A 288358-nucleotide genomic window follows, 5' to 3' on the forward strand; every position below is an offset into this window, starting at 1 on the left:
GTTGGTGCTGCGGGAGCCGGAGCTGCGGCTGGTCCTGTCGGCGTACGCCGATGACGTACTCCTCGTGGTCCAGGACCGGGGCGACTTGGCGCGAGTGGAGGCATGCCAAGCCATCTATTCGGCAGCCTCCTCCGCCCGAGTCAACTGGGTCAAGAGCTCTGGCTTGGCGGTGGGGGACTGGCGGCAGGTGAGCTCCCTCCCACCCACACTTCAGACCATCCGGTGGAGTGCGGGTCCACTGCTCTATCTCGGCGTTTACCTTTCCGCCACGCATCCTTCCCCGCCGGAGAACTGGCAAAATTTAGAGGGCGGGGTGATAGAGCGGATCCGGAGATGGACGAGGCTTCTCCGATGTCTCTCCCTCCGAGGGGGAGCACTGGTGCTTAACCAACTAGTCCTGTCCACGCTCTGGTACCGGCTCAACACCCTGGCCCCGGCCCCGGGTTTCCTGACCCACCTCCGGAGATTGATTCTAGAGTTCTTCTGGTCAGGAATGCACTGGGCCCCTGTTGGAGTTCTTCATCTACCCCTGAAGGAAGGAGGGCAGGGCCTGAAGTGTCTGTACACTCAGGTCCGCGTTTTCCGCCTCCAGGCCCTGCAGAGGCTCTTTTATAGTGCAAGTAGTTCGGCATGGAGCATACTGGCGCACGCCTTCCTGCGCCATTTCCAAGGGCTTCGATATGACCGGCAGCTCTTTTATCTTTCTCCGAGGGGTTTTCTGCGAGACCTCTCCGGGCTGCCGGCCTTCTACCAGGACCTCCTCCGGACCTGGAAATTGTTTCTAACGACCAGGTCCGTGGCGGCCACCGTGGGGGCAGATCTCCTCGAGGAGCCCCTGCTACACAACCCCCAGCTCTGTGTGCAGGTGGCGGAGTCCCGCTCGGTGCGCCAGAGGTTGGTCCTGGTGGAAGTTACGAGGGTCGGAGACCTCCTGGACTACGACCGGAGAGACTGGCTGGATCCCCTGATGCTCGCTCGGCGCATGGGTTCTCCAGCCTCCGTCCCCCCCGGCGCGTACTTCAGGAGGTGAAGGCCGCCTTGACCCCCGCTGCTCGGGCTTATGTTAGCCGAGCCTTGTGCGAGGGCGCACCCCGCCCATCCCTTACCCCAGGCCCGCCGGACCTTTCCATCGGGCCCCCACCCCGTAGATCCCAACACACCCCTCACCCTTTCACTGCAAGCCGGCTGCACCAACTGCAGCCGGTTAGCTTTCAAATTGCTTCACGGAAATACTTATATACACTTATGCTTCACACCCTTCAAGCCCACACCCTGGTGTCCCGCCCCGATACAAAGTGGCGGGATCTCCTGCCACCTTTGGAGGGTGAGCAACCTCGGTGGGCCAGCCTGTATTCCACCCTGGTCCCAAGGCCCGTCGGGGACATTAGTTGGCGGCTCCTTCACGGAGCTGTGAGCACGGGCGTGTTTTTGACACAGTTTACCCCCATTCTGGACACTTGTCCTTTTTGTAATGTGAGGGAAACCCTGGCGCACGTGTATTTAGAGTGTGCCAGATTGCAGCCCGTTTTCCGGCTCCTCACAAATATTCTATTACGCTTCTGGCTTCATTTTTCCCCCCACCTTTTTATCTATACACTTCCCATCCGTGGCCCCACAAAGTCGCGGGATCTTCTGGTCAAACTCCTCCTAGCTTTGGCTAAAACAGCCATTTATAAAACCAGAGAGAGGAGGTTGGCCCATGAAACGTCCTGCGATTGTGGGGCCGTTTTCCAATCCTCAGTACACTCACGTATCCGGGCGGAGTTCCTCTGGGCGGTGTCCACCGACTCCCTTGAAGCCTTCGAGGAGTGGTGGGCGCTGTCTGGGGTTCTCTGCTCGGTGACCCCGTCCGGTTCCCTCCGTCTGACCCTTTGATTGAGGGGAAGAGCGAGAGACGCCAGCCCCAGCCGTTGCCGCTGTGGATACCATCATTCCTGTCATCTAGGAGGGGTCCTATAATACATGGGTGTCTACCCCCCCCTCCCTAAACTGCCCACCCCGCAGCCGTGCCCATCTTACTGGGCACTCTCAGGAGAGGGAGGATCGGTGACACTGGGCGCGGCACTGGGTAACTCGAGGGGGTGGAAGACCACAAGTGTCGAGGAAGCCCCCCCGCTCTAGGCCACCAGGTAACTCAGGAGGGTGGAAGACCACGAGTGTCGAGGAAGCCCCCCCGCTCTGGGCCCAGGCTAGCCTGAACACTTCTCCCTCCTGAAAGCTGCTGTGTTATACCTTCTGATTGCGTTGTTTTGTTGCATAGTTGTTTTGTTTCCTTTGGTACTTCTGTAAGTGTTACCAATAAACTTTCTTTCTGTTTCAAAAAAAAAAAAAAAAAAAGCCTTCCCTGTTGGGAAACGGAACGTCTTTTGCTTGCTCCTCAGCTATCTGCTTTCTGTTCATAGAATCATAGAATATCAGGGTTGGAAGGGACCCCAGAAGGTCATCTAGTCCAACCCCCTGCTCAAAGCAGGACCAATTCCCAGTTAAATCATCCCAGCCAGGGCTTTGTCAAGCCTGACCTTAAAAACCTCTAAGGAAGGAGATTCTACCACCTCCCTAGGTAACGCATTCCAGTGTTTCACCACCCTCTTAGTGAAAAAGTTTTTCCTAATATCCAATCTAAACCTCCCCTACTGCAACTTGAGACCATTACTCCTCGTTCTGTAATCTGCTACCATTGAGAACAGTCTAGAGCCATCCTCTTTGGAACCCCCTTTCAGGTAGTTGAAAGCAGCTATCAAATCCCCCCTCATTCTTCTCTTCTGCAGGCTAAACAATCCCAGCTCCCTCAGCCTCTCCTCATAAGTCATGTGTTCCAGTCCCCTAATCATTTTTGTTGCCCTTCGCTGGACTCTCTCCAATTTATCCACATCCTTCTTGAAGTGTGGGGCCCAAAACTGGACACAGTACTCCAGATGTTCTTTCCTAAAGCCCCCTGGCCCGGATTTTTCTTACTTTTTGCACCTGCCTTAGTTCCCCCCCCCGACCGGGCCAGACGCTTTTTTTGTTTTCTTTTCATTTTTTGTGTTTTTTTTTCCGTCTACGTCCTTCGCCAGCACCCGCCCCCCCCACGCCTGCTTTCAGGCGCAGCTACTTGCCTCAGCTGAGCCCCCGGAGGAGGGGGGGAAGATTGCCGATTGCTGTCCGGAGTGGGGCATGGAAACCCCCAGACCCAGCCGTTTTGCCAGCAGCTCGGACAGAAGACATAATATAAATCATCGTGAAGGGGGCCGTAAGGTTGAGTAATTTTCTGAATTATACTCTCGTGGGGGGGAGTTTGACTGTGATTACTTGCGTTCGTGGCGGCACAGGGGGTGTGGCGTGGAGACCCCCACCCCCGATTCATCAGTGCCCCTACCCCCCCATCATTATTACAACTGTCACGGCCCCCCCGCCGTCTGTCCCTGCTGGCAACCTGCCATCTCCCTTCGGATCCAGCTGTTTGCTTTGAACTTTGCCTTCCGGACCGGACGTAACAGCCGACCAACCGAGACTCTTTGGACAAACGTGTGTGGGTCTGCACCCCACCCCCGGATTGCTTATCCCGCTTATCCTATTACTGGACCCCGATTTTGTTTCCCCCCCTCCTCCCAGTCCCCCCCCTCAGCATTCCTCCCCTTCCTGCCCGCAGCCTAGCGGAGGGAGGGGCTACTCCGCTTTCTCCCCCCCCATCCTCCTTCCGGTGTCTCCGTCTCTCCCTGCTCACAATGGCGGGGAACGAGAGGGGTGAGACTGCTTTAATAAAATTAGTTGTCCCTCCCCCACCACCACCCCTGCCCGACCCCCAAGGTCCCTCCCCTACCACTATTGTCAAGATACTTGCCACCCCCCCTACTGGGGCACCGGTAGCAGGAGGCACCAGGGTGATTGCTGCTGCTGCTGCACCCACCGCCCACCCAGATTCTAGGAAACCCTCCCCGGTTCGCTGGAAGGGCCAGGGCGGGTGGAAAGGAAAGGGCCCCGCTAAAATCACTGAGCCCTCCATGGCAGGGGCTGCCCCCACCGCTGCAGCCTCGTCATCAACCGAGGTGCCCCTCCCTGCGTTTCCCTCCACCAGCTCTGCGATTGTCCCTCCCCCGGCCCCCAGGACGTATGCCCGGGCGGCAGCGGGCTCCCCGCTGCCTCCGCCTCGTCATCTCGCCCCCCCGCTGCCTCCGCCACCATCACCAGCGGCCGAGGCCCTTTCCCCGCCTTGACCAGGAAGCACGGCGTCCGTTGCCTCCTGGTGCCCGCCTCGCCCCACGTGGAGACATACGTTCAGGTGTTTGCGAAGGTGGTAGGACCCACGGCTATTGTGGCGGCCTCCAAGACGTATGGGAAGGTCGTTTTCTTCTTAGCCTCGGAGGATGCCGCCCAGGAGGCGGTAGAGAGGGGCCTGACGGTGGGGGGGGTGTTTGTCCCCCTAGAACCGTTAGAAGACCTGGGCGTTCGCCTCGTCCTTACCTCCGTTCCTCCCTTCTTACCCAATGCTGCCCTGTTACCCGCTCTTTCCACCCTGGGGAAACTTGTCTCTGTCATCAGCCCTCTCCCGTTGGGCTGCAAGGACCCCACCCTCCGTCACATTTTTCGTTCCACCGGCAAGTGCAGCTTCTACCACCGGCAGGGGCGCGTGACGGAGAGGCGCTCGAGGGGTCCTTTCTAGTCCCCTACGAGGGAGCCCGCTATCGGGTCTTTTATTCTACCGGAGAGGCCCGGTGCTACCTCTGCTGTTCAGCGGGGCATGTCCGCAGAGACTGCCCTTTGGCCCGGGGGGGAGGGGCACCCGAAACCCCCGAGACCCGGCAGGACATCGGCCCCGTCGCTGCCGACGCCCCTGGCTGCCCAGCACCTGAAACCAACCCTGCTCCTACTCGACCCATCACTGCTCCCATCCGGGCCCAAGAGATACCTTCCCTACAATGCCCGGGCGAGCGAGGGGTTTCCACCCTTGCTAGTACCAACCCAACAGAGCCCATGGAGGAGGGTGTGGCAAGGATATTATCGGGTATAGGAGAGGGCCCTCCCCAAGGAGAAGCCCCCGCCCCTCATGTTGCCCCACCGCTACCTCCCCGAACCCCTAAACCATCGCCTCCGCCCCCCGACACGACCCCTGCTAACCAGCCCCCAGATGACGCTATGGAGGGCTGGACCCTAGTCCAGGGGAAGCGAGGCAAGCGGAAGGCTCGAGCTCCGCTGCATCCACCCGACGCGGAAGCCCCCCGGAAGACCAGGAAAGGAGGCACTGCTATCGAGCTTTCCGCCATGGCCGCGAGCGAGGTCCATCCGCTGGTGTCGGGAGGGGAAGACGGACTGGCATTGGAGGACAGAATCCCCCCTCCACGGGAGACCCTCCCCTCCGAGACTTCTGAGGACGCCCCTTCTGCCTGGACGTGACCCGAACCCAGCACGGACCCCGAGGCGGCTGTTGAGGCGGGCTCTAGAGGAGAGGCCCCCGGGGTGGCAGGAGTTGGCCTCTCCCCCGTGTATGCAGAGATTGAGGCCCTAGATTTGACCCCGGTCACCCAGGGAGGGGATGATCTGCTGCCGGCTGGCCTTGAGCTGGGCAGCCTTACCCCAGCCTCCCTTTCCCCATGCTCCCTCCCCCTAATTGCCTTCCCGGGTGAGCACCCTGCAGAAGGCGGTCCACCACCTGATGCCATGGCCGCTAAGACCACCATGGAGCCAGCGCCTAGCATTATTGGGAGCCCCCTCCCTTACCCCTTAACCCTTGACTCTGCTCAGGAGGCACTTTCCTTTAGCTGCTTGCCTCCTGCACCCCAGAGCCTTGCCCCTGCCCCCACCCCTGCCCAAGGTCCCTCCTCCTGCAATGTTAATGCCGCCTCTGGGGTTATTTCCTTTCCACCTTTTGCAGATTCCCCCCAGGGAGCAGTCTTTGCACTTTCTAGCCGCGACCCATTAGGAGTGGCAATTTTTCCCCTGCCATCCCCCTCCACCCCAAGGCGTGAAATGAATTTAATAACCCCAGCCTCTCAGACGCCCCGTCGGTGGTCCGCACCCTGTCTACCTGCCTTAGCGGACCACGAGGCTGTATTAAGAGGCCCATCAGGGAATACCTCGGGAATTGTAACCCCACCCCCCCATGAGCTGCGGCATGCGCTACGGAAGTTCCTAGAGCACACCCGTGGCGCCCGCGATAGGGCACAGCTGGCTCTTCAGCTATGGGGGGACTTTGATCAAATCCTCCAGGCCACAAGGGCCCTTATAAAGGAAGGCAGGGGGCAAGGAAAGCGCGGTGCTGCAGCCTACGAGCGAGCCCGCAGCTTCCGACGCGATCTACTCACCCACGGGATGGGTCATGGGTTGCTGTGCAACCCGCCGGGGGCCCTGAACCCCCCCGCCAATACGAGGCCCCCACCCTCCCAGCCCTCCGCATGATGCCTCTTATTATTGTGACTCTGAATACCAGGGGCTGTAGGATGGCTCTCCGCAGGTCCCAGGTGCTCTCTTACCTTCAGGAAGGGAGGTACTCTGTAGTTTTCCTGCAGGAGACCCATACGGACCTGGCCGCCGAGGACAGGTGGCAGCTGGCGTAGGGGGACGGGGTATACTTTAGCCACTTCATGACTTGGCAAGCTGGAGTGGCGACCCCGTTCTCCCCCAACCTATGGCCCGAGGTGCTAGGGGTCACTGAAGCCGTGCCGGGCCACCTGCTGCACCTTTGAGTCCATATGGAGGGGCTCGTGGTCAACCTTGTTAACATCTATGCCCTGCAAACGAGCCCAAAGCGGCCACAATTCTATCAGCGGGTGTCCGACTTTCTCGGCACCCTAGATTCGCATGAGTGCCTGGTCCTGGGAGGGGACTTTAACACCACCCTCGAGGAACAGGATCGCTCAGGGGCCGAGCTGAGCCCAACCGCCGTGAACATCTCCGAGAAATAGTCGAACATCACTCCCTAGTGGACGTCTGGCGTGACCATCACCCAGATGACACTTCCATGTTCACTTTTTTCCGGGTGGAGGCCCATCGGTCACACCACTCTCGGTTGGACCGTATTTACTTATCCCATTTCCATCTTTCACAGGCCCACTCCTCCGCCATTCGGCCGGCCCCATTCTCCGACCATCATTTAGCCATCATAACGGTCTCCCTCCGTGCAGAGAGACTGGGGCCAGCCTATTGGCACTTTAACAACAGCCTGTTGGAGGACGAGAGCTTCATGACGTCCTTCCGGGAGTTTTGGCTGGCCTGGCGAGAGCCTTACGCGAGGGCGCACCCCACCCACCCTCTACCCCAGGCCCGCCGGACCTTTCCATTGGGCCCCTACCCTGCCAATCCCAACAAACCCCTCACCCTTTCACTGCAAGCCAGCTGCATGAACTGCAGCCGGTCAGTTTTCAAATCGCACCATGGAAATATTTATACACACTCACACTTTACACCCTTCACGCCCACACCCTGGTGTCCTGCCCCTATACAAAGTGACGGGACCTCCTGCCACCTTTGGAGGGTGAGCAACCTCGATGGGCCAGCCTGTATTCCACCTTGGTCCCGAGGCCCGTCCGGGACATCAGTTGGCGGCTCCTTCACGGAGCTGTGAGCATGGGTGTGTTTCTGACACGGTTTACCCCCATCCCGGATACTTGCCCTTTTTGTAATGTGAGGGAAACCCTGGCGCACGTATATTTAGAGTGTGCCAGATTGCAGCCCCTTTTCCGGCTCCTCCCAAATATTCTATTGCGCTTTTGGCTTCATCTTTCCCCTCACCTTTTTATCTATACACTCCCCATCTCTGGCCCCACAAAATCACAAGATCTCCTGGTTAACCTCCTCCTAGCCTTGGCTAAAACAGCCATTCATAAAACCAGAGAGGGGAGGTTGGCCCATGAAGCATCCTGCGATTGTCGGGCCTTTTTCTGATCCTCAGTACACTCACGTATCCGGGCGGAGTTCCTCTGGGCGGCATCCACCGACTCCCTTGACGCCTTCGAGGAGTGATGGGTGCTGTCCAGGATTCTCTGCTCGGTGACCCCGTCCGGTTCCCTCCGTCTGACCCTTTGATTGAGGGGAAGAGCAAGAGACGCCAGCCCCAGCCGTTGCCGCTGTGGATACCATCATTCCTGTCATCTAGGAGGGGTCCTATAATACATGGGTGTCTACCCCCCCCTCCCTAAACCGCCCACCCCGCAGCCGTGCCCATCTTACTGGGCACTCTCAGGAGAGGGAGGATCGGTGACACTGGGCGCGGCACTGGGTAACTCGAGGGGGTGGAAGACCACAAGTGTCGAGGAAGCCCCCCCGCTCTAGGCCACCAGGTAACTCAGGAGGGTGGAAGACCACGAGTGTCGAGGAAGCCCCCCCGCTCTGGGCCCAGGCTAGCCTGAACACTTCTCCCTCCTGAAAGCCGCTGTGTTATACCTTCTGATTGCGTTGTTTTGTTGCATAGTTGTTTTGTTTCCTTTGGTACTTCTGTAAGTGTTACCAATAAACTTTCTTTCTGTTTCAAAAAAAAAAACAAAAAAAACCTTCCCTGTTACCTTACCCAGGGAAAAGGGACCTACTTAGCCTGCTCTCCTGCTGCTGCCCTCTGGCCTGGGCTTTCCTTGCTTTTTGCCCCTGCTTTCGGCTTCCCCCCCAACTGGGCAGATGCTCTCCCCCCTTTCTTTTCTTTTTGTTGTTGTTTTTTCTTTCTCTGCTGTTGCTAGAGTGCTGGCCGGCTGTTAGCCCCCCCCACCCATCCTTGGATGCTGATGCCACTCCAACTAAAACCCCCCAGCCCCGAGAGAGGGGTGGCCTGCCGGCCCACTTCACTGGAGGGGAGTGGAAGGACCCAGCCCCGAGACTCAGCCACTTGTTGTTTGTCTGCGGACCCGTCTCCGGTCGAAAGGACTCTTATCACTTGCTCCGGCATTTCAGAAATGCTGCAGCTGCAAAAAAGAAAGCCTGGGACAGACAGAGAAAAAGCCGTCCACCGGAGGAACACCGCCCGGGGAATCTATAAATCACCATGGAGGGGGCCTAAGACTGAGTAACTTTCGGACTGTGCTCTTAATTGTGTGGGGGAGGCGTTGACTGTGGGGGAGGCGTTGACTGTGTCTTAATTGTGTTTATAGGGACACAGGGGGTGTCGCACGGAGCTGCCCCCCGATCCATCTGTGTTCTCCCAACCCCCCCACTACGATCTTCACCCCCCCCCCATTCCACCATCTTTGCTGGCTGTCTAACATCTGCCTCTGGACTCAGTTGCTTGCCCTAATTCCACTGTGTGGGCCAGAAGCACCAGCCAACCAAACAGGACTCTCTGGACAAGCGTACGGTGGTTCATGTGCCCCCACCCAATTGTCCACCCCACAGCTTGTCCCTTTCTACCTGACCCCAGCTCCTGTTAATCACCTGCCACTGCCCCCACAGGGCCATCGGCAATGGAGCGCACCAGGGTAACCTCTGCCGCTGCCATGCCCATCGCCTCCCCAGACTCTAGGGAAGCCCCCCCAGCCGGCGGGAAAGGCCAGGGCAAGAAGAAGGGGAAGGGCGCTGCTAAAACCACTGGGCCCTCCATGGCAGGGGCCACCCCCACTGCTGCGGCCCCGCCATTGACCACGTTGTCCCTCCCCGCTGCCCCCTTCACCAGCTCTGCAGATGTCCCTCCCTCAGCCCCCAGGATGTATGCCCGGGCGGCGGCAGCCCCGCCGCCTGCTGCCTCATCATCTCTCCTGCCCACCGCCTTCACCACCAACAATAGTGGCCAGGGCCCCTTTCCCACCATGACAAGGAAGCACGGTGTCCGATGCCTCCTGGTGCCCGCCTCGCCCCATGTGAAGACCTTCGTGTGGGCATTGGTGAGGGTGGTGGGACCCTCGGCCATTGTGGCGGCCTCCAAAATGTACGGGAAGGTCATTTTCTTCTTAGCATCAGAGGCTGCCGCCCACGAAGTGGTGGAGAGGGGCCTGGCAGTGGGGGGAGGGGTGTTTGTCCCCCTAGAGCCGCTAGAGGACCTGGGCGTCCGCCTGGTCCTGACCTCTGTCCCTCCTTTTCTCCCCAATGCTGCCCTGCTACCCGCTCTTTCCACCCTGGGGAAACCTGTTTCTGTTAACAGCCCTCTCCCGTTGGGCTGCAAGGACCCCACCCTCCATCATATTTTTTCCTTCCGCCAGCAAGTGCAACTTTTACTGCCATCAGCGGCGCGTGACGGAGTGGCACTCGAAGGTTCCTTCCTAGTCCCCCACCAGGGGGCCCGTTACTGGGTGTACTTTTCCACAGGGGAAGCCCGGTGCTACCTCTGCCAGGCGTCGGGGCATGTCCGGAGGGACTGCCCCTTAGCCAGGCAAGGAGGGGCACCTGGGATCCCCAAGACCCGGCAGAACATTGGCCCCGTCATTGCTGATGCCCCTGGCTGGCCGATACCTGAACCCACCCCCCCCTTCGGACCACCACTACTCCTGCTCAGGCCCAAGAGGCACCTCCCCTACAATGCCCAGACGAGTGGGAGAGCCCTGCCCTCGCTGCTGACAATCTAGCGGGACCTATGGAGGAGGGTGTGGCAGAGATACCACCAGGTATGGGAGAGAGCCTGCCCCAGGGAGAATCCTCCCTCCCTTATACTGCTCCACCGTCCCCCCACCCAAATCCCTGAGCCATCGCCTTTATCCCCTGACATGACCCCTGCTAACCAGCCCCCACATGATGCCATGGAGGGCTGGGCCCTAGTCCGGGGAAGCGAGGCAAGCGGAAGGCTCGAGCTCCGCCTCATCTACCTGAGGCGGAGGCCCCCCGGAAGACCAGGAAGGGGGGCACCAATGCCGAACCTTCCGCTTTGCTCACAAGTGCGTCCCATCTACCGGTGTCAGCTGGGAACAACGTGGCAGCACCGGAGGGAAGTGTCTCCCCTCCACGGGAGACCCTCCCCTCCGAGACCCTCGAGGAAGCCCCTTCTGTCCTGACGCTACCCGAAGCCCCCGTGAACCCCGAGGCAACTGCTGCTTCCACTCCCACCTCGAAGGAGGCCCTGGACTCCTCCTCCGTCCCAGCCGCTGATGGCACCCCGCTGATGACCACCGACCCTGCTCAGGTGACAGCCGGCGCCACGCGGCTGGGACACGAGTTGCCAGGGGCACCCCCGGTTGGTGCGGAGCAATTGACTTCCTTCCCGGGTGGGGCCTTACAGAAGATAATCCACCTCCTGATGCTGTGGCCGCTAAATTCACCACAGAGTGCGTGCCCAGTGTCACTGAGAGCTCCTTCCTCACCCCCTTAACCCTTGAGCCTAATTGGGAGGTGCCACCATCCAGCTGCTTGCCTCCCAAAACCCAGAACCTCGCCTCTGCCCCGCCCCTACCCCTATCCAATTTACCTCCTGCAATGTCATTGCCACCCCCGGGGTGGTCTCCTTCCCTTTCCCAACTGATGACCCCCAGGGAGCGGCCTCTGTGTTCTCCTGCCCTGACCCATTAGGAGCTGCTATTTCCCCTCCACTGCCCCCTATCTCCCCAGAGCTTGAGGCGGGCCTAGGAGCTCCAGCCCATCAGGCACCCCGTCGGGGGTCTGCACCCTGCTTGTCCATTTTAGTGGACCACAGGGCTGCACCATGGGCCCCGCCAGGGAACAACCGGGAAACCGTAACCCCACCCCCCCATGAGCTGCGAGGAGAGCTGCAGAAGTTTTTAGAGGATGTCCGTGGCTCCTGCAACAAGGTACAGCTTGCTCTCCAGCGATGGGGGGACTTTTCTCAAATCCTCCGGGCCACAAAGGCCCTCATGGGGGAAGGTAAAGGGACGGGGAAGCAGGATGCTGTGGCCTACTGGCAGGTCCGCGTCTTCTGTGAACAATTACTCACCTATGGGATGGGTCACAGACTGCTGCGCAGCCCGCTGGGAGATGCGAGCGTCCCTGCCAGTGAGGACCCCCCCGACCCTCCCCATGACACCTCTCACCATCGCAACGTTGAACACCCGGGGTTGTAGGATGACTCTCCGGAGGTCCCAGGTGCTCTCCTTCCTTCGGGAGGGAGGGTACTCTGTGGTTTTCCTGCAGGAGACCCATACGGACCCGACCACCGAAGACAGTTCACGGCTGGAGTAGGGGGACAGGGTCTACTTTAGCCATGCCACGGTTCAACAGGCTGGAGTGGTGACCCTGTTCTCCCCCGACCTACGGCCTGAGGTGCTAGGGGTTGCTGAGGTCGTGCCGGGTCGCCTGCTGCATCTCTGGTTCCATATGGAAGGGCTTGTGATTAACCTCGTTAACGTCTATGCCCCGACATCAAGCCCGGAGCGGCTGCAATTCTACCAGCGGGCGTCCACCTTCCTCGGCACCTTAGATTCTCACGAGTGCCTGGTCCTGGGAGGGGACTTTAATACCATCGTCGAGGAACAGGACTGCTCGGGGACCGAGCGGAGCCCGGCTGACACGGACACCCTCCGGGAGATAGTCGAACATTACGCCCTAGTGGACATCTGGCGCGACCACCACCTGGATGACACTTCCACATTCACCTTTGTCTGGGTGGAAGCCCATCGGTCGAGCCACTCCCGGTGGACCGCATTTATTTATCATGCTTCCATCTCTCACGAGCCCACTCCTCCAGCATTCAGCTGCCCCATTTTCTGACCATCATCTAGCCACCGTGACAGCCTCCCTCTGTGAGGAGAGGCCGGGGCCGGCCTATTGGCATTTTAACAACAGCCTGTTGGAGGATGAGGGCTTTGTGACATCCTTCCGGGAATTCTGGCTGGCCTGGCGAGGGCAGCGGGGTGCCTTTCCCTCAGTGGGCGATGGTAGGACCTGGGGAAGATGCGCGCCAGGCTTTTCTGCCGCGACTACACCCGGGGCACCAGCCAACGGAGAAATGTGGTGATAGAGCAGTTGTAATGGGAGGTCTTAGAGCTGGAGAGGCATCTGGCCACCAGCCCTGAGGACCCGCTCCTCTGCGGAGCATGCCGGGAGAAGCGGGAGGACCTCCAGGCCCTCGAGAACCATCGGGCCCGGGGCGCCTTTGTTCGATCCCAAATCTGCCTCCTTCGGGAGATGGATAGCGGCTCCCGCTTCTTCTATGCCCTGGAGAAAATGAGGGGGGCCAAGAAACACATCACCTGCCTCCTGGCAGAAGACGGCACCCCCCTCATGGAACCGGTGGAGATGTGTGGGAGGGCCCGAGCCTTCTACATAAGTCTTTTCTCCCCGGATCTGACCGATCCTGGCGCTTGCAGAGTGCTCTGGGAGGAGCTTCCTACGGTCAGCGTGAGCAACCGAGACCGGCTAGAGTTGCCTCTCACTCTGGCCAAGTTCTCGGAAGCCCTCCGTCGTATGCCCACTAATAAGTCTCCAGGCATGACGGGCTGACTGTGGAGTTCTACCGCGGGATGTCCTCGGCCCAGACCTAGTCCCCGTCTAGGTCGAGTCTCTGCAGAGCGGGGTCCTCCCTCTTTTGTGCAGGCGAGCTGTGCTCGTCTTACTGCCGAAGAAGGGGGACCTCTGGGATTTACGAAATTGGTGTCCCATCTCGCTCCTCAGAACTGACTACAAAATCGTAGCGAAAGCAATCTCACTGTGGCTAGGGTCTGTGCTGGCGGACGTGATCCACCCAGACTAGACCTACACTGTCTCGGACTGCAGTATCTTTGATAACCTATTTATGGTTCAGGACCTTTTGGAACTCAGGCATAGAGACGGTCTGTCATTCGCCCTCCTGTCCCTAGATCAGGAGAAGGCTTTCAATAGGGTGGACCACGGGTACCTCCTGAGCACGCTGCGGGGGTTTGGCTTCAGACCCCAGTTTGTGCGTTTTCTCTGGGTGCTGTACGCTTCCGCAGAGTGTCTGGTTAAGCTCAACTGGACCCTGACCAAACCGGTCAACTTCGGACGAGGAGTACGGCAGGGGTGCCCCCTCTCGGGCCAGCTGTACGCTCTGGCGATAGAGCCCTTCCTCTGTCTCCTCCGCAGGAGGTTGACAGGGTTGGTGCTGCGGGAGCCAGAGCTGCAGCTGGTCCTGTCGGCGTACGCCGATGACGTACTCCTCGTGGTCCAGGACTCGGGCAACTTGGCGCGGGTGGAGGCTTGCCAGGCCATCTATTCGGCAGCCTCCTCCGCCCGAGTCAACTGGTTCAAGAGCTCTGGCTTGGCGGTAGGAGACTGGCGGCAGGCGAGTTCCCTCCCACCCGCGCTTCAGACCATCCGGTGGAGCATGGGTCCGCTGCTCTACCTTGGCATTTACCTTTCTGCCATGCATCCCTCTCCGCTGGAGAACTGGGAAAACTTAGAGGATGGGGTGATAGAACGGCTCCGGAAATGGATGGGACTACTCCAATGTCTCTCCCTCTGAGGGAGAGTGCTGGTGCTTAATCAACTAGTCCTATCCATGCTCTGGTACCAGCTCAACACCCTGGTCCCGGCCCCGGGTTTCCTGACCAACCTCCGGACATCGATTCTGGGGTTCTTTTGGTCAGGAATGCACTGGGCCCCTGTTGGGGTTCTTCATCTACCCCTGAAGGAAGGAGGACAGGGACTGAAGTGTCTGCACACTGAGGTCCGCGTCTTCTGCCTCCAGGGCCTACAGAGGCTGCTTTATGGTACAGGCAGTTCAATGTGGAGCATACTGGCGCACACCATCCTGTGCCGCATCTGAGGGCTCCGATATGACCGGCAGCTCTTTTATCTCTGTCCGGGAGGTCTTTCCACGAGACCTCTCCGGGCTGCCGGTCTTCTACCAAGACCTCCTCTGGACTTGGAAACTGGTTTTAATGACCAGGTCCATGGTGGCCACCGAGGGGGCAGATCTCCTCACAGAGCCCCTGCTACACAACCCCCAGCTCCGTGTACAGGTGGCGTGTACCAGAGTTTGATCCTGGCAGAAGTCACGAGAGTCGGAGACCTCCTGGACTATGATCGGGGAGACTGGCTGGATCCCCTGATGCTCACTCGGCACATGGGGCTCTTCAGACCTCATACCCCCCGGCGCGTACTTCAGGAGGCGAAGGCCACTTTGCCACCCGCTGCTAGAGCTTACCTCGATCGGGTCCTGCTCGAGGGCACGCCCCACCCATCCTCTACCCCAGGCCCACCGGACCTTTTAATTGGACCCCTGCCCCGTAAACCCAATCGACCCCCTCACCTCTTTACGGCGAGCCGGCTGCATGAACTGCAGCTGGTATGCTTCCAAACCACGCCAAGGAAACATCTATACATGCTCGTGCTCCACACCCTTCACGCCCTCACCTTAGTGACCCGCCCCGACACAAAGTGGTAAGACCTTCTGACACCTTTGGAGGGTGAGCAGCCCCGGTGGGTCAGCCTATATTCCACCTTGGTTCTGAGGCCCGTCAGGGACATTAGTTGGCGGCTCCTTCACGGAGCTGTGAGCATGGGCACGTACTTGGCGCAGTTCAACTCCATCCCAGATACTTGTCCCTTTTGCGGTGTGAGGGAAACCCTGGCGCACGTATATTTGGAGTGTGCCAGGCTGCAGCCCCTGTTCCAGCTCCCCAAAAATCTTTTATTATGTTTTTGGTTGCATTTTTCCCTTCATCTTTTTATTTATGCACTCCCCATCCGTGGCCTCACAAAGTCCGGGATCTCCTGGTTAACCTCCTCCTGGCCCTGGCTAAAATGGCCATCTATAAAACCAGAGAGAGGAGGTTGGCTGATGGAGTTTCCTGTGACTGTGGGGCTGTTTTCCGATCCTCGGTCTGTTCACGTATCCGGGCGGAGTTCCTCTGGGCGGCGTCCACTGACTCCCTTGATGCTTTTGAGGAGAGGTGGGCACTGTCCGAGGCTCTCTGCTCGGTGTCCCCATCTGGCTCCCTTTGTTTTGACCCTTTGATTGGGGGAGAGAGTAAGGGACCCCAGCCCCAGCCATTGCTGCTGCGGACACCACCACCTTAGAGGGGTCCTTTCACACGTTGGTGCACGTACCCGCCCCCCTCCCCACGTACCTGCCCCTCTTGTTGGGTGCTTTCAGAGGAGGGAATTGTTGGTGACACTCGGGAGTGGAGCCAGATAACTCGAAGGAGTGGAAGACCACAAGAGTCGATGAAGCCCCCTCACTCTGGGCCACCAGGTAACTCGGAAGGGTGGAAGACGACGAGAGTAGAGGAAGCCCCCCACTCTGGGCCCAGGCAAGCTTGAACACTTCCCTCCCCTGAAGCTAATGAGAAAACAATTGTGATTGGTTGCTGTGTTACACATTGCATATGCTATTGTTTTGTTTTGTAAGTGTGTTATGCAAATAAAATAATACCTTTTTTGCTAAAAAAAAAAAAACTACTCTCCTATAGCCATCTGGCCCGATCCTGTCACAATATATATTATTCAGGGGCATACTACCATTGATTAGCCCATGGAACAAGAGTAGAGGTACATTCCTTAGCATAGTATCTATAACTCTTCATTAAAATAAAAGGCTATTTATACTGAATATATATTGTAAAGCTTTGCTTGGCCAACTTTTGGCTGTGGTGTGGTCTGCTTTCAGAGCAGAGCTTTGCTAAGATAGTAACATGGAATTTTTTCACTTGTTCCTCTTATATGGAGACAGTGAACCCAGCACTTTTCTACATAAATTACATCTACAACAAGTAAGTGAGTAGGAGAAGACACAAGGCCATGTTTTCGAAACTTTGGTCGGTCCCTAAGTTACACCCAAAATACTGCTTTACACACCCTCACTATCACGTGCACTGGAAAACTGCATAAACTAACACTAATAAGTAATTGCCATGTCCAAATAGATTTCTATGTACAAACATGGGTTTTGCACATGTAATTAGTAGAATGGGTGTATTTTCTGGACACAGGGCAGGGCCTCAATTTTGAAAACATCACAGTTAATTCAGAGAACTTTTGTTTGTTTTCATTGCCACCATCCCACAATACACTCTGTTCTATAATGGTACAGTAGGCAACATTAAATTCTATACTGTAGATAATGATTACATATTAGAATTTATAGCAGTGCAGACAATTTCTGTCTTGCTGAAGAACATTTGTACACTTATTAGGAATCAGATGAGGTAGGCAGGATGTAGAAGCTTATGCAGATTTAAATTATGGTCATAGTCTCAAAGAAGAAATCTGTCTTTGTCTAAGTTCAACATTAAAGCATCGTTATTACAACCTCTAAGGTTTCCAGACATATAGTCTAGAGGATGCAGACGTAAAACTTGTTGAGATACAATTAAAACTCAATATCCAGTAAAACGTGTAAATCAACTGTTAATGCAGCATTTTATTTTATAATTTAGAAAAAAAACAACCCCTTGATTTTAGATAATTGACATATAAAAAGATAGGTATAATTAGCAAGTTACCAATACACCTATTTAATGTCAATTACTATTTCTAGCATTTGAAATAACCTTAACTTAGGTGTCTCCAATAACCATTTAATTTAGATTTAGGAAGACAGTTACTCTGCTAATTAGATACCAATGGATTGTTAAAAATGCAGCTATTGAACATTCGGTTAGTACTTATAAGTGAAAAGCCCAACTATAATGTAATTAGCTCAAAGTTACATAAGCAGTAAAGGTAAATGATCATACCCTTAGGGCTTTAGTCTAGTTTTTGTATTTATGTAATTCTCTCTTCCTAAGAAGGGCTTTTGTGAGACTTGAAGGATACACACTCCACTAGGTATTCAGAGTGCTAAAAGTTGGAAGCACCTGGAAAGTATCAATTTACCTTGACACCTTCAAACCTGCCACAGCTTGACATGAGCCAGCCCAATATATGAGAGATAACAGAAATGTAGAACACCTATTTGCATACCCCTGTTATTGATCTCTCCTTGTTTTCCACCCAGTTTCATGCCCCATTGTCTCCCACCCACTGCTGTTTGTTTGCTCCCGCCATTGGGTCCCACCATTGTTTTCTCCCTGTTTGCCCCCCTTTCTCTCTCACTTGCAGACTTGCTGTGGGACGTGGCACAGGAGCTCCAGGCTTCATCAGGCTGAAGGTGGCAGTATAGCAAGGGGGTGTTAACAGCTCACCTTGGACATCGACATGCATGCTCAGACTGTGCCACACACAGGCACTCTCCTTCCTTGCTTCCCTCCCTCTTGACCTCTGGCAGGTACATGCTGGCTTTTATTCAGCGCACCCCAGATGTGTAATATCTCAGGAGGCAGAAACACATGACAGAGAGCTTCAAAGTACGTGAAGTGCTGTACAGTTGAGGGATCTGAGTATAGAAACATCTAGGCAAAATTTGGATCCAGATGTGAAAGGAGGATTTTCTGCAGCATGGGTAAGGAATGGAAAGAGCAATGTGTATATAGACTATAGTAATACTCGTACTACTATCTGCAAGTGCCTTTCATGCAAGGACTTCAAAGTGCTTTACAAACAAGAATTGATTAAGCTTCACAACACCTTTGTCCACATGGCTGTAGTCAGGTGTACCTCCCACTCACAGCTCTAATGGCCATATCCATACTGAGCTGTTCACTGTTCAGCAAAGCTTGGGCAGAGTCTCTTATGAGGAAAAAGATGTCTTAGCTCCAGCCCACATGGAAGAACATCCATTAGGCTTCCAGAAGCCTTTGTTCTCCACACAGGAGTTGGGGAGTAGGCCAAACACTGTACCAGTCTCAATGGACAGGCTACATTTGATTCTGTGGGTTGTACATCAAGGCATCATTGGCTCCTCTCAGTGTTCTCAGGAAGTCAACCAGGTCGCGATTACTCTGGGCCACCCACAGACAATTGCACACGTGCTTGTGCTGCTGCCTCATCTCACAGCTTCCTGACACGCTATGAACCCGATTTCTCCACCTGAAACATGCTGCTGACCACTTCTGATTTTTCTCATTACATACCTTGCTTTGACAGTGCTTGGTGTGGTTTAGCATTGCTGAGGTACCCACTTACTGGAGTTTGGAGGAACGCTTCATCTGCCAACATACCAAACAAGTTTCCTGGGTTTGATCACTGCAGGCATCAAGGAAAGGAATCATGTGTCCTTGATTTTGTGCTTTGCTGCTTTTTACCTGGTGCTGTAACTTTTTTTTTCTCCTGCTGCTACTACTGGTTGCCTGACTGGACCAGTGTAAACAGCCCCATAGGAGTCTGTAACATTCCTATTAGTATCTGCAGCTTCACTAGAATTAGTAAAGGATGATCTGCATTCAAAAAATTACCCTGCATACTAATTTGTTTTTTATGTAATATTTTGCACCGGTAATGACACTACTAACTTTGCATCAGCTTGTTTGCTGTGGCTGGCACGCAGGGTCAAGCGTGATGCTCTGTCTCTCCTAGCAGGCATGAACTTGACATTTACAAGAATCATCTTCTTCAAGGCCAAAGCTTTCCTTACATAACACTTTAATTTCTCTGCACACAACCACATGTTATCATGGCTAGTATCTTGCTGTAAGTGCTGATCTTCCTGCAGAACTCTGTCAGTATTGCTCCACGTCAGGTGACAAAAGTGCTGCTGCGGTGAAGCAAGTGAGGGAAGTTGTTACTAGCAGGATTGACCACAATTGTTTTTGGAGGGCTGCTGAAGGTAGGTGTGGAGGATGGCAGGGGCTGCCAGACAGATTGTGGGAGATCTGTGGGGTTACAGTGACAGTTTTACAGGCTTTCTGATGACTTCTCAGCCAATGGAATCCCTGGTGGTATAGAGCTGGCATAACACTGCATGGTCAGGGAAAGGGGGGTAATGAGAGGGGAACCTTTGTGACCTGGTGATCCCCTCTTGGTGTCACAAACTTCCAGGAACAACACAGAGCAGCAATGAGGCTGCTCTAAGTGATGCCAAGGGCTTAGCTGGCCCCTGGCTAGCCCCAGGATTGGGTAACCACAAAGATGGTGTGAAGCCACCTGGACCTGGGCGGAGGACAGCTTGGCTTGTCTGGAAGCTCCAGCCCTTAAATGTTCAGAGCAGCAACCAAATATTAGATACTAGCCTGATCCTCCAGACCTTTAGCTCTTCACGCATTTCAGATAAAATTTAACAATTGCAGACATCCCAGTTCTAGAAAATCTATACTTTTATGAACTCTGCTCAATAGGAGCTTTAGATAAAGAGCCAGGTTTTCCAAGAAGCTTGTGGGTTACCCAAGAAAAGGAGTCATCACTCATGCACAGTTAGTTTTTACAGAATAATATTGCTCTTAAGTAAGTAACATTTGTGATCTAAAAACATGGATGCCTACTCTAAAAGTAGAAAAGAATACCTGTTGTATGCTATAAACACATGCTGTCTGCTTCACTGTGTCGCAATCTGAATATGTTTTAAAAATATTCTAAGTAGATGCTATTGTGTAGATTAGACAACTTGAATAATGCCACATTAGATAACAATACTACTATACATACGCTAATGTTTTTCTATTCAATATTGACATTATCTTTAAACAGTGAATGGTTTTAGCTCTTCTCTTGCATTCAAACAGTGCTGAGCACCTATTCCTTACTCCTAAATAGAACTGGTTGAACTTTACTTTATGGACAACTTATTCCTTTGATTTGACTGTTTTTTCAGGGTGTGAATTGTCTGCAAGCCAATCAGACTGGTCAGCAGAAGTACTTGAACTGGACCCTGGAGTCCACTATGAAAGAAAATGAGCTGCTTTCAGAATATGTTGTGTGAGAATTCCCCTGATTTTGGCCCAGCTCCGGACCCTTGCTGTGTGCTTGTGCCAAGGAGCAAGGTGGCTGAAGATGACCATTTATTCCCTTGTGCCTGCTACTGGTATCACAGGTAGCAGCGCAGGGAGTGTTGGTGAGGAGATCAGCCACCCTTGGGTGGCCACACCCTCTCCTGGGCAAGAAATGTGGCAAGCAGGGTCAGGGAGTGACAGCCTTGGCTTCAGCACTTTCCTAATATTTAGGCCAGCACAGCTCAGCCAGTGTAATGACTGCACCACAACTAAGGTGAGGCAGAGTTTGTCTGGGGCTTACCCAGGAAGGAGAGCTCTGCTTTATGGGGTGGGGAGGGAGAGGAAGGAGTTCAGAAACTGCTGTAAAAAAAAAAAAAGATGCTCGGTGATCAGCTTTGCAGCAATGACTCCTCTACCCCCAGGAACGTGAGGTCCGAAGGGCATAAAGGTACAAAACCTGGGTGTGGCAAGTCTCACTAACACATTTGAGAGTTCTTCCCCGGAGACATATCAATTAATTCATCACCTGTCATACCCTCCAGGTGGCTCTGTTAATGATGGGATAGACCTGGCACTATGTTCCGTACGCTATTCTTCCATTAATGAAGCCTTTCGTATTGTTAGGGCATGTGGCCCTGGGGGGCTAATAGCTAAATGTGATATCAAGTCTGCTTTCCGACTCTTGCTGGTGCACCCATTGGACTTTGACCTATTGTGTTTCTGTTTTGAGGGGCAATTTTATTTCAACAAGGCTATGCCCATGGGCTGTTTGGTATCTTGTGCAGCTTTTGAGAAATTCAGTACAATGTTGCACTGGGCAGTGGTGCAGTCAGTGGGACTAAATCAAGTAGTGCATTATTTGGATGATTTTTTGTTCACAGGGAGAGCCAGGTCAGATGGATATGAACTGGCCATTGGGAAGTTTAGACTTGAAATTAGAGGAAGGTTTCTAACCATCAGAGGAGTGAAGATGTGGAATAGCCTTCCAAGGGAAGCAGTGGGGGCAAAAGACCTATCTGGCTTCAAGATTAAACTCGATAAGTTTATGGAGGAGATGGTATAATGGGATAACATGATTTTGGCAATTAACTGATCTTTAACTATTCATGGTAAATAGGCCCAATGGCCTGTGATGGGATGTTAGATGGGGTGGGATCTGAGTTACTACACAGAATTCTTTCCTGGGTATCTGGCTGGTGAATCTTGCCCATGTGCTCAGGGTTTCAGCTGATCGCCATATTTGGGGTCAGGAAGGAATTTTCCTCCAGGGCAGATTGGAAGAGGCCCTGGGGGTTTTTCGCCTTCCTCTGTAGCATGAGGCACGGGTCACTTGCTGGAGGATTTTCTGCACCTTGAAGTTTTTAAACCATGATTTGAGGACTTCAATAGCTCAGACACAGGTGAGGGGTTTATTGTAGGAGTGGGTGGGTGAGATTCTGTGGCCTGCGTTGTGCAGGAGGTCAAACTAGATGACCATAATGGTCCCTTCTGACCTTAATATCTATGAGTCTTGAGTGTTCAGCTGTTGGACACATTTCACTCCCTGGCTAAAAACTTGGGGGTACTCCTAGCAGAGGAGACAACAGAAGGCCCTTGACCTACCTGGGCATTGAGTTGGACACCAGGGAGGGCATATCTCAGGATAAGCTTCAGAAAATATTGGGGTTGCTCCAGAGAGCAGTGGGACTAAAAAACATGCTGTAGGAACTGAAATCTATTTTGGGGCACCTGAACTTTGCTTGCAGGGTTGTTGCCCTGGGGCGGGTGTTTTGTGCCTGGCTGGCAGCGGCAACAACCAGCATATCCAGGCCACACCATTACATACGAGTCACTAGAGAGATGAAGGAAAACTTGGTGGTGCGGGAAAGTTTTCGGAGTCGAATTAATGGGGTATCATTCTGGAGGGAGGAATGGTTATTACAAGGGGTGTTAAAATCCACTCAGATGTGGCAGGGGGCACAGGTTTTGGGGTGTTTTATCACAGCAAATGGTGTGCACAAAAATGGCCCACCACCTGGACAGAAAACAGGGTTGTGCGTGACATGATCTTTTTAGAATTTTTCCCCATTTTAGTTGCGGTGGTGGTTTAGGATCAGAGCTGGGTAATATAAGGGCGTGCTTCTGGTGCGACAACATGGCTGTGGTACAGGTTATCAATCGCCAAACTTCCAGATTGCACAGGGTTATGAAGTTGGTAAAGGTGTTTGTTCTACAATGTTTAACCTTCAACAGCTGTTTTTCTTCCAAACACATGCCGGGCATGGATAATAGCATAGCAGACACCTTGTCTTATTTCCAATTTGACAGATTTCATGAACTTGCATCAGGGGCTAGCAGTGAACCCGAGCAAATGCCACTGGTTCTCTGGAACCTCGAAATATGATGTGGTCGGTGGAATTGAGAGTTTTGGCTTCTGGCTTACAAGTCGTTTATTTTGTTTTCTCTTAAGGAGCCTTGTCAAGTCAAGGATCCAGAGAGTGGGTCGCCTATACAGCTCTCCGTGTAGGGCAGTTATTGCAGTACCAGGACAATGCAACTGCTGGTGCCCCTTGACGATCACACATAGGACAATGGGTTCTTTCTCCCCAATAGGGCTGCTAGGCAAGAGGCCATTTGGAGGTGTCTGGGAACCCTGCTGGTTTGCGGGGGAAGCAGCCAAGCAAATTGCTGGTGCCTCCTTGTGGCAGATGTCCAGTGCAGGTACTCCATAGGGAGGGCAGCCAGTGACCAGATAAATGGCTTGGTAAAGGACTTAAAAGGAGGTACTGGATAAAGGAACAGAATGGAGGAGGGGTTGGGGACTCCTCTGATTGGTACGGCATCTAGCCAACACCCCCCCACCCCATTCTCATAGCCCACCTTAACCATCTTACGAGGGTGGTGGATGGTAAGGTCTAAGCCATGGGTTGGCTGGGGGACCTGGATGGAAACAAAGGGGGGCTGGTGGAAGCCCTGGAGAATTGATTTGAACAAACATGGATTTGCCTGTACTTGTCACTTTATCTGCCGGGTAGTCCCAGACAACTATATAATAGAGTTGTGGCCTGATTAAAATCCATAACAAGTATTTCCTTCTTGCAGTGTACCCAGACAATAAGCTGTATGAGGACAAGCTGTCTGGCACAGCTTACTTCCCCCCAAGGAGCTAGGGGGGAAAGCAGGAACAGGCTCCCTGCAGTTCGTTACACTACCCTGGGAGCAGTGTAATTATGTGCTATCCTGTACTCAGGACAGATTATAAGATTATGTTTTAGCTCTTTGGAATTTATTGTTAGAGTTAGTTGAAATTTTTTGTTAAAAAAAATATTTTTTGGACCAAAAATGACCTTTTTTTTCCTCCAAACAAACATTTTCAGACACTATTTTCTGACCAGCTGTACTTGTTACCACCTTTGATCCAAAATAGTCCAAACCAGTTGACCTTCAGGGCATGCTGCAAGACCAATCTTTTTACCCAAGTTTTTTGGGAAGGTGACCGTTTGGGTGAGGCAGAGCATAGGTTAGGACTATGCTCTTTATAGATTGACTCCTTCCTCCAAACCAGAAAATAACCAAAGTGGCTACAGCTTGGAATACATGATTTTCAGAAAGCTATATTATAAATGGAAATAAATAAGTACAAATAAGTAAATTGTGGCTAGATTCTGTGTGTGAGGGGAGGTGCAAGGCAGAATTAAGCTTCTTACCCCTTTTATACCCTAGCACACTCCCATCGGCCAGCCAATCTAGCCTTAAGGTCTTAGAACTAATCACTGCATTTTTCTTATAATAACTTGTGAATACAAAAGCAACTGAGCAGTGTTCTGATATCTCCCCAAGGAACACCAAATGGTGGTTTATGAATGTCATTAATATAATATGCAAATAATCTGTTTGACTTCTGTGCCTCTGCTTGGGGTAACCTTGTCAATCAGTCAGATGTAACTAATGAGAGAGTTGATGAAAGCTTACCCAGCTGCTGATAAGGTCAGTGAAATGATAGACCTCTCTCTCTATCCACACTTGGCCTACATCTACAATATTGAATGTAGGAAAAAGCCTTGATTAATCTTTAACTGAAGTCACCTGTGTGCTAATTAGGGAATATGAAGTGGTCTTGTTGGAACATTTCCTAAAACACAATATAGTACACTCAAGTATTGCAAATAAGTTAAAGCTATTGTGTATGCGGGTTTTTAGGTACTCTCAATATAAAAGCAAGATCGTCAGATTATGCAGGTTTTTTTGCTATCTTAAAATATATTTAACCCTAAATGAGGAATTTCATTCCAGACAGAAATTGACATGATAGAAGTCAGTATATTGCGGCTGTGTTGTTGTTTCTTTTCTAATCCTCTTTTTTGGTTGTTCAGCACTTTCTCCAACTATTCCTTTTTCCAGCAATTTTTTTCATGCTTAGCCCAATAGAACTGAAGGGAATTTTTAATTCTGGAAAATTTGTTGTGCCTTTTTTCAAATAATGTTTTTTAAAAGTATGTCTACTTATTCCATACATTCTGAATATAAATGTCATATATGGTTAGCAGAAAAAAAATTAGAGCTAGAAAGATCAAACAGGGATTGCTTTGTAGGTCTCGTTGTTGTCTAACATGACTTTGAAGAGAGTAGGTTTAATAGTTTGAAAACTAGAAGACCTTAAAATGGGAAACACTGTGCATGCACAATACATTTTTACATTTGTTTTTTGATCTGTCTAAAATGCTAGTCCAAAAATAAAACACTTCACAGTGCCTCTTGCATCAGGAGCTGCACTGAGGTATATTTTCAGGCAGATGTTATTTAAACTGGACTCAGACAATTGAGCTATACAGGGGTCTCATTATAAATAAGATGACTAGATGTGGGAGGCTTTGGTCAATATCAGCTTGATTGTAGAGATGTATGAGTTGAGGACAGCTCAACCGAGGGTCGCAGCATTCAGGAGATAGCAATCCAAATATTTCCCTCCCTTTCGTAAGTGCTTGGATCATCTCCCCTTTTTGTGAACACAACATTCTTATGGCAACTACAGCAATCACTTACATGGAAAAGTAATGTTAAGAAAGTATTTTAACGAAATTCAGATGGTGGAAACAAGAGGGAGAGCCAGAATCATGTAACGATCCTATTCTCCAGCACCAAAATATGGAATCTCCACAATAGAAAGTAAGCAATAGAACAGCCGCTCTATGAATTCAACTTAGGCCCAGATCGCATGAATGCTTATGCACAATGAGTAACTTTGCAAATGAGAGTAGTTCCTTTTAACTCAGGTGGACTATCCAAGTGTATGAAACCACTCATGTGCATATGTACTTGCAGAATCTGGGATTTGGGCTTTTGATTTTTCTATTTTTATTCATAGACTTAGCTCCTGATCCAATGCCTATTAAAATCAATTAATAAACATACCTCAATTGACTTAAAGAAGTTTTGGATCAGACCCATAGAGATTTTTTTAAACCTGTATTGTCATATCAAAATATTTTCATTGCTTTCATGTCTCTAATAAGATTGACTATAGTGACAGAATTTTATTAAAGTTGTACTAATCGTACATGAAAAATAGGCAAGGGGAAAAAGGAAATATCATGGATTTGCTCAAAGGGTGGGTTTTTTTTTTAGATAATCTGTGCAAGAGGTGAAAAGAACAATCTCTACTTTCTTCTTGATCCTCCTGCACTGACAGATGCCTGGGGATCCCATCAGTTTCATCCATATATTTTGTTCTGTGTTGGTTTGTTCAGGCTTTTGAGTGTCAAGTTCATGGATTTTGCTTCTTTTTCTATTGTTCTCAGAAAGTTTTCTAGGTCGCCCTTTTATTCTTTCCAAGTGGGACTGTATTGTCACTTGCCACGGAAGTAATGTTAGTGGCATCCTTATAGCATGCCCTAAATATGTCCACTGTAGGCTTTTTACCATATTTGGAGCTTTAGATTGATTTGCTCTGCTTAGAGCTTCTGATATTGCGAGAAACTCTTTCTAATGAACGCTGAAGATCTGCGGGTATTTACTTTTTAAATGAGTTATCATCGTACCGATTTCTGAGGTAGATTTCCACCCCTCTGCTCCACGGAAGACGACAAACATGTTGCTTGTGTGGAAAAAATGTGTTTGTGTCAGTGCCAATCATGCAACTTTTCAAAATCTTTTCGGGTTTATGAAAGGGGTTCGCTGCGTTTGGTATTCATTGGCTGACGTCTAACACGCTGCCACCATCATTGCACATCTCGCTCCCTATATAAGTAAAATGTCTTACCTTTTTAGCATTTCTCTATCCATTCTAATGGTCAGTTGTAGGACAGTGATTGCCATATATTTTCTTTTCCTTTTGTTGATGAACAAAACAACTTGTTTTGCTTCATCTGCAAAAAAACTGCCTCTTCTCTTCCATTAAGCAATGTGTGGAGCTAAGCAGGCAAATGTCATCAACAAAAACAAGGTCACCTAATTGTGCTTTATCATTTGTCCCTAAAGTTCCTCTGTTGCTTTCTGATAGTTATTTTCTTCGTGACATACTCAATGACCAGTGCAAACGACAGTGGGACATAATACATACTTGCCTAACTCCAGTTGTCACTGCAAACCATTGGCTGATGTCACCATCTCAGACCACACATTTGGCATTATATATAGACTATATATATTATATAGTTTGTTTCTTGATGATGTTTCTTCAGGATTATGTTGCACATTACTTCCAGTACCTGGGAAAATAATGTGATTCCTCTCCAGTTATTGAAGTTGATAAGCAATCTCTACAGGCTCAAACAAAGAGGGTCAAAAAACCTGGACCAAATGCAAGACTTGATCCTGCTTCAATTTTGTTAACCACAAGGTGGAAAAATAATGATTTATATGTTTACTTCTGTCCTGTGTACAGCTCTATCGCTAATTAGCAGACCAATAAAAATAAGCATTCGTTTTATCGTTCTTATGCCTGTATTATGACAATTAGGGAGAATAAAATGAATAATTATGCCAGGTCTTTCCTTAATGTACCCCATTAAATAATCTGAAAGCTGTTCATATTTTTAAGTCATACTTATTTCAATAATGAAGCAATTGTTTTTTTTAAATTGCTTTGATGCATATATTGAATTTTACAGAATTCAGACATTAGATCTTGAAAAAAATATTTTCAGTCTTTCCCATCCTCATTTATCTGTTTGAAAATTATATTATAATACAATACTCATATTTTAAGGCGGTTTTGGTGTATTGAGATTTGGTATGAATGTTATCCATCATGTTGAAATCCAGATTAACACATTGTTAGAAATAAAAACCTTGAGCTTGCACACTAAAATAAGGAACAAAATAAACTTTAAGATAAAACAGGAGGACTGGTTGGAAAATAGAAAAACATCTTAATCTGAATTTTCCAACAACATTTTCCAATTTCTGTGAAAATTTTCCAGGCACCCCTGTAAAAGCCTGATTCAAAGTCCACTGAAGTTAATGGAAAAACTCACTGACTTATATTGCCCTTGGATCATGCCACAAAGGAGATCAATTCTGGTTTATTTTACATAGTAAAAGTATGTGGTAACATTTTTTGATTAACTGGACTATCATATTACTTTGTAAAAAGGGCTTTCATTTTAGTTGTTATAGAGATGACCTGAGCTAACATGCAACCTAATTTTATGTCTTTAAAGCTTTTTTAATAAACCTAATGTTGATAGAAATATTTTATTAAATTCCTACAAAATTTCAATGGATGCCATTTTTATTTGGTTCTCATCACCCTATAAGGTTTGCTACTAAAAAAAATGCAGGAATTTGCTAATGCATCAGAACCAGAAATTAAAATGACTAAGCAAAATTGTATCAGACTAACCTACTTTTGTTGTCAAAGATGAAATGCAAATGCTTAAACACACAGAAAAATAGATGATCAGTTTCTTTTAATCAGTTAAAATCTATAGTATTACTAATAATTAAGGAAATCTGGTTTTGTTTTTAAAATATATATATTTTTACCTGCCATTGTCCCTTTGGCTTTGTTTTACTCTGCTGTGCAGTTCCTATTTCTCTTAGAAAAGTAGAAATGGCGTTGTCTACAGTGGGAGAATAAGTTTATACATTCAGCGTGACTTCTGATTCCGGGAACTGTCCCCAGTGCTATGGTGCTGCTGCTCAGCATTTTTGTTTCTGCAGTGTTGCACTTATCTTTGTTCTTGCATGAGGCAAAAAAGAGACACTGATTCACCTTAAAATCTGTCAAAAATATTGGGTGGAACAATGAGCAGCCTCTCGCCTGACACTGTCTGCCAACAGATGATGAGCTTTGCCCTTACAAGTGGATACCACAGTTGAGAGTTTCAGAGAACATGGAAATAGTTCTTAGCCATTCAGGAAAAGTAGAAAATAATTGTCACTTATTCCCTCTACTCTCTCTCTCTCTCTTTCACTCACACATGCACGCACACATACCCCCTCCCCCCTGAGGTAAAGGGAAAATGGTCATGGTCTGATTTAACAGGTAATAAAATTTTGTACCATAATGATGTTTTAGCCTAGAGTGATCATATCTCCCATTAATCGAGGTTCATCCCATGGCATATGAGTTTTGTATAAATGTAATTTTTGCTTTAAAAGTTGTCTGATAAGTAAGGCTATACCCCTCCCACCCGCAGTAAGCTGGATCATTCTGAGTTTCCTCCTGGTCTTGACATGGCATATCTCCTGGGTTCATTAGTGCCTCATGTTATGCAACACTGACAGTGGCAGTGTAAAAAGAGATGTGATTTTATAAGCAACATAGTTAAAGGGGACCAGATGGCTCATAGAATTAGTAATGAGGTCAGCTCTGGATGACTGGTTCAAATCCAGCTCATATTGTAAATTCATTCCCGTGGACAGAGATCCCTGGAGATATATTGCCGACATGCATGAAATTTATCTGGGAAGACTTTTATTTCTTTTCCTTCTACTTGGCACTGCTTGTACAGTTTAGAAAAATAGAAGGAAGGTTTAACTAAACTACTGTTGCTTCTAGAACAAGTTTTATAAAATCTTGGAAGCCTCATTGCAAGAAACACCACTTTTAACTTACTTTTCAAGGACATTACCAAGCTCAGTTATCCAAATTAACAACAATTATATTAAGAAAAGTTGGTCAACTATTTAAAAATAATTGTCTTTAATTACACATAGAAACACATAGATTCTATGATGTTGGCACTTTGTAAATAATGATAAACATAACAGTAAAACTTAGTAAAATCTGAGCAATAAAACTGCATGGACTTTCCATATAGATTTATCTTTTTCTCTGGGACATGTTGCAGTGATACTTTTAATTTTTGGGTAGGAATTTTTAAAAAGCCTTGCTGAGCCAAAGTGAGATTAAATATAACAAAAGGTTGTTTTAACTTACAAGCATGTTATGTTAAATTGTTGGTAAAAACAAACATAAAGTGGAATCAAGGAAACTGCATGAACTGAGTTTGTTTGGGCTAAAATGTGATGGTGAAATGTCCAAGAACTCTTACGGGGTGGTGAGAGAGATATTGCTATGTGCCACACTGTGGAGCCCTTTCTCAAACAGATGAGCACCTATGTCACTAATGTTAGTAAGAGCTCTGCAATCTGCCTGTATGTTTGTAGAGGTGAAAATATCCTTGAATGGAAAAACGGATAAGACAGAGGTGGTTGACTATACCATTTCTGGATATTTGAGAGAGGGAGAGAGCTGCACAGGGTCATCTTCAGACTCCCGGAAGAGTTCAGAGCTTGGGATCTCATCATCTTATTCAAGACACAGCACTTTCCCCTGTGGACTTGGGGAAAATTCTTTGACCCAACCAGCCCATAAAGATACAATTGAGGATATAAGTCTGTTGTCATTGGATCAACTGAACTCTGAGGAACCTCTGGATCAGCTGAACCCTAAGCAAATGTAAGATTGTAAGATTTAAGATTCCTTTTTCTCTCCTTCCTTTGTGTCATTCATCCTCATTTTACTTTCTTCTCTCTTACCTCACTTTCCTCATGTGTTTTTTCTAATCAACTCCAAGGGAAACCATTACTGGGCCTAATTCCATTTCATAAGCCATAAACAGCATGACCGGGTGTAAGCAGCCTTGTTCCAGCATAAAGCACAGCCAGTGGGAGGAGAGCATAATATGGCAGCTAGCTGGCATCCCAGCCTGGGGAGTGAGCTGTGTTCAAAGACTAAAGAACACCTATTAATGACTGACCTGTATGGTTCAATTTCCAGCTATTGGATCTTTTTGTGCATCTTCTAGATTAAAAGCCATTTACTATCTGAAATCTCCTCCCCCTGTAGGTACTTGTGGGCAGTGATTAACTCACTTCGAACCTTGTCTTGGATAATGAAAATAGATTGAGTTTCTAAATCTCTGAGTGTAAGGAATGTTTTCCAGGCCTCAAATAATTCTTATAGCTCTTTTTGGAACCCTTTCCAGTTTTTTAATATCTTTGTTAAAGTGTGGACATCAGAACTAGATGCAATATTCTAGTAATAATCTCCTTACTGCTGAATATAGATATAATGCCTCCCTCCTCCTACCTGATATTCCCTACTTGTACATCCAAAGATCACATTAGTGCACTTAGGTCCAGCATCTTTCTGGGAACTCATTTATAAATGGTTATTGACCATGACACTAAGTTTTTGCTAACATCACTGCATTAAAGGATACATCCTCCCTCCATCTTGTAAATGTGACCTAATGTCCTGTTCCCCCAAACACACAACTTTTCACAAAAAATTGATGACACCAACATTTTCTGACTCCCCCCCAAAAAAATTTTCCCATGATATTTTTACTGAAATGTACATCAATATTTTTATCGCAATATTTTTTTCAAAAAATAACAGAAGACTATGTGGAAAATATATCCATCTACTTCTAAAGCTTGAATCTTTTTTCTTGACCTGCTCCACTTTTTAAACATTTTGCCCTCTGAAGGACTTTACTTAAAGTAAAAAAAAATAAACTCTCAAAATGAACAATCATTTTACTTTTGAATTCCAACTATTTGTTGGCTCTTGTTTTTTTTTTTTTGCAGTTGTCTGTTTAATAAATATTCAGGTTTGTTAATAAAAAGGATTTTGATGGTGTCATTGCTAAGATAAAGGCAGGCATAGACTGGCTGCCTCTCTGGAAGACATGCTTTAGCCAAACATAAGCTACCAGGCTGAGTACTGGAGTACTGGATGAAATTCTAGGGCCAGGAGGTTAGACTAGATGATCTAATGGATGCTTCTGGTCTTAAAATCTATTTGTCTGTTTTGTTTTTAAATCCATCATATAGAATTCTACAGCAGAGATTTCAGTCTCTATTAAATTCTATAGGGTTAGGTATTTTTATAGAACCCTATTTAATTTCCAAATTGGTTTTGTCCCTATTATGATTCTTTAGCACTTTTCTATAGGAGGAGGGAGAGTCATAGCTAGATTTCCTCTACACCACCCAAAATAACAGACTGGGTACACAGTGGAGCATATACTATACTACACTACCTTACAATATGTAGCTGCAGGTGTTTTCCCCCCTGCATACTTGGGATTATATCTCATTGAGGCATTTCCTCCTGGTGCACCTCCCAAGACAGGCATAAAGTAACTCTACACATGAGTTTTCTATCCTAAACAAAATGGGAAAAATAGCGAATGTAATGATGGAATACATTTTATTTAGCAGTTTCAATTTCTAATGACTTCATAGCAAAGAGATGTACATCTAGAACCGTGAGCACGTTTTACAAACATGCCATTGAATTATGGAATTGATTTAGGTTTTTACTGAGTTTGCAGCCATTTTTTAAAACTTTCTATATAGATTCATGCAAGCAAGTTTTTGTTTACATGTGAGTTAGGTGAAGTTTATGTTCATCCTAGCAATGTCTACTGAGTCCATCTTCAGTTGTCTTTTTTGGGATCAGGAATGAATTTGTGGAAGGAGAAAGGATGGTAGCATGGAGAGAAATTGAAGTGTCTTAAAAATAAATACATCATGAACATCATTGAGGAGGAGAAGGGGCTAGTGCCAGAAGAGAGAAGGCCCTTGCTTGGGGAAACATTGCACATGTTCCACCTCCAGAACACAGAGCAAAGGGTCTGCAGTGTATAAGAGACAAGAGAATGTGTGTGTATGTAGCACGGACACACTTATTTGGCCCTCCAGCCATAGAGTCACCCATGGCAATAATGTCCAAAGAATGCTGACAGGGAATGTCTGGTCAGCAAGACAGAGAGGATGAGGCAAGCTACAAATACCAGCAGTTAGGTAAGAAGTGGGGTCACAACTCCAGCAGTTGCTATGGTGGAGTGAGCAAAAGAGTCTGCTCACTGCTGGGCAACAGTTCTCTCTGAGCAGCAGTACACATTGGGTAGTTTGAGCAGCTCTTAAGGAGGGATTGAGTGATGCTACCTACAGGAAACAAGGAGGGAATCCTGTGGCTTGAACAGGGGCATCAGGTGACTGCTTCACTGGTTTTTGGCATATTTGGACAATACTCCTACAGAATCTGAGTTGTTGTATGAGATCCTCCTATTTCTGCTCCTGTTAACCTAAATAGGTGGCTATATTCTGTCCAGAGCCATCCCTTGGGTACAGCGAATCGGGTGACCGCTTCGGGCCCTGCGCTTTGGGGAGGGGCCCACAGGCCAGTGCGATTGGCCAGCGTGGCCGGTCCCAGGAGTGACAGATTTGTCACTTCTGCCCTGGACCCCGCACTCCCCTGCGGACGGCCTTGATTCTGTCAATGGAAGGACTTGACAACCTCTTTATGGTTTCAGAGGTACCTCATTCAGTCAACAGAGACATTATTAAGATGCTTTTAAGGTGTAGTCTGATTTTTTTCAAGGTTTAACATTTTGATAGACAATACACAGGATTCATCTGGAGACTGAAATAAAAAACAAAGTAACCAGCATGTCATAATAACTGCAGTATTTCATTTACTGTTTCTCATTAGGATATTTGTACTTACTCAGGTCTTGTAGGTGGAAATGAATCATAGGAGCTAGAGATGGAAAAGACTTGTTTGGTTATATATTCTATTTACTTACCATAAATTGCATTTCTACCTCCTTTCTCTAGTCTAATTTTAAATGTCTCAAAAGATGTTATAATTTGGGAAGATTATTTTACAGGATGTCAGATGTTTTACTGTTGTCAGACTAAATGTTCCCCTTTCTCAATTTCATCCATCACTAGAACTGGCTGAAAGATGGGGACTTTTTTTTGTCCCTTTTTTCATTTGAAAAATTCTAACATTCAAAAATTTTTGACAAGCTCTATAACTGGTTGAAAAATGGGGTGAATTTTTCAACAATTTTTTTCCCCACCAAAAATTTTACTTTACTGTTTACTCCTGTTTAGTCTTCCAGCACCATCCTACATAATTTCATTCTTTCTTTGTTACATACATCATTTATTGATAGATTTATTATTTCCCTCAAGATTGGCTTCTGAGGCAAGAACTCTCTCTCTCTCTGTCTCTCTCTCTCTCTACACTTTAAACCTTTTCCCCTAAACAAATCCTACCAGCCCCATAATAATTTATTTATCTTCTCTGAACTCCTTTCAATTTGGCAATGTCTTTCTAATAAAGGAATGCTCATAATGGAATAGGGTGTGATCAGATCTGAACCAAACCCATGTAGTGCTTACATCTCCCTGCTCTATTAAACCTCTAGTTACAAACTTCAACATGTCAATGGCCTTTTATTTTATTTCCTTATTGAAATGAGCATATTAGAAGCTTTGTTCCTGTTGTATCTAGCAGGACTTATTTATACTATGAAACTTGTGTGCTGTTGGAACCTTTTCTGATTTCCATTTCTATAAGAAAGCCAATTGTTAGAGGAGTGCTCTGTCTGTAGCTATATAAAAAGTTGACCTCCAAGAGACCACCTGTGAGAGTTCCTCAGTATGTATAGAGACTGGTGGTGATTATGAGGGGAGTTCATCTATTGGTGACTCTCAGAAGCTGGCAAAGGCATTGCCAGTAAATCTAGTATCACAGAAATCTCTTGAGGGCAAATGGCGCAAAGGGACTCTTATTTGAACCACTTAAAGTGGAAGAGCTATAAAGTTACCAAGTCATTTAAAGATTATGTAGTTAATTGATCTGACTCACTCTCCATTATGTAGAAGGATGTTACAGGAGTGCTCTATCTGTTATTTGTAAATAATGCATTAACAGATAAGATGCCAACAGATGGTTCTCAATAATATTTAGCATTGTTCCTGCTCAATATTATTGCAAGTCCAATAAAACTTCTCCCTGTGCTCTGCAAATGTAACAGTGCTTTACATCAGCATTTACGAGCAAGAAGCAAGAATATGAGCAGAAAAAAATGAGGACATTTCTGATTGTAAGACATACAAAGAGTAGGAGAAAAGCCCAAAGGAGTCAGCCTTACATCCAGTGGAGAATTGTTCTCCTTTTCTAGCATTTTAATCAATATTTGCTGTATATTTTTCCAATAGTTTTACACAGTCCCAAAACACATGTATTACATCAGCATTATCTGTATTTACTGCTTCAACATTTATCTCGGATACATATTTGTTTCCATTTTTCTGGTGTGAATCAAAACATAATGTATCTAACATTTTGCATTTGTTACATTTTCTGTTAGTTCACAAGACTTCTCCAGGTATGATAATGGTAGCGGGAGTACCCAGATATGTTTCCCATGAATTTCTTTTCTGGCTTCATTTTTTTCCTCCATTATGTCAGCAATTGCATTATAAACAGGAACAAATTTAGGGCCCAGTCCGGCAAGCATTACTACACATATGGGTACGATCCAAAGTCCTTCAAGTCAATTAAAAGACTCCCACTGACTTCAATGTGCTCTGTATCTGGCACATAGATCCCTGTTTAGCAAGCCAGGATTGTTTATCAAAACGAAACATGCTTAACTTTAATCACATGCACAAATCCTATTGACTTAAATGGGTCTTCAGATCATGCTTAATATTATGCTTCTGCTTACATGCTTTGCTGATTTGAAGCTAGAGCATTTACTGCTATGAAAATGCATTGCTTCTGAAATTAATATATTTTTGTTATTTTTTGTTCAAGTTTCTAATCTCTGTGTGTAGCAACCCTTAGTAGCAACCAAGGCAGGCAAAAGAAAACCATGCATAGTACTGATATCCCCTAAAAGTTAGAGCTGTGAGAGGGGAAAGAACAGTAGATAAGTCTGTTTAAACAAGTAAATTTACACCAGATCAAGATTTATCCATCTCTACTTTTAGTTACAGATCTTCAGATTGCAACAATCTAATGGATAGAGCTAGACAAATGAAAAACTCAGATCACACAGCAGAACATGTGTGCGGGGACTTAGGGAAATGATTTTCTATTACTTTTGAAAGAAGAATTTGGCTCCAATACCCTGTGTATTAAAAACCAAGGGTCACATTCTGTTCTGTTTCACCTGTGTAACTCCATTAACGTCAGTGGGTTACAAAGGTGTAACTGAGAACAGAATTTGGTTCAAATTCTTGGAAGCCAGAAAAGAAGAAAAATGCCATTCATTGTGTTTTACTCTGGCTGTCTCAGCTAATGAGCAGCAGTTGGAAACCTTGATGGAGAACAATAATCTCTTTTTCAATTGTACTGTATTTGTTCCTGACTGACCTCAGAGGCTTTCAGCATGTGTGTGAACAAAATATTCATAGCAAAGTTGTGTCCAAGAGAATATTTCTCCATAATCTCCAATGCATTTCAAGAGTAATTGGTAATGTCCAGTTTGAGGAGAGCCTCTGCAATAGTTTAGGCCTACATTTTCAAGTGTATCCATTAATACTGGGTGCCTATATTTTTGGGGTTAGCTTTTCAAAGATGTTCACTACCAAGAATGTCTTTACAGAGAATTATTTAATCTGTTCACCTGACATTGATTTTTTCCCTTATTTTATCTTATGCTAGTCATACAACTTAAGCAAAGGTTGACTTCCATTATTAGATCAGTTTCACCCTTGCAAATCCTTCATTGGATTATGCAGCTCTGATAAAAAGTTAAGTGTCTGAACTGAGCCACCCCTACTGCCCCTTATACATGGGAGGAGCTCCCTGTAAAAATTCACAGTATTGTCCTTCAAATCTAAACACACCTCTGCCATGATGCCTATGAAACTCTTAGCAATGGGGAGAGCAGCTGGAGGACTAGGACTACTGCTTACAACACTAATTATCTCATTGTTACCCTTGTGCTCCTCCACTTATTTGCTATAACTGCCTGTTGTTTCTCATGAAATACTTTAGGACAGTCATAGGGACTATCTTTATGGCTAGTGCTTTCAGGCCCTGATCCTTGCTAGTATAAGATTTAGTGTATTAAATTGATTACAAAATAATTAATGGACACTTGAAAATGTAGCCCATAACTTTTAACTAGAGCTGTCAACCACTGGGGGATTTGCGTAGTTAAAATAAGTTAATAATCAACAATAACTAGAAGTTTGAGATCACTTTATGCTGATAAAAGGGTTAAACTTAAATACAAACCATCTTCAAGAGAACAGACAAAATACTTCTCTGGGAAGTTATTCCATTAGAACACACATAGTAAGACATTGTCCAGTTTGCAAATATGACTTTCATTGACATTTGGGCATCTAGCGTGACTTCGTGCTTTTGAAGATATCCCCCAACATGACTAATTTCCTCATCAAAGAGGAGAAAAGCAAAGCAAAGACAGTATCTTTGAGAGGTACAGCTGGTAAGAAGTAGCAAAGAAAACAGAACAGCTAAGTCAAAATGTACTGGCAATAAGTATTAACATTTCTTTCTGAATTTTCTTCAGTGCTCTGTTTCCTTTGTCTTTTGCTATCCTCTCCTTCAGATTATCTAATCACAAAAGTATGTGTGTTCTCCTTTCACCTTACAAATAATCATTCATGAGATATGTTGTTTCCTTTATTATTCAAATAGGGGTAGGGTTTGTAAGGAATAATTCTAAATAAATTGATTGATTATACTTCTATATTCTTTACATAACTAAATTGACTTTAACAAATTTGTTTCACATCGTTGGCAATAAGGTAAGTGTTTTGCATCAGTAAGTTAAATGTTCTACTTTATAAATTGGAAACCTGCCTGGTGCAGTAGATAATGCCAGCTGGCTGATCTTCTGTGCAGGGCATTTGCTTATCCTTTGCTTTGAGGTTTGGAACATGTCAACTGTCTCTTGTCCATTCTATAAAGCAAAACAAATAGGAGGGGTGATTAAAAGAGCTGCATTTGCTTCACTGATCTTCTCCCCAAAAGCTGATACTCATGTAATGCAAAAGACAAATGCAATCTTACCCTCCACAAAAAGAAAAGGAGTACTTGTGGCACCTTAGAGACTAACCAATTTATTTGAGCATAAGCACGAGTCTAAGGTGCCACAAGTACTCCTTTTCTTTTTGCGAATACAGACTAACACGGCTGTTACTCTGAAACTTGCCCTCCACAGTTACTCTTTGTAGGATATCACTGCAATAAAAATGCAACATTCAAAGAATATCCAAAGTCTAGGTGATCCTGTGTATGCGCCTTTCACCTCTGGAGAGCAGAGTTCAAATCACAGCATATGTCACAAATGAAAATGACTTTGAGGGCCTCATCCCATTCCTTATTTGTTCACTGCATGACTAGCAGTTCTGTTCTGGAATCAACAAGATTACTGCAGCCAGTCAGGAAGTAGACGTATCAGTAGTACCATATGAGGAAGCTTGCATAGTACCTGTCACTTATCAGTGCTATTATTCCCTGTCTTTTCCTGAATGCTAAGTTCACTCCCAAGTTAAGAAAGTGGGGGAGGGAGGAACAACAGAAACCAGCCAACCAACCAAAGAACCACAAACCTAACTTTGCATTTTTTTTTTTTGTATATTAGTTACTGTGTTTGCTGGCAATGAAACCCCCTGAATCACAGTTCTCCCTATGAGACTGGGTATGATTGATGAGGTCACTTTATCCAGCCAACACATATTTCAAATGAGACAAAGTTGTAGAAACAACTGTGCCCTTTTAAAAACCATCAGTCTATTACTATTCATTCCACAGGTCTTATGGGAAAGTTTACAAACTTTAATGAGGATTTCACATTTGTTTTTCTTCAGTGAATACTAACTTTTCTCAAGCAGTTGAGTTATGAGTTGACTGAAATAATTGCACATTAGGGGAATGATTTCTAATGCAAGAGACTGTGGATACATCATTTAGAGGAGGTTTTTATTTAATTTCATAGATACCATTGTATACTCAGTGTATACAAGAATTTTCACACTGGATTATATGAAATTTAAATGGAAAAACAAGGATATTTTAGAATGTGTCTCTACAAACATTGGTGCCATTTTTGCAGACTTTTAATAAATGTTCACAGACTATTGAATTAATAAGGAAATGCACATGTAATTTTATATATATACATATATATATACATACATATATACACACACTTCCTACATCGCACTGTTTTCAAAGCTTCTTTGGGACAGATTTTTAAAGGTAGCTAGGAATTGTTGCTCTCAGTGTTTCAATGCCTAACTGATTTAGAAACTTAAATCTGTTTTTCAAAAGTGATTTAGGCACTTTGGAGCCTAAATCTCATCATCTCTCAATGGCATTTTGGCTCCTAAATGCCATACTCCTTTAAAAAATGATATTTAGGTGCCAAAATCAGTTAGGCATTGCAACACGGAGTGCAGCAATGTGGGCCTTAATCTTCATATTATATGGTGAAAAGCCTCATTAACCTGTGTATGGAAGGCACTAAAGAAAGCAAAGAGCTTTCACTTATCTTTCTAATCTAGTGGTGCATGTTAATGAATGTTGTGTTAAGTTTGCTGTCAAAATTGTATTCTTAAACTTCACTAGTGACTTCTATAGGATTTTATTTTTAATGTGTATCCTGTAGCTCTCCATATTGATGGAATAGCACTTCACACCTGTAACCATTAGCTAACAAAGGGTACACAGTGCAAAGTAACCTTCAACTGGCTGGAGAATTTGCAGCACAGTATTCCCCTCGTGTAAGCATAAATCTGTTGGAGGTGGCATAGTCAGTTGCTGTGACAGCTGCCCCCCTGTAAGTGCGGGGAAGGGACATATCAGGGCAAGGTGGGGCTGGGCTCAGGAGGAGGCTCAGTGAAGCTTGGCTCCATTATAGTGCATGCTATGGAATTTATAAAAGTGGTAGAAGTTACAGTGGGCCCCCTGTTGGTTTAATTCCCACTGGGTATGGGTGGCTAAGCGTCAGGGAGCTCCAGCTAGCTCCATCACGCTGCAGATATACACTATATCTTAGCATAGCTTGGACATAGCGGAGAAAGGAGTGGGGAGAACTTTTTGTCTCTGGAATGAAAATTATCCCCTTTTGATGGCTGTTTTGGGGGCCTGTATGCAGTGATGGTCTGAGTCCAGTTCCCAGAGGGAAGTTGTCCTTGGCATACAGTATTTAATGGATCTAAATCGTCACTTTACCCCTATATCTGGTCTCTTTATGGCTAGGCTTCATGAGCAATGGTGGGGAAGTATGTGATGGCTGCTGCTCTTTCTGTACTTGTTCTGTGCATAAAAAGAGGACTTGAATCTCCAAGATGAATCCAGGCCCTTTCAGAAGCACCACACTAATGAAAAAAAAATGAGGAAGCATGTTTAGTAGTAAAGGAATAATGTTATGGTTGGAGCAAGAGACTCGCAGCCCAGAAACTCCTGAGTTCTAATCCATTCTCCTATGAAGGCACCCTCTTTGGCGTAGGATGTGGCTCCCAGGGTCTGGATCAGTGCAGAGAAATTCTAGCCCTGGGCAATAAAATAAGTCCAAAGTAGCTGGCTACAACAGCTTTAAAAGGTGCTTACTAAAAATCCCAAAGGCTGAGAACTCACGTGGAGTACTGAAAAGTTTGGGTACCACGCAAGGCAGCTGAACTTTCAAAATTCTGTTCATATCCATCATCAGACTGGAAGATTCCAAAGATTCCAAGAACACAATAATACCCAATAATACACTCACCCAACCCCTCAGAGATGCAATACTGTGTGCCTCACCCAACCCCTATGAAAATCTCACTGAAAATTTCTTCGAGCATTCACATCTGTAGAATGGGGATCATATTTATGCAGCTCTTAAAGGAGCTGCCAGAAGACATTTTTGTGAAGTGCTTTGAAGATGAAGAGTTATAGCCAAGTAACACGTTATTAATAATGCTTCCTCCTGCTTTCAAATGTCAGACACAGAAAGTTATGTGCTGTGTTTTGAAAGCCCTGCTTTTGGAATTTCCTCTAGTGTATGCTCATACTGAAAGAAATTCAAAACATTGCACTTTGAACAAAAGCAACTTAGTGTCTCGGAGGAAGTAAGCCCTCAAAAAATAGTGTTTCTGGAATTTAAAATTGGGGTATTCTTGGACAGCTGCACCATATGTTTCTAACCAATGTTAATGGAAGAAGGACAATAGTTAACAGCCAGCAGATATATAATTTGATGAAATATTCCAGTGCTGATGCCAACACCACAGAGTTTCTGAGTTCACAAGATCTTCATCTGACTGGAGATCTGCATGTTGCTTATTTTGCTTGCAGTAGGTTAACGGTGCGAGAGCGACTCACTCTGACAAATTAGTACACTAGTTTTAAGGAGGCACACTACGCAGTATAAACCAGTAGTGCCTTCCAGCAATTTAGTTGCTTCCCTGATGCAACATCTGCCAGTATTTTTTAAATATTGTATGAGATAGTTAAAGGTGAGGGCACAGCTGTTGTGAATATCCATAGCCATAAATCATTATTAATGACAAGGCTTAGTGACAGAGTTCTCTGGGTGATGCTTGAGCCTGCCTCAAATGGGACTGACAATCCCTTTAAAAATTCATCAGTTCTTTTCAGTCTTTATATTGCACAGGCTTATCAAACATTATTAACCCTGTCATATCTAGGGCAGAATGTAGTAAATGCTCCAGCATCTTTCCTCTCTCCTGTGGCTGCTGCGAAATCTGCTTTGGCAAAGGGTGACTAAAACAAATCTTCAAAATTAGAAAGCTAGGAAAGTAAGAAAGATAGCTGCAAATATAGCTTGTCCTGATCTTCAAAGTAATCACCTTTATAGCACCCTTTACAGTTGATAATGCTCTATAATACCTTTACATTTACTGCCTGATATCCTCACAAGCCATACAGTGCCGTCAGAGACTAGGTTTTTCAGGGAAAGATGTCATAAGATTGACATTAAGAACATAATACATCTGACTAGGCTTGTGGAGGCTAGGAGAATCTGGATATTTTCCAGGAAATACTCCAGTGTCTGTATTATATTTAGAGCTGGCCAAGATATGAAAAAAATAAAATCATGAAAAATAATTTCCCTTTTTTTCCATTGACATTTCAATCCTCTGGACATTTTCAGACCTGCTCTAATTATATTCTATTAGAATAAAATGTCTGGTTGTTTATTAACTGCCATCTACACCAATTTTCTGGCTATTATAAGTCACAAAGCATTATTGTAGCTTACAACATGATCTAAAGCATGTCGGCTAGTGTGAGTTTTATTTTATTTTATTTAAGGACTAACCTGACAGTTTCTTACTGAAACAATCTGTTTTTCTTTCTGCCTATCTTTCACACATTAATCTGTTTTAAAAAGATGGCTCTCTTCACATTTCTCTGCCACTCAGGGAAGAGAATCCTGTAGGACTGATTTTTGTTGTTGTAGATTTTAGTGGTATAAAGGGCTGATGTAGGCATATTTGATGCCGGAGGAATTTTCAAGGTGAGGAAAAGGTAGGTGGCGCTTATGGTAAAGAGGGTGAGAGATGGGAAGATCTCTCTTCTGAAGATATTCAGTTATTGCCTTTTGAAGTGTTCCTTCTTTTCTAGCTAAGGTTCTTCAGCCCAGTGGCCCCCAATCATAGAAATCTTCATCATCCCTTTAATTTCTGTCAATGCACTCTGAAAGTGGCACATTTATACCTACTCTTGCAAAATGAAGTCCTCAGAGGATGTTGCTACATTATGGTATTGTCTTAATGTTTCAAAACATGGACACAGGTCTGCACATCAAAAAGGCTCAAGCACCTATTTTAATGGGTAATTGGTTTAGCGTCTGTATGTACCATTTTGGTACGTGGGCAGCAGCTTCTACCATTTTTAAAATGTGACCTTGTAAAACAAGGGATTGGCCCTTGGATTGGCCTTCACATTTTGTGATGACAAAGGAGAGCTGGCATCCTTTTTTAGTCTTTTCTCTTCAGTTGACAAAGTCTACAAACTCTGCAGGAGGGAATGGGAGCTCTTCACACAATTAGCTAATTGCTCATATCGTTACAAAATGCATTCTCAAAGGTTATTCACTGAACTAGAATGGTCACTCCCTCTCTCTCTCTCACATGCTCTGTCCTCCACATTTTAAGCTGTATTAGCTCAAAAGAGCACAATTTTCTTGTCAGGAGGGATTTGACAGACCACATATAGATTACTTTATTGTCACAGTCTCCATGAAAGTATGGTTTGAGCTAATTAATAACTAAGAACTGTAACCACACAAGAATAGATCTGATAAATAATCCAGAGAATCTAAGGAAACATTCCATATTTTTGAGGAAACATGACTAATCTCAAAGACAAAGGTGATTCACTTAGACCAAAATAGGAAGGGTATACCTAAACATAAATGGTGATATGCAATCCTGAGTTCCTTCCTTTTCTTCTAGCATAGGAAATAGAAGACCCAGTTCTCTACCTCCAAAATCTCCTGTATGTTTGTGAAGGAGGTTTTGTCACAGGTCCTTGCATCAAAATGATGGAAAATTACAGAAGACAGACAGCTGAATTCAAATGTCAATATTTCAAAGACTTGCACTCCTCTCCAGACAAAACAGTATCAGATGAACACTTTTTTAGCACATTTGATTGGTTTATTTGAAATGTCTTAGTAGGGCAGATTCTTGAAAAGTGAATGAGTTGGTAAAAGTGTATCATAGGCAAGAGCAGATACAGAAGAGTGCTAGGCCTAACTAGTTACTTGACAGGAGACTTGTTTACTGTGTTTGTGTGTTTTATTTATAGAATTCTGATCTGTTCATTTTGAGAACTACATGGGCATTTTTATGTTTGAGGAATGTATATATTTATAAAATAAAAAACAGAATATGTAGTTTCTATTTCCTTCCATAAAAACTTCAAGGTTTTTCAATGGATATTTTTTCCTTAGAAAAATAAAGAGAGATTTTTGGGTTGAGGAAAAACTTCTGTTTCCTGGCAAATTGGAGGTAGAATAAGATATTTTTGACACTGATGCTACCTTATGATCTCAGCTATTTTGATCTAGTAAGTATATATGTTAAAGTACCTCCAGAGTTTCATGTTGAGTTAAAATAAAATACGCAACAGCATATTTTCAGATCCTGATGAGAAGGGAAAATAGAATTTTTCCATATTGTCAATCCACATTTATCTTTTTTTCTAAATCAATGTAAAATGTTATTTGTTTGGCACTGGAATAAACTATCTAATTTTATTAATGATACACAAACAAGCATGGTTGCAACTGGAGACTGAACAACACTTCTCTCTCAGCACTACTTTTTTTATGAAGAATATAATGCACATGACTTATGTAAGGCTTTTGTGCTTTCATAAATGTTTTGGATGCTGATGTGAATGTTGCTGCTACTTTTACTCTTTTGTCATTTGTAAGCCAGATCCAAAGCCCATTAAAGTCTTTCCACTGAAGACAGGGCGTAGTGTATTGTTATTAAATTGTAATTCCAATTCCTCAGATTTTTACCCTTCTCCAAAGCCCTTAAAAAATGTCCAATGACAGCATCTATATTTTCTTTGTTTCTAGAGAATGAAGGAGATTAACTTTGTATTGTTTGATGTTTTGAGATTTTAATTGGATGCTAGATCCTAAATTGTCAAAAGAATGGGGGGCATTCAACTGGAAATTAAGGGACTAATCTGTCAGAGATCTATGCATTTAACTCTACACATAGAGTAGAGTTTACTGGGTGGGATTTCCAACAAAGTCCGTGGAACTTGTACTCCAAAATTTGGGACTTTGGAAAATCTTACCCTCTGAATTAAATGGGGCTATCCACATGTATAAAGGTAATGCATGTGAATTTGCAGGATCAGGACCTGAGGTTATAAATCTCTTCTCCCCATTCTCCTACACCTCTACCCCCCAATAAAGTTAATAATAAAAGCATTTCCTACCAGTGTGTTATACAATAGGACTGGCATGTGCCCTTATTCTAAACGATTAGGGAATATGTCATGATTGTACAGCTGCTGGTTCATACCAGATCAGAACTGGATGTATCCTTGGGGCATCCTTGAAGATTTTCTGTCCTTTGCAGGTAAAAGGGATACAAATCATAGTTATACTTCTAAGTTCTTTTGAGACACATAATATACAATTATACTCTGGTACAATAAGGTTTTTCCAAGCAGCTAATTTGTGGAAGTCTGCTTAATAGCTGGAAGAATTATAGATTTGATACATAACTTTTACTTAAAACAGAATCATAGACTATCAGAGTTGGAAGGGACCTCAGGAGGTCATCTAGTCCAACCCCCTGCTAAAAGCAGGGCCAATCCCCAAATCACCCCCCTCAGGGATTGAACTCACCACCCTGGGTTTAGCAAGCCAATGCTCAAGCCACTGAGCTTTCCCTTCTGTAAAGTGTTCCCTGAACACCTCTGTAAGAGTTCACCAATTATTTTAGAAACAATTTCTTTGTTGTATACTTGCTCCATTTAATCTGTACTTATAGCTTGGTCCTGCATTTATATTCACTGTGTGAAGTCTGAAAAAAATAGCATTCTACATATTAGGGGAGTCTAGGACACAGTTTCCACAGAGCCGGGAGAAAGAAGGTTGCATCCACATTTGAGGTAGATTGCAAGAGGAATCAAGCCTGACTAGTACTTGCTGACAGTGTGGCATTTAACTGGTGGCTCCCCCCACTCTTCTATGGCCACTCACATGCACATTTTCAAATGCCTATTATTTTAGATGCCTCCTTGCATTTTTCTTACTTTTGCCAGCACAGGCTTGTGGGATTGTGCTGAAGTAACTGAGAGCAGCATTTGGCCTAAAATACTTTAAGTTCTTATAACTTCATGAGTTTGTGGCATATTTCAGATCATGCTTATTACCACAATGCTGTGAAGGTGACAAAGTTCTTTTTTGTTACCCTCTCTCTTGAATTCTCCCTAAAGAGAAAGAATCTAAATACAATCAAGATGCTATCTGATTAGAAGCATTTTCTGGATAGTGTCCTGTCAGTTGTATTTCATCACATTCTCATTCTCTGCTTCAACATCTGTTGTTGCAGAGAAAAGAACCCCCAAAGTTCTGCTAAAATGGATACAATATGATACACAGATTTCGTTAAAAAATAAGAGTAAATTTGGTGCTTTTGAAAGTGGAGACTGGCTAAAGTGAGGCTTAGTATAGAGAGATTATGTGCAAATTTTATTTTCTCTTCCACAGCACTATTTAGACACAGTCTTATCCAAATATTCTAGTCCTGTGCTTTTCTTGAGTAGACTGCCAAACTCTAACAAGCTGTATCAGGTCAGCATGTGTCTATCGGGGGGTGGGGAATGGGGGACCTAGGAAGAGAACAATAACTCTTTTTCATTCAATTTCTAACTGACTTTATTTGAATCCAAGCAACCTCCATCGCTCCAATTATTCCCATGTGTATATATTTTTTTAATGGTTTATTTAATTTTTCTTAGGAAGACTCACTGGTGACAAATCCTGCCATTCATTCTCTCTCTCTCACTTTCTAGTTATATTGTGAAAGCTAAAAAAATGTTAACATCTGAACTATAGGGCCAGGAGAAGGGGAAGCTAATACTTCCCCAGATTCCTACATCTTTGTCAGAACTGGTTCTTAGTCTCACCACTTGCAAGGCTCAGCAATAGTCCACTGCTTAGTAAATAGTTTATATATTACATGTTTTGATCACGTTTCTTCTGAGTACTGGGACTGAGATAACTGGCTGGCCCATTTATTTCTTTTTCCACCAGGGGATATGCCACAGTTTGCGTGTTGGTTGCATAAGATATAATATTGATGATGTCAATAACAATGTCTAAATAACATAACCTTTTAGTTTTTGTCATCTCCTCTGGGTTCTTTTGTGGGTGAACAGGCTGAGGAGTGCATCTCTTAACCTTCCATGCTGGTCCTACATGGGAAGAAAAGGACAAATAGAGCCAAAGGGATGGGACAAGACAGGAAAGAAAGGGGGAGGCCAAGGGTGATGGGGGAGAGGTCGAGATACAGATGGGGGAGAGAAATATAGATAGGAAGATAAATTAAGTGACAGTGAGGGGAAGTTGGTGGGGAAAGGGAGCTAAATGGAAATAGCAGGGTTGCCAGCCCATGTGACTTTATCACAAGCTTTGTGATATTTGATTTTCTTAAAGCTCCAGTTCCTGGAGTTGTGTCATTATGAGAGAATCTTGTTATTAAATTAAACAAAACAAAACAAAACAAAAAAACCCTCATGTTTATGGAAAAAGGTGATAAACTTGAAAGTATTAACCCTAAAGGCTCAAAACCAGCAACAAATATAAAGTGAACTCCCCAAATATATTATTAATTTCTCATGATTTTTAAACCAACCTCATTTTGGGGAGTGTGGTGGGGAGCTAATAATTTTTGAATGCTTTGGATTGGCAGCACTGAAAAAGGGAGAAGTCATCAGGCTGCTTCTATTATTTATTCTGGGGCCAAAATATCCTAGCTGCATCTCTGGCTGTAAGGGCCTTCTATAATTCTTAATCACTCCTTTGAAAGACAAAGAACTGTTAAAAACATTGGAGGGTAATTTGATCAAGCAGTTTCATTTTCACTTTTCATCTAGAGCAGTGCGTGCCAACAGGGTGTGAGAGCAGCAACAGCAGGGAGGCTGCAAAGATAACAGACTGTGCAACAACTGCACAGTGACTCCTGGAAAACAACAGGAGGGGAAATGCTAAAAAAAAATTAAAAGACAAAATGCGGTTCAGAGACAGAAGTAGGGGAAACAAAATCAAAATATAGCTGAGTTGCAACAAAACAAAGTAATCATAAAAACAAGGGCTGCTGAAAGAAACAATAATAAACCAGAACAAAACCCATAAAGCTGAATTACCGTCAAAACAGAGAAAATGAAAATAAAATAAGAGACAGATGTGACATGATGAGATAGCCAAAACTAAATAATGGAGAACCAGCAGAGCTAAATAATGGAGAATCAGCAGAGAAGTGTCTTTAACAACAGTCACAAATAAATACTTGTAAAAATATATAGGAAATAGAGAACAGGGTAACATACAGGAATTCCTGAGGGGCTCCTTTTTTTGAGTTATTATAGATAATGTTCATTGAGAAGACTTCCTAAGCCTAGATTTTCTATCACTTGTAAAACTGGCATCTAGGCATATTCCGTTCCATTCATTAATACGTTTTAAACTTTAGCATCCAGCCCCTAATAATTTAAATTCCTTATGCATAAAACTCTATATACTATTTTCCCACTTCTCCACAAAGCAGAGTTCCTAACAAAAGGATCCTGCATGTGAAACAGGAGTGGCAGGAAGTGATGAAATTACACACAAATAGAATTGCCCTGGTGAAAATAAGTGTCTGACTCTTTCAAAAAAGAAAAATCAGGAATTAGAATGTGATCATTCAAAACTCAGTCTATACATATATGCATAGGTCTACTTATATATGTGCATGTATGTGTGAGTGGCTGTGTATATCTAAGACAACCCTCCCCCCATATATACATACATATTTCCACACACATCTACAAGACCACCATGAAAAGAAACTACTTTCTGTATCACATACTTCTTTCTAAAAAAACATTGATTTAATTGGTGAACTTCAAATTTACTGGAGGGGAAATTGCAATAGAGGTATTTTTCTGTTGGCCAGAGGCATTCCCCCAGTTTGAAAAAAACATTAATCAGTTTTACTACATCATCATTAATAGTTATGCTAGGTCATCTGCTCCTTGTTGCCCCTGGATACCTTGCAACATGTGAGTTAATTTTTAGAGCATCAAGAGCATTGTATTCAATTTTATTTTTTGAAAGCACATTTTACTGTAGTTTTTGGTTTTCCATCAACAGACATCTTGATTTAGTTGGTGTTGGTCCTGCTTTGAGCAGGGGATTGGACTAGATGACCTCCTGAGGTCTCTTCCACCCTATGATTCTATGATCGTTTTGTCCCATGTTCATGAAGTGTACATAGAAAGTCTGTACAAAACTTAGTTGCCCTTCTGTTTTCGAACACTCACTGTACATCTCCCGTGAGATACATGCTTTGGCTCAGTGGAGCTTTTTCACCACTCTGTGATGACTGAGCTCAGGTCAAAGAGGGAAGCAATTTTCTAAGGAAATTAAAAGATATAAATTCCTCATCCTAAACTATAGTCTTATTGCACTTTGCTATCTAAAAATCCCATTAACAAGACACCAGTAGAAAGGTGTAAAAGAAAATCAGTAACTGGCAGAAAAAAGGACCCTTTTCATAATTCAGCTTCCAACTACATTCTAGGAAAAAATCATTTAGAGTGATACAACACTTTAAGAACAATATGCAGGCAACCAGATTTTTCTTTGTTATACCAATGCAAATCTACAGTAATACCATTAACTTAAACCAATTACACTGGAGTCATTTGCACCAGAATTTGACCCAGCTGTGTTAGTGGAAAGATTACCAAAATCAGTAATATTTAGACACAAAAGGCTTTCCTCAGAGTAAAGCCATATACTAAGCTCAATGCTAGGCTAAATTCTTCCATCAATTACTCTGGATTTAAATAAGTATACTGAAAATCCATTAACTCATTGATGTATAGCAGAGCAGAATTTAGCCCAAAGTGTTTAGTTGGTCTCACTGCAAACAGAATATTTGATCCTAATCTGATTACTGAAGAAACTTTAATGTGATGTTTACATTAGAAGGAGAGACCTAATTTTAATGCTTCAGTAAGAATTTCAGTCACTAGTCTGTATGTCCATCCACATTATGAAATAGCTGCAGGTTTTCATGCCTATTAAAAATTGGAAAAATGCAAACAAGTATCTTAGACTATATTTAATACATTTTTATGAGAAATAAGAATTGAACTATAGAACTTTAGTTCTGTGCCATTTATTATTGATTATTTGTATTACAATAGCACCTATGAGCATGGACCAGGATACCATTTTGTTGGATGCTGTACAAAAAAACAGAACAAAAAGATGGTCCTTATTCTTATATTGAGGCTTTTCTATGGTGCTCATCACCGTATGTCTGAGCATTGCACAAACGAATTTATCCTCACATTGGGGAAGTATTATCCCTGTTTTATCGGTGTCCCAATGTTTGGGTGCCCAATTTGAGACACCTTACAGGGGCTTAATTTTCAAGCTGGATGTTCAGGACTTTCAGAATGGAGGGTATTGCAGCCTTGCTCATGCCTTGGTTTTTGAAAATTAGTGTAAGATCCTTAACATTCTGATAGTACAATTCCTCGTGTGGAATACATCTTTTACAGCAAGTCTTGCATCTGTGATTAGGACGAACATTAGGTGTGCCCTTAAATTGACAAGTTATGAACTTATTTGGAAAGCTGGGTCTGAATCTTGGTGCTTGCAGCAGGAAGATTCTTTATTGCTTCCCATTATTTTCTCTTTTTACAGCTTAAAAGTTATCTGCTTTCATATTTCTATATTGAACTAGCATTTAAGACAATGGGAAACAGAACTCCTCATTTGTTTCAGCAAATAATTTTGTCTGCCTGACACCTAATCTTTGCATAATTTTCTTTCTATTTTTACTTCATAACGCTCCACAGCCATAGAAGTCTGAAGTGGAAAGTTTCCTTAGTCTATCCAATATGCCTTGTTTAGTGAAATCAGTGTATGGCACTCATGAGATAATTTATTACCTTATGGGCAAACTAACTCTACTTAATATAAATATAAACCTTAGATTACATCTTCTGATGTCACAAAAGATTAAATTTTTATCCTTTTTGGCATACAATGGATAATTTAAATTTAAAAAAATGGATAATTTAATATTGTTCCAGTTAATATGTTTGAATGGTGTTCACTGATTTAAGGAGCAATGAGCTGAATTTGTGGATGATGCACTTGTGGAAACCATTTTTCCACCCCAGTGGAAAAAATTTCAGTAAGACCAGGTGGAATGGGTCCTATCTACATGGAGTTTTAGAGATGTGCAACTAAACGTATTTCTGGTCATTAAAATAAAACCCATCAGCATAATGCCAAGGCAGACTTAAAATTATTAAAAAGAAAAGGAGTACTTGTGGCACCTTAGAGACTAACCAATTTGAGCATAAGCTTTTGTGAGCTACAGCTCACTTCATCGGATGGATACTGTGGAAAGTATAGAAGACCTTTTTATACACACAAAGCATGAAAAAAATGGGTGTTTACCACTACAAAAGGTTTTCTCTCCCCCCACCCCACTCACCTGCTGGTAATAGCTTATCTAAAGTGATCACTCTCCTTACAATGTGTATGATAATCAAGGTGGGCCATTTCCAGCACAAATCCAGGGTTTAACAAGAACGTCTGGGGGTGGGGGTGGGGTAGGAAAAAACAAGGGGAAATAGGTTACCTTGCATAATGACTTAGCCACTCCCAGTCTCTATTCAAGCCTAAATTAATTGTATCCAATTTGCAAATGAATTCCAATTCAACAGTCTCTCGCTGGAATCTGGTTTTGAAATTTTTTTGTTGTAATATCGCAACTTTCATGTCTAATCGCATGACCAGAGAGATTGAAGTGTTCTCCGAGTGGTTTATGAATGTTATAATTCTTGACATCTGATTTGTGTCCATTTATTCTTTTACGTAGAGACTGTCCAGTTTGACCAATGTACCTGGCAGAGGGGCATTGCTGGCACATGATGGCATATATCACATTGGTGGATGTGCAGGTGAACGAGCCTTTGATAGTGTGGCTGATGTTATTAGGCCCTGTGATGGTGTCCCCTGAATAGATATGTGGACACAGTTGGCAACGGGCTTTGTTGCAAGGATAGGTTCCTGGGTTAGTGGTTCTGTTGTGTGGTATGTGGTTGCTGTTGAGTATTTGCTTCAGGTTGGGGGGCTGTGTGTAGGCAAGGACTGGCCTGTCTCCCAAGATTTGAGAGAGTGTTGGGTCATCCTTCAGGATAGGTTGTAGATCCTTAATAATGCGTTGGAGGGGTTTTAGTTGGGGGCTGAAGGTGACGGCTAGTGGCGTTCTGTTATTTTCTTTGTTAGGCCTGTCCTGTAGTAGGTGACTTCTGGGAACTCTTCTGGCTCTATCCATCTGTTCCTTCACTTCTGCAGGTGGGCATTGTAGTTGTAAGAATGCTTGATAGAGATCTTGTAGGTGTTTGTCTCTGTCTGAGGGGTTGGAGCAAATGCGGTTGTATCGCAGAGCTTGGCTGTAGACAATGGATCATGTGGTGTGGTCAGGGTGAAAGCTGGAGGCATGTAGGTAGGAATAGCGGTCAGTAGGTTTCCGGTATAGGGTGGTGTTTATGTGACCATCGTTTATTAGCACTGTAGTGTCCAGGAAGTGGATCTCTTGTGTGGACTGGACCAGGATGAGGTTGATGGTGGGATGGAAATTGTTGAGATCATGGTGGAATTCCTCAAGGGCTTCTTTTCCATGGGTCCAGATGATGAAGATGTCATCAATATAGCGCAAGTAGAGTAGGGGCATTAGGGGACGAGAGCTGAGGAAGCGTTGTTCTAAGTCAGCCATAAAAATGTTGGCATACTATGGGGCCATGCGGGTACCCATAGCAGTGCCGCTGATTTGAAGGTATACATTGTCCCCAAATGTAAAATAGTTATGGGTAAGGACAAAGTCAAAGTTCAGCCACCAGGTTAGCCGTGACATTATCGGGGATAGTGTTCTTGATGGCTTGTAGTCCATCTTTGTGTGGAATATTGGTTTAGGGGGCTTCTACATCCATAGAGGCCAGGATGGTGTTATCAGGAAGATCACCGATGGATTGTATTTGGATTCCTAACCCCACCCCCTCCTCAGACGTTCCTGTTAAACCCTGGATTTGTGCTGGAAATGCCCACCTTGATTATCATACACATTGTAAGGAGAGTGATCACTTTAGATAAGCTATTACCAGCAGGTGAGTGGGGTGGGGGGAGAGAAAACCTTTTGTAGTGGTAAACACCCATTTTTTTCATGCTTTGTGTGTATAAAAAGGTCTTCTATACTTTCCACAGTATCCATCCGATGAAGTGAGCTGTAGCTCACGAAAGCTTATGCTCAAATAAATTGGTTAGTCTCTAAGGTGCCACAAGTACTCATTTTCTTTTTGCGAATACAGACTAACATGGCTGTTACTCTGAAACCTGTTATGTATAAATCATAAGTAAAAAATAAAATTGGTTTATGTAAGACTGAGGTTTACCTTCAAGAATCTATAATAATCCAAATATACAAAGCCCAATTGTTCAACACCACCTTTGAAGGCCTTTCCTTATCTTCCTTGCCAAAGAAGTTACATGGAATATTGGTTTGGGTCATTTGCCCAAAGGAGCAAAGCTTTGCTTCATTGAAAAAGTGATACTGTATATACTAATTTCAAGAAAGGCATAAAGATGAGCTCTCTATTACATAGAATAGCTGAAACTTCTAGAGAGAACTATAGAACTCTAACTTTCCATGTTCACTATATTTAACTAAACGTACATTACAATAGACAATTTGCCACTGCAGCCAGGAACTTAGACATGCAAGCACTTGAATATGAATGTGCAATGGAGGTATGGGTGCAAATTTGGATAAGAATAAAAAAAATCAAATATTTAGTTATATTTTCTGAAGCTTTAGGGTTGAGAGAGGCTGAGAACCACATATGCACTTGATTTCCTACAAGATTTCATAGAGTAAGGCCGGAAGAGACCATTATGATCTAGTCTGATCTGCATAACAAAATGCATAGAATTTTGCCAGGTGATTCCTATTTCAAATCCAATAACTTGTGGTTGAAAAGGAACAAAGTTTTAGAAAGACATCCAGTCATGATCTACATTTCCAATACATACTGACGTGGTTGGGCTGGTAATTTTGCAAGAACAAACCATCTCTTGATTCTTCTGTGTATTTGACCTTGGCAAAACCAGAATGCATGGAGTAACACAATCAAAGAGAGTGTAAACTGAATTGAATTGAGTTTCAGTTCAGGTTTGGATTGATTTTGATTGAAAGGGTGAAGGTTCATGAATCAGTTCTTATTTTATTCTAAAAAGTTTACTCTTCCATAATTTAAAATGTACTGAATGTAGTTAAATATTAAAAAGTTTACTAAGTTATGTTAACCAAGTTAATGGTTGAATAGATAATCCTAATTTGTTTTCTATATCAAATAGCATAATTACTTTTCTTCCAAACATAAAATTTCTTTCTTTAATAACAAAGGTTATATATCAGACTGTTTAGATGTATTCAGCTCAAACAAGAAACAGAAGAAATGTTTAATACACTAAGGGCCTGATCCAAACAAAATGAAGTCAGTGGGAGTCTTTCCATTGACTTCTGTGGGCTTTGGATCAGGTTCTAAATTCTTAATGATAGCAAGGGTGACAAGTAAGTCTGATGACTACACTAAGCCTGACGACTATACTAATATACACAGAACAGAATGTTTTTTTAAATGAGTCATATAGCTATATAGTTATCATATAGCTTATGCTTGTCTGCTCTGATAAAGTATTATTGGTACATGGTTTCTGTAACTGAGATTTTCTTGAGGTAACAGGAGTACTTTAACATTTATAAGAATGAATGGATTCTTTGTGTTTCATCTCCATTTCTAGCAATACTCTTCTTTGTTATTATCCTCTTATTACACCTTGCTTTGGAGGAAAGCATTAGAACAGTGGTTCCCAAACTAGGGGCACCGCTTGTTCAGGAAAAGCTCCTGGCGGGCTGGGCTGGTTTGTTTACCAGCCACGTCAGCAGGTTCGGCTGATCGCAGTACCCTGTAGCTGCGGTTTGCTGTTCTCAGCCGATGGGGGCTGCGGGAAGTGGCACGGGCCGAGGGACGTGCTGGCCACCCTTCCCGCAGCCCCCATTGGCCTGGAGCAGTGAACCGTGGCCAGTGGGAGCCGTGATTGGCCAAACCTGCGGACGCAGCAGGTAAACAAACCAGCCCGGCCCGCCAGGGGCTTTCCCTGAACAAGCGGTGCCCCTAGTTTGGGAACCACTGCATTAGAACACTGGCATTTAAAGGGAGTTATAAGTTATTACCCACAAAAATACATTAATATATTATAAAGGTTGCAAAATCAAGCACTCAGTAGTCAGGAAATAGCAGAATTAAAGTTACCTTCGCAATTTTAATTTAGCCCCCTTGTGTGAATGCATAATGACAGTCTTTAATTCCATTACATTTTTTTCATAGGACCCTACCTCATTCAATATACAAGATGGACAGTGTTCAGGGAAGAAAGCAGCTGTTCAATATTTATTTTTATCTTTATTCAATATGTGACCCCAGGCTTTTTTTTTTTTTTTTTACCAGCACACACCCAACCTCATACTGAATGCCTCCTTGGCTTTTATATAGTGTTCATCACTATATTTATCTGAGCCACACAAACATTAATTCATCTTCACAAGCCCCTATGTGAGATAGAAAATATTATCCCCATTTTACCAATGGGAAACTGAGGCATGGGGAGATTAAAGGCCACAGTTTAGAAATCTCCCTTATTTTTGGACGTTTTGATGATCAGGTGTCCAGCTTAAGACATTTTAGGCTTTGCTTTTTGAAGGATTTAGAATTTTATATCACTTTCTATGTTCAAAGCACAGTACAGATGTGAACTAAGCTCACAACATCTTTGTGATCAAGGTAGGTAAGTATTATACCCATTTCACAGATAGGAAAACAGAGAAGTAAAGTGATTTGTCCAAGGACACACACAGAGGGCCAGATTCAGTCCTGAAAGAGACCTTCAAACTATTGTACACCAACAGGACAAAAAAAAATGTTGATTGATAGTATTGTTCACAAAGTAATTCAATGAAATTTTTACAGTGTTATTAATTAATGAGGAAAACTCATATTTGCTTAACAGAAGTTTGGTAATAGTGTCTTAACTTTTGTCTGTTTACTCTTGCAATATTTCCCCCCACATGCTCTGAGTTTTGGATTCCCATTCCTTCTGTGTAATTTTGTTCTGTAATTAGTGGGCTTTGTGAAATTTGATCACAGTTGTTGTTTTTCCTAGGTTTTCAACAAAACAAACCATGTGGAACTGCAAATTTAGCACGATTTTCATACAAATCCAATAGTCATGCATACCCAGGTCAAGAATCCGTTCAAAGTCTGGGTGACTTTTGAGTGAAACTTTTCTGAGATTGGAGGTTACAATCAAAGTCAAGGGAGCTTCATGTGGTTTTGTGGTAAACATTTTGCACAGTTTAGTGCTTTCTCAGCTAGGTCAGTAAGTACATCACCATGTGCTCAGTGCAAAATATATGTTTATTTACTTTTTCTAATTTAAAGTATTGTTCCTGAAAGACTCCATGGTTTTAGAAATATGTATATGAATCATAGTCCTTATGCTTCCTGTGGTATATTAAAAAAGGGTTCCACAGACTTGGCTGACTTTTCTACTGCGTGCACTCTTCTAACATGGTGTGCCATGTGAGGTCTCCATTTTTGTCTTCCTCAGTAATACAGTATCTTAACATGCAATGGGAGGAGGGGTATTTTACTTTTTACATTGATAGTTGACTCCTATTCCAAGTGAGATGTAGAGTACCAGAGCATAATGATACCTCTTAGCAAGGCAACTTTTCTCAGGTCAGTATGCATGCTAAGGTGTCACTTTTCTGAAAAGAGGTATTTGAAAAACATAAAAGGCATAGGGTTTTTAACACATTATAAGGACTGAATTAATTATAGCTATAGGTCTAACCATTTTCAGTTAAAAATAATCTTTCACACACTTCTCAATCAGTTACAAGAAAAAAAAAACATATCTAGCAAAACAAAAGGAGAATACCGCAAATTCAGAATTAGAGCTAGATTTTAAAATCTGACTTCTTGCACACAAACATCTTTGTCTACAAGCCTTCTATGAAAGGCATTTTCAAATCTAAGGCAATTTTGGCTTTACTTCATCTTAGACCAATACATTTTTAGCGAGTAAAATCCATTAAAAACAATAACCCTCTAAATACCATGGTTGGCATTCAACATCAGCCTGCAGTCATACAAATGAGACTCTGCTATACATCATGTGCTACAGCAAAGAGGCACAGTGAGTAAAAAACATGCACCTTCACTTCCCATGAACATTAATAATATATGAAGGAGAGTGCTTAGCCAGACATTCAACAGTCATGGTCTTGCAGTGCTCTTAGAGACTAATGTTTCAGAGTGACAGCTGCTACCTTTTACTCAGAGCATATTCTTTATTCACATTGTAACTCTATGACAATGGTAGGAGTCTGCACTTCTCTAGGCTACCTCAGAGAGTGGGTGGGTGCACACTCATGGCCACATGCGTGTACACGCATACACAGTCATTCTTGGAAACCATTTTTGTTTTTTATTTTAATGGGAAAATTTATTTTTTGATCCAAAGTGGAAGTTATCTTTAGAATTTTCATCTTAAGAAATGTTTGTGTAATCTTTACTGTATTCATGTAGAACAGATAGATACAGGCTACAATGAATGCAGTAAGTTTCAGTGAGTGATTTTTTTTGGCATTAAATCAGTACATTTTAAAAAGCCCAAGTTGTCAGAAAATCGATGAATAGGATAACGCTTTGCTGTCTTGGCTTCTGATAACTACCACAATTATTAGGAATAAAATTTTCTAACTATGATCTCATAACATGACTTTTGTTTTTCCATTATTACTAGTCATGTGAGTATGTATGTGAGAGTGTGTGTGTGAGAGAAACTGTTTCACTCTGATGGGTCATCAAAAGCTTGTAGGATTGCCATCACATAAACAATTTAGATAATGTCATTGTTTGCCTCAGGACCTAGACATTAAGATAGAACTGACGACAATCCTTACATTTTCCAAGTGGTCTGTGGAGCTTTAACCAGAAGAATCCCATTCTCTTTAATGAGAGTTGCAGGTTAAAACACTATACAGTGCTTTGAAAATTAAGGGGATAATGGTTTGCTAACTTTTGCTGATCATTTTCTCTTTTCTGTGCTGGACGTATATTTTTAAACAGTTTGAAAGAGCCATAGTAAACCAGATTTCAGAGTAGCAGCCGCGTTAGTCTGTAACCGCAAAAAGAACAGGAGTACTTGTGGCGCCTTAGAGACTAACAATTTTATTTGAGCATAAGCTTTCGTGAGCTACAGCTCACTTTATCAGATGTATGATAACAGTAGGACGATTTTATATACACAGAGAACACGAAACAAGGGGAAATAGTTTTAAAGAGTAAAGACTGGGAGTGGATGTGTCATCACACAAAGTAAAACTATTTCCCCATGTTTATTTTTGCCTCCTACTGTTCCTCACACATTCTTTTCAACTGCTGGAAATGGCCTATCTTGATTTTCACTACAAAACGTTTTTTTTCTCTCCTGTTGGTAATAGCTCACCTTAACTGATCACGCTCGTTATAGTGTGTATGGTAACACCCATTGTTTCTTGTTCTCTGTGTATATAAAATCATCCTACTGTATTTTCCACTGCATACATCTGATAAAGTGGGCTATAGCCTATGAAAGCTTATGCTCAAATAGATTTGTTAGTCTCTAACAAGTACTCCTGTTCTTTTTATGGTAAACCAGAGTGCACAAAGATGACTAGAAATAATATCAGTGTAAACAATGAAATATCATAATTGCAGATGGGCCCACTAAATCATACCTGAGCTGACTATTAGTAGGTGGGGAGTGTTTCCTAATTTTAGCATAATGACATTTTGACACACGTTGTAAACATGAGATGGATATGGAAATTCAAGGTAAATAATTTGATCCTTTTTTTACTTGTGTAAACAAAGAATGGCATAGCAGTGTATTTACTTTGTGGAGCTAATTGTCTGCTCATTTGGTTTAAAAGCACCAGGCTTCAATCGAATATAACTAAGGCCCAGTGTATTGTGCAATTACAGCATTTTTTTGCTGAATTAACTCTTTATAGCAGATCTTGTGCTCCAGAATATGAGCTTTCATTTGAAAAAAAATCCCAACAAAAAACATCTAGCCCTTATGGTTCCAAAGTTAACCTCAAAAATGTGAATCAAATATGCATCTGACTCTGCAAAGTGTCTGAAATAATGGCATGGAGAGGTGTGAACTGCCCCAGTTATCTCACTGGTGGCTTCATGGACTCTAATTTTGCAGCTGTGGAATTTGGCAGGTTTGTAAGTTACCAGAGAGTCTAGCTCTTTTGCTGTAGAATTCATTACTGTGCGTCTGTCAGGCACCCACTATTTTTCTTTTTCCCTGCCCTGCTGCGATCTGTCTGCAGCAGCCTCTTGCTCTGCATCTTTCCCCACAAAGGGGACTTTATTAGATTACAGTGCATGCTCCCTTCACTGTTGTATAAAACCAGACAGGAGGGAGGTCAGGGAACCAAAGTTAGGGTCCAGTTTGCAGCTAGAAAGTATGGGGTGACAGAAGCGCAGACTGATTGGCTAGCCTGCCAAGAGAATAGATTAGCAGAAAAGCAAAGATGTTGAAGCTCCTCCATTCCTTGGCATTCACAGGGCGGGGGAACGAGATTCAAAATGGTCTTGCCCAAGCAGCATCATAACTGCTGAAAGACCCTAGAGCTGAGCTGTCTGGAACACACAGTGAAAAAAAAACTATCAAGAATAATTGCTGAAAGTAATCATTGGTGAACTGTACATCAATGAGTATTTTCAGCTATGAGCTATAGCTGGGTGGATGTGTTCAGGTGTAGAAGAGATAGGAATGATGGGTATTACACAGAGATACAATAAATTAAGATTCCCACAGAATTTAGCAGTCCTTGCCACAGAATTTGGTCCCATTATGACATGAATAGAATATGAATTTGTGAATTGTCAAGTTGAGATGTTTGGTACAGTAGGGATTAAATGATTGGTTGCCATTCCATTTCTTTCCTTTCATCAAGGATGCTCTGATATATTTGTCACAACATCTTTTCTAACTGATAACTACAACAATCTAAAATCGTAAACAAATTTTTAATGCTTAAAACTCTCCTCCTCCTGGACACTCAAGCTTCACTCTTGTTGACAAAAAATAAAATAAAATAAAAATGCAACAGTTGCTCATAAAACCGTCCCCATTTCCCCAACAATTCATGTTTCAGGCAACAGTTTCTTCTTTTCCAGGAGCAGTCTTCTTGATCTCTACATTTTTTCATTCTCAGTCTCTTGATCTCATTTGGTCCTCTCCAGATTCTGGATTATCGCCTTTCCTTCTAAAGGCTTTTGCCCATTGCCAGCAACAGTATCCCACATCTGATTCCTCAGATGGTTGCTTGTCTATCCTTCTACCATACTCTGTTTTATTCTGTGTTCTTATGTCAAGGCAGATCTCCTACGTTCTTGGAATTCTTTTTTTTTTTTTCAGTCCTACTGCCTTTGATAAATTTGCTTTTGTCTGGTCTTTCTTCAGTGTCTCTTTCCTGCATGACTAATTTTGCTCCATTTCTTTTGTTCCCTTTTCTTCACTTGAGCATCTCGTGCCTGGTGCACCACATAGTGATGGCCAAGAAAAAAATCTTCTGTTTTAATACTTCATAAAACAGATCACACCACTTGTACTTTGGAACCATAAATCACCAGTTGCCTTATCTTCTGCCACATTGGTGTCTTCAACAGCAACCAAAGTGCTTCTAAAATGCTGATTTTTCAGATTCTGCCCTGTTAATACCTTGGGAGCCATTCCTTCCACATTACTTGATCATGACAGTTGTGTTGTGTGTCTTACTGCTCTGGCAATGAGATACAAATGAAGGTATCATAATTCCTTGGCAACATGAGCTTTAACAAAATGTACAGAAATCTGCTCCTAGAATAATCCTGTATTCCAACTAGTTCCTAAGCAAGAAGGGACATATTCCTGTGATAATAGCGCAAAGTAGCATGCCTGCAGCCACAATGAGCTTTTGGCCCATTACATGGAAACTTTGCTATAGCTTTATCCTCATGATGTTCCCTTACAAACAAACACTATTGAAAAAACAAAAGGAGTTAGCTCCTTGTGCCGTTTTCTAATGTGAAGGTGTATTTATTTATTTATCCATTTTATCAGACAAAGGCAATGTAAATTTCAAATTTGTTAGAGAACCCATCAGTGTACTAAAAGCATTATGAGAGACTTAAAGCATTGGAAATAAAATAGTTACTGCAGGCGGAAAGTGAAGAAAGATAGAAATTGTTTAATGCACACAAACCACCCGGAGCAGCGTTGAAAAGGTGGGATGTTAGAACAAGTTTTGCACAGTAAATGTATTTTATGGTGCAAAGACACTCCTCTGAAATGAAAGTACAGAGTTCTAACTGCTTTATTCATCACAAACAAGGCTTTTGTGGTTGGCTTGTGTTTAATTCTGTGGTGTTGTAGTTGCAAGGTAGGTCATAGGACACTTGTTTTATGAAGAAATATCAGATATTGTTGAAGGGGCTTGCAAGTAAGTATTGCAGATAGAATAATAGTGCATGGGCCAGTTATTGTGCATGCGCAATTTCAACAAGGGCAAAGAGAAGAGTCCTGTTTCCCTTAAAGGGTGGGTTCTTAGAGTATTTGTCCACTGATTCAGTTCATTAACATACATCATGTGGAAGATATGCACAAACATTTCATTTTGACTTTGAGGAACAAAAGCAGAACACTAATAGCCCATAAAGGAGAAGTGTGTGGTATACATCTGCTCTCACCATGGCAACCAGAAATGAACTAGTTCTACAGAGCAGTCAGAGCTCCCACAGCCGCTGCTCTTACTCCAGAGAAACCTGCCGTCTCAACTTCCTGTGCTGTTGGACTTGCATCTGAAGGTCAGACCACAGTTTTGAGGGTCACTGTCAAGGTTCTCTCCTCTTAAGAAAAAGTCAAATTAATTGCCACTCATGGGAGGGTGTAAAAACAAATCTCTAGATATTACTGGCTCCTATCAGGATATGTTTCAGAGTAACAGCCGTGTATTCGCAAAAAGAAAAGGAGTACTTATGGCACCTTAGAGACTCACCAATTTATTTGAGCATAAGCTTTCGTGAGCTACAGCTCACTTCATGGGATGCATATTGTGGAAACTTTCCACAATATGCATCCCATGAAGTGAGCTGTAGCTCACGAAAGCTTATGCTCAAATAAATTGGTGAGTCTCTAAGGTGCCATAAGTACTCCTTTTCTTTTTATCAGGATATGGCATTTTGTGGTCCAGCTAGACTGGGAGGAGGACAGGAAACACTGGATATGGTTAACCGGGTTGTAACTTTATTATCAACTGTCTGGAGATTCCCAGCAGATAAACATGTACAGTGCAGGTAACTCTATGATCATTTCAATATCTACCCAGAAGCTTCCATCACGCCCCTTCCTCCCTTCCTATCCTGGTCTGCAGCCAACCCACTGCTGGGACCTTACCATCCCTCTGTCTAATGAGGGTTAAAGTGGGCTATAAAAGAGCAATGCGAGTCACAGGTGTCCTGACCCCCCCACTCTGCTCCTTTAACAAACACCTCCTTTAAATCCTTTACTAAACCATTTACCTGATCCCTGTATCCCTTTCCTGTGGAGTACCTGCAATGGACATCTGCCCCGTACTTACAGAATGTGTTGCATCATAGCCTAACTCCCATTCCCTGCTCACCCTAACTAAGCCTCCGTCCCCCCAGATCCACTTTAGGGAAGATGTAAAAAACCTCACTCCACCTTGGCCAATCTGGTGGTGAGGGAAAAATTCTTCCCCAGCCCCCCGAGAAAGGAATGGCTAGTGCAGTGCCAACAGAGGATCCTAACCAAACCTGGTATTTCACAACTTCTGAGAGTGGGAGGAAGGGTGCTGCTCTGCTTGGTCCGGGGCAAAGGGAGCTTCTCCCATTTGGCTTGGCCCTTATCAACTCCCTTCTCTTGCAGTCCCCGGGGATGAGTCAACAGTGACAGATTAGCCACTGGGCCAATGGGGCCCGTGCCAAGGGGTCCCGGCTAATTTGGGGACCCTGGAAAAATGGGTGCCGCCGTGACCTGACCTGCTCCACCTGGCTGGTGTTACTTTATGGGGAGTGGGGTTGGGACGCAGGGGCTTGCCCCTCTCCACATGTCCACCCGGAGCTCCTGCCAGGGAGCGGGAGAAGCCCCCGTGCCCCAACCCCACTCCCTGATAGGAGGAGCTCTGGGCGGGTGGAGCAGGGCAAATTCCAGAGCTCTGACCCCAATTCCCCAGCAGGAGCATCGGGGTGGGAGGATGGGGAGGAACTGCTGGCAGAAGAGGTGAGGAGGGGCCCCCATTTGCTCTGGCCCAGGGCCATACAAAAGCTTAATCCACCTCTGTGAGTCAGTATCTCCACATTGACCCATTCTGCTTCAGCAGCAATGTCCGTGCCTCTCTCCTTAAAGCAGTAAACCCCTTCCTCTGGCAAGCCAGACAATGCCACCCCCTATACCTAAGGTCAATAGGAGAAATACTAAAAGAGTACAGTCTAAGACTCAATAGCCTGGAAGATGTCAAATATTTGGGGAATTTCAGTGAGTATCTTGAAATTTTAAAGCACTCTTGGTCATACCCTGCCTTCAGTCCTCAGAAGCAATAAAATTGGTACCAAGGATAGACTATAAAGCTTAAAAGGGGAGCAGGAGAAATTTAAAAGGCATTACAAAACAAAAGCTAGGTATATATTAATAAACTGTACAAGTACATGACTACATCCCCATCATATACAAAATGGAAGATGAAATGGATACATTTCATGTTCCATATGAGTTGTATACAACACAAAATGGAACCAATGTTTCATAACAAGCAGAAAAACAGACTTTTATCTCATTGTATATGAATAGTCAGTAACGAGTCTCTCAAAGAAAATTTTCGACAGGGATAGTTTCATAAATCCCCATACAACAAAGAATGTGCTATAAAATGGAGTCATTGTCAAAGAGACATATAAAAAAATAATTTTTCTCCAGAAGCTGCATTACCTATTTTTCATGAGGGGCATCATCAGTAAGGATCTGTACATAGGATCAAGGTTCCCAATCAGCTTGTTGTATATCTTAGTCATATGAACTGAGTAACCAGAGGCCAACTTAAGGGGAAAAAATACTGAGATCAGGGCTGCATTGTGCTAGTCACTGTACATACACATGGCAACAATCTCTTTCCCCCAAAGCTAACAATTTAAATAGGCAAGAAGGACATAGGGTGAGAGAAAGGAAGCATTATCCTCATTTTACAGATGGGGAGCTAAGGTACAGAAAGATTAAGTGACTTGCCCATGGTAACACAGGAAGTCTGTGGTAAGCACTGGTCCCATCTCCAACTGCTACATATGTATCCCAGTCCTCTGGGAGAGACATTTCTTACCTCTTCCCACTGAGATGTAGCAATAATAGATAGGTAAACTATGACAATTTGGGGCTTTACAAAACTTCTAGAATATTTGGAAAATTCTAGGGATTTCATAAGACATTTTAGAACCTTTTGTAAAGAATGTTTACTTCCCTGTAGGTACGTCTTTATTTCCCATGCCTTTTCACTTGGGCACAAGACCTTGAAATCCTACAATCTGTGGAGCTCTAGAACCCCAAAACCCCTGTTCTAGAAGAGTCTACAATATTCGGAATTCCTGGTTCTCCCATTTTTAGTAATGATTAACCTCAGCAGTATTAAACAGACAATAGAAGGGCTGAAGTATTGACATGCTTGCCTTGAGAAATCGACATTATTACTAAAAACCAGCAAACTGCCTTAGCAGTGGTTTAGAATATGAAAAATCACAGATACTGCAAGGAAGGTCACGGAAACTGTGGCCATTTGTGTCCATGGCCATTCAACATTTTTATAGGTTTTTTTTTAAACTTCCCCATCTCCTGTTTAGTACTGAAGTATCTGCCAGGAAGGGAGAATGAAGAAAATTGAAGTTCTCACTCTCATCTGAATTTGTAGTTGCAAAGGAATCAAGTGACTGTAATGATTTGATGTGGTACAGTGATTACACCGGCATCAGTAGAGGATGAGACTTAAAGGGAAAACTGCTGTTTCCTTGACTGCCTTAGATAATATGACAAAAATAGCTTACATAGTCAGAAGCAAGGATATATGCAAGGGGTGTAAAGTTGTTTATTGTTAATGTAATTATGCTACATTGCTATTAGATATGCTTGAAAAAGGCTGGAAACAGAACTTGTTTCTCAAAATTCAAAAAGAAATAAATTTAAATAAAGAAGGTGACTATGCCCCTGTTCCACTTTTATTCACATTGCCTAAAATGTAAACATGCAAAACTCCCTTGCGACTACACCATCTACAACCCATAATGCCTTGTGGATCACTGTATTCAAAGCAATCTGCCCCAACAGCAGCTCAAACAGAAATCCCACCTAGTTTGGCTTTGCAATACTGTGGAAGGAAGATATGTTTGCTGCCTACTAGGTAGACATAAATTGAGGCAGCATGAAACATCTCAGTACCTCACCAATTAGACTGGGAAATGGGAACTTAATAGGCAAGGCATCAGAGCCAGAAGTTTTGACATAAGATGTGCTCTCTCCAATCTCACACAAAGTTTAGTTTTGTCTTTATTTATTTACGTTGTGTATTGTGTAGATTCTTTGGTAATTGGGCCAATGGAGGGAGAAGGTGATGATAGGGTGTTACCAGATCTGCCCATTACTTTGGGGTATGCTCATTTATTAGGGTTACTCTTTTGTGGGGTGGGGGGAGGTTCTGTAATTCTATTAATGTACTGCTTATGTAACTTGTGTGTTCATGTGGAGCTCTACTCCTTTCTTCTGCAAGTCCCCTCCCATTGGAGCTATCCTGCAGGACCTAGGTTCCCCAGGACTGGGTTTCTCCAGCCCTAGAACCAGATGAACACACACACATTAACAGAGCACGTCTGAGCAGACCGGGTCAATCAGCACTCTCAAGCTGACCCCCTTATATTTCCCTGTACTCAATGGGCTGGGTCGAGCAGCACTTTCAGCTGCCTCCCCTTATATGCCACAGGTTTAACATGCCCCTATCCCCACTTTCATGTCACAATTGTACTGGTAGTAACCCACTTGATGCGCAAACCCCACAGTATTTTTGGGCACTACGGGGATCGTTAGCTTAGGTAAAAGAAGCATTGCTGCAGAGTAAATGTGGGAAGCTAAAAACATAAAAGATTAAAGTTGAGAGAGAGAGAGAGAGAGGCAACCAGCTTAACCATAAAAGTTATTTATTGAATAATAGTGATAACTACACACGGAGAGCCTAAACCAACATAACATACATTATTAAAGGTTAATACCTGAGGTAGAAAGGAAAAGAGAGAGAAAGAAAAGGATCACACCGCTCCCTGAAGCATGAACTGGTCAGGGTTCCCGGGTGATGGTAGTAGCTCAGGGTCCTGAGTGCAGGAGACAGGCAGAGTCCCAGCCACAAATCAATCAGGAGATGGAGTCCCAGTGGAACTGAAACAGAGTTTGGGTCCATGCATCAGAACACTGACTGGAGGGTGAGTAGGGATTTTTGTAGAGAAAATACAATGGTTCAAGGGAGAACAGTAGATTTGTTTATAGGTAAACTGATGATTTAAGGGTTTTCTTCAGGTTAGACAATAGGAGCTGATCACCTTGGCTATGGATGGTGTTTGGTGGATGGTGGATGGCTATGGTGGTCCATGGAGCTCACAATGCAACTAAGCTGCTTCATATTTTGGATATCAATCAAGGATTTATTACTAGAATTGGTCTGATAATTGATGAGCTGGGTGTGTGCAGGTGTAGGTTCATTAACATCTGGAGCAGAGATCCCCCATGATGCAGTGCTTCCCTGCTTTTCTGGTCCCAGAGTTTAGTGTGGTTCTCTGTTCTCCATTCTGTATGCAAATTGAGGTGTCTCCCTGTCCCATCTTTCATGTAGATGAGGCTAGGGGAGTTGTCTTTATTCTCCATTCTGTATGCTAATGGAGAGGTCTTAATCTTGTCACCCTTGGCAGGAGGGGTCTAGGTGTGTCTCCCAACGCCCTTCACTGCTCTCGGCAAGTCTTTTCTCTGGTTGCTTTTGGTTCGAGCAGAGACTGGTGGTGGGGGGTGTCTTTCATGAATCAGACAGGCTAGATACTGTGCCCTGGTTCCCCAAGAACACAGAGCTGACTGGTATCAAGGGTGTGGCAGGTGCAAAATGTCACATTTCTAGATTATGTGAGGAATCCATAAGAACCACTCGAGCAAACTTTATGAACAAGTGGAAAGAACAATCCACAAGCACATCCTACAGCTTGCTGTATCTATGGAAACACTATAAGGCTGAGTTAATACTTATTCCTGTACCTTAGTGTTTCCATTTTCACCACCATTAAATTAACATAAAACTTTCTCTTTTGTAAGTTTTTCTTGAATTCCATTAAACTGTTTCAATGAAATATTTGCTGTGCAATAAACCTGGTTACATAAGATTTACACATTTACAGAAGAAAGATATTCCTTTCATAGATAGCTGAAAATCCTGCTGTTGTGTATTCTTCTGCCTTGTTGTTTTGTAACACCTTTTCATGACTCCAACGTAAATGGACTATAGTGGACAAAGTTAGTGGGCTATTCTCATAAAGCATCTGGAAAAGGTGTTGAATATCTATATAAATATGATTGGTCTGATTGAGATCATTCATATTTCTGTTATTCTCAAATGATCCAATAACAAACTCAGTTAACTTCTCTTTAAATCAGAAAGGTGAACCATGACTATTGCCACTGTTCTCCCAAGTTAGCTGATGACAGCTATCTTAGATTGGTGCACTATTCAAAATGTCACTAGGTTCATTATTCATGCTAACTGTACTGTGTAAGGACATACATGTCTATTCTGCCTCTTGCTAATCTCATCTTCAGAATGACTGAAAACAATCTTAGCTTCCACAGTGTTACTCTAGCTGTGGATGTGTTTCTGCAAGTCTTTGTGATGATTCCTACATCTTTTTATTTCCCTGCTTGGCTATTCCTGTCTCTGTGTGTTGTTTCCTTCTTATAGCTCTTGGAGAGAGATGTTAGTTGTGAACATTAGAGGTGGGCTAAGCCAACCCCCACCCCGACTCAGAAAGTCACCAGTCAGGGTGTTTGGACATAGATTGGTCTGAACTTTATGGCTTGGGAACATCTCTGGTTAGTACAGTATTTCTCTTTCACCTCTTTGAAAGTCATGTCTCTTGAGAATTATTATTCAGATTGGTTATGTCACCTTAAGCATGCCTCTTATGTAAAATGCCTAAAAAGAAAATCTTATTTCTTAGTATGCTATGAGACTTCTACCGGCTCTGCTGGCAAACTTCTGTGAAACATGGACTGTAAGTGTCCCATAAAAGCAAATATTGTGATATTTTCAAGGTTTCTATTATATGCCCATAGGATTTTGTTTACTTAGTCAGAACAGATAAACAAGCTTGTGAGGTTTCCAGAACTGAGGTGCTTATTAATTAGTGCTATCAAATCTACATATGTTAGCACAAAAGTTTGAGGACAATGCAACACAAAGAAACCCCAGAACAGCACCAATTTAATTTAATACTCTCACATTGGCAGAAAGTCTTCAATATGTTTCATAGTGGTTTAGTCTCTTCCCTAGCCTGCCCAGTTATCTCTTCATATCTTGTACAATTGCATCTTGGGTACACAAGAGAACAATTGAGACACAAAAGCTGAGCTGTAGCTCACGAAAGCTTATGCTCAAATAAATTGGTTAGTCTCTAAGGTGCCACAAGTACTCCTTTTCTTTTTGCAAATACAGACTAACACGGCTGTTACTCTGAAAAGGATTTTACTAACTCCTGCAAAGTGTCACATGCTGTATTCAGGGAAAGAGCAACTTTGCTTTTTCATGTAACCCTCACTCTCCCACAAATACTTTGATGGTAATGTATGGGATTATTTTCATGAGTGGCAATCTGTAGTTGTGCAACAGGCAGCCAAACTGCACCTCAGTACTATAGCACAGGACCTTTTAGCTTAGCTCACTGAGGTGGCCAGACATTTTAGAGCCCAGCAAACTCCCTCCCCGCCCCCCCATCAGAAGTTCCTAACTAAGAGCTCAAAATAGCTTTCTTCAGTTTTTTCTAAATTACTTTTACCAGAAGAGGATAGCTTCATTCAGCTAAAGTCTATGTTCAGGAAAAATAACGCCCTCCCTAGGTAACAGTCTATCCCCAGTCTCAGGAAGAAACTGTCTCTTAAAACCAGCTAAACCCAATGTGTCACAGCACCTCACTCTTATAGTATGCTGAGGGCAAGTAGTGAATTAATCACAGCTGGTCCAACCCAGACAATCCCTGCATTGAGGGCATGCAGCTGTGAGCTTTTTTCTCTACTCAGGAAGAGAATGTTAATTCTTTTTCTGCTAACTGCTAGAGGGGAATAAAACACAACCTCACTGCTTGATCCTACATTGTTGGTCATTTAAAAAAAATACTTTTAGCTGATATGACCACTGGCAGCTACAAAGGCATGGGCAGAGCCTATTGATAGGTTGGACAATGCCTTCCTGATGCACATCTCCAGCCTTCCCTTCTCTTTACCACCGCTCATCATCTGAAAGAAGGGGGAAATCTCATTTTACCTACTCCAGATAAAATAATGCCACACCAAAAGCTGGCTAGTATGGGCTCAGTCACAGACCCAGTTACAGTTGCTAGGCCTATGTCTGCTCTTACCCTAATGGGAATCTGGATTAACCCACTGATATTGGATTTTACATTCTAGGGGAATGAGCATGTCACTTCTACAGACAGGTCAGCAGACCACATCCAGTTTTAGAAACAGCATTTTCTACACATCAGGATGCTGCATATAGAGGCTAATTCGTGTTGTTGCCATGGGTTGACATGAGTTAGGAGGAAATACTATCCAGGGAGCATGTGGTAGAGCAAGTTATTGAACCTAAATTTTCTGAATCTAGTCTAGTACCTTAACCACCATACATTGCATGTACTGAACTGTTTGGTGTGTTCTACAGCACAATGACTCCAAATCTAAGATGGACCTCCATCTTGGTAACCAGCAAGAATCCAGTCTGCACATCTGGTTACTACACCTGTCTTCTCCTCTCCTTTGCATTACCACATCACCGTTCTTCTGAGTATTCCTCTCCTGCAGTCTCTTCCCTCTTCTCCACACTCTTCCTCTCCTTTTTCCACGTTTATTTTAAAAGTTATATTTATTATGTGATCTTTCTTGAAACACACTCTTTGAATCACCTTACGAGTACCTAGACTTATATTTGCTAGTATGTCCCAGTCCTAGTTCTGATGCAAACTTGTATGAATATGCATAAACCCAGACTTTATATATAGTTTCACACTGAGAACTGACCAAGGACAGATCACATTATTTCAAACATGAACCTTTTCATTGACCCTTGACTGTGAAAGCAGGCAAACAAACCCTGACTCTATAGAATTCTTAAACTTGTGCTGAACTAAGTTTGGGTGGAGTCACACAACTCTAAAGGGGTGTCTACTTCACTAGAATTTAAAATCATTCTAACAAGAAACCTATCTTCAACATTTAAACAAGTTTCATATCAGCAGTTTTACCAAATTGCTTTAAAACTCTTTGGGGTTCCTCCAACTTTACCTTTTTTTTTCTTTTTTTCCCTCTGTTATCTCAGGGTAGAAGAAGCACATTTCACTGAGTGACAGCTTTAAAAAACACTGATCTTAGTCACAGGTTAAAATTGCATGGGGTTTTTTTTGTTTTGTTTTTAAAGACACTAGCAAACTCCATTTCAAATGCTTGCTTTCAACTTACTGGTAGCCTATGTTCCTTTAATATTTTCAGTGCCTTGCTCTATCTACCTATCTAGGTCTACATTTGCTGCAGTGACCTTTTGACAAAGTGATTTGTCAATAAGACTTGCATATATTCCTCTAGAATCATTTAAGAGATCTTTCTGAGGATATGTTCATTCAAGTGCCAGAATAGTAAGTGATTCCAGGCCTAAAGACATGGCCCTGGAATAGTGAAAGGTCAGTTCTTGAGTTAAGGCAATGAGAATAGATTCTATGGCACATAATCATAAATGTCCACCAACCTCTGTGTAGTAAATGGTGCTGCAGAATTCCCTTACTGGTACTGCAGAAAGTGGCTCTGCATTAACCAGGTACCTATGGGCAGAATAACATAAATCAAGACTCATACACATTATGAATAGGACTCTTTATTTCCAACCCATTAATGGGAGACTTCATTGGAACTTTCATAAGACAGTCACCAAAAACACCCTGCTGAAGAGCACATCAGAAGAGCACCATATATACATAGAGGTCTTGTCTGCCCATTTAACATACAGTTGCCCCAAACCACAGAGACCTTTATACTACTTTAATCCTGAGTGTGACAAAGTGCTCCCCGTACTGCTTGATTACATTCAGTAAAAGAAAGGAATGCAGAAGGAAAACAACATCAATTTTGATTTGCTGAGTTGAAAGGCAGACTTTCAGAAAGTGTATCTTTTTTTGTCGTTGTTGTTGCTACATTTCAAGGCCTGACTGAAGATTTTGGTTTGGAAGGGGAATACTTTCATGAAGAAAAGCTCCCTGTGTACAGGATTTTGTTTTACTTCAGAGGGCTTCAAGCCAAGTTTATGAGAAATGGCTATGATAGCCAAACAGACCAGTGATGCGAAGGGCAGCAGCAGAGGCTCTCGTATCTCTTGGTATTGTTCCATAGTGTGTAATTGTCATCTGGGCCTCACTCTCCCATAGTGTTCTGTATGGCTGGCCTCAGGACAGTTCTAGTAAGTGAACAAAAGGGTTTGTGGTCAACCATTTTGTAGACCTGAACCAATGTTCATTGTTATTGTGACAGTTGAAAAAGTTTGCTATCTTCTCGCTTTCACTGAGGTGTCAGATAAGAAATGCAGAGGTTCTCTTTCAGCCATCTAAGCCAACTCACAGCAATATACCTTCATCCAGCCATTAGATAGCCACATTAAGATGTGGAGGAGAGAGTCTGGATATCTCTTGAATATTCTGCTCCTGTATCATATTCAGAACTCCCATTAATATTGTTGGGAATTTTGCCCATAGGATGAATGCAGAATATGGTTATCCTGAGAGGTACTGGTGACTGCTTGGATCACAAACATCTTTGAGGTTGGGTGAGAACACACCCTTCAATCAACATAACCGTCAGGATGAATTAATCAATAAGACGAAAGGGGGTTGTGAAGCCACCCAGGAGTTTGGACTGTGGGGGTGGAGGGGTTTTATTGAGTATTGGGTGTGTGTGTGTGTGGGGGGGGGGGGGCTAAAAGGGAGCACACGCAAACTGAGAACAGGTAAGAACAGAGAGAGAGGAAGAGGTAAAAAAGCAAGAAAACCAAGCAGTAGCCTGTGAACACAATGTGAACCTGGAAAAAGAGAGAGCTTTTGTGTCTGTTGGCTAAACAGGTCTGGGGCTGTAAACTAAGAAACTTCTCCTTTTGTTTTTGGTTCCTCCTGCCTTTGGAGAAGCAAGACTTTGTGCATTCCTTATAAATAAGCAAGATTGCAACAAAGAAAATGTCTGACTCTGTGGGCCCCACACTTTGACTAGATGCTTAGGTCAAAAAGGGGCTACAATATACACTATCAGCAGCAATGCATCAATACCCTAGTGAGGATGAACATAATAAAAATACTTAAATTCATAGGATAGAGATTTAAACTCTAGATAAGAGAGTCAAACAGTGAATCAGAGAGATTCCCATTTTTTACAAAAGTAATTCAGATTAATAACATTTCTTTTAATGAGTCTTCTGCATTTTTCTGCATGAAGCTAAAAGCTTGTCTTTTGAAAACTCTACCCTAAACATCCATTTTATAGTTCTAGAGTCTAATTTCCCCAATGAACTAGGAGATTGAGGAAAAAGAATACATTTTTGGGGTGATCAGAAAAAAGTAGCAGTGCCAGAGAAGAGTATCTTCAGTGCAAATATAGTGTCCCAACCCTAGGTGAATGAAAAGCGGAGACAGTCACTTTTGTTCATAATACTGGGAGATTAATGTTTGTAAGTCCATCTTCTGCACTAAGTTTTGACCGGGTGTATTTGTGCCATGAATGAGGGACACTGGTGTAGAGCCAAGACCTGTTCCATGCTGAAAGCCTGGAATGGGTTAAGAGTGGTGGTTTGGTACCAGGACTATGTTGGCCCACTATCAAAGGGAGAACTCTTCTGGCATTCTGGGAAGGATGGATGCTGTGAAAGGACTATGGGGGGAAAAGGGGTCTCAGTACAGAGATGAGAAGGAAAGGGAGGAAGTAGGAGCAGAGGGAGAGAGGAGAAGAAATTACAACCAAGTTTCCTTGCCTACTTTCCCTCATTTTAGAATTCTAAAGATTAATGTCCTTGAGGGCCAAATAGTTAATATACTTCATGTCTGGAGAATGCTGTTTGGTCACAAATAAAATACTGGTTTTCCTCCCTTCTCCTCACCCCACCCCACCCCACCCTTCTAAACGGTTTTGGACATAGGTAAAGCCTCTCCAAGTAAAACAACATGCAATTCAACCAATTTTGTGTTACACTTGCAAACTAGATGATTGGTTCTGCTGAATAATGTTATATTATGGTACCTTAGGGTATGTCTACACTACGAAATTAGGTCGAATTTATAGAAGTCTTTTTTTTGAAATCGGTTTTATATATTCGAGTGTGTGTGTCCCCACAGAAAATGCTCTAAGTGCATTAAGTGCATTAACTCGGCGGAGCGCTTCCACAGTACCGAGGCAAGCGTCGACTTCTGGAGCGTTGCACTGTGGGTAGCTATCCCACAGTTCCTGCAGTCTCCGCTGCCCATTGGAATTCTGGGTTGATATCCCAATGCCTGATAGGGCTAAAACATTGTCGCGGGTGGTTCTGGGTACATATCGTCAGGACCCCGTTCCCACCCTCCCTCCCCCCGTGAAAGCAAGGGCAGACAATCATTTCGCGCCTTTTTTGTCTGCTGCCAGCCAAAGATGTAAAGGATCGATGGAGTGGGTCAGAACAAGAAATAGACCAGATTTGTTTTGGACTCATTTTCCTCCTCCCCTGTCTAGATCACACTGCAGTCAGTCACAGAGAAGGCGCAGCGAGGTTAATCTAGCCATGTATCAATCAGAGGCCAGGCTAACCTCCTTGTTCCAATAACAACAATAACTTTGGTGCACCATTTCTTATTGGAACCCTCCGTGCAGTCCTGCCTGAAATACTCCTTGATGTACAGGCACACCCTTTGTTGATTTTAGCTCCCTGAAGCCAACCCTGTAAGCCGTGTCGTCAGTCGCCCCTCCCTCCGTCAGAGCAACGGCAGACAATCGTTCCGCGCCTTCTTTCTGTGCGGACGCCATACCAAGGCAAGCATGGAGGCCGCTGAGCTCATTTTGGCAATTAGGAGCACATCAACCACCACACGCATTATCCAGCAGTATATGCAGCACCAGAACATGGCAACGCGATACCGGGCGAGGAGGCGACGTCAGCGCGGTCCCGTGAGTGATCAGGACATGGACACAGATTTCTCTGAAAGCATGGGCCCTGCCAATGCATGCATCATGGTGCTAATGGGGCAGGTTCATGCTGTGGAACACCGATTCTGGGCTCGGGAAACAAGCACAGACTGGTGGGACCGCATAGTGTTGCAGGTCTGGGACGATTCCCAGTGGCTGCAAAACTTTCGCATGCGTAAGGGCACTTTCATGGAACTTTGTGACTTGCTTTCCCCTGCCCTGAAGCGCATGAATACCAGGATGAGAGCAGCCCTCACAGTTGAGAAGCGAGTGGCGATAGCCCTGTGGAAGCTTGCAATGCCAGACAGCTACCGGTCAGTTGGGAATCAATTTGGAGTGGGCAAATCTACTGTGGGGGCTGCTGTGATGCAAGTAGCTCACGCAATCAAAGATCTGCTGATATCAAGGGTAGTGACCCTGGGAAATGTGCAGGTCATAGTGGATGGCTTTGCTGCAATGGGATTCCCTAACTGTGGTGGGGCTATAGACGGAACCCATATCCCTATCTTGGCACCAGAGCACCAAGCCGGCGAGTACATAAACCGCAAGGGGTACTTTTCGATAGTGCTGCAAGCTCTGGTGGATCACAAGGGACGTTTCACCAACATCAACGTGGGATGGCCGGGAAAGGTGCATGACGCTCGCATCTTCAGGAACTCTGGTCTGTTTCAAAAGCTGCAGGAAGGGACTTTCTTCCCAGACCAGAAAATAACTGTTGGGGATGTTGAAATGCCTATATGTATCCTTGGGGACCCAGCCTACCCCTTAATGCCATGGCTCATGAAGCCGTACACAGGCAGCCTGGACAGTGGTCAGGAGCTGTTCAACTACAGGCTGAGCAAGTGCAGAATGGTGGTAGAATGTGCATTTGGACGTTTAAAGGCGCGCTGGCGCAGTTTACTGACTCGCTTAGACCTCAGCGAAACCAATATTCCCACTGTTATTACTGCTTGCTGTGTGCTCCACAATATCTGTGAGAGTAAGGGGGAGACGTTTATGGCGGGGTGGGAGATTGAGGCAAATCGCCTGGCTGCTGGTTACGCGCAGCCAGACACCAGGGCGGTTAGAAGAGCTCAGGAGGGCGCAGTACGCATCAGAGAAGCTTTGAAAACCAGTTTCATGACTGGCCAGGCTACAGTGTGAAAGTTCTGTTTGTTTCTCCTTGATGAAACCCCCCGCCCCTTGGTTCACTCTACTTCCCTGTAAGCTAACCACCCTCCCCTCCTCCCTTTAATCACCGCTTGCAGAGGCAATAAAGTCATTGCTGCTTCACAGTCATGCATTCGTTATTCATTCATCACACAAATAGGGGGATGACTACCAAGGTATCCCAGGAGGGGTGGTGGAGGAGCGAAGGAAAATGCCACACAGCACTTTAAGCACAGCACTTTAAAAGTTTACAACTTTAAAATTTATTGAATGACAGCCTTCTTTTTTTTGGGCAATCCTCTGTTGTGGAGTCGCTGGTTGGCCGGAGGCCCCCCCACCGCGTTCTTGGGCGTCTGGGTGTGGAGGCTATGGAACTTGGGGAGGAGGGCGGTTGGTTACAGAGGGGCAGCAGTGGCAGTCTGTGCTCCAGCTGCCTTTGCTGCAGCTCAACCATACACTGGAGCATTCTGGTTTGGTCCTGCAGCAGCCTCAGCATTGAATCCTGCCTCCTCTCATCACGCTGCCGCCACATTTGAGCTTCAGCCCTGTCTTCAGCCCGCCACTTACTCTCTTCAGCCCTCCACCTCTCCTCCCGGTCATTTTGTGCTTTCCTGCACTCTGACATTATTTGCCTCCACGCATTCGTCTGTGCTCTGTCAGTGTGGGAGGACAGCATGAGCTCGGAGAACATTTCATCTTGAGTGCGTTTTTTTTTCTTTCTAAGCTTCACTAGCCTCTGGGAAGGAGAAGATCCTGTGATCATTGAAACACATCCAGCTGGTGGAGAAAAAAAAAGGGACAGCGGTATTTAAAAAGACACATTTTATAAAACAGTCGCTACACTCTTTCAGGGTAAACCTTGCTGTTAACATTACATACATAGCACATGTGCTTTCGTTACAAGGTCGCATTTTGCCTCCTCCCACCGCGTGACTACCCCCTCAACCCTCCCCCCTCCCCGTGGCTAACAGCGGGGAACATTTCTGTTCAGCCACAGGCAAACAGCACAGCAGGAATGTGTCCCTGAAGAAAAGCACCCTATTTCAACCAGGTGACCATGAATTATATCTCACTCTCCTGAGGATAACACAGAGAGAGAAAGAACGGATTTTGGTTGAATGCCAGCAAACATACACTGCAATGCTTTGTTCTACAGTGATTCCCGAGTATGTGTTACTGGCCTGGAGTGATAAAAGTGTCCTACCATGAAGGACGAAATAAGGCTGCCCTCCCCAGAAACCTTTTGCAAAGGCTTTAGGACTATATCTAGGAGAACCGCAAATGCCAGGGCAAAGTAATCCTTTCACATGCTTGCTTTTAAACCATGTATAGCATTTTAAAAGGTACACTCACCAGAGGTCCCTTCTCCACCTGCTGGGGCCAGGAGGCAGCCTTGGGTGGGTTCGGGGGGTACTGGCTCCAGGTCTAGGGTGAGAAACAGTTCCTGGCTGTCGGGAAAACCGGTTTCTCCGCTTGCTTGCTGTGAGCTATCTACAACCTCCTCCTCCTCCTCATCTTCTTCGTCCCCAAAACCTGCTTCCGTATTGCCTCCATCTCCATTGAAGGAGTCAAACAACACGGCTGGGGTAGTGGTGGCTGAACCCCCTAAAATGGCATGCAGCTCATCATAGAAGCGGCATGTTTGGGGCTCTGACCCAGAGCGGCTGTTCGCCTCTCTGGTTTTCTGGTAGGCTTGCCTCAGCTCCTTCAGTTTCACGCGGCACTGCTTCGGGTCCCTGTTATGGCCTCTGTCCTTCATGCCCTGGGAGATTTTCACAAAGGTTTTGGCATTTCGAAAACTGGAACGGAGTTCTGATAGCACGGATTCCTCTCCCCAAACAGCGATCAGATCCCGTACCTCCCGTTCGGTCCATGCTGGAGCTCTTTTGCGATTCTGGGACTCCATCATGGTCACCTGTGCTGATGAGCTCTGCATGGTCACCTGCAGCTTGCCACGCTGGCCAAACAGGAAATGAGATTCAAAAGTTCGCGGTTCTTTTCCTGTCTACCTGGCCAGTGCATCTGAGTTGAGAGTGCTGTCCAGAGCGGTCAGAATGGAGCACTCTGGGATAGCTCCCGGAGGCCAATACCATCGAATTGTGTCCACAGTACCCCAAATTCGAGCTGGGAACGTCGATTTAAGCGCTAATCCACTTGTCAGGGGTGGAGTAAGGAAATCGATTTTAAGAGCCCTTTAAGTCGAAATAAAGGGCTTCACTGTGTGGACGGGTGCAGGTTTAAATCGATTTAACGCTGCTAAATTCGACCTAAAGTCCTAGTGTAGACCAGGGCTTAGCCTCTTTCCAGAGAAACACTGGCCTAAACAAGGCTTTGCCTGCATTTACACTCCTGTAAACATCACTGTTGTATTAAGAAGATAGTGTAACTAAGAATGTTTTGTTCCACTAGCCATGAGTTGTATCACCATCGTAGTACACATTATGGCACAAAGAACAATGTGACAAAACTGAAGGGACTGTATATCAGAATGGAAAATGTCTGTGCCTGATTCCCAAAATAACCATTAAAGGGAAATCTATTACAGATCATTTCACTTCGGTGGAGGAAGTAGAGAATGGGAAGAAGATTCTTTTAATAAAAGGAAAATTAAACTTGTGGGATTCCTGAGTGTTGTTTTTTCTCGGAGACTAGTAATGGTATTCTGCATTAGAATACCTTAAACACATGATCTATTTCAACAACAATTTGTCACTCAGCCACTGAGTTGTTACATTTCTGGAGTTGAAAAACCAACAAGATCTACCCATGTGGATGTTTAATCAAATTAACCAGTCAGTGCTCATGCTTGGCCAGCAGGTGGTTGGCAGCCAAGAACACAAAACAAATTCCATTAACGTATTGCATAGTTTATCTTATTTGAGGGCAGAGGCTTTGCATTTGTGCACAGAGTTATTACAATCTTCACAGTCAAATGATGTGATTATTATTGGTGACATAATTTCCTTCTTTACAAAAACAAATAACATTTGAGTCTCTGTTGTAATAGTTTATTTTGGGTAACGGTATGTTTAGTTAACCCGAAGAAAGGTGTTAAAAGAAGAGCAAAATTATTTATTTCCTGGCAGAGCTGCTAAAAAACAATCATTTACAGGATAAGATAGGATAGTAGGGATGGGCAGAATCATTTTTGTCCAATTATAAATACATTAGACATTGTAGGTTTGAAAATCAGACTAAAACTCAAACATGATGAAGTCTGTGTTTCGCTTCTAGGCTAACTGCAAAAATGTTTTTAAAAATTGGGTGAGTGCCCTTCCCCCCCTTTATGAGTCATAGAGAAGGTCTGGCATTTGTTTATTTGCTTATTTTTTTTCCTACTATTTTTTAATCTCAGAAATATCAGAGATGTCAACTCTAATCTGCCATGGCTTTGCTGGAGAAATTCCGTGTGGTCAAAGGGATATTTACTGAGAACTCTTAGCACCTTAATTGAATTGCTAAGGGTGCTAAATATTTTAAAAAATCTTCCTTTATCCAAACTGTTATTGAATTTAAATAGGTGGTGTCACAAACAAACTAAAAATAAAGACATTTAAATAGTCTGACTAAAAATCTTTCCCCTTCTTAACAGCTCAATTTAATTCTTGTGATGAGCCTATTCTAATTATTTCCCATGTCCCTTTATGGCTCAAGGGAAGCAGAGATAGCCAGAGCACAGTTGCACTCTCTTTCCTTCTCCTTGCTCTCCCCATGTGCCAAGGATTGGGAGGGGGTTTGGCCTAGAGCTACTCCAACAGCTTTACACTGATAGGAGAGTCCCCTTAAACAATGGGTATTTCCCAGGTGCTGTTTCCCCAATACCACATAGAGTGTCCTTAGCAGAACAGACAATCCGCTTCATTTCTCTAAGGTTGTCAATCATTAAATCTCACTTAAAAAGAAAGAAAAAGAAAAGGAAGGGGGAGAAGTATTAGAGTAAGCATGTAAAGTCTTTCTTTCTTTCTTTCTTTCTTTCTTTCTTTCTTTCTTTCTTTCTTTCTTTCTTTCTTTCTTTCTTTCTTTCTTTCACTTTTTCATTAATTTCTATTTCTTTCCTCCTTTGTTGATATTTTTTTTTATCTTCAAGATACAGTCATTGCAGCTATTGTTCTTTGATGGTAGACAGATCAATTCAAATGCTCCATTATATTAATGGCCCCTTCCTATCTCTTGTGTAGCTGCTGACAGCCTTAGTCCCTCCCACCTCCACATCCTTCCCTTTTTGGTTGTTTAATTGTATACTTTTGTGGGAAATTTATTTGATGCTTAGAAAGTCTGAATATTTTACTACTTGAACATCTGTTACTTAGTCAATCTGTCTGGCAGCTGAGATAAATTAACTGAACACTAGAAATAGCCTGACTATAAAGTGCAATGCTATCAAATTTACTGCTGGCAAAGAGATTTTAAGCTTCTTCACCAGTGTCACAGGCATCCAAGATATAAGGGCTCATATAAGTCACTCTCAATAGTATGTGCAGTGTGCACCTCTAGCCTGAAAATATCTACAGTGCTGCTGGAAAGGAGTGTCTTTTTTGAGGGGAAAAGAGCTGATCCACTCTGCCCTGAAGCTTAGACTACAGGGGTGTGAATAGCAGTGCACACCAAAGTGCTGCAGTGCATCACCCCTGTGCGGGCTCTGCTGGTGTGAACTTAAAGGTCCCTCGTTCATGTTAGCAAAGTCCTTTTCAAAACAAGGCTAGATTAATGTGAATTAGGAACCTTTTAGTTCATGCCTGCAGTACCTCAGTATTATTCAATGGCCATTTTGGGGACATCCACTGTGAATGAATCCCTCCACCAGTAATTAAGAAAAAAAAATCACACATGGATTTTTTGCTTGGCTAATGTTAAAGTATCTTTCAAACATACTAAATTGACATAGAATTGTTTCCTTTGAGAGTTTTGTCTGAAGAGGGAAATAGAAATCCTGCAAACCTGCACTCATTGGCTCAGATTCTGCGCTGGTGCAAATTGACACAGCCCATTTGAAGTCAATGGAGCTATGCAAATTTACACCAGCAGAGAATCCAGGCCATAGATTTTTCCCTTTAATCTAATCTAATCTAAAATATGTTGCTATCATCACAGTATCTGAACACTTGAGAAGTACTAAATAAAATAAATGAGTACCGTTCTCTCTCTCTCCCATCCACCATTTGGAGGAATTATTCATTTTGATTTGATTGTACTTTTTTTGTTATCTCTTTTTAAAAACTAATGAATTTTTTGTAGAAAATTGAAGTTACCTCAATGGCTTTGTACTTGGTTTGGAACACCAAAGAGTACTTTTCTTTCTTGAGTAGTGAGCTCCACCAACCAGGCCAGCTACTTAGGGAGTTTAGTCATCTGCTCTCAAGAGATTCATTCTTAATTGTCTCCTTAATGAAAGGAGGATCTTGCTCTTCTGCGAATCTGGCATGGAGTTTGCTGCCAAAGATCAGCAGATCCCTTGAGAAACCACATGGATTTCAGGCTATTCATCAGAGCCCAAGGCCAATTTGTGGAGGCCCTGTACCTCCACATTGCTCCTATTGGCCTCAAGTTTCTTTGAACCTGTCAGAAACGTGCCCATGAACTCCTTGCTGCTTCAGCTCTCAGAACCTGGTGATGAGGCAAGGGGGCAACCCAAGTTGATGATGGCTATGGTGTGGGTGCCCAGTGTTGCGAGAATGGCTTCTCCCACTTCACTGTGCAAGTAGCTGTCCTCGCAGAGCCTGATCTCCATGGAGTACCCACAAAATGTCTCCATGGGGTCAGAGAAAGGAGGAGATGATGCCATAGATATAGCACTCCTCCAGACCAGAACAAGATGTACGTCCCTTCACTGTGGAGGTGAGGCAATTATTTATCCCTTAGCTCTTAAGGAAGATTAATACCAGTGATAATTGTGAGAACTGCAATAAAGGAAATATATATGTACATTGGATAGACACAAAAGCACACATGACCACATGCACTCAACCAGGGTTCAGCAATAACAATATTTTCTATTACAAAATAATAATGTAATATACTATGGTTGTGTACAGACACTCAGTATCCAACTCCAATCATACAAACGTCAGGAGTCAGACCCTTCGCCTCCCCCTCAGGAAAACATCACGATCTCGTCTTAAAAATTATGAGATTTTGAAAAATATATTATCCTTGTTGGGTTCTTTTTATTTGCTGTTTGGTTTCTGAACCCTTAGAATGCACTCAGGTAACATTTTCAAGCATTTTTCTGCAGCCATGAAAGTTAGAAATGTACTTTTATTTAAAGAGAAAGAGAGAGAGTGTCTCTGCTGACTTTATAGGTTTGAGAAAAGCACCAAACATTACAAGACTTGTGACAGAATTGTGAGAGTTGGCAACACTGGTGACTCAGACTGCAGTCATCAGGGGGACTGAACCCCCAAACTAGACAATCACTACGCTCTCAAATGAACTCTCTCAGAAAAAACGATAAAACACCCCATCACCCAAGTGAATACTTTTCACAAAACAATCAATCCATATCTGACCTCTCCGTCTTTGTCCTCAAAGGAAACCTGCACAACACCTTCAAAAGATGAACCTGGGAGCTTAAATACATAACTCTAACATACACCAAAAATCATGGATGCAGAGAGACTTTTTTTTGTCTCATTGCAACCATCTGTAACCCACTAATTCTCCTATATCCTATGACTGCAGAGGTGCTAATTAGCACTGTATTAAAATGTTTTCTTGCAATATGTCTTAACTCCTTATGCTTGACAATCTGTTCCAACATGTATTTAGCTGTGACACTCTGATTACCTTTGCCAGACCTGAAGAAGAGCTCAGTGGTGCTTTGTGGTCCAATACAAATGCTGCCTGGCCCACCTTGTCTTTCTTATAGCCTGGGACCAGCATGACTACAGCAACACTGCAAATAAGTCTCCTCACATAGATACTGAGGGGTTGGCTACACTTGGGAGTTACAGCGCAATAAAGGAGCCCCGGGCGCACTAGCTCACTACCCGTCCACACTGGCAAGGCACATAGAGCGCTCTGACTCCGCGGCTACAGCGCTGCTGGTACTCCACCTCAGCGAGTGGAATAATGGTTGATACGCCCCCGCTGGAGCGCTACGGTGCCAGTGTGGACATCCTGGTCTGTTAGTACGCTCTAATTGGCCTCCAGAAGTGTCCCACAATGCCTGTGCTAGCCACTCTGGTCATCACTTTGAACTGTACTGCCCTGCCCTCAGGTAACCAACCGTCAGACCCGGCCTTTAAATTCTCTGGGAATTTTGAAAATCCTCTTCCTGTTTGCTCAGCCAGGCATGGAGTGTTCTTTGTGAATCTTTCCAGGTAACCATGCCCCACGCACCAGGCGAGCCCCAGTATGGAGCAATGGCGAGGTGCTGGACCTCATCAGTGTTTGTGGGGAGGAAGCTGTCCAGTCTCAGCTGTGCTCCAGCTGTAGGAATTATGATACCTTTGGACAAATTTCAAGAGACATGATGGAAAGGGGCCATGACTGGGATGAAGTGCAGTGCAGGGTTAAAGTGAAGGAGCTGTGGCATGCTTACCGCAAAACCCACGAGGCAAACTGCCACTCCGGTGCTGCCCCCACGACCTGCTGTTTCTACAAAGAGCTGGACACGATACTTTGGGGCGACCCAACCTCCACTCTGAGTACCACCATGGACATTTCAGAGCCCAGTTCAACAAGGTGGGAGGAGGAGGAGGAGCAAAGCGGGAGCGAGGGTACTGAGGCAGAGGAAGACACCCAGGAATCCCTAGATGCATCAGCCAGGAGCTGTTCTCAAGCCAGGAGGTCAGCGGTGGGTGGCCGGTGCTTGGGGAAGGACAAACCACAGAGGAGGTTCCCAGTAAGCCTCTTTTATTTTGGGAAGGAAGTTATTGGGTGTGGGCTCTTGGGTTGAGGAGAGTTAGGGCTGCATGCATGCCTAGATGCGGAATAAGGCGTTGATGTGCTCCCTCACATCGTGGTAATCGGCCTCAGTGATCTCTTCAAAGGTCTCATCCAGAACTTGGGCAATGCGTTTGCGCAAGTTTCTCAGGAGAGCCACTGTGGTCCTTGTCCCAGTAAGGCTAACTTGTCCATGCCACTGTGCTGTAAGGGGTTGGGGAACCATTGCTGCACACTGGTAAGCTCCATATGGGCCAGGACAGAAGCCGCATTGCAGTAGAAGCCCCTCCCTTGCTTCCCAGGGCACTCTCAGCAGCGAGATATCTTCCAGGACAAACTCCTGTGGAAATTGTGGGGACAGTGTTCAGTATAGGGGCTCCCTGCCACTGTTGGCTCTCCCCAAGGCACAGAAACCCAGAGGACAGTACAGCCATAAAACAATCAGTCACACTTGACCCTGTGCTTACTCACCATTTTGGGGCTCCTGTAGGTTATGTGTGCTCGCTTTGGGATAGGCAAATTATGCTATTGTGTAGACTGTGCTTGCCCTTAAGTACGGGGGAATCATTGCTCTGTCTGGTGTGAACAATGCTGCCTCTGTTAAGTGTTGCATTTTGTCTTTAAAGATGCAACCTTGAGATCTCAGCTGTCCATGTTATCACTGCCAAAAGACTCCAAAGAATCAGAGAGAAGCCACATAGAAGCAAGGAAGACATGTTGCATGAAGTAATGCAGCATTCAAGGAATGAAAATCGAAAAGTGCAGGAGTGGTGGGACAGTGAAAGGAGGATCCGCCACAGAATAAGGAGCACCGATACAAAAGTGTGGTGCTCCGGCAGCAAAGCACAGATCGGCTGATAAGCATCCTGGAGCACCAAGCAGACTCTATCCAGGCGCTTGTAGCCATGCTGGCAGAGCACTACCGTGCCCACCCCCAGCCCTGCAGCTCTTGTCCCAAAACTCTTTCCCTTGTGCCCCCATATCACCTCCAACCCACTTTCCCCAACATCTGGGTTCTTACCGCCACCCGCTGCCTCCAATACCTGTAGCTTCACCACCCAGCCCTGAAAACTACAACCCTTACCCACCCCCACCACCAGGCAGTATAGCCAGTGGGAAGTGCAGCACTCATTGCACAGCACTCCAGACAGGGAAGCTGAGTATGATAACAGGACATATGCAAATCTGTGATTGTACCATTCCCCACCCCACCACCTTGCCCTTTCTGTTTCCCAAGCAGTTGTGTTTCTTTTCAATAAATGAATTTTCTTTTTAATAAATGAATTTTTTGGCTTTAAAAACATTCTTTATTATTGCATAAAGTAAAAGATACCTTAGCCCAGGGAAGAAACAGGCACTGCAAGTCAGCGTAGCAAACACAGATTCCTACTAACATTGGAACCACTGCACTTCACTCCTGTGCAGGGCACCAGACATTACTGGTGGCTTTCAGCCTCAAATTGCTCCCTCAAGGCATCCCTAATCCTTGCGACCCTGCGCTGGGCCCCTCTAATAGCCCTGCTCTCTGGCTGTTCAAATTCAGTCTCCAGGTGTTGAACCTCTGAGTTCCACGCCTGAGTGAATCTTTCACCCTTCCCTTCACAAATGTTATGGAGGGTACAGCCTGTGGATATAACCACAAGGATGCTGTCATTGGCCAGGTCCAGCTTCCCATACAGAGAGCGCCAGTGGCCAAATGGCCAAAAGCACACTCCACAGTCATTCTGCACTGGTTCAGCCTGTTGTTGAACTGCTCCTTGCTGCTGTCAAGGCTCCCTGTTTAGGGTTTCATGAGTCACAGCATTAAAGGGTAAGCGGGGTCTCCAAGGATCACAGTGTGCATTTCGACTTCCCCTACGGTGATCTTCTGGTCTGAGAAAAAAGTTCCGGCTTGCACCTTTCCAGGCCAGCCTGCGTTGATGTCAATGAAATGCCCACAGTGATCCACAAGCACCTGGAGAACCTTCGAGAAATGCCCCTTCCAATTGGAGGCTAGGTGGGCTGGTGCCAAAATTGGAATATGTGTGCCATCTATCGCCCCTCCACAGTTAGTGCAAAGCCATCCACAATGTCATGCACATTACCCAAAGTCACAGTTCTTCTGAGCAGGATGCAATTAATGGCCCTGCAAACTTGCATCAACACGATTCCAACGGTCAACTTCCCCACTCCAAACTGGTTAGCGACCAATCGGTAGCTGTCTGGAGTTGCCAGCTTCCAGATTGCAATAGCCACCCACTTCTCCACCGTCAGGGCAGCTCTCAATCTCATGTCCTTGCACTGCAGGGTGGGGGCGAGCTCCTCACACAGTCCCATGAAAGTGGCTTTTCTTATCCGAAAGTTCTGCAGCCACTGATCGTCATCCCAGACTTGCATGATGATGTGATCCCACCATTCAGTGCTTGTTTTCCGAGCCCAAAAGCGGTGTTCCATGTTGAGCATGTCTGTGAATGCCACAAGCAAACTCGTGTCATATGGGTTACTTGAGTCAGTATCATCATCAGAGCCCTCGCTGTCACTTTCGATCATAAGGAGTAACTCGAATGCCAAATGTGACATGCTGGCAAGACTTGTCAGCATATTCCTTAGCAGTTCAGGCTCCATTCCCAGACACTGAAAGAGAAGACAGAGCGCGCAGTACAAAAAAACATTGAAAGATGGCGCCAAATGTCGACGGAAGTAAAGCGATTGCTGGGATGCAAACTGATGCATCATGGGGCTTTGGGACATGACGCAAAATGCCCCGCACTCCCTGCTCCCTTCCCACAAGCCACAGCACCAGAATGGGAAGAGGTGCTCTGTGGGACAGCTGCCCATATTGCACCGCTCCCAATGCAGCTGCAAGTGCCACAAATGTGGCCACACCAGTGCAGTTCCAGCTGTAAGTGTGGACAGACTGCAGCACTTTCCCTACTGCACTGTACAAAGGCAGGTTTAACTGACAGTGCTCTACATCTGCAAGTGTAGCCATGCCCTCCATTCTTTATTTTTGTATTTAGAAATTAGCTTGAATATCAACTACAGAGAGATGAACTTCCGAAAAAGGAGGTTAGTATCTTTCTTGATAGTGTACTTTGGATTGGCAAAAGACCCTTAAAACTAATGAGTACTCTCTTGTATTACAGTTATTTTTAGAGGGCCATTTTCTCTTCACAGTCAGGCTTTGACATTTCCATGGATACGTTTTTGTTTGTTTTGTTTTGTTGATATTTATTTATTTTATGCCATATTACACACCCTTCACTCTATGAAATAATGAAATGAACTTGCATACCCCATGGGTTGAATTAGTTACACTGACAGGAGAGGCATAAGTCATTATGTCAGCAGGTAATAAGCACCTTTCCTTCTACCTGCAAATTCCACAGCAGTTCTTTATTTGTGTTTTGTATTTTGTACTCCAACAATTCTTTACACATGACATCTTTCCTCCAGCAGCTTTTTTTCATCCTCCCCCTTGCAACCAAAGATGGCTATTGAAATTCTAAATTAATAAGAAAATAGAGCTACAACTCATATACAGAGAAGTGCAATAATGGCTGTAAATGACAAATTCTGTTTGATATATTATTTAGAAATGCAGTGTTGCTGTCAGGCAGCTGTTCCCAAGAGAGATGACAATGTATGACAGTTTATGATAATAGGCTGATGGAGGAGGTTCTCTTGAAACATGCTCTCTATCGGCAAGCTTTTGTGCATGCATGCGACTCTGTGTGTATCTAAATGCCAAATCAAAAGATCCGCATGACTTATAACCATTAGCTCTGCTCTTGCTAATTGTAGCTTGTTGGTAGGAGGCAGTTAATTATTGCTTTGTCTATTTGTCAGGAAGCTTTTGCCACATTTGTTGTTCTTTCCCCCCTTCTTTGTTTGAGACCATGTTTTATTGTCATTCAATTATATTGCTCTTCTGCCAGTTCACACAGACTACAAGGACCCAAGTCATCTGTTTGGCCAGCAAGCAGGCTCTGGCTTCAGTTGCAGTAAATGGAATTGCAGATATAGACGCAAACATGTCACTAAAATTAATACATGAAACAGGAGCCCACAGAAGAGGTTAATGATTTCAGTACTTACACCTTAATGGGGGATGGGTAAATAAGTTCTTCTGCACGTAGGAAGAGCAGGAAACATACATCACAGAAACGTTGCTCTGCTCCTTATGTGGCAGTGCACAGAAAGTTGAAACGAATGGGGCATGTAGGGATGGAAGCTATGTTCGGGTATCTAGTGATGTGCAGATCTTCCCATAATTCTATCTGCCAATATAGACCATGTTAAGGCTTGAGGAGGGCATGGGGTGTATGTACTGTATGCTAGCCCAGCAACCCGGGTTAATACAGGCACTGCGGGGCCACTGCTGATTGGCAGTCTCACAGCAGCTGGGAGGATAAAGGGCTAGGAAGCAGAAGGGCGGGTCAGTTATCAGGGGATTGAGCAGGCTGGAGAAAGGAGCTCCTGCCAGCAAGCTACTAAAGAGCCACCCAGAGACAACAGCTCAGAAGGGGACAAACTGACTGACAGGCTGGAGAGCTACAGAGATCCTGGGGCAGGGCCAGATTAACCTTTTGTGATCCTGTGGAACCTCATGAGATACTCCAACAAGAGTGCTGGGACCTCCCCCGGCCCTGCCTCTTCTCCCCAAGGCTGCGCTCGTTGCTGCTCTCCCTCCTCCCCCTTCCCCAATCGCTCAATCCTCTCCACCTCTCCAACCCCACTGTATACTTTCATATGCCCACATACTTCTTTTGTGACAAACAAGAAAACATAATCATGTGGACAACTATACACTTCCAAGAAATGCACACATAAACATGCATGAAACTTTTCCCCATCAAGGAGCCTAATTTGGTCCTTCATAATCCCATTCAGCGTTTGCCCACTCAGTGCATGGCACTTTCTAAAGCCAGATCTTAATTACGTTTTATTATTAAATAATGTCTTAATCTGATCAAAAAGAATAGTGTTTAATTTCTTTGGCCTCCAGAAATAAAAGACTTCTGGACATGGTAACAAACTCTACAAACTAGTAAAATTATACAACAAAACTATGTACTGTGTGTGTGTGTATATATAAAAATATATACACACACACACACACACGCCCCAGAGCAGGATTAGAATTAAAACCCTTAAAATGTCAATATATGCACAGAGGGTAAAATGCACAACTTCCAGTAACAATAGAAAAGTGATGTCTAATGCTCTTCTTATGTGCTGAAGAGAGTGTGGGGTTTTTTTTTTTTTTTTGCCTTCATCTATCACTATTCCTTAATTTCTGTCGGGGAGCCCGGGGCTCAGCTGGCAGGGGACTATGGGTCGGGAGTGAGGGGCACTGGCAGAGCTTGGGGGAGCCCAGGGTGGGGCTAGCAGGAGGCTGCCCAGGTTGGTCCCTGAAGTGAGGTGGGGACTGGGCGCAAGCACAGCGGGGTGGACAGGATCCCATCTGGTGGAGCACAAAACTGGTACCTACCTCTTTTCACTGGGGCTGGGTCCTTGGGAGCCAGTTCTCTCTCTTTCCAGCTGAGCTGCAGCTCCTCCAGGCAGCAGCAGCTGCTCTTCCTTCCCTCCTGGTGGGCAGGCTGATTGTGGTTACTTCTATAACTGGACTTTTAGTGTCCAGTTAGCAGTGCTACAAGACACGATGAGGTTGACTTTTCAACCAGACTTTCTGGGGCAGAGTGGTGGCCACGGTCCAGGCGCCAGCGTGGGCCCTTATGAAAGAGGGCTCAGTTCTACAGTGCCATTGGCACCATTGTAAACTGAATTCTGTCTGGGGAAGGTAGAAAGTAACTCAGGGCATTATCAGAGTTGGGTTCCCCTACCAACCTCCTGATGGACTTGAGAGCAAAGAAAGGGTTTTAAGACTTCAGGACACTGGAAATGGACTGACAGCCCTTCTAACCTATGTGAACCCAGGTACTGCACCAGGCTTGGCCAGAGGGGGGTTGTTGTTCTGATGCATGACCTCACAGGAGGCTATTTAAGCCGTTAGGAAGAAATAACCCCTTAGGCACCAAAATTTACTTGGTGCCTAAATCTTCAGGGTAAATATTCCCTAGGCTTTTTGTTTCTGTCTTTGGACATCCAGATAGCTGTTGCTGCCTAACCCCACAATGCAATCCATAAACAAGGGGAAGATAAGCACTACTCTGCCTAATTCACCTGCAGGGCCTGGTGCAGTAGGTAGGTTGGCTGTTGAATTGGGCCCCATTAAAAATCATTTGAGATCAGGTTGGTGTCACTCACTTTATAACTTTTATCCTAGTATTTGGAACAGTAACATATGCTGCGGGAGTCGCAGGTTCAATTCTCCCCTCTGCCTGATGGGGAAAAATATTTGAATAGCGGTCTCCCACACATCTCAGGACTATTCTCTAACCACTGACCTACAAGATATTCGATAGTGTGTGTGTGAGCTTGAAGTTATAAGATTGCCATTGTATCATGATCAGTGGAATGGGAATGAGAGGGTCCATGTTTCCTAGAGGGACTGTTATTCATTGGACACCAGAAAAACAGGGAATTTATGGAGTTAGGCTGGAAGCAATGCAGTCAAATGGACAAAGCAGTGCACCGAGTTTAATAAAGTTCCACTTGTTCAGCTTAACCTTTGCAAATTAAACATGGTAAGCTGTGAGTTCTCTGAAGTGCTGGAGCTGGCAGTGTGAACAGTCTAAGCCCCCATTCAGCTCTGAATTTTGCAGATACAAAGCTATCCCAGCGATGGACACAGAGGAAGGGGGAGTTTGACCTGTGCCCGGACCTGGCCATGCAGGAGGACAACAGCAGCAGGAAAGTAAAACTATTATTTGACTGTATCGGGGAACAAGGCAGAGAGACCTGAACCACTCTGAAGCTCACCTCTGCCTCAAGCCTCATAGCAGGTCTAGGAATCTTGGGGAATTATTGCTCCTCAAATCAGAATGAAAATGTGGGGGTGACACATATTTTTTACTAAAGACCAAACTGAAGTGGATTGGATAGACCCCGCGTTACTGCCTTACATGCAGCAGCTGCAATGTGAAATGTTAGGGACTTCATAAACACTCTGATTCAGGACAAGATAATCTGTGGCATTTAAGATCACCATGTATGGGAGCAGCTGTTCCTGGCAACCTTTCTTTAGACAGATGCGTAGACATGGGACATGCAGTGGAAGACTCAAGAGAAAGGATGAAAGCCCTAGGAGGTAAATCACCCCAGAAGTACATGCCATTAGATAACAGTGAAGGAGAGCAGGTGGCCAAGGTTCCATACCCAGAGTGAGATGCATTTACTGTGGGAGCAGCATGAGCAAATAGCGGAGAAGTACCACACACTAGGACAGCATTACAAGGCGTGTGACCAGTTGAACCATTTTACCAGTGTGTGCAAGAGCAGAGGAATCTGTCAGAAAGATTCAATCAGACTTGTACAAGAGTGAGATAGCACATCAAATAGTGATGATGACACCATGACTGTCCCCTAGAGTCTAAGAGTATGTCAGGTTCAAGTTAAAGGGACAGAAGAGAAGCAAAGTACAATACCAACCTCTGTGCATGCAACCATGTTAATAGGGAAACACTCTGTGTGATTTCACAACTCACATTTGTACTAACAGGCATCCCTTGATAATCCCTTCCTGGACATCTTGACACATTTCCATTGGTAAATGGGTCAGAGTAAGAGATCTGATTATTGACTACATACATTTCAACATTTGATCATGCACCAGGTTCAGTCTAAGTACAAAGCACTTTTGATTTACAAGACAGAGCACTAGATTTTACAGATATGTACTTTGGTTTATACAGAAAATATTTTGGTTCTTTTAGCTTTCCAGATAATCTCTATGGTCTGTGATGTGAGGAGTGGTTTTAGCACATAAGCCTGGATGAAGAGTTCAGCATGCTGGTAACCTTTATGGCACCATTTGGGCACTACAAATGACTGAGCATGCCAATGGGCATACGCCCAGCAACAGAGGTGATCCAGAGAAGAGTTATCCAACCAATGTAAGGACTACCTGGGATGAAAATAATTACAGATGATAGCCTCATTGTAGGTGAAAGGGCGCTGTTACAGAAGATGACAGAAAACTACAAGCTTTTTTTACAGTGATGCAGAAATAAGAACATAAAACTCAAGAAAAAATGCAACTCAGACAGCATGAGGTGACATACATGAGACGTCTGCTCGCAGTAGAGTAACTGAAAGCATATCCCAACATGATCAAGGCAATCAGGGACATGTCTGGTTCACTGGACATAAAAGGGTTTCAGAACTTCATAGGAATAATACATTTTCTGTTCAAGTTCTGGCCACACCTTGCTACAGTAGCAGAACCCATACGTTACCTCATAAGGCAGATGTTGAGTGGGACTGGACAAGTCCCAAGCAATAAGTATTTGACACACTGAAACAAGGGATAACAAGTACTACTAGCTAGGAGAGCCACTGACAAACCAGTGTAATGCATTGGAGAAAGATCTGGGCATAGCTCTTTTGCAAGAGCAGCTGATCACTTATGCCAGCAGACCCCAGTCAGAGACTGAACAGGAGCACACCCAAACACACAAAAAAAAGAGTTTCTGGCGGTGATATTTGGAGTGGAGTAATTCCATCAGTACACCTATGGCCACACAGTAACAGTGCAATCAGATCACTAGACACAGTTACGGAAAAGTGCCTTCTAAGTGCTCCAAAGAGATTGCAATACATGTTGATGCACCTCCAGTGCTACTAGCTAAATTTTAAATATTGTCCAGGATGATTACTGGTATTAGCAAACACCCTCAGCAGGGCATATCTACCCAGCGTCAGTGAATTGGGAGAAGAGGCTCACAACATTGAATCCATTAACATGCTGCACTAACTCCCAGTGTCAACAGCGAGTCTGCTGGAAATCAGTGAGGCTAAGGAAAAAGACGTCTGACTAGAGGCAGTCAAGAGAGTGCTGCTAGCATGGTGGCCAGAAGAGAAAAGCCAAGTACTTGTAGGAACAGAATCATATTTTCAAATTAAAGATGAGCTGACTGTGAAGGATGAAATCATATTTCAAAGACAGAGAGCTGTTGTCCCCACCTCACTACATAGGGATGTGATGCAAAAAATACATGCCTCAGACCTGGGCATGGACAGCTGTCTGAGATGGGCTTGAGAGTGCATTTACTGGTCAGGAATAAATAGTAACTCCACTTTTTGATAGAAAGCTACGATACCTTCTAGTTGTGTCATAACTAGCATCAGAAAGAGACTCTGTTGCCATGTGAACATGGGAAAAGGTGAGAGTGATTTTATTTACCTTCAAGGAAAAGCAAGGTACTGCTCATATTTTTGGGAGATTAATGCCTGCCTGCTGTGAGAAGTAAGTCAGTGATCGGAAAATTGATGGCCCACTCTGTGAGATATAACAATCAGGATACCATATTCACCAACATTGGACCCCCAATTTGCCTTGAAAGAAGTCAAGAAATTTGCTTGCAAATGGGAGTCTGACCACCACATCTCTCCAGTATATCCACAGAGTAATGGTAAGGTGGAATCAGCTGTGAAAACAGGTAAGACACTGTTACATAAGGCGGTTTCTTCCAGTTCATATCCGTTATCATTTTTGGTACATGGCAATCCACCATCACAGTGGTGCCACAACAGTGGCTGGGTTTGGTGGATCTCATTCTAAGGCCCATATGTTTTCCCATTCATTGTACAGCTAGCCTAGGTGCCTAACTCAGGCTTTGTGGATCACATTGTTTCTGTGATTTCCTGGGCACCTAAAAGTAGGTGTTGTGACACTGAGTATTGCAACACCTAAGTCCTTTGTGGATACTATTATAATAGAGACCATGTAAATTTGATAGATAGAGAACAATAGATGATAGCTGTCCATGGCCAGTTAGCACCATACATAAGCTCCTTTTTTTCCAGAAGAGGTTTATTGAATTTTAGTGTGTTTCCTATAGGTTGGAGTACAGATGGACAATGTTTGGAGCAACACACTTGCACAACACCAGCTTCAAGCCTAGAGAAGTTGAGTGACACATAGCTCTAAATCCTGGCTGAGAGGGATTATAATTTAGATTGGTAACTCAGGCATTTGCCCTTAGGAAAGGATTTTTATATGACTGGGAAGGAATCAAGACAAAAGGACAAAGGGGAATTAAAAGCAGCATCTTGGAAGAGACAGCAGAAAGAGAGAGAAACTGCTGCCCGTCTGAGGACCTGAAACAAGCCAATTTTATGTAGCTTTTGTATGTATAACTACGAGTTACAAAATATAATTTGTTTTTGACCTAATATCCCTGTTCAAATATGTATATCAATAAATAAGATTAGTACTGCAATAGATTACTGTATTTATTAGCACATATAATTAAGAACACAGTGTCTTGAGCCTGTGTCCACTAATTCCTTTCCTGGCAAGAAAAGGATCCACTTCTGGAGTGGATTACAAACTTATTACAAATATAATAAGTTAATTCTTAAATGCATTGTACAAGATGAGATGTCCTTAGCCCCTCTGTTCTTCTTATCATGGAATTTGTGGCATCCATAGGGATGTAAACTTTTGACTGAGCAATCATATGAAACTGTTCTTCAGTTTTGCAACCTAACACCTTCAAATGTCAGGTTTTTTCCTGGTATGGTTTTGATTTTTATAAGATTACTGTCCTCTGGGAAATGGGATGCTGTGAACATGCAGCATAGCTTCAAATGGAGAGATAATGTGCAAACTTCTCTTCTGAAAGCACTGTGGGATATTTCAATTCTCACAGCAAGAAAAGGAACAAATTTGATTATGGACAAAAAATGCCTTCCAAGTAAAATGGAGAAAAAGTGGATATTTGAAATGCTGTTGAGCTTATTTAAAGTTTCCAGTATGACTAGAAATTTAAAATAACCTCCTGTCATGGGGTGTATATATACCATTCAGGCTTGGCAAGCAAGGAGTTAATGCAGGTATTTCCAGCCAGCACTCTCACCACAGCTGGGAGAATGAAAAAGAGCTGAGAAGCAGGAGGATGGGGTGGCTCCAGAGGAACAAGCAGACCAGAGAGAGAAGATCCTGGAAGTGAGCTGATGAGAAGCTGCCTCAGAGTGACAACAACACAAAGAAGGGATGACCAGAACATCTAGCTGCAGAAGCCTATGGAACCAAGGGAGATAGGAAGGAGCTCAGGATACAGAAGGAGAATTGTTGAGGACTGATTCTGCCTGAGTGAATTAAGGGCCTTGAGCTGGAACCCAGTGGAGTGAGTGGGCCTGGGTTCCCCTACCTACCCTTACAGAGAATCATAGAATCATAGAATATCAGGGTTGGAAGGGACCCCAGAAGGTCATCTAGTCCAACCCCCTGCTCAAAGCAGGACCAATTCCCAGTTAAATCATCCCAGCCAGGGCTTTGTCAAGCCTGACCTTAAAAACCTCTAAGGAAGGAGATTCTACCACCTCCCTAGGTAACGCAGTCCAGTGTTTCACCACCCTCTTAGTGAAAAAAGTTTTTCCTAATATCCAAACTAAACCTTCCCCACTGCAACTTGAGACCATTACTCCTCGTTCTGTCATCTGCTACCATTGAGAATAGTCTAGAGCCATCCTCTTTGGAACCCCCTTTCAGGTAGTTGAAAGCAGCTATCAAATCCCCCCTCATTCTTCTCTTCTGCAGGCTAAACAATCCCAGCTCCCTCAGCCTCTCCTCATAACTCATGTGTTCCAGACCCCTAATCATTTTTGTTGCCCTTCGCTGGACTCTCTCCAATTTATCCACATCCTTCTTGAAGTGTGGGGCCCAAAACTGGACACAGTACTCCAGATGAGGCCTCACCAATGTCGAATAGAGGGGAACGATCACGTCCCTCGATCTGCTCGCTATGCCCCTACTTATACAGAAAGACTTAAGACTTAAGAGCTAAAAGGTGTTCAAGACCCTTTGAGGACAAGGGCCAGATAACACCTATCAAATGTAAGAGGAAGTCCATATGCTCTGGTGAGACAGAAATTAACATCCTTGCCTCCAGAAAAGAACTAGAGAGACTTAGTCCTGGTCTACACTTGCAGGGGCAAGCTAAGTCCGTCTAAGTTATGCAACTTCAGCTCTGAAAATAGCATCGCTGAAGTTGACATACTTAGAGCTACTTACTGCAGTAGATCGACTGCTGACACTCCCCCGTCGATTCCTTCTATACTTCTCGCTCCAGTGAGTACTGGAGTCGACGGGAGAGCACTCGGTGGTCGATTTATCGTGTCTTCACTAGACACGATAAATCAACCCCTGCTGGATTGATTGCTCCGGAGGTAAGTGTAGGCATGCCCTTACACAAGAAGGGCAGACTGACTGCTCCATCGATCCGAGCAGACACCGGTCTGACCAAAGGGGTGTGCTGTTACACTTGACCACCAGCCCATACCACCAAACCTGAAATCTCCATAGTAATGGTTTTCTGGTCTGTATTCACAGTTTCCATTCTGGAAGACTCCTGTATATTTTACAATGTTGCTAATTAGAAAAAAGCTGCTTACATCTTCTAGCCAATGGCAATTTTATAAGTTTGAGTCTAAGGTCTGAGTCTGCAAATGTCACAAGGTGCATATTACACACATAACCTCTCTCAAACCACACTGCTCATTAAGCCATAGGTGAACTCCTTCACTCTTCCCTTCCAATATAGTAATGCCTTGCTTCTTATCACTTTGTAATGACAAAGTAGTTGGAAACTGTTTACTCACCTTTATTTGTATGTTTCCTAGAGCTGTGCTAATACTGCAAAAAATCCATGAATATGTGTTTGATTTGGAAAACTAACTCACTTGACTTAACTAACTAGTTCACAAAAGCTTATACTCAAATAAATTTGTTAGTCTCTAAGGTGCCACAAGTACTCCTTTTCTTTTCACTTTAACTGTGTTCACATCCACTTTCAGTTTGCTTTCTGATATGGGTATTTTGGAGACCTTTATTGGAATCAATGGTGAGGTCTCAGCTAGAATATTGTGTGCAGTATTGGTCACCCTGTTTCAGAAAGGAAATTGAAGAAATAGAGGGTGTTCAGAGAAAAGGAAGGAAAATGATCAAGAGCCTAAAAAACTCCCATAAGAAGAGAGATTGAAAACATTGGGTGTATTTATTTTAAAAAGCAGATGAATAAAAACGGAACATGGTATATAAAATAACAGATGGTACAGAGATGGTAGATCAGGGATTTCTGTTCTCCTTGTCTCATAAGTAGTTTGAATAATTAAGTTTTTCTTGTTTAATGTCGGGAAACATCAATTTCACCATATACATACTGTGAAAAAGTTCCTGCTCTACCTTTTTGGGTCTTGCACTTATTGGCGGATTTGCTCACCTTGGAGCTTCACAGCAGCCCTCAGCTTGGCCGTTTTTCTGAATTCACAGTCCAGACGACTCCTCCTGTGTCTGACCAGGAGTTGGGAGGATTTGGGGGGAACCCGGGCCCACCCTCTACTCCGGGTTCCAGCCCAGGGCCCTGTGGAATGCAGCTGTCTAGAGTGCCTCCTGGAACAGCTGTGCGACAGCTACAACTCCCTGGGCTACTTGCCCATGGCCTCCTCCCAACACCTTCTTTATCCTCACCATAGGACCTTCCTCCTGGTGTCTGATAATGCTTGTACACCTCAGTCCTCCAACAGTCCACGTTCTCACTCTCAGCTCCTCGTGCCTCTTGCTTCCAGCTCCTCTGATGCACACGCAAACTGAAGTGAGCTCCTTTTTAAAACCCAGGTGCCCTGATTAGCCTGCCTTAATTGATTCTAGCAGCTTCTTGATTGGCTGCAGGTGTTCTAATCAGCCTGTCTTAATTGTCTCCAGAAGGTTCCTGATTGTTCTGCAACCTTGCCTGTTACCTTACCCAGGGAAAAGGGACCTACTTAGCCTGGGGCTAATATATCTGCCTTCTATTACTCTCCTATCGCCATCTGGCCTGACCCTATCACAGTACAAACCAATGGAAAATATTGATGAGAACTGAAATATACAGATAGGCAAAGTAAGAAAAATGCTGCTTTAGAATTAAGAGTTTGATTTAAGAATATTTACTTTGAATATTTTGACATCTGCTGCCGAGAATTTGTGTTTTAAAGGTTATAAAGCTTTAACTTTTTGAATAGCAATGTCTATTGTCATTAAATAACTATTGTCTGACACCACTCATTTCTTGGAAGTGTGAATATTTAAATAGATAAAAATTGAAAAAGACGCTTATAATAACCGTTTTGCACACCTGTGAAAATTTAAACCAATAAAAATTAAAAAAATACTTTAAAAATTAAACATTGATGCTATCCATCAAAAATATATATAAAAAATTCTAATTCTTCCAAGCCTACTCATAAGCCAGGAACATGGGGACCTTAAATGAAATTTAAAGGCAGAAAGTTCAAAACGGATAAAAGAAAATAGTTTTTCATACAACATGTAGTTAGACTGTGCAGCTTATTGCCACAGGAAATCATTAAGGCCAAGAATGTAGCAAGGTTCAAAAATGGGTTGGTGCTGAGCATTGCTGGACACAGGATACTGCAATAGATGGACCTCAGTCTCATCCAGTGTGGCAATTCCTGTGTTCCAATGAATAAAATAAAACCAGCAAACTCACCACTTCATTTGTAATTTAAGTCAAATTATAAACAAAGAGATTAAGACCCTGATTTAACAAAATACTTAGAGCATGTGCAAAACTTTAAGCATGAAAGCAATCCTGTTCAGCTTCAAGTTAGGCGTGTGCTTAAGAGCTCTGCTGGATGAGAGCCTAAAGGATTTGAATTCACTTATTCTTGATCCTGCAAACATTTAAGCATGGAAGCAATGTATATGAGTACTCAACAAAGATGTCAGGTTTGGGTCCTTGAATTATGTGAGCGCATTTTTATGTTTGCTTTCCACCAATATTCTAACAACAAGTGTCTGGGCAGGAATGTATGCAGAGACAAGACATTTTAAGTGACTTTTGAAATATATTCACCGAAATCCATATTTCATTTTGGTTCAAACCTTTATAAAAATAGCAGCCTTTTGCAAAACATTTCTATAAGTTCAGGTTTTTAAAACTGTTAAAACTGTTTATATGTAGCATTTTGCCTTTGGTCCATTTCCAGTGCGTGCCATGTTTCTCCATACATAGTGTCCAGTCCTGAAAACACTACTAGATATAGTCCTCCTTGCTGTAAGCCCTATTAACTTCAACACGACTATTCACGGTAATAAACTATGTTTAGTAATGAATATTTGCAGGATTAAGGCCTGAAAGAGCCAATAGATACTTTTAGTTTCATTGACTTTTACTTTGGGTTGAGAGAACACCACAAGAAAGAACAAAAATAGTGTCTTCATGAGTCTGTAAAATCTGCACTGAAGAGACCACAAAAAGCTTGCAGTCTCTGAAAGCAGAAAATTCCACTGAGATTTAAAGATGCACACAGAAAGAGTCTAACAATTATGTAGCTATTCTCACAACAGTAGGTACTACATGATTTTAGAACCTGTCAGAAAACCGAATTTTTCTACAAGAAATTTTGGTTTTCCCACAGGGAGTTTCCAACTGATTCAAAACATTTTTGTTTGTTTTGTTTCTAATCAATCTGATGTAAAATATCACTTCATTTTGGATTTTTGACAGGGAAAAATTGAAATGGCAGTTCATGAAATAGAAAAAAATGGAAACGTCACAGTGAACTACATTTTTTTCTCATGCAAAATTTCAGTGTATACAAAACCATACTTTTTCAGTAGGAAAAAATTCTGAAAAAAAAATTCAAACAGCTCTAATTTTCTCCAACATTTTACATGGAGAAAAAATAACATTTTCTCAACTGTATCAGATTTTTGGTTTGTTTTAGATGCTAGACATTTGGAAAATCATGTGATTGCTATTTGAGGAATGCTATTTAAAATAAGATATTCGTGCTTGTCATGTAATGATTTACTTATTTTGCTCTGTGAGCTGTCCTCACAGTTTGTGTTTGTAATTAGGTGAAAATGTGCTTGAGAGAATCCTATACCCATATTCTGAAGTGCCTGCATCTGATGAAGTGAGCTGTAGCTCACGAAAGCTTATGCTCAGATAAATTGGTTAGTCTCTAAGGTGCCACAAGTCCTCCTTTTCTTTTTGTAAAATGTAAGTAGTTCTATGCTAAGGGCAATGTCTTGTTCTTTTCCAGCTCTCTGCCAGAACTCAATGTGGAGTCCTTAAGATCAGATTTGCATGCTGCTGTACAATAAAGGAGAGCTCTCTTTGTCTTCCCACATGAATCTAAATTAATATTTCTGAGCCTCTGTTAATAGGAAATATACATCCTGCTGATAGGAGAATTAATTCATTTCATTTGGACAGTTAATGTGAACTCAACAAGTTAAGCAACAAGTTAGGAAGGTCAAAGATGCCTAATTAGGCTTCATACTTATTTATTCTTATTCTTTTATTTTAAGTGGATTTGAGAGAGATACTGTAGAAGTGTGTGTGCATTTTGCAAATGCTACTGTGCTTTTTTCAGACGCTGGGAAGAATGCATGATTTGTAGGTGGAATGTTGTTCCAACAATTTCCATCCTCACCCCTTGTCAGAGTAACACAGAAAGGAAACAACCATGTTAGGAGTGGAGTTCATCAGAACCTTTGTACTTATGAAACATACAAAACACAATGTTAATCTGAGTAACCCTATCCAAGTCAACTGATTGACTCAGTTACACTGCTGTAAACTGAGATCAGAATCTAGCAATGAGTTTTCACAGGATTCCTAATATAATGTACTATAAATTACGCATGTGCCGTAAAGCAGTGGCTTGATTTTGACTTTGTTCCAGTTTTATAAATGGTAGCTATTCACTTCCTGGGGTGGTCTTCTCACTGTAAAAATATCATAACACTAGTCTGCGGATCTTAAAAGAAAAGACCTCTGGGTGAAAGGTCATCTGTTTTAAATCCATTTGTTTGAAATACATTTATAATATCTTTGTATCTACAAGATAGATAACCAGTAGGCAACATAGTAGTGCAATGGATATTTTGGGCCTGATTCACTACTCTGAAGGCAATAGACTTATGTTGGTGTACCATGGTGTAAGAAAGTGGTGACTCAGGCCCTCTGTTTTTAGTTTAACTTTCCTGTGGTATTGTGCTTTGTCTCCAGTTATTAAAAACTTCTCCTGAGTATCTTTGAATAAGACTGAATGCTTGTTTTTTGTTCATAGCTGAAATGATGCTGCATGCAAAAAAAAGTATGTGATGTGTACTGTACTAATGTATATCACATCTTCTCCTGAGAAGTTTCAAAACTTCCACACAATGAGTCTGATTGAATTCTGTATGACTCCAGTTTTATGCTGGTGTAACTCCAACGGAACCCTCAAATGAACATCAATGGAATTACACTGGTGTAATACAACAGTGAATCAAGTTTTACTATAAGGCTTTCTGCTGTAGGATTGCCATTCAAACCACTCTTATACTAAAAGCTAGGGTGGATTGAATAATTTGTTGTCAATAACTTATCTAATTAATTTTATCTCCCTTTCTGTTCTGGTTTTAATTTGAGTGTTCTGTGAACTGTCAGCATAAATGACTGATTTTACTGAATGTATTTCTTATTCAAAATTATTCTCAGAATAAGGAGGTAAGTAGAGATTCATTAGTTTAAGAAATAAAGAACAACTAAATGAATTTGATAGGTGGCATTGCTGTGAAAATTATTTCTTAAAGCGTTAAAGTCTGATTCTCCTCTGCTTTGCATTTTGTGTAGTCATTTATTCTTTTTAAAAGTGATCCCAAAGTGGGTGTAAAATGCTACCACCAATTTACCAGAGTGGAAAAGTCTGGTGTGGTCGCATTTTATACCAGTCTTGTACTCCCTTTCCATGGGTGATGGGGCATGGCAGTGGAGGATCAGCTCTTTGGTTTCCAATTTAGATTATAAGTGAAATGAATTTGCTTGCTTTATTAGATTCTTCATGCAATATTTACTTGTATCATGAACTCCCAGCTCAAGTAACACTATGACACACACACAAAAGTAGTGAACAACTCACCACCGAAAATGCACAACATAAGAACTCCCGGGGATATTGCAAATCAGGATTGAAGTACACTGGAAAAGCTGTTTATTATTGCTCTTTGTAAAGGTGTTGTCTGCATTATGCTTTTTTCTGTGAACGTTCCCATGAACATTAGAGATTGTCAAACTCAATGAAAACTTCAGAAAGAGAATCTTTCCAAAAAGCCTGTAGTTTCTCATCTTCCCAGATAATCTTTGGCGCTCAGACACTTAACCAGGGGATCGTGCTTGTGATATTTAATAAGGTCTTTTCACCAGGGGAGACACGGCATGAGATGCATTGCTTTATTTCATGTTACCTGCAAAGCTCCCCACTGGAATATTTAAAACTGGGATATTTTAATAATACTTTCCTGTTGGTACTAGCCCAGTAACACAGAGGCTATCAGTGTGGATGGTAGCGAGGAAGGAGAAAACCTTTTACCTTCGTCAATCTTTGCTTTTTACACCATCTTGTACAGTACAGCACATATAGCTTTTAGTGCCTACCCTGCGTTAAATTAATTGCAATGACAAAAATATATTTCCTAGCCACAGCTTAAAAGTTTACTTCTCTGCTCCCATGCTTTGCTTTGGGGTAACCGTTCAGTCAGGCCCATTTAGCCTAGGTAACTGCTTGAACTTATTATTGTTACTCTTCTCTTCTGTTCCCCTTCCCTCTTATTGTTTGTCATACTCACTTGTTACATCCTGTCATAAGGTGGAATGTAAGTTCTTTGAGGAGAGGACTATGTCCTCCTATGTATTTGTATAGTGCCAGGTCAATGGTCCTGACTGGCACCCTTGGCTGCTAGAACAATACATATAAATTGCTACTACTACTACGAATTAGGACTGACTGAATAACTTAAAATTAAACATTTTCCCATTGGAAAATTAGGTTTTGTTGGAAACAGAATTTCCTGTGGGAAAAGAAGATTTCTGTGGAATAATCCTTTGGGGAAATCACAATGAAATGTCTTGTTTCAGGTGAACACTAATGTCGTTGTCTTCTTGATCCAGCAAGGTGCCTCGTAGAATTGTGTACTCTTCCATGCTGCACTACTGTCTCTCCCTGAGATAGAGCTGCTGGAGATGTTTCATGGTTCCAGGGCTGAATTAACTCTCCTGTGGGACTGGGGCTATTACATTTTGTGGGGCTTCTCTGTATACAAGTCTTTTTAAAATTTAAATTTAAAACAAAATTATCACAATGATGGCATCGAGGCTATTAACATTATACTAACCATGCCTTTTAATTACATAAAGCCATTCTGTGGTTACATTTCAGTCTTATTTCAGAGTAACAGCTGTGTTAGTCTGTATTCGCAAAAAGAAAAGGAGTACTTGTGGCACCTTAGAGACTAACCAATTTATTTAAGCATAAGCTTTCGTGAGCTACAGCTCACTTCATCGGATGCATACTGTGGAAAGTGTAGAAGATCTTTTTATAGATTTGTGAGAGAGACAGGCCAGTCCTTGCCTACAGACAGCCCCCCAACCTGAAGCGAATACTCACCAGCAACCACATACCACACAACAGAACCACTAACCCAGGAACCTATCCTTGCAACAAAGCCCGTTGCCAACTGTGCCCACATATCTATTCAGGGGACACCATCATAGGGCCTAATAACATCAGCCACACTATCAGAGGCTCGTTCACCTGCACATCCACCAATGTGATATATGCCATCATGTGCCAGCAATGCCCCTCTGCCATGTACATTGGTCAAACTGGACAGTCTCTACGTAAAAGAATAAATGGACACAAATCAGATGTCAAGAATTATAACATTCATAAACCAGTCGGAGAACACTTCAATCTCGCTGGTCACGCAATTACAGACATGAAAGTTGCGATATTACAACAAAAATACTTCAAATCCAGACTCCAGCGAGAGACTGCTGAATTGGAATTCATTTGCAAATTGGATACAATTAACTTAGGCTTGAATAGAGACTGGGAGTGGCTAAGTCATTATGCAAGGTAACCTATTTCCCCTTGTTTTTTCCTACCTCCCCCCCCCCTTAGACGTTCTTGTTAAACCCTGGATTTGTGCTGGAAATGGCCCAACTTGATTATCATACACATTGTAAGGAGAGCGATCACTTTAGATAAGCTATTACCAGCAGGAGAGTGGGGTGGGGGGAGGTAATTTTTCATGCTTTGTGTATATAAAAAGATCTTCTACACTTTCCACAGTATGCATCCGATGAAGTGAGCTGTAGCTCATGAAAGCTTATGCTCAAATAAATTGGTTAGTCTCTAAGGTGCCACAAGTACTCCATTTCAGTCTTAAAACATGTAGAATATTAGTTAATTCAAAATAGCCTACTTCTTACCTTAAACAGCTGTTATATTAGTTTATTTCTGGTCTTCAGGGTTGAGAAATCCTCGATGATGTCACTGAAATCCAGTTGACGAAGCAAGTCATACCCAGTTGACATTAGAGCTAAATTATTCAGTCTCGTCTGATCCATGCTTGACCTTTCCGCAGCTCCCATTGGCCAGGAACGGCGAACCATGGCCACTGGGATCTGCCAGCGGGGAGCCATGCCTGCGGATGCCGACGCGCAACGTAAACAAACTGTCTCACGGCCCACTAGTGGATTATCCTGACGGGCCGCGTGCCAAAGGTCGTTGCTGACCCCAATTTTTCATATATATAAAATTGGATTTATTTTTGGGGGGCTGGGACCCCCCTTAGCCTGAGGACCCGGTCTGCAGCCCATGAAGCTCCCTGCATTAATCTGGCCGTGCATGGATCTCATGGGACCATAGTGAATCATGGGTTCAGGCAGGTGCAAAGATTATTGATGACCCAAAGTGAAATGTTTCAAGATTTCCAAATCAAAATTTTGCCAAACCTTTTGTTCCACAAAAAGTTTAGATACTTGGATATTTTGTCCTGATTCAGAACAAAAATGGAATTTCCCATGGGACAGAAAATCAATTTTTGATCAGATCTTGTAGTAATAAATTATGATGGCTATTATCAATTATATCTGTTTATATTTACTTCTGTCCTATCCTGCAGGAAAAGATTATAAAGGGTTAATGATCACCCATGAGTGTGCCTGAAAATGGAGATTTTTCCATAAAGTATCTATAAAAAACAAAGTCTGTAATAGCTAATGTCCCAAAAGAAAACTTCAAATAATGCACCAGTTAGGGTCAGTTTCGGGTCTCATTTACACTGGTGTAATCCAGAGTAATTTAACTGAAATCAAAGCCCCAAAGAGTTTACAATCTATGACAAAATGCAACAAATTAGTGGGAGGAAGTGTAGAAGGGAAGGAGGACAAAAGTAGCAGTGATAAATTCAAGCAGAAAAAGTTCAGTTTTTACTATGGCAACCTCCGTGAAAGTACTGGGGTTATTCTGGATTTACGCAATCGTAAGTGAGATCTGAATCTAGAGCCTTTTTCAATAAAGTCCTTCTCAGGCAAAATCCCATTTGTCATGAGGGTTTTGCCTGAGTAAGCACTGCAGGATGGGAGATCAGCTGCATGAAAGAAAAGCAAGAATATCAGAGATGAAATGGCTATGGAGTTCTGAGCTCAGAATTTTGCCTACACTTCTTGTCTGGCCATTTATGTTTTTAGCGCCTGCAGTTCTTAAGCAGACATTATCTGAAGCTCAAATACACATATAAATCCTCTTGAACTCAGTGGGAATTTTGCCTACAGAAGGACAAGAGGGATGTGCTTGTATAATTATTTTGGTATTACTGCTTCATCTTTATTGCTGTTATGAGACTATCTCTTGGACCAAAACGTACAGTAGCTCACTATGTAGTCTGTGGAGGCTTACAAAAAATTAATATCATGGATTCTATTTTAATAGAATGATTGTTTTATGAACCATTTCCCCTCCCATACACAAGTGTGTAGGCCACCTTCCCTGTCACTGGCATTGGAATACCTTCCATTGGACAACTGCAACAATTTTAATGTATGTCAGCTTCTTTTAATCAGGCCCTGGGAGCAAGAAGAAAAGGCTTTTCTAGGTAACCAGACAGTTCTCTTTAGATCTCCATGGAGTACTGTTTGGGGACAGCTGTGTTACATCATTCATTGCAGAATATATTCAAACACACTCCTAGTGCTGCATGATAGCAGAATTTGCCCCATAGAGCAGTTATATGCATCAGTTCTAGTCCTATCATGAGATTTTTCTTGCTGGAAGCAAAACTACAGTCATGTTAACACAATCCCATCGTTACAAGCTGCCACTGGTTATTGCATAGTTACAGTATTTAAGAAAGTTTAAGTCTTCATTATTCATAAATACCTGAACACCACTGCATATCTTAATATCAGACTGGCTAATTAAGAGTTTTCTGGACTAGTCCTTTCTAATAAAAATGAAAGCTTTCATCCATCCAGAGCCCACTGGAGTCAGAGGGAGGATTTTCATTTGATTTCAGTGGCCTTTAGATCAGGCTTTAGATGAATGTGTTTGGTTACAGAGATGTCTTCTATTCTCCAGCTTTCTTTCCTCTGCAATCATATTCCAAAATGTGGTGTTTATTGTGAGATATGAGCGGTTAAATCTAGTCTTTGCCCTGTGTCTGAAACCTGGAGCATTATGGGAAGACATAAAGTATTAACCACTACAGTGCAATGTAACATCATTGTTTCAATTGCACTTTAGGGGGATTTATATATACTGTGTGTGAGCTGTAAAAAGAAGTGCTAAACTGGCAACCATTAAAAGTATGCTCAAAGCCAAGAATGAAAATGCTGTTTTGAACTTTAAATATTTAAGAATGCTCTAAATTTATCATGCCTTTGGGTCCTTGCTATCTTTGTTCAGCTGGATTTTATGCAAGACAATGCTATTCTTGGTTTTAGACACATAGTGATAAGGTCTTTTGATGAAAATTCATGAAATTGTAGGTTGGTAGCCCTCAGGGGGGTCACCAAAAGAAAAAAAAAACATTTATTTAAATGTCAGCAACATGAAAGGACCTGGTCATTTTCTATTGGTGTGACTCTCAAGTTGCACACTGGGTGTGTGTGTGTGTGTGTGATTTTTTAGTAACATTTATTTCTCAGCCCAAAGAAAATAAAGATATGTACAAATGAACAGCAGTTTATCTGGGGATGCAGTGTGTGTGTGTGTCTGTCTTCTGAGTATCTGTGCATAAGATACAGCTTTAGCTGAAGTGTTCTTATGATCTGCAAAATGATTTAAAAAGAAAAAAAGACACCTTGATGTTTCATATTGTCTTCAGTAAAATGTTTCCATTTCATATTTGGCCTGTTTATAAACTGAAATAAGATTTTTCTAACTGCCAGCAAGGCCAGGTCAACCTGAAAAACAAGTTGTGGTCTTTCCGATGTGTGGCGTCTCTATGTTTGAGAGACCAAAGACAGGGGTACTTTTCACCACACGCACTCTCCTGAACAGTGTCAGATTATTGTGTTCTAAAGTGCTAGACAATACTGAGTCAGTTTCAACAGCATTCCCCCTCATTTCTGCTTAATATATAATTCAACATCCGGCTAACTCTATTTCTGTTTAATCTATCATCACAAAAATACAGTTCCTGAAATGAGTACTTAGATAGTAATCTGTTGACAAGCATGAAGCAGAAAAGAATGCAGCTGTTTTGTACTGACATCAGTTCTAAAAGGCTAACTAGCAGGAATAAAAATTAGTTTTCATCAGCATAGCTAAGTAGGTATGATATAAAAGGAATTTGAGATGGAAGAAGATCTATTAGATTTTCTTGGCTATTTCCTGCCAGGACAAAGTTGTTCACTACATTACATTCTCAACTTTTTCATCTACTTTAAATGAGCCAATCAATGAAGTGTTGATCCCTTCTTTTGTGATGTGATTTGGCAATCTAATGGCTCTCATTCTGAAGAATATTTTCTTGATATGTTTCTTATCTCAATTTCCTCCCATTACCCCTAACTTTACCTTCTTGGACAATCTTGTAGTGTTTTTCCCCCCAAGGATCTCAAAGTTTTTTACAAATATGAGTGAATTTAATCATCATAATACTTCTCAAATTCCCATCCCAATAAGTATTATTGTATAGGTAAATGAAATGAAGGATCAATGTAATTAAGTGACTTGCACTGACATATGGAGTTAGTGGAACAGCTGGGAATAGTTCATAATGAATAACTTATTCAATGAACTTTGCCTCTTTTCTGTTTACCAGGTATCCATGATCATGAGCAGATCAATTTTTTTTTCAAATTTAGTCATTATTTGAAGTTGTTTGCTGAATAATTTCTGTGAACAAATGTTGATCTGTAGCTTGTTCATGAGCTATTTGTTGTGAGTACTTAGCAATCAAAATTTAAAAGCCAAGCTTCCTTTGCCAGGACACACACTAGTTCAATTTAGTCTCCTGTGGGCTGTCATACTTTGGTCTAATACTGCTGTTGGGCTTGGTGTGTAAGTGCTGGGTGGTGTTTAATGGTCTGTGCCATGCAGGAGGTCTGATTTAGTGATCTGGTGGTCCCTTCTGGCCCTGACGTCTATAACAGATAGGTCCTGATGTTAAAGTCATTGGGAAAAATTCCATTGATTTCAGAGGGCATCGAGGTCCATAAGTCATATGATTTGTTTCTGTTCCTTCTTTTGGGATGAGGGTAATTCTTAGAATTGGGTTCATGATGCAGATACTACAATTATGACTTCAGAATTCTTTAATTCACCTCCCATGATAATTCTGCTATGTTTGCTCTAGAGTTGAGATTTTGGGAGATGTTTCTTCGAATAAACTCACTTCCTAGAAATTAGTGAAAAATGAAGGGGCTTTGTTTAAAATTAATCTTCATGGTCTTTTTCTTTTCTTTAGGATCCACCCAGCTCTAGTTGTATCAACAAAGGCTTCATTTATACCACAGGGCCACTGCTGAGAAAATTATTTGAAGTAGGTTGGTAACATATTGCACTGAGGGATGCTGGCACATTTAATGGGATAAAATGACAAAAAATATTAATAACCCTCTTCACATAAATTCATCCATCAGCTGAATTTATCTTTCTAAAGTTCCACTTCTGTGCAAATACCTGGCAGTGGAAGGAAGTGGGGTGGCATGGATTCAGTTAACACAAAATACAAGCACCAGTAAAACTTTAAAAGGCTTAATCAAGCCGAGAAGTTTTTAAGTTAAGTTCTAAAACTTAACTGCTCCGTGCATCTACATTCAAAATGCATAAATAAATTGGATTCCATTGACAAAGCGGTGTGAAAGGGCACAATTGCCAAGAAAAATGTACCCTTAGAATGTGTAAATGCCAGTTGGCTGAATGAAGATACTATGGACCCAAATGTTCACCTTAATAAGACAAAGTCAAGTCACATGTAGCTTTTAAATCAATCCACTGTGTAACTGAGAGCCAGGGAAGGTCCTTATTACAGTATGGGGAGAGATGCTGAAACAGCTGAGGCACAGTATATATATTCTCTTCTGAATCTTGTATAGAAAAATACTAATCTGGAGAAACTACAAGCACAGAACTGCAGCATTCAAGTCTGGCCGGGGGAAAAAAATCCCCTCAAGATAGCATGGACTAATGTTTCAGCAACTGGACTCAAGAAGTCAGTGTTCAAAATGCTCCATTCCAGAAGTGGTTGCATGACACATTATATAACTGATGTGAGCTTCTAAATAAAGACTATAATCTCCTGTGTCTCCCAGTTATTAGAGTTATCTGAAAGACTGAGAAAACTGTCCTGAAGGAAATCATGAGTGATAATAACTGACAATATGACTTATACTATAATATATATGCATGGAGAGCTTCATAGGAGGTACTGCTTTCCAGTTCCTTTTGATGCTAAACAAACTAACTTTGCTTCCTATTTCTTACACCAGAACAACTCAAAAGAAACAGTTTATTAATGATCATATTCTACAAAAGAATGACAGTGGATGTATAATATCCAAGCATTGTCTTGTGCTTGGCTAGAACCCCTTGGGTCTCAGCAGTTTTCAACCTCAGCAACCACATATGGTACCCCAGTTCAGTGCTCAAAAAGTTGGAAGCAGGTGACAGCCTTACTTGAGGCAAAAATAAGAGTTCCTAGATGAGTCCAGGCAATACTAGCTACATTGTGAAACTGGCTACTATTCTGTCTCACCTAAAAACATGATCATTCATTTAGCTAAAGCAATATTTAGCCACAGCATCCAATGCCTAAAATTTCCCATTAGCAATCAAATTTATTACCACAAAGAGGAAAGAGAATGAGTGAGTAGGAACTCATATAAAGGAGGAAATAAGGTCCTTCTGGAGGGGATTTAACGGGTAAGAGGGATAAAGATGAAGAGAATTTACTTTTAAAAACAAAACAAAAAAGACATTAGGAAAATTAGCGTCAGGCCCAACACATGTGCAGCTTCAGATTTAATAAACCAAATGAAAAAAGAATTGGGAATATTTAGCACTATTCCAGCTGCCAGAAAGCAGTATGACCCCCCCCCCCGCAAGACACATGCACACACAAGCAAGCTGTTTAAAGGCATCAACATTGGTGAGTAACTAAGATGTAGTTACCTGTCATTATCACTGGCACTGTCTAAACAATTTGGAAAAACAACCTCTCTCCATAAGTTGTTTTAAAACATCTGTGGGGGGAAAAGTCCCAATGAGATTCCAATTCTTTATGCTTATTTGATTCTGATAAGAATGAAATGTTTTTGGGGAACTAGTACAGTAGACAGCTTTAAATACAAAAGGTGCCAGATTCTTAATTACAATTGAATCTATTTCCCCATGTTAAGTATCCTCACACCTTCTTGTCAACTGTCTATCTTGGTTATTGCTTGGCCATCTTGGTTATTGCTACAAAAGTTTTTTCTCCTGCTGATCACAGCTCATCTTAATTAGCCTCTTACAGTTGGTATGGCTACTTCCACCTTTTCATGTTCTCTGTATGCATACATATCTTCTTACTATAAGTTCCATTCTATACATCCAATGAAGCGGTCTGTAGCCCATGAAAGCTTATGCTCAAATAAATTTGTTAGTCTCTAAGGTGCCACAAGTACTCTTGTTCTTAATCCAGAGTGTTAGGGGGCTTATTCCTTCATCCACTTACTTCCCTGGTCCTTCTCGCATGAACAGAGAGCAACAATACCCGAAGTCCAAAGGTGCAAACAATTCGATGTTTATTGGGGTGAACTTCCAGCAACCATGATTCCAGTTTCCTTCCTTAGTGTCCCTCTTCCCAGCTCTGACACCACAGAGCCTTACACCTGTGTCCCTGTTCCCATTCCTGCCCTTAGCCAAACATGATTCTCTCTCTTTCTCTGGAGGTGATAGGCACTATCAGGACAGGATTGTATTCCTAACAGCCCAATAGCACCTTATTTCAATGTGACTAGTTTGGAATGTGAGGATGTGACCATTTGCTTCCCAGCTTATGCCTGCCTCTGTTGCTTAGCCAAAGGCCTGAATCTAAGAACAGGGCCTCAGACTGTGACAGTAAGAGAAGGACCTTACACTGCCAGACAGCGATTTAGATTCTTTTATACCTCTAACTAGCCAAGTGATAAGAATACACCTAAATTCTTCGAGTACAGGCCTTTACCGACAGGCCTGAATATCTATATCCTAACACAGAGCTGTGTCTCTGGATTCTGGGATCAGTTCTATGATGGCTCTGGTGTAGAGAAGAGCAGGCTGGGGGCTGCTCTGATCCATGCCAGCTGATTTTGAGATCCAAGGGAACGGTCACAAGATGAGGATTGCCAGACCACAATGGGGGTTTGCAAGGGCACGTAGCACAGTAACAGGGTATGCCAACTACATGCCCAGTGGAGCCATGCTGCAAGAATTCCCAGCTGGAGAGAACTGTCTGCCTTGCATTTCTTGAGTGGCACCAGCAGACCACATCACAGTATAGAACCCAGCTCCTAGCCTTGGTTGGACAGGTTATTGAAACTTGTACATCAGAGTTAGTGTTATAAGTTGTATTCCAAGAATTGTATTAGGAACTGAATTCAGTAAAACTGTATTTTAAATAAGGCAACATGAGAATATTGACCCAGCATACAGCAGCTGTTCTTCTCTTTCTTCCTTTAGACCATTCTTCAGTCACAGACCTCTGGGCTGCGTCTAGTTCCCATAACAGCTCACACGGCAATATTAGGGTTGCAAACTTTCCATTTTTTTCAAAACTGAACACGACAGGCCCCTCTGTCGCTTACTGACTCCCTGCCCCCAGATTCCCCTGCCACCTGCAGAGCTGGGGTGGGAGGAGCTGATGCAGAACCTGCCTGCCCAATCAGGGTGCAGTGAGGTGTATGTGTGTCTCCCTGGAGCGAGAGACTGGAGAGAGCCGGGGTCCCGGGAGGCTGAGAAGGTGCGATATGCCTTCACGGGCTGTGAGCCTGGTTGCTGGCCCCACTCCCCAAACTCCACGCGCTGTTAGAATCCCCTCTCCTCCAGCAGCAGCTGCTCCCCCGGCCCGCCCGGTGGCGGAGGCCAATCATGGTTACTGAGGTAATCGGACTTTTGATGTCCAGTCAGCAGTGCTGAACAGACACTGCACAGATCCCCTGTCGACTGGATTTTCCATTCAAATATCAGACACCTGGCAACCCTACACAATAGGCACTTGGATACCCAACTGGTCCTGCAGCATCTCTCTCACACACACTTCCCTCATATCACCCTGCATCCCATAACTTTTTATTACTGGACTTTCTCTCTCCTTTTCCTGGGGAGTCCTGATGCTTTCTTCAGTACTCTCCCTTTCTTTCTGACTGCTGGAATAAAAGAAATAATCTGTCAGTGAAGCCCAAGCCACATGGAAATGTTTGGTACGAACATTCCTTTTCTTCTCTCTTTTTCTGTTAAAGGGACATCAGCACATTTTGTTTGCTGTCTGGAGCAGAAACCACCTGTACCAACTGTGAATGCTTAAGGCTGGGATTTTCAAAGTCAGTCCTTTGATTGACTTTCCTAGGCTTTGGCTGAGGCCTTGTACAGTTACTGTATTATCATATTACTATTAATATAGCACCCAACTCGCAAACTACTGCTCTCACTGACATGGATAATTTAGTGCCAGGCCAGTTCCAGTAGCATCTAGCTTCCTGCAGTATTTTGGCCCAAACGTCCTTTTTTCACATTCATCCTGTCGCTATGGAAAGTGAGTACAGTCAATACTGCAATGAAGGGAATCCAGAACAAAAGCACCAGAACAACTACAAAGAGAAGTGGTTCTAGCTATTGTGCAGTAATGTTAGCTGCTTCAAATTAAGAATTTGCTTCTATTGCTACATCATATAAAATAAGGACTTTGGGAACCTGTGAGACCCAGAATGCATTTATGGACCACCTAATCCTATAAATATTGACATTTATTCCAAATAGTGCAGGGATGGTAACCATTGGCCCGCGGCCTGTGAGGGAAATCTGCTGGCAAGCCGGGACGGTTTGTTTACCTGCAGTGTCCACAGGTTTGGCCAACCACAGCTCCCACTGGCCATGGTTCACCATTCCAGGCCAATGGGGGCTGCGGAAAGTACCGGCCAGCACATCCATTGGCCCACGCCACTTCCCGCAGACCCCATTGGCCTGGAACGGCGAACCGCGGCCAGTGGGAGCTGCAATAGGCTGAACCTGCAGATGCTGCAGGAAAACAAACCATCCCGGCCCACCAGTGGATTTCCCTGTCTGTCTGCGTGCCAAAGGTTGATCCCTGCAATAGTGCAAGAGAATAAGAACAAATCCAAGTAAATTCTGCATCACGATAACTGTGAGGGAGTGTCAGAAGGAGTAGGAGGTAAAGGTTTGGGAACAATGTAGTTGGCATTTATATCCTCTGTGTACATATATTGCACAGGAAGGAAATTGCCTTAATTTATTTAGAGAATGTCTTTCTTTTCTGGTTACAGGTGTCTACCTTTTGGATACGTCTACCAGCTACTTTGGGGGCCTGATCCTGCAAATATTTTCACAGGTGAGTAACTTTCCTTGTGTGAGCACTTGCTTTGAAATCAACATCAAATATTTTGAAAACTGCTTTCACAGGCAAATGAAGTTAATAACATGAATATGTGTTTGTAGGCTTGGACCCTAACTTTTAAGTCTGGTAAATAGCAGGCCAGATATGTAATATATCAAATAACTACTTCTAACCTCCAGATCAGATATGTACCTTAAATGTTCCCTAGATGGTACCCAAACCATCCCATATATGAAAATAATCGTGTCTGTATTTTTACATCAGATAAAAGCTAGAGGAGTGTGCTATGTTTTGTTGCCAGGTTGCTTATTGACTGTTGATAGGCTCTCATGAGAAAATAGACTTACAGCATGACAATGATGACATGCGATGGCTTTGGTGAAATAATAGTGATAATACTATTATAATACTACTATTAGCTTGTAAACAGCATGATGACTTGTCTAGCAGAGGTTGACTCAGGCTGGATGTCAGCCTTCCTTTTCTGTAGCTCAAGAAGAGGAAGGAGGAGGGAAAGGAGGGGGCAGAGAAGAAAGCAATAGATGTAAAGCTTTTTTCCTCCTTAATACTACCTTCTGTTTGCCAATTAAACCCCAGCCTTGTTTACTCCTCCCCTGTAGATCTGTGCAACTTTTGAATGCATCCTTATAGTTATTACATCAAAGATGCAGCAAATTGTTCTATAAAGAAGTTTACAAATTCTGCAAAGCCTGCACAGCAAATAAATAAAATAAAGTCTTAATATCTGGAGAAAGGCAAGCAGGTATTTGGTAAAGTTATTAACACCCTCGTTTTCAAGGAGGAATTATTTTTTTCTTACTCTTCATGAAACAAAGTTTTTGCTGAGACTGATAAAACTGTTTAAAGTAAATTGTGTTCCCTTTGTGCTCAACACCTGATTTCATCTGCCGCCCTGTAAGAGATGCCATCTCCCATGATGCCCTGAAAGAATTGCTAGGCTCAGCTGAAACAGATCTCAGTTGCTTTGACACTGAACATCCGGTGGGGTGTTTATTTGTTCTATTGCTCTTTTTAAATGAATGTGAAATCTCAGAAATCTCAGTAAAATTAGTTTTCCAGACATCAGTGCCTAGAGCCAGTTTAATATTCTGCTCAGTGTATTCGTAGCATATATTATTACTTTGTAACTTATAATAATAAGAAAAGTAAGACACTGCCTGGCTCATTTGAAAAATTGTTTAGCATAATTGTACTTTAACATTCACCAGGTTTATTTCAAAATCTAAACCCGTAACTGTTTTGTGGAGAATTGAGCTCTGCCTCAGTCTAAACAAACTATCCATCCAATGGATTGGATTTACATAAACTTGGCTTTGTTTTCTAATAACAGTCCACAGGGGCTAATACTTGTTAATGTCTATTTAATCCACTTTTGTCTCAGAGCTTTGTCTAAAGTCCCCCTATCTTATTCCCTGCCTTAAACAATTATTAGATCTAGCAATTTGCTTGCCAATCTCTCTCTAAACTAAAAGAATGGATATAGTCAATGAAGGGGCAATATTGCTCAGAGCAGAAATTGCAGTATCATAGGCCCTGATTCAGGAAATAATTTAAGCATGTACTTAAGTCTATCCCTAAGCATGTACTTAAGTCTGTCCCTATTCAGGAAAGTTCTCAGGCATGTACTTAAGTCCCATTGACTCTAACTGGATTTAATCATCTGCATGTACTTATGTGTTTTTCCTGAATAGGGATGCTTTCCTAAATTGGGGTGAAATGCAACTTCCATATAACATGTTGTACATTTTCATCCAGAGGAGGAGAACAATTGTGATCTCCTGGCTTGGAAGCTGAATTAATAAATGTTAAATGTGTCATTTGTCAAAAGCTAATAATTTTTGTCACTGAATGAAAAAAATAACTTCAGCGATTTTGTATTTTCTTCTTGGCGTTGATGCTGTTGAAATTAAATTGTTTCCAGGCATGGGGTATGATTTCTTTCTTGTCAAAAATTACTCTTCAATTTAGTTTTCTTGGGGAAAAGAATCACTGAAACTGGAATGAAGAACAGTCCTTTATCCGTCAAGAAGTTCATTTAAGGAAGGTTTCAGTGAGATGAGAAGAAAAATAATGGAAAAATGACTTTCCTTTGGAGCTGGGTTAATTCTGAGAAATTGAGTTAAAGCTGAAGAATGTGAGCTACAATGTAATTAGTGTGATACTAATGTGGTACATGTCAAGAACCATGAGGAAAATTAGAGGTGCTATGAGAGTGGAGCACACATCCCCCCCTTTTTTTTCATAGTGAAATCTAGAATTCTTTTACAGATACTGTATAATTTTGTTGCACTGAGTTGTTCTTTTGAGGGCCAAATTCTGCTCTCAGCTATACCAGTGTAACTGAGAGGGAGATTGCCCAAATTATTACTTGTACACTGGAGCATGTGCATATCAATATCTAGGGACAAATTCTGCCCATTGTTACGCTGATGCACATGTAGAATAACTCTTGAGATTTCCTGGGGGGTTACTCTGGATTAACAGGTGTAACTGACAGCAGAATTTGTCCTCTAATCTTCAGCCTACTGTTCTTGCTCTATTTAACTCTCCCCATCCTCAGATTAAAATCACGTGCTTTTTTAGGGAATTTTTTATAATGTGAACCATATTCTAGTTCTTATGTAAAATTCCACTAAAAATGCTAAACTGACAACCCGTTGAGTAACTGTGGCTATGACACTGGCGTAACAGTACTGTATTTCTACTCCACTCAGAAATTAGTGATATTAGTCTGTTATTTTAAAGAATATCATGATTTACAGAAAATCAATCCATCAATCCTGAAAATAAATGAAAGAATTGTGTCAGATGTTAAGCTGATGTGAATCAATATAGCTGTATTGAAATCAGTGAAGCTATATCAATTTATACATCAAATCTGATCTCTGGTATATTATGGTAATAATGGGGCCAAATCTTCAGCTGGTGTAAACCAAAGTAACTGTTGATTCCATTGGAGCACACCAAATTTCATCAATTGAGAATCGCACCTAGACTATTAGTACATGGGTAGATGTTGACTACATTACATTACACTTAGTTCATTCAGGATTAAGCTAAACTGAGTCTTTCCTTCTTTCCCCTCCTCCCTTCTTCTGAATTTAAGGTAGAGAATAGATTCTGAGAGACAGATAACTATGTGCAGCAAATGTTTTCTTTCTTTGTGTTTGAGGAACCTGCAGTTTCTTTCAGTGATGCTATTTGCCTGTGTGGCTACTGAAAGGAGGCTTTTCCAGGTGGCAGAACAAATGCCAGTCCATAAATTGTATGCAGTGTTATAGCCATGTTGGTCCCAGGATTTTAGAGCGACAGGGTGGGTGAGGTAATATATTTTATTGGACCACAGAGCTCTTCTTCAGGTCCAGGACCAGCTCTAGGCACCAGCAAAGCAAGCATGTGGTTGGGGTGGCACAATTCCAGGGGCCATCTTTTTTTGTTTGTTTGTTTGGGCATTTGTGCTCTCGGAGTGGCAAATTTTTTGCTCGGGGCACCAAAAACCTAGAGCCGGCCCTGTTCAGGTCTGAGAAATGTACTCTGGACTACACTGGAGAGTTAGGTTGACACAAGGCAGCCTACATCAACCCAACTCTAAGTGTCTACACAAAAAGTTTGCTCCTGCCGATGTAACTCGCATGCTACAACAACTTAATAATTCCGCTTCTGTGCGAGGGTCAGTGTTGATGTAGTTATGTTGTCACAGTATCAGTGTAGACACTTCATTGCTTATATCAACTGTTGCTGGCTTTCAGAAACTGTTCCACAATGCCCCACACTGAGAGTTCAATCAGTGCAAGCGTTTCTGGTGAGGACATGCACCTCTGACACAGAGCAAAATGTAGACATGCACAAGTGATGTAATTATTGCAGTGGCTTCATGCTGATGTAAGTTAGGTCAACTTAATTTTGTAGCATAGGTTTCAGAGTAGCAGCCGTGTTAGTCTATATTTGCAAAAAGAAAAGGAGTACTTGTGGCCACTGCATGCATCCAACGAAGTGAGCTGTAGTTCACGAAAGCTTATGCTCAAATAAATTTGTTAGTCTCAAAGGTGCCACAAGTCCTCCTTTTCTTTTTGTAGCATAGATATGCCCAGAGTGCCACAGCTAAATACAAGTTGGAACAGATTGTTTAGCATAAGTAGTTATCACATATTTCAAGGGACCATTCAAGATGAAGTTTTCTGTTAATACCTCTCCAGCCAGAGATGGGAAAGGGGGAAAAACTGGTGGTGGGGGGGAGTGGTTTAGTGGATTATAGATTATTGTAATAAAACATAAATCTAGTTTCTCTATTCAGTCCATGATTTTTAGCATCTAGCAAAGATATGAATTTAAGTTTCCAGGCTTGTCTTTTGAAGGTGTTATGCAGGTTTCCTTTGAGGATGAAGACTGAGAGGTCAGAAAAAGAGTGATTGCTTACCATCCCATCCCGTCCCCCTCTCCCTGCACCCTCCCTGCTTTTTCTTCCTCTCTACAACTGGAAAGAGCACTTCACCTTGAATGGTTGCTTGAAATATGGGCTAACTACTTATGCTAAACAATGTGTTCTACATTGTATTTATCTGTGATACTCCGAGTACATTTCCCAGCCCTGAAGAAGAGCTCTGTGTAAACTCGAAAGCTTGTCTCTCTCACCAGCAGAAGTTGGTCCAATAAAAGATATTACCTCACCTACCCAGTTTATAAATTAGCAGTCACTGGCTATACACATATTAGTTTACTTGTGTCTTGAATAATCTCAGTTGAGATGTTGTTACCGCTAAATAGAGGAGTCAGTATTGTTGCTGCTGCTGTCAGGAAACCTCAAGGACAATTCAGATTCTTCCCATCTTTCATGCTGAAGTAAAAATTCCTTGTTTTAAAAATGTATAAACAAGTCATGAACATGTAACTAATGTCACTAAAATAGATGCCCCATGCATCTTCGTATCCAGAACAAGTGTGGAAAATCAAACAAGAGTGTGAAGGAGAAGCCTGCCAGCATTTGAAATCAAATCGATAACACTGAAGAAAATGAATGGGACTTGCTCATGCTTCCCAGTATGTGGATGCATGTATCTTTAATTTCAGCAACACCATGGCAGCTTGTTTTCAAGGATTTTCTCGTGTCATCACAAGACAGGAGGTTGCAATTTAGCCTTTGATAACCCCATAAGGGAGAGACATTTCATTTGTACACAACGTGCAGGATTCAATTTAATAACAATATGTACTATATATAGGGAGACATTTTCAAAATGGTTTTGAAATTCCTTTACTTTTTTAAATTCCAAAAATGATTTGTCACAGATTACTGATGAAATTGATAGATTTCATGTAAACCAAAAAGGTTATTGCATGCTCAATTTGCTCAATTTACTCCACTATATCTGTTTCCCAATTGACAAGCTTCATTAAGGATAATGCCTGTGGAAAACATCTTTCAGCTTGTCATTTTCCCCTGGGCATATTCCCAAAGCATTTGGTAATGAGTGCTGTAGAATAAATCAGTCAAGTATCATGTAAATGCTTGTTTGCTTACATGGTAACTACAATACGCACTGCAGGCTTTAATTGGTAAATATAGTGTCACAACAGTATTATTTCCATATGCCTACAAATATCACAGGGCAAGCAACATCATGCCATCAGTGTATAAACAAATCTCCATAGTGAAATTAATGGAGAGTTTTGCTTAAACTTCAGTGGCACAGAGTAACCCATAGTGATTATAGTACGTTCATTAGTAATTTCAGTTTTACTGGCCTGGTGGTTTAAAGGACAGAAACAAGAATGTAATTAGCCTCTAAACACACAGATTTTACCTCCTATTTATTTACCATGACAGTATACCACCTTCCTCATCAAAATATTCCAGTAGTCAGCATCTAGCATGAAAATAATATAATAAATTATAAAGTCATTCTCACTCCTTCTCTGGTCCAACGAATATTTAATTACTCATTTTTTAAAATTAAAGTGGAACAACTTCAAGAGTAGAAAAATCTAGGGGAGAATGTCTTTATCTCTTTATTAAGGTTCTCCCCAATAATTTCCTTCAGGGGAGGGCATGCTTTGCTTCCCCACCAAACCTGGCAGATCTTCAGGAATCTGTGAGAAGTCAGGACCATTTCAAGGACAAAATTTGTCCCTGCATTGGAGTTCCGCCAGGGATTAATTTGTTCCAATGGCCACAAATCTGCTAAGAAAGTAATCTAGAAAAGTCCGTACTTTGAAAAGCCGACAGACACTATGAGTGGATGCCACCACAAAAATACTTACAATGAATAACCTTGACGATCTGAATTAAACCCATCAAGGAACATAAATTGACAGGGAAAATTGAAAATCTATGTGGACAGAATTCCCTTTTAGTTCTTAGGCGTGGCACAGGACTGAAAGCAACATGAGGTGTTACAACATGCACAATATGTTGCTGTTCAAGACGAGGGATTAAGGTCTGTGTTATGCAGGATTCCAGACAAGGTGAACATAATGGTCCCTTCTGGTCTTCAAATCTATGAATCATCAACTAAGGGCTTGTCTCCACTTAAAACACTGTGGCTGCACAGCTGCAGTGGTGCCTCTGAGGCGCTTCAGTGAAGATACTACCTGTGTTGATGGGAGGGCATCTCCCGTTGCTGTAGGCATTCCACCTTCATCAGAGGTGATAGCTAGGTTGATGGGAGAATTCTCCCATTGACCTAACACCGGCTAAACTGGGGATTAGGTTAGTTTAACTGCATCATTCAGAGGAGTGGATTTCCTAATGTAGACCAGGCCTCAAAATTTAATTCTTAACATTCTGTGATGGGGGGGGCATAAACCCCATTTTGGTTAACCCTGTTTTAACAGAAGCCTGACCCCAATGAGGCCACTTTGGGGGTACCTAGTGGGGTGACAGTTTTAACTGGTGATTGCAGGCAGTTGGAGAGGAGCTGGATCTTCAGAAAGGTAAGAGAAGGGGGCAGTGGGAAGAAAAGCTAGGGAGGAGACCCAGGAGAAAGGGAATTAATTTTCTTAGGCCTGATCTATACTAGCAGCATTTTAAGTGTGTACAACACCTTACGCAGCAGGATGAGAGAATCCTTGGAGTCAGAACTTGAGGGACCTGAGTCAGGAGGGAGCCTGGGCTATGAAAGGAGAGTCAGAAAGAACTATGCAGGCACTGGGCTGAGTCCCACCAAGACCCTCTGAAGAAGGAGGGCATGGGACTTGGAAGGGAAGTCTGGGTAGCTAAGAGAGTGAGGGAAGCCTGCTAGAGGCAAATAAAACTCTGGGTAAGGACAGTCAGTCAAAAGGCAAAGGTTAAAGGGGATGGCAATTCTTACTGCAGTAGGCCCGAAAGAAGTTTCAATAGGCAGCTGAGACTGAGAAAGTATGAAGACTGCGGGAGACATGCGGCTCTTGCTGTGGTGACCCCAAGACAGGGTTCCATAAAGTCTTGGGGAGTTAACTAGGACTAGACATGGAGGAGTTGAGATTTTATTCTGTGGTCTACACTGAAAATTCGCTGTAAGGATCCATGGGTTTTAGTAACTCCCAGAAAGAGGGGCTGAAGAGACTGAACTTTGGGTATTGTTTTACATAGACTTGGGACTGTAATAACCTGAAAGAGGTGTGGACTTAAATATGACCTGTCTGGGGACTAAGTCTTCGGAAGAGGATTCATGCTTTCACTTATGTCATTTCATATTTAATTCCTTATTTTGCATTTTTGTTGCTTTTGTTCATTTAAGTCAAACCCTTAGATCCAGAGTCTTCTGTCAGCTAAACTGGTGTAGCTTCTTACTCTATTGTTACTTTAATCCCTGAGATATATGAGGTCATGTACAAACATGCAGGAATAAACAGTGTGGGATTTTCAAAAGTGCCAAAGTGATTTAGGAGTGTAAGTCCCTGTGACGGGGCCAAGACTCACCACCGCTGACGCCTCCTGCTGGTCGCTCTGGGAATTAGCTCTTGACCACTGCAGAGCATCCTCAGTACGTGGTGTCTTGCCCGTTGTCTGTTCTGCTGCCCTGGGACCCGCGTTGGTCCCTGCTCAGCGGCTGTCCACTTCAGGACACTGCCCTCTGGCAGTGCCCACTACTCCAGACTCACCCCCTTCCGGGAGGGTGCTGCAGGAATTAACAGCAGTTTTTGGGACTCACACCTGCCTCAGTGGACAACCACAACCCAAAGTCTAGCCCCTTAGCTCAGGGGCAAGTTGAAGTCTGTACTGGCCACTGTCTTCCATGGTCAGGTGCAGTATAAGGGGAGAAGGGGGGGACCCAGGCGCACCTGCTACTCTGGGTCCCAACCCAGGGACCCCCTAGCAGCAGCCTCTTTCTGCCCTCCTTCATTCCCCTCTTGTCCACCTATTCTTCCCTGGGCTAGTTCCCCTTTGGCCCTGTGCACCTTCTTGGCCCTTTGTAGCAAGGTCTGCAGCCTGGCAGGTAATGGGGCTGGAGCTCTCTCCTGCTCCCCCAAGCCTGCCCAGCACTGCTGTGTCCAAGGTGCTCGCTCCCTAGCTCAGGATCCATTCCTCCTCCCTTGTTAGTCAGGGAGAGACCTCCTTCTTCTCTGGGCATAGGGCCTCACCCAGCCCTGATTGGCTGCCTCTTCCTTCCCCTGATTGGCCCTTCACGGGCCTTTATTGATTGGCTGCTGGTCTACGCAGCCTCAAAAGGCCTGTTCCAGCCCTTTTCTCAGGGGGTGGGGTGACCGCTCCACTACGGTCCCACGGAAAGACTTTCAGTGACTCTTCTGCTAAGTCATTTGGGCATCTTGAAAATCCCACCCACAAGGCCACCCCTAAAGACCTTACAATTAAAAATATGGCCCTTGAGGTCAAATAATCAAACATTAGTTGTTCCCTAAAAATTTGTATGTTGCATCTACAAATCAGAAATGTGGGTAAACTCAGCAACTGCATGGCTGAGCCCTTCCCCAACCACCCCACCCCACCCAACCCCACCCCAAGAACCTCATTCTACTCTTCTGCACTCTTATGTGACTCCTGTTGACATCAGAGTTCGGTACACATCTGAGGGTATAAATTGCCTCAGGAACAAATTCCACTCTAATTTACACTGGAGCGAATATAAAAGCAACTCCATTGACAATGTGTCTGTAGCCATGACCGACAATATCACAAACTGGAAAGGGTTGGGGCCCAGTCAAGCCTCTACTGTGAGTTCCCCTTCTGATGAAGCTAGGATTTTAGAGGCACAGGGACCAGAGCAAATCTTCCACGTGGGCTAGAGGCAAGGGCAGTGCCAGCCTCTTCCCAGTGGAGTGGGGTGTTGAGGTGGGTTAGCCAGAAAATTGTGGAGGGCTGCGCTATACATCTTGTGGGCACACGCCACCCTTAGTTCTGCAGTTCTTTGCTGCTGCTGGCAGTGGTGCTGCCTTCAGAGCGGAGCACCCAGCCAGCAGCCCCTGTTCTCTCTCTGCTTTGCCTTCACAGCTGGGCAGCTGGAGAGTGGCGGTTGCTGGCTGGGCACCCGCAGCAGCACAGAAGTAAACATGGCAATGCCATACCATGCCACCCTTACTTCTGCATATCCTTTGACCTTTGCACGGGGAGGGGTGACTACTAGAAGCTAAGGGAAATTTTAGGGTGGCTATAGCCCCCACAATCGTGCCTCCCCTCCCCCCAGCGCTGCCCCTGGATAAAGTCGTCTATATATCCTAGAGAGAGTAGTCCTTTAAGAATTCTCCAACTTCCTCTAGGTTGAAGAAACACAGTCAGAGCTGTGGCAATGATTGCCAGCAGCATCAGGGGGCAGCATCCTTATGCCCTAGGGAACACCTATGGGGTTGACATTTCTGCACTGTCAGCTGGTTTGTGGGATTCAGAAACTGTGCATCTGATTACTAAATATACACATATACAGTGACTGTGTACAAGAATGTGGGATCTTGTGGTCACAACAGACATGGAAACATATTGCAAGCATATTTTTGGGCAATTGTAAAATGGCACATCGTGACAATATTACAAAAAAATCACAATCTCCATAGGGTGAACTTTGTTCACACAAACTTCATCAGACAACTGTGACTGTCTAATTCATAAAAAAATCATGAACTGGTCCCGGTCTAGTCACAAATAGAGACAAGTGCTAATTTAGATGAATACAGTCTTTGCTATGAATAGTTTGACCAGCTCTATTCATATTGTGCTATTTTATTAGTGTGTGTGTGCGTGTGTGTATGTATGTATGTGTAAATACTTAGTCTGTTCATATTTTTTCCTTTTGGTCTATTAAATCATTTGTTGTATTCAGGCATCTTCGTCTTTCTCAAAGTGTCTAGTTAAAAATTAGTGAAGAGGTCAAAGAATGTGTTATTTGACAGACTCTGATAACTCAGTTTGGGAGTGAAAGTCAGTTTCATCCATCTCATGTACCTTAAAGTAACAAATGAATAACAATATATGGTCTTTAAAAAAAGAAAATAGTCCCCTCAAAAGGAATTACATGTTAAAATCAAACATCATGTTATGCTGGAAGGGTGTCATCAAACATGTTTGATTTATAGATAATCACAGACCTGGTTAGAATTGATGGGTGTGCTAAGCACCCTCTCTGAAGCTAAATGGAAGGAGCAATTAAACCTTTTCATATAATGAGGTAGCTGGAAACATTAGAAGCCACTGCCCAAGGCACTAGGCTGCATGGCAAGGCCTGATCAGAACATAAACTATGCAGCAAGAGAGGTTCCCTGACTGCAAACACAGAGGCTAGAGGATTGTTTTGCAAGCTGTCTGTGTGTGTCAGAGGCAGAAAGCAGTGGACAGGGAGAGAAAAAGTCATGAGCATGATCCTGAGTGAGAGTAAAGACACAAAACTCTTTGGAGGGGCAAACTTGGAAAAAGTGAGCAAGAAAACTGCCTGCTATTGTTTCTCCTGTGTTCACGGAAATAGGACTGTTTGTACATTCTTTATAAATAAACATGATTGCACCAAAGATACATCTAATTTGTATCATCTATTTCTCTTTCTAAAGAAAACAAACCAGCACGACCCTGAATATAGGCTAACAGCTTGGGCTAAAGGGGCAAAAATAATATAACTGTGCAGTAGGAGTGGACAGAATCACTTTTTTATACCACTGTAATTGAAATATATTTTTAAACAGATTTCATATTTTAGGAAAAATAATTATGGCTTATATATGCTATGTGTGGCATACTGGTATTGGAATTTAGCTACTATGATGTGGATGCACTAGAAATATCATGGATGGAAAGTTTCATCTTAGCAGCAATTTTTATTAGGAAAAGATAAACGTTTGGAAATTAGATTTTATTATATAAACAATGTGGAGTGTGTTGGAGTGTCCACCCCACACAAGACCTGGAGGAGGTAAAGTGGCTAGCTGGGCCAATTAACACTCCATGTTGCACCTGGAGGAGGAGCCAGGGAGCAGGGAATTAATTAGAGACATAACTCAGTTGGGCAGAAACAGGAGGGGTCTTTATAAAGCCCAGAAGCTGATCTAAGCTGGGGGCTGCAGGGAGAAGGTTTGTAGTCACTCTCTCTCAAGCCAGAGAGAGAAGGGCATACTCAGAGGAGGGTGGAGAAGGAGCTTGATAGAGGCAATTTAGGAAGTAGCTCAGGGGAAAAGCAGCAAGGTATAGGCTAGGGTAGACTGTGGCTGCTAATGAGAGGGTCCCTGAGTTTGGACCTGGAATAGAGAGTGGACCCAGATTTCCCTACCTGCCATTGAGGCAGTAGCACCATCTTGAGTGGCAAGACTGCCTGAGTCCATTTGTCAAGAGAGACTGTGGTGTCCCAGAAGGGGGGGAAACATGCCTAGTGGCCTAGCTGGAGGGCGAAATCTCAAAGGAGAACCTTGAGTTGCAGAGATGGATGGAGAGACTGCCACAGGAGGGTGTAGCACCTGGAAAGAGCTAATTCCCAGAGAGCCAGGAAGAGGCCCCAAGTGTGGTGAGTGAACCCTGTGACAGGCAGTCACAGACAGACTAGTGAAAATAGACAAGAGCAATATTATACATCCGGGATTGGCAGCCTTTGGCACACAGACTGCCAGGGTAAGCCCCCTGGTGGGCCGGGCTGTTTGTTTACCTGATGCGTCCACGGGTTTGGCCGATCGCTGCTCCCAATGTTCTAAAATTTTGGTAAATTTTGGCAATTTCTCATCAAAATGTGAATGATTCCTACTGCATAATTATGGGGACAGTTCAGCCTGATGAAATTGTCCACAGAATTACAGCCTGCACTGGTGATCAAGGTGAACTGGGAGTGAAGAGGAATGTGCACCTTCAAAGTAGTGAGGCTGCGTGGAGTCCTGAGAAGTTCCATTTCTCAGTGACTAGTTGAACTACGAAACCAAACCAAGGCCCCATTCCTGCAAAGATTAATGCAAGTGCTTAATTGAACACAGCAATGACTTTCTTTCCAGTTTATAAGGTTAAGGACAAGCTTAAATCTCTGCAGGATTGTGGCCATAAGTCCCATGGTATTCACACAAACCTATCAGTGTGTGCTTGCAAAAAAGCCTTCTTTTAAGATGCATGATGCTTTATTTACATTTATTAATTTGCTACATTAAACTTTCCTCAGACTATAACTTTCTCTTTTGCTTGGCGAAATAATGTATATATTTTTTTCCAGCTTGAAATGCTGCAGATGAAATATCAGTTAGGAAGTTGAGTGCAATCTCAGGTCTCTCTCAGCAACTCTAGGGAATAATGTTTGAGAGACATAACACCATCACATTCTAAAGGGGAAAGCAAAGATGACCTCATTTTAATGATCTGAATCTCAGGAAAAAAAAGTGCCAATTTTACTGCATTGTGAAAAGAGGCAGAAATGCTCTCTGCACAGTGGGAAATTCCTCTCCCTTTCATATTTCTAATTCCAGGCAGCATGCTATCTGCTCCAAAGAGCGAGAAAACAAATGCTAAGCTTTAATCAGAATCATATTGGCTATGTAGGAACTTTCAGATCACTTGCCCATTCCTAACAATGTCATGCAGATTCTTTTCAGAATATCAATGTAGACACCTTTGCCCTTGCTGTGAAGAAAAGGTTGCAAAATATTGAAGATGAGCAGCAAGTCTGGGTGAAGCCAACCTTCCTTTTTTGTGTTGGGGGGGGGTAGGGGAGAGGTAAGAGTTTTACTCTAATTTAATTCTTTAATGAAACTAAAAATTAGAATCCCTGTAGCATAGAGCCAACCTTTCTCTAGGGTCAAGCAATTTTTTTTCTTCAAGTGTGTCATGGTTAACACTGCAAGCTTACAGCTAGCTTAAAGAGTGGCTTAGAGCCCATTAATAAGAAATACAATTCTGAATTTGTCAGACTTTAAACAGCTAGTTTTAACAAAAGTCTTTGCTTCTGAATATATACAGGTATTAATTTAAAAAAAGCAAAAACCCAAACTGAAGTGTTACATGCATCCCAGTATCTATTAGTTTAAGAAACATTAATATATTTCAGCACTATTATCAAACTGCTAGCAAGATCCTCACTGATGTAAAATGACATAGCTCCTTCGACCTTCAATGGAATTATGACCATTTAAACCAGTTTAGGATTTTGTCTAAAAACTTAACTTTTTTTTTTAAACAGCCTTTAATTTAGGAAAGGAATTAAAGATGTGCTTCTGTTACAGGTGGAAGCTAAAATGTCTGTTATTTATGTTAATCGAGAATAATCAGAAAATCTCACTAGCCTTATTAGTAAGAACAGCCGACTTGTGTGCGCATGTGTGTGATGTCCTGTCACTTTAAATGCTTGAACACTTCTGCCTTCTCCCATGCAAAGCCTCTCCTGCATTTTAGTTTCAATTTTGCAATCAGACCAATAAAGTTACCTCCACAGGAGACAGACAGACACAGAGGGAGCTATCTCCTTCTTTGATGGGTCCAAATATCACATTTGGTGATGAAGGATTTCTATTTCATGGGTAAAAAGAAAACGAGTACTTGTGGCACCTTAGAGACTAACAAATTTATTTAAGCATAAGCTTTCGGGAGCTACAGTAAGGTGCCACAAGTACTCCTTTTCTTTTTGCAAATACAGACTAACACGGCTGCTACTCTGAAACCTATCTCATGGGTGTCCACTGGTACCTCTGCCAGAAGAAAGAAGATTAAGCAAATAATGCAATTAAAAAAAAAATAAGAAAAGTTCACCTAGCTATTGCTGCTGGGACACATGAACTAGAGAGGGGGAGTTGGCAATTAAAATCAAAGCAAAGGAATAGGTTGCTGCCTGGAGCTACTGCAACCAAAGCAGTGTTGGCATGCAGCCAGAAGAGGCAGGTAGAGTGCAGATACAAAAAGAAACCAAACCAAAATTAAAAACAACCAGTTTCTCTGTGGCAGAGAAGACACCCAGGAGGCATGAAATCCAACAGGAGAGCAAAGAAAAGGAAATTTTTGTGTGCAGTGATGGGACATTTGACAAGAATTGCAAATCATGGGTGGTGTACCTCAAACATTTTGAGCCATTTGTAACCTGCAACACCATTGCAGATGGACGACTTTCAACCTTGCTGACAGTGATGGGTTCAAAGGCAAATGGACTGCTGCATGACCAGTTATTTCCTATAACTGCTACCAATTATTTTATATTTATATGTATTATATTTATATTAATTAATATGTAATTATTGGAGTAATGCAGGCACATTTTTCGCCTAACCCCATAGATGATGACAGAATGATATCAGTTCCGTTAGGGTAGTGGAGAGTCAGTAGCACAGTTTGTGGCTGCTCAAAGGAAGTTGTCAGAGCATTGTCAGCTTAGACAAGCATTTAGTGATGCCCCAAGCAATCAGTTAGTCTCTGGATTATGCAATGACAAAGTCTGGAGGAAGTCATTGACTGTATCAGTGCTTGCATTCAAAAATTTGGTTGAAATAACTGCAGAGAAGGATTCTCTGGAATTTAGTGTGAATTGAAGTTATCTCCTGAATGGCTGAGAAACAACCATGGGAATGTAAGGAATTTCTGTGTGGCCATTGTGCTCAAAGTACATATTCTGAGAAGGATTGCTGGGCGTACCAGATTATTTGCAGGAAGTGCCAGAAGAAAGGACACATCGTTGTGACCTGTCACACAATTCAGCAGTCACCAAAACAGAGCAACTGTCCATCCAAGACAACATCTATGAAGATTGAACCTAAAAAAGGATGGAAGTTGGGAATTCATAATGTGGAAGAAGCCTAGTTCTAGTGACACTGATCAAGTCTTTTCACAAGCTGGAGTCAGAGGTGGCACCTGGGTTGCACACCTGATTTGAAGGAATTCCTACAAGAAAGGAGCTTGATCCTATTGGGATCTTATTGATTTCTGCACCTATAACCAGACTTTATCACAAGTTACTCTAGAAGGAACCACCACAGTTTTGAAGATTTATATTGGAGAAAAGTTTGTACCAAAAGGGATGCTCCAAGTGAATGTTCAGCTAGCTGAACAATCATTCATTTTACCCTTATATGTCAGTGAAGTTCACTGTTAAGTCTGAAAGCCAGCCAAAATATTGCAAGTTCAGGGATGTGCCTTATACTCTGAAGTCTCTGGGGGAAGCTGATATGAACCATTTCATGAACATTGGAGTTGCGTCTCCATTTCAGTTGGCTACACTCATTGTAGCAGTGATCAAGGAGGATGGTTCTCTCTGAATTTGTGGAGATTTCAAAGTGACCCTGAATCCAGTTTTGTGTAGAACAATGTTCCGTACCTTGTATTGAAGATCTGTTTGCAACTCTTAGTGGTTGCATTCTTAGTGGGAGACAGTGTTTCAGGAAATTGAATTTGATTTATGCATACCTACATAGATTTATGGAGATGGATTTATGAAATTCCAGATCACACAATCAACATGCAAAAAGACTTATTTTGTTACAATATGTTGCCTTTCGATATCATACCAGCACTCGGAGTGGATGTGTCATTACACAAAGTAAAACTCTTTCCCCTTGTTTATTTCCCCTCCTACTGTTCTTGTAAAGTGCTGGAAATGGCCCACCTTGATTATCACTACAAAAGGTTCCCCCCTCCCCCTGCTCTCCTGCTGGTAATAGCTCACCTTTCCTGATCACTCTTGTAACAGTTTGTATGGTAACGCCCATTGTTTCATGTTCTCTGTGTATATAAAATCTCCTCACTATATTTTCCACTGTATGCACCCGATGAAGTGAGCTGTAGCTCACAAAAGCTTATGCTCTAATAAATTTGTGGGTCTCTAAGGTGCCACAAGTACTCCTTTTCTTTATACCAGCACTTGTGATTTGTTTGGAGGACTTGCTTTCATAGAATCATAGAATATCAGAGTTGGAAGGGACCTCTGGAGGTCATCTAGTCCAACCCCCTGCCCAGAGCAGGACCAATCCCCAACTAAATCATCCCAGCCAGGGCTTTGTCAAGCCTGACCTTAAAAACTTCTAAGGAAGGGGATTCCACCACCTCCCTAGGTAACGCATTCCAGTGTTTCACCACCCTCCTAGTGAAAAAGTTTTTCCTAATATCCCACCTAAATCTCCCCCACTGCAACTTGAGACCATTACTCCTTGTCCTGTCATGTGCTATCACTGAGAATAGTCTAGATCCATCCTCTTTGGATCCACCTTTCAGGTAGTTAAAAGCAGCTATCAAATCCCTCCTCATTCTTCTCTTCCGTAGACTAAACAATCCCAGTTCCCGCTAAATAACACTAAATAATATCAGATGGTCATTGTCGTTGCTTGGTTTGGTTTTTGCAGCAATGGACTGTCTGATTACAATTCAAGCACTCATGTACAGTGGTGATCTGGCAGTGAAGTCCTTAATTAGCGAAGCTCCCTTTTTCTAAAGCGCAAAGGAGTTTGAGATGTCATAACAAAATAACTCAGCTGAAAAACTTTAGACTGATATTTAAAGAGCTGAATTTCAGGAATTCTGAAGTATGATCTTTTCCCCCTAATGTGCGTAAAATCAAAAGCCTTATGCTCCCCAATGTGCCTGGAGGGTGGGAAGGGAATGGAATGGACACCATGATCAGTCTGGATGACAGGCATCCAGGCCACCATGTGACTTAGTCCCTGCAGCTGATCTGCCTCCTTAGGAAGCAGGCCGGTCAGTTGTAGGGGACTTCAGCTGCACTAGCCATTGCCACAGATTCATATGGAAGATAACTCTGGGTCCATGGCCTTTAACCCCACTATACAATAGTATTTGCAGAATCTCTGGTGTCTTTTTGTTCTTCTCTGTACATACATACCAGTTCCTGCAAATCTTTCTGATACTGATGCCAACAACTATGTGCAGAAGTCTACATGAGCCTCAAAAATCTTTTATTGAGAAGGTCACTATCATTTGTGCCAAAATATAGTCTCTCATACTGCTCAAAATTGCACTTTTTTTCCTGCCTTCATACATGATATGATCTTATAGAAGTGATATTTCATTTCAAGGTGTTTTGGCCTGACTAATTGTACCTGGCCATTCTGCAGGGATGGGTATTGGTCACAAGAAGCAGATATTGCACCCTTCTAGCTTCCCTGGGTAGGAAGGTTGGTAGGGTGTGTGTGTGTGCGTGCCTGAAGTTCCATGGTAGCCATACCGCTGTTCCACCTCAGCCAGCCTCCCCAGTCGGATGCACAGAGCATGGAATGGCACATCATCATAAGGGATAATGAATACTCCCTCTGCAAATGTCTCAAAACTCCAGGAGGACTTTTTGGAAGCACACTTTCTTCGGAAGCTCTGCCTAGGTCCGTACCACTCTGCACAGCCCCCAATGTGGGTCAGTGGCTGAAAGGCACAACTGAGTCATAGCGCTTTCTTTATTGAATAGCTATTTCCAGCCTCACCCCCCCCCCCACATCGAATAGCTATTTTTTTTTTTTAGATCATTCGTTCCCAAGGGTGTCTGTCCGCTTTTTGTCAGAATGAATCTCTTCGGGTTATTTCCTATCTTGGACCTTTGTGTTATTTCCAGTGTCCTTTCTGGTGTTTGCAACACCTCCCATGTTAGTATCAAAAGCTGCTGCTTCCTTTTTGCCCTTGGATGCTGTAGTGCTTCGCTCAGAAGAGCAGCACGCACCTTTTTATCTGTGTGAACTTGACACATTTTCCATGAGTCACTTCTTGGTATTTCCCCCTGTGCACAGGGCACACAAAGGGGTAGTCAAGAAGAAGGAAAACAGACTAAGTTCAGCTGGAGACAGGACCCACTGAAAATCTATTCATCTTACAACATGAGCTCTACAAAGCATTTTGCATGCAAGGTACCACTGACAAATGTGGCAGGAGGGAGGCTGTCAATGTTTTATGTGATATCCATGATACGTACAGAAAATTAGCAACTTGAGTTTGCTAGAATTTGACTACACAATAGCTCCAAATAATAGTGGTGGTGATTGCCCGGGGGGAGGGGGGAAAGGGGGAGGAACATTTGGCAAAACTTTGCTCTGATGATGACACTGTTCTTCATTTTCCTGCACATATTTTGCAAAATAAAGTCTAACTTCTTATCAGATTTACACTGGTAAAACCCCAGGCAAAACATAACTTGCCATTTTTGTGAGGATGTTTTTGAATAGGCTGTGTGTGGTTAGTTAACGTGAGAGAAGGTGAAATTTTGGAAAAGGAGACACTGTTTCCTTTTAGAAAAGGACTACTTGTGGCACCTTAGAGACTGACCAATAACCTTCAGTCCTTTCGATATGATGTCCATCTGTTTGCATTTGGAAAGGAAGATGATGTCTGTCTGTATCTGTATGAGTTTTTTCATGAAGCTGATAGATTTCCACTCCATACGGCTAAATGCAGTGCCTTGCATAATGACAGGTTTCAGAGTAGCAGCCGTGTTAGTCTGTATTCGCAAAAAGAAAAGGAGTGCCACAAGCGAATACAGACTAACACGGCTGCTACTCTGAAACCTGTTTCCTTTTGTCTTTTACCATTGTAAAAGGTAAAGCCTTTTGTAGGAAGAGAGATCTAACTTCTCACCTTTCCTTTGCTTCACACCTTATCCATAGGGGCATTTCACAAACCAAATTTTACTTTCTCATACATTTCATCACAAGCTGTACTTCAGGACACAACAAAATTCTCTCACCTCCACTGACCTGTAAAATTGCACCTACTTGCCTAGGGAGACAACAATGCTGAAGATCAAGGTCAATTCAAATCACATATAAATCACATTTCTTTTACTACGTTTTGCTCTTTTCTCAGTCTCGGATGTTGGGACTCTGCCTTCCCCCTTTTATTACAGTGAAAATAATCCCCACAAAGACAGTTTATTGTCTTTTTAAGTTAATCATACCCTTATTTCACAAAGCCTCTAAGACCAACTCATCTAACTTCTCTCTCACATTATTATTTGGGACACCTAACTCCAGGTGTAACCAGGTTGAACTTTCTGTTGGTCCTCAGAGGTATTCTCAAAATACCCTCTGGTTAATCAGGAAGGCAAAAATATCATGCAAGTGCATTTTACCTTCCTGAAATTATATTCCTAAAAAGCCATCTGACTGGGCATTCCTCCATTCCTTTAAGTACAATAAAACCATGCTTGCTGGATTCCAGAAAAGGGAATGTGTGCGCTTTGCAAGGTTTTGATGTTTTTGTTTTTTACTTGCTCAGCTTATTTTTCTGTCTGTCTTAAAACACTTCTAAACAACCTCCCTTCTCCCCTCTCCCACCCCTATTTTTGGTTGTTTTCTCTCTCAGGTGTGCAGTGGTGCTCAAGAAATTAAATTTTAGGGTTTGGGGATTTCTTAGAATAAAATCTCTAAGAATCCTAATTCAGTCTGGAAAGTATAGCAGCATAGCATAGCAGCCAAGCATAGCAGCTCTTCTATGTCTCTAATTATGCTGCATTTTTTTTTCAAAATCAAAAGTCAATAGTTTAAATAGATGTTCTGTTTTGCTTTGGATTTTTTGTAGCTACCTTTTGACTGTTGCTCGGTGACATGACATGCTAGCAGATTTATGTGAAGTGCAAGGAAACTCAAGGGTCTGTGTGAGGGGAAAATTCACTTTCACCCATGGAGGGTGAAATTCAGTCCTGTGTAGAGGACCAATGCAAGCCCTATGTACCGCTTAAGTCTCACTTACGACTTCTGGTTGGTTAAAATGATATCTATGTCTTTTGGTGGTTCTCTTATTGGATCATATTAAAGAAGTTCTATATTGAAATCACAAATGAGTTTGATTCCCCATAGTTTAAATTCCAGGGTATTACTAATTAAGAGGTCTCTTGCTTTTTGGTACTGTTTCTCTCCCTCTATGTGTGAAACTTGCAAGCTGCTAATTGTGTTAGTACATTCTAAGACAGAGTCTACTCTCAACGCAATTCTTTGTAACAACAACTACTCACACAGAGAGCAACTCAAAGCAATACTCTGTAACAACAGAAACAGCACCCAGAGACTCCCCGCCCTTTTGTTGTATTCATCTCGCTTTGTTAACAATTGTGATTAAAATAGAGATAGAGGATGTATGTGGATGGATGCTTGGTGTGGATAATAACTGAATGATCAGGGAGGTGCCAGCCTAAGAATCCAGTGTCCATCGGCTGAAGAAGGCATCAAGTGGAAATAACCAGAGGACCCCCGGAGGGCAGACTGGAATCCACCCAACAGCCTCAAGAATAGGAGAACCAAAGAACAAGATAGCATCTGGCAGCACGGAGCCGTCAGGAATGTGACATCTGCTGATTGATTCAGCAACAGCATGATGAAGTAATTCCCATAGACTGACATAGGAAGACATTCCTATAAAAATGGACTCTGGAAAGTGAGAACTTTGGGGTCTGATTCTGCAAACCAACTTCCAGGAGCATCAGATGAGCATCTGACAAGGCCCTGCTCCCTCCTCATATCCAGGCCACCTGGCCAGTGGCTTGGCATGAGCAACTGTAAGGCTGGTAACTATGATAACACCCTTGCAGAACCTGTGTGTGTGTATGAATGAATGAATGTGTGAATAAATATGAGATTGCATGGAATGTTATAGCTATAACTAACTGCTTACTATGATTCTTTCTGTATTCACAATAAATGTGGTATTTTGCCTTTTCCCCTTTAAGATCCTGTTGGTTTTTATTTTATTGGTATAACACTCTCTACATGGTGATTTCATCCAGAGTGCCTGATCTGGCAGTCAAGGCCTTCCATGTCTATGAAACTGCTATGAAAAGAAAAGAAACCACTATGTCATGCATTTAAAAAATATAAATATAATTGTAAATAACTTATTGTAAAGTATAAATGCATCTTGCCCTTCACACAGAATAACTGAATGGAGTTCAGTCCTGCTTTGTCTCCCTTTTGTTAGTCTCCTAAAGTATGTCTAAGTCTCATTTTCACCACTAGTTAAAAATTGTATTGTGCTGAACACTCCGCTCTCCTGCTGGTAATAGCTTACCTTAAGTGATCACTCTGAATACAGTGTGTATGATAACACCCATTGTTTCATGATCTCTATGTATATAAATCTCCCCACTTGTATTTTCCACTGAATGCATCCGATGAAGTGAGCTGTAGCTCATGAAAGCTTATGCTCAAATAAATTTGTTAGTCTTTAAGGTGCCACAAGTACTCCTTTTCTTACTCCGACACATTAAATCCTAGAGGCAAACTTTGTAATTTGGGCCACTCTCTAGTAAACTGTAACGTCTTGGTTTGTGAATACTGTTTCCTTTTTATTTTGGAAACTACCCTAAAAAAAGCACAGTGCTCAGACTTTGAGTAATTCCACTGGGATATCCAGTCGAGTTGTAGTTATGCTATATCTTCCATGTGGTGTGCAAGTATTTCCAGGCCTTTTGAACAGAAGGCATAGAGACTTTTGTTGACAGCTTTGAAAAGCTCAATTGCACAACAGTCTGTTTTGATAAGGCTTAACAATAGTAAAGGCACTTAATACCTCCACACCACTGTTGGCACTCAATCCTCGGCTGCTCCTAGTGTCCACTGAGCACAGCTAAAAGGCAGAACCCTTTTCCCACCCTCCTATTAGGGGACTGACTGGGGTCCAGTTGTGCTCCTAACATAGTGCAGAATGACCTGAGGGCTGGTCTAAACTACACCCAGGCTGGCTATGTCCCTGAGGGTCATCATCCACTAGCTAGAGCTTGCCCAAATGCAGCAACACTTCAGGCATAGCCCTAACACTGGATATGCCCCCAGCAAAGCTTGGGGTGGGGGGATGGGGACCAGGAACACACACCTATTAGGGCTTCCCCTATGGTGGGAAGATCTCCCAAATGAGACGAGAAAACAGCCAGAACTTCCCTTTGCAGTACAGGAGTGGGACCAAAAAAAAGAAAAAAAAAAAAGGGAGGGGTTCAGGATTGTGTCCTCTGTCTTCAAAGACCTTCACCACACACACATGGTCCGATCCAGTTCCCATTAAAGTCAATGAGAATTTTGCTATTGCTTCACTGAGAATAGAATCTATCCTTAACTAACAAGTTCCACTACCTCCCAGCGATGTAGGTGCAGCTAGTAAGTATTATCCCCATTTTACAGATGAGGACACTGAAGCAGAATTTGTGATTGAACAAATGTCACATGGAGATTACTGGTAAACATGAGATTTGGGATTAGAATTTAGGAGTTTTTGGAGCCAAGTCTTGTCCTCAGGCTCCTAGTGTCCTCTGCACAGGGGAGGTCATTTGATATGTTTGTACAGACTGAACTTGAGACCTCTTGGTACTTCCACAATAGAAATGGTAAAATTAGTTGAAGCATGAGTCCTATTAACTTTCTTAGGTGCCTTTGAAAATTCCACCCAATCATAATAAACTAGAAACATGTATGTATTTATTGACCAAAAAATGGGGTTTTTGTGGGCATAAAAATACCCTACATTTTTCAGGGATATTGTACATAAGGAAAGTGCAGCTGGAATGACAGCTGTCTTCCATGTTTGCAAGCAGAAGTGTAAAACAAACTTCTTTGCCAAAGACGGGTGTTAAGCTGAAAGTTGTTTGCTTGCCACACATGATGATATGACTGAAACAGCAAGAGGCTCAAATGATTCTCAATTTGCACCTGTATCCCTTGTTTTGATGGGTGTGAAACTCTGCTCTTTTAGAACATTGCCATGCACGTTGTATGAATGTGCAGGCAGTGCTGGGGAACAAAGTTGTTCTAGTTATTTCTTTCCCCACTCCCCTTCCTAAATCAGAATTCTCAAGAGGGTTTTTCTCGAAACAAAATCAACAGAAATATTCACAGCCTGTCTCTTTTGCTGAGATAATTATGCATCACTATAAGTTCTGCTGCCATTTCCCCTTCATTTTACTGCTCTAAATTACTGATTCAAAATGCCCCTTCTTCTGTGTGACTGCAAAGAACACCATATCCTGTTTCCTTTCTGCTGAAGAGCTAATAATGAGAAAATATTATGTCTGTCTTTGGCAACTAGAGGCCCCGGGAGAAATCTGAAGAGCTGTTTCCACTAGCATCTCATTACAAGTGGGATACTCTATCATTTTTAACTTACTGTAAAGATTTTTCTTTTCTTTTTGTGGTTTTGCCTTTTGAAGTTCAAATTTTGTTTTGAGATCTTCGTTTCTGAGGCCAGCATCAAAGAAAGCCACTGCCCTGAGAGAAACAGACAATATTCTTTCCTGTATTAAAGTTGCTTTTGGAGCCAGCTAGTGAGTGCCTGCCACTTTGGGAAATGTTTCTCTATAGCCTTCATACTCTTCACTAATTGATTAGGAAAAAATAATTATTGTCAGCATACATTAAAAATGTAAGTGTTATTTTCAGCTAACTGCACTCTGGAAAAGATGAGACACAAGATTAAGCCTGGGGTTCATACAGGTTTCTGCTGACATGGACTTTGGCACAAGGACCCAAAGGCAGAAAGAGTGAGATTCACATGGGGAATTTAAGCACCTAGATGCCACTTAAGGTGTCTAAGTCCAATGTTTAGGCATTAGTAGCATTCACAAAACTCCTGCTGCCTAACCTTGTAGGTGCATACGTTTCTGCCACTGGAGTTCCCAAGGTGTCTTGGCATATACACAGTAGCCCACATCCAAACACCACCAAACACCCAGAAGGATTTATAGTCTAGATGTTCCCCCACCTAACTTGTCTTTGGGACCTGATTCACCAGGCATGCTCTGAGCATACCTAAACCTACACAAAAGATGCTGGAAGAGTTTGTGGTGCCCTGCTTATACCCGTTAGTAGAGTAGTTAGATCACTCCCCCAGGATGTGCAAGAGCTAGGTTCAAATCCCCCCATGTTAGAGCAGGGCTTGTAAACAGGAGCTCTAACCTCTGGGCTATGGGTATGCGGAGGCAGGAGTCTCAGTCTCTCCTGTTGGAGCAGTTTCGTAGTTAATACTCATGGAGCTAGTGCGAGAGTGACTCTATAACACAGTTGTTCAGGTACTCAGCTGCAAAGTGGGAGACCCAGGTTCTCGTGCCCCTGTGCCAATGACTTTATACACCGTGTAAGCCAATGAGTTATACACAGTAGACCAGCTTCAACAGGACAGACTGGGAGAACTCTGCCCCAGCATTCCCCATAGCTAGGGCTACAAATTTGTCACAGAAGTCACGGAATCCGTGACTTCCAGAGACCTCTGTAACTTGAGACCCGGTGCCTGGGAGCTGTAGGGTCCCTGCCACCCCGGCGGCTGGGAATTGCGGGCCAGAGCTCCCAGCTGCCACGGGCAGCAGGGCCTCAGGGAGTTTCTGGCTGCTGTGGGCAGGAGGGCTGCTCCACAGTTCCCTGCCCCGTGGGCAGCAGGGTCACTCTGCAGCTCCCTGCTGCTGTGGGCAGAGCTCCTGGCTGTCATGGGTGGAGTGGGTGCTCCACAGGTCCTGGCCCTGCAGCTGGCCAGGGTGCCCCGGAGCACAGAGCGCCACGGCTGGAGGGGGTGCCCTGGAGCTCGGATCCAGAGCCACCACAGGTGCCGGGGGTGCCCCAAGCCTGGAGCGACTGGTGATGTGGGGACCTTGCAGCTCTGAGCCAGGTACCCTTGGGTGGTATGGGGAGCCTGCAGTTCCCCATTTTGTCCTGCATATTTTTAATAAAAATCATGGATAGGTCACGGGCTTCCGTGAATTTTTCTTTATTGGCCATGACCTGTCTGTGACTTTTACTAAAAATATGTGTGACAAAATCGTAGCCTTACACATACCCCAATGATTAGGGCACCCTTATAGTAGATTGTCATCCCTACTCCATGTGAAGCAGAGGGAGGATTTAAACCTTGGTCTCCCATTACTGGAGTGAGCTATTTCTTTCTTCTTCCTTTCTTGCACTACCCATTGATAATCACCAGGATTTAAAAGCTGGCCACATTGTCAGGAGGTAATATAACTAGAAAGCTCCCCACCTCCCTTATTTTAAAATGCATTCTTTTTTCAATACCTCCTCCATTTGCAGCTTTAATCATCTTTGTTGCTCTTTTCAGAGAGAGACTGCCCCTGGTTGAGATCCTTTTCTCCTGATTCTTTTTGGTGAGCATTTCACCTGATTTTTTGTATTATAAAACCTGAGAACTATGTCCCCAAGTGAAATCGCTAATAAGTCCTTTGCTGGTCAGAGAGACATTGTGGATTTTTGTTTTCGCAAGTACATTTCTCTAGCTTAATTCTCTCTTTAACAGACTGCAGCCAAGTTTCTTAGGAGATATCGAGTCTGATACTGGACAAGCTTCTGCGTTTTTTTCTTTTGTGTTGCCTGGCACTGTAGGCAGTCTGTGTCTGAAAGGACTGGAAGTGCAGAGTTCTAATAGTTCTTGTCCACCTTTCCTTGTTTTCCTGAGGGCAACCAGACTCATCCTGGATATCACCAGACCAAACTGTCCATAAAACATTGTCCACATAGATCTCAAATAGATGACAAGTAAATACCAGCTTTTAGTAATCCGATTTATGTTTTATTCAGAGGTCATTTTGTAAAACCTTTCATATTTCTAGGTTTTTGCTTTGTTTTTTCAAATGCACACAAGTTCTGGATTAAAGCAAGAGGGCCAGATTCAGATTGCATCCATTTATGGCAGGGCTCTAATTATTCTTCCTTTTCGAATTAATCTCCTTTTCCTCAGCTCTCTTTCTGTTTCAGTTTGATGAGGATGAGTTCAGCGGGTTTGTTGAATCGGTCTGTACCGAGGCAGTAGACATGCATGTTCAGAGATTCTATGCATATCAGATACTTTGACTTGTGACTTAGACCTCCTAAGCAACATCTCTTCTAAAACTGCTGCACCACAAAACAGGGCTTTCTGAGAATGACAACACAGCAACAATGTCAGACACTGTAATAAGAAAAGGAGGACTTGTGGCACCTTAGAGACCAACAAATTTATTTGAGCATAAGCTTTCATAAGCTACAGCTCACTTCGTCGGATGCATTCAGTGGAAAATACAGTGGGGAGATTTACATACATAGAGAACATGAAACAACGGGTGTTACCATACACACTGTGACGATAGTGATCAGGTAAGGTTAGCTATTACCAGCAGCAGAGCGGGGGGAAAAAGCCTCTTGTAGTGATAATCAAGGTGGGCCATTTCCAGCAGTTGACAAGAATGTCTGAGGAACAGTGGGGGTCGGGGGGGGGCAATAAACATGGGGAAATAGTTTTACTTTGTGTAATGACACATCCTCTCCCAGTCTTTATTCAAGCCTAAGTTAATTGTATCCAGTTTGCAAATTAATTCCAATTCAGCAGTCTCTCCTTGGAGTCTGTTTTTGAAGTTTCTTTGTTGAAGAATTGCTACTTTTAGGTCTGTAATCGAGTGACCAAAGAGATTGAAGTGTTCTCCAACTGGTTTTTGAATGTTATAATTCTTGACGTCTGATTTGTGTCCATTTATTCTTTTACGTAGAGACTATCCGGTTTGACCAATGTACATGGTAGAGGGGCATTGCTGGCACATGATGGCATATATCACATTGGTAGATGTTCAGGTGAATGAGCCTCTGATAGTGTGGCTGATGTGATTAGGCCCTGTGATGGTGTCCCCTGAATAGATATGTGGACACAGTTGGCAATGGGCTTTGTTGCAAGGATAGGTTCCTGGGTTAGTGGTTCTGTTGTGTGGTGTGTGGTTGCTGGTGAGTATTTGCTTCAGGTTGGGGGGCTGTCTGTAAGCAAGGACTGGCCTGTCTCCCAAGATCTGTGAGAGTGATGGGTCATCCTTCAGGATAGGTTGTAGATCCTTGATGATGCGTTGGAGAGGTTTTAGTTGGGGGCTGAAGGTGACAGCTAGTGGCGTTCTGTTATTTTCTTTGTTGGGCCTATCCTGTAGTAGGTAACTTCTGGGTACTCTTCTGGCTCTGTCAATCTGTTTCTTCACTTCAGCAGGTGGGTATTGTAGTTGTAAGAACGCTTGATAGAGATCTTGTAGGTGTTTGTCTCTGTCCGAGGGGTTGGAGCAAATGCGGTTGTATCGTAGAGCTTGGCTGTAGACAATGGATCGTGTGGTGTGGTCTGGATGAAAGCTGGAGGCATGTAGGTAGGAATAGCGGTCAGTAGGTTTCCGGTATAGGGTGGTGTTTATGTGACCATCGCTTATTAGCACAGTAGTGTCCAGGAAATGGACCGCTTGTGTGGATTGGTCTAAGCTGAGGTTGATGTTGGGATGGAAATTGTTGAAATCATGGTGGAATTCCTTAAGGGCTTCTTTTCTATGGGTCCAGATGATGAATATGTCATCAATGTAGCACAAGTAGAGTAGGGCCTTTAGGGGACAAGAGCTAAGGAAGCGTTGTTCTAAGTCAGCCATAAAAATGTTAGCATACTGTGGGGCTATGCGGGTACCCATAGCAATGCCATTGACTTGAAGGTATATATTGTCCCCAAATGTGAAATAGTTGTGCGTGAGAACGAAGTCACAAAGGTCAGTCACCACGTTTGCCATGACATTATCAGGGATACCGTTCCTGATAGCTTGTAGTCCATCTTTGTGTGGAATGTTGGTGTAGGGGGCTTCTACATCCATAGTGGCCAGGGTGGTGTTTTCAGGAAGATTACCGATGAATTGTAGTTTCCTCAGGAAGGTAGTGGTGTCTCAAAGATAGCTGGGAGTGCTGGTAGCATAGGACCTCAGGAGGGAGTCTACATAGCCAGACAATCCTGCTGTCAGGGTGCCAATGCCTGAGATGATGGGGCGTCCAGGATTTCCAGGTTTATGGATCTTGGTAGCAGATAGAATACCCCTGGTCGAGGTTCCAGGGGTGTGTCTGTGCGGATTTGTTCTTGTGCTTTTTCAGGGAGTTTCTTGAGCAAATGCTGTAGCTTCTTTTGGTAACCCTCAGTGGGATCAGAGGGTAATGGCTTGTAGAAAGTGGTGTTGGAGAGCTGCCTAGCAGCCTCTTGTTCATATTCCGACCTATTCATGATGACGACAGCACCTCCTTTGTCAACCTTTTTGATTATGATGTCAGAGTTGTTTCTGAGGCTGTGGATGGCATTGTGTTCTGCATGGCTGAGGTTATGGGGCAAGTGATGCTGCTTTTCCACAATTTCTGACCGTGCACGTCGGCGGAAGCACTCTATGTAGAAGTCCAGTCTCTTGTTTCAACCTTCAGGAGGAATCCACCCAGAATCCTTCTTTTTGTAGTGTTGGTAGGAAGGTCTCTGTGGGTTAGTATGTTGTTCAGAGGTGTGTTGGAAATATCCCTTGAGTCGGAGATGTTGAAAACAGGATCCTAGGTCACTACAGAACTGTATCATGTTTGTGGGGGTAGAGGGGCTCTGCTGCCTTTGCTTAGGACTTGCAAAATTATCTACATATGTCACTAGTAAATCTTTATAAATTTAATTCCTATTCCCTAGACGACCCAAGTTCAATTATTTTCACTGTTAGTACCATTAAATACGTCATGCCCAGTACACAAAGTAATGCTCATACAGTAAATATGAAATGCCATTGAGGGAATAGCTATCCATCCCACACTCTGACATTATTAAATAGAATAATAAGTGATAAAAAGTTATTCTATTTCAAGTACCATTTTTGGAGGAAAATCATGTAAATGTTGATGCATGGTGAATTAAAGTAAATTAATCTGGTAATATGAGTGAATTGAACAAGCTGTGCAATATAAATATTTTAATCACTTCTTGATCCAGAAGTACCTCATCTACAAAATGAGCAATTACATTCTACCTCATGGGAGTTTGCTCTAATTATGAGGCAGCGAGATGGTGCTAAACACAAATACATGTAAATATCAAGCATCAGGCCCTTGAATTGCTCATTTGTAGTATTTTTATATCCCTTCTGATATACCTCTTTGTATTTTGCACCAGTGATTTATTTTGTCTTGGTCACTTGTCTGCATTATTAAAAAAAAAAGTGTAAGCTACTTACAGAAACTATATGTTACTATTGTTATTATAATGATAATATTGAAAGTCCTAATTGTACTAGTTCTTAAACTGAATAGACAAAAGAAGCAATCTGGCTACAGACAAATAATCTGTTGACTGAAGCAGGGAAGAAGCATTGGAGAAGGAAGCAAAGTTCATAGTAAAAAACATAAATAACAGGGATTGCACTAGTGATGATCATAAAGCCCTGTTCTCCTGTCTCTGAAGTCAATGCAAAAACTCCAGTAGGATCGGATAGGATCAATTGTGAACACAAATAAAATATTTTAGATGTCATATTTCCTGATTGGGGTGTAGGGGTGGGAACAAACATTATTTGTACCACATATTAGGTAAGTAGCCAAAAACATTCTGAGCTAGATCCTCACTTGGTGCAAATAGATGTAGCTTTTGCACCTGCAGTAGACTATCACCAGTAGAAATCAGATGCTGAGCTGAGGTCCCTTTGAAAATCTGTCCTTTAGCATGCCAAGCATGCTCAGAGAACCAGCGGATTCATATTCTTCCTTAATTTGTATGTGAGTTTAATGAATTAACGGCACCAAGGAACAAAATCCTATATTTACTCATAGTACAATTACAACATAAATGTTGTCCTAACAAAGACCCACTGAAGCATAGGGAGCAGTTGTTAGCTAGAGGACTAAATTTAGAGGCTTAAACACAGTTTTTGTACTGCTATAATGATGTTGGTTAGGACTTTGATTTTTTTTTTTAATTCTTAAATACTTCTACTGGAACAACTTCTAGTGTAGATGCAGTTATATCCATATAAAACTTACCTCCCTTCGCTTATGGAAATAAGCAATATCAATATAAGCACATTTTATACCTGCATACACAGCAGGGGTAGTACTGCTTCAGTTATACTTGTATAGTTAAAATAGTACAATTTAGGTGTGACAAACCCTTCTCTGTATCAATTCCTAACTTCTTTGAATCCCATGATAATAAGGGTGTCAAGTACTGCCAATTGTGATAGTGATTTAGGTGATGCAGGCACCTATCCAACAAGATGAATTGAACTGGGATCAGCAATCCATGTCATACTGGCCTCCAAACACACTTCAGATGGTGGCAATGCTCAATCTCTATTGTCTTGGGCTGGATTTGGAGGCTGTAAACAAAAAGAAGCATGCAACAGCCAGATAAATTTCAGGAAGTTTCAGGAACATAAAATTTGAGATCAACTTTCAAGAGGTCTCTCATCTCCTTACAGTGCTGCTGTAGGAAGAGGAGAGATCTTCCAGCATGGAACACTTCCCATATGCTGTACCATATATCTCCTAAGATAAGGCACTTCAAGTCAGTATACCTTGGCTAAAATTTTCAAAAGTGCCTTGGTGTCTTAGCGTCCTAAATCCTATTTTCATAATTGACTTATGGTATGTCTACACTGTGATTTAAAACTTGAAGCAGCCAGTCTCAGAGCCTGGGTCTACAGACCTGGTCTTGTGTTATAGTGCTAACAACAGCAGTTTTGAAATTGCAGCACAGGCTCTGAAGTCCACCTACCTCCCTGTGCTTCAGGGTCTGAGCCAGAGCATCTACACAGCAGTTTTTAGGGCTGTAACATAAGCCTGAGTCTGTAGACCTGGGCTCTGAGACTTGCTACTGTCTATGAGCGTATATATACCCTGATGAGGCTCCTAAAAGCCTAAGGGTATGTCTACACTACGGAATAAGGTCAAATTTATAGAAGTCGGGTTTTTAGAAATCGGTTTTATATATTCGAGTGTGTGTGTCCCCACAGAAAATGCTCTAAGTGCATTAAGTGCATTAACTTGGCGGAGCGCTTCCACAGTACCGAGGCAAGCGTCGGCTTCCGGAGTGTTGCACTGTGGGTAGCTATCCCACAGTTCCCGCAGTCTCCGCTGCCCATTGGAATTCTGGGTTGAGATCCCAATGCCTGATGGGGCTAAAACATTGTCACGGGTGGTTCTGGGTACATATCGTCAGACCCCCGTTCCCTCCCTCCCTCCGTGAAAGCAAGGGCAGACAATCGTTTTGCGCCTTTTTTCCTGAGTTACCTGTGCAGATGCCATACCACGGCAAGCATGGAGCCCGCTCAGGTAACCATCACCGTATGTCTCCTGGGTGCTGGCAGACGTGGTACTGCATTGCTACACAGTAGCAGCAACCCATTGCCTTCTGGCAGCAGATGGTGCACTATGACTGGTAGCCGTCCTCGTCGTGTCCGAGGTGCTCCTGGCCACGAGCGCCTGGGCAGACATGGGCGCAGGGACTAAATTTGGAGTGACTTGACCAGGTCATTCTCTTTAGTCCTGCAGTCAGTCCTATTGAACCGTCTTATGGTGAGCAGGCAGGCAATACGGATTGCTAGCAGTCCTATTGCATCATCTTCTGCCAGGCTGCCATGAGATGTGGATGGCATGCAGTCCTTCTGCACCATCTGCTGCCAGGCAAGATGTAAAAGATGGATGGAGTGGATCAAAACAAGAAATAGACCAGATTTGTTTTGTACTCATTTGCTTCCCCCCACCCCCATCTAGGGGACTCATTCCTCTAGGTCACACTGCAGTCACTCACAGAGATGGTGAAGCAAGGTAAATCTAGCCACGTATCAATCAGAAGCCAGACTAACCTCCTTGTTCCAATAAGAAGAATAACTTAGGTGCACCATTTCTTATTGGAACCCTCCGTGAAGTCCTGCCTGAAATACTCCTTGATGTAAAGCCACCCCCTTTGTTGATTTTAGGTTCCTGAAGCCAACCCTGTAAGCCATGTTGTCAGTCGCCCCTCCCTCTGTCAGACAGCAGACAATCGTTGCGCGCCTTTTTTCTGTGTGGAAGCCATACCAAGGCAAGCATGGAGGCCGCTCAGCTCACTTTGGCAATTAGGAGCACATTAAACACCACGTGCATTATCCAGCAGTATATGCAGCACCAGAACCTGGCAGAGCGATACCAGGCGAGGAGGCGACGTCAGCGCGATCAGGTGAGTAATCAGGACATGGACACAGATTTCTCTGAAAGCATGGACCTTGCCAATGCATGCATCATGGTGCTAATGGAGCAGGTTCATGCTGTGGAATGCCGATTCTGGGCTCGGGAAACAAGCACAGACTGGTTGGACCGCATAGTGTTGCAGGTCTGGGACGATTCCCAGTGGCTGCGAAACTTTCGCATGCGTAAGGGCACTTTCATGGAACTTTGTGACTTGCTTTCCCCTGCCCTGAAGCGCATGAATACCAAGATGAGAGAAGCCCTCACAGTTGAGAAGTGAGTGGCGATAGCCCTGTGGAAGCTTGCAACGCCAAACAGCTACCGGTCAGTTGGGAATCAATTTGGAGTGGGCAAGTCTACTGTTGGGGCTGCTGTGATGCAAGTAGCCCACGCAATCAAAGATCTGCTGAGATCAAGGGGAGTGACCCTGGGAAATGTGCAGATCATAGTGGATGGCTTTGCTGCAATGGGATTCCCTAACTGTGGTGGGGCCATAGACGGAACCCATATCCCTATCTTGGCACCAGAGCACCAAGCCGGCGAGTACATAAACCGCAAGGGGTACTTTTCAATAGTGCTGCAAGCCCTGGTGGATCACCAGGGACGTTTCACCAACATCAACGTGGGATGGCCGGGAAAGGTACATGATGCTCGCATCTTCAGGAACTCTGGTCTGTTTCAAAAGCTGCAGGAAGGGACTTTATTCCCAGACCAGAAAATAACTTTTGGGGATGTTGAAATGCCTATATGTATCCTTGGGGACCCAGCCTACCCCTTAATGCTATGGCTCATGAAGCTATACACAGGCAGCCTGGACAGTAGTCAGGAGCTGTTCAACTACAGGCTGAGCAAGTGTAGAATGGTGGTAGAATGTGCATTTGGACGTTTAAAGGCACGCTGGCGCAGTTTACTGACTCGCTTAGACCTCAGCGAAACCAATATTCCCACTGTTATTACTGCTTGCTGTGTGCTCCACAATATCTGTGAGAATAAGGGGGAGACATTTATGGCAGGTTGGGAGGTTGAGGCAAATCGCCTGGCTGCTGGTTATGCGCAGCCAGACACCAGGGTGGTTAGAAGAGCACAGGAGGGCGCGGTACGCATCAGAGAAGCTTTGAAAACAAGTTTCATGACTGGCCAGGCTACGGTGTGAAAGTTCTCTTTGTTTCTCCTTGATGAAACCCCCCCGCTCCTTGGTTCACTCTACTTCCCTGCAAGCTAACCACACTCCTCTCCTCCCTTTACTCATTGCTTGCAGAGGCAATAAAGTCATTGTTGCTTCACATTCATGCATTCTTTATTCATTCATCACACAAATAGGGGGATGACTACCAAGGTAGCCCAGGAGGGGTGGTGGAGGAGCGAAGGAAAATGCCACACAGCACTTTTAAAGTTTACAACTTTAAAATTTATTGAACGCCAGCCTTCTTTTTTTGGGGCAATCCTCTGTGGTGGAGTGGCTGGTTGGCCGGTGGCCCCCCCACCGCGTTCTTGGGCGTCTGGGTGTGGAGGCTATGGAACTTGGGGAGGAGGGCGGTTGGTTACACAGGGGCTGTAGTGGCAGTCTGTGCTCCAGCTGCCTTTGCTGCAGCTCAACCATACACTGGAGCATACTGGTTTGGTCCTCCAGCAGCCTCAGCATTGAATCCTGCCTCCTCTCATCATGCTGCTGCCACATTTGAGCTTCAGCCCTGTCTTCAGCCCGCCACTTTCTCTCTTCAGCCCGTCACTTACTCTCTTCAGCCTGCCATCTCTCCTCCCGGTCATTTTGTGCTTTCCTGCACTCTGACATTATTTGCCTCCATGCATTCATCTGTGCTCTGTCAGTGTGGGAGGACAGCATGAGCTCAGAGAACATTTCATCACGAGTGCATTTTTTTTCTTTCTAATCTTCACTAGCCTCTGGGAAGGAGAAGATCCTGTGATCATTGAAACACATGCAGCTGGTGGAAAATAAAAGGGACAGCGGTATTTAAAAAGACACATTTTATAAAACAGTGGCTACACTCTTTCAGGGTAAACCTTGCTGTTAACATTACATACATAGCACATGTGCTTTCATTACAAGGTCGCATTTTGCCTCCCCCCACCGCGTGGCTACCCCCTCAACCCTCCCCCCTCCCCGTGGCTAACAGCAGGGAACATTTCTGTTCAGCCACAGGAAACAGCTCAGCAGGAACGGGCTCCTCTGAATGTCCCCTGAAGAAAAGCACCCTATTTCAACCAGGAGACCATGAATGATATCTCACTCTCCTGAGGGTAACACAGAGAGATAAAGAACGGATGTTGTTTGAACGCCAGCAAACATACACTGCAATGCTTTGTTGTACAATGATTCCCAAGTATGTGTTACTGGCCTGGAGTGGTAAAGTGTCCTACCATGAAGGATGCAATAAGGCTGCCCTCCCCAGAAACCTTTTGCAAAGGCTTTGGGAGTACATCCAGGAGAGCCGCGAATGCCAGGGCAAATTAATCCTTTCACATGGATTTCCTTTTAAACCATGTATAGTATTTTAAAAGGTACACTCACTGGAGGTCCCTTCTCCACCTGCCGGGTCCAGGAGGCAGCCTTGGGTGGGTTCGGGGGGTACTGGCTCCAGGTCCAGGGTGAGAAACAGTTCCTGGCTGTCGGGAAAACCAGTTTCTCCACTTGCTTGCTGTGAGCTATCTACAACCTCATCATCATCGTCTTCTTCGTCCCCAAAACCTGCTTCCATGTTGCCTCCATCTCCATTGAAGGAGTCAAACAACACGGCTGAGGTAGTGGTGGCTGAACCCCATAAAATGGCATGCAGCTCATCATAGAAGCGGCATGTTTGGGGCTCTGACCCGGAGCGGCCATTCGCCCCTCTGGTTTTCTGGTAGGCTTGCCTCAGCTCCTTAAGTTTCACACGGCACTGCTTCGGATCCCTGTTATGGCCTCTGTCCTTCATGCCCTGGGAGATTTTAACAAAGGTTTTGGCATTTCAAAAACTGGAACGGAGTTCTGATAGCACGGATTCCTCTCCCCATACAGCGATCAGATCCCATACCTCCTGTTCAGTCCATGCTGGAGCTCTTTTGTGATTCTGGGACTCCATCATGGTCACCTCTGCTGATGACCTCTGCATGGTCACTGCAGCTTGCCTCGCTGGCCAAACAGGAAATGAGATTCAAAAGTTTGCAGTTCTTTTCCTGTCTACCTGGCCAGTGCATCTGAGTTGAGAGTGCTGTCCAGAGCGGTCACAATGGAGCACTCTGGGATAGCTCCCGGAGGCCAATACCGTCGAATTGTGTCCACAGTACCCCAAATTCGACCCGGCAAGGCCGATTTAAGCGCTAATCCACTTGTCGGGGTGGAGTATGGAAATTGATTTTAAGACCCCTTTAAGTCGAACTAAAGGGCTTCATCGTGTGGACGGGTGCAGGTTTACATCGATTTAATGCTGCTAAATTCGACCTAAAGTCCTAGTGTAGACCAGGGCTAAGTTCCATCAACTTTCAATGGGATGGCAAGAAGAAGGCAAACAGGACACAATAAGGTTTTTCCCTAACTAACTTTGGTGATCAGTGGTTAAAATAACTTAAAATAGAGATGGTTGAGAATTTCCTATGGGATGATTTTCTGATGGAAAATGCCCTTTTCACAAAATTGAATTTTTCCACAGGAAAATTTCAATCTTGCCAAAAATAAAAATAAAATAAAATCTGTTGGTAAAATTGAAATAGTGGCTCTCTAGCTACCTGCCTGGGAGGCTTGTATCTGCAGTGTAGTTGTAGCCCTGTCATTCCCAGGATATTAGAAACACAATATGGATGAGGTAATATATTTTCTTGGATCAACTTCTGTGGTGAGAGAAACAAGCTTTTGAGCTATACAGAGTTCGTCTTCAGATCTAGGAAATATACTCAAAGTGTCACAGCTAAATACAAGTGGCACAGACTGTTTAGCATAAGTAGTTAACACAAATGTCAAGGGACCATCAAGGTGAAGTGGCCTGTTAACACAAAACGATCACTCTATATCTGATCTATCAGTTCTCATCCTCAAAGGAAACCTGGCACAACACTTTCCCTTTCCGCCTGCAGGGAGAAAGTGAAATGTGTTTGGTGGGCGCGCAATCTGGAAACTGAAAAATTCGACTTTGATTATTCTCAAACAGAATGTTTCTAGAAATATTCTTCCTATTTTGGGGGGAAAATATTTAAAAAATGAGAAATGTTTCATGGAAAGTGATTTCCATTTTCTGGCCAGCTCTACTTAAAACACCTTTCTGGGGCACCTGTAAGTATGAGTTAATACATAAGTTAGTGTATTAGGTTATATGAAAGTACCTATGTGACATAACTTCATATGGCTTGAATTAAATACACATATTGGATCAGTTTCTGAGCTGGTGTTAATTGGCATAGCACTTGAATTTAGGAAATGCCAGAATTATGTCTGCCTAGACAACCTTAATTCTGTCTCATTATGCCTGCATCTGTGCACTGAATGAGGCAGGGTATGGAAAAAGTACTATGTTATCATTTGATTCAAGACTGAATCATAATATTTACACACAAGGCAGGAAAATCTGTATTGCATGAGTGAAGATAAATCTGTTATTTCCTAAATTTTGAGAGCTTAACTTTACATCATAATGTTTTTCTCATACTTTTTAATGTAATTTCCATTTTTAATGGAAAAATATAAAAAGAAATCATATTATGTGCAACTGTAACAATCCCCCATAATGCATAATCATTATGGGCCCTATCCAACTGTGACAGCGTGGACAGGGCCCTTTAAGAGGGGTCTGGTCCAACTCACCTATGCCTCATTATAGCCTTTCAATGGGGCTTGATGGAGGACAGCTGGTCTCTGGAAAGAGCCAGAGGAGTGTGGCACAGTGAAGCTGTAGATAGTCAGAAGACACCTGCAGATGGCTTTAGGATACCCTGAGACTTCAGCAAACCAAAAGATTTCAGCCAGGTAAGGATGGGTGTGACCTGCCAAAAGCAAAGGAAGACTCCAATCAGGAAGGCCTGGGAGTGACTCATGGGAGAAAAGGTCTTAGATCTTCTCTACGGAGAAGGACTTTGGACTGGTGGAGTTTATTTAGGGAGTCTTGAAGAGGGGAAATTGAGGTAGGGTGTTGTAGGGCCACCCCAAGCCATGAGAGGACACTGGAGAAGTGGCCGATCCTCTATACCTACAGTGTGCTCAGGGCCTCAAATAAAGTGTTGGTTCTGGCTTTATGAATGTATTATGAATTTTACAGAGTCCCTGTTGTCCCATGTCTATTGCTCCATGTCCCTGTTACTTGTGGCTTCTTAAATCAGGTGTTGAGAATCACTAGCATTGTACACAACTTTAGTATTGATTATGTCTGCCCTCAGTGTGAAATTGACCCCCATGCAGGGGGCCAGTACATGGTCCGTGCAGCATGGAAATCCTATTTAAGCCCCGTTTTGATGGATTAAATGATGATTTAAATGATGCGTATGCCTTGTGCTGGCCAACACACAGGAGTGAAATTCAACCTATGTTTCAATGGAGTAATACAAAGAATGCAACAAAAACAACTCATTGATTTATTAGCAGAGAGGAGGTACTGTAAGAAACTTCATTCTGTTTTCACTGTCTTTCCAGGAAATGCCAATTAAACATAAAAAAAAATCAACGTTTCCAAATCCTGTCTGAGATAGTATTTACCACACATATATTTTCCATGTAACTCTACATTTCTATAATGTCATCTTCTTGATGGTGACATGAGGAAGAGTGGCATTACTTTTATGAATGGATTCACAACAATCCTTACAATTACACCACATGTACTTTGTTTAATTTACTCCTTCTGTTAAAGAAAACCAATTGTTTTCTGAGCTATTTATTTCCTAGATACCGACTTTGATTTTACTCCAGTGGTATCCTATGAGGAATCTTCTTCATTTTCTTATTTCAACTTCAATATATTCTACTGCAGAAACATTGCTTTTTGAGAAGCACATTCTTCTTTTGAGATGTAGATGAATGAGAAATGGCATTCTGTAAGCTGATCTCTGCATCTTTGGGATCTCTCTGTTTCTGGAGCCAGTTCAAAAGCTTTTAATCATATTGCTGTATTAGTTTTCCAGAATATGAAAGCCACTGAAATACATATGAGTAATATGCCAAAATACTCTCTGTGAGCTACACTGTGACTGAACAACATGCCCTTGAATCTGGATGCCCAGGGTGATAAGCAGAGTTTCTTATAGGCAGGGAGAGGACAGAGAGGAATGCAGAATGGGAGGAGTCTTGTTTTCTCTCCTCCTACTCACTGGATTAACTGTCTACAAACTCACCCAAATGAAATGTTCAATACAAATAGTTATGAGAAGTGTTTTCCATTTAATGACAACAAAAATGAGGACCACACAGTGCAAATAAAAGCAGCTAGAATTCCATCCAAACATTTTTGCTGCCATATTTGAGAAAAGCAGACACTTCTTGTTCTTCACAGAATCTTCACTATCTGTGCTTCTTGCATTTGAAAACAATGATTTTGGTTATCACTTAGATTTAGAGTTAGCAAAAATCAAGACTAATGTGGTTTCTGTATTAAGATCATTACCACTAACAGATGGAATAACAATTTGACTACCCTTACATTGATCTTTTAATTAAATGAAATCTTGACTTTATTATACTGTATAAGAAAAGATTTCTCTATTTGCTCTGCCCTTTGTAATACCATCAATGTTTCTTACCACTGTTATTGATGAAGTGCTTCGTTTATGAAAACTTACTTGATTGTCACCCTGGGAAACTGACAATAATAATGAGCCCACTCCCTAGAGTATCATCACTTTATAAAGCGATCAGTCAATCAGGTAAAAAAGTCAACAACAGTGATCGAACCAAAATTATGTTGGTTTTGGTGTGATAGATGCATAAAGTGTCTGCACAAAAGATCATCTTTAAAATGTGCTCATGATGCAATACCACCACCGATTCAGGCCCCAACTCAGCAAGGTGCTAAGCAGATGCCTAACTTTAAGCACTTCAGTAGTCCCAATGAAATCAGTGGAGCTACTCATGCCTAGTGTAAGCACATGTATAAATATATTGCTGAATGGAGTCCTTAATAAATTAACACCACTTGGCAAAATCCCAGTGTACTTATGGGGTTTCTTTGTGTGGATGCATTCTCTTTGGCTGTTGCATTTTCATTGATGGAATCTCTTGCATTCTATGCTTCCATGTGATGAGTCACAGAAGTTACAGAGGTAAAAGACCTATTAGTTTATCTAGTCCTTCTCCCTGCCAATACAGGACTGGGTTCATATTCTATATTGGCTAATGTTCCATTCAGTTAAGATGTAAATGTCCCAAGTGATGGGTCCTCCATCACTTCTTTTGGGAGAATATTCCACAGCACACTAGACCAATATACATGTTGGACCCTAATAATTCCTCTCTTCCCTATCCCCATAACAACTGGCTGGCTGACTGTGAATGCTATAGCCCTGTAAGGGATTATTCAGTGTGTATGGAGCTCTGGGGAACTGTTGCCCATCAGGAGATATGTAATTTATGGGGAAGGACAGCTCTATGTCACTCTAAACATAGGGTAATAGATTTTCAATTGGTATAAATCAGCATAGTTCCATTGACATCAATTTATAGCAGCTGAGAGTCTGGCTTCCTTAGGCTTGTGCCTTAATGGCACAAACAGGCCTATCCGTGGTCTGAATCCTACCCAACCCAATGGCTAAATTTCTAACAAAGCAAAAACATTTGTATGGGTATCTTAAATGCTCTTGATGCATATATCTCAGTTGATAACTCTTGAGAATTCTGATTCTTTCCAGTGCGAGCACTGCGGGGGAGGAGGGAGGAACTGTCTTTTTATTCTGTTTATACAGCACTGAGCACAATGAAGTTCTGATCCATGACTGTGGCTCAAAGGTGATCCTTCAGTACAAACCATAACTAACTAATAATAAATTGGTAAACATCTCTTTTCATATATCTTTTTAAAAAGCTTTTGAAACTGAAAGTTTACATGAACATCATAACATACAGTATTAGATGCTGAAAAAAATGGAGAATGTACAATCTTTGAGAGATTATTCTACCCATATTAAATCCATGAAAGAGTGCTTTTTAGGTTTGTTCCTTTGTAGTTGTCAAGGAAAATGAAGTCCTTTGATAAATTCTTTTTCAATAGTTGCATCATCTGTTAGGGAGAGGAGAGTTTAATTTTGTGTGTGTTAACAATTAGTCAAAATAGCATACCATGAATAAAATTCAAACACTAAACCCAGAAGGTGAATGTTATTAAATGCCTCTTCCTTTTGCATTTCGTTGCAGCTAGGGTGACGAGACAGCAAATGTGAAAAATCGGGACGGAGGTGGGGGGGTAATAGGAGCCTATATAAAAAAAAAGACCCCAAAATTGGGACTGTCCCTATAAAAATCGGGACATCTGGTCACCTTAGTTGCAGCAGATCATTGATACGTGTCTATTTGCTGAAGTGGGGAGCCATGTAGTCTGAAGAGGTTTTAAAAATTAAATATAACTTTTTTCAAAAAGAATCTTAGTAAGTTTTGTTTGAATGGCCTAATTCAGCAAAATTTTGCTCTTTCTACTGGAGAGACAGGTGTTACAATAGTTCCCTTACTTCCATTGAAAATAGTGGAAACCAGGAGCCCTCTGAGAGGTGTTATTCATCTCAAGACCTGTTCCTTTTCTTTGTTTGTGTCTAGCATTGGCTCTCTGTTGGTAATTTACCTGAAACTTCTTTCCGAAATAATTACAGATTACAAGGGTCTTGTCTGCTGTGCAAATGTAATTTCCATCGTACAATCACCCATGTTTGATTTTTTGATTTCATTCTCCACAGGAAGTCTGTCTGAGTTGTACTCACAGACAAAGCCAGTGTAGGTAAAAAAGGAATGCAGCCTTCTAAAAGGAGAAGATTGCAATTTGTGGGCCAGACTGTGCTAATTGTACATGGCCTTGAGTAAGCCGACGGTGATGCAAAGCTGTATCTTTGCAGGGGTGAGGTGAATATGTTGCACCATTCCTTTGGATGATACAGCTTGTTTCTTGTTGTGCTTTCAGACGTGTCTGTGCACTGGAGAAATGAGCAGGTACTGTGTCATGTCTCCTGTCCCCGATGCCCTTTTTTAATTGATTTGCATTTTCTGCACACTAGCAGAGAAGTGTCTTGAGTTCAGAAATTACCATTATACCTGCTCATGCACAGAGTACAGTGTGGGGAGAGGATCCTTGCACCTTCCTCTTCCTTGTGCATTCACCCTCGAGCTAAGTACAGCCTGGCCAAGCAACATGAACAGGGTGCATCCAGCTCCATCCTTACCTAATGTATGACAGAGTCTATTACATTGTTTGCTTGGTAATCTTATATACGGCCAGAATGCCTTTCATATTTTCTCTGGTTGTTGCAGGTTCCCTTCATTCATTAGTGCTCTATGACCTTAAAACATAAACACCACAAACATAGGAGGGGAAGCCAGGAAGTAGAGCTGAGCTTCTCAATAGGGAGAGGGAGTACACGCTAGGAGGGGAATATAATATCTGCTGGAACTAGAGTTGGATGGGAACGTAGGTGGAGAAGTGAGGATGGTTCTCTGGCTGGGTCCCTTGTGATGTAAGGTAGAGACCTATATAGCTATAAAGTTGGAAGAGACCTATATTTACATTACTCTGCATGATCCATTTGAAATTAGGGTAAAGTGCATTATATTATGTGACATGTTAAGAGCTGGTATAATATGACCTGTAAGGCCCTAAATATTTTTTTCTCTTCATGCTTCCCTTGATAATTATTTGAATAGCAGAGTTCATTTTCAATTATTAGAGGTCCAGGCTTATTTTATGAGAATCTAGTATTTTAAATACTTTGAGTAGCTGGTGGATATTGGCTTATCTGTTCATCTCAACTGAATCCATAATGCAGTGGCCTTTGAACAACAGCTAGTCTGATTGTTTTCAAAGCTGAAAACATGAAATTTTAAATTACTAGAATAAAAAGTCATTCCGTCTGCTGTAACTGAAGTCATAACTAAGGATGCATTCCTGTAATTTTTACTTGTGCAAGTATTGTTTACTCATCACAATCACTGTGATGGAACTATTTTCTTTACTGAGAATGGAAAGGTTAAACTCTGATATTTTATTGAGCTAAGCAATCTACACTTAACCTTGTTAATCTTTCTGTAGAATACATTAGGGTAATATCTTCTCCATAACAAATATGCATCCTAGAACTATATATATTTTTTCTATACTGAACAAAAAAATCAAGCGTGTTCTACCTCAAGTAAAAGAGATGTGTAGAAAGGAACCTTGTTTTAAACCAGCTCAGCTTCCTCACTACAGATTGCATAGTCTAATAAGTGAAGTATAAACACAACTAGAGAGTCTGGAGAAGATGCTTTAAGTTTTAGGCTTAAGAAATTTCTTTAACAAATACCTATAATTGTTTTATTTGTTGAAGAAGCTCTGAGTTTTCAAAGAAAATCTATATTTTTTCAGTACCACTAGGTGTCATTGTGTCTATTTTTAAACTTGTCATACAATGGATTCTTCCCAGTGTGTAGCACATATTAACTCAAACTTGAAGACTTTATCTGCTTCACTGTGATATCATAGTGAAAGGAAACAAAAAGGGGAAAATGTATGATATTATGAAAAGGAAAAAAATAGTCTCAAAAGATGGTTACATAGAAAAGGGATCCTGTAGAATCCTGTAAAATTGGAAGTTTACAGTTTTATCTTCTGTTTGCTAAATTTCAACAAAGAATCCCTTCTTATATATAGGTGTCTTACTTATAACTTTTCATCTGAAAAGACCTTATCAATGCATGGAGTATATTGTGTTCACTCTGCATCATTATTGATTAGTACTTTAAAAAAATAGTTCAACATAAAGAAAACCAAATCACTAGTCATCTTTAAAAATCTTGGCCAAGGGCTTGTCTTGACTACCAGGATAAGCTGACCTAAGTTAAGCTACTCCAGCTATGTTATTCATGTAGCTGGAGTCAAAGTAGCTTTGGTCGACTTACCACAGTGGCTATCATTGTGCTGTGTTGATGAGAGACACTCTCCAATTGACTTACCTTATCTTCTTAGGGAGCTGGAGTATCGGAGTCGACTGGAAAGGACTCTTCCATTGATTTAGCGGGTCTTCACTAGACCCAGTAAATCGACACCCGCTGCATCGATTGCAGCAACAGCAGCCTCCCCAGTAGTGAAGACAAGCCCCTAAACTTGAAGTTTCATAGACAATCCCTACAGTAAGAATAGAGAATACCCCATATTCAGGAACAGGAGCAACTGATGTAAAGCAAAATTCACATGGTTATAAGGGTGACCACAGCATGGGAAGGTCAGGTGGTCAGAAGTCAGATCTCTGCAGGGAAGTCTCCTAATTCTTCTGTTTTCCAAGTAACAGTAATTTGATACATTTCTTTGGCCCCCTTCTCTCTTAATCTACATTTGAATATGTGTAAGTGCACTAATTATGGCATTTTAAGATTTTATTTTCAAAAGCTACAGCTGTCTACACTCCCTGTGTGAAGAATTCAGAAGGTGACATTTCACTAATGACTGCACCAAGAATTGACAAAGATTGATAGAGTAGTCTTTAAGAATATCCCCATGAGAAGCATCTCACACAAAATGAAAATGACATTAAATCTTTGAAAAAAACAAACCCTAGATATACACTGTACATGCACTTTTGTTTACAAGAAAGGACTTAGATCCAGTAACTCTTTAAAAATTTCCCACACATGTGTACTTTTGGTTTAATAATGTCTTTGCTATAAGGTTTTTGAACACCAGTTGTGTATCGTATAACATTTACTGAAGATTATTAATTACTTCAGTGTGTGACACACGGTGAGATGTCTTTTATGGGACTCTGCTACTCCTCAGCTTTGACACTTCTTTCTGTGTATAGAAATCAATTCTTCTATGAATGCTACTTGACTTTCATGCTGGAAAAAAAGTTCTTCATACTAGTCTTTTATTCCATTTGATCAATAAACCTGTGCACCTCTAGAATTAATAATAAAAGTAATATTAAACAGGCTATAAGTGCCACTGGCTGATGGGAGAGCTGGCATTCAGCAGCACGAAAGAATTAAGTCTAACAACCCCCTTGTTACTTCAGAAGAAATTCACTTCAAGAGAAATAATGAAAAAGGAGGCATTTTGTTCTCCCTTGACTCAGTTATGACTTTCAGGTCTCTATTGGTCTGGTCCTTCCTTTCAAAGCAGACGCAGTGAGTGTAGTGGAAATACCACCTTCCCTGAAACCCCTGTATCTACTCTGTTCTTAAGAAATAATTAAAACCAGAAATGGGAAAGAGGCAGAGAAGGGAATTGCTATCTATCATGCACATAGCCTTTAGATTGGTTGTACAGTTTTGTACAGTTCATGATGTTCATCATTGCTGCTACCAGTTTCTTAAATTGCCATCTCATCAGGGGTAATGCCGGCTGAAAAAAAATGCAATTCCTCTCTCATTGGGGAATCAATGCATTAAGCTCTTCTTGATGAAAAACATTTGGTGGATCAATAAGACTTTTCCACATTTTCCTGCTGGACCCTTGAGCTTCCAATTTCCACCCCAGCTATTAATTGATTCAAATGACATAGGATATTACAAAAAGATTTCCCACCCCAATCCCCTTCTCCTGATTCTACTGCTAAGCTCTTCTAGCACTCCAAATGTTATCAGTACTTTTATTCTGTTGTTCAAGCTGAGGTTTGCTGCTCTATTCTTTGGAACAATATCACTTTATATACTGAAATCTAGTTTTTTAATTATTTCCCCCTCCTACAAAATGATTTATACAGTTAGAATCTTTTTGGTTGGGGGAGGGAGAAAGATGACTGTAACTGAAGGCATTAAAAGCCTTTTTCTTTAATAATTAGAGTCATAGGTTTCTAGTGGTCTGAGACTTCCTAGGATTTACGTTTGTCCCATTACCATATATCAATGGAGCGACTAACATCAATGCGACTGTCTATCACTTGTAAGTTCATCGTTCATATCTCCTTGTCAGTTAGGCTTTATCATGACATACCCAGAATCTCTGGTTCTCATGCTTCATTGGCTGCCTTCTGGACTTCCTTTCCCGGAGCATGTTAACTAATTCTTTGGTCCTGCAGATCAGCCGTGCTTCCAGCCCAAACCACCTACCGTGATTGAAATATGTGTAATGCTGGTTTGGAGGAAACAAATTAAATACAAAAAGCCTTGATGCATATTACTGGTAAATGCATTCGCCTTTTCAAGTTTACGGCTTGTAACTGTCAAGGGATTACATAGGAGAGGCTATGATAGTGAACATGGCTTCATTTTGTATCTAGCAGGCAGAACGATACACTGCAGTGCAAGCTAAGCACAAGAATAACCAGCTAGAATACTTCTAGTTGATATATGGGTATTACAAAGAGTTGTATTTACACATAGCATTACTCACCTGTCTTAGCAGTGTTACATTAAGTATGTTAACTCTCAGCATGCACTGTATATTGGATGGAGCAGTGATTAAAAAACAACAACAACAGCAGTTTTGTGAAATCAGGATGGCAGAGCAGCCCTGGAAATGAGCTAGGGAAGAGGAATGAAAGAAGAATGGCAACTCTGAAAGAAGAGATTGCACGAGCATCACAACTCAGGATGACATGGCATATGGTACAGGATAGAATGGGCATATGGTACAGGGTGGGGTAGGCAGCAAAGGAAAACTGAAGTTCAAACATTGACAATTCAACACAGCACAGTTGCAGTTAGTCAAAAAGGATCAAGACTGATAATATGATAGTACATGCTGGCATGGCATAGTATAAGATAGGCAGGCTGGCTGCCAACATGCACTAAGGTCAGGAGGAAAGTGGTGAATCTGTGACAAGAAAAGCTCAGTCTTAGTCTCTTTTTGTGTGTGTAACTCACAAAATCCTGAGAAAAATAAATGCTCTTGTTGACTAATTGTTCTCTCCAGTAGCTATTAAGTGAACTGACCTGAAGGAGGGTTAGAAAGGCAGAATCAGGGCAACAATGAGTGCCCATAGCTGCCAAGTTCTAAACAGTTTGAATAATTTTGTTGTGGATTGTGCATGAAATAACCATGTTGTGTCTGATTCAGTCTGCCCTCCCAGTCTAATAAGTGAATTAATGCTTTCAAGGATATGAAATATTCAGATTCAAGAATTCCATTCACACAGATGAATCTGAAAATACTTTCACTAGGAAGGTCAGTGGCACTGAACCCAATTCTGCACTATATCTAAAGTGAACTTGGACACAGTAGACCATGTAGGCTACAGGCAGCTGACTACAACTTGCTATTTCTAACTGCTCAGTCCAACTGGAAGTTAAAGCAGCAGGAGGCATACTTCCACTGCAGGTACAGCTGCCACTATCTTTCATGGTTGCTGCCAGGGAGAAGCAGGACTCCAGAAAAGCCCTGTTGTTTACAACTGCTAAAAGAACGGATGGAATCAGTGCATAATTTTGTCAACTTTCACAATATTTGTTGTTTTTCAAAGCCCCATCTCTTGGAGTCCTGTGATTTACATGAGAATCTAAGCTTCCATTTTTTAAATGAAAGAGTCTAGCCCTCATGTTTGGGAAGAAAAGCTTGAAAACATTAACTCAGAAGGCAAATATATAAAGAACCTCAAATTTATTTTTAAAACAATGATTTTTAAAATTATCTCATGATTTTGGGGGCCTCACTCATGACTGTTGAACTCTGGAAGCTGTCAAAACTATAGAATTAAATGTTTTATTACTAATAACTTGGAAACAAAAGGGATAATCAGCCCTACTTTCTGGTATAATGACACCAGCAATGTAAACTCTTATAGTGCCTTCTAGCCCATCTTTCATTAAGATTCACAAAAAGAAAAGGAGTACTTGTGGCACCTTAGAGACTAACAAATTTATTTGAGCATAAACTTTTGTGAGCTACAGCTTCACTTTCAGATGAAGTGAGCTGTAGCTCACGAAAGCTTATGCTCAAATAAATTTGTTAGTCTCTAAGGTGCCACAAGTACTCCTTTTCTTTTTGCGAATACAGACTAACACGGCTGCTATTCTGAAATCTGTCATTAAGATTCAGTAACCCTTAATTAGTATTCCAAAGAAAACAACTATGTTAAAATGGAGTTAAGGCTGAGAGTCTATGTCAATAACTTAAGGGTAAAAATATTACAAGAATGTTATAATTATCCCCAAACCAAACGTTACAAACCCAGGAAATTCAGGGGAGGTTAAACTTAAAAGAAATCCAAACATAGTTAGGTATGGAAATCAAGCACCCAAACAACCTTAACTCTGCCCTGCGGTAACTCAATATAATAACCATATCATTATGGTTCAGACATTTGAGTGTTTGTGGCTCCAGATTGTATTAAACTGATTTTTTTTGAAAAGACATGACATTTTTTTGTATTTGTCTTTTCTCTTCTCATGGTGTCACAGGACACAGTTAAGGTTGCAAATTCAGTCTGTTCTCCAAGAATAAATGCTGTAAGTTTGAGGAGGATATGCTGTATTTTCCATACAGAGTAAGGCCATTGAATCCTTTCTTGAAATGCAAAATGGAACTCAACCTTAACTATGGAGCTGCAACTGGTGCTTCTATTATTGAGAATCCCTGTAAGACCTAACCATAAACTTCAAAGTAGTTGACCTAAATTTCCAGCCCTGCTGAAAGGATTATTCTGCTTCATGTTTAGCTGGCTCTTTAATAATATGCTGCACTTTCTTCTCTGGATCTACATTTGCTTCTTTACTTTGACTGTAAGCTTGCTCTTTTTGTCTTCTAATTGATTCCAGGCTTGGGCTTTCCATCATTCTCCTTGACTCTCAGCTTGCTTTATTATCTGTTGCTGTTTTCCTGTCCCTATTTATTATAACCAACTTTCCGTTTTCCCTGATTATAGGGGGAGCTGATAGTGACTCCTATAATAAAAATTGCCTGACACTTTCCATTATAAAAGGATTCTTGAGGCCTTCTCTTTGAAAAGCTCTCAGACCTCATTTTTTTTTAGCAGGCATTTAATATTTGCAAGTTGGATAGCTCTCAGGGTAGAGAAGTACCTTTCCTTTGTTGAAATTCAGGTCAAATTTAGTTGACTTGTAAAGTATTTAAAATTGTGTTTTCCCTTCTTTCACTAATGTTTCCTGGGACAGCTTTGGCAGCATGCCGAAATCACGGAACATTCTAAGGGGAAAGCCAGTCTACCGCTGTTACCAAAGCAGCATGAGAGATTGCACTGAACACCTGTAAGATGCTGGAGCGGGGGGGTTGGGCGAGAGCCAGGCTTCCTTGCTCTCCCCTGCTCCAAACCTGGCACATATGGTTCCTGGGTCTCATCTCCCTTTGATGACACCAGATGGCAGGAGCTCTTCCAGCTCCCGGGGCTGAAAAAAGAGAGCTGAGCCAGGCTTCCCACACAAACCTTGTGAATTCCATTCCTCTGCTCGGGGCTCCACATGGGGCAAGAGCCCCTGACATGTGTAAAAGAGAGAGAGCCAGGCCAGGCTCCTCCTGACCACCCTCTGGACCCAGCACATAGTATTAGTGGCCTATTTCCCCCTATTTGGGATAATATCCTTCTATTGATTAGTTATTCCTGTAGCTTAAGTAGCATAGCAGTCACTGTTGAAGGTTCAAACCCTGCTGATAATGCATGATTGGGAGATTTTTACAGCTGAAAATAACAGAATTGTTTTTTAACGTTTGTCTTAAAAAAAAAAAAAACCTAGGAAATTACCAACAAAAATCACACAACATCACAACCCAATGTTATTTAGGTTGCAAATTCAAACACTCCAAAGTTAAGAAAGACCAGATTTACAGTTGCCCATGAAAAAACTTAGTTTCCTTGTGAGTATGCATGATTATAATATAGTGTTTATTTACATGATCACACCCTCTTTTCCCCTCATTCAGTATACAGGTTAGATGCATTAAGGGGCTGAATTTAGGTTACACAGGCAGCTGTGAATCAGGCATTTCCTAAGTGCTTGACTTGGCAACTTAAATGGCATTCTTTTCACCGTCTTTTCTGTGTAATTAAATTAATATTGCAGAACAAATTGCAGGAAAGTCTAGTCACTGTTAAATTTCCTTTCCAATTATTTCAGTAGCAGCCTATTAGAGTCAGTGCTTAATCAAACTTTTGCTATTTAGAAAACATTTTACTGTATATTCTGTAAGGTTGTCATTGACAGGCTTATGTTTCGTTTTGCTTTGGATTTTTTACATTGCTTCCTTATCTGCTTACATGAAATAACAAATAAATATGGCAAGATATTCAAATGGGATGCTATTCTTTAAAGAGGATTTTGTTCTGTGTAAATTGTTTGATATGCCCCTTAAGTTAAAGTTTGTTCTGCTTCAGTTGCTCTTCTTTTTCTTAAAAATGTAAAGTCATTTTTAGAGTGTGAATCATACAGGCAGATTTACTTCACAGGACACATAAAATGTTCTAAAGAGTGAAAAAGCCTTCTGGATTTTGGTATACTTCCATATCTATTTACAAACGTTTATCTGCTCTACAGTACTGCTTTTGCCCTTTTATTAAAAAAAAACAAACTAGAACAGCAACACAACGAACTAGGGATGCATAAAACCTATCAAATTAAATAAAAAATTAGTTCACCCCTGCCCACACCTTCTGGAGTTCACTTAAGAAAGACTTTTTGATTAATAAGAAAACTCACCTGTGGAAAATGCTGATGAAACTCATGGGTTTCATAAAAAAGCTGCCCTCTTTTCCCACCTTTTTCCCCCACAAAACTGATTCTCTGATTGCACCTCATTTTTAGGTGTCTTCTGGGGAAAAGGAGCAGTAACCTGCAATCCCCTTGTTTTCTCATTGTCTTTAGGATAGCTGGTTCGCTGTTCCTCCTCCTGGATTTTTCATGAGGGAAGTCATATTAGGATTTTTTTTTAGGAGGCAGATGGCTGCTGGGTTGGCCCACTCCACCATTTCTGTTGTCTCAGGTTACCTACATCCCCATTCAGGAGTAGCAGGACCAGGAAACACTTCTCAGAGCCCAGTTGATGCTGCTTTAAAGGCAATTTCATTCTGTGACCTATAGCCCCAGAATATAGGAAACTATCATTTTCAAGGAGCTTTATGGAGAACATAAACCCTCAGAATGAGGTAAACTGATTTAAAGCTAAAAGAAAAGGAGTACTTGTGGCACCTTAGAGACTAACCAATTTATTTGAGCATAAGCTTTCCTGAGCTACAGCTCACTTCATCGGATGCATACTGTGGAAAATACAGAAGATGTTTGTTTTTATACACACAAATCATGAAAAAATGGGTGTTTATCACTACAAAAGGTTTTCTCTCCCCCCACCCCACTCTCCTGCTGGTAATAGCTTATGTAAAGTGATCACTCTCCTTACAATGTGTATAATAATCAAGGTGGGCCATTTCCAGCACAAATCCAGGGTTTAACAAGAACGTCTGAGGAAGGGAGGGAGGGGAGAGTTAGGAAAAAAACTGATTTAAAGCTGAAGAATTTTCTGATCAGGCTATTACAGAATGGTGGGCAGACAATCAGTCTGTTTCCTTCATGCATTTTCCTAGTGAGGTAGAGGTAGTAAAACTAAGGAGAGCCCTTAAAAAATTTCTACATAGGATAAGTAGCCCAGCTGTCCCTTTGAAAGAGTGAGAGGAGCAAGACTGCAGGCCACTGGGGCCACTAAAAGATGGCTCAAAGTAAAAGTGGAAGTTATTGAGATGAAAGTTGTGTATTTGTGGAGAAGTAGCAGAGACGGTCTCAGGCTGGTTCCTTTCTGGCCACAGGCTTATGTGTCTTATGTGCTTGCAATGAAACTCAAAGCCAGGAGTGTTTTGACTGGTTGCAATGCCAAATCTCCACACAGAACCTAACATATAAACATAGGGTCAAATCTGCTCTCAGTGCACTAATCTAAATGTTGAGAAACTGCACTGACCTCTTTTGGGCTAATGTAGCTCCACCTCAAATGCAGCTTTAGCTGATTTACTATATAATCCCAACTTAATTATTTGATGCACAAAAGCAGTTCTTTTGCTGGTTTCCTTCCAAGAAATACTCAAAGGAAGAAAGTGAACTAAATTCATGAAGAACTGTCCTGGTCAATGCTTGAGTCATTTGTAGTTAATTCACTCTCTTCATTCATATTAATTTCTTGGCATCAGACCAACTGGCAAACATTTGTATCTTTCAGCAATTGGGAAATCTCATGGCAGTGATAACAAAAGGATGAGCTATACTTGTTGCATGATTAACCATGCAATGGACAATATTGAGCTGTCTTCACTGTGAGCTTTAAATAGGCATGTCCTTTCTATCACAGCTTCACTTCACAACTCCCCCATTCAATTATGCTCAGCCATCACTGACCCAGATATGAGGAAATCTGCTACTAGCTCAGGTCTCTCAGTCTGAGATGTAACCCATTGCTCCATTAAAACAGCCCATCAAATCATGAATGCTTACTGTAAGTGATATTGCAGAACGGAGAAGACTAGACAGGAACATTCATGTCTAAGTCACTAAAAAAAAACAAAACCCACCTGATTTTAAATGGGAATAAATTGCTGAGGTGCCAACAAATTATGACTAATGACATCAAATAAAATTGGATTCATGAATGCAAAAGTACTCCTTTTATTTTAAATGAATCTTACTAAGTTCCAGTTAAGTGGCAGCTTGATTAAATGCAGGAAGATTTGTGATGATTTCCTAGCCAAACTTAAAAAACAACAATACTCAATTGAAAGGTTTCAGAGTAGCAGCCATGTTAGTCTGTATTCGCAAAAAGAAAAGGAGTGCTTGTGGCACCTTGGAGACTAACAAATTTATTTGAGCATAAGCTTTCCACGAAGCTTATGCTCAAATAAATTTGTTAGTCTCTAAGGTGCCACAAGTACTCCTTTTCTTTTTACTCAGTTGAAAGTGAGCATTAACATAGGGCTAAATTGTAGCTTTCCCACAAGCCCTCCTGAGAATAGTTGTGCTGCCCTATGAGCAAACTGGAAGTTACAGTCTGGTTCCCATTCCCTGAAGGAAAGTATTCTGTGCCAACCCCAGACCTGGTGAATATTATGGGATGGGTGAGAAATAGATCCAGGACTATCTTGGTCCTCATTCCTCAATACTAATCAAATTGTACTTTCATTTATGCCTTTGTAGCCCCATTGGCTTCAGTGGCATTGCCCTAGCTGTCATCATCATGAATAAGTTGGAATATGAACAAGAGGCTACTAGGCAACTCTCTAACTCCACATTCTACAGGCCATTATCCTCTGCAGATTACCAAAAGAAACTACACCATCTGCTCAAGAAACTCCCTGAAAAAGCACAGGAACAGATCGGTGCAGACACATGCCTAGAACCTCGACCGGGGGTATTCTGTCTGCTTCCCAAGATCCATAAACCTGGAAATCCTGGATTCCCCATCATCTCAGGCATTGGCACCCTGACAGCAGGATTGTCTGGCTATGTGGACTTTCTCCTCAGGCCCTACGCTACCAGCACTCCCAGCTATCTTTGAGACACCACTGACTTCCTGAGGAAACTACAATCCATCGGTGATCTTCCTGAAAACACCACCCTGGCCACTATGGATGTAGAAGCCCCCTACACCAACATTCCACACAAAGATGGACTACAAACTATCAGGAACAGTATCCCTGATAATGTCACGGCTAACGTGGTGACTGACCTTTATGACTTTGTTCTCACGCAAAACTATTTCACATTTCGGGACAATGTATACCTTCAAGTCAACGGCATTGCTATGGGTACCCGCCTGGCCCCACAGTATGCTAACATTTTTATGGCTGACTTAGAACAACGCTTCCTTATCTCTCGTCCCCTTACGCCCCTACTCTACTTGTGCTACATTGATGCCCATGGAAAAGAAGCCCTTGAGGAATTCCACCATGATTTCAACCATTTCTATCCCACCATCAACCTCAGCCTAGACCAATCCAAACAAGCGGTCCATTTCCTGGACACTACTGTGCTAATAAACGATGGTCACATAAACACCTCCCTATACCGGAAATCTACTGACCACTATACTTACCTACATGCCTCCAGCTTCCATCCAGACCACACCACACCACACGATCCATTGTCTACAGCCAAGCTCTAAGATACAACTGCATTTGCTCCAATCCCTCAGACAGAGACAAACACCTACAAGATCTCTATCAAGCATTCTTAAAACTACAATAGCCACCTCCTGAAGTGAAAAAACAGATTGACAGAGCCAGAAGAGTACCCAGAAGTCACCTACTAGAGGACAGGCCCAACAAAGAAAATAACAGAACGCCACTAGCTGTCACCTTCAGCCCCCAACTAAAACCTCTCCAGCGCATCATCAAAGATTTATAACCTATCCTGAAAAATGATCCCTCACCCTCACAGATTTTGGGGGACAGACCAGTCCTCACTTAAAGACAGCCCCCCAACCTGAAGCAAATACTCTGCAGCAACCACACACCACACAACAAAAACAGTAACCCAGGACCCTATCCTTGCAACAAAGCCCGATGCCAACTCTGTCCACATATTTATTCAAGTGACACCATTATAGAACCTAATCATATTAGCCATGCCATCAGGGGCTCACTCACCTGCACATCTATCAATGTGATATATGCCATCATGTGCCAGCAATGCCCCTCTGCCATGTACATTGGCCAAACCGGACAGACTCTACACAAAAGAATAAATGTACACAAATCTGAGATTAGGAATCATAACATTCAAAAACCATTAGGAGAACACTTCAACCTCTCTGGCCACTCAATAAAAGATTTAAGGGTAGCAATTTAGCAACAGAAAAGCTTCAAAAACAGACTCCAACGAGAAACGGATGAGCTTGAATTAATATGCAAACTAGATATCATTATCTTGGGTTTGAATAGAGACTGGGAGTGGCTGGGTCATTACACATATTGCATCTAGTTCCCTAAGTTAAGTATCCTCACACCTTCTTGTCAACTGTCTAAATGGGCCATCTTGATTATCACTACAAAAGTTTTTTTCTCCTGCTGATAATAGCTCATCTTAACTAACTAGCCTCTCACAGTTTGTATGGCAACTTCCAACTTATCTGTATGTATATCTATATATCTATCTTCTTATTATATGTTCCATTCTATGCATCCCATGAAGTGGGCTGTAGCCCACGAAAGCTTATGCTCTAAGAAATTTGTTTGTCTCTAAGGTGCCACAAGTACTCCTGTTCTTTTTGTGGATACAGACAAACAAGGCTGCTACTCTGAAACCTATAGTTATTAAGTTTTTCCTGATGTGTAATCTAAATCTCCCTTGTTACAGATTAAGACACTTATTACTTGTCCTACCTTCAGTGGGAATGGAGACAGTTGACCACCATCCTCTTTCTAACAGCCTTTAACATATCTGAAGATTTTTGCCAGGTTCCCCTGTCAATCTTCTTTTCTCAAGAATAAACATGCCAAGCTTTTTTTAACCTTTCCTAATAGGTAGGGCCCTACCAAATTCATGGCTGTGAAAAACACGTCACAAACCGTGAAACCTGGGCTCCCCCATGAAATCTGGTCTTTTGTATACTTTTACCCTATACTATACAGATTTCACGGGTGAGACCAGCATTTCACAAACTGGGGGTCCTGACCCAAAAGGGGATTGTGGGGGTCAGGGGTGGGGGAGGGGTTTGCAAAGTTATTGTAGGGGGGTCATGGTATTGCTACCTGACCTGCTTTCAGAGCTGGGCAGCTGGAGAGTGGAGGCTGTTGTCTGGGTGCCCAGCTCTGACGGCAGTGCTCCACCAGCAGAGCGCAAAAATAAGCGTGACAATACCATACCATGCCACCCTAACTTCTGCCCTGCTGCCTTCAGAGCTAGGCGGCTGGAGAGTGGCGGCTGCTGGACAAGGGCCCAGCTCTGAAGGCAGCAGCACAGAAGTAAGCGTGGCAATACCATACCATGCCATCTTTACATCTCCGCTGCTGCTGGCAATGACGCTTCCTTCAGAGCTGGACTCCCAGCCAGCAACCACTGCTCTCCAGCTACCTAGCTCTAAAGCCAGCACTGCCGCCAGCAGCAGTACAGAAGTAAGGGTGGCAATACAGTAACCTCACTACAGTAACCTTGCAACCCCCTTTCCTCCCGCCACTGAAGCTGCCTTTTGAGCCAGGACCCCTACAGTTACAACACTATGACATTTCAGACTTAAACATCTGAAATAATGAAATTGACAATTTTTAAAATCATATGGCCATGAAATTGACCAAAATAGACTGTGAATTTGTTAGGGCTCTACCCATAGGTCAGATGTTCTAAACCTTTTGTCATTTTTGTTGGTCTTCTCTGGAGTGTGTCCCATTCATCCACATCTTTCCTAAAGTGTGGCACCCAGAACTGGGCATAGTACTCCAGCTGAGGCCTCACCAGTGCTAAGTAGAATGGATAATTACTTTCCATGTCTTACATACAACATTCTTGTTCATACACTCCAGAATGATATGAGCCTTTTTTTCCATCTGCATCACAATATTGACTCATATTCAATCTGTGATCCGCTATAACCCCCAGATCCTTTTCAGCAGCATTTTTCCTAGCCAGTTATAGCCAGTCTAGGACATGATAGGAGTTCTGCTTTGGTGAAGAATTACAAAAGCTGCCAGTATTAGTAGCCACTCCAGTAGCCATCTTAACAGGAAAAAGGAGTTATACGTGGGATTTTTTTGTCTCTCTCATTACTAGGTTTCTTCCCCTTTACTAACCATTAGTGGAAAGACCATTTTCATTATATGTAGAAGTCAAGAGACCCTTTCTAACTCTCCATTATGAACAAAACATAAGGATAATACTTCAGCTTTCTATAGAGATTTCCAATTGAAGATCTCAATGTAAACATTAAGATTTACCGCAGCGTCCAGTGGGTTGCTTCTGACTAGACTGCAGTTGCTAATCCTGGTTCAAGAAGAGTTGGTTAACCAACCTTGTCTAGTTGATGTCTAGCCATTTAGAATGTTAGCCACAATCAATTTTTCTTTACTGATAGCCCTTCCTCCTCCACATTCTCTCTCCTGGTCACAAGAGTGGACTAGGAAACTTCATGAGACAATAATGAATTGATCTTCTGCCTTCTCCGTCCCACCTACCTTCGCTAGGTGCTATAGGGAGGGAGGAGTCAACACAACTTACCTCTGATTTCTCTTAGGCAATCTGTTAAATTATTTGTGTCAAGCTGCACAGGAAAAAGGAACAAACCCTAGAAGTGGCCACATAGATTCATAGAGTCTGAGATCAGAAATAACCATTAAATGTTCTAGTCTGACTTCTTGTATATTACATAGAAAAGCCCTGATCTTCTTCAGCATGACCCACTGGGATCAGCAGCATTAAAGAGAATCTGGGAAGCAGTTAGCCAACTGGAAGTTCCATTTGTTACTGGTAAGCAGGGGAGTATATTTTTTCAATTATATATATGGTTTAGTATGGTAGCCCTTCTAATGAACAGTAGCAAATGTCAGAGAGGTGCAGGTCAGTTTCCAATTGGAATGGAAATCAGTGATATGGAGGCTGGGTATTTTCTTAGTGTAACTTGTTTTATTTACACTATTAACCCCAGTCCTTGAAAAAAGATGGCCAAACAAAGACCATCCCCTCTTTCAGAAGCCTCTGTCCAAACACCAATTTCTGGGTTTCCAGAAAACAACATCTGCATCAAGGATTATCTCTAGTTAGAGATTAAGACAGAGAGTAAATTTTCTTGCTGCTTGCAACAGTTTCCACCAACAGAAACTACATCACAAAACTAAAAAAAAAAAAAAATACAAGCATTTCTTCAAGCACTGAACAATGCTCTTATGTTAAGAAAAACACCTCGTAAGACTCTGGTAAACACGCCTCCCACCATAATAGTGTTATCCCCATTTTGTAAAGGACCACGTGGTAAATAGCAGAGCTGGGAATGCAACTAGCAATGTGCTTCTTTACCAAGCTGAAACACTCAATTTGTGTTTATAATAACAATCCTCATATTTTTCAAAGCAGGGAACATATTTAAAACAGATGTCATATGAGCTACTTCCTGCTGTGGCAACTACAGCAACTGCTTCTCTGGAAGGTAATAGTAGGAAAGTTGTGTACTGTGTAGTTGTCCTCAATATAATGTGTCAGAGAGAAACAGGGAGGAAAGCCAGCACCATGTGATCAATTTTCCATGAACTACCATCAAGTGTTCTGTGGATCACTGGTAGGAATCATTGTGTCCTGGGCTTGGGATCCTTTGGATTGTGATGCATAAATAAGACTGTAAAAGCAACTCGAGGTGTCCCTTCCCTAGAATATTTGGACTTTTTCTGTAGGGGTGCTTGTGTTCCTCTCCTATTCAGTCTCTAGACATACCGTTCTGCAGGCTTTTTACTATCCTGCCTCATGGGTGAAGCAAGTAACATAGAATTTGGGGGTATCTAACTGTCCAGTGAAGTGGGTCTGAGGTGGAAAAATGATTCTCACTGGATTAGCCTAATTATCTAGGTACTTCCATCAGCACCACAATTATGAAGTAGGGAAGTTTATTCTCACTTTACAGATGTGGGACTGAGGCAGAGAGAGATTAAGTGGATTTTCTGTATCTCACATAAGATGCCTATGGCAGATCTGGGAATTGAACCCAAGTCTCCCTCATGCCAGTTCAGTGGCTTAACAAAACCATAATTCCTTCTCACTCAGCTAAACTTCCTTCATCCCTTACTCATATGCTTTAGGGAAAACCACTGAAGTTGGTGCTTGGGACACTATGCCCATTGGGAGGTCAGGGTTCACTGTTAACTTCCTTTTATTTCTAGTTATAAGCACTATCCCTTGAAGAAAGCCATTGCTGTCTGTCATCTATGGTTTGTTTGTCAGCTTAGTATATCAGTTTATCCTTGTAATTTTTTTCTTGAAATGTGAACATGTGGCACTTTCAAACCATTAGGATCATCCTGTCTGAGGGAACTTCCTTTCCCTTTATCTCCAGCTTGCTTCACTGTCTTCCTTTTCCATGATACCACTAGCCAAACTGTAGTAAGAGTCAGCTGGACCCCAGTCAGCCTACATTTGATTTCTCAGCTACTAGAGGGACATAAAACCTTGACAAAGGAATTAACAGGGTAATTAAACTTCAACAAATGTTTTAATGTGATGATCCTTTTAAACGCAATATGTTTCTATATTATAGAAATCAGTTTTGCTTTCTTGTATTCTTATACATTTTATGTGATGAGATTTGGAAACTTAAATAAACATACTAGTGAAAGCTTTAAATACATACGGACACTTTGAGATAATTAGGGGTAATATTTGTTAAATATGTTGCTTAGGTCTTGTCTTCATAGGGTTAATTAATGAAAGGTGTGAATTTAAAGTTGATTAGTTAAATCTTACTGGATCCCATTCTGGACACTTTCATTCTGAATTAAGGCTACTTTATCTTAATTCACTTTGAATTGAGTAGTATAATGTGGTTTAACTAATCAGCTTTAAATTTGCACCTTTAATTAATTTGGATGAATTTCCTGAGTGTTTTTATGCAGACAAATCTTTAGAACAGACTGAATGTATCCAACAAATATTTCCTTTATTGAATCTATCTGATTGCAGAACACCTGCTAGCAGAGTGTGATTTTCTTAAACTTGTTTGTTATTTGAAAGTATTCAAATACTCTTTTAAATATTTTCTGGCAACTTTTCTGAAAGTCTATCACATATATATCAGTGATATAAAAAGGACACAGCTGACTTAATCTTCAGAAAATGAGTTATTTTTTTCCCCAGTACTAAATTTGAATCATTAAACTGGATTGATTATTAAAAGCTACACATAAAGCCAAACTGCAAAATGTTCATCTAAACCTAAAGATCAGAGGTGATTGAAAATGTGAATTTGGTTTAGGCCTGATCTCTATGACTGATCAGACTCTTTTGGAGGTAGCAAACCAAAACTAATGAGGCAAATATTTTCGGGTCTTGTGCATAAGCAAATACTCAACTCCAAGAACAACTCGGATTGTCTTGGGTCTGTTTGCAGTACATCTCCAGTTTTCATATCTGCAGATCCAGTCTAACCTGCACTTCAGCAGGTAAGGTATTTCTAATCTTACTCCAAACAATTTGTTCTGTGCCATCTGAATAAAGTCTTTCATTTAAAGCCAGCTCAAATCAGGAAGAGTAAAAGGTGAATTTGACATTTCTTCTGGTTTTAGGTAGAGTTTTAATGTCTGTCAAACTTTGATCTATTACACTTTCACATGAAAAATGACTAGTTCATCTTTGCTCCGCTTCTATTCTTTTTGGACATCATTTCTTAGGGGCCTGATCCTGTTTCTTTGCATTAGAATGGCAGGCTAATTAACATACTTATAAAAGACTTCACATTTGCAAAGCGTTGAACAGTTTATCAAAGATCTGCTCCAATGGCCATTAAGTCTGTGGCAATACTTCGGTGTTAGCAGTAGATCAGGCCCTAGTCCAGTACCTTAAATACTATCGTACAATAAGCAATACATCCACGGCGACAAGTTTGTATTGCTGCCTTGTGGCCTTGTTCTATAACACATTGTGTCCTGGATTCTGTTTGAAGCTACCAGGAATTCAGGGTGCTCGGCAAGGCTGGCCCCTCAGTTTGTAAACCAACAGTTAATCAACCAGCAACATCATAATTGCATTTGGAAAGATCCTGCTTTAAAAGTAAGGGCAATGTCATTTTGTTTTCATTCTGATGCCATCAGTAGGTTGATGCCATAATCCCTATTTGGCATCTGAAGCACACATAGGATATCCCCGATGCAACATGGTTTTGTTTTTATTTTTTTTTTATATTAAAATTGTAGTGTTGGGAATTATGTCCAGTTCAATGTTTTTTTTTTGTTTTTAAAACTTTGGCTGGTAAACAATTAAAGGAGTTTCTGCCGATTCACTTGCTTATAAACAAAGGTCTAGGAAGATTGTTCCATGTGGATCAGCGAAGATGTAGCTGCTGAGTCTGTATGCCCTGGTAAATCCCACACTGCTGTTCAGAATAAAAGTGACAGCAGAAGTCTCTGCTCCAGTCTGAAAATGCTTATGGACTTGTATAATGTTAGTCTAAAAGAATGATTTGGAAAAGAGGGTCTGTTGTCTGGTAAAATAGCCGTTAAATGACAAATATTTAGCAACATGTAAAAACCCATTATTTCAGAGGTGTGCAGCTGTAAAACACTAATCGTAATGTCACCTAGATAAGAAAAGCAAGTTGTAACAGAGTTGTCCACTAAATCACAGTGGAGGTTTTTTTTTATTTAAATACATATTTAGCAGTAAAATTCTGTTGAAGATAAAATTACAGACTTAAGTAGAATCCCTGAAATTAACTGCATAGTGGGACATGAGGTACTGCAGTAAGGCCCAGTTTCACAAAGGGACATAGGCACCCAAACCCCAGTTTTAGGCACCTCTGCGATCCACAAAACCCCTTCTCTGCTGCTGCATGTAGGCTCCTAAACTCACTCTGTGCCTAATTTTTCACTCTAAAAGTTCTCTAGACACCTATATTTCTGTCTCTGGGCATGCACACTGTAGTCTCACTCTAGGTGTCCAGACACCCATCTTCCACCTAAGCCCCAGTGTGTTCCATGAACTGGAGAAAGGTAGGCAGTCAATCACCTAAATCACCTGTGGGGCCTGATAGAGTAGGTGTAAAGTAATTTACCATGTCTTCTTTTCAATATTATCAGAAATGCAATATACAGCTGTTTGTACTGCTGTTGCAGGTGTTTGCCTCACTTTTCTCTGATGCCCCATATTTTGTCAAATTAGAGGAGGAAATAGGTATGTTGGAACATAGGATTTGTCATACTGGATCAGTCTATTAGTCCAATATCCTATCTTCAGCACTAGAGGCTAGTAGCTGATACTTCAGAGGGAGGCACCAAAAACACTGATGCATTTACCCAACTGTGCACTGCTGTAAACATTCCTTCGGAAATTACAAAAAGACAAAGAAATACAAATATGAAGTTAACCACATTTCCTGAATCCCCTTCCATTTGGATTTTGCTTGCATCAGTAAGATTTACTGTTTACTTCCCATTCTATTCTTCAATGCACGGGGCCTGCTTTGATTGTTGAGAAAGACAAGAAAATGCCTGAATTAGAATGATCCCGATTGGGGAATTTGATGAAGATGAATGCTCAGTGACTGATGGCTTGTATGTGAGGTTAATTACCACAGTGCACAACATCTTCAGGGGAAATGCTACCCACAGACACTACCATTTAACCTAGGGATCTTAAAATCATAATTCCTGTCATCAAAAACTCTAATTACAAGCTCTACACAAGAGCTTCCATTAACACAATCCTCTAATTAGCCAGGCTTTGAAAAGCAAACAGAAAATTGAAATGTCATGGGTCAATGCAGAGAAAGTTGAGAATATTGTGTGTGCATGAGAGAGAGTTTTTGTTTACAGCTGAATTAGAAATTTAGAAAAGTGCTGTATAAAAACTGTTTGGGAAAATATTAATAATGATTCTTTCTCTAGAGCAATGTGTGAGACCTCTTTTTGCTGGCAAATGATCTTGCATGAGTAAAGTGTCTTTGCTAGCCATCAGCAAAAAAATCATACAGTAAAAATTCAGACATTAATTTCAACTGTTAGCAATTTTGTCAATGGCAAAGAACGAAGAATTCTACTTTTATTTAGGAATTCTAATGAGAGTGCCCATTTATAGCCTTATATTCACAATGATGTGAATATTTTCTGTTATAACCCAAATTAAAGTTGATCTGACCAAAACCTTACATAAAAACATGCTTCTTATCTAGAAAGGATTAAAAGTGTGTTGCTCATCACTTTCACTGATGTTTTAGGAATCAGAAATGCAGGTGAAATCCAGCTGTGGACACAAGGTCTACAGAAAACCCCCTTATATAGGGTCCATAATATACCAGCCTGATATCTTGTAAGTCAAAACCATACATGTATGTAATCTGCATGCAAAATCTCACACATTAAAGAAATAATTTAACAGTATTTTGAAGAAATGTAATATTTTGAGAAAGTAATATCTGAATTACATTAATTTGAATTTGGGCTCTAGGGTTCTGTGAGGTGGAAGGGTCCCTGAGCTCATGCTGCAGTCTGAGCATGAACATCTACACCACAATTAAACAGACCCTTATCCCAAGCTCTGGGAGCCCAACTCAGCTGCGGGTATCCAGTTGCAGTGTGGACATACCCTTACTATTCTCTCCTCATTTTTCCCATTGTACTATCACTCCTCTCCTATTCTCTTCTTATTCCCCATGAACCTACCATCTAATCAATATTATAATGGAAGGCGAGAAAAGTGAAAACATCTTTTTGATAAATGCTGTTCATTTTTTTTTCAGACTATAGCAGTGATTTATTGTGATTCAGCTTTAAAAAAAACAAGTCAAAGATGTTAGAAAGCAGTGCATGATATTGCTACTTATAATCTTCTTTACTGCTCAGCCTTGTCTATCATTAGGTAAATACAAATAAAATAATACAAATATTTGTGGCTCTGAGCAGCAGGGAAACAGGCTGAGAACATTTTGTCACCTACCTGAGGTAAATAAAATATCTCCTAATTTCATTTTCACCACAATGTATTAATCTTGGGACAATTCCTAGAGAAGAGCAAACATGCAAACAGAGAAACTATCTTGTGAAATGTAGTTCCCCAGATAGAGTGGAGAGGACTCTGGCTTCCCCAGATGTCGTACAGTAGCTTGTTTTTCTCTTTTTCCTGATACTCCTGACTGAAACATTTCATGCAGGGGCGGTAATCCTGTCCCTAATGATATCAGTGTTCCTGTGAACTGCAGTGTATATACTACATTGTTAGGCGACATTTAACGACGTGTTTTCCATATTCTAATCCTTTGCTGTGCTACCCTTCGGATTTATTTTTATCTATAAGTGCAGGGGTAATGATGATATTTCTTGCATCTGTTTTTAGAAATGATTTCTAAGGGGATCCACAATAGAGTTGACAGTGAAGGATACTGGACATAAAATCATTTTTATTTTAACAATTTTGCTTATCGTTGGGAAACCTGCTCTATGCCTCTTCATGGTGATATCTTGTTATATGTAAACTCCCTGACAGAACATTGCTTGGGGCTGGATCCTATTCTTAATAGGGAAATGCTCTTGTTTCCTGTGTTGATGAAGTTTCCAGTATAGAAGGGTGGACACATCTCTTAATGTTGTTAAAGGGGAAATACAGCCCTTTCTTCAACTGCTGCAAACCTAAACATCGAGCAGATGGATCAGCTGTACACTCCCCTGAATGGTACAACCCCCTCTTCCATGCAGTCCCCTATGTGGCAGCACACTGTAGAAGGATGATGAGAAGTAGGGGTGAGATCATAGGCACCACTGCTTTATGGAACTATCTATTCGTTCCATGGATTTGACTGCACGTAAGTGTCTCCCATAGGCTATCTCAACCACTGGACTGAACTAAATTCAATACACTGGCCTTTTAAAAAATGAAGATAGAAATCTCCAGGTCTCCGCTGCCCCATTTCAGGTTTTTCTACAAAGGTCTAGGACACAAAAGAAGCAGACGCTGAGAAACAGACTGTGGTCCCAGAGTGACAGTTTATGGTTTGAAGAGAACTCATGCTGCTAACTCCGCCTGAGCTTAAGGAGGAGAGCCTTGAAATCTGGCTCTCCTAACATAGTGAATGTTAGTGTAAATGGGGTAGGATTGGAGGCTAAAATAGGGGAAGAACAATTTAATAATTGCTTAGACAAGTTAGAGGTTTTCATGTCAGCAGGGCCTAAGGATATACATCGTATACGACTTAATGAACTGGCTGAAGCGATCTATAAGCCATTAGCAATTATCTTTGAGAAATCATGGAGGATAGGAGAGATCCCAGAGGACAGGAAAAGAGCAAACATTGTATCTATCTATAAAAAGGGGAATAATGATATTCCATGGAATTATAGACCAAACAGTTTACCTTTGGTACCTAGAAAGATAATGGAGCAAATCAATCAATTGGTCTGGCCAGCCTCCCTTTTGCTTAGCCAGCGATAAAGAATCCTGAAAAGGGCAGTCCCAGAGATGCTGGGATTTGTAGTTCTTCACAATGGGGCATGCTGGGAAATGACTGAGGCAGGATAAAAAGAGCTTCCCTTCAGTATGGGGAGAAAGGAAAAAGTAGGGACTAAACATAAAGTGGAGACTAAACAGATAGTGAGAGTCTCTTTTAGAGACAAGGGAACCTGGTTTGCTAAGTTGAACCTCAAGGAAAGGTTTCACTCTTCTTTTTGGACATTTAATATAAGACATTTTTCAGTTTGCTGCTTGGGACTTTGCCACTAGATCTCTGGCTAGAAAGAAACCCCTCCCACAGAGGAAGGATTACATTGTTTATTTTAAAGATCACCATGAATGTGGCCTATTATAAGTGTCATCCTTCTATAGAATGGTTCCATGATATGGAGATGTGCTTAATATTTGCTCTCCAATGGTAATGTAGTGTCCGGGGACTCACCTATGTAGGGTATGACCTTTCAATGCAAGGGCCACTGAGGTGACCTAGAAACTGAAAGACCCATTAATATTGTCATAATCAAGGTATCAGTTTGAAGCAGGGGAATACTGCACACAAAGGGGCACCTGGTTTGAGCCCTCATGGATTTCCCCAGTCCAGGTTATAATGGATGCATGAAGGTAGGTCTGGCATCAAGCATTTAGGATGGGATTTTCAAAAGCACCTAATAGAGTTAAGCTCCCACATCTCATTGACATTGTGTGCCTAAGGTCCTTAGGAACTTTTGTAATCCAACCTGTATTGCCTATCTCATCAGCCTCATCTATGCCTACAATTGGCCAAACAAGACAACAAACTCTATTTATTTCTATTGTAAAAAGTACTATTTACTTATGACTAACTTCCACTCCCCTGGTTTGCTTCACAGGATCTCACTTGTTCATTTACTCATGAACATTCAGGGGAGAGTTTTCATTCATAGGAATGTTCATGGGAAGTAAGTATCTCTCCCTATATCTTATTCTAGCATTTAAGATCTGTAGGGAAGCTTTTGTTGATAGTCTGTGGAGTTACACTGTCTAGAATTGGCATGACAGCATTCTCATAAATTGCCACAGCCCATGTCTACCAAGTGCTATTATCCCCATTTTATAGAACTGAGGGACAGAATGGCTGGGGGTGGTCCACAAAGGTCATGACTTAAGTCATTTTTTAGATACCACTGCAATCCAAAAAACTCCTGCTTGGCTGCTGACTAATGCTGTAGGCACCTAAACTCACTAAGTGCCTACGTTTGGGCCTCAGGGGACATGCACACTGCAGTCTCACTGTAAGTGACCAAGCACTTATCTCCTGCTGGAGCCAGGGCACTGCTGCCACATAATAGGCATCCTATCTTCTGCATAAGCATAAGCCCCAGAGCCATTCACAAACTGGGAAAGCTTTCTAAACAGAGGTCTGATCTGGTAGGCATGCTCAGAGGCTGGCTCAGAGATTGAGCCTCTTGATGAGTAAACACAAAGCAGCCGGGGGACGACGTGTGGAGAAGGACCTCCCTTATAAATTTTAGCTCAGTGGCTCAGGTAGGAGATCCTTAGTTCCCTTCTCCCCACTCAGGTGAGTGCCCCAACCACTAGGCTATCCAGTCATTCTAACTCTTTCACTGCTCTAATTAATGTTTGAGAAGTCAATTATTTAATTAGAATAGAACAACTTCAGTAGGAGTGAGGGAGTCCCACATCAGAATACCCTATAGCCTAGTGGCTAGGACTCTCACCTGAGAGGTGGATGATACTTATTCAAATTCCCCTGAGGTGGAGGGGGCATTAGAATCTGGGGTCTTCCCAGTCTGGGTGACTACGTTATCCACTGAGCTAAAGGTAATAAGGAAACTGCTGCTCTTCCGCCTCCTCCCCCAGCTGTTTTGTTTTGCCAAATGCTTTTCTTCCCCCAGTTTGTGGATTGCTAGCAGAGGTAAATTATTCCCTCCATCCCTGACTTAGACCCCTATCTCTGAGAGAGAGAGAGGCTTAGCACATACCCCTCTTATTCCTAACTCCCATTGGCTAGCTTAGGAGATTCCCTGCCTGGCGTGCTGGCTTTGTAGATCTCATTCTGAGGCACCTATCTCTTCCTATTCATTGAATATGGAGCCTGAGCACCTAACTCAAGCTTTGTGGCTCACACTGTTGTTTCAGTGATTTTCTAGGCACCTCAAAGTTACGTGCCGTAACTCTCAGTGTTTCAGTCCCTTTGTGGATTTCACCCTAAGTGACTTGCCCAGGGTCATACAGGAAATCTGTAACAGAAGAAGGAACTGAATCTCAGTCTCCCAATTCCCTGGCTAAAACCCGAACCACTGGGCTTAAGGTGGTATGGCAATAAGCACTGCATAGCAACACATAAAAAGAAAGATAATTCTTTTCTTGCTTCATTGCTTCCATTGACTTAAATGGGCTTTGACTCAGAGCCTAATTGCTTGAGCCTACAGTATCGTGGAAATCCATAAAGACACTGTGCTAAATTTTCCTCTCAGTTATGTCTACATTGCCTGAGTTCACTTTAGTGAGGTTGCATCATTGTAATTGAGAGGAGAAATTTTCCACTTTCTGTAAAGCAGGGGTTATTTTAGTCACATTATTGGTCCTGTCAAGATGCTCTAGTTGCAATTCTTACACAGGTGTTATTTCACCATTCACTGATTTCTCATAATTGGGAAGCCATGTTTACAAATTGAACGTTATTCTTTAATTTCACTTTCTGTCACCATTATCCCTTTTATTTTGATTATCCCTTGTTTTCTCAGGTCTTCTAGAGTCACATTCATACACAGCCCAACCTGCTTACTGTCCTAGTTATTCCTGCCATAAATGTTCTTATAAACTGCAGAAAATTTTAAGGTATACTAAGGCCATTAATTGAATTTAATTTTAATCCCAATTAAAATAATGGCACACCACAAGAATTTAATGATACTATGAAGACAGTTTATTCATATTCAACATAGCAGTCAAATACACTTTTAAAGACACAAGTTTTAGTTACTTAGGACCAGGTTGGTAAATCAGCTCATTAACTATTGTACCAACCTAAATGTTATATTGTAAAATGATAATCTAGGACTATTTTAGCGCCTATTTTTGGACTATTTTTGTGAGATTCTGAGAACCACCTGCAGTGCTGGGAGGCCAAGATTCTAAAAAGTGACTCATAATTTCTGGTGCTTAATTGGAGACATCTTAAATTGGCCTGATTTTCAGCATTTTCTGAAAATCAGACCGAGTTAAGATGTCTCAGACTAATATTTTCAAAATTGGCTAGTGATTTCTGGGTGCTCAACCTGAGTGTCTTCAACTCCCACTGAAGTTATTGGGTGCTGAGAGTGCTTAACACCTCACCAGAAGATACTTTAGGGTATGTCTATTCTGCAGCCAGTAGTGTGAGCATAGCATGTGTAAATATACCTGAGCTAGCTCAAATAACAATAGCACTGAAGCCATGGCAGTGCAAACTAGCTACTTGAGTTTGTATCAAGAGTCTTGGGCAGGCTTTTACATTCTATTCTGCTGCCTGTGCTCCAAGACCTTCAGTGATGTTATGCAAGCTAGCTAGATCAAAACGAGCTCAGGTATGTTTACATATGTGTCAGTCTCACCTCTGAATGCGGAATAGAAATCCCCTAGGTCTGAGTTCCTTTGTCTACTAGTATCTTTTTTTGCATTTACCTTTATTTTAATGTCTTTGTTTTTCTCCATTTTTGTCCAGCTTGTTTTTATATTTTAAAACAATTCAACAAACATTGATAATCCTCTTCCTATAGCTGATATAGATGCAGAACAACTATAATTTTACATTCAGATGGTTAAGCCAGACAATTGTGTCAGGAGTAGTGGAGTGCCTCGCTGCAATGCTTCCTTTGTATTTGTGAATTTGGCATTGAGTTGTTATATGTTCCATGGTCTATTCTGAGTGACCACAGTCACACACTGGAGAATCTTTAATTTTCCATTTGTGCAGCAAGTATCCACATCTGCCATGATTTGTGCGGATGTGGTTTAGGGTTGCACATGAGTTTTGTGGGAGATCAGTGCCAGGGACCTTCTGCATCAGATCTTTCACAAGGTGTGTGTTTGTGACTTCTTGTGAATGCCATTCAACTTTCCAAGCTTCATCAGAGCTGAAGTTGCATAGTCAAAGGTTAAACGTGTGGGTCCAAAAGGTCTTACGTGACTTTAAGAGGTGGTGAGGGATGTTGTTAAGGTCCTGGTGGATCAGGAGATGTTCATTTTCCACGATACACTGGAATTCCTGAAGGGCTGTGGTAGCACAGCGAATGGATGGGGGAGCAATGTTCAACAGTGTCGGAGTTGCCTTGAGGGTTCCAGTGATGCACCGCATTGCAGTGTTCAGTTGTTTGAACTGAACACATTGATAGTAAAAGATTATTTAAAAGTCTTTAATTGTTCATGGACCTAGAGAATTAAGGGAAAAGAATAATATGGCTAAACATAAATAACGTCAACAGGAATTTGGATGTTATTTGTGAGTGGGTAATGTTATGTTTTTTCTGGGAAGTGAGCGGTTAAAATTCTTTTCCTTATATCACTCAGACAGGCTCACTAACAATGACTAATGCTTTTTTTGTGGATGCAAACCTGGATTTTTGTGTTGTAAAAAGGAATCCCTGCAGCTGTGGATGTACATCAGTTATTATTTTAAGGTAATACCCATTAACATCAATGACAATTGACTACAGTTCACTGCTTGCATATTGATTGAACATATTTAATATACCATTAGTGTTAACAGAATGATGTATTAGTCAATTAAGACACCATTGGCCGGGAATCATAATTAGATACCAAAATATTTAATCATATTTTTTTATAAAGCAAAACAGGGATTTCAGTGCTGTTAGCACAATAGTAGCTCTTCCCACTGAGCAAATATTAGGACCATAATGTTCAAATACCAAAACTCCTCCTTTCTAGCCTTCAAAAGCTATTATCACCCTTAGATACAGAGAGACATTTAACAGTGAAACTATAATCAATAAAAAAGGAGGACTTGTGGCACCTTAGAGACTAACCAATTTATTTGAGCATAAGCTTTGATGAGCTACAGCTCACTTCATCGGATGCATTCAGTGGAAAATACAGTGAGAAGATTTATATACACACAGAACATGAAAAAATGGGTGTTATCATACACACTGTAAGGAGAGTGATCACTTAAGATGAGCTATTAGTTGTCAATGGGCTTTGTTGCAAGGATAGGTTCCTGGGTTAGTGGTTCTGTTGTGTGGTGTGTGGTTGCTGGTGAGTATTTGCTTCAGGTTGGGGGGCTGTCTGTAGGCAAGGACTGGCCTGTCTCCCAAGATTTGTGAGAGTGATGGGTCGTCCTTCAGGATAGCTTGTAGATCCTTCATGATGTGTTGGAGAGGTTTTAGTTGGGGGCTGAAGGTGATGGCTAGTGGCGTTCTGTTATTTTCTTTGTTGGGCCTGTCCTGTAGCAGGTGACTTCTGGTTACTCTTCTGGCTCTGTCAATTTGTTTCTTCACTTCAGCAGGTGGGTATTGTAGTTGTAAGAATGCTTGATAGAGATCTTGTAGGTGTTTGTCTTAGTCTTTGCCTACAGACTGCCCCCCAACCTGAAGCAAATACTCACCAGCAACCACACAGCACACAACAGAACCACTAACCCAGGAACCTATCCTTGCAACAAAGCCCATTGCCAACTGTGTCCACATATCTATTCAGGGGACACCATCATAGGGCCTAATCACATCAGCCACAATATCAGAGGCTCGTTCACCTGCACATCCACCAATGTGATATATGCCATCATGTGCCAGCAATGCCCCTCTGCCATGTACATTGGTCAAACTGGACAGTCTCTACGTAAAAGAATAAATGGACACAAATCAGTTGTCAAGAATTATAACATGCATAAACCAGTCGGAGAACACTTCAATCTCTCTGGTCACTCAATTACAGACCTAAAAGTCACAATATTACAATAAAAAGACTTCAAAAACAGACTCCAATGAGAGACTGCTGAATTGGAATTAATTTGCAAACTGGATATTATTAACTTAGGCTTGAATAGAGACAGGGAGTGGATGGGTTATTACATAAAGTAAAACTATTTCCCCATGTTTATTCCCCCCCCCCCACCCCCCACTGTTCCTCAGATGTTCCTGTTAACTGCTGGAAATGGCCCACCTTGATTATCACTACAAAAGGTTTTCTTCCCCCGCCCCCCGACTGGTAATAGCTCATCTTAAGTGATCACTCTCCTTACAGTGTGTATGATAACACCCATTTTTTCATGTTCTGTGTGTATATAAATCTCCTCACTGTATTTTCCACTGAATGCATTCGATGAAGTGAGCTGTAGCTCACGAAAGCTTATGCTCAAATAAATTTGTTAGTCTCTAAGGTGCCACAAGTCCTCCTTTTCTTTTTGCGAATACAGACTAACACAGCTGCTACTCTGAAAAGTATAATCAATAGACATTTGTAAGTCAACATATAAGGGCCTGATATAAATATCTCCTGTGGGGCTGTGCACCCTCAACTTCACTGGTAGTTGAGGGCACTCAGTTGTTCAAAGTAAATGCTCAATGTCTTGCAGTCAGGCTATTAATGCTATTTGTGTCATTGTGATTGGAAAAATCTATTTTCATAGTAACCAATGGGGCAGGGCGGAAAATACTCTCCTCCTTATTCATACCAAGTTGTACTTTACTGTGCCAACAGACCCACTGGAAGCAACATTGCTTCCCTTGGAGTATGGTAATTCTCAGTTTAACTAAGGATATCAGAATCTGACCTAGGGATCCATAGGCCAACTTTTGCTCTTGGTTACAGTAGTGCAATGTTACTGACTTCAGTGACAAATGAAAAGAGAATTTGGTTCTATAATACTGAGATTGGGAATAAAACAAAAGGAGAAAAGGAATTCACCAGATATAGAGCTAGTCAGAAAAACTTTAACAGAACCAGCTTGACAGAAAATACAGTTTCTTACAACTGAAATGTTCTGAGAAATCACACTGATTTTGCCAAAACTTCATTTTGCTGGAATTATTTTTTTCAATTTTTTCTGCAATGTTGAAATGGGACATGTTCAGAATGAAACTTTTCTAAGTTTCATTTTCAAACTGCTTATTGTTTCATTATATATATATATAAAAAAAATAAAAGTCAAAATCAAACATTTTTTTTCAAAATTAAACCTTTTGATCTGAAACAATTTTTTTTTAAATTTCTTTTGCTGAGAATTTTGTAATTTGGGGGTTTGGGAATAAAAAATATCCTTCACAATTTTTAAATTGTCAGAGAAATGGAATTTCCGTCCTCTGTGTAGCTCTAGCCAGAAACAAATATACTCAGAAGACAGAGACAAATTTAAGGTCCATCTCTCAAAGATCACTGATAGCCAGCCTCCAACTTAACTTATCTCCTATTTTATACTGGACTTTATACTGGTTGAAGTGAGATCAGAATCAGACTCTAAGTAGTTATGTTTATTACATATTCTGTGGCTTTTTATTGATTAAATTATATCCCTTTGTTTTCTTTTAACAGCACCTGACATGTAATATGCTGTCTTTTGGTTGATGCTCATGTTCAATAAACATCTCAATTTCATACAATTTTCCTCAGTGATATGACAGAGGGAAGGGAATTAAAGAACCTATATGACATGTGCCGAGGCAAGTTGTTCTTAAACAGTATGATTTTTCAGAGTTTGCCAGGTGGCACCAGCTGCTATTTAAACATGTGTTACTCTTCCTGCTGAAGTCAATGGGAAAACTCCATTTGACTGCAATGGGAGAACGACTGAACTGTGAGTGTTAGGATATCATTTCCTGTCACCTTCTAGTGCTAAAGCATATAAACAGAAACCTGATGAAGGGATGACTGTAAATTGTGCACACTCTGTCAATGGCTTTGATGAAGGCAGGACTAAAGCCCAGATGTACCACTGTAGAAGACAAAGGGATCAGAACAGGGTCACACTTGCTTAAGAGATCAGAGTGAGGAACTAAATTAGAACCATGATAATTTCACTGAATCACTCCTAAAAAAACAACCCCAAACCAAAACCAAAAAACCTTCCAAAACACCAGACATTAAATCTATCATTGCTGGGTACAATCCCAGCTTCATTTTCACAGTGGTGCAATGTTTTCCTGTGACTGAGGTCTCTAATTCCTTAGCAGTGTCAGACGTTGCCACTTGCTTGTAATATAACCTATGTAGGCATGGTCATACTGTTTTCTATCATTTTCCCTCCCTCTTCTTTTTTCATCACTTTTCTCTTCCTATGTGTACTAACTAGAGCTGGTTGGGAAAATGACAAATTTCAAACATTTTGACCAAAAAAGGGACACATTTTGCGAAAAATATCGTGACAAATGTCCTATTTTTCATTCATCTCTAGTACTCACACAGCTGATCCCCAAATCTCTGTTGCTGCCCTCATTGGTAATATCAGCTCAATTTGCTCTAGTATGTCTACCTTCACAAAAGTATAGCTAACATTCATTCATTTAAAAAGGCTTTATGAATCGTAGCATTAATTAATGTGAATTAATTAATAATAAAATCTTACTATCCACATTTAATTTGACTGATGCCTCACATTTTTTTCCAAATTGGGACAGAATTGTAGAAAGCATTCTCTATGCTCATAACACCCTGTACACAGACAGAAAACTGAAAAAGAACAATAGATGCCAGTCAAGGAAAGAGGAAGACAAAATATACTGTCAGGTGGTATTTTCTCTCTTTCTATGCCTCTTTCATCTTCACTCCCTCTACCCTCTCATTACAGACCAGTTTTTATATTTCTAAAAGCAGTTCATGAATTGGGGAAAGAGGTTGACATGATCACATAACATAGTAGTGGCAGGATGCCATCCCAGAACACATCCCCTTGACGCACAGTGTGGCCTTGCGGGCTCCCCACCCTTAGTTTCCTCTTGCTTCTCTAGAATGACTTGTTCACAGCCGGAAGAAGTTTAAAGTAATACCCACCTTCCTGGGTTCCAAGTTATTAAGTCTTTTTATAAAATATACAGTGTCCTTTGGCTCTTCAGGCTTAAATCCCTTCCCCCAGTAAGGGAATCTACAATCCTCCTTTGTGGGGCTGTGCAATGGTTCAAGACAGTTTCCACAGCCCATCAGTACCCAGGTTCTAGCATTGCTTAGTGGAGTGTCCTTCTCTGTCTCCTAGAGCCATTTCTAGCTTTTCTGCTGCTCTTTTAAACACCTGTTCTTTAAAGGAGCCAGTCATGGTACGGGGTTGGCTGGCCCAAAGCCTCCTTACTCCTTAAATGGCCCAGACCACCCTGTTACAGTAGCATATTGCCTATTTATGAGCCTATTGTGTCTATAACTACAGCTTACATGGAAGAAACAGAAAAGACTGTAAGACTCCAGAGTCTGGAGATGGCTGCCAACCTGAGCAAACACCTATGTATGTTATTTCTGTATAAAGCCTAAGGTCTTCTGGAAATGGAGGACCATAGAATCATAGAATATCAGGGTTGGAAGGGACCTCAGGAGGTCATCTAGTCCAACCCCCTGCTCAAAAGCAGGACCCATCCCCAATTAAATCATCCCAGCCAAGGCTTTGTCAAGCCTGACCTTAAAAACATCTAAGGAAGGAGATTCCACCACCTCTCTAGGCAACGCATTCCAGTGTTTCACCACCCTCCTAGTGAAAAAGTTTTTCCTAATATCCAACCTAAACCTCCCGCACTGCAACTTGAGACAATTACTCCTTGTCCTGTCCTCTTCCACCACTGAGAATAGTCTAGAACCATCCTCTCTGGAACTACCTCTCAGGTAGTTGAAAGCAGCTATCAAATCCCCCCTCATTCTTCTCTTCTGTAGACTAAACAATCCCAGTTCCCTCAGCCTCTCCTCATAAGTCATGTGTTCCAGACCCCTAATCATTTTTGTTGCCCTTCGCTGGACTCTCTCCAATTTATCCATATCCTTCTTGTAGTGTGGGGCCCAAAACAGGACACAGTACTCCAGATGAGGCCTCACCAATGTCGAATAGAGGGGGACGATCACGTCCCTCGATCTGCTCGCTATGCCCCTACTTATACATCCAAAAATGCCATTGGCCTTCTTGGCAACAAGGGCACACTGCTGACTCATATCTAGCTTCTCGTCCACTGTCACCCCTAGGTCCTTTTCCGCAGAACTGCTGCCTAGCCATTCGGTCCCTAGTCTGTAGCTGTGCATTGGGTTCTTCCGTCCTAAGTGCAGGACCCTGCACTTATCCTTATTGAATCTCATCAGATTTCTTTTGGCCCAATCCTCCAATTTGTCTAGGTCCCTCTGTATCCTATCCCTGCCCTCCAGCGTATCTACCACTCCTCCCAGTTTAGTATCATCCGCAAATTTGCTGAGAGTACAATCCACACCATCCTCCAGATCATTTATGAAGATATTGAACAAAACCGGCCCCAGGACCGACCCCTGGGGCACTCCACTTGACACCGGCTGCCAACTAGACATGGAGCCATTGATCACTACCCGTTGAGCCCGACAATCTAGTCAACTTTCTACCCACCTTATAGTGCATTCATGCAGCCCATACTTCTTTAACTTGCTTACAAGAATACTGTGGGAGACCGTGTCAAAAGCTTTGCTAAAGTCAAGATAAAATACATCCACTGCTTTCCCTTCATCCACAAAACCAGTAATCTCATCATAGAAGGCGATTAGATTAGTCAGGCATGACCTTCCCTTGGTGAATCCATGCTTACTGTTCCTGATCACTTTCCTCTCATGTAAGTGCTTCAGGATTGATTCTTTGAGGACCTGCTCCATGATTTTTCCAGGGACTGAAGTGAGGCTGACTGGCCTGTAGTTCCCAGGATCCTCCTTCTTCCCTTTTTTAAAGTTTGGCACTACATTAGCCTTTTTCCAGTCATACAGGACTTCCCCTGTTCGCCACGAGTTTTCAAAGATAATGGCCAATGGCTCTACAATCACAGCCGCCAGTTCCTTTAGCACTCTCGGATGCAACTCGTCCGGCCCCATGGACTTGTGCACGTCCAGCTTTTCTAAATAGTCCCTAACCACCTCTTTCTCCACAGAGGGCTGGCCATCTATTCCCCATGTTGTGATGCCCAGCGCAGCAGTCTGGGAGCTGACCTTGTTTGTGAAGACAGAGGCAAAAAAAGCATTGAGTACATTAGCTTTTTCCACATCCTCTGTCACTAGGTTGCCTCCCTCATTCATTAAGGGGCCCACACTTTCCTTGGCTTTCTTCTTGTTGTCAACATACCTAAAGAAATCCTTCTTGTTACTCTTAACATCTCTCGCTAGCTGCAGCTCCAGGTGCGATTTGGCCCTCCTAATTTCATTCCTACATGCCCGAGCAATATTTTTATACTCTTCCCTGGTCATATGTCCAACCTTCCACTTCTTGTAAGCTTCTTTTTTATGCTTAAGATCTGCTAGGATTTCACCGTTAAGCCAAGCTGGTCACCTGCCATATTTACTATTCTTTCGACACATCGGGATGGTTTGTCCCTGTAACCTCAACAGGGATTCCTTGAAATACAGCCAGCTCTCCTGGACTCCTTTCCCCTTCATGTTAGTCCCCCAGGGGATCCTACCCATCCGTTCCCTGAGGGAGTCGAAGTCTGCTTTCCTGAAGTCCAGGGTCCGTATCCTGCTGCTTACCTTTCTTCCCTGTGTCAGGATCCTGAACTCAACCAACTCATGGTCACTGCCTCCCAGATTCCCATCCACTTTTGCTTCCCCCACTAATTCTTCCCGGTTTGTGAGCAGCAGGTCAAGAAAAGCTCCCCCCCTAGTTGGCTCCTCTAGCACTTGCACCAGGAAATTGTCCCCTATGCCTTCCAAAAACTTCCTGGATTGTCTATGCACCGCTGTATTGCTCTCCCAGCAGATATTAGGAAAATTAAAGTCACCCATGGGAACCAGGGCATGCGATCTAGTAGCTTCCACGAGCTGCCGAAAGAAAGCCTCATCCACCTCATCCCCCTGGTCCGGTGGTCTATAGCAGACTCCCACCACTACATCACTCTTGTTGCTCACACTTCTAAACTTAATCCAGAGACACTCAGGTTTTTCTGCAGTTTCGTACCGGAGCTCTGAGCAGTCATACTGCTCCCTTACATACAGTGCTACTCCCCCACCTTTTCTGCCCTGCCTGTCCTTCCTGAACAGTTTATAACCATCCATGACAGTACTCCAGTCATGTGAGTTATCCCACCAAGTCTCTGTTATTCCAATCACGTCATAATTCCTTGACATCACCAGGACCTCCAGTTCTCCCTGCTTGTTTCCAAGGCTTTGTGCATTCGTATATAAGCACTTGAGATAACCTGCTGATCGCCCCTCATTCTTAGTATGAGGCAGGAGCCCTCCCCTCACAGACATTCCTGCCTGTGCTTCCTCCCGGTATCCCGCTTTCCCACTTACCTCAGGGCTTTGGTCTCCTTCCCCCGGTGAACCTAGTTTAAAGCCCTCCTCACTAGGTTAGCCAGCCTGCTCGCAAAGATGCTCTTCCCTCTCTTCGTAAGGTGGAGCCCGTCTCTGCCCAGCACTCCTCCTTCATGGAACACCATCCCATGGTCAAAGAATCCAAAGCCTTCTCTCCGACACCACCTGCATAGCCACTTCCACTATTCAACGGTCCCTACCCAGGCCTTTTCCTTCCACGGGGAGGATGGACGAGAACACCACTTGCGCCTCAAACTCCTTTATCCTTCTTCCCAGAGCCACGTAGTCCGCAATGATCTGCTCAAGGTCATTCTTGGCAGTATCATTGGTGCCCACATGGAGAAGCAGGAAGGGGTAGCGATCCGAGGGCTTGATGAGTCTCGGCAGTCTCTCCGTCACATCGCGAATCTTAGCCCCCGGCAAGCAGCAGACTTCTCGGTTTTCCCGGTCAGGGCGGCAGATAGATGACTCAGTCCCCCGGAGTAGAGAGTCCCCGACCACCACCACCCGCCTCCTTCTCTTGGGAGTGGTGGTCGTGGAACCCCGCATCTCAGGACAGCGCATCTCATGCCTTCCAACCAGCAGTCTCCTTCTGCTTTCTCCCCCCAGACATATCATCTGGTCCACTCTCTGCAACGGTACCTGTGGAGAGAACATGAAAGTGGTTAGTTACCTGTGTCCACGTTGCTGGAACCCGGACATTCCCCCTTCTTCTTCTGGAGGTCACATGTTGCCAAGCTTCTTCACTGGCCTCTTGGCTCTGCTGTGCAACCTGCTCTAAATCTTTAGAGCTTTGTGCCCGTAGAAGCATATCCTGACTTTTGTCCAGAAAATCCTCCGTTTCTCGTATGCAATGCAGGGTTGTTATCTGTTGCTGCAGACCTTCAATCTTCTCTTCCAGTATGGAGACCAGCTTGCACTTTGTACACACAAAGTTGCTTCTGTCCTGTGGAAGAAAGACAACCAAGAACCTGCTTGGAAATAGTTACTTTGGCCTGAATTTAAATAAAACTGGGAATTGATTCTGAAGGTTTCAATTTCTGGGTGCCTTGCTTGAGAAATTTTGGGCCTGTTTTTCAGGAGTTTTAAGCATCTGCATCTCCCATTTGGTTTATTTAGAGTTTTGGATGTTCAGCACTTCTAAAAAGAAGTTCCAGGAATTCTCAAGACGGTCACCCAAAATACGGCTGCTTATGTTTGCTGTATCACAGTATCAGTGTCTTGGGCCAGAACTTCATCTTATGTTAATCGGTGTAGCTCCGCTGACTTCAAATTACAGGATCTGAGGTTCCATTATTTTCATGTTGTCTGTGTAAATGTTTAAACTCTTTGGGTCAGAGACCTATCATCTCTTAAATGATAAAACTCCCATTGACTTAAATGGGAGCAGAACTGGGCCCTAGATATTTTTTTATTATGATGGACAGACCAGAAGCACAGTAGGAAGAAATGCAAAGTAAAGAGAGGAAATAAGAAATATACATCTGTGTTAGTTATGAGGACAAGAGCAGCAGTTTGCCAGTACATTTAAATATTTTTGCTGAGCACACTTTCTTAAGCAGTCCATTAGGTCACAGGGAGGCATAATATTATGTTAATGCAATCATCACTTCCAATTTACTTTCCGTTCTTGCAATTCATTTTTAATCACCTAAAGTTTAGTAAATCCTTGCAATATGCAATCCTATTGCTTCTATGACCCTATCAAAAGGAGGTCAGGATTCTTTGACTATCAAAGCACAAACTTTTCAGTAAAGCATACTGATAAGCTGAAGAAATCACAAGTTTCAAAAACAACTAAAGCTCAGTTTTCTTTTGATACAAATACAAAATGGCAAGTAAGTGATCATTTCTACTATTGCAGGATTTCAAACAGATTTTAGGCAGAACAAGTCTGGTGTGCTGTTCTGAGGGGAGTATGAACTTTGCTGTCAGTCTTACATGCCGAACCTTGTTCCTCAGCAATCCATTCCCAGAAGTCTCCATCTATATCTGTCCTTTCTGTTTAAAAGCCATCTATTGCTTTCCCCGCTTCTGAAATGAAAAAAAAAAAATAGCGATTCCAAATGTTGTTATATAACCCTTCCTGAAGAGTTATGGGTATTAATTTTAGGGATGTACAAATGCTATAGAATTAGAGGTTTTATGAACCTACACATGATGTTTTGGGTTTGAATTCTTTACTTTTAGCTCACAAACATTTAGTTTGCTATTTAGTGTGAGTTGATTAATTTAATTCCATGATGATGAATTAATGTTTTGGGCCAAACTATCTGCTTGTGTAAATTGGCACTGCTCCATTAATTTTAATCCTGCCAGCAGGGAATTTAATCCTACATTTATTTTTTTGAATTTCTTGACTTTTGTGTGTTGGAGTTCTCAAACATAATGTTATATTCATATTAATTATTTGCATTAAATCTCCCTGCTTTAGGGAAAAAAAGCCCAAAGCCTCCAAGGCAGCCTCTAGCTGCTCATGCCCATCCTAAACCACATGATACCTCCCTCCTTTGACACTCAGTATTACAGCTGCATCTCACCCCCTCAGTGCTTCACTGCTTCTCAGGCCTATAATTCTGGTTTTTGCATACAAATTATACAGTGGATTGAGTATATCCGTGCTAATGATTTCACTAATGTGTAAGTAGTTTGTATGGTTGTCTGTCTATAAAGAAAATTGCTATAAGGCCTGATCTAGCTCTCACTGAAGTTTAATGGACAGATTCTCACTGAGTTTAATTGGAGCTGGATCATGCCTTTTAAAAAGGGTAAAAATATTAGATGGATCTATATTAAGTCTCTTACAGTTTGTGTGTTTTTAATGTAGTATGTCCATGCTTATATGGACCACATGATCACATTAAGAAATGATTGTGTGGCAGGCATTTCTAATGAAAAGGTTGAAGTGGGAGCTGAAAGAACAGAACACTCTAGCTTGTCTAATATATGTTCAAAATGAAGTTATCCTTTAATTATCTGAAGCATGAAGCAATAGATATTGTGAGAACTGGGGCCTTTGAAACATATTTTTCCAGAAACAGATTAAAAAAAACTTTCAATATAGATTCAAAATATTTTCATAAAACTGGTTTCAGAGTAGCAGCCGTGTTAGTCTGTATTCACAAAAAGAAAAGGAGTACTTGTGGCACCTGAGAGACTAACCAATTTATTTGAGCATAAGCTTTCGTGAGCTACCGCTCACTTCATCAGATGCATCCGATGAGGTGAGCTGTAGCTCACGAAAGCTTATGCTCAAATAAATTGGTTAGTCTCTAAGGTGCCACAAGTACTCCTTTTCTTTTTTTATTAAACTGTCTTTGTTTATTCCTGTTTAGATTTTGTTTTCAGCTTCCTCTTTTTAATGATGCAAACCACTTTACTTTTTTGCCTGGAGAGGAAATAGTATAAGTCAGTGGTCTCTTGAGGCTACTCACAAGCATTATTTTTTGCTGTTTGTAGTTTGAATCACTGGGGAAAAGAAGAGTTTTTATGAACTTTATTATAGAGTCTTGAATAAAGAACCAATTGTTTTGCCATATTTCTTTTTCTCCAGAAAACTTGAATTCTTAAACATCATTTATATTACAGAAAATAAAGGGGAAAAAAAAAGAAACTTCTTTGTGTTACACTTTTTCAGTTTAGCTAGTTGTGTTGCATCTTTTAGACTCTGATAGGAGAAAGATGAGTCCTCCTCCTGTGTTGTTTTTAAATGTTTCAAGGGTGGGACTTAAATTTTAGACTAAACCTGGTGTGTAGCGCTGGTAAATAATTTTCATTTAATAAGTAAAGTGGTGTTCCTTTTGAGAACTCAAATGCTTTATGGGAATACGCCAGAGTCAGGAACAAAGCAAAGTGGCCCAGCTGATAAACTGTAAGTACCGGAGCAAGGTTCAGTGACTTCGAGTTTAAAAAAAATCTTTAAATACAGATTTACATTAACAAATGTTTTCAGCCTATTAGATCAATAATACAAGTCTTAAAAGATATCATTATATGACATCTAGGAGCCATTTTGGAGCACTCAGACTTCCAGGAATAGTTTTGGCATGAATTATTATCTTTCTTACACTCATGTAAATCAGGAGTAACTCCAAGGAAGTTCTATGAAGCTACACTAGTAGAAAACCAGTGTAAGTAAAATCTGAATCAGGAATATTCTAATATTCAAAATATGTTGCAAAAGTTAAAAGTTGGATCTAAACTCACAAACAATAAGTCAAGGGATAGGCAAAATTCCATCCTTAAATCATCTCATTGTGCCTACGTATGGCAGCCCGTTTTGTTCTATAGATTGCTGAGAGATACAAGCAACACTGCATCGGGAAGAAATACATTGTCACTCTTTAATTTGAAATTCTTTATTTGTGTTCATTTAAAGACAGATATTTAACCATCTGTACACACTGTATATTTTTTTAATTTAAGTTTTGATAAATCTTGAAGATGTGCCTACATGAACACCCTCAAACTTCAGTGAAATTCAAATCCAGATATGAAGGCAAACTTGTGAATGAAGAATGACTAGTCTGAGACACTGAAATAAACCATCTTTAACATTAATCTCAGGGCATACCACTCTGACATGTGACATTATTTTTGGTTGAAACACTTATGCACATGCTTACCTTTACTCATAGAATACCACAGTTGAAAGGGACCTCAGGAGGTCATCTAGTCCAACCCCCTGCTCAAAGCAGGAGGGATCCCCAATTTTTGCCCCAGATCGCCCCCCCAAGGATTGAACTCACAACCCTGGGTTTAGCAGGCCAAAGCTCAAACCACTGAGCTATCCCTCCTGCCTGCTCATGAGTTGTCCCCTTGACTTCATATGCATAAAATTAAACAAGTGCATAGTTGTTTCAGGATCAAGGTCTTTGTCACATAAAATACAACACGTTATCCTGTGTTTTGAGCACATTTGTTTTAAAGGCTGTTAGAAGTATATGAAGAAATTAATATTACATGCAGTTAGGGAAACTTGTTAACAATGTTGACAGAACAGAACCAAGGGAAAGTTTGTGCTATTAAAGAGGTCCAAACTGCCATAAGTAAAAAACCCTAATATTTTCTTTAAAATAAATTTAAAATATCCTTTAAAGGCTGTTTATATTTGACATGAAGCAAGGAAAACGTATGCCAGTAAGGTTGGTTCTCTTGTTCAAGTTTTGTATTCAGAGTGTTGCCCATATGATCTCATTGTCATTTTAGAAAAAAATCATTATTAGCAGTAGCTGTAACTGCAGAGTAAAGAACATCTTATGATTTTATGGAAAGAAAATAGGGGGAGGGGAATCTCTGCAATACTACAGAGTACTAGAAGAAATATTAGAGGCCAAAGCACAGGTTTAAGTGCCATTTCTTTAATCATTTACATGGAATGTGTCTAGAGATAAAGTCCTTGAAGTGTTCAGCAGGCACCGAATAGCCAACAAATAAGCTTGCTGAGTACCCAGTTTTTAATTGAATTGTAGACAGTCACTCTGAGGGCAAAAGTTACCACACATTCATCCTGTTCTTTAGAAAATATTTACAGTTATTTATATATCTGGTTTAGCCACTCTCCATGTCAAGGTCAAAGAAAATGTCCATCTGAAAACATTAGAAAAAGTATAAACATAGTACCAGAAGATGTCATAGATGGTAGTACTTAAATCTTTTACTAAATTCTGACTATACTGGGGGATTGAAGATAAGGCATCTAAAGTAGCACAAGTAGTGCATGAGGCTTAATCTTCATACTCTCTTCTGAAGAGAGTATGAACCAAGGAGTTAGGTCAGACCCTTATTTAGGTGATTTCATTGCCACTGTGCCAAGGGTCTGGCAAGTCATTTGGGAATGTTGTGTCAAGCAGTGTCCATCCCTATACACCACTTCCTTTCTGGCCTACCAGCCTCATCCACCTCATCGTCCGCTTCTCTGTGCCTTCTTCCATTTTGCCTTGATGCTTGGTAAGATCATCCAAGGCCTATTACCATTTACACATTTGAGTCTCTCTTGAAAACAAATGTTTGCTATATTGCCCAGAATGAACCTAAGTGAACTTAAACTTAGTTTGCTATCCTCTCTACTTAGAGGATGTACCTTTTCCTCCTAATCTCTGTATGTCTGATTTTTAGATTGTGTGTTCCTTGAGGCAGGGACTGTACTTTATTAAAGCATCTAACTAGAAATCACTTAACATGTCGTGGATGCTACAAATAATGAGTAATAATAATTCTTAGACAAGTTTAAAATTCACTTCCCACAAGTTTTGCTCACTTGCGTGTTGACAGAAAGAGGAAGAAGATAATTCAATTTAGCCAGGTTCATGGTTCTATGGTTCCATTTCCTCCACACTCTGCCATCCCATTTATATGTGATGTGCACACACTGAGTACATCTACACTGCATTTAGAAACAAGGCAGAGAATCTCAGAGACTGGGTTTACAGATGCAGGCTCATGCTACACCTGTGTAACTGTCTACAGAGAGCGTGGGGTTGAGTCTGAGCTCCAGCTGAAGCCTGGATGTCTGCTGTTTTTAGTGTGAGCCTGAGTCTATAGACCAAGGCTTTGAGACATGCTACTGCAGGTTTTTAAAATGCAATGTAGATATACCCTTTGTGAAGAGTACTCGCCGGAGTGCAGGTAATACAAACATACAAGACTAAGCAAGCTCCTTGTTCCCTCCCATCTTTCCTGCAGTCCTGTGCCAGGGCCAGGAATAATCAGGCCTTCTCAAAGACTAAATAATTTAGGGAAGGTAACAGAGGAAAATGAAGCGGTGGGTGGAAATGGAGAATGGTAAAAACGATCTTTTGGAGAGGTTCATTTGTTTTATGCAGTTGACAATATTAAGGGAGAGGAGACAAATTAATTTTAGTACAACAGCTCTGCAATTTGACCTCCCATGTAACTCTGAGATATTAAAAGGAACACAGAGAGACTAAAGATTTGGTGTGGCCATATATATATAGCTTACTTATGAAAAATATTTAAGGTCTAATCTAGTCAGCTTGGAACTATGTTTGTAATTGTGTTAGTATACAAGTGAGATAAGATGGGTGAGGTAATATCTTTTATTGGACCAATTTCTGTGGGTCAGAGAGACAAGCTTTTGAGGCTCACAGAGTTCGACTGCCCACACAATTGCATAACTGTCTTTCTCAATGGCAGAACAATTTTGCTGAGTCAATTTCAATTTTTTTACTTAAGAAAGCAATAGGGTGTTCTTGTTGTTTTTCACCACATTTGCATCAGCAAAGCCCCTAATCCAGTGTCTGATGTATCGATACACAGTTCAAACCCTTTGTCAAAATTTGGACAGGCTAGAACAGGCTTTTCAGACGATTTTCTTTACCCTATCAAAACCCTCTTGCCATGCCTTTGTCCATACAACTTTGCTGCATTTAAGTCTTTTTACATAGATCTGTGATTGGGGATACAGTGTCACTGAACCTACATAGGAACCTTCTGAAATAGTTAACCGGACCTATGAAAATTTGAACCTGTTAGTTTGCAATTTACAATGGCTTCAACTTCCAAGGGATCGGGGATATTTGACCTCCCCCTACACAGTGTCCTAAATAAGGAACGTAGGCTTCTCCAATTTTACTCTTGGAAGCTTTTATTTTCAGGTCTGCCTCTTTGAGCTTTGACAGCACAGTTTAAGTGTTTTATGTGATCAGCCCCAGTGTTGTTAAATACTGTGATGTTGTCAACATATACCCTTACAAAGCCCTGCAAACCATTTAACACTCAATTGCCTAGCCTTTGAAAAATGGCTCCTGTAATAATTAACTCAAATGGTAACATTGTGAACTCAGAAACCCATGTCACTGATAAAGATGGACAGAAAAAATCTACTTTTATCTTAAGGAATTTGCCAATAACCTCTGTGTTTTAAACTATGTTCCCTGGTGGCGGTATGTCTACTATAGATGGGATTTAAATACTATTGATGATTATATGGGTCAGTTAATCTGTCACCCTGAATTTGTTGCTCCTCGCTGAGGACCTGATTCTTCATGCCTTGCAAAATACCTTATAGTCATTCAGGACCTGATCCATAGCCCACTGAAATCAGAGCTCATTGACATCAACAGGCTTTGGGTCAGACTTACAGCTGTGTAAAGTGAATATAAAATGAGTTTAAAGTGCTATGAATCTGATTTTGTCTTTGATTTGAATGGTAGCACAGGTGTTTTCAATGCTTAACGAGAATCTTTGGTAATGAAATATTTACAGATTAAAGGAAATAAGAATAGCAAACCAAACCTCCCACAATAACCAATAAGATAATCTTTCTAGAGACTCTCTCAATTCATCATATGTAATCTTATTTACATAATGCTACAGATATGTCTTAAATAGATCTAAGGCACCCATATGCCCATGTTTTTCCAGGAAAGTCTTGTGTTTTTTTTTTCTTCATATGATGTGGTTGTATCCGGTGAACTTCTTTTGGAAGACCTGATTTTTTTAAAAATTTAAATCACTTTTAAAAAAAACCTGCAAGCTGCTTGTTCAACAGGCATTGCTACAATGACTAGAATTGATTAGTGTTTCTCTGTGTTTACCAGCAACAAACAATCCAGTGGACTGGCCATTCAGTGTGATGAACAGTGATTGGAGTTAAGAGGAAAATTCAAGTAGTGTAGATGCTCACAAGGCTGTGCTCTTGCTCAAAGTGAATGTGAAACACTGGTTCAGTGTTTCATGATACACTCACTGAGAACATTGTTACCAGAAAAAAACCTCCATTTTAAAGAAATATGCATGTCATTGTTGAGACACCACTACACATTTTTAAGTGTACTTTTGTCTTTTCTATGATTTTCCAAGACTAAAATTGTCATTAAAAAAAAAAAGAGAGTCCAGGGGTTTGATTTTTAAAATGTGGTCGCTCTAAGTAAAGTAGAGAACATACACAATAGTTAAATGACATTAAATACAGAAGTAGCAATATCAGGTCACATCCTTGCAAATGTGAACTGGAATAGCTTCACTGAAGACAGACTGATTTCAATTGAGCTATATTGATTTACACCAGCTGAGGATCAGGCCCTACATATTTTAGTTACCACTGGTAAGACTGTGCTGTGGCTTAACACTGGATAAGCAAACCATAAAAAAGAATATGCCGATTGACATGGTGGTTCTGTGAGCACTGGACTATATCATGGCAATTTGTGTCTGTTCTGCTCAAAACATTTCTTCCTCCCCTGAGGGATTAAGGATACTTCATGCTTAATTAGCATCACCACATTTAAAATAAGTATATGAAGCCTGCTTTCCAGAGTGTGTGCTCCAATTTCACCATTTGTATCTGTTTCCCCTGACTATAATATCTGATCCCTTCAGTTATACATGTTAAATCTGGACTTACCTGGGAACTCTAATGAGCTGATTCTGACTTAATTGACACCAGATTTATTTTCATGCAACTCAGTTCAGAAGGCCAGATTCTGATTTCAAACAGATCTCAAAAGGATATTCATTTCTACTGGGCCAAAGCAGTGCAAAGGTCCACAAAGATGAAAAATAAGACTCTGTAACCAAATCTTCTCAAAGGGTTCAATTCAGGTTTAGTATATTGCATTGGCAAAAGTTTGGAGGAAGGATTTTGGTAACCTATCCCTTGACCTGAACAGAAAATGTCCAATGAATGACCAATATAACAGATTCTTAAAAAAAAAAGAAAAAAGAAAGCATTGTTAAGGGGAAGGGAATCTGACAAGAAACTTTGTGCAGAGATGTGACTGAAATGTGCTAACTGAAATTAAACTTGTAACATTTACTCATCTTAAGTGTCAGTTCAGAATATAACCATTTAAAGCTGACCATCTACTTTGGTGTCTGTACTGCTGCTTTCCCCTGATCTAAAGTCTATATCCAATACAGCCAGCATAAATGGATGTCTCTGCCATGTGCTCAGCAGGAGTAAAGGGGGTAAGAACAGAGTACCACATGCCATGTGGGAAGGAAGGAAGGACTGGGAAAATTTGAGTTTCTATGTGTGGGGTTTTCCATATATTTCCATGGGGGGTGGGGGGGAAGATTTTCAACCTGCCTCTCTACTCCCTGCTAGACAAAAAACAGGAGGTCAGACTCCTCATCCAACTGGTGGCCTGGGAATGCAATCTCCTAAATGGGACAAGAGCATCTGTGCATAGGCCCATAGCTTCTGCACAGCTTCCCTGATTTCCCCCCTTCCTCTCCCACTGCAGTACAAGTCCCCCAGGAACCCACAATGGCAAATGCTCTAAAACCTCATTTTGAGAGAAGAAATGGGGGGTTGTAACTGCCGAGGGGAAGTTTCTGCTAGTTCAATCACCATTTGGATTTCCATTTGAAAATCTGCCCCAATCTGAACGGAGTATGCCAAGCAGAGCAATTCCTCTACTACCTCTTTACCATGGCATTCTGGAGCCCCAGCTACATGGAGGGCTCACTGCTTGGGCCAGTGGTGAGAATGCAGGGAAACTGTTGCTCTCTGGTGTTATGCTCTTTTCAGGAGCTTAGGCACGGAGGGGGGCCGAAGACAATGGGCTAAACCTTCTTCTTGTGGAAACTGGGCGAGCTGCATTGACTTCAATGGCATTTCACACATTTACATTAGCAGAGAACTTGGCCCAGAAGCAAGTAAAAAAAGTGTTAGTTCTATTGAGGACAGCAACAATAGAGAGAACATTTCAGTTTTCTATTTTTTCCCTTTGCTTTTTTTCAGGTTCCCTTAAATATTGATTCTGGTGCTTTATGGATTGTGGTAGTCTTGACATATGTCATTTTTTTCACCCTTTCCCTGGAGATCTAATAAAAACACTTCAATCAACTTGACTGCAGTCAATGATGTTAACAAATGACACCCTCAAGTAGACAGTGTTACATATATGTATTCTTTCAGTGCTATTTCATTTTACCTCTAATCGCTCTTAGCAGATGCGCTATGTATCAATGAAGTTATACATCGCTCAGAGTATTGCGCAATCCTTTAGTTTAAATCATCATGCTGCTTTTTTCATATCATGAGTCCTGCTATATAGAAAAAGAGGAAGACAAAGGAAATATGAAAACCTGCTCCTGTATTTAATAGTTACTGTAGCACGGTAAGAGTTACCACTGTGGCACCTCACGCTGGCCATCCTAGGAATTAGCTCTCCAGCCTCTGGAGCACCCTCTGCAGGCCAATGTCCTACTTGCCTCAGGCCCCCATGTCCCTCCCAGATCCCCATGCCCCTTTATCTTGGGTGCTGCCCCGTAGCAGTACACCCTCTCTCGGGATCTCCCCACGCAGGGGAATCCACAACCCTCTATCCCCACCTTCCCTCCATCTGGCTACTGCCAGTCACCATCTAGCCCCCACTCTCTGGGGCAGACTGCAGTGTACAAACCATTCATCATTGGCAAAGTAGGATTTTGACCTGCTGCCTTTGCCTGCTGTGGGCTGCACCTCTGCAACACCAATACCCTTCCCGGCCTTTAAAAAGGCTTGCAGCCTGGGGGGTTTCCAGGCTAGAGCTCCCCAGCTCCTCTAGCCTTCCTCCCAGCCCTGTTCCACTCTAGGTACCTTACTCAGTTCCCAAGCAGCCAGGCCCATCTCTCTCCATAGCTAGAGAGAGATGTGCCTGGCTCACAGCCTTTTATAGGGCCAGCTGTGGCCTGATTGGGGCATGGCCCCAGCTGAGGCTGCCTTCCCCATCAGCCTAGCCTTTGGCTCACCAGCCCAGCCCTCTCCCAGGGCTGGCTGTAATCCTTTCAGGCCCGGAGCCGGTGACCACCCCGCTGCAGCTACATAATGATGTCCTAGGTCTGAAACACCCATGCTAATAGGCCCTCTAGTTTTCAACTTGGTGCAACTTTATTTCAGCTCTAGACATCTTGCATGATCAGCAGCAGTGCTAAAAGTTAGAAATGAGGCCAGTGTATTAAGGAGACCAAAGACCAAAACAAAAAAAATAAAAACAAAACAAGCTCTGCTAGATATTTTAGAACTGATCAGTTTTAACTGTCAGTACTTAAGGGGCCCATTCACAAACACACATCTCTGCCATGCTAAAAATGAAACATGGCATGCACAACACAAAACAGATCAGACTGTACCTCGATAAAATGTCCCATAAATCTGCCTCCAGAAACAAACCACTCATGTTCAGATTTTAGTAACAAACAAACAAAAAAGTAGTTCAACTATCTTGTGAATAACTCAGTGATTTCTAAACTGAATAACTGAAATAAAACTCTCTGCTCTGAAGTCATTCATACCCACTTTTAAATTAGTAATGAAATACAAAACCTACAATGGAGGGAAAACACCATTTCCTCACTATTCTTCTTCACCCATAAAGAGGTTGGGCAGATATCCAACAGCAATCGGAACCCAAACCCCAAACTATCATGAAGACAGTATTCCCACAGCAAAGATAAATGTTATTTTGTCCCTTTCCTTCCCTCCCCCACAAAAATATTAGGTTAATAAAAGACAAGGGAAAAATAAAAGTATGAACATAGGAATTGCCATACTGGTATTTCTAGCCCCATATCCTGTCTCAGACACTGGCCAACACCAGATGCTTCAGATCAAGAAACACTACAGTGGGCACATGTGGGATAATCTGCCCTTCAGGATGGTCTCATACTACTTAGAGATTATTTTAAACCTTGAGCTTTTTATAATCCTTCTGATACCTTTCTGTTTTGATTTAATTATTCTAGCTCTGGATAACCTTGTTATCCACATAATATGTCCAACCCCTCTTTAAATTTCCTGGCCTCAACCACACCATGTGGCAATGAGTTCCACATTCTAATTATTCATTAGGTACTTTTATCAATGAAGTTGCCACTTTTTAATTTCACGGACTGTTTCTGTGTTCTTCTATTATAAACAAACAAACAAACAGAGAGAGTAAACAGACACTTAAGAAGCCAAAAGTTTTGTGACTTTCATCAGGGGAAAAATTAAACTATGACATCAGGTAAAGTATTTCTACAATATGACAGTTGAAATATATTTGATACAGAAACAGTATTTAATGCTATAGAAGATATCACCTGTTTTGAAAAAAAAAAGCAGGATGATGGAATCAAATCAAATAGGCATCTTGAGCTGAACAGCAAAAAACTGAGGAACAAAAGACTACTGGACAGTCTTGAAAAGTAGGGCTTTTATACACTATTATTAAAGATCAACAGACTTGCTGACAATAGAAATATTTTCTTACATGAGCAGTTAAAGAGAGAGTGTTAGCCAGGGAAAGTAAGGCTATCCAAAGTCTTCCTGGGGAACAAGGAGGGAGCTCCATTAACTTCATCATGGATCTGCATGAATACATGGGTCTACTCTCATGCCCTCCAAGCAGGATCTGAGAATGCCAAAGGATTGAGCAGTACAGTTTATGGGTTACAGTAAATATACAGACTTGTTACAAAAGTTATAGCAATGATTTGGTGTTAAACAGTTACTTGTATATGCTGCATTTTTCCTCAAATATTCATTTGTTAATATAAAACAGGAAGTCTTTCAATTTCACTTAGTAATTGTATTCTTGCCAATCCCATTTCTGTAGTGGGTAGTTGGTTTTGCACTATCAGACATGCATAGCTCCATTGGTATCAGTGGGTCTTCTCTTGTGCTTTAAGTTTAGCACATATATAAGTGCTTTTCTGGAACTGGGTCATAATAATTAAATATATTTATTGGTGCCAGTTACAAGGATTCTATACAAGTATCTATGGTAATTATGCACATTCCCATAACACTAAAAATATACATCCTGGTTATATACCACTGAAGTAACTCCCATCAAAACATCAAACAAAAAGTCTTTCAGTTTGGGACATTTGCAGAAGATCTGAAGATAGATCCCATATCCACGACATTCCTCATAGTATTTTGTTTCATAACACTGAGATCTGAAAATATCTAAGAATAATTTGCTACTTGATAAAACAGTTACTTAGCAGTTCTATATTGTGAACTGAATTCCTATAACAAGCAAAAAACAAACAAATAAACCAACAAACCTGAAATTAGTTCTAGTTTTCATTTTTTTTTCATTATGTCATCTAGACTGAATAGTGTACTCTGAGTAATTTCTTCCCTTTTCCCTCTTAAGCTTTTATAAACATAAGAAGGAACCATATTAAAAAACCTAAATGATAGGGATGTCACTGCAATAATTATAACAGACGTCAGGGGAGAATATAGTGCCCCCTTCACGTAAGGTGCACATGCTATTTTAGCATTTGTATTTATTTGTGTTTTTCTCCAGCGCTTTTGAATGTCGTAGAAGACATATTCCTCTAACAAGACACATACTTACCGAGCTTCAGTGGCAGATATTGTGGGGAAATAATTATAAAGCAGCCAAAGATGCAAAGCCAAAAACTGCAGCAGTTTACAATATTTGACTATATGTATTTCAGTCCTGTAAAAATGTATCATCTACAGCTAAGAGCAAGTGGGTCATGACAGAGATGTACAACCATGACGGGTTTACTGCTTCTAGTTGTACAGTCAAGAAATAATTATTTCTTTCTTTCTTTCTTTTGTATCTAGAGCTCATAGAAGTTTTCACCTTGTGAAAATTGTTGAGATATTGAGAAACTTTCCAATCCCAAATAAGGGTGAAAAGTCAAAATCTCAACAATTTTCATAAATCAAAAATTGTTAAAAAAATCAGTTTAGAGCAATAAAAACCCTTCAATTTTATATTTGTGAACATTTTGTTTTGATTTCAAACTCTTTTTACTCTACTTTGCTTCCATTTTTAAATGAAAAGTCCATTCAAAATAGAAAATAGGAATTTTTCCTTTTAAAATTGTCAAAATGAAATGTTTTGACAATTTTGAACCTTTTTTTCCAAAATGTTTTTTAATTCAAATTCCTCTCAACTGACACATTACTGCAAACCTTTTCAGTTCCAATGACTTAGCATTTCATCAGAAAATTCCTCACCCTTTCTAATTATGCTAATCTAATTCCTGACCAGCTTGTTATGATGCAGCACCTGTTTTGGGTCACACATGGAGTGAATGAGTAGTGTCAGACCTTTTTCTAGTTAACAAGTGTCCATGACTCATAAAACAACATCAACATCATTATGGTTGACACTAATTTGCATATCAATCTCACCTTAAGCCAATAGTATAATGGGTGTGGAGAATGAAATTTCAGAATATGGTTAAACATATTATGGGGAAGGGAGAAAACATTTTTCAGTGCCATTGTCCATGGTGAAACTTTCTGCAGGCTTTCACAAGACATATTTCACTATAAAACCTTTCTGGAGAGCCAGAGAGCGATAGCATATCAAAAGCTCTATGTTTCCCAACTAACAGAGAATGACATTGATTATGCAAATGCTAGATTTGTGAAAACAAAATTCAGCATCTGGTTGATATTGTATTCAAAGCTTTGAGGAAAGGATATATAGCAACTCAGATTTTTCTCTCAGAAAGGGACATAATTTAGGTGTTAGGGAGCATTTGAGTAAACTAAGGAAGCAGGCTGGCTGTTTTGTTCAAAGCAGAGGTTCCCTGAGGCAGAAAGATAGTTATTGCTTTCAACATTTGATATTCAAATGAATGTTTTAGTACTCTTTGATTGCTAAGCTACTGTTAATCATACTATTATACATATTACTTTTTAATCCCTAAAAAGTACTCTAGAGTTGAATGGTTGTAGTTTGAAATCACTTCAGCAAACTTTAGACAGATATATAGAGTATGATTTCCTAAATACATTTGAGCACCCTGAAGAGTAAGAAAATGGTTCAGCCAAAGGTGGTACAGAGAAAACACATTACTTTGATACTTGAGAGAACAGGGTTGTAGTAATCTCCTCACTTTGGCTCTACCACTCAGTGGAAATCAGTAGAAGTATTGAACGGTCATGCTTAGTTTCTAAAATAAAGCTCTGATCTCACAAGCTAGTATCCTCATACAAATCTTGACTTGATCACTCCCACTAAACATTGCACATAAGAGACAAACGTGTAGGTGTATTTTGTATGTCTGGGTTTGAAAATCTTGACCTTAATGTATAGATTTTCAGTATTTGTTATCAAAAAGCGAACATTTACCCACAGTGCTTATCTCATGCCATAGCCTTGCCCTGGACTGAAAATGGAAATGACTTACATGATGTCTTTTCTGCTCATATTCACTGCAGATGCTGCTGCTTTTTGCTGTGATTTCATCATTTCCACTGTTGCCCAGGAATCTCCCACATTTTCAATCTCTGCTCCATTTCTTCTTTCGTTGTAATTCTGTTTGCAGTGTTGTTGTAGTTGTGTTGGTCTCAGGATATGAGAGAGACAAGGTGAGTGCGGTAATATCTTTTATTGGACCAACTTCTGTTGGTGAGACAGACAAGCTTTTGAGCTCCATAGGTCTGAAGAAGAGCTCTGTAGAGATTGAAAGCTTGTCTCTTTCACAAACAGAACTTGGTCAAATAAAAGCAATTTCTTCACCCACCTTGTCTCTCTTATAATGATTGTTGATAGTCTGGTTGTTCTTGTTGTACAAATCAAGTGACATGATTAAACAGCTGTAAATCCCATCCTATCAGATGATAACTACGACCCTCTCACTTGATCAAGGAAGTGATCTAATACCTGTACAACCCTCCTTGTTGGCTTTTATGAGCTGTTTAATGGATGCACAAATGTTAATAGTTGCATTTTATCTGACTTGCAAATATTGCTTAAAGACCTGCACTGGAACTCCATGTAAAAATTCTTATATCACCAGTATTCTTATCATCCTTCTCTTTAACTTGATAATGCATAGTTTTTCATGTGACAATTGGAAGGGGATTATGATAAATTTCACCTCCATGTCTGAGTACATTTTGCAAATATATATCCGAACAGGATGTTTGGTTCTTACATAAAATCTATTTATGTAGAAATGAATTATCACAAACGGTGGCTAGAACTAAAAAGCTGGGTTGGGGACCTGAGGGTGGGGATGGTATATGGTAATTCTAACTGCTAGCTTTAAAAACTAATCCTAGGAACTGAGGGTCCAACTGGGTTGTTTCTTTCAGGATCATCAGTAATTAATGTTCTATAAGTCATTAATTGAATTGAACAAGTGTAAATGTGTAGGTCTGACAAGGCTGTAAAAGGAAGGAATCCAGCTCACTGCTGCCAGTTGTAACAATAGTAAAAACTTATTTTCTGTCACTAAAGTTCAATCATAGAGTCATAGAATCATGGAATATCAGGGTTGGAAGGGACCCCAGAAGGTCATCTAGTCCAACCCCCTGCTCGAAGCAGGACCAATCCCCAGTTAAATCATCTCAGCCAGGGCTTTGTCAAGCCTGACCTTAAAAACCTCTAAGGAAGGAGATTCTACCACCTATCTATCAAGTTGGACGAAATCACTTTGAATACCCACAGGGGGTAGAATCCTGGCCCCAGTTCCCAGTTAGAACTTTGTCATTGACTTCAGTGAGGCCTGAGTTTCAGCCAGAGAGCACAACTGTTGAGGAAAAGATACCATTCATTTTTCAGTGTGGGACAGCACCTTAAGTATATGTATGATTGCTTTGTTGAATTATTTTTAAAGAGTTCAACCTGCTCCCATTCAAGACATAGGGATTTTCTGAACCACCACTACTGCAAAGGGGGTCACACACGCAATTTTGCATGTTTCTATCATGTAAATGACACAGATTTGCTAAAACAGTGGAAATTACTTTTTAGGTCTGTCTTGTCTTTTCTCCGAGGTGTTTACTTATTCGGGATGTTGATTCTAACAGTCTAGACCACCCTTCCGGGCTGAGGTAGGAGCAGTGTTTGTTCTCTTGAATATACCTGTTTGTTTGTTTTTTGACTGATCCTTTTAGCTAGTACTTTAATAGAGTGATCAATAATTACAATAATAGAATATAGTGTTGAGGGAGCTAATCACAAAATGGAGGTGTCTTTGCTAGAAAATCTTTAATATCACTTTTAGAGATGAAGAACCGAAGAAGAAAATGTTTTGATAAACAGAATGTTTTAATTTGTTTAGAAAATAGCTTTTTTTTAAGTGATGGCATTTCTTGTAGTTATGATGTGTTTTCAATGTTCAACGACAAATTTCTTTTGAAGCTTTCAAGTTAATAAACCTCTCCCTTCAAAATTCCTAGACTTCAATAACAGGAAGAAAAGGAGTACTTGTGGCACCTTAGAGACTAACCAATTTATTTGAGCATGAGCTTTCATGAGCTACAGCTCACTTCATCGGATGAAGTGAGCTGTAGCTCACGAAAGCTCATGCTCAAATAAATTGGTTAGTCTCTAAGGTGCCACAAGTACTCCTTTTCTTTTTGCGAATACAGACTAACACGGCTGTTACTCTGAAACCTTCAATAACAGGGTTCACCACAGAGATGTGCCACCAATAATTTAACTACAGAGCTCACAAAATTCTTTCCACCCCCACACAACCTACACATTTTGGCTGTGATAAACCCATTGTCATAAAGTGCATGCTCTTGTAGAAGGGAGGAGTGAAGTATTGGGGGATCTTCATATTTGTTTTCCCTGCTTTAAACAAAAATGCTTTCTAATAACCACAACCAAGGGATAAAGCATTTGACAGACAAACTTTTATATCAATAGCACTTTGCTGGGAAAGTTCATATTCTGTACCTGACAAATATCCGGACTATACTGATATTATAACATATTGCTCAACTTGTGTAACTTGAAGTGGGGGTGAAGACCTGAAGGGGGTATCCTCCCTAGGAAAACATTTTTTTCAAGTACCTGTCATTTTTGTGCAGTCTGCTAGAACCAGGTAAGAAATGCTCTTTAGAAATATCTTACACTGAGAAGTATTTTGATGACAGGGATAAATCATCTTTGGCTGGGATGATTTAGCTCTGTCCAGAGAGAGGATGACTCCATCAAAGAAAGGGGAATCATTTCTACCTTTCATCAGCCTAATGGTAGGTTTTTCAAATGAAGCTACTGGGATCCCTGAGAGTTTCTCTTTCCCCAACCAGGACATTACTAGCTCATACTCCTGAAGAGGTGAAGCAGCCATTCACAAACTGAATGGGAAATCAAATTCAGAAGTAAAAAAAATAGTAGGAAATACAAAAGTTTAATAGACAGATATGTGTGTTTTTGAGATACTTTTAGTTTTGTTTTATTCATTTTATTTTCAACATTTCTTACGGAAAATGCTCAGTTAACAGAAGACAGCACCATGGAAATTCCCATACTTCCTCTTTACAAATACAGTGTCATTTCTCCATTCCTTGTTCTACAAAATGTAGCAAATTCAAGTGACTTCCCTGTATTCTATGTACCACTCACTTGGAAAATTTAGTTCAGAAATATATCTCTTATTGTTATTGCCTTTCGTTGGGACTTTATGCTAAAGTGTGGGCCTTGAATCATGCAGACTTACGTGATTGCAGTTTTCATAGCTGTCAAAGTGAGTTTGCTTTTTAAAAACTCACTTAACATTCAGTTGGTGGGAGAGGTATTTTATGTAGTTGTTCAGAAGATTATGCATTTTGTTGTTGAGATGGGTTGGAAATAACAGTATGAAATAGTGAAACTGTAAAAAACCAACCAGAATGCAGAATTTACTGCCAAATGTTTATTAATTCTATTTATTAACTTTTAAACTCTTTTTTGAATATTTGATGGTTCTGTAAGAAACATTGAGGTTTCTGGAAGTTAATTATGGACCTTTTAAGTATAACTTCTGAAAATGTCCAGGTAAAAAGATACTCATAAAAGGGAAAATGCTGAGTTCTGAATATCATTAATTAATTTCTGCTTTCTCTTCCTGTACACCACACGCGCCCCAATAGTGCTGCTCCTTGGTGTATGGAAAGTGAAGGCTGAATCTGATAAAAAATTCCATAGTATTTTGATTGGTTCAGCATAGACCATCACTTACAATGCCATTATGTACCGTTGAACAGTTTCTCTCCATTCTTCTGTATTCCCTCTGCAGATGCTCAGTGTGACATTGTGACCTATTGGCTACAGAACACCTCTGGAAGCCAGGATTTAGGGAGTCTAGTTTCAACTCTGCTACTGATTGACTGCATCACCTTTACCAGGCAGACCTGAAGAAGAGCTTTGTGTAAGCTTGAAAGCTTGTCTCTCTACCAGCAGAAGTTGGTTCGATAAAAGATATCGCCACAACCAGTTTGTCTCTTTTCTATCTTGGGACCAGCACAACCACCACAACACTACATGCATGAATTCTGAGGGAAGTTAACACAAACTTTAAAAATATTTCTATTCCTGCAAGAATTTCAAAGAGATGTTTTTGTTCCTTGTCCACCTTAAAAATAATAATTATGACTTATATTACAGCTAAACACATTTTCTTCAGTACATTTCCTTTTTTATTTTGAATTTATTAATAAAACATGTAGAGCTAATAGGCAGATTAAAAGGAGAATTGGATGTATCACAAACTAGCCCTTCCTTAATAACAAATAAATTTTTAATCTGATCTTTCTGAAACTTTAGGAGTTTTTTTCTTTTTGTCTGAGAATATGCAAATAAGTGAAATTTTAAAAATTAAGACATCCAAGTGAATGTAATTAATCTGACTGCCCTTGATTTAAAAATACTCTAGTGTGAAAATACCATTTTGCCACTGCTGGACTGTGCTGTCAAAATAGGTGATTAGAAGGAACAGCAATCCAAAGGAATGGAATAGAAGTTAGAATTTACCTATTGGAGTATCTCTTAACTATACTGTACAAGCATATTACATGGTATGTGTAGTGGAACTTAGGCACATATGCTAAATATCACTCTTTGAGTTGGACAATCTTTATTTTTACCAATATAGTTGTCATTTTAACATTCTTCCTACAAAAAGCTCTGGGTCTAGTGCATTTAAATAACGTTAAAGAGTATGCCCCTGACTTTCTACCCCAAATGTCCCTATTCATTGCTTCTTCAGTGTTGATAACCACTGCATGTTTCAGGTGGGTAAAGCAAACATAAATCCAGTCAGTGTGGTACAATAGAAGACGATTTAGAATTGCTGTGCACCGTGCATTTTATTCTGCAGTTGAGTCTTAAATCTGTAATTCCTAAAGGAATGCTATTTCTTCCTATCTTTTGTCGGCATTGTAACCAAGGTTTGTTTAATTATCCTGTACAGTGTAAATTAAAAACATTTTCTTCTCCATACCCATAAGACAAACAGTGACTCCGCAATATGATTCATTTAGTACAACATATACCAGTAAGAATGCAAGGCATTAATTAGCCTGGTTAGCTTTCATTGTATTAGCATAATTTACATCTTCTGTTTCCTTCAAAATGTTTGTCATAAAAATAAAGGGAAGGGTAACCACCTTTCTGTATACAGTGCTATAAAATCCCTCCTGGCCAGAGGCAAAATCCTTTTATCTGTAAAGGGTTAAGAAGCTAAGGTAACCTCGCTGGCACCTGACCCAAAATGACCAAAGAGGGGTCAAGATACTTTCAAATCTAGAGGGGGGGAAAAGCCTTTTGTCTTTCTGTGTGATACCTTTGCTGGGAACAGATCAAGGATGCAAGCCCTCCAACTCCTGTAAAGTTAGTAAGTAATCTAGCTAGAAAATGCTTTAGGTTTTCTTTGTTTTGGCTTGTAAATTCACTGTGCTGGAAGAAATGTGTATTCCTGGTTTTGTGTCTTTTTGTAACTTAAGGTTCTGCCTAGAAAAATTCTCTATGTTTTGAATCTGACTGCCTGTAAGATTATCTTCCATTCTGATCTTACAGAGTTGTTCTCTTATCTTTTTTTTTTTTGTTCTTCTAATAAAGTTCTGATTTTTAAGAATCTGACTGGGTTTTCTGGGTCTTAAAAATCCAAGGCTGGTTTGTGCTCATCTTGTTTATTCTCAAGCCTCCCCAGGAAAGGGGGTGTAAGGATTTGGGGGGATATTTTTTGGGGAAGACGTCTCCAAGTGGTCTCTTCCCGGATTCTTTATTAAATTGCTTGGTGGTGGCAGCGTACCAGGTTTTTAACCTAAGCTGGTTCCCAAGGCAAAAAAGAAATTTGTGCCTTGGGGAAGTTTTAACCAAAGCTGGTAAGAATAAACTTAGGGGGTCTTTCATGCAGGTCCCCACATCTGTTTCCTAGAGTTCAGAGTGGGGAAGGAACCTTGACAATGTTTAAAACCTTATAGATAAGATTGCAGAATGAGGTCTTGATCTGACCTCATTCAAGCTGATGGATAAACTCCCATGCTCTTGAAGGGGGCAGGATTAAGCCCTAAAAGCCTAACAAATCCTCAGTAGAGATGAACCTAGGATCTTTACATCTCCCAGCTTTGGCACATTCTGTGAGCCAGGCCTTCCTCTCTCTAAACCAGGGGTTCTCATAATAAATTTTTGGTACCCTCAAAGTGCAGCCATAATCTCTCGCTGGTGGCCGCTCTGACAATGTTTCCTAAAATACTTAATTAACTTTAGAAAAAACAAATATGGACATACACATGTCCAAGTCATTGTAATTCATTTATATATATATATATATATATATATATATATATATATATATATATTTGTTGTTGTATTTTGCAGTCTTAATAATAAAAATAATGTACAATTGTCTCTATTCTTTACTGGACCTAAACAGAATAGAAACACAAATAAGGTGCTTTGCAATTTTTGTCTTTTTTGGTGTTGTTTCTTTTGATATTTTTTTGGCAGAAAATTAATGTATTTTGCCTTTGGCAAGTTTCTTATTATCTAATGACAAAATGGACTTTGGCTCTGCAAAATGTTATGGGTTCCTTAGCATAAATGGACAGACATAGGCCAATTCAGCCATGTATAGCTATAAATATATATACACAATATAATGTCATATTGATATTGTGTGCTTAACACATATGAACATATGTGGTGTGAAAAATACATGGCTATTACACCATTCTGATTCTAAGTCACATTTCTCAACAAGAAAATTTGGAGGAAAATGGCTTCTGTGTAATTAAATAAATAAATACAAAACCAAGACAGTCAGTTGAACCAAAATTTCACAAGAAAATAACGTTTCACATAATAAATGCCCCTGAAACATAGGGGAGAAACTTTTTGCCCAGAATGTTGTGCCTCATTTTTGCACATCTCATACTGTACCTTGCAGTCTAGGTGCTGGAACTAGGGTTGCTGGGGGTGCAGCCGCACCCACTGGCTTGAAGTAGTTTTCATACTATACAAGGTTTACAGCTGGGTTCAATGGCTCTGAGCACGCTCACTATACAAATTATTCTAGCACTCCTATGGCTGCTATAATATTGTTATAACAACATTTTCCCATTTTTAAATACATAGAGGGAATAGCCTTACATTTCTGTGCTAAAAGGCAGGATAGGTCAGTGGATAAGATCTAGATCCTGTTCCCAGCTCTGCCACTGACCTACTGTTTGACCATGAGTAAGTAACTTCCCCTCCTTTCCTTCCTTTGTCTGACATGTCTATTTAGACTATAAACATGCAGGTCTGAGACTGTATCTTACTGTGATTTTATACAATGCCTAGCACTGTTGGGCACTGTCATAAATATAAAGGGAAGGGTAAACCCCTTTAAAATCCCTCCTGGTCAGAGGAAAAATCCTCTCACCTGTAAAGGGTTAAGACGCTAAAGGTAACCTCGCTGGCACCTGACCAAAATGACCAATGAGGAGACAAGATACTTTCAAAAGCTGGGAGGAGGGTGAGAAACAAAGGGTCTGTGTCTGTCTGTCTGCTGCTTTTGCTGGGGATAGACCAGGAATGGAGTCTTAGAATTTTAGTAAGTAATCTAGATAGGTATGTATTAGATTATGATTTATTTAAATGGCTGAGAAAAGAACTGTGCTGAATAGAATGACTATTCCTGTCTGTGTGTCTTTTTTGTAACTTAAGGTTTTGCCTAGAGGGATTCTCTATGTTTTGAATCTAATTACCCTGTAAGGTATCTACCATCCTGATTTTACAGAGGGGATTTCTTTACTTCTATTACAAGTCTTCTTGTAAGAAAACTGCTTTTTCATTGTTCTCAGATCCAAGGGTTTGGGTCTGTGGTCACCTATGCAAATTGGTGAGGATTTTTACCAAACCTTTCCCAGAAAGTGGGGTGCAAGGGTTGGGAGGATTTTGGGGGGGAAAGACGTGTCCAAACTACGTTTCCCAGTAAACCCAGTTAGAGTTTGGTGGTGGCAGTGGAGATCCAGGGACAAAGGATAAAATTAATTTGTACCTTGGGGAAGTTTTAACCTAAGCTGGTGAAAGTAAGGTTAGGAGGTTTTCATTCAGGTCCCCACATCTGTACCCTAGAGTTCAGAGTCGGGGAAGAACCTTGACAGCACAGATCAAGGTTGGGGCTTCCAGGTGCTATCTTAATAGAAATAATGAATAATAACATGCACAGTGTGACTGAATTTCAAACTGGTGCCTTTATAGATCAAAGGGTTTCCTTTACTACCCCAATCTTGCCATGAGAAGTATGTGCACCTTGGGGTCTTTATGGTTCTCACTGTAGGATTAGGGGCCAATATTGCAACTCACTAATTAAGGTTTTGTTAAGACTCCTGTTATTAACCTACTTGTTGAAAGACTTATAACTTCATCCTTAAAATACACTCTGGTTTAAAACATGTAATAGGCAAAGTCTCCACTGGAGACTTCTAAATTTCCACTCTATAAAAATGATGTAATGAGACAAGAATGTAGGGTAACCATTAAGTTTTGTCCTCGCATCAATTATGCATTATATATAATTATGTATGGTGGAAAAACTCTAAATATTTGCTTTCCAAAATCCAGGCATTTTGCTCAAAATGGGCATGACTAACCAAGTACTCTATTTTCACATATCACACATTAAGAAGTCACACAGCTCTCCTAGTCAGTTGGTGGTTGGTTTTAGATACATTTTTTTGGGTTTACACAGTATCATCATTGTGCTTCTTTCCCCACCTCTAGTAGAAAAAATCATTTACAATATTATATACTAGGAGATCCCACTTTATGAAGTTTAGCCAGCCAAAATAGCCGTTGAGCCTCTTACAATTTATAGGTTTCAGAGTAGCAGCTGTGTTAGTCTGTATTCACAAAAAGAAAAGGAGTACTAGTGGCACCTTAGAGACTAACCAGTTTATTTGAGCATAAGCTTTCGTGAGCTACAGCTCACTTCATTGGATGAAAGCTTATGCTCAAATAAATTGGTTAGTCTCTAAGGTGCCACAAGTACTCCTTTTCTTTTTACAATTTATATTACTTAAGTTTTCTTAGAAACACATTTTAATTGCTTTGGTCAGTCTATATATAGTTTGGTCAAACTATAGTTTTCACAATATATCAGGACTTTTTGAGAAGTTTAGAATTTAGAACCATTTAAGGATCTGATCCCCACTCTCTCACAGTTCCTTATTTGCCTTCACTTTTCTGTTCCAGCATATGGAGCTTCAGAAACTAGCCTGCACAATCTTCGGGGATATGTAAGTTAAATGTATTTCACTAGTATATTAGCCTATTTGGAAGATGAAGTTTGGAAAAAAAAAAACAGCAAATTGGATCTCTGTATAGCAAATACAGCAGTTTTCATTGTCTCCCAGCATCCAGAGAGATTTGGGCGGAATTCCCTCTGCATACAGAAAATTCAGTGAAAGCCACAGATTTGCAGAACAACAAGCTTTTGCAAACACAAGACATTATACAGACATAAGGGCCATCTGTCACTGAAAATTGTTTCGTTATTATAAAACTGCATAGGATAGTTCATCAGAGATTCATACTGGCAGATGGTAAGCTTTATAAAAATTAAATGCATGATATTTACTTTTACTTTTCTTTAAAATTGCCTTCAGCCCCCAAGGAGATGGAGAGATGTTTTTTCTTTGAAGATGGGTTTTCCTTGAAGATTGTTTCCTGGTACAAATGTAGACCAAATTTTGCACTCAGATACTTGCATGCAAGAGCCATTTAGCCAGACCCTGAGCTGCTGTTAATCAACATAGCTCCACTAGCTTCAGTGCAACTAAAACCCTATTTATATCTTCTGAAGATCTGGCCCATTAGCCTCAAGGGAAGTTTTGTCTGAGTTATGAGGACAGAGTTTGGGGCCTATATTATGCCAAATGCAGTCAACGGGTTTGTACAGTGAAATTCATTTTTCAAACTCAATGAACTATTTTAACTGTGACCATTACATCTTTGCTCTATGGGATTTAAATCCATACAGTGAATGAGTGAACATAAGAATGGCCATAGTGGGCCAGACCAAAGGTCAGTCTAGCCCAGTATCCTGTCTTCCAATAGTGGCCAATGTCACGTGTCCCATGGGGAATGAACAGCACAGGTAATCATCAAGTGATCCATCCCCTGTCACCCATTCCCAGCTTCTGGCAAACAGAGGCTAAGGACAACATCCCTGCCCATGCTGGCAAATAGCCGTTGATGGATTTATCCTCCATAAATTTATCTAGTTCTTTTTTGAACCCTGTTATGCTCTTGGCCTTCACAACATCCTCTGGCAAGGAGTTCCACAGGTTGATTGCGCATTGTGTAGAAAAAATACTTCCTTTTGTTTGTTTTAAAACTGCTGCCTGTTAATTTCATTTGGTGACCCCTAGTTTGTGTATTATGAGGAGTAAATAACATTTTCTTATTTACTTTCTCAGCATGAGTCATGATTTTATAAACCGCTATCATATCCCCCCTTAGTCATCTCTTTTCCAAGCTGAAAAGTACCAGTCTTATTAATCTCTCTTCATATGGAAGCCATTCCATACCCCTAATAATTTTCGCTGGCCTTTTCTGAACTGTTTCCAATTCCAATATATATTTTTTGAGATGGGGAGACCACATCTGTATGCAGTATTCAAGATGTGGGCATACCATGGATTTATATAGAGGAAATATGATATCTTGTTATCTAAGCCTTTCTTAATGATTCCCAACATTCTGTTCACTTTTTTGACTGCAGCTGCACATTGAGTGGATTTTTTAGAGAACTATCCACAATGACTCTAAGATCTCTTTCTTGAGTGGTAAGAGCTAATTTAGACCACATAATTTTATATGTATAGTTGGGATTGTATTTTCCAATGTACTTTACTTTGCATTTATCAACAGCGAATTTCATCTGCCATTTTGTCGCCCAGTGAGATCCTTTTCTCAGTCTGCTTGGGACTTAGCTATCTTGCGTAGTTTTGTATCATCTGCAAATGTTGCCACCTCACTGTTTACCCCTTTTTCCATATCATTTATGAATATGTTGAATAGGACTGGTTCCAGTACAGACCCCTGGGGGACACCACTATTTACCTCTCTCCGTTCTGAAAATGGACCATTTATTCCTACCCTTTGTTTCCTATCTCGTAACCAGCTACCAGTCCATGAGAGGATCTTCCCTCTTATCCCATGACAGCTTACTTTGATTAAGAGCCTTTGATGAGGGACCTTGTCAAAGACTTTCTGAAAATCTAAGTACAGTGTATCCACTGGATCCCCGTTGTCCTCATACTTGTTGAGACCCTCAAAGAATTATAGTAGATTGGAGAGGCATGATTTCCCTTTACAAAAACCATGTTGACTCTTCCCTAACAAATTATGTTCATCTATGTTTGTCTGACAATTTTGTTCTTTATCATAGTTTCAACCAGTTTGCCTAGTACTGAAGTCAGGCTTACCCGCCTGTAATTGCCAAGATCATCTCTGGAGCCCTTTTTTAAAAAAATGGCGTCACATTAGCTATCCTCCAGTCATTTGGTACAGAAGTTGATCTAAGTGATAGGTTACAGACTACAGTTAGTAGTTCTGCAATTTCTCATTTGAGTTCCTTCAGAACTCTTGGGTGAATACCATCTGGCCCTGATGATTTATTGCTATTTAGTTTATCAGTTTGTTCCCAAACCTCCTCTAATGAAACCTCAATCTGGGACAGTTCTTCAAATATGTCACCTAAAATAGAATGTCTCAAGTTTGGGAATCTCCCTAACATCCTCAGCCATGAAAACTGATGCAAATAATTCATTTAGTTTCTCTGCAAGTGCTGCTTTAGCATCTCAATTGTCCAATGGCCCCACTGGCTGTTTAGCAGGCTTCTGAAGAAGTGTTTTTATTTTTTTACCCGCAAAAGCTTATGCCCAAATAAATCCGTTAGTCTTTAAGGTGCCACCAGACTCCTTGTAGTTTTTGTGGATACAGACTAACACGGCTTCCTCCTGATACTCTGTATCCACAGTGTAAATGGATGAAAAGCTGTCCTAATATGGCAGCAGAATGTTTCTTTTGCATAGGGGAATCCCTGGGTGACATCAAGTTGCTCTAGGCCACTTGTTGCTGTCCACCATGTTACAGGTGGTGTGACAGGAGTGTGTTGCACTCCAAAGGCCCTTGTCTGGTACAATGGCCCCTAGGTATTCCTACAGCTGGCACAAATTACAGTATCTTGAGGCTGCTCTAAATTGCACTGGGGGGCAGGTCAGATCCGGTTGGTCACAGGATCTGAGTGGTAGAAAGATGGAAACTATCTATCCTCCATCCCCCACTCCACACCCCACTCCACAGAATACTGTGTGGCACTGAGGCACACCTGAGGATTTGACCCATTATTTTTTTATGTGCCTCCTTAAATACTTCCATTATGCAAGTGCTTCCACTTTGGATACATGACAAAAAGAAAAATTATTAAATAAACTCCCAGCCCTGGAGAAGCTGATGTAAAATTCTACCTTTTACTCCAAAAAAAGGTTATTAGTGGGCTGATTCTCTCTCCTCACAGACGTTGAGCAATACCTTACTCTGGAAGCAGTCCCACTGAAATCAGTGAACCTATTCATGTGAGTTAGTACTGTGTGGGGCAAATAAGGGGGCAGAACTGAAGACTAAAGTTAGAGCTAGGATTTGGAGAAACATTGCAGAGTCTAGTTGCTTGACTAAACGATTCTTTGTTTCATGGGTATTTTAACAGATGCAGTTGAATAACTGTACAGCTATCCCCTGGATATCACCATTAATACTAAAATATTCCATTATGGTCAGTACATTTATAATGAATACAGCAGGAGAGGAATTATTAATGATGGTATTTTTTCTAGCATCTCCAGTGTAGCAGGAGGGTAATTTCCAGTTTCCTGCCATATTTTCTAACCTTGGGCAATGCATCCAGACCTTGCTCCTAGAGAGATTTTTGTATTTTGAACACAGTGCCCCTTTCAGCCTCTGTGCCCATGTTTTTCTATGTAAGGAGTCACCAATCTGCCTTCCCTTTTATGTAAGGGCAGGACCAATGTATAGTAGTTGAATGGTTGCCCAAATAGTGTATAGTTTTACCGTTTTGGCCAGGTGCTATGTCAATTTGTTTGCATTTCATGAATATAAAATACAATTGACTAGCTATCAGCCCTCCATTCTGCAGGGGGAGGTTGTTGCTGGCTGAAGGAACATGGGCATGCAGCAGTCCGAGGGGCAGAAATGGCTGAGTTCTGTCTTGGGGGAGTAGCAGGGTGTTGGGTTCAGGCAGAGGCAGTCGCTACTATCTATGGCTCCAAATGAGTAAAATTCCATTCTTAGAGGCTTGAATTGCACCTGCCTTCTCTTGGCAGCTTTTGCCCTGGCTCTGATAAGACCCCTTCAGCCACTATCTTGCCCCTTACACCCATAGTTTAGGAACCAAACAGGTGATAGAATAGTGATAGAATAGTGTAAATTCTTAAGAGTGCCGCAGAATTCCTCAGTATTCATCCTAAATTCAGTGAAGCAATTTATTGTGATAGTCTTTCAAAAGCATTGCTAGCTTGCTTTGCCTGCCAATGTGGTGAGAGGCAAATGAATCCTTCGCCCTCCCCACTGGTACACGGAAGGCTAGTTTTGATATTTCTTCTTCAGTGTCATCACATTCTAATCCACGTCAGCGTATGCTTTAGATACTTCTCTGTTTTTCATTCTCAGGCAAGCTCATTACCATATGAGTGGATTATTTTATTTCCATACCTTCATTAAGTCTTAATACTTTTCTTCTGCCAAGAGATTTAATTGCTGGGAATGTGTCAATAATATTTTACAAATGTTTACAGTCACTGTGACAAATTTAATTGGTTCATTTAAGGGTTGCCAAGGGAATGTTACAAGAATGCTCGCTAGTAATTGAAAATGACTAAAAAAAAGGAACATTTGCTCACTGTTCTTACTGAAGGCTTTCTGAAATATGAACTTACTTATTGCATAGAAGTATATCAAATAAGTGAGCAGAAGTCACAGGTCAGGAATACTTTAAAATCTAGATAAGTTCATTAACAGGGTACCTATTTCCCTATGAGGTGAATTGTTTTGTCTTCACTAGAGAATTAAATTATAAAGCTGCTTACAGCAGCTCAATTGAACCACTGTGACTGAAGTGTATCATACAAACCACCCTGACAGTGAAAACCAGGTCAATATTTCTATACCCAGCACTCTCTCTAACCATCACTGCATTAGAGTAACTAGTGGGAGTAGCAATCTACGCTGTCAGATGTATCGTACTGCCTTATTTTTTCATGTGAATCATATCATTTAGCATTTCTCAATTTGTAACATAACATGCAATTTGTAGAATTAAATGCTATGTATGTTCCATAAAAATAGGCTTTATTGAGAAAAGGCCTTTCACTTTACAAGCATTATATCTAAAACAAAATCTTGTTTGCAGAATGCTGCAATATCTCAGAGCAAGAAAGTGATTATTGGAGCCAAGTGTCTGCTGAAAAGATTTATTGAAGCATTGTGGGACTCTGCCGGAGAACCAGCTGAAATGGTGCAAGTGTTTTGTCTATAATAAATATTTTACCAAAAATTTTCTACCACTGCATTACCACTGATTCAGCTTGACTGGTGGGAGCACTAGTGTAGACTGGCCACTGGTATCTTCACTACCATGTGCACTAACCCATCACATAGTGGTTAAAATGCCACACCTGAGGCCCACTAGAGCTCCTACCACTGGTGGTTGTGCAACAGTAGGAGGTTTCAAGGAAGAATAGTAATGTAATGAGGGCCCCAATTTGGCTTTATCCTTCAAGCCCTCCACACATGATTCCTATTGGCCATAAGGGGAGTTTTGTGCAGGACTGAGCTGCTAGCTCTTAGAACAAACAAACACATCACACAAATTGGCACCTGCGATGGGGTGAACTAGGCCCAAAGCCCCCTGCTGGAGGCTGTTAGAATATAGATATTCAGGCCTGTCTATAAAGGCCTATACTTTAAGAATTTAGGTATTTTCTTATCACTTAGCTAGTTATAGAGGTATAAAAGAGAGAATCAGAATCACTGTCTGCCTGTGTAAGGGCCTTTTCTCACTGTGACAGTCTGAGGCCCTGTTCTTAAGCTAAGGCCTTTGGCTAAGCAGTGGGAGCAGTCATAAGCTGGGAAGCGAAAGGTCACATCCTCACCAGTCACACTGAAATAAGGCAGTTTGGGGCTGTTGAAAAGGTGATCCAATCTATCACCTCCAGAGAAAGGGAAGAGCCTAGAAGATTTAAAGAAAACTTAGTTTGATAGCATCCTGTCTGGCAAGAACTCACTTATCAATAGCTGGGGCGTGAAATCTTCGTTTCTTTGTTGTTCTATCATTGTAGTCCCCACTTCCCTATTTGTCTATATAATCTCTGACTGGTTCTGTGATTTGTTTCTGTCTGCTGTATAATTAATTTTGTTGGGTGTAAACCAATTAAGTGGTGGGATATAATTGGTTAGATAATCATGTTACAATATGTTAGGATTGGTTAGTTAAATTTCAGTAAAATATTGGTTAAGGTATAGCTAAGCAGAACTCAAGTTAGTCTGCAGTCAATCAGAAACTAGGGGTGGGGACTGGAATAATTGCTTGCTGGAAGTTCACCCCAATAAACATCAAATTGTTTTCACCTTCAGACTTCGGGTATTGCTGCTCTCTCTTCATGCAAGAAGGACCAGGGAATGGGAGGGTGAAGGGATAAGCCCTCTAACAGAGGCCTTAGGGTTCTGCCACACCCATCCCAGGAAAGGAGCAGTGGAGAGGTCCTCCAAGTGTCCAAGAGTGGTTGCAAGGAAGCAACCAATCACAGGGGCTGCTGGAACAGCCAATCAGGGGACAGGAGGGCTATGAAAAAAGAGCTACAGAACAAAGCAGCAGTTAGTTGCTGCTTGAAGCTAGAGAAGAAAGGACTGTATCAGTGGAAAAGCAGGAGGACTATGGACAATTTAGTGGGGGCAGGAACTGAGGGAGTGAGAGTATTGAGCCAAAGATAGCTTGCTAGCAGGGACCAGGGGAGTAATGAAAGAGCTCCTGGTTGGCTGCTGGGACTGAGTAGAGACTGAACCTGGCCGGAGGGCTGCAGGAAGATAGTGTCTCCAGGAAGCCCTGGGGATATGGCCCCATACCAGCACTAGGATTACTTAAAAACTGAGCTCAGAGGGCTAGAGAGACACTACCAGAGGGGGACCAAGAGAGGCCCTGGTAGATTGAATACCCTGGAAGGGGTCTGTTCTGGTTCACATGCAGACAGTGTGTGTGACTGGGCTGGAGGGCTGAGTTGCTGAAAAATCCTTCTGAGAACCACTGAAAGGGGGCACCAGAACTGAGACAATGCAGACACACCCAACCACAGGGGGAGCTTGCAAGAGGTGGGTGCCAACCTGATTACAGCACCATTGCCATTTTCTGTTACAAGAAGCCCAGTGTTAAAATAAGAGGGGTGTTGCAGTTTATACCTGAGGTGCAGAGGCAGAGCTACCATAAGGCGGGGAATCTTATATAGCCACTACCTACCCACAGGCTAAGCTGTAGGCAAAAATCTCTGCCTACAAACACCACAGTACAATTAAAATAATAAGTAAAATTATAGAAGATATTGTGCCTTTCCAGAAACTAGTTGCCATGTATTGTTTCTTATATAGCACACCTTCTTCTATTTTCCTTTAAAGAGCTGCTGAGTCTTTTAATTTTATATATCATATCTTGGGCTCAGCTCACCCACTCTGGTACTGTGCAGATTGCAACCCCTTCACAGGAAGAGTAACTGTGCTCTGACACAGAATCCAATCTCCCTCATGGCTTCTTAAAGAAATAATAGCTTTAAACTGCAGTTGGGACCCCACAGTAGTGGGCAACATGTAGCCTATCAGGGTAATCTGATTGCAGGCCATAAGACATTTTGCTGACGTTGCCCATCCGCAGGCACAGCCCCTTGCAGCACCCAGTGGCTGCGGTTCACCGTTTCCGGCCAATGGGAGGTGTGAGAAGTGGTGGGCTTGGACGTCGCTTCCCGCAACTCCCACTGGCCGGAAATGGTGAACCACAGCCACTGGGAGACTTGGGAGTCTGTGCCTGCGGACGGCCAACATCAGCAAAATGTTTCGTGGCCCGCAATCAGATTACCCTGATAGGCCGCAGGTAGCCCACCACTGCCATTGGACCTTTTATGGGCCAGGGTTCACGCTCTGTTAAAACAATGTCATATAAGCATGTGATTTTTATATTGATACAACTTCTAGTATAGATACAGATATAGCAGAGTAGCTTATTTCCTTTCCCACACAGGATTATCTGTACCACTATAAGCACCTTGATACCAGTACAACTGCACCCTACAAGCCCCTAGGCCCCCACTTACGCAAGTACTTATGCATACGCATAAGAATGTGAGTCAATGGACCTAGTGCAGCACATCCCTGACTGCTCAGGTCAGTGGCCCCCTTTTGAGACTGCACTGGGCAGTTGCAAGCTTCCTGAGAGGATATATAAATTGTGGTTTCCAGGTAGACTTTCTGTTACCCTGACCCCCTGCCAGTGTAACCCAAGGCTGAATGTAGCCCCTCTATAAACTATAGCATTAAGATACAATTTTCAAACTGATATTGTGTAAAAGTTTGTGTGTATGTGTGGATATATGTCCGCTGATGTACATCTAATTATGCATAGCATGAAAAATAGACTTTGGCATTAAGAAACATTCTAGTTCATATTATATTTCCTGCGGTTTAAAGTAACATCTTGTTTTAATCACTTGCCGATCTTCAGATTTGCTATAACTACAGCTTGTATGGAGACAGGAAAATATACTGCTCTTGTATTTTTGGGCAACTTTTTACCAATTCCTTGTCCTTCCAACAGAGTGTTGACCTCATTCGGAAGAATCACAGTGATCTAACAGGTGGGCAGCATTCTCCATTTCGGAAGGGATGCATATTTCACAAAATGCATAATTGTGGGGGCTGGATGGGACTAAGCAAAGGTTAAGGAATAGGAGAGGGGGGAAATGAGGATTTAAACACTGTAAAATTTAACTAAGCAAACAGAGGATCAACTCTTGCCTTCAGGCTTTCCTGAAGTAACATAGCACTTTCTCCACTTTGGAGGGTCAGAATTGATCCTGCAAATTAACATAATTTTCATTTTATATTTCAGCCTAATTGAACTGTAGGCAATCTGCATGTGGCAAAATAATTTCCCCTTAAAGCCCAAGAGGTTGCAAATAATTGTATTAAATATAATTGAATTATCCCACATTATCAGCCTTAAATAAGAATATATTTGCCAATGAAAAGTATCAGTGCTGCTATGTAATGTTTTGCTAGTAATTAAAGTGCTACATTTTTCCAATTAGTTGTCCATTGAAATAGTGCAAAACCTTGCTGAAATTATACATGGCTCCAATCCTGTTCTCATTTAAGCCAATGTGTGTTTTGTCACTGATTTAAATGGCAGCAGGATCAGGCTACAAATTAGCAGAATTAAATTAGTGGGTTTATTTATGAATAATGTAAATACATTGGGATATAGAAATATATCTGTTATTTTCAGTGTTAAGCAACATTACTGTAAGTAGCAACCGTGTTAGTCTGTATTCGCAAAAAGAACAGGAGTACTAGTGGCACCAATTTATTTGAGCATAAGCTTTCGTGAGCTACAGCTCACTTCATCGGATGCTATAAGTAACATGAAGATTCAGATATACTTTTAGAAAATGAAGGACATGCATAGTTTAAACTAAAGGCTCAAGTCTAACCTTTGTGTACAGGAACAATTTTTAACCTGAGAACACTAATGTAGACATATCCTTTGTGTTTCACCTTGATAAATGCAAAATTATAGTAAATAATGTCTCCAAGGGAAATAGAACTTTTACCAAATTCTGCTCATTAGTATTAATGGATTTGGCAGTGGGACAGGATATCAAATTTGGATTTCTGTTGAATATGGTCATTGTTAAACTCTTATGTTTCAAGTTAAGTGTTTTTTGGATTTCCTAGGGGATTCCTTGTATTTGACTAATTTAGAATATGCTGCTTTAGTTATCTTACTGCAGACTATCATATTAATTGTGAACTGAGATTACACTTATGTAAGAAATAAAAAATCTTTTGTGGAAACTGGCTGGCACAAATTGCTTAAATGTCTGTAAATGTAAAAATCTCATACAATGCAAAGCTCTAGTACAATAGCATTTGGCTCTAAATCTCTTGGATCACATTCTACCTTTGTTCTACACACACAACTGCTGCTGAGCCATGTCAAAGGGGATTGTATGCAGAGATAAAGGGTAGAATGTTGGCCAAAAGAAATTTTATACATGGGTTAAGTGCAGCCTATGGCCCTATGTCTATAATTCACACTCTGGTATCTAGGACAATGCATAATTGGTGGTGAGAGATATCTTTTATGTATTTCAGTACCTAAATACGTTAAATTCATCCTTGATGTAAATCTGTACAAATCAATTGATTTATATGGGGGATGATTTAAGAATGTTGTGCGAGCAGTGAGTTTCCATTACCCTTTTCTAAAGCAGTATTTTGATAAAGAAGGACTGGAGTTGGGCATCAGCATGTACTGTGCAGGAGTCATTATATAACTGGCTCCAGAAGATGATTGTTTATGTATCAAGAAATTTATAAGAGAAATAGGGAGTTAAATCATTCAGAGAATTACATTACAGTTGACATAACAGAACATAATGAAAGAACATTAAGAAAGGAGAAACTGACCCAATGTATTCTGTAAATATAGAAGAAATTAATGTTTGTGCTTTAAACAAGCAAAGAGCTAAATAAGCATTTTTATCTAGATATACACAATTCTGTTTAGTGCTGAAAACTCTAAATTGCTTCCTCGGCATACTCTCATGCAGGGGTGGGAAAACTACAGCCCATGGGCCACATCCGGTTCACCAGCCTATTGAATCTGGCCCTCAAGCTCCCACCAGGAGCTTCCTCTGTGCCTGCATTCCAGCCAAGGAGCGGGGTCAGGGGCCACAACGTGCGCACGTGTCGTAGCTCCCGGAAGCAGCGGCATGTCTGCCCTCTGTCTCCTACATTTAGGGGCAGCCAGGGGGCTCCTCATGCCACCACTCACGGCTCCCATTGGCTGAGAACTGTGGTGAATGGAAGCTGCAGGGGCAGTACCTGCAGATGGAGCAGCGCACAGAGCCTCCTGGCCGCACCTCCACATAGGAGCCAGGGGCATGGGGGACATGCTGCTGCTTCCGGGAACTGCTTGAGGTAAGCGCCGCCCAGAGACTGCACCCCTGAGTCCCCTGGGGACCCAACTCCCTGCCCCAGCCCTGATCCCCCTCCTGCATTCTGAACCCCTATATCCCAGCCCGGAGCACCCTCCTGCACCCCAAACCTCTCATCCCAAGCCCCACCCCAGAGCCTGCACCCCCAGCTGGAGCCCTCACCCCCCATACCCCAACTCCCTACCTCAGCCTGGAGCCCCCTCCCGTAGCCTGAACTCCTCATTTCTGGCCCCACCCCAGAGCCTGCACCCCCAGCCAGAGCCCGCACCCCCTTCTGCACCCCAACTCCAATTTTGTGCGTATTCATGGCCCACCATACAATTTCTATACCCAGATGTGGCCGCTGGGACAAAAAGTTTGCCCACCCCTGCTCCTTTAATTCATATTTACTACATAATTTTAAACATTCAAATGGGATGAACATAGTGGCTCCTTCTGTTTATATCAAGGCTTGAATGTGACCCTCAATATACATTTGTACATTATAGCACAGCTTGACAATCCAACACTGCACATGCATGGACTAGAAGATTTTTCAGTACACACAATGACATTTTCATATTTTTGAGATCACAATGTAAATTTTACAGTGTATAGTGGCTACTGTTTGATAAATTTCTTGGCTAAAAATTAAAAATAGCTGTGTAGATTCTATTCAGACTTAATGGGCTTGATCCTGTTTCCACTGAAGTCTATCAGACTTACGACGTTAACCTCAATGAAAACAATATTGCACCCACCATGTTTGGTCCACTTATTTCTTGTCTTTCATATGTAATTTCAGAAGAAACAAAATGCCAAAGCGTCTCTTCTTCAGGAATTACAATGCCATACACTTGTTTCTTTTCTGAGCAAAAGACTAATTTACTGCCTCTTCTTTGTATCCTGATCCTTGTAAACCAATAAACATGACCTTACTGTAATTTTCACCTGATTATCAAGATAGATTGATGGCTTTTTATTCTCACCTTGGCCGTATTTTGTTTTTCTTAGTGTTATTTATAAAGGATAAACTATATTAAAAAGTTTGTCACGAGAATAACAAGGTGGCTCCCTCTCAGGGGAGGCTATAATGCAGCTGAGCTGCTGTGCTCCAGGAGCAGATATATGAAGAGCCAGAAGGGCAAAACAATAAAAGAGAGATTCTAAAAGGCTACTGGTTTTAAGACCCACATTTGTTATTACTAATTGAGGAGTGAGGGTAAGTGCCTGCCTTGGTTAGGTAATAGGAATAGTTTAATGATAATCCATACACTCAGCCCTCCTGTGAGCTGATGACTGACTTCTATGCCAAGCACAAAAAGACCGTTACCTGCTCTCAAAATGCATTGAGAGGCTCATATCATCCTTTTTAAATGTTGAAAATTCCTAATGTAAGGACAACGTTTGAAAACATTTAGTAGAGAGAAGGAAAAAACTTCTAAAATTTGTCTTAGGGTTACTTTATTCTTAGAAGTTTTGCTAACATAGCTGTGTTGGTTAGAAGTATGAAAAACTCCTCTCCCAATTGACATAGCTATGCTGGCCAAAGCCCTAGAGTAGATGCAGTTATACCAGCATGAAAGTCTTTTTGCTGGTATAGATTAGGACTTTCAGGGATCTGGTTTAAGTACACTTTATACTTCATCTCCATGAGGGTTGGAAGCGTGGGGGTTGATTGGACAGCTACACTGGAAAACTATTGTAAGTGTAGACTAGGCCTTAGACGAGGGGCTTGTCTACACTTAAAATGCTACAGCAGCACAACTGCAGCTATGCTGCCATAGTGTTTCAGTGAAGATGCTACCTATGATGATGGGGTCTCCACCTCCCCACGAGGCAGTAGATAGGTCAACGGGTGAATTCTCAGGGTTTGGTTGATGAAACGGCATTGTTGTTTTTCACAATTCTGAGTGACATAATTATGCCAATTTAATTTCCTAGTGTAGACCAGACCTAGGAAAAGAAAGTGCTTTGTTGAACCCTCAGTGAAGTCCACCTTGATGAGGAAACATGTTAAAATGCAACTTGCCCTGTCTTCTAGAGCAGTGGTTCTCAAAGCCGGTCTGCCACTTGTTCAGGGAATGCCCCTGGCGCACCGGACTGGTTCGTTTAGCTGCTGCATCCGCAGGTTCAGCTGATGGCAGATCCCACTGGCCGCGGTTCACCGCTCCAGGCCAATGGGGGCTGCAGGAAGCAGTGCGGGCCAAGGGACGTGCTGGCCGCCCTTCCCGCAGCCCCCATTGGCCTGGAGCGGCTAATCGCGGCAAGTGATTGGCCGAACCTGCGGATGCGTCAGGTAAACAAACTGGTCCGGCGTGCCAGGGGATTTCCCTGAACAAGCAGAGGACCGGCTTTGAGAACCACTGCTCTAGAGGATTTGGCCTTTCTTAAATACCTGAACATGCAAAATATCCTCAGATATAAAAAGGTCAGGGAAAACTTTGTTTTTGTAGTTACAACACTGACCAAAGCTTCCTCACTTATTACCAGTCATATTATTCTCTATCTGTCCCCTCATGTGGGCGTTGTAAACAGCTTCTAACAACTCTCATCTCTTTCATTCAAATAATGGTCTATAACTAAAATTAACAGGAGTAACAGAAAATTAGAACCAATTTTACTGTTGCTGAAGCCACACTTTAATTACCCCCAAAATTAGCAATTTTTTTCTCCAGAACTCCTTTTAACTGCTCACACATGTTCATGGAACTTTGCATCTTTAATACTTTCTCCTTAAAAAATATTTAATATAGCCTCTGCCAAGTTGCCTCGTTAGCATCATAGAGAAAACCCTCCTCTCTTCTATAACTTTGTTTGGTGGTTGCGATTTATCACAATATATAAACGGATTTGGGAGCCTTTTAATTCCTTAGAAGTTAATATAAAATTTGAATTTAAGGCTCTCTCTGAGAGAAAAAATGCGTTTGATTTAGAATAAGTATTTGCTAGTGCATCCAAAATGGATAAGGTCTATTTGTCAGAACTAAGTGGGATTCACATTGCTCTAGAACTTCTTCTGCTGTTTTTCCATTTTTAGACTTACTTTTGATATTAAGTTTCAGAGTAGCAGCCGCGTTAGTCTGTATTCGCAAAAAGAAAAGGAGGACTAGTCTCTAAGGTGCCACTAGTACTCCTTTTCTTTTTTCATATTAAGGATTTTGTTAGTGTTGCTTTGTTTCAAAATTTCTCTAAAATTTAATACAATGAAAAGCTAAAACTATAAGGGAGAGATTTCTGCACAATACGTAAACAAAATTAAGTATTTTATTTATGGCACCTGTACTTCAGCAGGACTCAAGTACATTTCTAAGTACTTTATTGAACTGGTATAGGATTAATTGTGTGCCTAAATACTTTGCCAAATTGGGGCCCATATTATGTTTACATGCTTAACCTGATGCCTGCATGCTTTGAAAACGTGTGGTTTGGAAAGTGCTGTGTAAAAACAATATTATTGTTACAGAGGTTTTCAATGATTTTAGTGTTTTTAATTTCTAGATGTATTAAATCCTAGTGTGGTGTTGCCCAGTTAGTTGTGAAATTTCCTATTTCATATGTAAAATAAAGGACCATCCTTAAAAAATCTTGTCTTAGTATAAAATAAAAATACTTATGTGATACCTAAATAAACCAGACAGTAAATCTGTTCATAAACAAAATGCAATACTACTTTGAGCTTTACAACTGCAACAGAAATTAGATTTTACATCAGTTCATGCAATCAGGCTTCGCTTTGCCAGATTCAAGAGGAAATCAACAATAAAAACCCATTCAACATATATTAGGAGAGGTAACTCTTATTTTTATATTGTCCATTTTTTCAGGAAAGTTCCAGTAGGTGTTCATTTCCAGCATGCCTGCAGGGCGGATCAGAAACTCTTCACATTAATTTCTGCACAGTTGTGACAGGCTCAGTAGATGCTTTCTATTTCACAGCATAGCTTTTTTTTAAAAAAAAAAATATGGTGGTTTTCCCCTTGTTTCTTTCTGATCTCTGTTTTCCCAAGGTGGAATGAAAAGAAAAGCTTTCTGTGTACTGTCTAAGCTGCCACATTTGTTATCACAAGCGGTGGCACACGATTAAATATAGATTTTTTTTTTAAAACTATGATTTATTTTCTGTTTATAGCACAGCTCTCCACTCTATGGAGAAAGCCTAAGACTCTTTCCCAAAGCACCTTGACGTGCAATGAGATATTGGTATTCGAATTAGAGCCTAATCAGGAGCAGCAGAGAAAGTGACGTATTTCAGCCCTGTCTTTTTTGTAGCCAATTACCCCAGGCTCCTAGTGTTCATGTCTTCCATGTATTTTCTTTAATTAGCACTTTATTAGCTTGGCTTCAGAGACTTGGTGCTGGAGAAAACTTTCCTGAAGCTGCCAAATGGTCACAAGCAGGAGGTGATTAAATTTAGTCTTAAGCAATAGGCATCTGTATTCATTCTTTGAATCTCATGCTTTAAAAGATGTGTTTTCAATAATTTGTGCCCAGAGGGATGTTACGCTGTCAGTAACTGTATTTGAAAAGTAGTCTCACATCATTAACTGCTGCCTACGTGCTATTGATTTAGCTCTATTTTCATTATAAGATTCTTGACCCCTCCCCATTAAACACATGTTGATTTATGTTGATAATAAAGGCAAATACAAAATGTAGGGGGCTACTTGTTTTAGCAGATTAAATTAGGAAAAAAGTCAGATTCAGTCTAGTACAATAAATTATATTGCTTCAATTATGTGTGGTTCTGTTACCTTTGTTGCACAACGCTTTAGCCCTTTGTATTATCAGAGTTGGTTCACCTTCTGTTAGGATTATTGAAGATGATCTTGCTGTGCAAGGTAGTAAAATATTCATTTATATGCTGTACTTTTCAATACCAGTCGTTGTCATAAATTCTGTGGTCCTTAACTCAACAAAACTCCTGTTGAGCTCAGTGGGTGGTCTCCTCAATTAAAGGCTAGAGAAAGTGGTCCTAAATAGACCTGTGTGAATAATTGATTTTTTTCAGTTTGCTGACCATTCCAAAAAATTGGGGGAAAAAATATCGGTTTGATCCCAAAACAAACTTTTTGAGAATCTTTGCCAAATCAAAAAGATCAGAAAAAAAAATTGCGTCAGGTCAAACAAAATGTTTCATTTGGGGACATTTTTAGCTTTTTTTCTTTTTTTTAAAAAAAATTAAGGGCTATATTCATAAAAGCAAGGAGGAGCTATTGGTAGGCAACAGACCTAGTCATGAATTTGACACAAATTCACCGAATAGGTTTGAGCCATTTTTTTTTCAGGCTAGATTTGCATGGGGAGTTTGTTTCATTCAGAATGGGTGGTGGTGTCCTTATGCCCAATAATCCAATGGTCAGGAACTTACCTCGGAGACTTGGGTTCAAATTCCTGTGGCAATTACTATTTGTATAAAGTGGAACAGCTTAAATACGTGGGGGAGGGATAGCTCAGTGGTTTGAGCATTGGCCTGCTAAACCCAGGGTTGTGAGTTCAATCTTCAAGAGGACCACTTAGCTCAGACGAGGTGGCTGAGTGGTTAAGGTAATAGACTGCTAATCCATTATGCTTTGCACACATGGGTTCAAATCCCATCTTTGTTGATGGGGGAGGGATAGTGCATTGGCCTGCTAAACCTAGGGTTGTGAGTTCAATCCTTGAGGGGACCATTTAGGGATCTGGGGCAAAAATTGGGGATTGGTCCTGCTTTGAGCAGGGGGTTGGACTAGATGACCTCCTGAGGTCCCTTCCAACCCTGATAGTCGATGAAATAGGAGACACTGAGAGTGAGCTTCCCTACAGTCTCCCTACCCCAATACACTATAACCCAGTAGTTAGGGCATTCAACTGAGATATGGGAGACCTGGGGTAAAGTTCCTGAACAGAGACTCAAACTCAAGTCTCCCATGTGAGTGCTATAACTACTTGTCTTTTGGGTTGAAGGAGTCGTGGGATAAGAGGGAAGGTCCCTTCATGGAGCAGTAACTAATTAGAAGACAGGAAAAAAAGGGTAGGCATAAATGGTCAGTTTTCAGAATGCAGTAAGTAGCAATGTCCCCCAGGAATCTGTACTGGGACCAGAGCTGTTCAACATACACATAAATGATCTGGAAAAAGGAGTAAACAGTGAGGTGGCAAAATTGGGAGATGATACAAAATTACTCAAAACAGTTAAATCCAGAGCAGACTGCAATGAGCTACAAAGGGATCTCACAAAACTGAGCGACTGGGCAACAAACTGGCAGATGAACTTCAATTTTGATAAATGCAAAGTAATGCACACTGAAAAGCATAATCCCAACTAAACATATAAAATGATGGGGCCTAAATTAGCTATCACTCAAGAAAGAGATCTTGGAGTCATTGTGGATAGTTCTCTGAAAACATCCACTCTATGCAACAGCAGTCAAAAAAGCTAACAATGTTAGGAATCATTATGAAAGGGATAGATAATAAAACAGAAAATATCATCATGCCACAGTATAAATCCACAGCATGCCCACACCTGCAATACTGCGTGGATTTCTGGTTGCCGCATATCAAAAAAGATACCTTAGACTTGGAAGGCAACAAAAATTATTAAGGGTATGGAACAGCTTCCATCTGCAGAAAGATGAATAAGACGGGGACTTTTCAGCTTGTAAAAGAGACAACTAAGGGGGTATATGATGGAGGTCGATAAAAGAATGACTGATATGGAGAAAGTTCATAGGGAAGTGTTATTTACTCTTTCACATAACACAAGAACCAGAGGTCACACAATGAAATTAATAGGAAGCAGATTAAAACAGACACAAGGAAGTACTTCTTCACACAATGCACAGTCAACCTATGGAACCCAGCCCAGGGGATGTTGTGAAGGCCAAAACTACAATGGGGTTCCACAAAGAATTAGATAAGTTCACAGAGGATAGGTCCATCTCTGGCTGTAAGCCAGGATGGGTAGGGATTCAACCCCATGCTCTGGGTGTTCATAGCGTCTGACTGCCAGAAGCTAGGAGTTGACGACAAGGGATGCATCACATGATGATTGCCTGTTCTGTTCACGTCAGAAGACTGGATACTGGGCTAGCTGGACCATTGGTCTAACCCAGCACAGCCATTCTTATGTTCTTAATGACAGCATTCATGGCCCTATTTATTCAACATCTTGATACTTGGTGGAATTGCCTGAAAGATTATTATTTACATGGCTTTTCTGTGAACTGACTCATTATTACACTACACCTCAATAGCTCTAAATAATTGTAGCCATACAAAAGCAACTTAAGGCATTTACTAAGTGCTAACTGCTACATTTACATTTAGAATCACATTTTTTCTCATTTCATAGCTGAAAGAAATCATTCTTTGTAATTATTACAATCCATAAACAGATGAAGAGCTTGATCATGTAGCCCATATGTGAATAGTAGTATTGACATCTTTGGACTTGCATGTATAAAGGCAAAAGGGGTATATCTAAATTGGGCAACACCATGATTCTCTGCTTACCCCTTGAACAGTAATTTACACCTGCACAATGCTGGTGAAAAATGCTACCAACAGTGTGAGTGCAGAATTCTGTTTGATAGCTCTTACACCCATGTTGAACTCCCATTGCACAGTTGTAGAAAATTACACAAGGGGTTAACCAGTGGGGAATCAACTTCCTAATCTTTCCAGTAGGACTAAATGGCTGAAAAGGGTAAGAATTTGGCCCTTTATAAGGCAATTTGTTTATGGGCTAAGGAAGAATACAGTATTTAAAATGGCTAATTGTATTGTATGATCAACAGACAGGTTAACTGTTGACCGGTCATTTTTAATTTTGTTCATATAAGGGTATATTTATAATATTTTATGAGGACACAGCAATAAAAAATCTTTAATATCCTTAAAGGAAGTTAAATTAAATGGAATTAATTTGAGATGAATCTTCTATAGCGTAAACCCTATTTGTTAATATTGCAGTTAATCTTGCATTTGGGACCAGCTCAGTCACATAGGGTTGCCACTGTCTGCTATGACAAGAGACCCAATCCTGGGCACTGTCTCTAGCATCTTGAGCTGCCAGGGGCTATGTGTGCTTTGGAAATGAACACCAGCAAGGAGAAGAGCTGGCTCGGTGCCACCCATCAGCAACACTTGAACATCAGTAGCAGAAAGATCAGCTGGAGTTCAACAGATCAGTACTCCTCCATGCATGAATGCCAGTGCTGCTGATACACACCCAAGTGCACATGGGAGATGACCTTGTGCAAAGAGGGAATGACAACCTTTGGGTCCACTCTAGCTCCTACTAATGTCAGTGGGAATTTTTCCATTATTTTCAATGGCAGCAGGATTGGGCCATTTATGAATTGCAATAATTTGCCCCAGAATCTATGTATAGGTCTCATATATCATAATTCAATCAAATTGAAGGCACCCGGAAAGACCCCAGACTTTGCACGGTGCATAGCAGTGTTATCTATAATATGTGAATTTTGTGCAAAATTACTCCTAGATGTAGTGACAAAGAACAACAGCTCTAGATAGCATTGCCAGAGCCCAGAAGGGTGGAGGAGCAGCTAGCACAGTTGGTGATATCATACACTCCAAAAGGGGCATGACAGATAGGCCAAGGGCATTTTCATGCACTTCCACATCCAACTACAAACCAGTGCTGGGAGAAGCGCATGCTATTTTCTCCTCAGGTAAATGTATTTTCTCCCAGTAATCCTGGAGGCATTCTTGCTGCATGCACCTTGACCAAACCAAAACATTAACAGCTTGAGCAAACCAACAAATATACATTTCCAGGTGCGTGAATGGAAGAACTATATTAAAACGTGTCATGCTGAATCTATAGATCTCTCAAACAAATACACGTTTTCGGTTCTAGCCCAACCACAATATATTCTTTTCCAGTTCAACTTTTCAAGGTTTTAGTTTTTATACAAATTCAGAATGAAAACACATTTTTTCCATTTCCATAGTGCCTTGTCTAAAGAACCCCAAAGTGATTTATTACTATAGAAAGATGAAACACTGTAAAAACCAGGAAATAAACACCAGTTAAATCATCAGCCTCTGGGGTGGAATCTGACAGCTGTGCAGCAGCACACAGCAACACTAGACAGTTCTGTAGGACAAGGAGTGAAGAATACTGCGTCCAGTTTAAAATGATGGGGCAATTTATATCACACAGGATGTAATTAAACACTTTGGAGTTTGGCCAGAATAAAAAGCTACTTGCAATAATGAACAGCAAATAGGTAACAGATGCTTAGATACTATGGCGATGAGAGCAGTGTAAGTAACTAAATAGAGAAGAATATAGTAGCACATCTATGTGTATTGGTATGGGCCACAAATCATTCTGAATTGCTCATGTTTCTAAATATATTACAAATAAATATGTTTAAGGTATGTTTATATCATAGGCAACTTCTTGAAAAGAATAGATTATTTCATGTACAGATCAACCTGCTTCCATTATTTAAGAAATGCTGGACGATTATTACAGTTTCTGGCAGATAGATTTTCATATTTATGAGTAGTAGAGTGAAAAATATCATTAATGGTCAATACCTACTATTACAAGTTAGAAAATACTTCCTGCAGAATGATTAGAGATAAGCCAAAACAGGAACCTTGAATCCAATTTCCTTCACTTTTGGGGTGATTCTGGATCTGATTCCTTGCTTCTGAACTTGTCCCAATAGTTATGACTCCAAACTGGGTCTAAAATCAGAAGTGGCATATTTCTCAATTCTGATTCAATAGTTCTCATCAGATTTTGTTGCGATATGGAGATCTTGCCGGTTTTCCACCAAAATCTCATAAGAACAGCTCTTGCGATTTCAGAGATGTTTGAACCACAGTTGCTCCATGGGCTCACTTCATACCCATGGCCTGATCTAAACTTAATCTTGATCAAGTTCATAACATTACCTCCATAGCTTATAAATAATAATCTTGAGCACTATTTAACAGTCCTCAACCAAAGACCTCAAAGTACTTCACAAACGTTGGTAAGATTCAAAACACCCTACTAAGAAAGATAGATCTTATTACAAACATTTTATTCAGGGGTAAACTAAAGCACCATATTTGCCAAATTTTATTTTGTTCCATGTATGGCATACAGTGTAAAATATTTATTGAATTTATTTATGGATTATTTACATATAACCACAATTCAGTTTATGGTAAACACACCCTATCACAAACAGAGATATGAGCAGGAATAGGGCATGTTGCTGAACAAAACTTTTCAACTGTGACTGGGATAGGTGCTTGAGGGTGTCAGGGGTAAGAGGGAGATGGAATGGCAAATTGTAGTGTAGCTGGGTGGGTGACTACAAGGGGTTTTGAAACGGCTGAGCAATAAGAGGGGTTGCTTGGCTCTTGAGGAAGCCAGTGGGGTGATGGGGGGGGCTCCTGAGGGAGGATGGGGGGTTATGGTGGTGGAGAGCCTGATGCAGCTGGCTACAGTGGGGAGAGGGAGCCTGGGTTTGATATTGGGCCCTCAGTTGGTGCTGTTATTCCCCTTCTTAACCTCCAACCTGTGCCTCCAAGTTACTCACTCTGGTCCCTGACTGAGCAGTAGGAGTAGGGAAGGGAAGCACATGTGTTTTGGTAAATGAAAAATTTCAATAACAGTTTTAATTAAATGTGATTTAAAACAAATAAGGGAAACAGGGTGTGTTTTACAACTTGTGAAATAGAAAGAACTTCATTGTTTCCACTTTTTGAATCATCTTTTCTCCTGTTAAGTAAAACATGTTTTAGCCCAAGAGCAACAGTTTCTCTTAGTTTATTTGTAGGTGGAGTAGATAGGAAGAACTGGGATTTCAAAATAATTGTAGAAATGATGGCTGCAAGGAAGTATCAGTTATGCTATTTAATTTTTGCAGCACTTTCCCCAAAAATATATTTACAAAGTCGCAGTGCAGTAGCATATCTGAATGTCCGCCAGAAGCCACAATCCATCCTATAAAGTAATAGAGCTTTTCAAAACAACTCTCTCTAACAAGAAAAGATTTGTTAAATGAATATTTTCAGTGTGCAGAAAACCCCCGCAATATGTGTTTTATAGGTTTGTTGTATGTCATTGAATAACAAGCCAGTAATGATAGGTTTCAGAGTAGCAGCCATGTTAGTCTGTATTTGCAAAAAGAAAAGGAGTACTTGTGGCACCTTAGAGACTAACACATTTATTTGAGCATAAGCTTTCGTGAGCTACAGCTCACTTCGTTGGACGCATTCAGTGGAAAATACAGTGGGGAGATTTATATACATAGAGAACATGAAACAATGGGTGTTACCATACACATTGTAATGAGAGTGATCAGGTAAGGTGAGTTATTACCAGCAGGAGAGCCGGAGGCGGGGGGAGTTAATTGTATCCAGTTTGCAAATTAATTCCAATTCAGCAGTCTCTCATTGGAGTCTGTTTTTGAAGTTTTTTTTGTTGAAGTATTGCGACTTTTAGGTCTGTAATCGAGTGACCAGAGAGATTGAAGTGTTCTCCGACTGGTTTTTGAATGTTGTAATTCTTGACGTCTGATCTGTGTCCATTTATTCTTTTACGTAGAGACTGTCCTGTTTGACCAATGTACATGGCAGAGGGGCATTGCTGGCATATGACGGTATATATCACATTGGTAGATGTGAAGGTGAACGAGCCTCTGATAGTGTGGCTGATGTGATTAGGCCCTATGATGGTGTCCCCGAATAGATATGTGGACACAGTTGGCAATGGTCTTGTTACAAGGATAGGTTCCTGGGTTAGTGGTTCTGTTGTGTGGTGTGTGGTTGCTGGTGAGTATTTGCTTCAGATTGGGGGGCTGGCTGTAAGCAAGGACTGGCCTGTCTCCCAAGATCTGTGAGAGTGACAGGCCAGTCCTACAAAAGGTTTCCCCCCCGCTCTCCTGCTGGTAATAGCTCACTTTAAGTGATCACTCTCGTTACAGTGTGTATGGTAACACCCATTGTTTCATGTTCTTTATGTATATACATCTCCCCACTGTATTTTCCACTGAATGCATCCGATGAAGTGAGCTGTAGCTAATGAAAGCTTATGCTCAAATAAATTTGTTAGTCTCTAAGGTGCCACAAGTACTCCTTTTCTTAAAGTAATGATGTGTAAAGTAGTGATATGTAGGTTTTATTTTGATAAGATCCCAGAGCTTAACAAAAGCCTATTGAGACTGATCCAAACCTTTTGAGGTCTTCCTTCCCCCTGCCCTCCTCAGAGCCAACCTAAAATTCACCTTTTTTCCTTTAACAACATCTTCCATTTACCTGAGCCCCCAGACCTCACCATGTAACTGACTTCATTAAATCTCTTTTCCCAGCAGTCCATAGATTTTTTGCTCCCTTCCCAACCATCCCCTAACTTTGATGCTGTTCTTTTGGAGGTCTCAGGTCTAGGAGTCACCACTGGACTCCATTGCTGAGCTTCAGGCCAAGCTCATGTATTGTTGCTCACTGCATCAAGAAGACAGAAAATAAAGTTAAAGAACAGGGTGAAACCAGCAGGAGGAAGAGACAGAGAATCAACAGCATCTGAAGGTGAGTCATATTAGGGAGGACAAAGGAATCCACATCCTCACCTTCAAGTAACACTATGACATACCTGAAAATTGGGGTTGGGCGGAGGGGGGAAAAGAAAGAAAACAAGTGAATCTGATAATGGCAGGTTTCAGAGTAGCAGCCGTGTTAGTCTGTATTCGCAAAAAGAAAAGGAGTACTTGTGGCACCTTAGAGACTAACAAATTTATTTGAGCCTAAGCTTTCGTGAGCTACAGCTCACTTCATCGGATGGTACTAGCTACATTGAGAATCAGAGGTGGCAGAGACTCAGACATAAGCAAACGCGAAAGGACATAGAGGGACACAAGCTAAAAGTGAGATGTCCATTAAATATATACAGTGCAAAAAATGCTGATAGGAAGAAGGAAAAAAGAAAAAACTGTAGGCAGGTATGAACAAACACAACTGCCAAAAAGCCTAGAAAGAAACTCCACCCGGTTCGTATGATATTTTTCCCTTGATCAAATGGACAACAATGCAATCCGATATGATATGGGTGTATGGCCACTTTTGCTGAGAATCCCTTTGAAAAACAGCAATGCAGGAACAGAATCATTAGGTGCATCAGGTTAACGGAAGGACAGAGAAGATAATGAAGGACACAAGAAAACCCATCCAAATGTATAGGTTAATAGCTGGACCTTTCTGACTGGCATAAAGCATCCTCTTTGCATTGTATGACTGCACATAGCAGTTCAGTGTGCAGAAGGTGGGATAACTGTCTTTCAAGTAGCATCATTTAACTTTGAAAAATGTTTAACTTTGAAAAATCTTACATGGTTGTTTGAAGCGTGTGTGTGTGTGTGTGTGTGAAGTGAGTTTTGTTTCCCATCCAATTATGTCAAACTCATTTTAAAATATCAGAACCTTAAATTTTCAAAACAGACTAGGGATTTTTTGGTGCCTCAGTTTTTGGGTGTCTGGTTTCACATATCTCAAAGTGTGTTCCAGTAGATGGTGCACTGGAGTGGAACTCAGGAAACCTGCGTTCTAGTACTGGCCTTCAGCATGTCATTTCACTGCTCTGTGCATCAGTTTCCTCATATTTAAAAATGGGATAATGATACTGACCTCCTTTGTAAAGCACTTTGAGACCTACAGATGAAAAGTGCTATATAAGAGCTAGTTGTTATTTATTAATGGGGCCTGATTGCCAGTGAGTGTATTCCCAGCACTTTTTGAAAAGCAGACACCTGAAAGGTATCTGAACTTGGGAACCCAAAAATTGAGACACTCAGAATCACCACTGACTTTTGAAAATTTGGCCCTGCAAGTTGTATTATTTGTTCGTCTTAGCAGTCTGAGCTGAGATGCTAAGTGACTGAACATTAAGCAAAAAGGACTGCACTGCACCTAAAGTGAGGGTTGGGGGGGCATTGTCCAGGCTTGCTGGAGGAAGGCAGTAGAACTTTATGTCTGGGGGTGGGGGGAACAAGGTCAGAAACTTCTGCAAAAAGGTGGGTGTTGGTCAGTTTTGCAGCACTGACTCATCCCCGTGGCACGTAAGGGTGGAAGGCTTTAAAGGTGCAAGCCCTGGCCTTTGAAACCCCTTTCTCCAGGAAGCAGGCTCTGCAGCAGCAGGCAGCAGAGGATCCAGACATGCTGGGCAGCTCCACACGGTTGCAGGAGGGGGAGAGTAGGCAGAAGGTGGGGAAGCTCCCCACTTCCCTGGAAAGGGACAGGCACAGTCAGGGTAGAAGCTGCTCACAGGAAGGGTGAGTCAGCTACTGTGATTGCTCAGCATCAGATCAGATCACCAGGCACTGGGAAGGGAAGAGGGAGGGTATAGGGTTGCCAACCCTCCAGGATTGACCTGGAGTCTTCTGGAATCAGTATTATCTCCTGGTGACTATTGAAAACAGTCCAGTAGATTTTAATAAATTTTAAGAAAATGACATTACATCATGTTGGGGGAAAAAAAATCTCCTGGAATAGCTTCAGTCAGAGTTGGCAACCCTGGAGGGGGTGCGGGGAGGGAGGTAGTTTAGCTCTGTCTTGTCCCAACCCTGCTTTTACCAGATTCCTGGGGAATCAGGTTTCACTTGGTTCCTGCTGTGGCCAGGTTAGCACTGGGAGAAATGTACAGTCACTATGGGGTGGAGGGTAACAAACACTGCACAGGGCAGTTCTAGTGGGGGTGAAAGGGTAAATGGTGGCCCAGGGGTAGGCTCACCGCACCAGGGGCAAAGGATTGTTACCAGGACAGGGGTTGGTGAAGTCCATAGTTGTGTGTTAGATCACCCAGCGCAGCCTCATGCACTAGGGGAGGAGTATGCTCCAGGGGAAGCAACCACACATGCAGGTGAGCAGGCTGTGTTTGATGGTGGGTTAGTCAGCAGCCATTTGCAGCAAGTGGTCAGTGAGGTTGTTTCTGAGGTTGTTTCCACAGCACTGCTGGGCTTCCAAAGTGTACTGGGCCGCCCAGAACCACAATGGTCTTCTACACTGAACCCAGGAGACGGGGGTGAGGCTGATTCCAGGGGTGAGTGTGCTTTGCAACAGACAGAGGTTGGGGGGACAGCTAACACAGGTGATATCCTGCCAAATTGGCCATCTCAGAGTGTACTTGAACGGGAGTGAGCCTTGTGGGGTAACAAATAGACCAGCACCAGGAACGGGAGTCCCAAAATCCATATCAGACACATCTGGAGGGTGCGTCCCTGCTGGAGACACTAATGGTGTTGCACAGCTGCTGCAAGCCAATCTGAGGTTGCTGTGACAACTTCAGGCATCTGTGAATGATGGGTCTGGCCTGGGTTCCAGTATGGGCACGAGTTTGGGTGTTGGGAGACAGGCAGGTGGGGCAGATTCCCCCCCCCCCCCGCCACTGCACATTGGGTGTGGGAGGGCAGCGGTGTGGTTGAAACCCCTGGGCACACGTTAACTCAACGGTCCTTAAGAGAGAGAACCTTCTGGAATAGAGTCGAGCTTCCTGGGGATGCTGTGGGGGAACAGGGCACTGAGGAGGCCCCATCAGTCAGTCCCGAGTACAGTTATACTGGAGTGGGTGACCCGATGGGAGTTCACCTGTTTAGTACAACTAAGGGTAAAATCCTGAGAGGGGAGTACATAGACATATTATCCCTCTGGCACAGGGAGGTGTTGACAGAAAGTAACCGCGGGCAGAGCACACAGCATAAGAAGTTGCCCAAGCAGCCACGGGTGCCTAGCACGTGGGAAAATTGGGAGGCTGCCTTCCTTATCGATGCAGGTGTTCTAGTACAGGTTTACCCGGAGAGGCGCTCAGCCTTGTTTAAGTATGTGGATATAGTCAGGCGGGCATACAGTACTTTGGGGGCATGTCCTGGTTTAATTATGACGAGCAGTTTCGAGTAAGGGCAGCAACACAAACTGGGATCCAGTGGGTCATGCCACATCACATGCTGTGGTTAGAGTGGATGTCAAAAGTTGGCGCCTGTGCCGGTAGGGGACGATCGCAAGGGGAAAACAGGATTGGGGGTGGGTGGAGTGCCAACCCAGGTTTGGCTCAGCTGAAGCAGGTCATGAGGTGCAGAACACAGGCTGAGTAGGGGGGCAAGCTGGGGGTGGTCCAATGGGCACGGGCACCATTGCCAGTTAGGAAACCCTGAAAACCTTAAGTCTATGGGATTACCCTAATAAAGCACATGTGGAATATTTGTGTGTGGGGGTGTGTGTGTGTGTGTGTTAACTGTGGGATTTTGGATCCCCTTTTCGGGGAGTAGCATCCATGTAAAGTCCAAAAAAAATTAACCAATTACCTTATATGGAACCTAAGGGTTTCTCCCCCGGGTTCGGTCCCCAACAGCATTCCAAAGGAGTATTGAGTAATACATCACCTTTCATACCCACAAGGTGGCTCTGTTCACACTACAATGAAACCAGGTGACCTGGCAAAACATTTGGGGGTACCCCTTACAGAAGACAAGACAGTGGTCCCTTCCACCACATTAACATACCTGGGTATCGAGTGAGCACAAGGGCAGGCATATTACAGCTTCCTCCCAATAAAAATCTGTGTTTCTGGTATGATAACATGGTAGGTCAAACTTCCACCTCACACAGGATTCTGAAGTTAGTGAGGGAATTTGTGTCACAGTGTTTGAGCCTCTTTTCCTTCCAAGCATCTGTCCGCGGTTGGATGATGGTAAAGCGGACGCCCTATATCATTTGCAGTTCAACAGCATGCTGAGGCCTTCACCAGGAGCTAGCGACTAACTCAAGTGGATGCCGCTGGTGCTATGGAGCTGTGGCATATGAGGATCCAGGAGGCTGGTCACCTATATGGCCCATCAGGAAGGGATGGGCATTGCAGTACATGGCATTGGCAACCCAGTTGTGGGAGTCCTTGACAATCCTTGCATAGAGCAAAGGGCAACAGAGTTTATTTTGGGGAAATAGGATTCCCCTATCAATCTTGAGGGGTAACATGTTTTTTGGGCTGCTATACAAAAGGCCATTGGAAGATGTCTGGGACCCTGACTAGGTTTGGGGGGGAGGCAGCCAAGCTAATTGCTGCCACCTCCTTGTGGCAGATGTCCAGTGCAGGTACTCCATAGGGAAGGCATCCAGTGACAAGATAAATGGCCTGGTAAAGGACTTAAAAAGGAGATGCTGGTTAAAGGATCAGAATGGCATGCGGTTTGGGTCTCCTATGGTTGGAATGGCAGGGAGACAACCCCACTTTCTTATATCCCACCTTACCCCACCTATGAGGGAGGGTGATGGTAAGGTCCCAGCAATGGATTTGCGGGAGGGACTTGGATGGAAAAGAGGGGTAGCTGGTGGAAGCCCTCCGGGTAATTATAGAAGAAACAGGGGTTACTGAACTGTACACTTTTATCTGCTGGGTAGTCCCAGACATCTAATAATATAGTTGCGGCCTGATTAAATCCATACCAAGTGTCTCCTGTCCTTCTTTCAGTATAGCTGGACAATTGTTCTTTCACCCTAAAGAAGAGTTCCCTCAGGCTAGGTTTTCGGTACACTGGCAAGGCAGTTTGGAGAACCTTCACTGCCCTTGGCTGTGTGATTCTATGCGTAAATGAAAAACTCTGATCTTCATGACTGTCAAACTGGCAGTTTCTATAACCTCTAAGAATCCATTATATATATATATAAATTGTCCCTGATTCCTTAAGAGAACAGAGGGAATAGAGGGCCTGCTATAGCTATTGTATTACCCACCATCCTTCCAGTCACTTGTTTCATCTTTCTGAAATATGCCATGATATACAGCAGCAGATGTAAAATGACATGCAAAATTATTTCCACAGCAGCCTAAAGGACGTGAAAGCCAAATATAATTCTGCCTTCCATGAACCAGACTGTGCATTTTTTAGACACTTCCTTGAGTTGGTGGCAGTGCAAATCCATGTCACCCAGTTGGGAGCACAAGGAAGTACAATGCTGTACTGATATATGGGAAGCTCCTGAGCATGTGTGTAGAAGCTTATGGGGATGGCTTGCACCCCAGGGCACTGTGGGAATGTGTATTGGTGTTCTTTCAGGGAGTAATCCTAATGTTTGGTAGTACAGAGTTACTGCAATTTTGAAAGGCCACAACATGTAGCAGGCTTAGGAGGTGGAAAGGCTCCTTTTACTCTCTAGGTACCCCAGTTTGAAAGTGTAGGTCTTTAAGGAATAAAGTCTGTGCTCTCTACACAATATTAAGGGTATGAGGAAATCACAGACACAGCTAGTCTCCACAGTGTTTACTAACTATAAATAAACATGCAAGGCCCAGATACATATTATACACTGCTACTCTGTTAAATTCTGCTGCCTTCTGCACTATGAGACAGAGGGCCGCTATAGGACTTCTTATATTCTATAATGGGGGTTCTAGATAATTAAGTTTTAGATAAATATTTTTAAATTATTTCATATCTATGTGTCTCTGTGTCATGTTAGGTCTTGAGATTGGGAAGAACCAGACACTGGATCCAAATCTCCACGAAAACATAGAAGTTTGGATCTGGATTCAAACTAGGTGATTTGGGTCTTTCTTTAAAGGGGCTGAAATGACAAACCCAGAACTATTCTGTCTTCAGACTATTTACTTACATACCTTTTCTTATGCAAATATAGCCATGGCCCAACATATGAGTGTGGCTAACAACCTTGGCAGAGGATTTACTATATTTTTGGGGATAAGGCTCACAATCTGTAGGTACACACACCAGCAGTAGCGACTGGGTAGAAGCAGTATCCACAGGAACATAGTCTGTCTGGAGAACTTGTCACAGATATATTTTCCTATAGCCCAGAAAGGGAGTTGTAATTTCTTTTCCCATCTCAATTCCATATTCAAAAATTAAAATTCTGTGATTCAAGAATAAGGGGGGGAAATTCTAGCTCCACTGAAGTCATCACTTTACAAATAATATTGGTATCACTCAGTCTTCAGCAAATATATTCCTTGTCACAGGTCTCTAACAGTAGCATCATTGGTGTAAATATACAGCGGTTGATCTAACGGGATGTCTGGTGTGGTGAACAAAGCCTCAGCTAACTCCCAGCAACCCCTTACTTATCAATATGTAGATGTAGCACAGAAACATGTATTGAAGTAGCCTTGCGGCTCTGAATAAAACTCACAAAAGAAAGGAAACAGCCTTAAAGAATTAATTACACACCCAGCTGTTGTTATAAGAGAATACTCATGAATAACACTTCATTCTCCTGGGACTGTATCATCAAATGATTTCACATCACAGGATGATTACTCATCCTTTGTCAAGTGCAATTAAGGTTTTATAATTCTCCTGAAAGAAACCTAGATATCATCTTGCACTGGGCATAGATACCATAGGAAAACAACTGGTTACCCTACTCTACACAAAGCTTTCAGAACACTCCATATTCCTCATCTTCTTGCTTAGACACTTCCATTTTTATAAAACCCTCACCAGGAACACCAGGGCTTGTTGGCTTTTAGTGAACTCACTGTCTTTAATTGTGAACAAATTTCATCAAGTTTAAGATTTTGGTCTTCAGTGTAATGTGTTTGTTTTCCAAATCAGATATTGACTTTAGTATGTGATGGAGTAGATGCTTACAACATCTAAGTTGTATAGGCAGGGAAAATATAATTTGATCATGTAATTAAAAATTGTATCATAATGTACATGCACAAGAGGACCAAATTAATGCTGCATGTGCAATCTTAAATCTGGCATTTCCTAACTTTTGAGTGCTTGACTTTGCCACCTTAATAATGTTCTTTTAATGTACGTCTTGTGTGTAATAGAGTAATTTAAGTTACAAACAGCATGATATACAATACCTACATACATTGTCATGCTGTTGAAGACAATCCAAACCTGTCACACTACATAATTTGTACATGATAAGCCATATTGAAACCTGATGTAAGCAGATACAATTTCATTGAGATACATCCACTTAATTGCACATAGACTGTTCATAGTGGTTTTCCCATGTCAAGATATTTTAAATTATGGACATGAAGGACAAAAAATATTGGCCTAAACAATATATTCAATTAGCAAATAACAATTCATTTCTGTTACTGCACTCTGTCATGTGTTAGCTTGGATGTGGTCTAGGCAAAAGTGTAATGACACAGGGAATTACATAGAAAAGGTGTTAACATGCATTGGCCAACTGAGGAAATATTCATAGTACTACTGTCCATTTTCCACAGCTGCTGCTCCAAACTATTATGTTCAATGACAAGTTTAACAGATACAGGCAATTCTCCTGGGTGTCATGTCACACAAAAAATTACAATGTGTGACACAATAGTGACAAACACATTTTTACTACTTCCATTCATACTAAATGATACACACTATGGAAACAGATTCTCTTAAGCAGGCATATCTCTGTCTTGCACAGAACTTGACAAAGGGTTTTTTTATTTGTGACAGTCAAGTGTCTGCTATAAGAAAAGGAGTACTTGTGGCACCTTAGAGTCTAACAAGGTAACTATAAGATTGTCCAGTAATTGCATATGCAGCATAATTGAATAGTGCATATTTTCTTTTCAGATTCCTATTCATTTTTATATTTCTCCTCCTTACATATTCAATCTTCTTCATGAGCTTCAGACTTTACCTCTTCTGCTGCCACCCCAAGTAATTTGGATTTGTGCCACAAATCCCTTACTGTCACCCTAATATTTCACTTGAACTTCTTCTCCTCACATCTCTGGCTTATCCATCACTTCTTGTGCACAAACAGAACCACACACGTGCTAAATCAATTTGTATGTGTTCTATTTGCATAAGAGAATAGGATCTGTAGCTGTAAATTCTAAAATATTTGAAAAATGAGCACAGAGATGCAAAAATGTGGTTTGTAAATGTAATTTCACTACAGTCAAGAAAACCAAAGGGAGGCATCATAGGAAAAGGGAACCTACATATAACACTAAGGAAAAATACTTATAATACAGCTTCTCAAATATGAAAGGCTCCTTTTTGGGGAACAAAGATTCAGGGAGAGTTGATCCCTATAAAAAAAGAAAACAAATGTGTTAGAGCAGTGGTTCCCAACCTCGTTCCGCAGCTTGTGCCGGGAAAGCCCCTGCGGGCCAGGCTGGTTTGTTTACCTGCCGCATCCACCAGTTGGTCCGATTGCAAGTCCAAGTGGCCGCGGTTCGCTGCTTCAAGCCAATGGGAGCTGCTGGAAGCGACGGCCAGCACGTCCCTCGGCCCACGCCACTTCCAGCAGCTCCCATTGGCCTGGAGCAGCGAACTGTGGCCACTGGGAGCCGCGATCGGCCGAACCAGTGGATGCGGCAGGTAAACAAACCAACCCAGCCCACCAGGGGCTTTCCCTGTACAAGCGGCAGAACTAGTTTGGGAACCACTGTGTTAGATCATTGTGAATGAAAAATAAAACTCCATTCCCAACTCTAGCTGGTCAACTGAAGACCTCAGAAAGGTGAAGGGATTGAAGAAGAAGATTATTGCCAAAAAATGCATGTCAACTTGAAGTGCTGCTCCCAGACCAGGAAATCAGGTATCTCAGGCCACTGGCTCACAAGTAGATGCAAGTAATGTGAGCTGCAAATGGCAGCACCACTTGAAGAAGGAACAACTGCACCTCCATGTGTGAAAATGAGGAGGGGGAAAAGGCAGTGACCAAGATATAGACACACCTTTATCTGTCAGGTTTCAGAGTAGCAGCTGTGTTAGTCTGTATTCACAAAAAGAAAAGGAGTACTTGTAGCACCTTAGAGACTAACAAATTTATTTGAGCATAAACTTTCGTGAGCTACAGCTCACTTCATCAGATGCATTCACTGTATTTTCCACTGAATGCATCCGATGAAGTGAGCTGTAGCTCACGAAAGCTTATGCTCAAATAAATTTGTTAGTCTCTAATGTGCAACAAGTACTCCTTTTCTTTTTGCTTTATCTGTCAGGAGCACCTGAAGTTATAGGGGAAGAGATATAGGCCAGACAACATACATGGGGTTCCAGTTGTATGAGGTTTGATAAAAATTAGGATTATTGAAATTCTTCAGTCCTGATCTTAGATCACAGCAGCACATTTTTGCCACACTGTGGGGGTTTGGGATGCCTGAAAACTGTCTCCAACTGGTCCAGGAACTATACAAAAGCTGCACCACCGCCATCCGCTCTATGGAAGGAGAGATGCCTGAAATTCCTATGCATAGCGGCGTGAAGCAAGGCTTCCCCCTGAGCACCATCGTTTTCAAATTAGCCATGGAGCTGCTCATTCAAGTGATCTCCAGTGGTCTAGGCAGTTTCAATCTATACAACAACAGAGTGAATATCCTGGCCTACGCAGACTATCTGGTCTGATCGCAGACAACCCCAAGAGTCTCCAACAAATGCTTGACATCACCAGCCAGGCTGCCAACTGGATGGAGCTCTGCTTCAATGCCAGGAAGTGTGCATCCCTGCATATTGATGGCAGTAGAAGGGATTCGGTCCAGGAAACGTCTTTTCAGATCCAGGGTGAACCCATGATCTTCCTCGAGGGTGGGCAAGTATACCAACATCTCAGCACACCGATGGGTTTCCGCGTCCAGCAGACATCTGAGGATACCATCGCAGAGATCCTACGAGATGTGGCCAGGTTCAACTCCTCCCTACTGGCACTGTGGCAGAAGATCAACACTTTGAACACCTTCCTTATCCCTGTATCTCATTCATCCTGAGGGGATCTGCCATGGCAAAGGTACCTCTGAATAAGGCAGACAACACCATCTCGCAGCTGGTGAAGAAGTGGATGTTTCTTCCCCAGAGGGCCAGCAGTGAACTGGTGCACATCTCGCATAGGCAGGGTGGTACCAGTGTCCCTTGAATGGGTGATCTGTGCAAGGTTGCCGTGATCGCTCACACCTTCTGATGTGCCTGGATGCCATGGTGAGGAACATCATGGAGAGTGCTCTACAGGATGCTGTCAAGATGTAAATCACCAGGACCCCCTCCAACCAAGATGTCGCCACCTACCTGAGCAGCTCACTGGAAGGTGAATTTGGAAGAGACATGGGAGACTTTGCTTCACTATGGACTCGTGCCCGCAGTGCTACGTGACAACTGGAGAAGAGTATCGGCTGCCACTGGACGTAGTACCAGGAATGCCACGAGCTGGGAGTCCTGGTGCCACAGGTGAAGAATACAGATCACACTATCATTACTCTGAGAGCTAGAACAATGCTGGAGAGGACCCTGAAGGATCCCATCCACTGCCAATATGTGAAAAAAAACTAAAACAGAAGCCAGACCAGGGTAAGGTGTTTGAGGTGCATGCAAGTGGGATGCCAGAACCACTTCTTCCCCACTGGCAGCTTCACCCAATTTGCCAACTGGAGGTTCATCCATAGGGCTCGGCTCAACTGCATCCCACTGAGCAGAGCCATCTGCCAAGGGAATCAGGACCAGTGATGCAGGAAGTGCGACTACGCCAATGAGATGCTACCCCACGTCCTGTGTAACTGTAAGCCCCAATCGAGAGCTTGGCAACTGTGACAGAACACCATCCAAGATTGCCTGGTGACAGCCATCCCACCACCCATGGGAAAGGTTGCCGTAAACTTTGCCATCCCCAGAACCGACAGCCAGCTGCGACCGGACATTGTCATCAGCCAACGAGGACTGGAAGAAGATCATCATGGTGGACGTCACAGTGCCATTCGAGAACAGGATCCCAGCCTTCCATGATACCCGAGCTCGAAAGGTAGAGAAATATGCCCCTCTGGCTGAAACCTTGAGAGCTAAGGGTTACCAGGTCCAGACACACGCACTGATCGTTGGAGCCTTAGGCGCATGAGACCCCAGTAATGAGTGAGTGCTGAAAGAATGCAGAATCGGTCAAAGCTATGTTAGGCTGATGTGGCAACCCATGGTGTCTCACACCATCAGGTGATTGAGGGACATCTACACAGAACACATCACCGGACATCGGGAATACCGAGAGGGATGAGCTGGAGTGCCGATGAGAAGCGCAGTCAGGAAAGTAACTGAAATACTTTTCTCATGGATTGTATTTTCTAAATGGACAACCTTCCTAATTCTCAATTACTGAGGGACAATCTCCACTCATTGATATATTTTGCTTTCCACAACCAAATCTCATTACAACTTTTCATACATGGTGTACCCGAGTATTCAGACTCTAATATCTAAGCTGTATTGTTAAATGCTATCATCCAATATGCAAATCAAAAATGTAGCAGAAATTATGCAGATGGGGTGCCTAGAGCCACATAGTGTAGTATTCTGTGGTAGTTAATCAAGGGACATGTAAAGGCCTGGGGTTAATGTTCTTTTATTAGTAGAGCTTCACCAGTATGTGCCACAGTTTGGGATTCTTAACACTCATGAACTAGACTAACTCCCAACAGGCAGGAGTTCTCACATTGCCATATGGTGGCCTTAGAATGACACATTATTACATAGTGGATCATAGAGACTCAATCTGGTGATCTTTGAGACTCAATCCAAAACTACTTGTTAGAATCCTGCCATTCATATCCAGATGATGTGAGAAACAGTAGTATATAAGCTGAAGCTCCACGCAATGTAGATTTGAGACCTGCCTGTACATAGACTGCCAGTAGTTCTACTGCTGAAACTATGAAGAACTTGCCAAAAAGCAGAAGTGGCCAGTAAGGTCCACAGGATGTCTCTGTGAAGAGTCTTAGTAGCTGGAAGCAGGGATCACGATCCTGTCACAAGCCATATCAATGATTGGTTAGGTAATTTCCATTTCCAATGTCAAACCCCACCCCTAGTTCCTAGCATATAAGATAAACAAACACTACCATTACACCCAAAATTAAAGAAAACATGTCTGTATTTGTCTATTAATCATTATTTGTATTGTGATAGCACCTCGAAGCCCCAATGCCATTGTGCTAGGCACTGTACAAATGCATAACAAAGAGGTAGTTCCTGTCCCAAAGAGCTTATGATCTAAATATGAGACTAGGGATAGACACAACAAAGAGCCATAGGAGTAAAAAATTACAATGAGAATATGGCAATCAGAGGTCTCAGCACACTAGTTGCCTAACCACTGTCAAGATTTTTTGTAGGTATCATGGCACAGGAGAGTTTTAAGGAGGGACTTGAAAGAGAAGAATATGATGGCTTTACAGATTTTTATGGGGAGTTCCTCCTATACATAAGGAACAGTATGGAGAAAGAATGAAGTTGCTTGCTGGAAAAATTTATAAATGGGAAATCAAGATAGGCATCATTTTCAGAATGGAGGACAGGAATTTATATCTCAATACCATAAGAGTTAATAAGGTGTCAAAGGCCTTAAAAGTGAAAACAAGTAGCTTTCTGATGTGGTGGTGAATGAGGAGTCAATGGAGGGATACAAAGACAGGGATGGCAAACCAGGAAAATGAACTTTGCAGTAGCATTTTTAATGGATATAAATGGGGCAAGATGGTATTTGTTCTGGCCAGAGAGGAGGAGGTTGGCTGCCAAGGCATGAAATAACTGGGACCTAGATAAGAGTTTTAGTTGTGTGGGCATAAAGGAAAGGCTGGATTTTAGAGATGTTGTACAAGAAAAAGAATAGTAATATTTAGGCATTGCCTGGATGTGCAGATCTAGAAAAAGGACCAAGTCAAAGACAATGCACAGGTTACAGGACTGAGTGACAGGGAGGTTGGCGGTTTTGTCTACAATAACTGATACAAGAAGGGAGGGGGAAGATTAAAAGTTCTGTTTTGGACATATTGGTCTGAAGCCTGCGGCTGGACATCTATGAAAAGATGTCAGAAAGATAGCCTATAATTCTAGTTTGCATAGGAAGAGGCTGGTCTGGTGTGCAGAGGTAGATCTATGCATCATCAGTATGGAGATGATAGCTGAAGTCATGTTTGTGAATGAGACTGTCCACACACGGGGAAGAGAAGGGATCAAGGACAGAGTCCTATGGGACCTCCACAGAAAGTTGGAGGATGGATAAGGAGGATCCAGTCATTCCCAATCCTCCCTTCTGGGGGCATGGGAAGGAAATACTGTGGTTTACACATTTTTTTTCTACATGTTGTATAAAACTGCATACGTCAATACAGCATTTTAGCATTTTCTCTTTTCTTATAATTTATGGAAATAACTTGTTCCCTTTTCTCCACATAGTCAATACGGTATCTATTGGCACTTGGAGCATTTGTTATAAATTAGTGAGACTCTTGATTTGGAGACAGTGTTTTCCCTGGTCTCCTTTTCTCCCCCTGCGATATATAGTGTGTTGATACATGATTGACAGTGTTGCCAACTTGTGCCTCACACTATTTGACTAGTTTTACTTAAAATGCTAATTTTTGAAGACAAACTATTACATACGTATCTCAGCTTTGTTTTTTTTGTTTGTTTGTTTGTTTTAAAGTAAATTTCTTGCTATCATGTTTGCGGAGAAAAGCTTGAAAATGTAACCCAAGTGCAGCCTAAAGAGTCAGAAAGCAGTAGACAAATAGAAGGAGCCCAATATTTATTTATCCCATGATTCTGGGAATCCTGACTCACGATTTGTAATAGTTTGGGATTAGCAATACTGGATCTATATCTCTATATTGCCTAATAGTACTGGGTTGTTGGACAGCCCGGGCAAACAGTGGGAGGGGAACATGACTGTACTATATTCAAACTTCATTGGAAATCCACAAACTTGACACAAATAAAAGTTTTTAAACTCTGTAGAAACTGATACAGCCTCACAGAAGTGTTAGTACTGAGGTGTACCACTTGCTTGTCCCTTTAGTGGGAGACATACAGAAAGAGAAACCAACTTTCACTGAAGTGGGTGGGAAAGGTTCCATTGACTTCAATGGGAGCTTGGATCAGGCCCTTCTCATCTGACATTAAAGCCAGTAACCACGCAGAGACAAGCCACCATAAAACACACCAAACTGCCTTAGGAAGCTTTACTTAAAGCTTTTGCTTACTGTTTACTTAAGTGATGCTCTACCCAATGAGATTTCTTTTCAGGTTTCAATCTTCTGCCAAGATCTAGGGACATCCTATAAGTGTTTGGAATCTAATCAGTGAAGTTATTATATAAATATTCTTCGCACATCTTCACACCCCATTCTAGTGATTGGTTTTCAAAATCTAAAGATGATCACAAATAACTTCAGAGAGCCCTGACAACTGTCATGTAGAACAACTGATCTACATGATATTTTTCATCCTTTAGATTTGACAAAATGATCCTCATTTCTTCTGGTTAGTTACACCATGTATCTTACATAAATCTCCTTACAGGCTTTAAAAGGAAAATATATGGTTATGTCACCTGATCTACCAAGACATCTAAAGCGCATGTTTTCCTGTCTGGTATATTTTTGCAGATCCGATATGCTTGCCCTGAAGGAGTGTAGGGACATGGAACTGGAGTCCAAAGCCATTTATTCAATGTCTAAATGCTGATACGAACAGAGACAAGACCTTCCGCAGCACTGGGAAGATTTGTCCTAGAATGTCTTAGGTGAAACTGAAATGTAAAGAAGGAAATATTCAGCACAGAATATTCAAAATATTCCATTTTAGCTTGTTCATGTAAACTCTGTCACCTGGGTCTGTGTATATAGCATGCATGCATTTGACCAAATCTAAACACATTGTTACTTATGGTAACTGACATCTTAAAACTATAGATATCACCAAATTAGATTTTGTGATACATATTTACGCAAAAAGGTGCTGAAGCATAACAATTGCCCTTTTGTGGTGGTTACCCTTGTGATAGCAGCAATGAACTGGCAGAACTGTAGATATGCATAGCCTAAGCAGAAAAGAGAATTAGAGCAACTCAGACTGAGCAGGTTCTAGCTGCAAAGAGAGGGATGTTTTCAGTGTCTAGAGGGTGGCGGGGGGAAAGGTATTACTAACTGAGACAAGCACTACAGTCTGCTACAGAGGAAGTTTCTCACCTGTCTTTGCAGCTGGATATAACTACATAATGGCAGGAGAGGGGAAGAAATAATCAGGAGACTTTAGGGATGTAAAAATGCCAGAGAAAAATAATGTATTACTTAAAAGGCATGCAAAATAACACATGTATAATGTCAAAGACAAGCTGTAAAATGTACTGTTGACAGTTGTTGGTGTCTTAAAGTAATCATGTTTTTTTTTTTTGCTGGTGGACTATCCAAATGTGAAAATAGATTAACATTATGATATTGACATATACTATTTACATCTCTGAATGCTTGAGAAAAATGTGCCCATAGTTTACAGTAGATCATTTTTGTTTTTGGTAACTAAAGTTTGGTTTACTTCTCTGACTTGATTAAATATAAAGGATCACATATGTGGAGGTAATATCCATATGATGACTGACACTGCATTGGTTCATGATAAATGAATTCATCATGAACCTTTGACTGATTCACTCGTCTTCTGCCCACTAATGCATTTTCCCCAGGACTTATTCTAACATTCCAAACCACTGACCAGCTTCAATTTAGTATTTCCTTTAAAAAAACAAAGACCCCCCAACATGCCCAGACTTCGAAAAAACAGTATGTTATCTTGTCACCAAAGATTTTATCATGCATATGCATGAAGGGGCAGAATTAATTGATTAGGCAGTTGTAAATCTGACATTTTCTAACTTTTGGGGGCTTGACTGCAATTATAACAATATTTTAACATAGTCGAGGTATTTTTTGTTTTGTCTGACATGTAATTTCCTACAGCTTTCCCCCCCCCCCCCTTGGGTCTTTTCTTAAAGTAGTTAATAAGCTCATCAGGGCAGGGATTGTTTCTTCTTACCATCTATAAGTGTCTAGCACAATGAGGCTACAATTGTCCCCAGATACACACTCCTGCCTCCCACTCACAAAAGCTCTCTCTTGCATACTGCTCCCAAAATCCTGCAAATACACAAACATGCACAGGCTCCTCAGAATCCACTCGCACATGCAGCTGCCCAACCCCAGCCCACGCACAGGAACACAGCCCCCCACCCCACAAGGTCCAACCCAAGGTCATCCCCAAGACTGCATCTATACAACACACCACTTTTGGCAGCATGTAAGGTATGCATAGCTATGCGTGGCAGTGAAAAGCAAGCGATGCAGATATACATGTCAGTGAAAGGCTCTGGCAGGCTCTGCCAAACCCTTTCCCCATTGTTGGAGTCTTTCTCTGTGGCAGGGAAAGCCTCCACCAGCAGGGAGCTTCTGGAGTCCACACCTGCCATGGGGAAAGGCTCCAGCAGTAGGGTAGCCGTGGAGTCCTATCCTCTGGTGGGGAAAGGCTCCAGCAGTTGGCTTCTCAGTACACGGTGTGATCTTCTGTACCATAATGGGATGAGAAGCTCAGTGGTAGCCGTACTGGGACTTGAGATTTCCTGAGACCTAGAATGAGAGGGTGACTTTGTCCCATTTTGGATAATTGGGTCTTTTTCTTCTTTGAGAGTCTGCATGGTTCTAAAGGGCCCCCAGGGTTTATGCTTACTGCTACAGGAGAGATACTTGCCAGGGCTCTCTGAGCAACCAAATCTGAGGTATGGTGGGGTGACTCAGACCCCGCAAGGTCCTCATCAACAGGAGCCTTGGTCTGTCCTCCCCTACTTTCTTACATCTGCTTTTAAGTCCTGAGCAGATCTTATATTTGGAGAGCATGTGAATCTCTGCCATGCAGTAGCGGCAGCTTGAATCTCCATTTCCACTGTGGGGAATTTCCACTGTAGGGAAAATACCTATGGCAGGTCTGGCAGGGTTTGAAGCCTGGGGATTGGGCAAAACTCGCACTTGAGGCTGCAGATGAAGGCTCAAGGAAATAAAACGGCCCACATTGGGCAAATGTAAAAGGGAAGAGGAAACCCCACCAGCACAAACTGTGCTAATAGAAAAATAAAAGAAAATACCAAAAGAAAAAAAATAGAGAGAGGTAACAAGCCTCATGGCCAGCTGACAGACACCACATCATGCTGTCTCAAGCCACAGGCAGTTGAGAAGGAATTGGAGTGTCGGTGAGTCCCACATTACCCCCATATACATTCATCCAGGAGCTCAAGGATATCTAGGGCATAAGCATAGACCCAATCTCCAATCAAGAGTGCACAGGCACGGGCACATGCTGATGTGATGCACCCATAATGACACTACTCAAAGGAGAATGGGCTCTGTGTCAGTGTATATAAGACTTTGAAAAGCAAATTCCAGTCTGAGTCTCAGTTTCTAGTTATATTCAGTGAGAAACCCTCCAATGCTACCCTCCAATCTTTATTCCCTTGTGTGCCGTCAAATTATCTTTCTCTCTTCCCAAAGGGGGAATAATTTTGTCACTCAAATTCAAAAGGCCCATTTTTAAATTATATTTTACAATGGATCAAACTCTCCTGTTATAATCACATTATTTTTCTGGTATCCCTATTTGGATTATGCTCTGCAGTTCCAAATAGTGAGTTGCAAATCAAATATAGTGAATAACAGATCTAATTATTTTTTCCCTACAAAAATATCTAATTTTGCCAGCAGAGGTAAATCAAAAAATTCTTGCAATCCATCTTTAAAAATGAATGGCTTTTTGGCCTTAATAAAAGACAATAATTTTAAAAAGACAACAATAGATGGAATCAATCGTAATGTAAAGTAGATAGTGAATCTAACAACTTGAGGCTTTCCTATACTCCTACATAAAATAAAGCAGGTGGTCTGAATAGTTCTGCATATTACTCTATGCTACACTACTTCAAGGCATTTTTCATACTTTTATCTATTAGGCTTCATCATAAATGGCTTGAGTTTTTATCTTATTTTGAAATAATCACTTGGAAAGTAGTAAGGCAGAGGGGATACAGTCACCACAGAAATTTGCTTTGTTCTGCTGCACTGGCAAATGCGCAGAAATCAGTTCATTACATGACGGGAGACCCTCAGGGGAAGGTTAATTTGACACTGATCACAAGCACAGAGGAATAATAGTCATATTCCTTAGGGGAAGAATTTAACATTTATGCATGCTACCAAGACCCACATCCCGATCTTTTCCCATTTTACATTAACTGTGTATTATCTCCATCTCAGGTTGCTAACTGACCTGGTTTTCTTTGATGGCTAGTTTGAAATGATTTGATATTCCCAGTTGAATTGCTTATTGAAAAGTGTCCACACCAAAAATGTCCCTCACCATGTTTTTGAACAATTGACATTTTTGTCAATATTAGTAAAGAAGCAAAGAACTGAATAACAGAGACTAAACTACCTTCTCACTCCTAGAAAGTAGGTCCTTCTAGGACATGGCTAAGAAATGTGTGGGCAATATGAGGAAGCTTACACTGCAACTGCCTATGTTGTACTTTCCAGTGGAGAGAAGTCTTCAGTTTCTAGAGATATTGAAGACCAGATCTGGGGTACATGTTAGATTTTGACTCTGCCGGCTTCCTCCTTTATTATATTGCTGAATTAAAAAAAAAATAAACCATGAGGAAAAAGAGAATCTTAGCTGAACTTCATCTACAAGTACATTCTGGTTATTCAAATATCTCTGAAACATCCAAAACCTTTTCAGATTCTTTATGACTTCTAGGTTTAGAAGAACAAAAGAATTTCAGATAACACAGAATTTGGAGAATCAGATAATTATTTAGACAGTGTCATCAGCATCTGTGGTACTTTACAGATCAATAAATAAATAAGAAAAAGTGTTGCTGCCACAGGGAGTTTAAAATCTAAATTAGCCATAACACAGCATGGGATAACAACAAACCAATGTTTGGGGGGGGGCGGGGCGGGGCTGGGGAGGGGAATGTTGTAAGGCGGAAAACAGATTCAACCAGAAAATCAGTAAAAGCCTAAGGGATATACCTGAGAGGCTAGACCTTATCCTTGGAAGATAAGGAGAAACAGCTAGTACAACAATTTTTCTAAAGAGTAAGGCTAAGTACCTTCATTTCAGATTGGGGCCCCAAATTTTGATCTCTTTGAAGTCAATAAAATTTTGTCTTTGATATCAAGGTCAGCAATATAGGGCCTTAAATAGTAAATGCAAAGTTTAAACTGGGATTATTGTTAATGAGAGCAACTTGAAATTTTCTTGACAGAACGTTTTTTCATTGGAAAATGCCAAGCCAATGAAATAAAAATGATTACGTGGTATTTGCATATATATTACCTTTACTATTGTACTACTTGACACTTCCACCATCATTTGTAGAAAAGCTGTATCTAACTTGGGGAGCCGAGATATGCGTGTCTGCTATACTGGTGGACAAAAATAGTGGATATGGTATATTGTTCTGGGGCAGCTCATCAGTCACTAGGGGTGAGATGTAACGAAGTGCATGTTAGCGTAAACCCCTGTTATTCCCATATTTATTTTTATACACTTCCTTATACTTACAATGCTCTGTGCTGTTTAACACAAAGTTCCCTATGGCATGGGGTGGTCCAGTTGACATTAATGGGACTTTTCTTTGCGTAAAGACTTCAGTATTGGGCCCATACCAAACACACAGCTTTTTTAGTTAATAACTTTGGCCTGATCCTGAGTGATGTAACATACTGGCAACACCCCAGTAACTTCACAAAATAAGTCACACATGTTACAGAAAAGGAATTGCAATCAAATCCAAGCACCATTTTCTCCATCAATATGCTGCAGATGACAAGGCTAGCCTTAGAAGTGGGTGATCAGGGAAGTCATCATGGAAACCAAATCAGAATCTGTGGGAGAGCCACATCACTACCTGGTCCCTCTTTTGCAGTATGGGAGGTCCTGTGGGGGCACTTGGCCAGTCCTCTCAGCAGGAGGTGAGTGTCAAACTTTTTCTTCCCTGAGTTGCCAAACACCTACGGTTGGCCCTTAGGGGAGATCCCTACCAGTAGACCACAGTGAATAAAGATAGAACATGGTGAATTTGGAAATATGACATAGATGTCCACCTCCAGAAGGAAGATCTGTTTGTTTAGCTCTGAGCACTATGGAACATTTTGCTTATTCATCATAACATCAAATCTTAACAAAACATACGTTACTTCTGAAATCTTATCTACCAAAAGAACAACCAGCTTTTAAACTAACATGTAAACGTCTTCTTCAAAATGTAGTACAATACACAGTTGCCAAAATTCTTACCCCAGGACACCCCCTAATCTCTGGCTAGGGCCATAGCACTCACTTGGGCTCTGGTATAGCTCTGGTATAGCTGGGTCATTTGCCCTCTCCAGCTCCAGTCCTAAGACGCTTAGAACTCTGGATAGTCTGCCCTTTCTGTGATAGTCACAAGGGGAATTAAGAAAAAGGAATCATCCCAAAGTTGGGTTAAGGCTCTCTTCCTTCAGTGAGCCTTGTCGGGCTGTGGCTGACAACTAAATAGAGAGGAATAGTCTCCTCTCAAGGTAAGTCAGCACTGAGCCCGCCCTTCAGGTAGGGGCTGTCAGGCAGCAGTCTTTCAAGGAGCTCCTGCCTTCAGCTGGCCCTCTCTCCAGGACCGAAGGTCTGCTCTCCTCACTGGATTTTTCCCATTTAAGCTCCTCCCTCCAATTTTGACATCTTTCACATGTGAGATGTGGTGGGGCCAACTGAGCCCACATTAGCTCATTAACCCCGTGTTGCCCAGTCTGGATTTGTATACTCCATCACATAAATGGCTTGATGCTAAGAGATAATGAGCACCTGTATCTCCCACTGACTTTTAGCAGGTAATCCACCTCATATAAAACAAGATTTTCAAAAGCGACTAATGAGTTTGCTTCCTGAAATTTTTGGGTGCCCAGCCTAAGAGGGAGTAACCTTGGATAATCAAGAAGCTTATCATTATCTCTTACATTGTGTTTTTATATGAAAAGGAAAAAAATGCTTTGCTTTTTTCTTGTTAGTTGCATTGCTATTACCACCTTTTTTTAACTACATGGAGAACAAAGAAGACAGAATAGCAATCTGGATGTGACCTAGCGTAGCCAATATTAAATTCAATATACACACACATTAATTGTACCATTTGGACTTATAATACTCTCTTCTTTATATCATCTTGCTAACTTTTCCAGCAAATCCATCATCCACTTGAACTAATGCTAGATCAATGTAATTGATGTTGACAAATGAGAAAGGATTTAGAAAAGAGCTACAAGAATGAGTTGAAGTATGGAAAATCTGCCTTACTTTAAGAGGCTAAAGAGGCTTGAACTTTTTATCTTAACAAAAAAAAGATTAAGAAATCCCTGTAAGATCATACATAGGAAAATGTTTTTTTACAATAGAAGGCTCTTCAGTCTAGTAGAAAATGGCATAATGAGATCCAGTGGCTAGAAGCTGAAGCTAGAAAATTCAGACTAGAAGTACGGTACACATTTTTATCAGTGAGGGAAATTAACCATTAGATCAGCTAAACTAGGGAGTGATGGATTCTCACTCACTCAAAGTCTGTAAATTAAGATTGCATGTCTTTTTAAAAGTATTGCTCTAGCTCAACCAAAAGTTATAGGCTAGATGCAGGAATCACTTTATAAAATTCTATAGCTGTGTTATCCAGGAGTTCAGACTAGATGGTCATATTGGTCCCCTCTGGCCTTAAAAATCTATGAACAATACTTGAACAAGCTATCATCTTCCCAGGTGCCAATGGTGGTATAACTTGTATGTTCCAATGCTGAAACACTTATTATTATTTGAGCAAGAGCATCCTTATCTCTCCACTCTGAACCTCTAACCAAGAATTAGACAACAGAGTGCAACAAGTTCATAACATTTTCATTTTACATAAAGAGATTTCTGGTTCCTTTTCTGAGTTGTTAGTTTCCCAAGTGGTTTGTATGCCACTGATTTTCTCATCCAAGCATTTTTTCAAAATTCATGTTGTAAGCACCTTGTAAGTTGGATACGGTTTTCTGACTCTTGCATTTCTTGGAAAACTTTAATTGTCTCTAGTACTCAAACCTTTGCTCTTCTTTCTGATGTTTCAGCAGACTGCTCTGGGCATTTTGTAACAGGGATTGTATAAGTCTCTATAGTTGATAACTGCTGTTTTAAACAGTGTTTTATTTCCAACTGGCTGGATTTGATCTCTGCCTTAAAAATCAGCTTTTACATGCTTTTTGGGATGCTTTCATGCTGTCTTTTAAATTTCTTTTGGCCAGCTTTCATTGCCTCCTTGCTAGCTTTAATTTCTGCCAGCTCTGCAGTTGTAGTCCCTCATTTTGAAGCTACCCTCAACCTGGTTTATTTTTGTGTGCTCTGGTTTGTACCCATGATAATCTTTGGCTGCAATTAATGTCACTTACACTAGACCTCTAAGTGCATGTAAGGGATGTATAGGACAAATATGCCTTGAAAGATTAATATCTACTGTTTCCTTCTTGCCCCAACTAAAATTAGAAAAGCTATTTATCTCTGTTTATCCCATAATAGGATCCACCTAGGAAGTAAAGACCATAAGAAAACACTTCACATCATGTGAGACCATTGACAATTGTGACAATTATGAGCAGCAGAGAAACATAGAGCTGAAGTCTGAGCACTCCCTTAGCATGTGCTCAATAGAATCGGAGGGTTCCCCCCTCAAACAAGCCCTGAAATTGGGGTATATAAACTGTGATCACCACATGCAACTGGAGGGCTGACTGAATCCACCAAAAAGCTGCAGAATTCTAAGTGTAAGCAACACCCTGACCAACTGTGTGGACAGGACTCTCCTAAACCCCAAGGTTAAGAGGATAAGAAGAGAGATTTCATTTCAAATAATGTATTTCTCTTTCTAATTCTTCAAGTTATCTACCTGAGTCTACACTCTCTCGTGAGACCTCAGGTAATCATATTTTCAATTTTAACTCTATAAGTCCAAACAAATTGGCCTAAGAGAGATTGAAAACAGTAACTTTGAGCAATTGCTTTTGATATTCTAAATGTGTTCTTTTGGAGCCAATCCATTAAGCCAGTAGTAACCACACCCTTAAAAGTAAAGGAGTACTTGTGGCACCTTAGAGACTAACACATTTATTTGAGCATAAGCTTTTGTGAGCTACAGCTCACTTCATCGGATACATTCAGTGGAAAATACAGTGGGGAGATTTATGTACATAGAGAACATGAAACAATGGGTGTTACCATACACACTGTAATGAGAGTGATCACTTAAGGTGTGCTATTAGCAGCAGGAGAGCGGGGGGAAAAAACCTTTTGCAGTGATAATCAAGGTGGGCCATTTCCAGCAGTTGACAAGAACGTCTGAGGAACAGTGGGGGTTGGAGGAGGGGAAATAAATATGGGGAAATAGTTTTACTTTGTGTAATGACCCATCCAGTCCCAGTCTTTATTCAAGCCCAAGTTAACTGTATCCAGTTTGCAAATTAATTCCAATTCAGTAGTCTCTCCTTGGAGACTGTTTCTGAAGTTTCTTTGTTGAAGAATTGCCACTTTTAGGTCTGTAATCAAGTGACCAAAGAGATTGAAGTGTTCTCCGACTGGTTTTTGAATGTTATAATTCCTGTCATCTGATTTGTGTCCATTTACTCTTTTACATAGAGACTGTCCAGTTTGACCAATGTACATGGAAGAGGGGCATTGCTGGCACATGATGGCATATATCACATTGGTAGATGTGCAGGTGAACGAGTCTTATAGTGTGGCTGATGTGATTAGGCCCTGTGATGGTGTCCCTTGAATAGATATGTGGACACAGTTGGCAACAGGCTTTGCTGGAAGGATAGTTCCTGGGTTAGTGGTTCTGTTGTGTGGTGTGTGGTTGCTGGTGAGTATTTGCTTCAGGTTGGGGGGCTGTCTGTAAGCAAGGACTGTCTTCCAAGATCTGTGAGAGTGATGGGTCATCCTTCAGGATAGGTTGTAGATCCTTGATGATGCGTTGGAGAGGTTTTAGTTGGGGGCTGAAGGTGATGGCTAGTGGCATTCTGTTATTTTCTTTGTTGGGCCTGTCCTGTAGTAGGTGACTTTTGGGTACTCTTCTGGCTCTGTCAATCTGTTTCTTCACTTCAGCAGGTGGGTATTGTAGTTGTAAGAATGCTTGATAGAGATCTTGAGGGTGTTTGTCTGAAGGGTTGGAGCAAATGTGGTTGTATCTTAGAGCTTGGTTGTAGACAATGGATCGTGTGGTGTGGTCTGGATGAAAGCTGGAGGCATGTAGGTAGGAATAGCGGTCAGTAGGTTTCTGGTATAGGGTGGTGTTTATGGGACCATCGCTTAATCGCACCACAGTGTCCAGGAAGTGGATCTGTTGTGTGGACTGGTCCAGGCTGAGGGTGATGGTGGGATGGAAATTATTGAAATCATGGTGGAATTCCTCAAGGGCTTCTTTTCCATGGGTCCAGATGATGAAGATGTCATCAATGTAGCGCAAGTAGAGTAGGGGCATTAGGGGATGAGAGCTAAGGAAGCATTGTTCTAAGTCAGCCATAAAAATGTTGGCATGCTGTGGGGCCATGCGGGTACCCATAGCAGTGCCGCTGATTTTAAGGTATACATTGTCCCCAAATGTGAAATAGTTATAAGTGAGGACAAAGTCACAAAGTTCAGCCACCAGATTTGCCGTGACATTATCCGGGATACTATTCCTGATAGCTTGTAGTCCATCTTTGTGTGGAATGTTGGTGTAGAGGGCTTCTGCATCCATAGTGGCCAGGATGGTGTTTTCAGGAAGATCACCGATGGATTGTAGTTTCCTCAGGAAGGCAGTGGTGTCTTGAAGATAGCTGGGAGTGCTGGTAGCGTAGGGCCTGAGGAGGGAGTCTACATAGCCAGACAATCCTGCTGTCAGGGTCCCAATGCCTGAGATGATGGGGCGTCCAGGATTTCCAGGTTTATGGATCTTGGGTAGCAGATAGAATACCCCAGGTCAGGGTTCCAGGGGTGTGTCTGTGCGGATTTGTTCTTGTGCTTTTTCAAGGAGTTTCTTGAGCAAATGCTATTGTTTCTTTTGGTAACCCTCAGTGGGATCAGAGGATAATGGCTTGTAGAAAGTGGTGTTGGAGAGCTGCCTAGCAGCCTCTTGTTCATAATCCGACTTATTCATGATGACGACAGCACCTCCTTTGTCAGCCTTTTTGATTATGATGTCAGAGTTGTTTCTGAGGCTGTGGATGGCATTGTGTTCTGCACAGCTGAGGTTATGGGGCAAGTGATGCTTTTCCACAATTTCAGCCAGTGCACATCGGCAGAAGCACTCTATGTAGAAGTCCAGTCTGTTGTTTCCACCTTCAGGAGGAGTCCACCTAGAATCCTTCTTTTTGTAGTGTTGGTAGGAAGGTCTCTGTGGGTTAGCATGTTGTTCAGAGGTGTGTTGGAAATATTCCTTGAGTTGGAGACGTCAAAAATAGGATTCTAGGTCACCACAGAACTGTATCAGGTTCATGGGGGTGGAGGGGCAGAAGGACAGGCCCCGAGATAGGACAGATTCTTCTGCTGGGCTAAGAGTGTAGTTGGATAGATTAACAATATTGCTGGGTGGGTTAAGGGAACCACTGTTGTGGCCCCTTGTGGCATGCAGTAGTTTAGATAGTTTAGTGTCCTTTTTCTTTTGTGGAGAAGCAAAGTGTGTGTTGTAAATGGCTTGTCTAGTTTTTGTAAAGTCCAGCCACAAGGAAGTTTGTGTGGAAGGTTGTTTTTTTATGAGAGTATCCATTTTTGAGAGCTCCTTCTTAATCTTTCCCTGTTTGCTTATAGAGTTTAGGATGAAGGACGTAAAGCAGGAGACTGACCATGAATGAGGTTGGAAGATTGGAAGATGCAATTTTTAGGAACTTAAGATGACCAAAACCTCCCTACTGACTCTTTCTGAAGGAAGAAGACTTGGAAGTAATCATTCAAGATGGGAGTCCATTCTACATGCACCACAACTACATCATTGCCATGTGAATCTATTACTGCTGTGAATGAAACTCTGGCTCCAGTGAAGTCAATGGTAAAACTCCAAGAAATGCCTATATGCTCATTTCTATTCAGCAAGAGTGAAATTATTCAGTACAGCTCAAAATGTGCTAAGTATCTATTGCATTAGACTGGGCCTTCCTAGGAATATCATAGACCAAGTGGTTGAGTTATTTTCTTTATAAGGAATTTCATTGATTCTGCCTTATTTGAGTTACTATGAGTACAGGTTTAGATCATTATGAGATGTCAATGATCAGGAGAGCACTCTATTTTCTTTTGCATAAACAGTTTCATTTGGATGGAATTACAAATTTTGTAGTGCTCCATTTGATGGAGTTCTTTAAAAAAAAAGGCCAAAAAGCTTAAACAAATCAATTTATTTAAATAGTTTATAGTTTATTACTTGTTTTTTGATATAATGCGTATAATATATAGAAAAGACAAATGTCTCACTGAATGAGGTCAAATACCAGGCATGCATGCAGAGGAGTGTGCTTTGGCATTCTCTATTCTGTCTCTTATTAATATAATAAACATCTCCTACAATAATAAATGTAGGAGGAGATGCTTATTTGCTTAATTGTGGGGGAATGTGACAGATGTGGGCAGTTGTTTGCCATTCTTTTTAGGTCGGGTTCTTTAGTTGGTCTTCTTAAAGGGTCCACCAATATTTGGGCGTCAGTGATTTATTGCTGCATCTCACAGCTTAGTTTTTATTTTTGATACTACCGTAAGTTCTCAGTCAATTTTCAATATGAGATTTTTACCAATAAGAAAGTATCTGTTATATTCAATGACTTTTACCATGAAACTGTTTTAATACTTCTGGGGTTATGTTTTGTATAAGGACTTCCTTGCACTGTAAAGCATTTCTAATCACCTTGCTCACCTAGAAATTTTTCTTTTCTCACATTCTACTATTCTGGCCTGGGAGGGACTTCATTGTGAAATATTCTGGATCATTAAATTAACAGATGTTCCCATGATCAAATGGTTAGCTTGGAGCTAAAGTAACTCTTATGGAATATACGTGGCATTTAAACACTTATTAAAATGAAGAAAATTCTAGCCATGCTAAAAGACAGTAAGCACATTTTGCCTTCCTTTGGGAAGGAACATGCTAAAATGTATGGGTGGGATTTCTGCATCATCAATTAATAAAAAAAAATACAAGGACATATTCTTAATAGTTCAATCATTTTATAGTAGTGGGGAGGCAAATATAATTCTAATAAAAAGGCATTAGAAAAAGTCCATCTTGTGTAATATCTATGCACACAATTACCCTGATTCTAGCTATGGGTTTTCTGGTTGTATTTGTTTTTTTGTTTGTTTTTCTTAAAGCAAAGCATTTTCTTTCTTGGTCTTTATATAGGGATACAAGTTACTTTATTTTGTCCCTTTAAAGTGACTCCTCTTAAGAGGATAGCTTACAGTATATTATGAGCCTGAAACCAGAACTCTCTTTAACTTATATGGTATATTGATGTAATTTACCTTAAGGAAATAGGCTGCACTTTGTCCTCCATAACCTATGTCTCCCATTCTAGAAATTATTGTTTTTTTCATGTCTGGATCACTAGTGGAACCTATACTAGCAGCCAGTATTGTCAGAATTGTAATTTCAAACCATGCTATTTCTCTCACTGTGGAAACTCCCCCTCAGAATGATGTGATAAAATCCTAAAAGCCAATTGTAGTTCATTTTCTGACCTTGCGTTTAAAGCATATCTAGAGCAACAAAGATACTAATCCGATTAAGGAAAGTAATCCAATTATTTTGGAAGGAAATAGCATAAGTCTACCTCAGAGAAACTCTTCAGCCAAATGTAGAAGTTAAAATCATAGAATCATAGAATCACAGAATATCAGGGTTGGAAGGGACCCCAGAAGGTCATCTAGTCCAACCCCCTGCTAAAAGCAGGACCAATTCCCATTAAATCATCCCAGCCAGGGCTTTGTCAAGCCTGACCTTAAAAACCTCTAAGGAAGGAGATTCTACCACCTCCCTAGGTAACGCATTCCAGTGTTTCACCACCCTCTTAGTGAAAAAGTTTTTCCTAATATCCAATCTAAACCTCCCCCACTGCAACTTGAGACCATTACTCCTCGTTCTGTCATCTGCTACCATTGAGAACAGTCTAGAGCCATCCTCTTTGGAACCCCCTTTCAGGTAGTTGAAAGCAGCTATCAAATCAATCAAAGCTTTTGAAACTAAAGAAAGTGAAATGCTACAAGCTAACCCTCAAGTGACTACAGTGAGGGGGTCTGTAAGTTAGTGTACTCACCACCCATAGCAGCCCCTTATGTCAGGGTGCAATGCTACAAGGGACCCTCATCTCTGGTGCCTCCTGCTGGCCAATTGCCTCTCGCTCAATCTTCTGTAGATCAGCGGTCTTGCCAAGACCAAACCCCTTCAGGGATAACTGAAAGGTTCAAACAAAAATCCTAACAGAGCCAAAGTAATAATTCTTCTTTAGCCCCTCTTAAGCCAACTAAAAACTACATCTTCTCCAGCAGGATTCCCTGTGCCTCTTTCCCCCAGGGATCTTGTCAGTTACCTCTGTGGTCTCCCTTCTCCCACTTACAAGCCCTATCCCAGGACTTCTCCCACAAGAGCCTAACCTGCTCGCTGTGAGTTTCTTCTTTCAAATTTCTGCCTTTGTTACTCCTTCCCAGGAGCCAGCTTCCACCTGTAGGACTCTCTGATATGGAGGCCAATGCAAGCTTTCTTCCCAGAGCCTATGAGAGTGTCTCCCTCCCCAGGGACCGTGACAGTTCTTTTGGGGCTCTCATGGCCACTCTGAACCCTCATTCAGGGCTTACCTCCATAGGAGAGTGCTCTTCTTCCTGTGGGCTCCTTCCAAGCCAGCAGCAGCTGCAGGACTTCTATAGAGAGAGAGTGCTCCTTTTTGCTTCTCTTTTTTTTTTTCTTAATGGAGAAGCAGACAACTGAATAGTCTACAGCTGCCAGCCTGCCACCAACTGTAATTCCAAACTATTTTGTGGTTTATATTCTCTCACTCTGCCATTTGTTCCTAGGGAATGTAACAAACACCTTTCTAATACTACCACAGTTTGCTGATATTTTTACTAAACAAGTAATTTTGTTCCTTTAAAACATTTGAATTCCTCAGAAAGATTCTCCTTTTTGTATCATAGCCCTTTCATACCCATAAAAGGTGATCTATTGTTTCTTCCACTTTACAGTGCACATGTGTCTATTTATTAAAAAAAATTGTTTAAGCCATAATGAACAAGTAGTACTGTAAATAAAATCACTTCATTTTTCCTATCCAGACCTGTACGTACATCATTATCCTCAACACTTTGGCAGAATTCGAAAAATCTGCTTTTCTTTCATTAGTCAAAAATTGTTGCCATGCTCTTTTAAATTTTTGTGTACTTGGCTTTTGAGTTCCTGTTTACTCAAAGGTATTTCTATGTCAATGTTTCCATTTCTTACAGCATTTTTAGATTCTTTGTCCGCCATTTTGTTTCCTGTTATTCCAATATGTGCATGGATTCAAGTTAATGCTACATGCTAATGCCCATCTGTACTAATTCTATTATTACATTAGTAATATAATTTCATTGATTAACTCACTTCTCCATACGGAGACACACTTTTTTATCACCATAAGGCCTCAGATTAAATCTGAAAATATGACCGCTGCTGTAGGACATACATCCCAGATCCAATTTAGTGCTAGCATAATTGCTACTAGTTTGACTGTCATGATAGCTACAAAATCATATATTCTTTTAGATGGACTAATTCCAATTGTTGGTATACAATATGCTTTCCCTACTCTCCCTATTTTTTTTTCTTTTTGGACCCATCTATATATATTTGACAAAACCAACGCTACTTTTTCATCTATATACGAATACATTTCTTTGTCTTAATATCCAGTGTCTCTTTTTTCCCCTCAGGTTTATAAAATAAATTTAAATCTTAATTTCAACATGTGACTTTCCATCCATTACTAATTTTCCCATGACTGAAAGTTGTGACATTATTTAGCTTTTCTTTGTCTTTCTGCTTCTGCATCTACACTTTAACTTGCATGGCATGTGGAGTTCTAACATGGTATGTTATTGTTCACCTATCAAATTTGCAACAATCTTCATATATTTGTTTGATGTGTTCATCATTACAATTCCCATTAACTTTGGCCCAGACAATTAGGCCCAGTAGTTTCATTCATAGTGTAATTGGCATTTCACTAGAAGCTATCTGTAGTACACATATAGGAGTTGTAATAAATGCATCTTACACAAATCATAGTGCCTGGGTTTGTACTAAAACTAATTTTTTAGGTTCTGATTTGGATGCCAATCCAAAAGATTGGCAGCCATAGTCAATAACCAGCCTGACTGAGGCTCTGTATATAATCAACAGTATTTTCTTATCTTCCCCTGAATAGTCCCAGGAAGACTTTTTAGCAGGTGAAAACTCCCTGTATATTTATCTTTAACATAGTCTGTATGATCTTTCCAAAGAAATGTAGTATCAAATATTACTCTAGGAATTTAAACCTTTTAACAATAACTATTTGTTCCCCAGACCAATATAGTGTATATTCCTTTGTAACTTTCCTTTTTGTAAAGATCAGTGCTTTGGTTTTGGCAATGGAGAACTTGAAAGCCCATGCTTTCCCACAGTCAGAGGTCTCTCGTAATGCTTTATTGATTCTTTTTTCTATTGCCTTAGTAGTCCTGCTCCTAATCCACACAGCGCAATCATCTGTGAATAAGAGTGACAGCTACCCTGGCACTTACTTGTTTTGGGAGATCATTTATTATAATAAGATCATGCTGATAACACTTCCCTGTTGTGTACCATTTTTAATGTTATTCATAGCTGACATAACTGTCTCAGTTCTGACCTGCATAGTCCTGTTACTCAGAAACTCTCTAATACATCCATACATTCTTCCCCTTATTCCTAGTGTACCTAGTTTGTACAATTAACCTGCCCTCCATAGCATGTCATATGCCTTTTCAATATCTAGAAAGACAGCTATCATGAAATCCTTGTGCCTCATACTTTTTTTTATTTCAGTTTCCAATTTAACAATGTGATCAATGGTGCATCTTCCTCTCCTAAAACGACTCTGCACCTTATCTATAATGCCATTGTTTTCCAAATAGGTAACCGATCTTTCATTTACCAGTCTCTCCATAATTCTACCCAGACAGGATGTCAGGGCAATGGATTTATAAGCATCCAGTTGTGTGGATGGTTTACTTGGTTATGGTATTGGAATTACTATTGTATGTTTCCACCCTACTGGTATCACTCCTTTTTTCCCCATATAGTGTTATATAATTCCAAGAAAACCCTCAAAATGCTTTCAGAGAAATATTTAAACATTATGTAACATGTATTATCTTTACCTGGGGATATATTCTTGCTGATATCAATAACTTTCTCAAGTTCCTGCATACAAAACCATACATTCAGTATAGTATTTTCCTGTTTACCCCACCTACATGATCATTCCTCATTCTCTTCAAAGAATTGTCTTTTAGTCTGATGGAAAACTGCACTTTGATTTCATCATTACTCACTCCTTGGAAACATCTACTTTCTCATCATCAGAACTTCTAACTATTTTGTCAGTCCCCAAAAGACCTCAATGTGCCTATTCTTAGATGCATCTGATGAAGTGAGCTGTAGCTCACGAAAGCTTATGTTCAAATAAATTGGTTAGTCTCTAAGGTGCCACAAGTACTCCTTTTCTTTTTACGAATACAGGCTAACACAGCTGTTACTCTGACCACTGATTTAGAGGTATCTCTGTCATTTCCCCCCATTGTTTACAGGTTTTTTTACTGTTTTTGTCTGCTACTTTGTTTCATGCTATCCCAGCATGTTCTGGGATCCATGATATTTCAGTGTTTACTCCCATCTGTGCTAATTCTGTTGTTGTTAACCATATTTCATTAATTATATCATTTCTGCTATCTGAATTCCCATTTTTGATTGCCAGCAGTTCTGATAGTGAATCTGACAAGATGACAACAGAGGTAGGTCACACATCCAGTATCATACCAACATTGTCCCTGCTAGTTTGGCCATCATAACAGCTACAAAATTTGATAGTTTAATAGATATCTTTATTCCAGGTGTTGGAATGCAGAATGCTGTCTCCACTCTCCTAGTTTTCTCATTTTTAGACTTATCCATAAATATTTGGCAATGTTTGCCCCAATTATCTCATATATATTGATTTGCTATAATTAATAAATTTAGCACTTTTTTCCCCCCTTTTAATTTCATTATATAGTTCCACCTTTATATTAGGGGTGGAGAGTGATTTTCCACTTACAATGCATTTCCACATGGCTATATATGCTACTTTCTTTTAGATCTTTTTTTTTTCTTTTAGTTCCTCAGTCCATACTTTAATCATATTAACATGGGACAATTTTTGTTTTATTTCCTCCATGTTGTCCATTGAATTCCCAGAATTTGTCATATATTTGTTTTGTGTTTCCATCTTCCCTGTTTCCTATTACTTTTGCCCAAAAGGTGAAATCCAATCATTTCATTCTCAATGCTTCAGTCATTTCACCAGCAGCTATCTGCAGTACACACAAAGGGGCAACACATGCAATGCATAATGCCTGGGCTTGAATTGAATCTAACTTCCTTAAATTCATTTTTGATGCTGAACTAAATGCTTGGCATCCATATTCAATTATTGGTCTTATTAATGCTCTGTACAGCATTACGATAGCTTTTTTATCTGCAACCTTGGTGGTTCCAGCAACACTTTTAAATAGATTGATTTTACCTTTACATTTATGTTCAATATTTTCAATATGATCCTTCCATGTTAGCTTGCTATCAAAAATCACACCCTTTTAACTATAGCTTTTAACTATAACTATTTGCTGTCCAAGACAGACAGTTTAGGATCTGTTTTAATTTTACTTTTTAGTGAATATCATTCCTTTAGTTTTGAGAATTTAAATGTAAAGCCTCCCATGTTTCCCCATTCTGAACTTTTTCGTAAGTGCTTCATTTAGTCTCTTCTCAGCTATTTTCTGGTTTGTTTTAAACCCATACGGTAGTCATCTGCAAACAAGAAAATGCCTATTCCTGCACTCATTCTTTTCGGGAGATCATTTATCATTACATTGAATAAGGTAGGAATGATGACATAACCCTGTGGAGTGCCATTTATGATTGTATATATACAAGCGCAGGCTTTCACTACTCTGACCTGCGTAGTTCTTTAACTTAAGAACTCCTTTATCCGCCTATATACTCTACTTTTATGCAATAAGCCCTCTTTCCTTAATGCATCAGATGCTTTTTCAATATCTAGGAAAGCTAATATTATGTATTCTTCATTTTGCATACTTTTTTGTGCTTCTGTCTCTACTCTTACTATATGATCAGCTGTACTTCCTAGACTGTACCTAATTTGCATGTTGTCTATTTCTTTCCAGATATGTTGCTAATCCATTGGTAGCTCACATTTTCACCATATATGTTTTTACAGTTTTAATAGTATTTTCAGACTCCCTTCATCCAGCTATTTTAGTACCTCGTTACAAACACAATCCTTGCCTGGTGTTAAGTTTTTGCTTTGAGCTATAGCTTTTTAAAGTTCCCTCAAACAGAAGATTTCATTTAATGTCATAGCCTCATCTTTCTCCCACCTTTTCCAGTTCTCATTATTGTCTTTAATATTTTTTTCCCCTCACACAAGTTTCTATCAACTGATTTCACCCTTACTAATGTTGTGGAATATGTCTGCTATTGCTTCTGCTTTTTCTTCATTACAGCTTTTTATCCCTTAGCCTTCTACAATGAGACTTGGTATATAAACTTGCTTTTACTCTGTATTCCACTCATTGTGCTAATCTGGCTGCATACTCTGATGTTTTCGTATCTTTATTTTCTCATGGTACTTTCTCCACCCCACCCCACCCCCTTTTTTTTTTTTTTGCCTTTTTAACAGTCCTCTGTGCAATTGGCTTTTTTCTTTTATATTTCAGTAGGTCCTCACTATTCATTGTATTTTTCACTTTTGTATATGCCTTGTTCCTTTTCTTAATTGCTTTTTTTTACACTCCTTTACCTTTTGGATCACTTGCTATTTTAGGTATAGCTAACTTTGCTGCCATTGATTCTCTTAGTTATAATGCTACTAAATCCCTGAATGTCATCATCATTGTTCATTAGTACTTTCACGACATTTTGCTTCTAAATGGTTCCAAGTTTTCTTTTTTTTTAAATTCCACATAGGGGGCCTTCCACCATCCTCACCATTGCCTTTACCTTTGTATATTATAAGCACAGGTAAGTGATCAACTTCCCAGCTGCAGTTACTTGTGATACTACTTGACCCAATCCCCATCATCCTTCTTCCTAAGGAATTTTTCCTTTATTCTGTTCTAATCAGCCTCCTTGTAGCTTAACTGCTAATTTGCTAAAGGGGCACCACTTGGAGCACTGAATTGCTCCCAGGAGTAGTGCATAAAGTCATCTGGGTCCGTTAGGCTCCAATTGTCCTGAAGGGCCATTAGTTCCATGACAGGTTCATATAAATACTTCAGTTCTTACAGATTAGTAGAGATAACGATATATTTAATCCTGGAAATTGCTTATGGAACTCTGGATTCCATGTTAGATGAGACCACTTGGGTCTTTCCAAGTATTCAAATACAAGTTTCACACAGCATAATATGGTGGGAGGACTCCTTGCCAGGCTGGCCATAACTTGTATTAGAACAGTGACCAAAGATATCACTTCAATTTATTTTATCTTCAAATATGTGTATACATTCCAGATGGGATCTTATATAAACCCTTTAAATTCTTTGTGGGAATGGACTTCCCTCATTGAAACCTGGACTGCACGCTGAATTAAATGAACTAGTCCTTTTAGACTAAGTAGTTTCTGGCATTCCCTCTTCTAAAACAGGCCGGGACCCTGACCCAAAAAGCTACTAGGCAGTCTGTTATTGAAAATAGCAAACACTATAGTTCTGACTTTGTTTGCAGAAAATCTTTTCATATTGCAGCCATCCCCTTATCTGCCTAATATTTGCTTATCTTCAAATTTGATGAGGAATCTTAATTGTGGAGGTCCTATCACCATACCTCACTCCCTCTCCTGGATATTAAAATGCTTTCCAAGATTCTAGCCACAGGCCTGAATCTGCTTTTAGCCTTATTTGTTACACCTAATAAGGTTGAATTTATAACAGGCAGTCAAACATTAGTGAATTTTGGTCTCTGTGTCTGGAACATGATGTTGTCTCCTTGGATGCAGACAAATGATTGGACAGAGTAGCGTCAAGGAAGCAATTAATTGTTTGGAAGCAATTAATTGTTTAAATTTAGGACCCAACATTAGGTCTAAATTCCAAATAAGTCCCTAACTATTATAGTGATCAGATCTTCTCTGAACACTTTAATGTTAGGAAGGGAAAGATGACAGGGTACCCCCAATTCTCTGTGACTGTTCACCTTAAGAAGGCAACTAGAAGACCCCACATTCAAAATAGAGTTTATAGCCTGATAAAGGCACACAGAGTTCATAATCTCACACAGAATTCATAAATTGTAAAACAGATCCCCAAATCATCATAATTAGTATGAAAGTTTATTTTGCTTTTAGGAAGCAGAAAAGAGTTATAGTTTCTGAGGGAAAAAAACAACCAAAAATGATTGCTGCTTGAGACACCGCTTCCAAATCAGAAGTTCTGGAGGGCCTTGTAGCCAGTCCCACCTCTACTATGTACAAGTGGAAATGTTACTGTAATACTTATTGCTCTACTTCTGTACCACATGGCTTGGAACATGAGGTGCTTTGTTCTGATGAAGAGTTTGTGTCTGATGATAAGATCTGCCTTCTGGGACCTAAATGTCTATGATCAACATATATACTAAAAGTACCACATAGCCTAGGACCATAAATGCGTTTAGAGATTCTACAGCAGCCTGAATGGTTCAACCTGAGCATGAAGTGTGATGCAAAATAAGTGTTTATCTAACTAATTATTAGAATGCACATTGCAAAACTACTCACTAAAGTTCACCATAGTTGGTCAGCCAGTGCTTGCATAGAAGGTGATTTATGGACTGAAATGAATGTATCTTTATACACATAGTATATAGGAATCATGATTTGGAACTTTTGTGATTGCTCTTTCACATTTGTGTTTCTACGTGTGTCTTGGTGAAAAGATGAAGTACTGCAATTAGTAGCTTCTTTACCAGTTTCACAATTATGGTAGAGAGCTTTTCCTTCACTGACAGCAAAAATACATGAATTTCTAATTGGAGAAATCTTAACTTAGTCCAGGATGACAGCAGCTAATTCGGAGATCAGACTGTTTCCCATTGGCCTCAGGAACAGTTTGCAGATGATACTAAACTGGGAGGAGTCGTAGATACGCTGGAGGGTAGGGATAGGATACAGAGGGATCTAGACAAATTAGAGGACTGGGCCAAAAGAAATCTGATGAGGTTCAACACGGGCAAGTGAAGAGTCCTGCACTTAGGACAGAAGAATCCCATGCACTGCTACAGACTAGGGACCGAATGGCTAGGCAGCTGTTCTGCAGAAAAGGACCTAAGGGTTACAGTGGACGAGAAGATGGATATGAGTCAACAGTGTGCCCTTGTTACCAAGAAGGCCAATGGCATTTTGGGCTGTAGCAGTAGGGGCATTGCCAGCAGATCGAGGGACATGATCGTTCCCCTCTATTCGACATTGGTGAGGCCTCATCTGGAGTACTGTGTCCAGTTTTGGGCTTCACACTACAAGAAAGATGTGGAAAAATTGGGAAGTGTCCAGCGGAGGGCAACAAAAATGATTAGGGGACTGGAACACTTGACTTATGAGGAGAGGCTGAGGGAACTAGGATTGTTTAGCCTGCGGAAGAGAAGAATGAGGGGGGATCTGATAGCTGCTTTCAACTACCTGAAAGGGGGTTCCAAAGAGGATGGATCTAGACTGTTCTCAGTGGTAGCAGGTGACGGAACAAGGAGTAATGGTCTCAAGTTGCAGTGGGGGAGGGTTAGGTTGGATATTAGGAAAAACTTTTTCACTAGGAGGGTGGTGAAACACTGGAATGCGTTACCTAGGGAGGTGGTAGAATCTCCTTCCTTAGAAGTTTTTAAGGTCAGGCTTGACAAATTCCTGGCTGGGATGCTTTAGTTGGGGATTGGTCCTGCTTTGAGCAGGGGGTTGGACTAAATGACCTCCTGAGGTTCCTTCCAACCCTGATATTCTGTGTTTCTATTATCTTAATGGAATCCATAACATTTTATTTTTAAAGATTGCTTTTTCTTAATAAATCTTTGAACTTCTGATTTTATTATATATTAGGATTGTCAAGAAATTAAAAATAATCTTCATTAATCACACAATTAAAAAAATTAATCTCGATTAATTGTGTGATTAAAAAAATAATCTCGATTAATCACACTGTTAATGATAGAATATCATTTATTTAAATATTTTGGACGTTGTCTACATTTTCAAATATATTAATTTCAATTACAATGCTGAATATAAAGTGTACAGTGCTCTTTATATTTTTTATTGCAAATATTTGCACTGTAAAAAACATGATAGTATTTTTCAATTCACCTAATAAAAGTGCTGTAGTGTAATTTCTTTATCATGAAAGTTGAACTTACAAATGTAGAATTATGTACAAAAAATAACTGCACTCAGAAACAAAACAATGTAAAACTTTAGAGCCTACAAGTCCACTCCGTCCCACTTCTTGTTCAGCCAATTGCTCAGTCAAACAAGTTTGTTTACATTTGCAGGAGATAATGCTGCCCACTTCTCATTTACAATGTCACCTGAAAATGAGACCAGGCGTTCGTATGGCACTGTTGTAGCTGGCATTGCAACATATTTATGTGGTAGAGGTACTAAAGATTCATATGTCCCTTTATGCTTCAACCACCATTCCAGAGAACATGCGTCCATGTTGATGATGGGTTCTGCTCAATAATGATGCAAAGCCGTGCGTACGGCTCGTTAGCACTGATCCCCCACTTGATAAGGCAACTCCCATCTTTTCATGTGCTGTGTATTTATACCTCTTTACTGTATTTTCCACTCCATGCATCTGATGAAGTGGGTTTTAGCCCATGAAAGCTTATGCCCAAATAAATTTGTTAGTCTCTAATGTGCCACAAGGACTCCTCCTTGTTTTTGCTGATACAGACTAACATGGCTACCACTCTGAAACATGTTCATTTTCATCATCTGAGTCAGATAACACCAGCAGAAGGTTGATTTTCTTTTTGGGTAGTTCAGGTTTTGCAGTTTTCAAATTGGAGTTTTGCTATTTTAAGGCTTCTGACAACATGCTCCACAGCTCATCCCACTCAGATTTTGGAAGGCACTTCAGATTTTTAAACCTTGGGTCGAGTGCACTAGCTATCTTTAGAAATTGTAGATTGGTTCCTTCTCTGTGTTTTGTCAAATCTTCAGGGCAAGTGTTCTTAAAACGAACAATATGTGCTGGGTCATCATCTGAGACTGCTATAACATGAAATATATGGCAGAATGCAGGTAAAACTATTCCTGCATTCTGCCATATATTCAACTATATGAACTATTTGACATTGGTGAGGCCTCATCTGGAGTACTGTGTCCAGTTTTGGGCCCCACACTACAAGAAGGATGTGGATAAATTGGAGAGAGTCCAGCGAAGGGCAACAAAAATGATTAGGGGTCTGGAACACATGACTTATGAGGAGAGGCTGAGGGAACTGGGATTGTTTAGTCTACAGAAGAGAAGAATGAGGGGGGATTTGATAGCTGCTTTCAACTACCTGAGAGGTGGTTCCAGAGAGGATGGTTCTAGACTATTCTCAGTGGTAGAAGAGGACAGGACAAGGAGTAATGGTCTCAAGTTGCAGTGGGGGAGGGTTAGGTTGGATATTAGGAAAAACTTTTTCACTAGGAGGGTGGTGAAACACTGGAATGCGTTACCTAGGGAGGTGGTAGAATCTCCTTCCTTAGAAGTTTTTAAGGTCAGGCTTGACAAAGCCCTGGCTGGGATGATTTAATTGGGGATTGGTCCTGCTTTGAGCAGGGGGTTGGACTAGATGACCTCCTGAGGTCCCTTCCAACCTTGATATTCTATGATTCTATGATTCTATGAAACAAAGCAGGTGACATACAATTCCCCCCAAGGAGTTGAGTCACAAATTTAATTATTGCATTAATTTTTTAACAAGCATCATCAGCATGGAAGCATGTCCTCTGGAATAGTGGCCGAAGCATGAAGGGGGATACAACTGTTTAGCATATCTGGCATGGCAATACCAGCTACAAAAGTGCCATGTGAATGTCTGTTCTCACTTTCAGGTGACATTGTAAACAAGAAGCAGGCAGCATTATCTCCCATAAATGTAAACAAACCTGTTTCTTTTAGTGATTGGCTGAACAAGAAGTAGGACTGAGTGGACTTGAAGGCTCTAAACAGTTACATAAATGCACTCAGAAACAAAACAGTGTAACAAAAAATCCTACATTTGTAAGTTGCACTTTCATGATAAAGAGATTGCACTACAGTACTTGTATGAGATGAATTGAAAAATACTATTTCTTTTGTTTATAATTTTTACAGTGCAAATATGTGTAATAAAAATAATATAAAGTGAGTACTGGGCACTTTGTATTCTGTGTTGTAATTGAAATCAATTATTTGAAAATGTAGAAAAACATCCATAAGTATTTAATAAATTTCAATTGGTATTCTATGGTTTAACAGTGCAAATTAAAACTGTGATTAATCACAATTAATTTGAGTTAGTTGCACGAGTTAACTGCAATTAATCAACAGCCCTATTATATATATTTTCTGTCTGCTGTCATTTAGCATCTTTGGTAGTACTCTGCGAACACCAGGGAAGCTCCAGAAGTTTGATGTTTGGATAAACAAAAATATAGATACAAGAAAGACTTACGTAGAGTGTGGGGGAATTCAGCACAGATTCACTCAAAAAACACAGTTAATAATGATCTCACAACATGCATGGAGCGTGCCAGAAATGTTCATGGCTCTAAAATAAAAAGTATGTCCCTTCCCCCAAAGCGTTTACAATTGAAATTAGTTACATTAAATGTTGAGTGAAGATATCAGACACTGAGGGTATTTCTACATGGGAATGATAACCTGGCCAGCCTTGGGTTTAGCTCATCTTGGACTCATACGGCTTAGGCTCCAAAGTTAAAAAATCACTGTTTAGAAGATGTTTGGGACCTTGTGCAGGTGGAGGGCAAGAGGCCTGAGCCCAAACATCTACACAGTGATTTTTAGCCCCACATCCCGAGCTCCTTGAACCTGAGTCAGCTGACCCAGGTCAGCTGCAGCTATGCTTTTATCCCTCTGTTGACATACCCTGATGGGAGGAATAGGGTGAGGCAATGACAAATTTACAGGAATACTACCCTACCTTTTCTTTGGTTAGTAACACAAACAGAAGAGTGGACACAGATAGAAGAGAGCAGCAAAATATTTAGCCAGTTAGCAGTGGAAAGAGACCATCATTTTCTTCAGAGATGGTCCAAACTCCCACTTCTGGCCTCATTGCTCACTTGCCTTAGCTATTTTGAAAGGTACTTCAGAACAAAATACAAGTCACTGTGGTTAACTCTCTTCTCTTCTTCTCCTGGTAAGGAGACTTTCTCAGCTCCCTACATTTTTTTCCCTTATGAGGAACAAAGTCCTTTTCATATGGACTTTGCTCTGTGTGGCCCTCATCCCACAAAGGGACCCACAACTGCAGACAAGTCAAATTTCAAGACTAGGGTTTTGTTTGTTTATTGCTGGATTGGATTTTTGTTTTGGTTTTGGTTTTTTGGATACGGAGGAGGGAATGGAAGGGCTTAAATGGTTGTTTGGGATTCTCTTCATCTTTCTCTATGATGCTATATAGTGAAAAAAAATAACATTAAAATGTTTGTCAGATAGCATCAGGAGCAATTTTTGGTGTGAGAATGCAATACTAGGTCATTCTATTATTCTATTCAACTGAAGTATTTAAAATATTCAGAGTGCCAGTATAATCACATTGTCAATTCTACTTCCACTTAATCACCCAACAAAATAATACATCTATTGACCTCAGTTTTTTCTCTACACTTTCCTATACCACTACTTACCCTACAGTCTACATATTGAATAGGAGTTAAATTTTTAAAAGGGTTAAGTAACTTAGGAGCCTAAGTCCCATTTCCAAAAATAGCAGGTATTTCAAAGCTGATATCTCAGCGGGACTTAGGCTATTAAATTACTGAGGTGCTTTTGAAAACTTTACCCAATGATTAGCTGGCCACTCAGTGCATCGTTAATAGGCAACCAGAAGTTGAATCTGATTCCCCTGGGAGATATTGGAACTGAAAAGGTTGAATGAGTTTTCAAATTTTTTAAAGTGAGTTTCAATGACCTTACATGAATATGTTAAGAAACTTAAAACTAGCGCATGCATCTGTAATTCAGATCTGAGACTACCCCTTCCTCCTAAATAGTAAAACCAAAATATATAGTTTTCGACTATTGAGGGATTTTTTTGTGACTAAACAGTCCAAAACTTGTCTTTTCTGATTTTACAAAGTTCTGATTGTGAGCAATTCTGATCTCTACTAATATATTTAGTAGTCAAAAGTATTCACTGAACAATTTATATGAACATATTTCAGCCGATGAGTTCCTTATGAAGTTTTTGCTTTGGATACTTGTAGTCTGTGACTGGTTAACCAAGGCTTTGTCTATACTACAGAGGTTTGTCAATGCAAATTACACTGCTGTACAGCCACCAGTATAATTAAACCGCTGTTGCATGTCCACGCTATGCTTTTTGTTATGTTGGTGGAGCATATTCACAATAGCATCTCTTGCATCGACACAGAGAGCAGTGCACTGTGGGTAGTCCAACTGGTGCTTTGGACAGGATTTGTACTCAGTAATATGACCACATGGACATTGCTGAACACTAATGCAAGAAGCCCACAGAAGTGGTGTGTGTGTATGGGGGGGTGTACGTTGGGGAAGAGCGTGTGTGTGTGTTGGGGGAGAGTGTCAGCATGCTGTCTCAAAGTTCAGACAGCAGCTGGAAGCAACCAATCCTGAGGCAGAAGCTGGTACACTGATAGCTAGTGTCCCCCTGCTCCCCTTCCCCAGCTCAGTGGAGACCAGTACACCATCAGGGGGAGGGGGACAGCCTAAAATCAGCCCCACATCCCTCCCTGGCTCTACACAGCATGAGTCTCTTCCCCTTCTCTCCCCCAACCCTGCAGCACAGTCTGCCCTGCGGTCCTAGTGCTGGGGAGAGCAGGATTCCATGTTAATGTTTTGATTCTGTGATTCCATCAGAGCTCTCCCACAACCTCCTCTCCCCACAGACGAAGGGGATCCATCCCCTCACCTGTAGTCCAGGCAGGAGTGTGTTGCTTCCGGGAGCCAGCATGGTCAGCTGGGCAGTAGCAATGTGAGCTCTCCACGATGAGTAGTTTCTAAACTACCTGGGGCTTTGAAAGAGGGGGGCACATGCCTGTGTAGTTAGATGCCGGGCAGTGGAGTTCAAAACAGTGAGCAGAGCGGTCATGGTCGGCATTGTGGAATATCTCCAGGCTAAATTCCCTGTAAGCTGCGCAGCCATGCAGCTGCCTATTTAGTGCCATGCAGGTCCTGAGGAAACCTGCCCATGGACCTGCCGCAGATGGGAGAAGAGCGCCCCTCCCCCAGTCCCAGTAGCCTGGGGAGTCAGCCCTTCAACCTGCCAGATAGGGCACCCCTACCACAGCCTGAACCTGGCCAGCATGGTGCAGCCTGGACCCAGCCGTGGTGGCCAGACCCAAACCCAGCTGTGGCAGCACGGCACAGCACGGATCCAGCCACAGCCAGGGCAGCGTGGCCCAAACCTGGGTGCCCCTCCCTGAACCTAGCCCTGGCCCAGACCTGTGGGGGCCTGGGGAGGGGCACCTATCCTATGGTTGCAGCCCCAGAGCTGCGGCGGCAGGCAGAGGCGTCTCCCCCTCTGCCCCCACCATCCCAGGTGCTGCTGCAGGGAGAGAGGGCTGGGGGGAGTCCTCTCTCCCCACCATAGCCCCAGAGCACCCTCCTGCACTCCAAAGTCCTCATCCCCAGCCCCATCCCAGAACCCGCACCCCCAGACGCAGCCCTCACCCACTGCCCCAGCTCTGAGCCCACTTCCACACTTTGAACCCTCCATATTGGTGCATAACAAAATTCATTCTGCACATGGGTGCGAAAAGTTAGAGGGAACACTGCCTCCAGGTGGCCAATTATGGCAAAGTGATGAATGCAGTGCCTACACTGATGCTTTCTCCATCTAACTTTGCTGCAAAAAGCTCTACACCTCTTCAACACTGTTTTATTTTGTCAGAAAAGCAGGAGAGTTTTGCTGGTGGGAGGAGCATTGTAGTGTGCACCTCCACCGTTTTGTCAACAAAAGCTGCCTTTTGCTGACAAAACTGGGTAGTGTAGACAAGGCCTAAGTGAAATCATCTTGTTTCTACTTCCTTGGTCTGTTGACTGAAATCTTCTAAAAGAGGAGCATCATAAATGATATATAGCAAATAATGAACACCACATTTTGGCAATATATTTTGGATAACTAATTATTTACTAAAATTTGTGATACAGAGTTCAAGAACAATTCCAAGCATAAACAAACAGTCATCCAAATATCTGTAAACAAATAGTAAAATGTGTAACAGTGGAACAAAACGTACCAATTTTATTTGCAAAATACATCATTTTTTGTATTAGAACAGATTGAATAATGGTTATGTTCAAAATTGTAATTATTCACAAATGCCACATTCTCATTCAACATATTGGCTCCCTCTTTATTCTTGAGAGATCTGGTTATTTTACTAACATTTTATTACTGGTAGCATTGCAAAGCCAAAACAGCTGTGCAGAATGAATCTGTATTATTATCTGCTTCATGTAACATCAACAAAAATTGTCCACTAGGCTCTAGTTGCAGGATTCTTATTACTGGTATTGATGGATGAGCCAGTAGGAGTGCAGATTGCTTTTCAGAACTTAGATTGAGATTGTAGGGCTGGCAATTATAGAAATCATTCATTGACTTACAAACAGAGCAGGTCTTGAAAGAATAAGTATGGTACCTTATGATGTCATTGTCATAGAGTCACTTTTTAAATTGTAGCTGCACTTCAATTAACATATCCAAAGAACAAGAAGATGTCTATTACTTTGCAGGTAGTCTAGGTAACTACAGTATGATCTTTTTACTGTCAAACGCATGTTACAAGTCCTGTATACTTATACATTTTAAAATATTTAAGTATATATTCCTGTTGAATCTTACATAAATCATTTACTATATCTGTGCTTCTGTTCCACATCTTTAAAATGGGTACAATATAATTTCCCTGCTCACAGGTGTGTGGTGAAGATAAATACAATAAAAAGAACTGAGTACTCAGACACTCTGCCCTGGTCTACACTAGGACTTTAGGTCGAATTTAGCAGCGTTAAATCGATGTAAACCTGCAGCCGTCCACACGATGAAGCCCTTTTTTTTTTTTTGACTTAAAGGGCGCATAAAATCGATTTCCTTACTCCACCCTTGACAAGTGGATTAGCGCTTAAATCGGCCTTGTCGGCTCAAATTTGGGGTACTGTGGACACAATTCGACGGTATTGGCCTCCGGGAGCTATCCCAGAGTGCTTCATTGTGACCGCTCTGGACAGCACTCTCAACTTAGATGCACTGGCCAGGTAGACAGGAAAAGAACTGCGAACTTTTGAATCTCATTTCCTGTTTGGCCAGCGTGGCAAGCTGCAGGTGACCATGCAGAGGTCATTAGCAGAGGTGACCATGATGGAGTCCCAGAATCGCAAAAGAGCTCCAGCATGGACCAAATGGGAGGTACGGGAACTGATCGCTGTATGGGGAGAGGAATCTGTGCTATCAGAACTCCGTTCCAGTTTTCGAAATGCCAAAACCTTTGTCAAAATCGCCCAGGGCATGAAGGACAGAGGCCATAACAGGGACCCGAAGTAGTGCCGTGTGAAACTTAAGGAGCTGAGGCAAGCCTACCAGAAAACCCAGAGAGGCGAATGGCCACTCTGGGTCAGAGCCCCAAACATGCCGCTTCTATGATGAGCTGCATGCCATTTTAGGGGGTTCAGCCACCACTACCCAAGCTGTGTTGTTTGACTCCTTCAATGGAGATGGAGGCAACACAGAAGCAAGTTTTGGGGACGAAGAAGATGATGATGAGGTTGTAGATAGCTCACAGCAAGCAAGCGGAAAAAACGGTTTTCCCGACAGCCAGAACTGTTTCTCACCCTGGACCTGGAGCCAGTACCCCCCGAACCCACCCAAGGCTGCCTCCTGGACCCGGCAGGCGGAGAAGGGACCTCCGGTGAATGTACCTTTTAAAATACTATACATGGTTTAAAAGCAAGCATGTGAAAGGATTAATTTGCCCTGGCATTCGCGGCTCTCCTGGATGTACTCCCAAAGCCTTTGCAAAAGGTTTCTGGGGAGGGCAGCCTTATTGCGTCCTTCATGGTAGGACACTTTACCACTCCAGGCCAGTAACACGTACTCGGGAATCATTGTACAACAAAGCATTGCAGCGTATGTTTGCTGGCGTTCAAACAACATCCGTTCTTTATCTCTCTGTGTTATCCTCGGGAGAGTGAGATATCATTCATGTTCACCTGGTTGAAATAGGGTGCTTTTCTTCAGGGGACACTCAGAGGTGCCCGTTCCTGCTGGGCTGTTTGCCTGTGGCTGAACAGAAATGTTCCCTGCTGTTAGCCACGGGGAAGGGGAAGGGTTGAGGGGGTAGCCACGCGGTGGGGGGAGGCAAAATGTGACCTTGTAACAAAAGCACTTGTGCTATGTATGTAATGTTAACAGCAAGGTTTACCCTGAAAGAGTGTAGTCATTGTTTTATAAATTGTGTCTTTTTAAATACCGCTGTCCCTTTTTTTTTCTCCACCAGCTGCATGTGTTTCAATGAAAACAGGATCTTCTCCTTCCCAGAGGCTAGTGAAGATTAGAAAGAAAAAAAAATGCACTCGTGATGAAATGTTCTCTGAACTCATGCTGTCCTCCCACAATGACAGAGCATAGACGAACGCGTGGAGGCAAATAATGTCAGAGTGCAGGAAAGCACAAAATGACCGGGAGGAGAGGTGGCGGGCTGAAGAGAGGGCTGAAGCTCAAATGTGGCGGCAGCGTGATGAGAGGAGGCAGGATTCAATGCTGAGGCTGCTGGAAGATCAAACCAGTATGCTCCAGTGTATGGTTGAGCTGCAGCAAAGGCAGCTGGAGCACAGACTGCCGCTACAGCCCCTGTGTAACCAACCACACTCCTCCCCAAGTTCCATAGCCTCCTCACCCAGACACCCAAGAATGCGGTGCAGGGGCCTCCGGCCAACCAGCCACTCCACCACAGAGGATTGCCCAAAAAACAGAAGGCTGGCATTCAATAAATTTTAAAGTTGTAAACTTTTAAAGTGCTATGTGGCATTTTCCTTCCCTCCTCCACCACTCCTCCTGGGCTACCTTGGTAGTCATCCCCCTATTTGTGTGATGAATGAATAAAGAATGCATGAATGTGAAGCAACAATGACTTTATTGCTTCTGCAAGCGGAGATCGAAGGGAGGAAGGGAGGGTGGTTAGCTTACAGGGAAGTAGAGTGAACCAAGGGGCGGGGTGTTTCACCAAGGAGAAGCAAACAGAACTTTCACACCGTAGCCTGTCCAGTCATGAAACTGGTTTTTAAATCTTCTCTGATGCGCACCGCGCCCTCCTGTGCTCTTCTAACCGCCCTGGTGTCTGGTTCTGCCAGGCGATTTGCCTCAACCTCCCACCCCGCCATAAATGCCTCCCCTTTACTCTCACAGATATTGTGGAGCGCACAGCAAGCAGTAATAACAGTGGGAATATTGGTTTTGCTGAGGTCTAAGCGAGTCAGTAAACTGCGCCAGCGTGCCTTTAAACGTCCAAATGCACATTCTACCACCATTCTGCACTTGCTCAGCCTGTAGTTGAACAGCTCCTGACTACTGTCCAGGCTGCCTGTGTATGGTTTCATGAACCATGGCATTAAGGGGTAGGCTGGGTCCCCAAGGATACATATAGGCATTTCAACATCCCCAACAGTTATTTTCTGGTCTGGGAATAAAGTCCCTTCCTGCAGCTTTTGAAACAGACCAGAGTTCCTGAAGATGCGAGCGTCATGTACCTTTCCCGGCCATCCCACGTTGATGTTGGTGAAATGTCCCTTGTGATCCACCAGAGCTTGAAGCACTATTGAAAAGTACCCCTTGCAGTTTATGTACGCGCCGGCTTGGTGCTCTGGTGCCAAGATAGGGATATGGATTCTGTCTGTGGCCCCACCACAGTTAGGGAAGCCCATTGCAGCAAAGCCATCCACTATGACCTGCACATTTCCCAGAGTCACTACCCTTGATATCAGCAGATCTTTGATTGCATGGGCTACTTGCATCACAGCAGCCCCCACAGTAGATTTGCGCACTCCAAATTGATTCCCAACTGACCGGTAGCTGTTTGGCGTTGCAAGCTTCCACAGGGCTATCGCCACTCACTTCTCAACTGTGAGGGCTGCTCTCATCTTGGTATTCATGCGCTTCAGGGCAGGGGAAAGCAAGTCACAAAGTTCCATGAAAGTGTACTTACGCATGCAAAAGTTTCGCAGCCACTGGGAATCGTCCCAGACCTGCAACACTATGCAGTCCCACCAGTCTGTGCCTGTGTCCCGAGGCCAGAATCCGTGTTTCACTGCATGAACCTGCCCCTTTAGCACCATGATGCATGCATTGGCAGGGCCCATGCTTTCAGAGAAATCTGTGTCCATGTCCTGATCACTCATGTGACCATGCTGACGTCGCCTCCTCGCCCGGTATCGCTCTGCCAGGTTCTGGTGCTGCATATACTGCTGGATAATGCGTGTGGTGTTTAATGTGCTCCTAATTGCCAAAGTGAGCTGAGCGGCCTCTATGCTTGCCTTGGTAAGGCATCTGCACAGAAAAAAGCGCAGAACGATTGTCTGCCGTTGCTCTGACGGAGGGAGGGGCGACTGACGACATGGCTTACAGGGCTGGCTTACAGGGAATTAAAATCAACAAAGGGGGTGGCTTTACATCAAGGAGTATTTCAGGCAGGACTTCATGGAGGGTTCCAATAAGAAATGGTGCACCTAAGTTATTCTTCTTATTGGAACAAGCAGGTTGGTCTGGCCTCTGATTGATACATGGCTAGATTTACCTCGCTTCACCTTCTCTGTCAGTGATTGCAGTGTGACCTAGAGGAATGAGTTCCCCTAGATCGGGGCGGGGGAAGCAAATGAGTACAAAACAAATCTGGTCTATTTCTTGTTTTGATCCACTCCATCTATCTTTTACATCTTTGGGTGGCCGCAGACGGTGCAGAAGAACTGCAAGCCATCCACATCTCATGGCTGCTCAGCAGACGATGGTACAATAGGACTGCTAGCAATTAGTATCGCCTGCCTGCTCACCATAAGATGGTTCAATAGGACTGACTGCAGGACTAAAGAGAATGACCTGGTCAAGTCACTTCTAATGTAGTCCCTGCACCCATGTCTGCCCAGGCGCTCCTGGCCAATGTGGCCAGGAGCACCTCGGACATGACGATGACGGCTACCAGTTCTATTGTACCATCTGCTGCCAGAAGGCAATGGGTTGCTGCTGCTGTGTAGCAATGCAGTACCACGTCGGCCGGCACCCAGGAGACATACGGTGACGGTTACCTGAGCGGGCTCCATGCTTGCCGTGGTATGGCATCTGCACAGGTAACTCAAGAAAAATGGCGTGGAACAATTGTCTGCTGCTGCTTTCATGGAGGGAGGGAGGGAGGGAGGGAAT

The 288358-nt window shown here is 41.9% G+C and overlaps 1 protein-coding gene across 1 annotated transcript; it reads left to right on the top strand.

Annotated features, from left to right (window-relative positions):
- The first annotated feature begins 30124 nt into the window (after positions 1 to 30124).
- On the top strand, positions 30125 to 210459 carry LOC144930171 (uncharacterized). The gene is made up of 3 exons (XM_078851320.1): positions 30125 to 30426; positions 113176 to 113240; positions 210076 to 210459. Exons 1-3 carry the CDS (start codon positions 30125 to 30127, stop codon positions 210192 to 210194), a joined length of 486 nt encoding a protein of 161 aa, XP_078707446.1. The 3' UTR covers positions 210195 to 210459.
- Positions 210460 to 288358: the final 77899 nt, after the last annotated feature.

The sequence above is a fragment of the Lepidochelys kempii genome, chromosome 2 (genome assembly GCF_965140285.1).
Source record: "Lepidochelys kempii isolate rLepKem1 chromosome 2, rLepKem1.hap1, whole genome shotgun sequence".
Lineage (NCBI taxonomy): Eukaryota > Metazoa > Chordata > Testudines > Cheloniidae > Lepidochelys > Lepidochelys kempii.

Excerpts from the sequence above, each read along its gene's own strand:
- LOC144930171 (XM_078851320.1), top strand. The coding sequence starts at position 30,125 with ATGTTTGTAGAGGTGAAAATATCCTTGAATGGAAAAACGGATAAGACA. Across the intron at positions 30,427-113,175 it reads CAGCTGAACCCTAAGCAAAT|GTGTCTACCTTTTGGATACG; the intron begins GTAAGATTGTAA and ends TTCTGGTTACAG. Across the intron at positions 113,241-210,075 it reads TCCTGCAAATATTTTCACAG|ATGCTCAGTGTGACATTGTG; the intron begins GTGAGTAACTTT and ends TTCCCTCTGCAG.